Below are 288,358 nucleotides of genomic sequence, written 5' to 3' on the forward strand. Positions count from 1 at the left end.
AAGTGTTCAGAGAGTGAATGGCTTAGTCAGAGTGCTTATCCTTAGTTCAAAGGCTTAATTGAGGTCTGCCTATGAAGAGATGTGTGAGCTAGAGGACATAACATAAACCTCGTGAGTTATTACCTGGCTTTCTATTAATATAAAAAGAAAAAAAAGTTTTATTTTCTTCAAAGGATTGATTTTTTTTTTTTAATTGAGTAGAAAAAGCCAAATTGTGAATCCTAAGCAGAAGGCTGGAGGTAGTGAGATGGGCTCCAGCGGACAGGATCAGGTTCATGACCTTGGTAGCAAATGTTAGAAGAGGCATGAAATGGGGGCTCCTGTTTCACTGAAGAACTGACGAGAAGAAACCGGTACACTAGGAACACAAAAAAGGAATCAGACTTTGGTCTGTTTATGGTCTGCGGCCATACCACCCTGAATGCACCCGATCTCATCTGATCTCGGAAGCTAAGCGGGGTTGGGCCTGGTTAGCACTTGGATGGGAGGAATTAGACTTTGGAGTCACGTGAGGGATTTTTAATTTATAGACCAGAAGGTCTGAATGTTTATTTTTTGCAGCAGATGATTAAAGAGAGAGCCTCAAATCCCCTTTTAATCTGATCAATATTGACCACAAGTAATGATCTCGGGGAGACTTCTGATTTCCTGCCTAAACCCAAATGATTATTTCTATCATAATACGAACTATCATACCATGGGGGAAAAAAAAGGCATGGAGAGATATTAGCCTTGTGGGTAATAAAATTTGTTGTCGCAATACACGTATTTAACTGTGTCTTTAAAGATTCACAGCGAGGGGAAAGTTGGAATGCAATGGAAAGTAGTCTTCGCCCAAAATTTTGCTGGCTAAACTTGATGTTAATTTCTTTTATTTTAGACTGTTTCCTTTCTAACGAGTTTGCTACTTTGGGAAACCGCTGCCTCATGTCTGTACTTGTCACGCATGTGACTAGCTTCCTAGGAATGGCCTCCCAGCTAGGCTGTCTGGAAAGTTTCCCTCATTTCCTCTCTGTCTGGGGCCATCCTGTCTCCCTCTTCTTTTTCCCATTGCTCCCCAAACTGGATCTTGCTTTTAGCCTCTTCCTGGTGCTGGTCTTCTGGGTTGGATCTCAGCCCTAGACCCACCACTCCACCCTGATGGTTTTCAGATACACCAGAAAACCTACCTTCTGTTTTTGGGTATGAAAGCCCCCTTTACTGCTTCTACTCTGAGGAGAAGAAAATAAAGTGCTGCTGTTTCCAGCAGGGATTCTCCAACCTGGTGGGTCGTTAGAATGACCAGAGAACTAACTTCTGATTTCAGATGGCTGGACCCCACCCAGATAAATTATATCTGAAAAAATTTGAGATGATGCATGAGTTGTCTTGAGATGAAGCCAGAGGTGGGACCCTGCTGGCTTAGGAGTGACATTAGGGCAACACTTTCACCTTAGAGTGTTTCTAGAATGTTGTCAATGACAAAAACCGTCTTCAGCCCTCATGAAGGCTGTTTAATTCCTTCCAGCAGTCAAGTGGGTCTGAAGCCATGAGAGTGAAGTCTCGTTTGTAACCATTACTTTCCCTCAGGCCTCAGGAGACATTGGGGTCAACCATTACACTGCAGGAACTCTGCGGGCCCTGTTTACTATTTGGTATGTGAAAGCTGCACCCTAAGCACCGCCCCCCCCCCCCCGCCCCGAGCTTGGTTATAAAATGAACAGTGCCCCTGGAATTTGATGTATTGAACTGAGAAAAACCCAATAACGGAGTCTCGCCTCCTTTGGCCTATACTCTGAAGGACAGGTATGTTAGTTGGCTTCCCCAGAAATACCTTCCACTGTGTTGAGTTTATGTCGTGCTCAGTGACATCACAGTGTGAACCGTCTTCCTCTGCTAGTCTGACACTATGCCTATGGCTAATATGTTCTCACTTCTAGAGGAATGATTTGCAAACCGACTTTTAAAAAATAATCTATTTGTGTTTTGGAGACTTAAGAAAATGTTTACGCCAAGACCACTTGTGTGCACCCTATTTGTCTCTCTTTTTAAAGATTTTATTTCTTTCTTTGAAAGAGAGAGAGAGAGTGCGTGCGCACACACACGCGGGCAAGTGTGCGCCAACAGCGGGAGGGGCAGAGGGAGAGAGGGAGGGAGAGAAAGGAACTCCGGGCTGACTGCGGAGCTGATTGCCTGGTTCCATCTCAGGAACCTGAGATTATGCCCTGAGCAGAAACCAAGAGTTGGCTGCTTAATTGACCAAGCCACCCAGGTGCCCCGTCTGTCTTTTAAAACACTTCTCTGACTTGGTTGTGCTTGTAATCGTCATAGGAGGCCACTCTTACACGTTGCCATATTCTTGTGCACGCATGTATTCAACAAGTAAGTCATCTCATCAGACATTCAGATACTTTTAATTTGCAGCCTGTGATGTTTACTGAGATTTTGTTTTTGAGCTAGGACTGAAGCATTTTTAATCTCATGGCCTGAGAGCGCTCTCCCACTCACTGCAGCCCACCCCCGACTCTGCCAAAGGAAGCAGATTATGTTTCCACTCTTCTTGATGCAATTAAGCTCAGCGGAGCACAGAGTGACTGAGTGGTCGGGGACTCATGCATCTGCAGGAGACCTAATGGTGGCCTCTGGATTCACCTGGGGGGGGGGGCCTCAGTGTGGGAGGGTCCTGTGGCCAGCAAGCCCTGCTGGTGCCTGAGTAGCTGGATGTTCTGCAGATCGTGAGCAAGGGTAGAGCTCTACAGTGCGGACACAATCATGCTCGGTTCTAAACGCCAGAAGTCCCTGTGGCTTGCCTGGCTTCTTTTTTGTTGCCAGGAGCCCTGCACCGCTCTATAGAAAATTTTCTAGCTCTGTTGGGTGTTACTGGAGAGTCAGTTCAACCTAAATCACAGAACATGACAAAGGATGGCTCAACTAATGATTTTGTTTTTTTTTTTTTACTTGATAAACTTCATTTTCTGAGCGGATTTCGGTTTATGGAAGAATTGAACAGCGTTCTCACATACACCCCATCTGCCCAGTCTCCCCGGTTACTAACACCTTGTATGAGTATCAGGTACTACAGGGGAGAATCCAGTGATGATTATCTAAAGCCTCGTAGTTTCATTAGGATTCACTTGTGATGTACATTCTGTGGGTTTTGATGAATGTTTAATGACAAGTATCCATTACAGTGGTAAATTTTCCAATAAGTTTTAGAAAACACTCTGATTGGCCTGGGCCAGAAAGGGGACCGAGTTACCCGGAGCCTTGCTCTCTCCGTGGGTGCGCATGCGCCTGCGCGCTGGGGACTCCGAGCGACAATATATTTACGTACATTATCCCGTTTAACTATTTTAATGGCCCTGAAAGGTATCGCTTTTTGTATAGGTGAGGAAACAGAGGCCAAGAAAAAATAAGGACCTTGTTCAAGGAAACAGTGGAACTGGCAGAAATCAGATTTAAATCCGACCTCTGTTCTTATTACTGTGGCATTTCCTTTCACTTCAGCTGTAATCCTAGAGCAGAGCATTAAGCCCTCCCCACCCCCTCCCTCCTCTTCCTTCTCCTGTACTATATTCACAAAATTACTTCTAATAAACAAACATTCGTAAAACAACTATTTGTAAAATAAAGTGATGTACAGGTCATGACTGAACCTAGAATTGTGCTAAGATCCTCAGCAGAGAAGAAAGGAAAGACTCTCATTAGAGTTCTGTTAAATTTAATTATTTGTTGGTGTTAAGAATTGTCATTTTTTTTAAGGAGTCAGTGTTTTTTCCTTCTCTTGACCCCCATCTCCCTGAAGGGCAGGTATAGGCAGTGAGGCCACGGCAAGAGATGTTTACTTGGCAGATCTCGCCCTGATTGGGGGCTTTGCCCATGTGCTGGAAGGCTGGCTTCCAGGAAAAGTACTCTCACAGGAGTGTCTGCATCTCTATGTATAGGACTTGTAGTGTTTTTGACTTTACTGTATCCCAGGATTTGATACTGTGGTGTGCTTTCCATTCTCTGCCTGCATTAGTGAATAAGACAGCAGGCGAATCAGTTCTTTAATCTTTGGCAAATCACTTTGCCCCTTAGGGCAGTTGCTTCCTCACCTTGACTTCTGTGTGCGTGCTGGAGTGTGCAGAGTATGGGCTTCAGGAACGTGGGCTTTGGAACCTGTCCGCTGGGGTTGGAATGTCAGCTCAGTCGTTTATTAGCATATGCCTTGGACGAATTACTTACCTTAGAACCAGAATCCTTAGAATAGAAGCTGCTCCATAGGTGGTTGTGAAACCGAACCAGATGCAAAGTAAGTGCATAACACCCAAGAACCATTGGTTTAAATAAAATTTGGAGGAGAAGCTCCTTCCAACCCTAGAATTCTGTGACTTTGATGTACCGTGACTTAGTCTCAAACAACATTACATTTTTTATCATTATCACTTGGTTTCTTAAGTCATCAAAAGCATTTCCAATGCAGATCAAAACCTCAATAAGATACCATCTCACACTAGTTAGAACGGTTAGAATTAATAAGTCAGGAAGTGACAGATGTTGGCAAGGCTGAAGAGAAAGGGGAACCCTCCTACACCATTGCTGGGAATGCAGGCTGGTGCAGCCACTCTGGAAAAGTACTCTCAAGAAGTTTCCTCAAAAAGTTAAAAATAGAGCTATCCTATGACCCAACAATTGCGCTACTGGGTATTTACCCCGAAGATACAGATGTAGTGATCTGAAGGGGCACCTGGACCCCAGTGTTTATAGCAGCAATGTCCACAATAGCCAAACTATGGAAAGAGCCTAGATGTCCATCAATAGACGAATGGATAAAAATGTGGTATATATATACATATACACACACACACACACATACATACATATACACACACACACAATAAATTACTATGCAGCCATAAAAATGAAATCTTGCCATTTGCAATGACATGAATAAAATTAGAGGGTATTATGCTAAGTGAAATAAGTCAAGCAGAGAAAGACAATTATCATATGATCTCACTCATATGTGGAATTTAAGAAACAAAACGGAGGTGCATAGGGCAAAGAAGGAAAAAATAAAACAAGATGAGATCAGAGAGAGACACAAACCATAAGAGACTCTTAGTCATAGGAAACAAACTAAGGGTTGCTGGAGGGAGGGAGAGGGTGGGAGGGAAGGGGTGGCTGGGGGATGGACATTGGGGAGGTGCTGTGGTGAGGGCTGTGAATTGTGTGAGACTGATGAATCATAGGCCTGTACCCCTGAAACAAATAATACATTATAATGGAAGGAAGGAAGGAGAATGAAAGGTTAAAGGGGCGTGTTTGAAGATGAAGAGAAAGAATATGGCAGAGTCAGGGAATCAAGGAGTAGATGTTACATCAGAAGCACAGTTTCTGTGTAAATGAGTGGAGAGGCAGCTGACTTGTAACAGTCCACTAAGGTAAAACTCCCATCTTTGGGAAATTGAGGTCTGTGGGACAGATTTATAATCAAGTACTTCACAATACAAAATGGTATTGCTACGATATCATATGAGCACAATGCTCTAAGGAGTTCATCAAATTCAGCAATTTACCCTTAACTTGTACTGTTTGAAATGGAGTACTTCATGGTGGAAAGATATGCTCAATATTCAGAAAACTACCCAGGGTGGTGCCTGGATGGTGAAGTCAGTTAAGGATCTGACTCTTGATTTCTGTTTAGGTTGTGATCTCAGGGTTGTGGGATTGAGCCCCGTGTCGGGCTCCACACTCAGTGGGGAGTCTGCTTGAGATTCTCTCTCCCTCTTCCCCTGCCCCCTTGCACTGCTCCCTCTCTCTCTCTAAATAAATAAATCTTAAAACAAAACAACTACCCAGCATTGCTCCTTGAGCTATACTACAATAACCTTGACCATCTTACTTGCATACCATAGCTAATGATAAAATCCAAACTCACAGATGTCTGGTGTAGAAAAGAGGCCAACCATCGCAAATAGTCCTGTTAAAAGATCTGCTGATATGGAAATCCTTTTTTTTTTTTTTTTTTTTTTTTAAAAGAAATAAGTGTGGGAGCTCCTGGGTAGCTCAGTGGGTTAAAGCCTCTGCCTTCAGCTCAGGTCATGATCCCAGGGTCCTGGGATTGAGCCCCACATCGGGCTCTCTGCTCAGCAGGAGCCTGCTTCTTCTTCTCTCTCTCTGCCTGCCTCTCCCTCCCCGTACTTGTGATCTCTGTCTGTCAAATAAATAAATAAAAAAACTTAAAAAAAAAAAAAAGAAAGAAGTATGAATTTGGAAAATACTTTATGAATAAAAATATTCATTGCCCCATACTAGAAAACCCAAATGTCTAACAATAAGGAAGTGACTAAATAAACTGATAGTACATCTGAAGTTTTTTAAGAATAACATTTTCCCAAATTTTCATAATAGTATAAATTCATTGTAGAAAATTTAAAAAAAACTATAAAGAAGAAAATAAAAACTATCCAAAATTCTAGCATGCGAAGATAATTATTGTTAATGTATGGTCTGCTTTCTTCTAGGAATAGTTACAGATTTCTTTTTTATTTAAATTTAGTTAATTTACATATTGTGTATTATTAGTTCCAGAGGTAGAGTTCGGTGATTCATCAGTTGTCTATAACACCCAGAGCTCATTACATCATATGCCCTCCTTAATGTCCATCACCCAATCACACCATCCCTTCCACCCCCCTCCTCTCCAGCAATCTTCAGTTTGTTTCCTATGATTAAGAGTCTCTTATGGTTTGTTTCCTTCTCTGGTTTCATCTTGTTTCATTTTTCCCTCCATTCCCCTATGATCCTCTGTCTTGTTTCTCAAATTCCTCATATCAGTGAGATCATATGATAATTGTCTTTCTCCAATTGACTTACTTCACCTAGCATAATACCCTCTAATTCCATCCACATCATTGCAAATGGCAAGTTTTTAATGGCTGCATAGTATTCCATTGTATATATATACCACATCTTCTTTATCCATTCATCTGTTGATGGACATCTAGGTTCTTTCTATAGTTTGGCTATTGTGGACATTGTGCTATAAATATTCGGGTGCACATGCCCATTTGGATCCCTACATTTGTATCTTTGGATAAATACCCAGTAGTGCGATTGCTGGGTTGTAGGGTAGCTCTATTTTCAACCTTTTGAGGATCCTCCATACTGTTTTCCAGAGTGGTGGCACCAGCTTGCATTCCCACCAACAATGTAGGAGGGTTCCCTTTTCTTTGTATTCTCGCCAACACCTGTCATCCTAACTGGTTTATTTTAGCCATTCCAACTCCCTTTCACCTTTCTAAGTAAATCCTATTTGTCCTAATTTAGCTCTCCCCTTGGAGGAAAGCGCTCTCCCCTATGCCCAGTGTGAGTCAAATGCTGCCCTCCTATTTATTCCTGTAGCAATGCATTCCACCATTAGAACACTTACCACTCTTTTTGAATTCAGAGTTTATATATATGTCCTTCTCCATTACACTATACATGCTGTATGAGCAAGAATTTTTTTTGTCTTTTTTTTTTTTTGTCTAGCACTTATTAGAGCCCTTGTCACAAAGTGGGTATTCTGTAATTGCTTGTATCTTAAGTGAACTAATGAACTAATGAATTTGTCCTATTCAAACAGAGAACCAGGATCTAATGTCGAAAGGGAATTGTTTCCAGATGATGAACTTCTGAACATGACCTCATGTGACTTTAAACAGAATCTCACTTCTGGATAACTTGGTGTTTGGTGAATTTAAAAGATACAGAATTCACTCAAGAAGAGAAAAGCCAATTTTAATAGTGTGACTGTGGTTGGGAAGGTCCTGAGTTTAAGTCTGGGTGTGTACACATGGTTCAGGTATAGTCAACCATAGTGAATGAGAATGTTTTTCATTCTGTTTAAGTTATTCAATTAAAACAAGCTGTTGTGAAAATTTGTTTGATACAACCCTCTGGCTAAAAGCAAAGTGAATGTAAATTATGGTCACTTCCTAATCTTCAAGGAAATGCCTTTGATGGTTTAAGAAACTTCAAAAGTCATTAAAAACAACTGTAAATCGAGGGGACAAAACCTTTTTCCACCCTGCCATCCATTTTCTCTACCTTTGAAGGTAGTTTTAGTGGAAGGTCTTTGTAGAGAAAGGCCAGATGTCTGGTTTCCAAAGAGTGGCCTGGAATTTGGATTTCTGAGGTAGATTCATTAAGTATGGATTTATCAGGGGTGGCCAGAAATTTTTGACCATTCTATATTTCAGTCATTTTTAACTCTCTGACCTAGTGTTTCTTGAGTGATTTATCAAAGAACCTGGATTTTGTATTGGGACAGAGAGGGTTTTCTGTAAGTTTGCAAACTTCCTGCTGAAAATTTTTCTTTCCTCAGGGCTTCTTAGAGCCTCTGATATGCTCATATTGCATTGTGAATCTTAAAAACAAAAACAAAAACAAAAAAACCCTTAGCATTCTGTGCTTCAGATATATTTGGATATAGAAGACTTTTTTGTGTGTGAAAAGCTTATAACATCCCCAAAATGTGTATTTTAAGAAACATAGTTTGCAAAATGTGACCTTTATCAGTGGGATAAACACTGAACTATTGAAAAATCCGAGAATGGAAACCTTCTAATGAGTTTGTGTGGTGGTCAAATATCCATGTTTGCAATTTGGGTCTTGACAGCATAGCCCGAGGGAAGGCTTTCTCTTCATAGTTCTGGGAGTCTGTCAGGACTTGCTGAATTGGGGGAAAAAAGTACTGAAACGATAGTCTCTGGACCAAGCATCTGTGATTTGAGTGAGCTGCAGGGATAGCGGACATTGCCATGGTCTAGATGTCAGGAGGATGAAGTTTCCAAACCAGGCTTTGTCTCCAGATACCTGTGTAATCTTGGTGCAGAGACACTGATTAAAGGAGACAATTTGGGTGATGCAAACAAACTTTACTTAACACTTTATGAGGTGGATAGTCTCAGGGAACTGCAAAATGGGGCAGAAGGCCAGAAACTTTTATAGGATAAAGAATAAAAAACAAGGGGCGCCTGGGTGGCTCAGTGGGTTAAGCCTCTGTCTTCGGCTCAGGTCATGATCTCAGGGTCCTGGGATCGAGTCCCGAATCGGGCTCTCTGCTGAGCAGGGAGCCTGCTTCACCCTCTCTCTCTCTGCCTACCGCTCCGCCTACTTGTGATCTCTCTCTCTCTGTGTCAAATATATAAATAAAATATTTTTTAAAAAAAAGAATAAAAAACAAGGAAGAAACAGCTAGAGAATATCTGACTGGTTGGGGCCACATGGTCAACCATATTGAGGGTGAGAAGGCGCCGAGTTGGCTTGGTGTTCGGGATTGGCTGATTGAATAGACGGCGTTTCTGGTCAAGCAGAGCATTGACTGGGACACGAAAATTATCTAAGTTTCGGTTTGTGATTGTGACGTCCTGGGCAGGAGTGGCTCCATCTTGTGCCTGGAAATTTCTTTCAACATTAGTAAAGTCACTAATTGCCATGGGACTTTCTTCTGTAAAGTGAAGGGCTTTCTCAAGAGAAAGTACACACGGTTAATGGACATTAAACATAAATAAAAAGCTTTATCGCAAGTAAACAAAGGATGCAAGTTAAAATAGGGGCAGGATACAACATTTCACTTTGGAAGTGAGTAAAGTTTAAGGGGGTGATATGGAATGTGAGCAATATTGGGAATGGTGTCAAATTAGCACCATCTTTCTAGAAAGCGTGCATATCAGGAGCTGCAAAATAAATTCATACCGTTTGATCTTATAATTCCACTGCTAGAAAACTATCAAAAGGAAAGAACTAGAAAAATAAACTAATGTATAATTAACGAGTTTTCATCACGATCTACTGGCGTGGTAAGTACTTCAGCGTAACAAGACATGATGGTGGAAGTCATAGTATATCCGTATCTTGGAGAGAGGGCATAGCTGAAAACTAAGATCACAAGGAATGTTTAATGATATGGAAAATGCTTAAACTAGAATGCTGCGTTAATAGGAAAAGATGGTCCATGCTCTTTTTATAGTATGATTTTAAGTAAGTTTAAAAATTGTATATACATACATATACATTTGAAAAACCTAAGGATGTTTTCTTTGGGTGTTGGGAAAGGGTATTTATTCCTTTTCTTTGTGTTTCTGTATTTTTATCCATTAGTTAATGAGCATGATTTTTTACTACACATAAAAGGGGGTTATTTTCAAAAGAGGCAAATACGTTGATGAAAAAATAATGAAGGAAACGGACTACTTGATTTCTAAAGTCTCTCCAAAACCATATATTCTGTGATTTGGATTGCATTTTAGAAAAAAATTGCGGAGTGGGGGAAGCACAGTGCTGTAAATAGAATCTAGACATATTTTCTTGATTTAATAGACTGGAATTTTGAGGAGGCCTGTTTGCCTTGAGGTCTTTAAATTGTGCTGCTAGTGTGAGGAGTTGGAACAGTAAGATGCAATGAGATGGCATCTGCTTGATTATCTGCTCTTAAAGTAACGGCTACTTCTCTGAGAGAACATTGCCTGCAGTGAAACTTTAACTCAGGCAACAGTCATCAATTGCTGTCTGAAATTGTCCCCTAAAATTGTTAGGGGTTCATGTGCTGTAAGAAAACAATCCCGAGTGGGTAGTGAAGTAATTGCAAGGAGTATAAGATTTTGCTGTGATGTGGGGACACCTGGGTGGCTCAGTTAAGCATCTGCCTTCAGCTTAGGTCATGATCCCAGGGTTCTAGGATAGAGCCCCACGTTGGGCTTGCTGCTCAGGGGGAAGCCTGCTTCTCCCTTTCCCACTCCCCCTGCTTGTGTTCCTTCTCTCACTGTGTCTCTCTCCATCAAATAAATAAATAAATATAATCTTAAAAAAAAAAAAAAGATTTTGCTGTGATGTGAAGCAGTGTAATGTCTTGTGGTTAAGTGTGTGGGCCCCGGAGTCAGGCAAAACCAGGACACAGACTCGAGTCAAGCTGGTGACCTTGGGCAAGTTACTTAACCTCTTTGCACCTCATTTTCCAAACCTGTAAAATCATTCTCTACGTCCTAAAACCATTGCAGGAATTAAACAAAGATAATATGTACAAAGTACTTTGAACGTCTCCTAGTCCTTAGTAAGCATTTAGTAAATGTTAGTTCTTGTTTATGATTCTTCTGACACTTCTTTAAGGTACTATTTACCTGTGAAATCAGAACAATGGTAGAAAATGCGTTGTAGGGCTTGTCGTGAGAAAGAAACGAAAACATATAAAATATAAAGAACAGAGCTCATTACCTGTATATAGTAGGTAATCAAAAAATGGGGACAGGAAGACACGAACAATTCTTTGATAAAGAAAAAACAGTCTTCGAAGTCACAAGAATCTTCTGCAAGATTCTATCTCCCTATTTGAGAGAAATCTCTCTGGAAATCCTGTATTGGGCAAGACTGCCAAAGATTCTTCACTCTCGTGGGGTCATTGAGCAATTAAAACTCCATAAAAGGTTAAGTGCTTCTCAAAAAGAAGCACTGTTTTTCATGACTGTGTCTTCCCAGCTCTTCTTTTGTGGTCTATACGGTTCAACTACTCTTTGCTGGAGAGAAGAGAATGAGACCGGTAGCACACAGGAGGAAAAAATCCCTACACGGAGACTCAAGACCTGCTTCCCCCAGGCTCTGCTGCATCAGGCTATGACCTCTTAGAATGTTGACTCCCTGTTGCCTTTAATAACAAGGAGCAATTAGACTTGTCTCTCTCCCCCAGGGGGTGCTGAAGTCAGAGGAGGCAGTGCATCTGAAGTGCTTGGTAAACTCTGCCTGAGTCTTAATTTCCTCAACCAAAACCCAGAGAAGAGAACTATTTTGCCTGAGTTTGGACAGCTAGCTGTTCTCTGGATACAGGTCTCCCTGACTGCCCCGTTCCTTGGGAGCAGTTCATGTCATCTATGATTTGGTTTCAATTCAGTTGTCCTGTGGACAATTTTATTCAGCAACAAGTTTACGCTTTAAATTTTTACCTTTTATGTGAGTTATTTTGGAAATTCATTTGGGTGAAAATAATGATGATTTTAAAAAATCCATCAAAAAAATTCCACGGTGGCTTCTCAGGTCATTCTGATTGGTATTTTAAAGATTTTAATGTGAAGTAGAGTTAGAAAAATCTCACTGGCTTTCTTCATCATTCTAGGCAAGGATATCAAAATCTCTCTATGTTGGGGTGGGTGAGAATGGGTTGATTCTGAGTTGGCTGTTTCTAACTTTCCTGAGTTGGCTATTTTTAACTTAAACCCATTTTACTAATTTTCATCCCCCGGTTTTGTTATTTATTTATTTAAAATGTAAATTGAAGTATAATTAACATACAACATGATATTAGTTTTGGAGGTACAATATAATGACTCAGCATTTCTATACATTACTCAGTGCTCATCACAATAAGTATACTCTTAATCCCCTTTCCCTCTTTTACCCATTCCTCCACTGATTGTTCCACTGGAACAAACCACCAGTTTGTTCTCTGGATTTAAGAGTCTGTTTTTTTGTTTATCTTTTTTTTTTCTTTGTTCATTTGTTTTATTTCTTAAATTCCTCATATGAGCAATATCATATGGTATTTGTCTTTCCCTGACTGATTTCACTTAGCATGATACTCTCTAGCTCCATCCATGTTGTCACAAATGGCAAAATCTCATTTTTTTTTTTTGTAGCTGAGTAGTATTCCATCATAGATATATACCACATCTTCATCCATTCATCTATCAATGACCCCTTGGGTTGCTTCCATATCTTGGCTATTGTAAATGATGCTGCAGTAAACATAGGGGTGCACGTATCTTTCTGAATTACTGTTTTTATTTTCTTTGGGCTTATTAGGTTCCGTTCTTTCAAGTTTATTTTCATTTTTAAAAACTTGAGGCTACTTGTAAAACAGGCAAAACAAAGAGTTCCATTGTTTGCATCATCTTCCCTTGACTGGTAGCAATTAACCTGGATCACTGAGAAGAATATCAGGCTATCTATGAGAGTCCTGCACACAGCAAAGCAAACCAACAAGAAGATATAATAGATTATTGTGCTGGGCACAAGACGGGGAAGGGTATATCTTTGCATTGCATAGGTACTGTTGCAAAATTTTAAAGAAGAATTGTAGTGAATATGATTCTTATCCGGGCACACATCATTTTCATTGACCACTGAAAATTTCCGTTGCAGAAAGAGCCTGGGAGTACAGCTAGGATCCATTCTTTTCTTGGTGTGCGCAGAATATTCTAGCTAAGTAACAAGAGTTTCATGTTTTTATTAACATAAAGAATACATGCTCCTAAGGTTAAATCAAATGTATAATTATAAAGTAAATACTAGCTCACATTCCTTAACCCCCAACCACTAGGAAATGTTACTAAATTACTTTCTTCTGTTCAGGAAATTTACCAAGAAAGAAAGGTTGATTACAGAAACATTTTTTGAATATTAATGAGGAAGAACTCAAAGCAGAGTGGTTTACCACTTTTCAGAATATGTTTTCACTCATTTTTATTGGCGTGTACAGATATTCCTTAGAATACCTGATTCCCATAAGAAGGAAAAAGGCAACAGTGAGAACATGGTCGATAGGACCAGAGCTGCTTTGGAGCTGCGATCTGAGGATTTGAAATGCCGAGAAGCAGCTGAATCACCACATGGGCAAAGAGAGACAGGGTTTGTTTCTGTTGCAGGGTCAAATTAAGTCTGGAGTGGCTAAAAGTCAGGTGACAAGTTCCCTTGAAGAATTCAGCCGCCTTTCTGCTTCTGCATCTGAGTGCTCCGGCTGATTCTGCTCACTCCGTGGGTGCCTCCATGGGCATTCTGAGAGAGCTGTGGGCAGATGGATTCTAAGCATCTGATGAGGCCCTATGTTGGGACAAGAAAATGGGCTTCTCGTGATAAACTTTATCGGGGTGTTGTCAGGTAAATGTTGGTTCCCTCTGCACGTCATAATTTTGTATCAGAGTCAAGACAATTACTACCATTTAATTTGGGGGATGGAGGTAAAAGGCCCATCATCGTCTATGAAACTTTGTGTGATTCAGAGCCCAGATTTCCTTATCTATTGTTCTGTTCATTTGTTTGCTCTTTTCTTCTCCATTTGTTCATCCAAATCCTCTCTCCTCCCCTGCTGCTTTCTTCAAGTGAAAAATCAGAGCAATATTTTCCATGGAATGCCCAGATTCCTGGTGTTGCTCAACACCAAGAGAAAAATACCAGAGCAAAATTTGAATGTAAATAGAACATAAGTACAACATACTCTTTTTGATCTTCATGTAGCTTAATTTTGCACACTTCCCTCAAGCCCACTGATTAAAGGATATTTGGTTTTGAGATTGGAAATTGGTACTCTCGTGCCCTTCTTTTCTCTCAGTTGTGTTGCTTCAGGTTGTTTCTGAAATACTGGAATTCAGTTTTTATTGTTACAGCTTGTCTTATAATCATGAGGAAGAAAAGAGTAAATGAAAATGTAAACAGAACATACTCAGTTTGACTTGTCGAGAACCCGATTCTGCCACCTTCACCAAGGGCCAAGTCCTGCCATTCTACTTGTCTCAAGACGAGCTTTCCTCTTATTCCTTTGATGTATTTTGTAATAGTAATGCTTCATTTGTAGGCACTTTATCATTAGAATATTTCCACATGGATTATTTTTTTTGGTCTCACAGGGAAACTGGAAGTGGGAGGATGGATGGCTCCTTCTTTTAGAAGAGGAAAACAGTGTTCATAAGAATCAAGCCGAATCTGGATTTTCAGAATTCAGGTCGACTCTTGCCATATCATTGCAGCTCAGGGAGCCACAGGAATAGATTTCCTCCTCCTTCTCTCTTATATCTTCCTTGTGGAAAAGCATTGGGATCTTGGTCTGTGTACTTCTAGGCTTATTAAGAACTTATTATGATATGATTAGAGGATGACCTATTGCCACGTATACTATTAGGCAAGAAGGTACACTATTTAGCTGATTAGTGACTAAATTAAATTAATAGAAAAACTTGAAGAATAAGGTGATGATTAAACCTATAGTTACAGTTCAGTCATGAGTACTAAAATAAACCCCAAATATCAGTGGGTTAAACAAGAAAAAAGTTTACATTCTCTGCCATGTAAAATTCTGGAAGAATGGGCTGGTATGGTGACTTCACTTTGCAAATGTCCCTTCTAGGCTCCTTCTAATTCACAACTCTGCCAGCCTGTGGTGTGGTCCTGGGCAACAAGATGGAGGGAATCATAAAGATAAATCCCTGAATAAAAAAGATAAAAATTCTCACCTCTATGAAGGAGATGGTTACACACAATGTAAATAAGCAAATGTATTATTAGATGGTTATAAGGACCAAGGTTGAAAACAAAGCAGAAAAGAATGCTGGAGATGGAGAGATGTTTTAAGGAAGTTTTAAGGGAGTGGTTAGGTGTGGTACACAGCAGGTGTGACATTTGATGGAAAACTGGGAGCCAGTGAGATGAGAAGGAGAATATCCGAGGGAAGAATGTGCCAGAGGCTAACAGCAAGTGGGAAGGTTCTGGATGGGAGCAAGGGAAGGCTCATCTTGACATGTTTGAGGAAAAGCAGAGATGCTAGTGGGCCTAGAGCAGGGGAAGTGAAGGAAAGACAAACAGAAGAGGAGATGAGAGAAGTAGGAGAGAAATACCTTACGTACACGGTTGCCTTATGGCTTTTACACTAAGATGAAAGGCCGTTGGGGGTTTGGGGCATGGAAGTGACCTAAGTAATATTTAATAGGACCTGTGGCTGCCATGCTGAAGCTTGGCTATAGGGGAGGCAAGAGGCAAAGCAGGGAAGTCAAATTGGATGCTATTTGTAGTCATCCAGCACAGAGTTGATGGTATGGCTTGGCTCTCATAACAACAATGGAAGTGAGAAGTGGCTGGAGTCTGGATATGTTTTGAAGAAGAGTGCATTCAATTTATATTGCCGAGTAAGCAAATTACCACAAACTTAGTGGCCTGACACAAATTACTTATCTCACAGCTGACATTGGTTGAGAGTCTGGTCACAGCTTACCTGGGTTCCTTCCTTCAGGCGGCAATCAAGGCATCTTATCTGGAGGCTAGATGCCAGTCTTATCTGGAGGCTGGATTGAGGCTGAATCTTCTTCTGAGCCCATTCAGGCTGTTGGCAGACTGGAACCCAGGGACGCTTGCTTCTTCAAGTTCAGCAGGAGAGCCTGGAGCCCCAGTCTGCTAAGACAGATTCTTTTCTTATACAGTGTGACCATGGGAGTGACATCCCATCACCTGTGCCTTATTCTGTTGGTTGGAAGCCTCACAGATTCTGCTGTCACTTGAGGGGAGGGAGCTCTGGGATGCTATAGGCCGAAATTCTTGGAGGTCACCCTAAGTTGTGTCCATTGCAACAAACAAACGGGATTTTGTTGCTGTTGTTTAGCGGTAGACTAAACATTGAGACAAAGGAGAGAACAACTGAAAAGTTGGATGCCATTAACTGAGATCGGGAAGAGGGAGAGAGGGAGGACCAAGAGCACAAATTTGGTGACATGAAGAATGAGATGTCCATTAAACACCCCAAGGGAGATGTCACATAGACAGTGCCAAATGGAATCCAGAGTTAAGGGAAAAGGTTAGAGATATAAATTTGGGACTCATTAGCATATAAGTAGTATTTAAAACCAAGAAATGAGATCATTAGGGAGTAAGGGTAGACAAAAAAACAGGTCCAAGGACCCTAAGCTCCCCATGTTAAAAAGTCAGGGGATCTTGGAAAAAGCAGGAAAGGAGAAGGGAGGTGATAGTGAGATGAGAGCCTGCTGTCTTTAACGGCCTTTACAGGTTGATTTAATTCTTTAAAAATCTCAAAAAGCAGTTTTTCTCCTTGCCTCTCCATTTTGGGAAACACTTAGCCACCCTCTTCTTTCTGAATGTGCAGCCTTTTTTTTTTTCCCCCTCGAGTGGTCGTAGATGTCAAACAAGAATGGAAACCAAGTTTGACTTTGTTGTGAAGGTTCAACAGCCAAGTTTACATTTCTGCCCAAATAAGCCAACCTCATTCAGCGGGATTATGGACAACATCATCAGTGGGAGTGTGGGAACTGTTTTAGCTTGAGATTGACACCATAAAAAAAAAAAAAGACTGTTCTGTAAAATGTACACCCCCCCTTAGGTACCAGGTGACGTATGTCACGTACTACCTCAAAAGCGAATGGTTTCAAACAATGACAAGAGAATGAGTCCTCCCTTGATGTATTGAACATGGGTGATTTTTTGTGTACACCCTTTGGTCAAACATTTATTTGAGTATCCTTGGTTATGTACAGAAATTTGTTGAAATCATTAAAACGTTAAGACTTCCTATGGGCATAGTAAACCATCATTGGTTCACCCAACCTTAGCCTGAACCTAAGGATTTATTGCAATATGTTTTACTTGGCAGAGTCATTTCTGTCATGGAACACAGAGAAATAATCTTGAAATTCTAAGTGGTGAAAGTAGAAACAAAGATCTCATTTGTGCCGATTCAGTGCATTACGTTACAATTAGTGTCATAGACAATACGAACATGTATGCATACGCCAAGTCAGCTGTGTCTAGTCAAGCTATGTGACTTGATTCCTAGTCCCTTTGACATGAAAACAAACCCCCCAAGTGTTCACTTAGAAAAATATCTGTTCTTCAGTTTCCACTCAAGAGTTTCTCAGGGGTCTTCATTGTCCAGCAATGTCAGAGTTGTGCTCATGGGACAAATTACGAAGCTCGTTTCTTATTTGGGTCGTGATGACTAAGAATTAATCAGCGTTTGAAACAGCGTGCAAATAATTCTGTCAACTCTCTTCTACAGATTAGGCTACAGTCCTCATTTAACAAATGAGGAAAGAGAAGCGGAGCTCACCTCCCAGACAACCAAACACTGCACTTGGGGAGTGAGGCTGGTTGGCTCCTGTGGGACCACACAAGTGACATCCCCATGGAGCAGGGGGTGAGGGGTGCGGGGGGGTGTGGGTCAACATTGAGTCCGGAAGCGGGAGTTACAAGCAGGGTAATGAAATGGCTTCACTGCCTTTTTACATGGGCCTGGAGGTCAAGTTAGTTTATTTGTTTTTAATTAAGCTGAAATTATAGGCTGGTTGAAAGATTCCTTTGCCAGCAGGGATCTTTTGAATAGTCACACAAACCTTTTGGTCTCTCTCTCTTGCTTTCCTCCAAACTCTCCTCTCATTTGCAGGATTAGAAAAGCACTGGGGAGACACATTCATCTTGCCGCCGTTGTCAGGAGTGATCAGCGAGTTTTATTAAAAGCCCTGGGATTGCCTGAAAAGCCTCCTTGTCTGGGTTTGAAATGAAAGGGACATGTTAAGATCTTGGGGCACATCGTCAGGACCCCTTGCCCTGCCCCTTGGACTATGAGCTAACATCTCTGGAGGAAGAACAGAAGCCCTCTTGTGTTGAAGGGATTTCACCAGTGGACAAACCGTGTTGGCCCCTGACAGCATGAGCTCTCTGAACTGGGGTGGGCCCAGTGCTTTGCTGCTGCTGCTCCTAGGCTGGGCCAGTCCCACCTTCATCAGCCTTAACCGTGGGCTCAGGGTGATGAAGGGCAGCTCTGCCTTCCTGTCAGGAGATGACCTGAAGTTTGCCATCCCCAAAGAGAAAGATGCTTGCAAAGTGGAAGTTGTGATGCACGAGCCAATGACCCAAAGGGTCGGGAAATTCACTCCACAGGTAGGTCATTCGTGAGATTTTTCTATTCAATCATGTGTGTGAATGTGAGTGTGTGTGTGTGTGTGTGTGTGTGTGAGAGAGAGAGAGAGAGAGAGAGAGAGAGAATGAAACCAAACAGGGATGGGAGAGCCTTTCAAAGATTGGAGTAGGACCTGTGTGGTGTGGTATGATCCGTCTTTATGGGATTATTCTTGTCCCAAATGAGCTCATCCATTGCTAGTCAGGATGCCTTTGGGTAAGATATCAGGATTTCAAGATATGTTTTAGGCTACACTTGTGATCGCAGAATAGCACAAGTAAAACGTGAAGACATTTTTATCTGTTTCCATCACTAGAACATTCCGGGGAGTGGGAGGAGAGATGTGGAAAAGAGAGGTGAAAATACTTCGCTTTAAATATTCATTGTTTCTTCAAAAATGTCTGTAGAAAAATGTGTTCCTTTAGTCAAAATCTTGGAGACCTTATCATTTAAGAGTATTGTAGGCACAATCCTCTTGTAGGATTATCTTCTAAGAGTAGAGTAGAGTTACCTTCTAAGTCATTGGGTTGAAAAAAGTCTGTACTATCATATATTGTACTTGCTTGAAGTAGGAGTTTACTTCTATATGAAATAGGAAATTGGTTCTGGTTTTATGGCTCGTCCCTACTGTGGTTTAACTTCCTCCCAATGCAGACAATTTTGAGAATGTTCTGCACTGGCTGCCACTGCTCCTTCTGGAAACATGCACCATTATTTGTGAACCGTGGACATTAAGTTTCTTCTCCATTTGGCTAAAGACTTTTATTCCAGGAAGTTACCCCACAGTGGTACTAGATGATGTAGAGACGAATGGAAGGGGACTTAGATAGCTACTAACTCAAGTGGTTATTACAAGCTGTTCGATTTACTGCTCTCAGAGGATAGGCCAATTCTGAAATACATCACAACTCTGTGGTGGGTTTCTACTGAGGGAGCATTCCTGATGTGACAGCAACCAAATGTCTCTCTCCAGTTTCCCACGAGATTTTCCTCTGTCAGTCAGAGCTTCTGATGGGAACCTCCAAACTGAATATAGTAATGGCCCCAGCTCCTAAGGGGTTGTAGTCTCAAGTGTTTGGGACTTGCAGCATCTTTATACTTTCTCCCAACACCATTTGCACTGCAAAAGTGTGTGTGCGCGTGTTTTAAGATTTTGTTTATACGAGAGAGAGAGCACGAGCAGGGGGAAGGGCAAGCAGATTCCCTGCTGGACTTGGGGTCCATCCCAGGACCCCAAGATCATGACCTGAGCCTAAGTCAGATGCTCAAGGGACTAAGCCACCCAGGTGCTCAGTGGAAGTTTGGTTGGTTGGAACTTACAGTCAGGGAAAGAAGAGAGACCTGGGGTGGCTCATACCTAGATCCCACATGACTAAGGGCAATGAGTAGGTGACATGAATAAGCTCAACTACAGAACATGGAGCCCTAACTACAAGGACTCAGTTTGTTAAAAGCAAATCCTTGGAGTTTTAGAGAGCAATAGAGGACCCTAATCCTAGAACACTGGGGTCCTTGGCTGTACGGATGTATATGGGTGCCTTATTGAGAAATGAACTCATAATTTGGTACCCCTTCCAATCAATATATTTTAAAAAACGCTTCAGTATTTATTTAGAAGTGAGGTTGAATATTTTGTGAGGAAAGAGAAAAAAAATTCTTCCTGGTTTATTATCTGTGGCCCTAAGCTTGCAAAGTAAAAGCCCTGTTCTTCACCAGATTCTCCCTCCTTAGAAAGTAATTTGGGGAGAATATACTATTCCTTAAGTCAGCCTCTGAGGAGTCCCAAATAGCCTATGACTCATAAACATATATATAGTACTTTCTCCGCAAGTAGTGGAGTTGTCTCCATTATTTATTTTTGGTGATGTTTGATGGTCTTCGCCATCTGCCGTCTCTGAGATACTAGAGAGCAAAAGGGCATCTAAGTGACTACAATCAGGTACAACACTTATTTGGGGTCAAGGGTTGTAAGAGGTCTCCTAGTCATCTCCATTCCAAAATTTCTCTGATTCTAAGGCAAAAATCCAGTTGCTAGAAAGAATATGGAGCAGAAACAGCGTGCCTGTCTGATTTAAGGAAGTCTGAACAGGCAGGCCAGCGATGGGGCTCCAAAAAAGTCCCAACTTGTCCCCTCAAGTGCTGTGGATTTAAAATGAGAAAATGTTCAGTGAGCTCATTTCCGGAGGTAAATGTGGCATCTCAAATGGATTTTTATGGTCTAAAGTAAATATGTAACTTGTATCTTCTAAAATTTATTGTGTGGAAAAGGAACCCATTGAGCTGTGGAGTTTCATTAGCTTTTTGTCAGATATTTGTACCAGAAGGAAATCTATGTATCCAGAAAACTTTGTTTCTCAAACTCCTGGATGATCTTCCTACTTTAGTATGATAATTTCAACAGAAACCAGATTCCTACATAAAGTCTGTTGTTTTTTCTTTCCTTTTTTGGGGGGGGGTTGTGGGGGATATGTGCCTAATTTTAATGCAACTCTCCCAAGGCTTGATTTCTTATGGCATTTTTGAAACTAAGCATAGCTGAATGCTCACGCATACACACAAAGCCTAAGCATTATTCTTTAATGGCACTTACCAGTAAGTTGAAAGCAAGGCTTATGTGAACCCGTTTCTAGTGAGATGACTGTATTAACAACACCCTGCTGTGTAATGAACAGTTCTATTTGATTTGCACAGAAAATGTTTTGTTTAACATCTGTTCAATTAGTGTTTTCATTTCATTACTGAAGTTTGTCTTAGGACCAACAGGTTCATTTTCCTATTGGATATTTGGAAAGGGATTTCCATTGGCGCACACCAGTACCTTCTGTTTAGATAACCCTCCTGATGTAGTCAATTAGACAAGGTCTGTGGCAATATGTTTTCCCCATGTTTTAGGACAAGACTTCCTCACACAGAGCACTTCTCACACCTGTTTCAAAGCAAGACATTTCCTGGGTGGAAAATCACCTCAGTTTAGAGCTGAGCTTGCTTTTTTGAATCAGAAATACGGCCGTAAGAAAGCATCTCTAGGTTGAACCAGTATACTGTCATTAAAGTGAGTAATGAATTAGGAATGTGTGACAATTTAATTATAAATTGTAATTGAAAAGCAGTTGAAGTGGAAAAAACCAAGGCTAGACAGTAATTAGAAAAGGATTTAGCTCTCCTTTGTTTTAGTTAGTAAATTTATGGACAATTATGGTTGTCGCCTTTTATAAAAGGAAAACATATTACGAAACATAAAACAGATGTTTCTTTTAACAAACCAGATTGTCTCTTTATCACCAGGACTATTTGTCAATGATATGGGGAAGGTCTTTCCTTTATCTCCTTCTTTGTTGTCAGTTAAAAAGAGGAACCAATGATGTCTGTGGGAACGAAGATCGTTTGTATTAGTAGTAAAGTCTTAGAGAGGATGATGTTGTCTGTTTGAAATTGTGACAAAATGTAGGCTAAACACCATGAACTCAACAGCTATGGTATGCGAATACTTCAAGCGTATTTCTTAACACTCTGCCAAGTCAGGTTGGGCAGAATGAGAGTCATGGTGTAGTTGGGAGCGAAAATTCTTCTTTTAAGAATTAGAGTACCCCCCTACCCCCCAAAAAAGAGAGTTCCCAAAATACAACAGTTAGCAATTTCCTTAATAGTTCTGAGTGAGGTGATTCAGTTAATTATAATTTTATTTGAATGGAAGAAATTACCTTTAGCTTGCTATTGGTCTCATCAGCCACTTTTAAAAAAGATTTTGTCTATTTATTTGAGAGAGGGAAAGTGCATGAACAGTGGGGAGCCATGGAGGGAGAGAGGTAGAGGGAGAATCAGACTCCCCGCTGAGCAGGGAACCCCAGGTGGGACTTGATCCCAGGACCTGGGGATCACAATCCAAGCTGAAGGCAGGTGCTTAACCACCCATGACCCCTCATCAACCATTTCTGCTGTTAGTAACCAGTAAAGCAGTCTTTTGCAACTATATGTGAAGCAATTAGGGGCCACGTTTGGCTCTGATCAACCACAACAGTGTCCATAGCCTGTGGCTTCATTTTTGAATATAAAAATGCTATTTGGAAAAGAAAGAAAGAAAAGGAAAAGAAAAAGATATATAATTAATACAGTGTGTTTGTGTGTGGGGTGATGTGTGCCTTTTCATGCATACGCACAGGTAGACCTCTAACTCCATTGCTATGACCCCTGAAGGCTGTGGGTGTATTATATTTTGATAAATGGAACCATAGTTTAAATATACTGGAGACTGTAAACAGAATCATTTTACGAGATAATTACTCCTTAATATATCTGCTTGATCTGTTTGGATTATCATGGTTTAGATAGTCTTTTTTTTAAAGATTTTATTTATTTATTTGACAGAGAGAGAGCTCACAAGTAGGCAGAGAGGCAGGCAGAAAGGGGGGGAAGCAGGCTCCCCGCTGAGCAGAGAGCCCGATGCAGGGCTGGATCCCAGGACCCTGAGATCATGACTGGAGCCCAAGGCAGAGGCTTAACCCACTGAGCCACCCAGGCTCCCGAAGGTTTAGGTATTCTTAAAATAAGACGCACCTATAGAAGCAGGCTGGGAGTGGGCACAGGTGTGGGCGGAGATGGTGGTAGTTACAACATGGACACGCGTATGCACACACACTACATACTCAGACACACCCCCTAACAGACCTTGGTTTCCCCAGGCAGTACTCTACTGCCAGAAACATCTAATCTTGTACCAATTTTTTTCACAAATATTTATGCATTTCTTCATGTGAACTAGGTCTTTGACTGCCATTTCCTTCCCAATGAAGTAAAGTATATTCATAATGGTTGCCCGATTCTTGATGAAGACACAGTGAAGCTTAGACTTTACAGGTAAGCAGCACACATAACCATTCTGTGTACTTCTTCAGGATTTTTCTATAGATTGATGTTATTATGAGGCTAGTTGCTAGATCCCAAACAAGCAAGTAATCAGTAGAAATTGGGGACCTAAGTAGGTGAGGCAAGAATTGTCGACTTTCAATCATCTTTATTTGTATCATCTTCCTGGGGGCTTTTCTGTGGAAAGCTTCTGTCCTGTTCCCCTGTAGAGTTCTTGTACAGGTCACTCTGGTGATCTACCTTCCTGCTTATGATGGGAAATTAAAATTACGAAATACAAATTCTTAAAAAGAGCTCAGAAAATATATTCCAAAATTGAATGATATTCTTTATTTTGATTATCAGCTGCTCAGTTAATAAGAAGTCAAGTATGTCTTCTAATCATAAGCATATTAAATGATAAAAATGTTTAAATAATCAGCTATAAAGTTAAGTACAGAGTGACTGTGTGAGCCAGCAATTCTACTCTTAAATATATGTGTAAGAGAAATAAAAACCTTTATTTCCCCCAAAACTTGCACACGGGTCTTCATTGCAGCATCATTCATAATAGCTAAAAAGTTGAAATAACCCAACTGATGAATGTGTGAACAAAATGTGGTGTATCCATACAGTGGAATATTACTCAGTGGATGAAGTACTGATGTAGGCTGTAACATGGGCGAACCTTGAGACCATCGTGTGAAATGAAACACACCAGACACAAAAGGTCACATACCTTTTCTAGAAAAGGCAAATCCATAAAACGAAGAAAGCAGATTAATGGTTGCCAGGGGCCGGGGGAAGGGCAAAGGGGGAGTGATCACTAACGGGTATGGATTTCTTTCTGTGGGGATACAAATGTTCTGGAATTAGGTGGTTGTGATGGTTGCACCACCTTGTGAATATACTAAAAACCACTGAGTTGTATACTTTAAAAAGGTAAATTTCATCTCAGTAAAAATTAGCTTAAAAATTAAGTTCATGGTTATAGTATTGCTCACTTCATAGAGGTAACTGACAATGCAGTACGTGGAGTAGGTTTTTTTTTTAAGATTTTTTTTTTAAGATTTTATTGATTTATTTGATAAGGAGAGAGCACAACAGGAGGAGTGGCAGGCAGAGGGCGAGGGAGAAGCAGGCTCCCTGCTGAGGGGAGAGCCTGACGCCAGGACACTGGGAACATGATCTGAGCCGAAGGCAGATGCTTAACTGACTGAGCCACCCAGGCACCCCTGGAGTAGGCTTTTAGATAGATTTTTACTTGGTTTATGGCTGTTATGAATATGTTATGAATATCTGGCTAAAATATCTTAGTGTGAATTTCCCTTAAGTACTACAGTACTATTGCAAAGAGTTTTGTAGATGCTAGCATGTTGAATCGTTCTATAGACACTTATAATCACCTACTATAACTCAAGGCCCAGTGCTGGGCATGGGAAACACAAGGACGAAGATTCATGGATTTTTGGTGTTCATAATCTGACGCAAAATATGGTAGATAATTGTAATGTGAACAAGGGCTGAAAGAGAGGCTTGAACACAATGCTGTGCTCAAAAAATGAAATAGTACCCACAGATTCTATATCACCAGCACACAGGGCTGTTTGATCTTTCTAAGGCTTTAAAACTAACTTTTTTTAAAAAAAACTAACTTTGGACAGCTTGCCCGGAAGGCTGGAAAAGCTGGCAGTTCTGGCTTCTCCCACTTCTTCCTTGAGTTTCCAAGGGACAGGATAGGGGAGAAAGCAAGCAGGGCTCAGTCAAAGCAGCTGCTGGAGGACATTCGAAATAAAATATTTAGAGGAGTTGGAGGCAGAAAACCAGAGAACATGCTTATTCCCCTCTCACCTCCCCCTCAGCTCCTTTGATGAGCTACTTGGCCTTTCTATGCCTCAGATTCCCCCTCTGTAAAGTGGAATTTACAATGTCTCTCATAGGTTTCTGAAGCGCAGAAAGGTGTTGATGCTTCAGAAACTCCTCATCCTTTCACTCCTGAATTAAAACCCGATCCATGAATTACACAAGCTTGCCTCTCAAATGACAGAGGTGCTAGAAGTGAGACTCTGAGCTCCCAGCCATCATTACATACCAACGTGGATGATGGGTTTGAGAGAAGGTGTGGAAAGAAAGCTCACTGGGGAGAGAGATGGCAGATAAAGGAGTTGACATCAAGATAAGGAGAAGAAAGGAAGAGAACAGAGATTGAGAGTAGAGTTTATAACAAAATCCAAACTCTACCCCATATGCGCATTTTATGAAGTCAATCTTTAGATACCAGAAGTGTACCTGGGCACCGGCAAATATCGCCTTTACTCTGTTCTCTCCACAGATTTACAGAGACAGATACCTTCACAGAAACCTTTATCCTGCGGGTCTATCTCCTCAAACCAGACTGTAACATCATCCGTAGGAGTAACAATGTCCTGGAGGTGTCTGAATTCTACGGCCTTTCCCCAGCCATTGATAAGAACCTCCTCAGATTTGATTACGAGAGGACGGCTGGCCTGGAGTGTACAGTCAGGCTGGATCCTGTGGCAAGCCGGCTGCCAGCCCATGGTCAGATGGTCCTGCTGGAGCCTCGGCCAGAAAAACCTCGTGGAGATCAGCCACACAGTTTTTTCCCCGAGACTCGTATGTACCGTGTTCTTTTTTGGTGTTTTTTTTTTTTTTTTGAAGATTTATTTATTTATAAGCAAGAGAGGGAGGGAGAGGGAGAAGGTGAGAATGGTGGAGGGATAGAGGGAGAGAGGGAGAGAAAAACTCAAGCAGACTCCCTGCTGAGCTTGGAGCCTGATGTGGGGCTCGATCTCACGACCCTGAGATCATTACCTGAGCCAAAACCAAGAGTCAGACGCTTAGCCGACTGAACTACCCATGCTCCCCTCATCTGTGTGTTTTTAATACATACCCGGATGTTAATAACTGACAAAACCATCTGTTAATAGTCATCTTCTATTTTGAGAAAAAATACCTTATATCTTTGATATAATAACTGGTTGAAAAATGTAGGCTAGTGGTTAAGAGTATGGACTTTGGAATCGGAGAGACCTGGGTTTGAAACAGCTTCTGCTCTATATTTCCTAAGTGATTTTAGGTAACATATTTAACCTGGTTAAGTCTCTGTAAGATGGGCAAAGATAGTAGCTGCTCCCCAAGTTTGTGGCAGGCTGGAGTAAATGAGATCACGTGCATGAAGTGGGCTTCACATGGTGTCGGGCCCATAGCAGGCGCTCAGTGATGGTCAGCTGTTATTCACAGTGACAGGGGCAGTAAGAGTAGCTGGTACATTTATTAAGTATTATTTGATTACAAATAAGTTTGACGTAGGGCAGGTGGCCAGTAGCTGTGGTTTAAATCAGGAGGAGTTGATGGATGATGTTCCTTCTGTTATTCATCTAATCAGTATATTTTGGGTACCTCCTCTGTGCATAATAATGTTCTAGGCACTATGGGAAGACCAATAATCATGGTCATAGTGATACCTGGAATTTGGGCAACAATTTACAGCTAAAGGTATGCTTGCACCTGAACCCTCCATTTAGTGTTCATGACCATCTGGCTAAAAATTAGAATACTCGTTTTATACATCAGGGGAATGTACAAAAGGCCACTCGAAAAATAAGTGGCCAATGGATATCACCCTACATGACTGGAAAAAGAAGTAGGGCAGAGAGAGAGACACACTCTTGAAGAGATGATGGTGGTTTTTAGTGGGAGAGAGCAGGTTGGTTCAAGCTGTCAAAGAGCACCTAAAGGAGGGTTTAAGAAAAGGACTAAGGGGACCTGGAAAGGTGTCAGGACTTGGGGGTGTGATGAACACAGTGGGGAGCGAATTTCAGCAAGTAGAACAGCCTTGGAGAGAGCGCGTTGTGGAGCCGTGGACATGCATGCTGTGAAGGAAGACCAGCACTAGACTGAGGAAAGCCAGTCTTGACCCCGCGGCCTGTTTGTCAGGGATGCTCAGTCATCAGAACATGTATTTTATTATTTTTTCTCTCAGTGTAACATTCGGTGGGCAAGGATCTCAGGAGAAAACGGGTCAACCGTTCTTTTCAGGAAAAGAAGTTATAGGGTTATCGAATAATGCCATTCCCCTCTGTGAATGATTAGAGGGTATGCGTGGGTATTCCTGAGGCTAGTCAGGATCCACGGGAGGGAGGATTTTAAAAAATTTCACATTCATGCTCAAGTAGCTGTCTTAACTCAGTGCCGTACGTTCTAGAACTGGGAACAGAGCTGAGGTGTCCAGGTGGAAGCTGTGCCCTGGGACTGAAGAAAATGGGAAGTGCCAGTGTGAGCTGTGAGGAGTTCCTGCTGATGGGGCTTCGCTATCAACACACAGATCCCCCTTCTCCCAACATCGACTACATCTCCATCCAGCTGGACCTCACAGATGGCAGGAGCAAAATCGTGTACAAGGTAGAGTGGGGGTTATGTGCCTGTGTCCCCGGCTGATCTGCAGCGAGAGAGCCACTTTCGTGGGGGTGCTTGTGCTGGCTGCCATGTGCTACCATGGGTGGGACTGCCCAGTGACTCATTAGAGCTGCAGAATATCCCTTCCCTGCCTCTCTTCTTGCTTTGCTCCGCTAAGGCAATGGAGGAAGGACTGGGCTGGTCACCTGCTACCCTTCCTCCGCCTCTCCCTTCAGTTTTCTTTAGTTTGACATTTGGTCTTTTGGAGCACCCTCTCCTCCAGGCTCTGTTCCCCCCCTCCCTTGGTTAGAACCTCTTTTCGCCTGTTAGAGGAAATGAGGGGATCCACAAATCAACTAGGCAAGGCTGTGGGAGACAAAGAGCAAGGGGAAACTCTGTCCCAATATTATGGGTATAGCGGTTTATATCCTTTTTACTCTTTTAGACTGTAAGGTGGAAGACCAGGCCATCAAGGAGACAGCCCAAGGCCCCCTCCATCTTTCAGTCTCTTTCAAATCCCCCTGCCCTTTCCTCCTATTGATCTCTTCACATTGAAATGAAGGTAGAAGATGAAATCAATTTCTATGAAATATTTAACACCCTACTGAATTCATTCATGTACTCTATATAATTTGTTTTATTTGGGGCAACTGTGTACCAGCTGAAACAGCTTGGATTCTGTGCTGACATAAGATGATCCAAGATTGCAGTCATGAGAGACTCCATCTTTCAAAATTTGACTTCTCACAGGATTTCTCCCAAGAAAGTCAGATATTGAACATTGTCACTCCCAAGGAATGGATAAAATACAAAATGATAAGAAAATGACAAGACAGGATCAGAGAATTATAGAATTGAGATAAAAAAACAACAACTTTCAGATGGTCTGGTCAAATCACCTGGTGAATTTTCAAAGATTTTTAAAAAGATTTCTGAGCCTAACATTAATAACTAAGAGCATGAACCCTGGGCCCACTTTGCCTGGGTTCAAATGTGTGTTTAACTAGCTATTTGACTTGGATTTTATGCCTCATTTTAATAAATCTTAAAATGGAAATAATGGAACCAACTTCTTAGAGTAATTGAGAGAAATAAACAAGATTAAAAGCAGTTGGTGCAAAGCCTAGCACATAGTAAGCACAAGGCCTATTTTGCTAGTTAAAAAAGCCACCCAGGAAAAAAAAAATGGATCATCAGCTAGGTTTGGAAACAACTGGTGTAGCCCAAACATCTTGTCATATAATGGTGGTCAGAGAAATCATATACCTTGCGCATACATACATAGCCGTTTTATGACTGAGTCAGAACTAAATTCTAGGTCTCCTAACTAGTAGTAGATGTCTTCTTGTCTTTTTGACACAAAAATATTTTTACTTTTATTTTATTTTGTTTTGTTTTATTTTTAGAGAGAGAGAGAGAGCGAGAGAGAGAGCGCATGAGTAGGGATGGGGGGAACACAGGGAGAAGGAGAGAGAGAATCTCAAGCAGGTTCCATGCTCAGTGTAGAGCCTGATACAGGGTTCGATCTCAGGACCCTGAGATCATGACCCAAGCCAAAATCAAGAGTTGGAAGCTTAATTGACTGAGCCACCCAGGCGCCCCAAAACTTTCACTTTGATTGACTTATCTCCATTAAAAAATATATATACTCATTTTTCTTCCTCACTGATTTTTTAATTTTACTTCTCTATATTGAGTTAGGGCTTTATTGTTTATATTTTTAGATCAATTTGATTGGGATTTTACCCTGTAAAATGACCTTCTTGTTGTTAATTAACCTACTCCATAGTCAATTTGGCATCATAAAACACATTCTTTTATGAATATTAAAGTAATATGTTCACTGCAGAGAATTTTTTTTTTATGATTTTATTTATTTGACAGACAGAGATCACAAGCAGGCAGAGAGGCAGGCAGAGAGAGAGAGGAGGAAGCAGGCTTCCCGCTGAGCAGAGAGCCCGATGCGGGACTCGATCCCAGAACCCTGGGATCATGACCTGAGCCCAAGGCAGAGGCTTTAACCCACTGAGCCACCCAGGTGCCCCCAGAGAATTTTCTTTGAAAAACACACAGAAAGCAAAATAAGAAGAAAACTAAATGAGCTATGTTTCTCCCACTTTTTACACACACACGTATACACACTCATGGTCAGGAGACATGCACACCAATGTTGGTTTTGTTCTTTGTGACTGAATTTATACTATATTTGAAGATTTTGAATCTTATTTTATTATTTTTATATTTATACAGTCCATCCTCATCAAGTGACTAAATGACTATTTCATCCACAATTTCTTCTAGATTCTTAAGATTTTCTTGTTTACGCTTGCCTTTTTAACCCATCTGAAATGAATTTTATCATATTGTGAAACACAGGAACAGTTTTTTTCTCCAAGTAGTCAAAATTTTCAACACTAGATGTTGAATAATGAGCCTGTTTCTCATTGATTTTTGATGCTTCTTCTATTGAACAGAAAGAAAGGCTAGATCTTTTGTTTCTTAGATATACCTCCTTATTTCTGTGCCAGTATCAGTTATTCTAAATATAAAAGGTCAATAATACACTTTAATATTTTACAGGCAAGTTCTTCCTTATCATTTGTCTTCAAAGTTTTCTTACCCATTCTCACCTAATCTTAGTTCTCAATAAAGAATTAAATCATTTATTTCCATTAAAGTAAAGGCCTATGTATTTTTATCAGGATGAGATTAGAACTATAAATTATTTTGGAAATAATTGGAATATTAGAACATTTACCACACTGAGCACTCTCATCCAGAAATGAGGGACCTCACTTTATCTAGGCAAATGTTCTTTGATGTGTTTCTGTAAAATTTGCAGTTTTCTTCACGTAAGTTGAGCATACTTATTAGTCCAGTCCTAGGCAGTTTGCTTTTGAGAAATTACTGTGAATAGACACTTTTCCCTCCATTATATCTTCTCATTGGTTACTGATGATAAATAGGAAAGCTATTTTTGGTATAATTTTCTTTTATCTGGCTTCTTTCTTGAATTCAATTATTCTAAGAATTTTTCAGTTCTTTGGGCTTTTGAAGACCATAATTATGTCTCTCACTAATGATGATAATTTTGTCTTTTCTTTTTCAGTAATTATTCCTCTTTTTTTTTTTTTTTGCTCTATTCCCCACTGGTTTGGCCAGAATAATATTGAATATAATGATGCTTATAAGAATACTTGCTTGTATATTTTATCAATCTTAACTGCCCACCCACACTGTCCTTTTTTTGCGAGGAGGGGTTTAAAATTTAAATTCAATTAATTAACATATAATGTATTATTAGTTTCAGAGGTAGAGGTCTTATCTACCTCTGTGATTCATCAGTCTTATATAATACCCAGTGTTCATTACATCATATGCCCTCCTTAATGTCTAACATCCAGTTACCCCATCCCTCCCCTCCAGCAATCCTCAGTTTGTTCCCTATGATTAAGAGTCTCTTATGGGGGATGCCTGGGTGGCTCAGTCATTAGGTGTCTGCCTTCAGCTGAGGTCATGATCCCAGGGTCCTGGGATCGAGCCCCACATTGGGCTCCCTGCTCTGTGGGAGCCTGCTACTCCCTCTCCCACTCCCTCTGTTTGTGTTCCTCTCTGTGTCTCTCTGTCAAATAAATAAAATCTTAAAAAAAAAACAAAAACAAAAACGGGTCTCTTATGGTATGTCTCCCTCTCGATTTCATCTTGTTTTATTTTTCCCTCTCTTTCTATATAGCCCTCTGTTTTGTTTCTTAAATTCCACATATGGGTGAGATCATATGATAATTGTCTTTCTCCGATTGACTTACTTCACCTAGCATAATACCCTCTAATTCCATCCATGTCATTGCAAATGGCAAGATTTCATTGTTTTTGAAGGCAGAGTTGTATTCCATTATATATATACCACCTCTTCATTATCCATTGATCTATCAATGAACATCTGGGCTCTTTCCATAGTTTGACTACTGTGGACATTGCTGCTATAAACATTCAGGTGCACATGCCCTTTTGGATCACTATATTTGTATCGCTTCTCGGCCTTTTGGCTAAGATCAAGTGTGGATCACTATATTTGTATCTTTTGGGTAAATAACCAGAAGTACAATTGCTGGGTCGTAGGGTATCTCTATTTTCAACTTTTTGAGGAATCTCCATATTGTTTTCCAGAGTGGCTGCACCACTCTGCACCACCAACAGTATAGGAGGTTTCCCCATTCTCTGTGTCCTTGACAACACCTGTTGTTTCCTGACTTGTTAATGTTAACTATTCTGACTGGTGTGAGGTTGATTTTCATTTCCCTGAGGCCGAGTGATGTTGAACAATTTTTCATGTGTTTGTTGGCCATCTGGATGTCTTCTTTGCAGAAATGTCTGTTCATATGCTCTGCCCATTTCTTGTTGGGATTATTTGTTCTTTGGGTGTTGAGTTTGATAAGTTCTTGATAGATTTTGGATACTAGCCCTTTATCTGGTAAGACATTTGCAAATATCTTCTCCCATTCTGTTGGTTGTCTTTTGGTTGTTGACTATTTCCTTTGCTATGTAAAAGCTTTTTATATTGATGAATTTCCAATAGTTCACTTTTGCTGTCATTTCCCTTGCCTTTGGCAATGTGTCTATGAAGAAGTTGCTGTGGCTAAGGTTGAAGAGGATGCTGCCTGTGTTCTCCTTCAGGATTTCCATGGATTCCTTTCTCACATTTAGGTCGTTCATCCATTTTGAGTCTATTTTAGAGTACGGTGTAACAAAATGGTCTGGTTTCAGTCTTCTGCATGTGGCTGTCCAATTTTCCCAACACCATTTGTTGAAGAGACTGTCTTTTTTCCATTGGACATTCTTTCCTGCTTTGTTGAAGATTAGTTGACCATAGAGTTGAGGGTCTATTTCTGGGCTCTCTATTCTGTTCCACTAGCTTTGTGTCTGTTTTTGTGCCAGTACCATACTTTCTTGATGATTACAGCTTTGTAATAGAGCTTGAAGTCCAGAATTGTGATGCCACCAGCTTTGTTTTTCTTTTTCATCATTCTTTTGGCTATTTGGGATCTTTTCTGGTTCCATACAAATTTTAGGATTGTTCCAGCTCTGTGAAAAAAAAAATTGACAGTATTTTGATAGGGATTGCATGGAATGTATAGATTGTTCTAGGTAGCATAGACATTTTCACAATATTTGTTCTTCCAGTCCATGAGCATGGAATGTTTTTCCATTTCATTGTGTCTTCCTCAATTTCTTTCATGAGCGTTCTATAGTCTCCTGAGTACAGATCCTTTGCGTCTTTCTTTAAGTTCATTACTATGTATCTTATGGTTTTTGGTGCAAATTGTAAATGGGATCAATTCCTTAATTTCTCTTTCTTCTATCTCATTGTTAGTGTATAGAAATGCAACTGATGTCTGTGCACTAATTTTGTATCCTCCTGCTTTGCTGAATTCCTGTATGAGTTCTAGCAATTGGGGGTGGAGTCTTTTGGATTTTCAACGTAGTTTATCATGTCATTTGCAAAGAGTGAGAGTTTGACTTCTTCTTTGCAGATTTGGATATCTTTTATTTCTTTTTGTTGTAAGATTGCTGAGGCTAGGACTTCTAGTACTATGTTGAACAACAGTGGTGATAGTGGATTTCTCTGCCCTGTTCCAGCCCTCAAGGAAGAGCTCTCAGTTTTTCCCTATTGAGAATGATATTTGCTATGGGCTTTTTGTAAATGGCTTTTATGTTATTGAGTGATATTCCCTCTATACACTGTGGAGAGTTTTAATCAAGAAAGATGCTAGACTTTGTCAAATACTTTTCCTGCATCGATTGAGAGAATCATATGGTTCTTTTTTTTTTCCATTTAAATTTTTTATTTATTTCTTATTTTTTCTATAAACATATAATGTATTTTTATCCCCAGGGGTACAGGTCTGTGAATCACCAGGCTTACACACTTCACAGCACTCACCATAGCACATACCCTCCCCAGTGTCCATAACCTCCCTCCCCCTCTCCCAATCATATGGTTCTTATCCTTAATTTTATTAATGTAGTGGATCATATTGATCGATTTGCTGATGTTGAACCAGCCTGGCAGCCCAGGCATAAATCCCACTTTGTCGTGGTAAATAATCCTTTTAATGTACTGTTGGAGCCTATTGGCTAAGATCTTGGTGAAAATTTTTGCATCCATGTTCCTCAGGGATATTGTCTGTAATTCTTTTTGGTGGGGTCTTTGACTGGTTTTGGGATCATGGCAATGCTGGCCTCACAGAATAAGTTTGGAAGTTTTTATTCTATTTCTATTTTGAAACAGCTTCAGAAGAAAGGTATTAGTTCTTCCTTAAATGTTTGGTAGAATTCCCCTGGGAAGCAATCTAGCCCTGGACTCTTGTTTTTTGGGAGGTTTTTAATTACTGTTTCAATTTCCTTGCTGGTTATGGGTCTGTTCATGTTTTCTGTTTTAGTTTAGTTTGGTAGTTTATATGTTGCTAGGAATGCATCCATTTCCTCCAGATAGCCTAATTTGTTGGCATATAGTTGCTCATAATATGTTCTTATACTTGTTTGTATTCTTTGGTGTTGGCTGTGATCCCTGCTCTTTCATTCATAATTTCATTTATTTGGGTCCTTTCTTTTTTCTTTTTTGGTAAGTCTGGCCAGGGATTTATCAATCTTATTAATTCTTTCAAAGAACCACCTCCTAGTTTTGTTAATCTGTTTACTGTTTTTTTTTTAAGGTTTCTATTTCATTGATTTCTGCTCTAATTCTCTTTTCTTACTAGATTTAGGCTTTATTTGCTCTTCTTTCTCTTGCTCTGTTAGGTGTAAGGTTAGGTTGTGTATTTGAGACTTTTTTCTATCTTGAGAAAGGTTTGTATTGCTATATACTTCCCTCTCATGACCACCTTTGCTGTATCCCAAAGGTTTTTGAACAGCTATGTTTTCATTTTCATTTCTTTCCATGAATTTTTAAAAGTCTTCTTTAATTTTCTGGTTAGCCCTTTCTTTTTTTTATTGGTATGCTCTTTAACCTCCATGTACTTGAGTTCTTCCCAATTTTCCTCTTGTGATTGAATTCTAGTTTGAAAACATTGTGGTCCAAAAATATGCAGGGAATAATCCCAGCCTTTTGGTACCAGTTGAGATCTGATTTATGACCCAGTGTGTGATCTCTTCTGGAGAATCTTCCATGTGCACTCGAGAAGAATGTGTGTTTAGTTGCTTTAGGATGGAATGTTCTGAATATATCTGTGAAGTCCATCTGATCTAACATGTCATTCAAAGCTCTTATTTCCTTATTGATTTGCTGCTTAAATGATCTGTCCATTTGTGAGTGGGGTGTTAAAGTCTCCTACTATTATTGTATTATTACCAGTGAATTTCTTTATGCTCTTATTAATTGATTTATGTATATGGGCGCTTCCAAGTTGGGGGCATAGATATTTACAATTGTTTAGCTCTTTGTGTTGGATAGACAGATCCTTTATGTATGATAGACTGTCCTTCCTCATCTCTTATTACAGTCTTTGGTTTAAAATCTAATTTGTCTGATATAAGGATTGCCCCTCCCCCAGCTTTTTTTCTGAAGTCCATCAGCGTGGTAAATGGTTTTCCACCGCCACACTTCCAATTTGAAGGAGATTCATCTGAAAAAAATCTCTTGTGGACAACATATCAATGGGTCTTGCTTCTTTATCCAATCCAATACCCTGTGTCTTTTGATTGGGGCAATTAGCCCATTTACATATAGAGTAACTATTGAAAGATATGAATTTAGTGCCATTATAATAACTGTAAAATTACTGTTTCTGTATATTGTCTCTGTTCCTTTCTGGTCTAGGTTACTTTTGGGCTCTCTTTTCACTTAAAGGATCTCTTTTAATATCTCTTGCAAGGCTGGTTTCATGATCACAAATTCTTTTAGTTTCTGTTTGTCCTAGAAGCTTTTTATCTCTCCCATTTTGAATGACATCATAGCTGGATAAGGTATTCTTGGCTGTGTATTTTTCTCATTTAGCATCCTGAATATATGATACTTGTCCTTTCCAGCCAAGGATAGGTTTGTTCCCAATCTAATGTTTCTACCCTTGTAGTTTATGGACCTCTTGTCCTGAGCTGCTTTCAGGTTTTCCTCTTTGTCTCTGAGATTTGCACGTTTCACTGTTATATGGCAGGATGTTGACCTATTTTTATTGATTCTGGGGGGTCTCTGTGTCTCCTGGACTGGAGTGCCTGTTTCCTTCCCCAGATTAGGGAAGTTCTCTGCTATAATTTGCTCCAGTATACCTCCTGCTTCTCTCTCTTCCTCTTCTTCTTGGATCCCAATTATTCTAATATTGTTTTGCTTTATGGTATCATTTATCTCTCAAATTCTTCCCTTTATCTCTCCTTTTCAGTGGTTATTCATCTCTTTTTTTCTCAGCTTCTTTATTTTCCATTATTTGGTCTTCTATATCATGAATTCTCTCTTCTGCCTCATTTATCCTAGCAGTTAGACCCTCTGTTTTTTTATTACATCTCATTAATAGCCTTTTGATTTCAATTTTATTTGATTTTAGTTCTTTTATTTCTCCAGAAAGGGATTCTCTAGTGTCCCCTATGCTTTTTCCATACACCAGGTTTGAGGTGTATTTTTGTCTGTTTGTTAGAAGAAACTGTATCCCACAATTGTAAAGAAAGGAAAACTTATGTATACATAAAATAAAATTAAATACAATGAAAGTATAGAATGTAAGTATAAAAATGAAAATTTAAAAATTTTTTAAAAAAGGATTTAATAAAATAAGAAATTGGTTGAAAAAGGAAAGAGAAAAAAATTAAAATCAAAAGACTAAAGAATAGGGGGGAAAAGCCATGAATTCTATGTACTGTTTCCCCCTAGTGCTGGAATTGTGCAGTTCTCTATGGTGGGTAAACTTGGTCTTAGTTGGATGTTCTTGTTGATCATCTTGGGGGGGGGGGTGTCTGTTGCACTGATTCTCAGATGTCTTTGCCTTTGGCAGAATTGCAGCACCCTTGCCAGGTGCAAGGCTAGATCAGTGGCTCCAGGTTGCTCTGTGTGGCTTTTGTTCCCTGAAGGTTTTCTGTGCAGCTTTAGAGGATGAGATTGAAAGTTGTGGTCTTCCCATCTCCAGCCCTGGAGATGCTCAGGCCCAACTCCTCAGTGTGTCCTTAAGGAAAAGCAGTCAGTCACTCCTGTCTCTCTGATCTCCAGCCACACTTATGCTCACCCGGCCTGTGATAGAATTTCTGTCTTAGGCTCACAACCCTGTTTCGAGTCTCCAGACCCTGCAGACTCCTGAGGCACACTCCTGAGCCACTCCTCTTGGTGGGGAGGGGGTGTCTCTCAGGTTCTGCTGTTTGCTGGGCCCCTGCTTGGACAGTAGTCTCTGAACTACTATTTGCGGTTTATGGTTTATGGCAACCCCAAGCTGAGCACCCACTCCTGGGCTTACTAATTGCAGCTGGCTTCCCTGCTCTGATACCTGGGACCTCTGCCACACTCAGGCATCCTTGGTCTTTCTGTGATCCTGGGGATCCTGGGGATCCTGATCCACCTAGGATTCTGCCCTGCTTTGCCATCAGAGCACCTCTCAGGCAGGGACATCCCTCACTGGACCAACCTTTTAAAAGTTCTGATTTTGGACTCTGCTGCTCCCTCTCCCTGCAGTTTGTCTTCCTATATATTGCCTCAGAGTACCATCTCTGCACCTCCTACCTTGCAGAAAGTGGTTGTTTTTCTATTGGTGGAGTGGAAGCTATTCTTTTCTTAGGTCTCTGGTTGAGTTTGCAGGTGTTCGGAATGATTTGATATCTATCCAGCTGAATTCCTGGGACCATACAAAACTAAGGTCTCCTACTCCACCGTCTTGGACTCTGCACACTGTCCTTTTTTAATGCTTTTTGCCTTGATTCATATTTCTTTGAAAGTAATATGATCACTTCTGCTTTTTCCTTTACATGATAACTTTCGATCTTCCTTTTCATTTTAATATTTGTATGTAATTTTATTTTAAATGTCTCCCCTATAAGGCATATGTAATTAGATATTTAATTTTAGAATACTTGTCTTAAACAGGGGAATATAAGGTATGGTTTTGTAATGGATATGTATTTTGTTTTATGCTTTCTAGCTAATTAAAAAAAATTGTCTTGCAATAGAGATTATATTTTCTATGCCTGTTTCTTCACTTATTTGAAAGTCCTTTATCTCATTTTATGTTTTACTGGAATTTAATTCCAAACTTTAAAACATTCTTTAATTTATATTTTTAATATTTAAGACAAAAAATGAAATGAGTTTCATTAGGTCTTTCCTATATATGATAAGGATTGATCCTGTTTATCCTTTCTCCTGGGGATTGCCCATCTTCCAGGCTTTGTTTATTACAACCTATAATTTCAGTTTTAGGATTCAGTTGTTATACCTGTTACTTCTTAAATCATTTATCTCTAATTTCAAGTAAGCTCTTTTGACATTTATATCTATTTTGTTAGCATGTTTAAGATAACACATTTAACTAGGCTTAATCCTAGGTTTAAATAGTCTTACTGTTCAGCACTAGTCCTTTTATACTATGATTTTCCCATTCTTGAATTTCAGCATTATGATTTTTTAAATGTATATATTTTTAAAGTAGTTTCCATGTCCAGTGTGGAGCCCAGTGCAGGGCTTGAACTCACAGCCTTGAGATCAAGACTTGAGCTGAGATCAAGAGTCAGATGCTTAACTGACTGAGCCACCCAGGCACCCCTTTAAAAAATTTTTTTAATGGCATGTGAAGACTAAATACTCTAAACCCTGAGATATCTCAGCATATCTTTAATTTGTCTTCATTAAACATACAGTGGAAGGAAAGAGGGGTTGATTGGCTTCTTTTCTCTTTCTCTGTTGCATTCTTCTCTTTTGAGTTTGCTGGCTAGTCTTGGAACTTCTGGTCTTAGAGGGCTTGGTTTGTGGGAAGCATTGGCGAGAGAGGTCTTCCTTGAATATAACTTCATGCTCCATAACTCTGGCAAGTGTTTCTAGCTTATGCTTTGTCTCCAGGGCAATTTTGTGGTTTCTCTGGGGATCTCCCATCCTTGAGATCTTCTTCAGGTGGAACTCCAGTGGAGTCATTTCTAGCCTGAGTATTCATTTGCAATTCCTCCCATAGCTCCTAGGATGATTTCTACCCTCAGCTTCCTGCTTCTGCCATTCTTTGGCTTCTCATAGTTGCACCCAAAAGGTCAAAGTCCAGTATGACCCCAGACCAACACTCTGTCCCCTTCAGCCCATATGTGGTAGCCCCCATATGTTTATCCCTGCTACAAACAAGGACTAGACAGATCCCAGAAGAGACACCGGTATTCTAGGTCTGGCCCCCTTGCTTCCTCCTGTATGAACCCAGCATTCTTCCTTGCTATCTCACATGTAAAAGATACCTTTAAGGCTGGCCTCCAGGAAACTTCTCTCCTGACACTCAAGACAAATGTAGCATTGTCCACCTTTCCTCTGCACGGGGTTGGGTGGGGTTGGGGGTTGAGGGAGTGACTCAGCACAGAAAAGCACTCTTCTCTACAAATAAATCTTTCTCTTACCCCTCTCAACCCTTTTCTATTCTTGTAGTGGTTGAAAGGATTCTAGACCAGTTCCAGACAATTTACTTTGTAAATGTGCCTATAGTATCCGTGTCACATTCACTTTGAAATCTGGTATCTTTCTCATTGGAACCTCAGTTAAGACTGAGCTAAAAAGAATTCCGTTCTTAACATTTCGTTTCATACAGATTACAACTTCTAGTCCAATATCCAGTGTTCTGCATACTGAATGTGACTCTTATCATTAAGGGTCATTCTTAACAACGCAAATCCCATGATAACCAAATCCCATGATAACCAGCATCTCCTACTTTGAGGACTCTTCCTCATAAAGTCTGATCCCAAGATGCAATTTCCTGGTTTCTCTGGCAATCCCCATTATGGGGGCTGCTTGCTCATAGCTCTCTCATTTGAGGGTGCATTTCTAGCCTGATTGGTAACTTTCAGTTTTAATTACCTTCTTGTCACCTGGGAACTCAGGGTCTCAACCAGACAGCTGAGCCACCTCCCTTCAGTTGCATGGGTACTGAGTTACAGAGACATTTTCCTTCATCCTGCCTTTGTCCTCTTTAAAACCACATGGCAGGAAGTGGTCAGGGTGACCAGAGGAGGTAGGTAGGTCACGCCAGACACAGCTAAGTGCTTTACTTTGGCTATCTCATTTAATCCTCACTTAATACATGGGGTTCCACTATTTGCATTTTACAAAGAGGGGAAAAGGCTTAGGAGTTAAACAGCGTGTTTAAAATCACACAAATCCTAAGCGCTGGAAGTAGACTCAAAAGAACAGTTCCTTCTGACGCCAAAATGAATGTCCCCTTTCTGTCCTGGCTACGTACTGGAGTCCACCAGAGAGTTTTAAAAATACCAGTTTTCTGTTCCCTTTTTGGGAACAATTAAATTAGAACCCACAAGGGATGGAGCTTGGGCATCAGTTTGTGTTTAAAACTCTCCAATGATTCGGGCGCTTGGATGGATTGGATGATAAGTGTCTGCCTTTAGCTCAGGCCATGATCCCAGGGTCCTGGGATCTAGCCCCACATCAGGATCTCTACTCAGTGGGGAACCTGCTTCTCCAACTCCTACTCCCCCTGCTTGTGTTCTCTCTCTCTGTCAAATAAATAAATAAAATTTTTAAAAACCCAGCTGTCCACTGATTCTAATGTGCAGCCAGGTTTCAGGCCACTGCTGGACACCCTGTCTCCAAACTATCAGCCATGTATGCGATCGCTTCATTCATATTATTTCCCCTTCGTATTTTCTTTCCCCTTCAAAAGTCAGAGAGTGCGTGGTTGCCCGTCTATATCAGAGCTGGCTTTCCTAATCAGATTCCAAGGGCCGCATTCATGGCCATGTTTACTCTGGAAGTGGATCAGTTCATCCTGACCTCCCTGACTCCATCCGTTCTGGACTGTGAAGAGGACGAGACCCCTAAGCCCTTGCTGGTGTTTAATATCACCAAAGCTCCGCTGGACGGCTTTGTGACGCATCTGTGGGATCACACCAGACCGGTCTCCTCGTTCACCTGGAAGGATCTAAGTGACCTGCAGATAGCCTATCAGCCGCCGAACAGCAGCCATTCTGTGCGGAGACATTATGAGGTAAGAAGAAAGGGAGATGAAGCGTCTAACCTGTCTGGTAGCCACAGTCAGTGAAGATGCAGGCACTTCCCATCGCCTTCAGGTGAGTTTGTACCCTCAGTGCCTCAGAAGAGAATCAGTCACTGTAAACCTGGAGGCAGACTCAGATGCCTAGAGGCGCTGGGCATGTGATGCAAATGAAGAGACTGGGTGGGCAGGGGAGGGGGGCGGTGACTGAGGGGAGGCAGCTGCCCCCGCGCCAGTGATTGCTGCCTCCTGTGAATACAGACAAATCAGGCCACACCCAGGGTAGCCTTAGCTCTTGTTCTTCAGAGGAGTTGGAGATCTGTAAATTTTTCTTTTATTTTGTAAAAATGTTTCAATTTTTAAATACAGGATACATATTAAAAATTCTGAAACATATAGTGGCAGCTACGAAATATTTCTGAGGGCCACATTTGGCCCAGAGGTCACTGGTTTGAGAACTCTGGTGTCCTTGATGGCCTTTCTGCATGCCATAGACCATGGGAGTTAGAGATGACTTTGTCTACAATCCTTTCATTAACAAATTCTTTTTATTTTAGAGATTTATTTATTCATTTGAGAGAGAGAGAGAATAAGCACAAGTGGGAGGGTCCGGGAGAGGGAGAGAGAATCTCAAGTAGACCTCACGCTGAGTGTGGAGCCCCACATGGGGCTTGATGCCATGATCCTGAGATTATCACTTGAGCTGAAATCAAGAGTCAGACTCTCAAGCCACTGTGCCACTCATGCACCCCTCATTAATAAATTCTATTATTCTTTCTTGTTTGTAGAAGTGTTTTACTGGGATCCTTACTTCTATTTTTATTTTTTTTAAAGGTTTTTATTTATTTACTTGACAGAGAGAGAGCCAGTGAGAGAGGGAACATAAGCAGGGGGAGTGGGAGAGGGAGAAGCAGGTTTCCTGCTGAGAAGGGAGCCTGATGCAGGGGCTCCATCCCAGGACCCTGGGATCATGACCTGAGCCAAAGGCAGACACTTAACTACTGAGCCACCCAGACACCCCGGGTTCCTTAATTTTAATGAATAACCCTGACTCAGGATAGGAGATTCCATAATCTCATTAGATGACTAATTTCTCTATCGAACACTTTCCTGTTAGAAGAGTCCCCTTCCTGTCTAATCTCAGTACCTTCTGCTGCTCTTCTAGCCTCTTCCCTCTAATTTTGTTTTGGACGGGAGTTGAGAACAGCTGGTGACAGTCTTGCACATAATAAGCCTCCACAAACCTGCAGACCTATCAGCAAGTTGATTCAAACAGGATGGAACGTTCACATGAGCAGGTTGACACAGACCTGACTTCAGGTTTCTTAAGGAAAATGAGTGTGCCTGCCCTTCCAAATTGCCCTCCGTCTAATTTAGGCATTATCAGCATTTAGCCTCCAGGGAGGACAAAAGGCTTGAGTGTAAGTGCCATGTTTTTGCCCTTTGCTTTGCTTTTCTTCACTTCATCATAGTAAGTGGCAGCCGTTTTTTTCTTTTTTCCTCTTGCCTCCCATTCCTTTCGTATTACCAGGTCATTACTCATTAGGCGCCCAGTTTTACCTCGAACTCCTAAATAAAGCACAGCTCCTCTGGTTGCTTTCTGTGTGTCTTTTCTGGCATGGCATAATGTGATCCTAAAGCAGAATCTAGCCAAATGTGTGATTTTGTCATTGCTGTTAGAAGGTGACTCTCCGTTTTCTCAGTTATTAGGCGCTTTGCAGATTCCATGGGCTGGAAGCCCTGGGCTCCTTCAGCCACTGAGGTAGGACTCCCGAGGCCAGCGCAATGACCCATGCTCCTGAAGCTAGCCAAGCATTCCCTGGACTGTAAAGTTAAGGCGGTCCATTCTTTCGGCCATGCAAATTCAAATTCGTTTTACCAGGTACCCTGTTGGTTTGAGGACAGTGTTTCTTAGTGAGAACGTGACATACAATTTCAGACGGCTCAACCTGACATTCTACCTCCAAAAGACATCCCCACCTGGGTGTGGTTCCATTTTTAGTCTATTACTTTGGCCCCCTTGAACCTGTTTCTTTGGTGGGGTAGTATCTGCTGGTATCTGCCGTTTGAGAATTTATCCTCTCTGGTGGACCAAATGGTGATTCAGTGTCAAATGGACATTCTTCAAAAGTAGGCATGTGCCTTGCATTTCTGTCTTATATGCCATCCTTCCCTGTCAGCATCTGGTACAATATGTGCATAATACATAAGAAGGTTCAAAACTTAATGGGGCATCCGGGCGGCTCAGTTGGTTACGAAAGAGTCTACCTTTGGCTCAGGTCATGATCCCAGGGTCCTGGGATGAAGCCCTGTATTGGGAATCCCCGCTCAGCAGGGGTCCTCTCCTTCTCTCTGTCTCTCAAATAAAGAAATAAAATCTTTTAAAAAAAGATTTTTTCAGAGAGAGAGAGATCGCAAGTAGGCAGAGAGAGAAGGGGAAGCAGGCTCCCCGCTGAGCAGAGTCCGATGTGGGGCTCGATCCCAGGACCCTGAGATCATGACCTGAGCCGAAGGCAGAGGCTTAACCCACTGAGCCACCCAGGCGCCCCAAGAAATAAAATCTTTATGAAAAACCTTCTCATATAGCCCCATGTATTAGCTGTGGATTTCATGGAAGCAAATAAAATCTGGATATTTAAAAATATGTTTGGAAAGATAGATGCCTCTAGGGCAGGAGCTCTTAAAAGCAGCACCAGTGGCATTTTGCGCTGGCTGATTCTTTATTGTGCAGGCTGTCCTGTGCGTGGGAGCTGCTGGAGCATCCCTGACCTCTGTCTACTATTTAGTGGTCGCTAGGACCACCCACCATGCATACCTATTTGTGAGACCAAAAATGTCTTCAGACATCCCAAATGTCCCCTGGGGGAATAAAGCCTCCCGCAGTTAAGATTCACTGCTCTGGTCCTTGTACCTTTGAGAGAGGATCGAGTGCCCCGAGCAACTGAGCAATTACAGGGACCCTTCTTCAGGGTATTCACCTATTTGAAGCTAAAAGCTTCTTTTATGGAGAGGAAAATTTAACAGTACTGCTAACTAATGAACAAAATTTAGAGCCTGAAAACATGAGATCCAGTTGTCGAAAATGACAACCTGGGCACCTGGGTGGTTCAATCGGTTAAGCGTCTGACTCTTGACTTCCGTGCAGGTCATGATCTCAGGGTCCTGAGTCTGAGCCCCATGTCGGGCTCCACACTCAGCGAAGAGTGTGCTTCTCTCCCTCTGCCCCTCCCCCTGTGCTCGCTCATGCGCGCGCTCTCTCTCTCCATGTCTCTAAAATAAATAAACCAATCTTTCTTTCTTTTTTTTTAAATAAATAAACCAATCTTTAAAAAAATGAGCTGTGGCTTCAGCAGAAACCTAACCTTTTGCCTCCCACTGTGGTGTCTGCCCCAGGAAAAATGCTCTAAACTGTTAATGTGTGATCCATAGGCAACTGTTTGTTTGCAGCTGGAGGTGGAGGTTTATGATTTCTTCTTCGAGAGGAGTGCACCGATTACAGTCCACATCTCCATCAGAACAGCGGATACCAATGCCCCGCGGGTGTCCTGGAACACAGGTGAAGCTCCGTGGAGGGTGACAAGCCACAGAGTCCTAAAGGGAAGATGGAAAAGTATATGGGTCTGGAAATGTCGTTTTCTTCCCATTTCGCACAAGAGGCAGCTGAAACCCAGCTCAGTGAAGGCAATCAGATAGTTGGTTTTGTTTTGTTTTTCCTACTAGCAGGGTGAGAAATTTAAATCCAGGATTCCTGTGTGGGGACGCCAAGTTTCTCCTCTGGAAGAAATAAGCCAGGGGGGCACTTTTCAACTGAATGAGGCAGTAAGTGACTACTTGGGAGATTGAGCTATAGTTGGACAGAGAGCGAAAAGGTGTCCAACTGCTGTTCAGAAGGAGGGAAGGAAGCGGTAGACTAATTCATTGTCCCGTTTTTAAGATAGGCAAGGAAGCCACAATGCAGGAATAAAGAGCTTAAAGTGCTTTATTTTAAAAGAAGGTCACTTCTGAGTGGTCTTTAATGCAATGTATATATTTAGATCAGATGTAAATGTGGAATGTAAATGAGGATTTTTCTCCTTTCCCATTGATCTCATTGACAGCATTTAAAATACAATTGTAAGTAGTGGCCATAGGTTCTGTTAAGGGAAAGCATCTCTGTCTGATTTAAATCCCCACGTGGTGGCTTAAACTTGTTGCTGTGTGTGTGTGTGTGTGTGTGTGTGTGTGTGTGTGTGTGCGCCCCCTTGCATGTGGATATACACACACACATGTTTGCATGTATGTGAGTTTTAGTCATGAGAACATTGGTTGAGCAGTCTTGTGTTTCTGTGTCCCACTCTACCTGTTAGAGGGATAATGAAAGAAAAAAAGGAATTGATAACCCGAAGTTTAGTAATAATCATATATTAAACAAATTATTGCTTCAGATAGAGACTTAATAGTCTGTGTGATCTGTGAAACCCAAGCTTGTTAAGAGTGTTCCAAATCTGGTTTTGACTACTTGGGACATGACAATTTTTTTTTTAAATCAATTTTTAGTTATATTTTGTTCATCACTGAAAACTTGGCAAGTACATTAAGCAATAAATTGGATGAATGGATGGATAATAATAACGATACTAATAATGAATGGATAGTAATGAATAAATTATTGAAATGGTAGTGAATGAACAAAATCATTTATTACTCCACCATGAAGACAGAACCATTTTGCTGTCTATACTTCAAGTCTTGCTTCTTCTTCTGCTGTGTCCTATGATGCCTTGGATTATGCTGTCCCATACACTCATGGCTTCAAAACCCTTATTATCAATCACAGAGATTCTTTTTCTTTTTTTCTTTTTTTTTAAATAGGCTCCACACCCAGCATGGAGCCTAGCATGGGTCTTGAACTCACGACCCTGAGGTCAAGAACTGAGCAAAGACCAAGAGTTGGACAGTTAACTGACGGGGCCACTCAGGCACCCCTCACAGAGATTCTTCATATGTGTTTGGTCTCCCTCCCTTCTTTCCTCCCTTCTTTCTTTCCTTTCTTCCTTCCTCCCATCTTTCTCTCTCTCTCTCCAGACTGTATGGTTTACCCCAGGTTCCCCAGCCAACAGCCCTTGAGGCAGGTCATATACTAACCCTATACCCAAACAAGAATGAGGGGAAATGGAGGTTGTGAGGAACAAATAAAAAGTTGACATGACTAAGTTGGTGAGAAAGTGAAGTTGACTGCTCCCTCATGCTGGTGTCTCCAGGAGGAGACGGAGCCACTGTCTGTGGGAAGGGTCAGAGTTGGGCTGGGGAAAGGGTGAATAGTCTCTCTCTTAACTCCTTCCCATCTCCTGTCTCACTGTGGTCAGTTTGCCCCACTGGAAGTCAACTCCCCACAGGTCCATGATGAGCTACCTGGCCCCTCTTTGCTGCTGCCACAGAAACTCCCTGGGTCCCCCGGTGTAGGTAGGACCTGGCTGTGGTCACAAGGGTGGGTCATGCCACAACCTGGCCCTTGACCAAGAGGACAGCTGAGGTAACCAGCCACATCAGAAGATGAGGCAGTTGGTGGCAGCCAGGACTTTACGATTGTGGGGACCCCAAAGGAGCTGTTGCTTTGAGAAAACACATGCATGGTCACAGCTGGCCAGGGGGGATGGGGAGAAGCTGGCCATGTTTGAAAGGGAGTGTCATCAGGCCCACCAGTACACTACTTTTAAGTCTTATCAATTTGTGTCCTTAAAAAGCATTGCTTCCTTTTATTTTTTTAATTTTAAATTTTTTAAAAGATTTTATTTATTTATTTGAGAGACAGAGATCACAAGTAGGCAGAGAGGCAGGCAGAGAGAGAGGAGGAAGCAGGCTCCCCGCTGAGCAGAGAGCCTGACACGGGGCTCAATCCCAGGACCCTGAGATCATGACCTGAGCTGAAGGCAGAGGCTTAAACCATTGAGCCACCCAGGCACCACTAATTTTAATTTAAAAAAATATTTTATTTATTTATTGTGAGAGAGAAAGAGAGCACATGTAAGCCATGGGGAGGGGCAGAGGGAGAGAGACAATCATTTTTTTAATGATATTTTATTTATTTATTTATTTAGAGCATGAGCAGAGGGGAGGGGTAAAGGGAGAAGCAGACTCCCCACTGAGTAGGGAGCCTGATGTGGTTCTCCAGCCCAGGACCTTGGGATCGTGACCTGAGCCAAAGACAGACACTTAACCGACTGAGCCACCTAGGTGCCTGCTTTGCTCTCTTTTTGTATTCTTTGTAATAGGTCAGTTCCTGGATTTCCTGGATAATGGCATTGGCAGTGATGCTCAGCTCCCTATTTTTCACTGGAGTGTTCCATCCAGGATCTGTATTCTGGCTGTTCTTAGCAGCACTTACCCTCTCCCCAGATTTCCTCCAGCATGCTGGGTCCAAGGAGAAGATTTTATTTCATTTCCTTTAGTTATAAAAGTCCCTTCTTTGTTAGAGTCCAGAATAAAATTCAGCCGTCATTGCAGAATGTCGGACTCTTCATATCTAATACCGTTAAACATTTTGCTAGTGTAATAGCTCTGTATTTGCGTGGTTACCCACTTTACATTCTCTGTCCTATGGACTACTCTTGAACTCATAACTTATATGGAAAAGCTCTTCTGATTCTTTTGCTTGCTTAAAATATCTGGATTAATCTTTGAAAAATTCCTTGTAGACATTTTTGAACTAGAGACCACTATGAACATAACATCTATTCTTTCCTTTAGTATTTATTTTCTGGACCACCATGTCTCTAATTGATATATAAGGAACAAGTTGCAAGTTTGGGGTTAATAGTATTAAAAGAAGAAATATTATGGGGTACCTGGAGGGTTCAGTTGGTTAGCTGTCTGCCTTCATCTCAGGTCATGGTCCCAGGGCCTCAGGTCGAGGTGGGGAACCTGCTGGGTGGGGAACCTGTTTCTCCCTCTCCCACTCCCCTTCTTTGTGCTCTCTCTCTCTCTCTGTCAAATAATAAAATCTTTTTAAAGAGTAGAAATATTACTAAAAATATGGGGTGCCTGGGTGGTACAGTTGGTTAAGCATCTGACTCCTGGTTTCAGCTCAGGTTATAATCTCAGGGTCATGAGATCAAGCCCCACATGGGACTCCACACAGAGCATGGAGTCTGCTTGAGATTCCTGCTTCCTCTTCCTCTGCCCTTCCCCTCTGCACACTCACTCTCTCTCTCTCAAATAAATAAATAAATCTTTAAAAAAAGAAATATTACTAAAAATAAAAGCTAAATTCCAATTTCTTGTAAAGCTTTCAGAGATACAAGTTTCAGCTAGTTTCGTGACTGAAAATTCATTAATCTTGTCTTAAATTAGACACATTGGCATGTCATAGAACTTTCCAGGACACTTGTCTGTTTTTTCTTATAGGTCTGAGTCTTCTAGAGGGCCAGTCTCGGGCCATCACTTGGGAGCAGTTTCAGATTGTTGACAACGATGACATCCATGCTGTCCGGCTGGTCACCGTGGGCGGCCTGCAGCATGGACGGCTTACACTAAGAGGTGAAACATCAGTCTCTTTGACCTAGAAGAGAATCTGAGCAGTATTTTCTCCAAAGGCAGATCATATTTGACAGGATGTACATAGCATCTCTTGGGCCATATTTCTTTCTCTCTTTTTTCCCCAAGTTTTTATTTAAATTCTAGTTGATTAACATATAATGTAATACTAGTTTCAGAAGTAGAATTTAATGATTCCTCACTACATATAACACCCAGTGCTCATCACAACAAGTGCCTTCATTAATACCCATCAGCCATTTAGCCCATCCTCCACCCACCTCCCCTCTGTTAATCCTGTTTGTTCTCTATAGTTAACAGTCTCTTTCTTATTGCTTGCTTACCTCTCTCCTTTTTCCCCCTCTTCTCCTCTGTTCATCTGTTTTGTTTCTTAAATTCCACACATCCGTGAAATCATATGATACTTGTCTTTCTCTGAATGACTTATTTTGCTTAACATAATGCCCTCTAGCTCCATCCATATCATTGCAAATGGCAAGATCTCATCTTTTATCGATGGCTGAGTATTATTTTATTATATATATGTATATACCACAACTTCTTTATCCATTCATCAGTTGATGGACATTTGTGCTCTTTCCACAATTTGGCTATTGTTGATAATGCTGCCGTAAACATTGGGGTGCATGTATCCTTTCAAATCAGTACTTTTGTATCCACTGGGTAAATACCTAGTAGTGCAATTGCCGGGTTATGGGACAGTTCTATTTTTAACTTTTTGAGGAACCTCCATGTTGTTTTCCAATGGGGCTGCCCCAGTTTGCATTCCCACCAGTAGTGTAAGAGAGTACCCCTTCCTCTGTATCCTTGCCAACATTTCTTGTTTCCTGTGTTGTTAATTTTAGCCATTATGACAGGTGTGAGGTGATATCTCACAGGGGTTTCGATTTGCATTTCCCTGGTGATGAGTGATGTTGAGTATCTTTTCATGTCTGTTGGCCATCTGTATGTCTTTGGAAAAAATGTCTGCTCATGTCTTCTGCCTATTTCTTATGTGGAATATTTTCTTCTTGGGTGTCAAGTTTGCTAAGTTCTTTATAGATATTGGATACTAATCCCTTATCTGATATATCATTTACAAATATTTCTCCCATTCTGTAGGTTGCCTTTTAGTTTTGTTGATTATTTCCTTCTCTATACAGAAGCTTTTTATCTGGATGAAGTCTCAGTAGTTCATTTTTCCTTTTGTTTCCCTTGCCTGTGGTGACGCATCTACTAAGAAGTTGCTGTGGCCAAAGTTGAAGAGGTTGCTGCCTCTGTTCTCTTCTAGGATTTTGACTATTTCCTGTCTCACATTTAGGTATTTCATCCATTTTGAATTCATTTTGGTGTATGGTATAAGAAAGCGATCCAGTTTCATTCTTTTTTTTTTTTTTTGACATTTTATTTATTTTTTATTTTTTTTTTAATTTTTTTTTTCCCTTTTTATTTATTTTTTCAGCGTAACAGTATTCATTCTTTTTGCACAACACCCAGTGCTCCATGCAAAACGTGCCCTCCCCATCACCCACCACCTGTTCCCCCAACCTCTCACCCCAGTTTCATTCTTTCTCATGTTGCTGTCCAGCAACCGTTTGTTGAAGACACTGTCTTTTTTTCCGCTGGACATTCTTTCCTGCTTTGCTGAAGATTAGTTGACCATAGGGTTGAGAGTCTATTTCTGGCTTCTCTATTCTGTTCCATTGATCTATGTTTCTTTTTGTGCCAGTACCATACTGTCTTGATAATTACAGCTTTGTAATAGAGCTTGAAGTCTGGAATTGTGATGCCTCCAGATTTGCTTTTCCTTTTCAAGATTGCTTTGGCTATTTTGGGTCTTTTGTGATTCCATACAAATTTTAGGTTTGTTTGTTCTAGTTCTGTGAAAAATGCTGGTGGTATTTTGATGGGGATTGCATTAAATATGTTGATTGCTCTGGATAGCATAGACATTTTAACAACATTTGTTCTTCTAATCCACGAGCATGGAATGCTTTTCCATTTCTTTGTGTTCAGTTTCTTTCATCAGTGTTCTATAGTTTTCAGAGTATAGATCTCTTACCTCTTTCATTAGGTTTATTCTTAGGTATCTTATGGTTTTTGTTGCAATTGTAAATGGGATTGATTCCTTGATTTCTCTTTCTGGTACTTCATTATTGTCATATAGAAATGCAACAGATTTCTGTATATTGACTTTGTATTTTGCTACTTTGTTGAATTCATTTATCAGTACTAGAAATTTTTTGGTGGAATCTTTCAGGCTTTCTACATGGAGTATCATGTCATCTCTAAATGTTTGACTTCTTCCTTGCTGATTTGGAAGCATTTTATTTCCTTTTGTTGTCTGATTGCTGAGGCTAAGACTTCTAGTACTGTATTAAATAATAGTGGTGAGAGTGGACATCCTTGTCCACTCTCAGTTTTTCCTCATTGAGGATGATATTAGCTCAGAGTTTTTCATATATGATCTTTATTATGTTGAGGTATATTCCCTCTATCCCTACTTTGTTGAAGATTTTAATCAAGAATGGATGCTGTATTTTGTCAAAGGCTTTTTCTGCATCTATTGAGGGGATCATATGGTTCTTACCCTTTCTTTTATTAATGTGGTGTATCACATTGATTGATTTGCAAATGTTGAACCACCCTTGCAGCCCATGAATAAATCCTACTTAATCATGGTGAATAATTCTTTTAGTGTACTGTTGGATCCAATTAGCTAGTATCTTGTTGAGAGTTTTTAAATCCATTTTTATTAGGACTATTGGCCTGGAATTCTCTTTTTCAGTGGGGTCTTTGTCTGGTTTTGGAATCAAGGTAATGCTAGCCTTGTAGAAGGAGTTTGGAAGTTTTCCTTCCATTTCTATTTTTTTAAACAGTTTGAGAAGAATAGGTATTAACTCTTCTTTAAAAGGCTGGTAGAATTCCCCTGGGAAGCCATCTGTCCCTAGACTTTTGTTTGTTGGGAGATTTTTGATTATTTATTCATAAGTGAATGAGTCTGTTCAAATTTTCTTTATCTTTCTGTTTCTGTTTTGGCAGTTTGTAGGAATATTTCTAGGAATTCATTTCTTCCAGATTACTCAGTTTTTGGCATATAATTTTTCATAATATTCTCTTATGATTACTTGTGTTTCTATGGTGTTGGTTGTAACATCTCCTCTTTAATTTGTGATTTTTTAAAACAAAATATTATTTATTTATTTGACAGAAAGAGAGAATGAGCTGGGAGAGGGGCAGAGGGAAAGGGAGAAGCAGACTCCTCACTGTGCATGGAGTCTGACATGGGGCTCAATCCCAAGACTCCTGGATCCTGACTTGAGCCCAAGGCAGAGCTTAACTGACTGAGCCACCCAGGTACCCCTAATTTGTGATTTTATTTACTTGTGTCCTTTCTCCTTTCTTTTTTGATAAGTCTGGCTAGGTGTTTATCAATTTTATTAATTATTTCAAAGAACCATCTCCTAGTTTCATTGATCTGTTTTACTGTGTTGTTGTTGTTGTAGCTGGTTTGTTTGTTTCTATATCATTTATTTCTCTTCTTCTGTTGGCTTTAGTTGCTGTTCCTTTTCTAGCTCCTTTAGGTTATGTATTTGAGACTTTCTTGCTTCTTGAGGTAAGCCTCAATTATTGCTATATACTTCCCTCTTTTGACCACTTTTGCTGCATCCCAAAAGTTTTGGACTGTCACGTTTTCATTTTCATTTGCTTCCATATATTTCTTTATTTCTTCTTCAATTTCCTTGTTACCCATTCATTCTTTAGTAGTATGTTCTTTAGCCCCCATGTATTTGTGGTTTTTCCAAGTTTTTTCTTGTGGTTGACTTTAAATTTCATAGCCTTGTCATCGGAAAATATACATGGTATGATCTCAGTCTTTTTGTAATTGTTGAGGGCTGATTTGTGACTGAATATGTGGTCTATTCTGGAGAATGTTCCTTGTGCACTTGAAAAGAATGTGTATTCTGTGTACTTAAAAAGAATGTGTCATTCAAAGTCATTATTTTCTTGTCGATTTTCTGCTTAGATGATCTGTCCATTGCTGTTAGTAGGGTGTTAAAAGTCCCCTGCTATTATTGTATTATTATCAATGAGTTTCTTTATGTTTGTTATTAATTGATTTTATATTTGGGTGCTACCAAGTTGTGGGTGTAAGTATTTACAATTATTAGATCTTCTTCTTGGATAGAGCTCTTACTCGTGATATAGTGCCCTTCTTCATCTCTTTTTACAGTCTTTGGTTAAATTATAGTTTGTCTGATTTAAGTGTGGCTACTATGGCTTTCTTTTGACATCCATTAGTGTAACAGGTGGTTCTCCAAGCCCTCACTTTCAATCTGCAGATGTCTTTAGGTCTAAAATTAGTTTCTTGTAGGCAGTATACGTGGATCTTTTTTTTTAGTACATTCTGATATCCTATGTCTTTTGATTGGAGCATTTATTCTATTTACATTCAGAGATATGAATTTATTCATATTTGAATCTTATTACAAATCAATTGTATTACCTGTAAAGTTCGTGTTTCTAGCGATTTTCTCTATTCCTTTCTAGTCTTTGTTGCTTTTGGTCTTTCTTTCCTACTCAAAGTGTCTCCTTTAGAATTTCTTGCAGTTTAGTGGTCATGAACTACATTAGTTTTTGTTTGTCTGGGAAACTCTCTATCTCTCCTTCTATTCTCAATGACAGCCTTGCTGGATAAAGTATTCTTGATTGCATATTTTTCCCATTTCACCCGTTCAATATATCATGCCACTTTCTTCTGGCCTCCCAGGTTTCTGTGGAGAGATCTGATGTGAACCTGATTTGTCTTCCTTTGTAGGTTGGGGAATTTTTTTCCCCTTCCTGCTTCCAGAATTCTTTCCTTATCTCTGTATTTTGCAAATTTTACTGCAGTAAGTCTTGGTGTTGGCTTGCTTTTGTTGATTTTGATGGGAGTTCTCTGTGCCTCCTGGATTTGGATGTCTGTTTCCTTCCCCAGATAAGGGAAGTTTTCAGCTATAATTTGTTCAAAGAAACCTTCTGTCTTAGACCTCATTTCTATTTTTCTATTTTTATTTTTTTAAAGATTTTAATTATTTATTTAAGAGAGAGACAGAGAGAGCATGAGCTGGGGGAGAGGGACAGACTCCCTGCTGAGCAGGGAACCCGACTCTGGGCTCAATCCCAGGACCCTGAGATCGTGACCTGAGCTGAAGTCAGATGTTTAAGTGACTAAGCCACACAGGTGCCCCTTAGACCTCATTTTTAAATAAATTGTCATATCCAGAAAATCTGGAGATCTTGAAACCATTAGCTTTTGCATTAGGGTGTTCACATCAATGGATGACCATTATTTACTTATTTATTTATTGAAGAGGGAGGAGCAGAGGGAGAGGGAGAGAGAGAATCTTAAGCAGACTTCATGTCCAGCACATAACCTGATGTGGAGCTTGATCAGTATCACAACCCTGAGATCATGACCTGAGCCGAAATCAAGAGTTAGAATGGACTGAGCCACCCAGGTACCCCTGGATGACCATTTATGAATAGCCTCCTGTACTTGGCTTATATTTAAATCTCAGATGCCAGGTAGTACTCCTTCTAAATATATTCTTTAACTTATGATCTTACCCCCATTGGAAGACAAAATATTTCCCTCTCATTTCTCTGATTCAGAAAAGTGTATTGAAAAACAGAGAAGCTTAGTTTTTTTAATACTTGGTAATTATTATGTTATTATGTTAATAGCATTATGTTAATTATGTTATAAGGAGTGTAGTTAGCAAGGCAGTAAGCCCTAATAAAAATAATATTCATATCATCATATCATATGATAGTGTAGTCCATTCCTTATAATGAGCTTGGAGGACTTAATTCAGTTATCCTCTTGGTATATTCACAACTATAAAGCAGAAAGGGGGTTCTTATTTATTATCCTTTGTGATTAGAATTTCTGAAATCAAAAATGAAATGATAAATTCTCTTGCCTAATCCCAGGAGAGTAGGAGATTGGTTTAAGCCTGGGTGTATTAATTAGGGTGGATGTTCAGCCACATGTAAAGGAAACCCAGTTCCAGTGATTTAAAAATTCAATATTTATTTTCCTCATGTGATAGTTGCCCAGAGGTAGGCATTCCAGATCCATGATGTCAGGAGTTCTTTCTGCTCTGTCAGTGGTCACAAGCTAGTACATACACCTCTAGACTTTAGGTCTGCATTCCAGGAAGGACAAAAGAGAGGGACAATGAAACAGTTATGTCAATTAATTTTCTCTCTTTAATAGTTTTTCACAGAAATCTGATACAACAGGTTCCACTTAAATCTTCCAAGAACATATTACCTCTCAGATGCAGTGGAGTCTGGGAACCCGAGTATTTTTTAATGGTCATATTGCCATTCCAAATAAAAGTAGGATTCTGCTACTGGTGAAGAAGCAGAAAGAGGCTACTGGACAAGTAACCTGTAGTGCCTATTACACAAATGTTTAATCATTCATTCCAGTCAGGGTTTTAAAACAACCATACAGTGTGGGGAGACCAACCGGGGCACTTGTCATCAAGAATTGTAATCTCTTACACAGAGTGAAGCAATGTTTATTAACACTGTAGAAATGAAGAGTAGAGTGGTAGCCCATGGTTATGTGGCTCAGAGGAGGTAGAAAATAGTACTAATATTTATTAAGGTTTTTTTTTTTGTGCCAGATACTATACAAAGCATCCTATATACTTATATCAGCTTTACAAAATGAAGTAGTATCATTATTCCCACTTTACAAATGGGGAACCTGAGATTTAGAGAAGTTGACTTGTCTAACTTCATCTACCTAGAAAATGGCTGAACTGGGCTTTGAACTGAGGCCATTAGATACCAGAGCTCTAGCTTTTGGGCAGTAAGCCAGTGATTCTCAAACTTTAGCATGTGTTAGACTCTCCTGGAAGTTTAGTGAAACACAGATTGCTGGGACTTACCTCCAGAACTTGCATTTCTAACGACTTCCTAGCTGGTACCAACGCTCCTGGATGAAGACTGCCCCTCTGAGAGGCGCTGCCATATAGGATGACAACAATGAGTTTAATAATCAACATATTTTGTAGGCCTACTGTTTTTTAAGTTCTCTCATCCTTGCCCAAATCCACACAACTCATTAGTGTTACAGCCAGTATTCAAAACCAGGTTTTTGGAGGTACAGAGCTGACTAAATAAGACTGTTTAAGTGAGGCATGAATTGGCTGGTCCACTTTCCTTAACGCCCTTTTCTCTAGGGCTGCTTTCACTATAGCTGTTCCCTCGGCAGCCCTCATTCAGTCAGCTCCATCTCTGCTGTCTCCATCAGGCGGGAAAGGATTTCTCTTCACTGTCGCTGACCTTCAGGCTGGAGTTGTTCGCTATCATCATGACGACAGTGATTCTACCAAAGACTTTGTGATCTTCAGGATATTTGATGGCCAACACAGCATCCGCCATAAGTTTCCCATCAACATTTTGCCTAAAGATGACAGTCCCCCATTCCTTATAAGCAATGTTGTGATTGAACTGGAGGAGGGCCAGACCATACTGATCCAGGGTTCCATGCTGAGAGCATCAGACATGGACTCCAGTGATGACTATATCTTCTTTAATATCACGAAACCTCCTCAAGCTGGAGAAATCATGAAGAAACCAGGGCCAGGGCTGATAGGTAAGTTCTGAACAGTGAAGATGGCTGGCGCCAGAATTTGTACAAGGTTGGACATCAAGTTTATGAGGTATGATACAATGATCATTCTCATTTTATGGATGGGAAACCTCACACCTAGAAAAGTTAAATTGATCTATTCAAGTTTGTGCATCTGGAAAGTTCCAGCCCTCAAGCTGACTATTATACTATGAAAAATTATGTCTACCAAGCAAGATGATAGAACAAATAAGTTTGAAGAGAAGTGTTTGGCCTATTCTAAATATTGATAAAGTAATTTCCTGAATAACATTTGTTTATGCTTTATCAGAATAATTTCATAACTATTTCTGAAAGTAGTCAGGAGTAACAAAATAATAGTGATCAAGTAGTTCGTGTTAGTTAAGACTGTGTTCCTAAAAATATTTTTTGTAATGCTAATTTTTCTACATATTTTAAGATAGGTGTGGCAACTTTAATTTTTCTGCTTATTATTTATAAGCTTTGATAAAAATATTTAATGAAAATTCCTTGGGTGCATACACCATACTAGGCAGAAAGTACTTTGAAGGTAAGTCCAAAGTTTATACTCCAACATCTGGAAGATTGTTACAAAAGTATGTGATGTTTTGTGGACCCAATAGGCTATCCTGTTCCTGGCTTCCTTCAGAGGGATCTATTTAATGGCATCATTTACTATCGTCACTTTGGTGGAGAGATCTTTGAAGACTCTTTTGAATTTGTGCTGTGGGACAGCCATGAACCTCCAAATCTCTCAGTGCCACAGGTAAGAGGCTATCTCTGGACACTGTCCTCAAGTCTTGTCCACAGATATCTGTTCTGGGAAGTGTCATTAGAAACTACATAAAAGCAGGTTTTAAGGTTCAAAGTTTGAATGGATTCAGCAAGATTAAGTCAATTTCTTTGCATGTCTTCTCTATCTTTTACTTTCCTAATACGTTTTGTAAATTATTGTATTTGTAAATATTGTATTTGTAAATCACTTATAAAAACTCCGTGTTATGTTATGCTGTGTTTTCAAGATTACTTAACCATGGGGCCCTTACAGAACACCTACCAAATATGCTGGCCTCATAACACTCAAGAAAACACTGGCATTTTATGTGTAAGTGGTGAAGTATAGTCTCTGAAGTTACACTGCCCATGTTTCTCTCCTGTCCTTGACCCTAAGGAACTTAGGGTTAATTGACCTGTGCCTCAGTTTCCTCATCTGTAAAATAGGTAAATACTACAACTTCCTTATAGGGCAATTGTGAGGGTGAGGGAGATATTATATATATATAATTATATATAAATATATATAATTATATATTTATATATAAATATATAAATATAAATATATATATTATATATATTTATATATATATACTCCATATATATTTATATATATATATACTCCATATATATTTATATATATATTTATATTTATATAAATATATAAATATTTATATTTATATATATTTTATATATATTTATATTTATATAAATATATATATTTATATATATAAATATATATATAAAAATATATATATAAATATATATATTATATATATTATATATAAATAAATATATATATAAATATAATTATATATAAAGTATGAGCTTTCTGGCACATGATAAGCACTCAATAGATAAATTAGTTATTACTTATTGTTGTTTTGAAGAACTATGTGTTTCAACACCACTCAAGTATATCATTTAAGTATACAGGATACAGAAATAAGTTTAAGGAAGCATTCTCATATAGAAATTATAGAAAAGGAAGTTAGTGTAGGATCTGGACAACTATAAACTATTAAAAAGTAGACTCCATATAAAGAGAGGCTGGTGGTAGGGGAGGAAAAACAGTTGCAAATAAGTGATCACTTACTATACATAGTTCTTTTTGCTAGGCCTTTTATACCTATGATCTTGGAAGGTAGCATGTGTAGAAATCTAAACAAATCTAGAACCAGCTCTAGAATTATTAAAAAAAAAAAAACCTATTTATTTTAGAGGGGATAGGAACAGAGGGAGAAGGAGGAGGAAATAGACTCCCTGCTGAACATGGAGCCCAGATGCAGAGCTTGGTCTCATGACCCTGAGCTGAAATCAAGAGTCAGGCGCTTATCAGACAGAGCCACCGAGGTGTCCCTCTAGAATGATTTCTTAAAGCATGTGTCCCTATTGGCTATATAATGTTTCTCATAATGTCACCGTCACTTACATTAGCCACTGTATAGGGGACTGAGCTATTCATCTGTTTGCTAAGACAAAGGTAACAAAAAGGGATGATCAGGAAGAATGACGTCAGAGAGCCCAGAAACTGAAGGAGCAAGGTGATCCCTGTTAAGAGGGAATAGAGAATGAATAAGAAAATTCTTAATTCATCTTCATATTGAATAACAAATCAATTCCTTTCCAAATAACAACTCCCTTTTTTGGTCAGTGTATTCTATGCCATTTCTAGGTTGCATTTTTGCTTGAGACCTTGGTTGACTTGATGATGCAAAATGGTGATGACAAATAGGATTTATTTTTAAATCTTCTATTGTAGCTATTCAAACCGACCTGCTTCTGACTAGAATATCATATCACTTTTAGCAGATTATGTATTTTTTTAATTGAAAGCTCAGGACTTCTTTTTCCTCTTCTGCTATTACATATTTAATGCATCATAGGTATAGAATTATTTATATTTATCTCATATTTATAGGTCAAATGGGGATGTGAGAGCTCCCTATAGTAAGGAAAACGTCATTGAAACAGAATTATTTCTTTTTTTTTTAAATGATTTTTTTTTAAGATTTTATTTATTTATTTGACAGAGAGAGATCACAAGTAGACAGAGAGGCAGGCAGAGAGAGAGAGGGAAGCAGGCTCCCTGCTGAGCAGAGAGCCCGATGCGGGACTCGATCCCAGGACCCTGAGATCATGACCTGAGCCGAAGGCAGTGGCTTAACCCACTGAGCCACCCAGGCGCCCTGAAACAGAATTATTTCTAAATTTTGGCAAATAGGTCAGACCAAACTCTGTAGATCCAGTTATAAGTTTATTCCCTATGGTGGATGGAAAGCAAGGATCTCCTCAGGTGAGACACAGCGTGCATAAAGCAGGAAAGAACTTACGTAAACAGGGATGCCCCTTCCCTCCTCTAGTCCTTCTCTACTGAATGCTCCTCTGAGAGGTTGACTGCCACACAGATGAACAGTATATCTACACATCAGCAAGAAACCCCCTCTCTCTTTCTACCTTGGTTGTCATTACTGTCATCCAATTAAGCCTCACCTGCTCAGTTTGTTTTTGAAAAGTATTTCCTTTCTTATCCTTCTCAGTAGAGGGCTTTATAGGTCTTAAGCTGCAAGAGATCTTAAACCCAGGAGAAAGTGATATTAGAAGTAAAATGGGATGGGAGGGGATGGGTGTCATAGGTGAGGGGGATTAAGGCATGCCCTTGTCGTGATGAGCACTAGGTGATTAAAGAAAAACTTGAAGAAAACAAGAAGTAAAATGGAGAATGAAAAATAAGGATAGATGAGAGAAACAGGAAGAGGACTGAGAGATGGAGGAAGAAAGGAAGCAGGTGCCACAAAGGCCTGTGGGTCAAGTGAAAGGAGGCAACTGGACATGACCAGATGAGAATGGGCACCCAGGACATGGCCATTTGTCAGAAGTCAGAATGGAAAGTGGGATTGGCAAAGTTAACATGGGTACTAGTTTCTGGGGCTGAGAAATAGCACTGGATAATCTCAAAAGAAGATGCAAGATAAAGAATCAGGCAAAAATCAAAGCTGAAGCAGAGAAAGGATCAAGAATGCAGGCTTGATGGCTTCTTGCTAAGGAAGTCAGATACTAGCTGTCGGAGTATCATATGTGGATCCTGATCCTGAGGGTCAAGGTCAGGCTTTGTCATTTTGTGTACTGACTTATCACTTTATATTCAGATTCTCTTCAAGTGTGTGTGCAGGTGCCTGTGGCTATAAGTAGACTGGAGGGATGCAGGGAGAGCCAGCAGCAAGAGCCCAGTGATTGGGCACTAGTTTCTCACTGCCTGGGAATGGGTGTTCAATAATGTCTTTTTTACAACCAAATTTCAGTACAATGAGAATTCTTTATTTCTCTATGGAGTTTTTTAAAATAGGATTTTTTCCTACCCACAGACACACATACAATAATTGTTTAAACATACATAAGTATGTAAAGATTCATCAACTTAAGTGATCATAAAGCATGTTGAAAAATGTGCCCACCAAGAATTACTACAGGGGTATAAAAAAGCATGCTTGTACATTCTTTTTACACAAAGAACACATTGGAGAATAAATTAGCATGGAAAATGGTCTCTTTGAAGGCACAATAACTATTGTTTCCATATTAAATCCAGTTTTTCAATTAAGTGGAGCCTCGCTGATGCACACTATGGCTGGGAGGTCCCATAGAGAATTTCTGAACTTTGTAGATTAGCAAAAAACTATAATTGGAAAAAAAAATTGTGACACAGACTCCAGGAGACTGGAGAAATGACTGTCATTGTGTTCTTTTATTTTGATAACTGGCTTTAGTTTTTAATTATTGAAATGCTTCTTAACGGAGTAGTAAATATTGTATAAAGTTGTATGCTTTTATAAAAGTAATGAAAGATGGAGACGGGGGATTAATTAATTGAGCACCTACTACCGGATACTCACTGTGCTACTAGAGAGAAAAACTGAGCCCCAGAGGGGTAAAATTATCTGCCTCACGGAGCATAGCTTGTAGGTGACCGAGCCGGTGTCCCAGGCTTTATCACAGAAAAGCTTAACTGTGCTTTAGTTTTTGCTCTGTGAATCAATTTTAAAAGGAATTTTCTTTGTTTTCAAATTAAATATTGTGAACACCATTATTGTAGACAAAACTGGCATCGCTGATCTGTGCTTTGGTAACAATAACTAGAACCAGGGTAAGAATACCTCATGCATCAAGCTGTGCAAAGATCCATGATGCCAAACAGATGTCCCATTTTGGGAGAGAGTTTGTAATTACTTTCTCACCAACAGTCATGGATTATTGGGGAAAAACATAAATGTGATGATAAAAGTTGTTTGGCAAAGCTGCCTTGCCCTCTTTCATGATCCCAAACCCTGAGAGTATGATTTTAAGAGTTTTTAAAATCACAGATAGGATATATTGACTGAGTTAGCAAACACGAAGTATCACCTACCTACAAAATACCATGCTAATTGTGGAGCAGCCAAAACGAACACAATATTTATTGAGCACCTACTTTGTGCCAGACACTCATCTACATGGTGATGTTTGATACTCATAACAACTCTATGAGATTGTCGTTGTTACACTTAACTAACCAATAAAACTAACACCCCAAGAAGTTGAGTGACTTGTTCAAGATTAATAGCTACTGAGTGGTATATTCTGCATTTTAACTGTCTGTTCGCTGATAAATTTCACAGGGTTTGCAGTATGCTATGGTTCTCCCCTTGTGGATCTTTCAGTCTAGGAGAGACTGACATGTGAACTACTAATAGTATAAGGCAGTAAAATATTTGTTGAGGGATAAGCAAAATTCAGAAACAATTCCAACTGAGAAATTGGACAAAGTTTTTTTTTGTTTTGTTTTGTTTTAACACAGATTGATTTATTTCTTTTAGAGAGAGAGAGAGAGAGAGCATGTGTGGGGGGGGGATGGGGTAGGGGCAGAGGGAGAGAGAGAGGGAAAGAATCTCAAGCAGACTCCCCACTGAGAGGGCAGTCCGACGCTCAATTTCATGACCCTGATACCATGACATGAGCCAAAGTCAAGAGTTGAACTTAACTGAGTGAACCATCCAGGAGCCCCAAGAAACTGGGCATAGTTTTAAGAAGAGTCCTCCAGGGTCAGAAAGCCTGAGGTTGCTGGAGAAAGCAGGAGAAAAGCATTGTAGATTGAAGGAACAGCATGATCCAGAGCATAGAGGCCTGCTTGAGAACTACAACTGGGTATCTTGTGCTCATCTGGAGTCCTGGGTTAATGTTGAAAGGTGACACAAGATAAAGTTGAAAGATAGAGTGTGTCTAAACTGTGGAGGTCTTGGGTGCTATGCTGAGGAGTTTGAATAATTTAATCCCTCACGAGTAGTTGTTTAGTTTTTTGGGGAGATGAATAACTGAGTTGGCCTGCATTTTTTTTTTAAGAGAGCACTAGAGATATGTAAAGTTGAGATTAGGTACTGGAGTTAGGGTTCACAGGAAGCTCTTGCAATAATGTAGGGAAGAAAGGATGAGAGCGGGAGCTAGAGCAGTAAGAGTGAGAATGACAGTTGGGGTGGGGGCGGGGTGTGGTTACGGCATAGGAAATTTGGTAAGCAAAAACTCTGGGACTTGGAGATGTGTTACATGTCACAGGAGAAGGAGGAACCAAAGTCATAACAAGGTTTCTAGGATCAATGACTGAGTGGAGGGTGGTAGCAAAAGAAAGCATAGGTTTTTGGTGGAAGGGAGAAATAGAAATAAAATCAGGAACATATTTTGTGTATCATGTGCCTGTTCTGTAGCTTTCATGATGGCATTAACTATATTTGTGATAATTCTATTCTTAAAATATAACATTAAATGGGCATGAATGTTCCATTTTTGGCCCATGTTCTTAATAGCTCCTGAATCACTTCAGTGGGAGGAAATTACAAATGGGAATTTTGAATAGCATCTTCACCATGACTGGGGGACTATGGGGGCGTTTTCTTTGGTGTCCTTTGGTACTTCAAATTAATGGCACAGATAATTTCTTTCCAGGTGGTGACCATCCATATCACTCCAGTGGATGATCAGCTTCCAAAAGAGGCTCCTGGAGTTTCTCGGCATTTGGTTGTCAAGGAAACTGAAGTGGCCTACATAACTAAGAAACATCTACATTTTATAGATACAGAATATGACAGTGAGCTTCTCTACACAATAACGACACCTCCGTTTTTCTCTTTTGGCCACAGGTATCTCTTGAGAAGTCATCACCTGGGCTATTTGTTGAGGGTTGTGTCCAAGGACTGAGTCACAAGTGTCCCTATGCAGTACTGTGGTTCAGTTGTACTGTTGGTCAGACATGAACTTGTACTCAAGTCCACATTTACTGTAATCTCAAACTTATCTCATACCTTCCTTCAAAAGCTGTATTAATTGGTAAGTGACCTGCTACTGGTAGTGTCTTCAGCTTAGGTAAGCTTCAAAGAGTCTTGAATCTTTTTTTTCATACAAAATTTCTTTTTTTCTAAAGAGAATGTTATTTTTGACTTTTTAATAAAAGGTATTGAATCTTCATAACACTATTTTCAGACATTCCAGGCCACAAAATGGTCATATTGGATGATCCCAATCAGAAAAGGGACATGAATATAACTGAGGCTTGTGTCATGTACATGATAGCAAGGAAACATTTTTTAGGATGAGAAGAATGATCCCCTTTCATGAGATCAAAGCAGAAAATTCTGTACATAGTTTCTGTAGTCATACGAATGGCATTGATGACTCTTGACTGAAGGCTAGAACCCCCACAACAGCAGGAGAGAATACAAAGATGGAACATTTGATTTCTTCGTACAATGAACATTTGTAGCTTCAGAAAAGTTGGTTGCAGGCTCTTTGACTAGATGTTTCTTGCCTGGAAAATCAGCTGATGTGTTCTCCTGTATTTCTCTTTAGACATCTGGATGCTGGGAAATTATTCATGGTGGATAGCGTCCCAAAGCTGACCAAAAATCCTGCAGCCCTGGGGTTGGGGTCATTCACTCAGGTATGACGCTATGCTAAAATGTTGACAAACGTGATGGAGGTGTGTTCTGAGAGAAGGGATGACACTCCCAGTGTTGGACTCAAGAATGTTGGCCTTTGACATCTGTCAAAAGCATCAAATGCTTGATGTCTACATTCTTTCTGCTTGCACACTTTTAACTAAGATGTGCTATCTATTTGACAATGCTTCATTGAGCTGGATATGATTTCAAAATCTTGCTGTAATTCAACATAGTCTTTTGTATTGTTTTACCAGTAGCAGGGCTCTGATTTACAGACTTGGTGCTTATGGTTTTATTCCAATGCATTCGAGTCACTCAAGATCCTACCATATTAGTTTCTTACGGCTGCTGTAGGTACCACAACTGGGTGGCTTAAAATAACGGAGACTCACTGTCTCAAAGTTCTGAAGGTTGGAAGTCTGAAATCAAGGTGTTGACAGGGTTGCGATTCTCTGAAACCATGTAGGAGAAGCCTTTCTTGCTCTTCTTTGGACTCTCTGATGCTCTTTGGCTTGTGGATCATCACTCCATTCTGCCTTTGTCATCCTATGTGTTTTCTGTCTATGTGTCTCTCTCTTCTTATGAGGACACAAGTTACAGTCCATGAAGGGCTCACCCTTCCCTGTGACCACACCTTAACTTAACTGATTACAGCTGCAACAACCCAATCCCCAAATAAGGTCATATTCTGAAGTACTAAAAGTTAGAACCTCAACATATCTTTTTTGGGGGACACACATTCAAATTATAATACCTACAGCCTTCCCAAATCTTTCACCAACCTTCTCCCCCTTCCTGTGGACTCTATCCTGAAAACTCCCCCCGAGAGTCATAGTGGTAATGATGAATACTTAGGCAGCAGCTACCCCTGTCTGTAGGGCTAATTCTGCCTAATCTCACAGTAGTTAGATGTTGCAAATGAGTATGTAAACCCCATGTGCTCAGTACTATTACCTTATTATTTCACTTATTATAGTGATAAAGAAACAGAGGCCTTGAAAGTTTAGTTAACCTGACCAATATCACATAGCTAATTTATGGTGGAGCAGGGTCAAAATTCACATCTCCTGTCTTATAGAGTTGGCTGACTTCAAGCACTTGGCATATTTACTTTCTTTGTTCTTTTCCTTCCTGGTTTTAGAAAAAGTGATTTATAAAATAAAGATTTTGGACTCTTCAAAGTGATGTTGGCATTTCCAGTGTTCGATGTCAACATAATGGTTCTCGGAGACCTAGGTCTCTGAAAATCTCTGATCCTTGCAGATGGGCACCCACGTGTCCATCTCGATTTGCTTTGCAGCATGCTGTGAACCACATGAAAGTGGCCTACATGCCACCCATGCAAGATATAGGCCTCCATCCGGGACGCGTCCAGTTTGCATTTTCCATCAGTAACCAACATGGCGGCGCTTTGCACGGGATCTGCTTTAACATCACAGTTCTTCCAGTGGACAATCAAATTCCCGAGGTATGTATGATGTTTGATATGAAAGATGATAAGCTGGAAGATCTCAGGAAAGAAAGGGAAGACTTGAAGACTTACTAAAAATGCTAACTTTCCTTTAGGCTATTTTCCAGAGCTTTTTAATTTTTCAGCTACAGTGTAGGAAAAAAAGCTTGGGGAGGAGAGTCTTTCACCTCCCATGGGACTTTCTGTCTGAAAGGTGAGATTTTCCAGTTGCTGGATTTGGCATTATTTTCAAAGCTTTATCATAACCTCTTTCATTTCCTTTCCTTTCTGCTAAGTCTCACATGCTGATCAGGGGAAGGGGATTAAGTTATGGGTCTCTTAGCAACCGGAAGGACTTATTTGCTCTCATTGCAGGCCAACTCTAAGCTTGCTAATCTAAATAAGGTTTTAATTTTTCAAATGAGTGAAGATGGGTTCTTCTATCCTCTCCCATCCCAGCCCTAGTGTTGACATAAGCGGTCAAGCAGCTGGGCCTCTTATTAAAACTGAAATGCAAAGGCAAGCTACCTTGTCTATATCTTATCTGTGAGGCTGGACTTGATAGTGAAAGTTTGATCCAAACCCCATTAGGCGGTTAGACTTAACTCGTGTGGCTATTCCTGGGCTCATTTCCCCCTCAGAAGTGGAAAGACAAGGTAGGATTACCTATTCATCAGGACCCAGAGGGATGAGAAGCCATACTTCTCTCACCCCTAAGGAAAGAGATCACCTTCCAGGCACCTGCTTGGAAGACAGTCAGGAGCCCTGAGGCTCCCTTCCCTGCTTCCTCCTCCACATTTCTACATCTGCCCAAAGTTGGAGGGCAGAGGTCTCACTGTGAGGGACCAAGGGGCTTACCCAACCCACAGAGCTACTCTGATAGAGCCAAACAAGATTTTAATTAGTGAGTTGTCAACATTCACACATTTCATATCAAGTCTGGCTTTCTGACTTCTCTTGAAAATTTGGGAACTCTTGGAAGACTAAACTCACTTACTTACCCTGAGCAGCAGTTGCCTGGGCTTGCTCTCCAGTCTCTAGAGGCCCCACCACGCTCAGCACACTCATTTACCTTGCTGGCCTGCTCCCACACCAGGCCTCTGAACTTGCCATTTTTGGCAGAAGATGTGCCAAAGAGCTCACGAAAAAGACCAAAGAATCCGAGCTGTATTCTTTGATTCCTTCCCTGTCAGGGACCAGATGACATTCCCCGTGGAAGAAATAGTTTAGAATGTCTATTAATTTGATTAGATCTTATTCATACCATCCTTTTCCATGTATGAGATACACGCCCTGAACTAGCCCAGCATCTTAAGAAGTCAAAGCATTTTCTAAAACAGTCACGAAAATAAGTAGTGTTTTAAGCAAAGCAATCCAAAACTCTTGCTAGAGAAGAATGATCTGTGGAGAAAACTAGAAACAGTCAAGTGAATAGTTACCTCCCTCATTTGAAGGTAGATCAAGTAGCTATGAGGACTCAGGGCTAACGTGGCATAGCGCCTTCTTTTTCCTATAATGCATGGGACAAAAGAAATCATGCTTAGAAAACTGAGACCATTAGAAATAAAATCAAATGAGTAGCTTCAGTGAAGCCAGTCCCAAGAGTGGTTTCCTGGCATAAAATACCCACAGATAGCTGAGTTGAGTGATAACCACTAGGTGATTTTAATATCATGCTAACGGGAAGGCCCCAAAACCCAAGCACTAGGTTTGGGCAGAGACTGAAAAGTTAAGTGGCGAGTGAGTTGGGGAAAATTAGCCTTATGCTTTTATTTTTTGAAAGTTGCCCTAAAATACGTATATATTTTGAAAACCATAGAGTATATCTCTTGAAACATTAGCATCTGGGGGTATTAATTGATGCAACCTTGGAATCAATGAGGTTGGCAGATGTGGACATTGTCTCAAAAATAATGCTCCTCTTTTAAACAGTATTCTTTCCTTCTCCTACAAACAGTAAAAGTGTAGGAGTAAGCCGTGTGGGACGGATGGGGGCGAGAGTCATTGTAGGGAGAGAAGTCCCTTGTATTGTGTTTTCCTTTCTAGTTAAGGTAGCTTATTAGAGAATACAAGGCAACTGTCTCAGGGTGGTTGGTCTCATAATTTCCATGACCCAGGGGGCTGCCTTGGGGCAGCTGTGCCCTTGTGGGCAGGAGGTTAGAGGAGGGCTCTGAGTGAAGACTGTGACTTGTCCTTGCTCACTTCTTTTTCCTCTGCCCATCTCCACGCCCCCCAAACCCCCATCCCCACCCCCTCCAACCACTCCATTTACCAACTTTTTCCTCAGGAACGTTCTCCCTTCTGGGAGCGGCAGCTGGTCTGAAGAGAGCAGCTTCTTTCTTGAAGAATGCTGTATCCTCACATGAGTGGGGCACTCACCTCGGACCTTTAGGAGGGGACCTTCAGAGCCCATGATTGGTACCCCAACTCTATCGGCTTGCTTTTACTTCTGTGTAGTAATATAAATAATATATAATATATTATATAAATGTATATATGCACACACACACACACATATATATAAAATATAAATTTAGGAGAATGATAGGCTAAACAAAGTTCACCAATGTTTCTACTGCAGGATCTTAGAATGTTGGATATGCTTACACGCCTTATAAATCTCCAAGGTGAAGATACTGTACATGACTTTTCTCAAGCCTTATTTGACCATAGAACACTTCTTGCCAAGTTGCAATGTAATGATAAAATATCCCAACCCCTTCTGACTTGCTTTTTACTTTCAAATGAATTGTTGGTTGAGTAGTAGATTTTTCTGTCATCAGAAGTTATCTTTATGGTTTAATTATTTGTCTGATGTTTGAATAAATGTATTTCTTATGGAATCTTCAATCTCCAATCTTCCGTTTCCCAGGTCTACTTCTATCTTGAAAATACTCATTACAATTGACACTTAAAAGCTCCAATGAATTTCCTAAATCTTTAAGAATTTTTAGGGTAAAAGGAAGAGATGGATTCTGTCCTCTAGGGGAATTTGATTTAAGTGTTGTTTATTGTCTAGATGAAGGTATATATCTATCCAGCAATGGGGGGGGGTGGACATGGTAGTGGACGTTACTATTTCCTCTATTTAGTACCACTGATGGTAACCAGTTTGGTTGCTGCTTCCATTATAATGGGGTCTGAGGTAAATGAAATGTAGATACTTTCAAGGTTACAAATCCACCTTGCTTCTTTGTATACCTTAGTGCTTAGAATTGGAAATGTTTAGTAAAAAATTTTTTCAGCCAAGATGTTCAGCTATGAACTTGTCCCCTTTACCACATCCTTGAAAAATTAATTGATGTGTGAAGGTAGTACTAGATGTTTTCCATTTATTTGACGAGCTCAGTCTTCAGGGAAAGCTCATGGAATGTTTTCTTCCTTCTTTTTAGGTGTTTACCAACTCCCTGAGAGTGACTGAGGGAGGTCAGTGTATCATCAGCACAGAAAACGTTCTGGTTTCTGATGTGGATACCGAACTGGACAACATCTATCTCTCCCTGCAAAGACCACCTCAGTGTGGAAGTGTGGAGCTGGATGGATTTCCTTTAAACACAGGAGGCACATTTTCTTGGGGAGACCTCCATGCCTTAAAAGTTAGGTTAGAACAATTCCTGGATCTCTTTTTTGATATGCTTTGGCCTTCATCTGGATGAGTTGTGAGGCAGAGTAAAAGAAAGAAGTTTGTTCGATTTTTTTCAGGGTTACCAGCAAGCCAGTTAATACTTCAAGTGTCAGTTGAAAATTAGAAATGATAAACTTTCAATTGCCCTCCAGACATTTTCTTTCCATCTGTCTAGCTTGTACCAGTGGAAATGACTTTTTGGATATTTGAACAACAGGAATTAATTACCACGAATGTTAAATTTGCTTCAGCTGTAAATATCACAAGAGGTAGTAGCCAAACTAGATGAATTTAGACTGAAATAATCTATATGGCTCATCTATATAGTTGAACTTGGCTTTAAAGACAGTCAGTTTCACTACTGTGGAAACTGGGAATAAATTCTGTTGATCAGTATATTTAGGGTTAATTTCTATTCCATTGTACTGGGAAGGGACTTGCAGGCAAACATGAAGGGTAGGCTAGGGAGGTAGAGCATGGATTAGTACTTGGGTTTCTGACAGAGAGAGAGAGCAATTTATTTGTCAAGGTCCTATAGCAGTTCCCCTCACCTTGAGGTATTTCACTTTTCTTGCTACTGTAGTTCTCTAAGAAACTTTCCTGCAGAATTTAGTAACATGCCTTCTCTGTAAAACAATGCAAGATACTCAAAAGCAAGGATCAGGTAGACTGATGTACTAGTTGACTTATCATTTATAGGTTCAAATTGTAAATGGGAATTTTGACCTCTCAGAAGGTATTGGGCATCAAATGCTTAATTCCACACAATTCCAGTTGACTAGGAGCTCAAATTTGTGCATAAGAACATCAATTTCATCTGGAATTTAGTTTGGTTACATTATTTATTCATGATCTCTAATATACTGACCTCTTTTCACTACTCATCCTGTCCTCATTAAAATTTCCTTTTTTTTTTTTTTTTTTTTTTTTTAGAGATTTCAGCTCCTAGCTACATGTTAGAGCAAGAGCTCTATTTAGGTAATTCTTACTAGGGAGTGAGTGATGGATAGAAAAGTACTGTTATCTGCCAGCACATATAATTCAAGGACTCTTCTATAGACTTGCAGTTGTGTTTTTTTCCCACCATTTAATCTTTACAGTAATCAAGCCTGACAAGATCGATGGTTGTATTCTCATATTATATGTTATATAATAGTTGAAGAAACTAGGAGGTTGAGGTCATTCAGTTAGTATATGGAAGAGTCTGGTTTTGGAAATTCTCTTTGATTCCTTAGCAACTTTGGATGTGTACTCCTAGATCCACTTGGCTCTTTTAGGGGTATTAGTATGGTAAGACAGGATTAGTACATTATCACATATCTAGTTTTGATGAAAATATCAAGGATTATGAGAGGCAATGTGTAGGCGGGATACTAGGGTGGGAGTGGACTTTCTTCACCATTGGAATGGAATCCCAAACCTGAGTCCCTACCCAGTGTATGGGTAAGACTAGTTCTGAGTAAAATATCTTTTAACCCTGGGATTTTTTTCATATCTAAGTGTTTTATATGATTGATATATGATTTTTTTAGATTTATTTATTTGAGAGAGAGAGCATGTGCACGTGAAAGGGGGGAGGTGCAGAGGGAGAGAGAGAGAGAGAGAATCTCAAGCAGACTCCCTGCTGAGTGTAAGCCCAAATCAGGGCTCCATCCCAGGACCCTGAGATCATGACCAGAGCCGAAACCAAGAGTTAGATGCTCAACCAACTGAGCCATCCAGGTACTCCTCAATATTATTTTTATGTAACTTTTAACTTTATTTCCTAGGGCTTATTTCTTATTTTGAACAGGTGATTGATGAGCTAAAAATTTGGCTCAATTTGACCACTATTTAGAATTTACCATGTATCAGAACAGTGGTTAGAGAGTAGATGGAAAGTTTTGAATTAGACAATTCTGTTATAAAACTTGACTGGAAATTAAAGAAAAGTAGGGCCAAAGCTAGCTCAAGGAAAAATATTTTTTTTCAGTTTTTTTTTTTAAATTTCTTTTCAGTGCAACAGTATTCATTGTTTTTGCACAACACCCAGTGCTCCATGCAATACGTGCCCTTCCTATTACCCACCACCTGGTTCCCCAACCTCCCACCCCCCCGCCCCTTCAAAACCCCCAGGTTGTTTCTCAGAGTCCATAGTCTCTCATGGTTCATCTCCCCTTCCAATTTCCCTCAACTCCCTTCTCCTCTCCATCTCCCCATGTCCTCCATGTTCTTTGTTATGTTCCACAAATAAGTGAAACCATATGATACTTGACTCTCTCTGCTTGACTTACTTCACTCAGCATAATCTCTTCCAGTCCCGTCCATATTGCTACAAAAGTTGGGTATTCATCCTTTCTGATGGGGACATAATACTCCATCGTGTATATGGACCACATCTTCCTTATCCATTCATCCGTTGAAGGGCATCTTGGTTCTTTCCACAGTTTGGCGACCGTGGCCATTGCTGCTATAAACATTGGGGTACAGATGGCCCTTCTTTTCACTACATCACTACATCTTTGGGGTAAATACCCAGTAGTGCAATTGCAGGGTCATAGGGAAGCTCTATTTTTAATTTCTTGAGGAATCTCCACACTGTTTTCCAAAGTGGCTGCACTAACTTGCATTCCCACCAACAGTGGAAGAGGGTTCCCCTTTCTCCACATCCTCTCCAACACACGTTGTTTCCTGTCTTGCTAATTTTGGCCATTCTAACTGGTGTCAGGTGGTATCTCAATGTGGTTTTAATTTGAATCTCCCTGATGGCTAGTGATGATGAGCATTTTTTCATCTGTCTGATAGCTATCTGTATGTCTTCATTGGAGAAGGGTCTGTTCATATCTTCTGTCCATTTTTTGATATGATTATCTCTTTTGTGTGTGTTGAGTTTGAGAAGTTCTTTATAGATCCTGGATATCACTCTTTTGTCTGTACTGTCATTTGCAAATATCTTCTCCCATTCCGTGGGTTGCCTTTTTGTTTTGTTGACTGTTTCCTTTGCTGTGCAGAAGCTTTTGATCTTGATGAAGTCCCAGAAGTTCATTTTTGCTTTTGTTTCCTTGGCCTTTGGAGACATATCTTGAAAGAAGTTGCTGTGGCTGATATCGAAGAGGTTACTGCCTATGTTCTCCTCTAGGATTCTGATGGATTCCTGTCTCACGTTGAGGTCTTTTATCCATTTCGAGTTTATCTTTGTGTATGGTGTAAGAGAATGGTTGAGTTTCATTCTTCTACATATCGCTGTCCAGTTTTCCCAGCACCATTTATTGAAGAGACTGTCTTTTTTCCATTGTATATTTTTGCCTGTTTTGTTGAAGATTATTTGACCATAGAGTTGAGGGTCCATATCTGGGCTCTCTACTCTGTTCCATTGGTCTATGTGTCTGTTTTTATGCCAGTACCACGCTGTCTTGGTGATCACAGCTTTGTAGTAAAGCTTGAAATCGGGTAACGTGATGCCGCCAGTTTTCTTTTTGTTTTTCAACATTCAAGGAAAAATATTTTTAAGTCTGGAGGGATTCAAAAATCTTTGTAGGTTGAGTGGAAGAGAGCTAGTAAATAGAGAAGAGAAAATGGCAGAAGAGAAGCAATAAATAATTCGTAGATCAGAGTTTTATAGAAGAACTAAATAGATCGAAAGTACAGGCAGAAAGATCAGGCTTAAAAGTGGGGGAGGAGGGGCCTCATCAAGATTCACAGTGTCCCTCTTTTACCTACTATCTGTCTCAGTAACTCCCCGTCCCCAGCCTTGTTTTATGCAAGTAAGCAAAACTACACCGACTGGTTCCCATTGCCACGGTGGCAACTTGAAGGGCTAATTTTGGTTTGGGGGACATATCATGAATCCATAGAACACATTTTTCCAGGATGGAGCAAATTTTTACATTCAGGAACACTTGAGTAGTTTGGTATGTGACTTCATGATTATGTTATGTTTTTTGTTATTCATTTATTGGTCACGTGGCCAAAGCCATGGAAGAACTTTTGTGTCAGACATCTCCTACTGTCACAGTGGCCTTGAGGGGCTAGTGGCAAATATCATCCCCACAGGTATCAGCATGATGGCTCTGAGAGACTTCAGGATGACATATTCTTGGAGGTCACAGATGGCACGAATTCAGCAGACTTTGTTCTACATGTTGAGGTGGGTAGAAAGTTTCCTTCCTCATTCATATAGAAATAAAGCATCTGGTTTTGAAGACTTTTTTTTTTTTTTTTTAAAGAATGAGAGAGGGAGAGAGAGCATGTAAGTTGGGTGGGGATGGGCCGAGGGACAGAGAGAGATTCCACTCTCAGTCCAGAGCCTGATACAGGCCTTGATCCCACGACCCTGAGATCATGACCAGAGCCAAAATCAAGAGTCGGATGCCCAACCAACTGAGCCAGCCAGGCCCCTGCTTTGGAAGCCTCATTAGAATTCCTGATAGCACTTGAAACTTGTGGACTCCAAACAAGAGCATACCTGCTTATGTCTGAACGTCTCAGGACAGGCAATAGACAGCGAAGTTATATTGGTGAAATGGGCATGCTGCCTTCTCCTTCTAATCCATTTAAAGATTAAGCCACTTGGACCTCAAACCCAGACACTTAAAAACCAGTTGGTTCTGTGTATAAATGGATTCTGATATTTTTGAGCTATAACACTCCAAAGTATTTATTTAGCAGCTACCATCACTGGGCTTTTCCCTCTTGTGCAGAAGAAGCCATGTCTTTATGTATGTGGTGCCCCTTTATGAATTCCTATTCTATATACTCCTTTCTGAAATCTATTTGAAATGATGATTTTCCCCCTTTGGACGAATGATGAAAAAATCTGCACATCAAGGTTGATGGGAGAAACCCCTGAGTTTCTCTGTTGTGTGAACACATTAAATCTGTAAACAAAACTCGGAATTGGCAGGTATTTATACTTAGTGACAAAAGAAGGCCTGTGGAAAGAATTATCATGTCCCTCTTACTGTTATTTACCAAATTCTATTTCTGTTTGAATTTTGTCAGATCTCTGTGATGCGAAATTTTAATTAGTGGTGATGAAGTGTTTGGAGGATATTTTTATGGTTAATAATTAATTGAGAATGATCACATTCATCTAGTATTTTTAAGAAGTAGAAGGAATTATTTCCTGCACAGGGAAGTAGAAGGGGAAGGAATTATCTCCATTTTATAGGCAAGAAAACTTAGGTTCAGGAAGTTTCCATGACTTGCCCCAAATCATTCATCTGTGTGTACACAGTCTGTTTATTGTTACTTTTTAGGCAAAAGGACACTGGCTTTGGAAGCCAATCAGAAGTACAGGTTATTTTTGGACAATTATGTGTGATCATTTTCTCCCCTGGAAGAATATTTTAGTATATGTGCTGCCAAAGCGAGCACTGGAAGAATGTTTTAAATATTGTTGCCTTTGGGCTTCATTAGCTATTTGAAACCTGAGGCTGTTTTGTATTTTGTAAGGTGGTCATCATGGATATATTGGTGACATTCATCAGACAGAATCAAGAACAGTAACAAAGAGCGTCTTTAATGAATTCACTGAGAGGACATGAACAAAGATACTGTTTCCTAATAAACCAATAGAAAATAGAATAGAGTATTGCATATTTTTTTTTACCTTTGATTAAATAAGTAAATCTGAGTTTCTACTACCGCATTCCACTACCCTTTAAAGGAAGATATGAAAATAATCTCATGTATATTTGTTGTAGAGTTGTTAGCCTGTTTAAATAGCAGGGTGTGCAGATCATACATACACATTTACCTTTCTTCATTTACTTACTCCGTAAATATTTAAAAAGTGCCTTCTGTAGGCCAGCTCCTATGCTAGATGCTTGGGATACGATGATGAACATGACAAAGAAAGTCTCTGTTCTGCCAGAGATGATGGTCAGGGGATGATGGCAGACATGAAACAGATTATCACTGAAATGATTGATTAGTTAAAATGCCGTGTTCTACGAATAAATGGGGTGCTAAAAAAGAGTAAATGGTAGAAGTCCCTAAGTGAGTCTGAGTCATCAAAGAAGTTTTCCCTGAAGAATCCACATGTAATCTGAAGGAAAGGATCGCTGAGCCAAGAGCTGAGGCTGAGCCTACCAAGCCACGGGGCAGAGTGTGCAGAGATGGTGCAAAGACCGAGATGGGGGGACCTCAGGGTCTTCTGGTGAAAAGGCAGTGGGGTGGCAGAGGCACCTTATTGCGTGAAATGAGGCCTAAACCATCCTTGGAGTAGTTTCAGTTAGCTGCTGAAGGTCCCCATAAGGCCGGGGCTCGAAGAAAGCCACATTTTATTTATTTATTTAAATTTTATTTTTAAAGATTTTATTGATTTATTTGACAGAGAGAGATAGTGAGAGAGGGAACACAAGCAGGGGGAATGAGAGAGGGAGAAGCAGCAGTTTTCCCGCAGAACAGGGAGCCTGACGCGGGGCTTGATCCCAGAACCCTGGCATCATGACCTGAGCCGAAGGCAGCATCCAACCGACTGAGCCACCTGGGCACCCTGAAAGCCACACTTTAAAAGGTGAAAATTTTACATGATCTGAAGAGAAACCAGAGTTATAAAAGCCACATTTTAAAATGATCCCCATGGTTGAAGCAAGGGGGCAGGAAATGTGGGGTTGAGAGTATCCGCAGGCCAGACTTGATAACTAAGTGAGCAGCACACGCACCAAGTTGAGACTGTGAACTCAGAGACAGGATGGCCTTTATTCCGATTTAAAAGACTTGCCTTTTTTGGGGGGCCTGGGTGGCTCAGTTGGTTCAGCCGCCCACTCTTGATTTCATCTCAGGTCATGATCTCAGGGTCGTGGGATCAAGCCCTGGGTGGGGCTGCGTGCTCAGTGCGGAGTCTGCTTGTGATTCCCTCTCCCTCTGTCCCATTCCCCTGTTTGCGTGCACACTCTCTCTCTCTCTCAAATAAATAAATAAATAAATAAATAAATAGATGTATGTTTTTTAAAAATTAAAAAACAGTAACAGACTTGCCTTTTCAAGTGTCTGCATCACCCTGTTGGATTCAGAGAGCCAGAGTGGACCCATATTGCTCTTCTTTTCCTTTCTACTTTAGAGCTTTATTTTCAGGACAACGAGAGAAAAACGTTTTGTCGAGTTGAAGCCTGGGATTGATTTAATGGTTATGGGTTCCAGAGTTAACTCAAAATTTTTGAAATAAGCTGCTGCTTATTGTAAGTTTGGAGAAACTTCCTGGGTGGCAAGAAGTTGAGGGTAGACAAAAGCTTTGTAATCACCAAATAATTTGAAATATAAATAACTCTGATGTGGTAAATGTAAATGCATCAGACCACAAGGACCAGATTTCCTCTGGAATACATGTGAATTTAATGAAGGAGGATAGGGATTTTAGCAAAGACTGCTTTGTATTACATTTATATTTTGTCTCTCTAGAAATGAATGAGGGCTCTGAGTCCCAAACCATAACCATACCCTTCCATTCCTACCTCAAATGTGTCTCACATTGGCCATTTCTTGCAAGATGGTTCATATGGGGGAAAGATATAGCCTGCTTGGCCAGATTCCATGACTATTGTTTCTGGTGTCTGGAAGATCGAAAATGCCTGTCATTCCGGCTGAGCTATGGTTTACCAGCTGGGCAATTTATCATTGTTCTCTTTTATCTCGAAAACATGCATTTTTTCCCCTAGGTATTCCCTGTAAATGATGAGCCACCAATCCTAAAGGCTGACCTCAACCCCATGATGCATTGCTTGGAGGGTGAAGAGGTGGTCATCACCTCAGAATACATTTTTGCTACTGATGTGGACAGTGATGACTTAAAGCTGACGTTTGTGATTGCTCGAGAGCCTCAGCATGGGGTGGTGAGGAAAGCTGGAGTTACAGTGGATCAGTTCTCTCAGAAAGATGTCATCTCAGGGGCCGTGACATACAAACACACGGGTGAGTGACCACACGGCGACTGGTGTGTGTGAACGGACGCAAGCCCCACCCCAGAGTTGTAACTCATAACCCCACTTCTTGCTGTGGGTTCAATAATCTAACAGTGTTAATGCTTGCTTCCATTAAAAAAGAAGCAAGTATAATATTTTTGTAAGTATAATCACCATATTTGTAAGTATAATCACCATATTTAGTATTTGTAAGTATAATCACCATATTTAGAAGGATTTCTGATCTCCATAATATGAATTTCAGAGTGGAGAAGGAACATGTATTCTTGCTGCTTTGTTCCCAAAGCTTCCACTTAGACCTTTAATTCACCCCAGGTTGTCTGCATTCCCTTTTTGGTCAATTTGAAGAAGACTTTATTTGACCATCACAGTTTGGGATCCATAAGTCATAACAGAAATGCCTGAACTAAGCACCCTAAGATAATTATAATTATAATTTTAAGGGGAATCTGACTCAGTTGGTAGAGCATGCAACTCTTGATCTTGGGGTCGTGAGTTGGAGCCCCATGTTGGGCATAGGGATGACTTAATAAAAATTTTAGAAAGAAGTCTACTCTAGATCAACAGCTTTCTCCTAAGAAGTAACTTGTCTGCCTTTTGAGTTCCTGAAAAGCAAAAGTGGTATCGTATGTTTTGTGTAATGCCCATGTCAATAGACGCCAGGGGACAACAGAAAATGATACAGTAAAGGCTTGTTTATGAGCATCATTCTTTCATTTCTGGCATCCTGTTATATTGTTACCCAGAAGGCATTTGCTCCCCATGTAAAATGTTCGAATAAAGAAAATATTAATTCAACATCTGTTATCTGCAAGAGAGAGTACTGGGCATTAATGGACTGCAAAGGAGTGTACTCCAGAGTCAGCTGTGAAGGACTTTTAGTTTAAGTGGGTAGACAGACCCACTCATGTGCAAAGGAAACAGTGTCCCATAGTCAGTACCTCATCATTCATTGCCCCTTGCACTTCTTCTGATCTCTAGTTTGAGGGCCCTTCCTCGGTAATACTACTATATACTTCCCGTCACTCCCTTTTGTTGCCGCTTGATTACAACCTCGGGTGTCCTCATCCACATGCCGCTCTCACGTGTAGATTCCACAGGAAGCGGGGTGGGCTCTAGAAGGTCAGGTGAGGGTGAAGGAAGTAAGAGGTATCAGAATTCCAATCACTTTCTTATTTGAAAACATGTGGAGAATACAAGCAGTGAGTGGGAGAGGAAACCCAGGATGGTGGGGCGTAGAGATAGAAAAGGAGGAATTGGAAATGGGGGATATTGTGAAATAGTATTTTTATAGGTACTTTGGAAAATAATTTATTAGGATGCCCATTGTTTAATGGTCAGTTAGTTGGTAGGGCACATTTTAATCACTCTGCCAGGCATCTTTTTTTTTTTTTTTTTAATGGTATCTCCTTATCTTCTTAAGTGTATTTAGTCTTAGGAAGGGTTTCACTGCTTATTTTCCTGGCTTGGGGAGCAGAGTCCACCTGCTCGATGTCTCTTGAGGGTCCACAGCAAATCGCTTCATTTTGATTTCCCCAGTAGATCTCAGATAGACTAGCAGAGAAGGGACCAAAGACCAACCACTGTTGGTCTGTGGGTTTTTACATAATTTTAACATCTGTGGCAGACTAAAGCAACTTAGAAACATTAGGGGAGAGATGAATCTGTCTTCTCTGCCAGTGCCTTGTTCCAAGTGCTAACCGACAGGTGTATGTTTTTATCAATCCCTTTGGTGTGATGGCCATGTAAGGACGTATGAACTCATTTTTTTTTTTCCCATGAGACATAGTAGGATGCGAGGCAAATCATTTCAGACAGATGGGTATTTTATTGTTGCTGTGCTACTAAATTAGCAGAAATACTGCCAATTTGAAAGGTGGTTTGTTATTTGAATGATATGGTTCCTTATAACGTTCTCCCAATGGCTCAATTGGTAGTGCTTTAGTGCTATGCGGGAGAGAATGTGAAGAACCACAGATCTCAGGACCTGAAGTTTCAATGGCTCTGCTCTTGCCTCTGTATGTGGATTAGAAAGGCCACCCGGGGGGTTATTTTTTCACCATTATTTTAGTTGCTTTCCATGATGATAAAAACAATACCGCATGCCCATTTCAAAAAAGACTTGCAAAGTGTAGAAAAGCATAATAAAATCTCAAAAAATCACTTATTTACCTCTCAAAAATAGTCACTGTTAACATTTCAATATTACAGTACTTTTTCATCCTTCTTTTTTAAAAAGATTTATTTATTTATTTATTTGAGAAAGAGAGAGAGAGGGTGAGGGGGAGAGAGAGGGAGAACACATGCGGGGTGGGGTTGGAGAGAAAAGGGAGAGGAACAAGCAGACTCCCTGCTGAGTAGGGAGTCCGACATGGGGCTCAATCCCAGCATGGGGCTTGATCCCAGGACTCTGGGATCTTGACCTGAGCTGAAGGTAGATGCTTAACTGACTGAGCCACCCAGGCATCACTATCTTCTTTCTTCTAATCGTAATTTTTTACATGGTTGCTGATCATATTGTATGTGCAGTTTTGTTGGTTACTTTTTACATTGAGATTATCAGCTAAAATGTTAATTAAATAGTTATTCAATGTTACAAAGTTACCATAAATGTAAGTTTTAATAGTCAAATAATATTTTATGATGCAAAATGACATTATCCAACGTACTCTTCTCCAACCATTAAGCATGAAATCATTCAAAAAAACTTTGTAAAATAACATGGTGGTTAACAGTGTTAAGTGTAAATCTTGTCCTGAGTCCATGCTCCATTCAAGGTAGAGAATTCCCCACCCATGTTGTAGCTTTTTTTGTGACTAGATGCTCAGCCTGGCTTTCCAGCTTTTCTGTAAATGTATCCTATGCTTTCATTATATTAAAATCACAGTTATGGAAGGTACTGTTGGCTCTTTTTTCTTTCTTTCTTTCTTTTTTTTTTTCTTTAAAAATGCTCCCTTCTCTTCCTGGAATGATTTTTCCACTTGTCTTTTTGGCTCTCTGTCCCTGCAGGTCCTCCTTCTTCCATCCCAGTCCTCTGCTTCATCTGCCTGGTAACTTACTCATCATTTAACGCTCACTATAAAGCCAGCAGAACCTTCTGGGAAGACTTCTCTTTCTCTGTCATGTTGCCCTGTCCCCATGGCCCTTTCTGCCAAAACTTTCATCTTTCTTCACTCTCAGCCCCTTGTACATATTCAGCCTGAGATATATGAATTTTCCATTTAACTAGGGGAAAAAATGACTTAATGTTGTCAGTTTCATATGGTTCCTTTTAACCATAAAAAGGTTATGTTATGTACATACCTGTGATAGTTTAACTAAATTGCATTTCTTTCTCGACCATCAGATTGTGTCAGTGCCTGACACGTAATAGGTCTTTTGGCATTTGGCGTTCTTTTGAACTGTCTTTTTGTGCTTTCAGATGTCTGCCTGATTCTCTGCTGGAATACCCAGAAGATGAATTACCACATAGGAGGCATTAAATAATATATATTTACCAAATGAATGAGAAATAAATTAGTTTTATGCCAATTTATTTTTTATAAATATGAATAAATGAGAGGCATCTTATTTGTTACTGCTTCTAACGTTAAAGTCTTATTATTTAATTCTAATTCTCTCCATGCCACCTTTATTTTTTCTTATAAGCCCAGTTTTCTCATTCTCTAATCCTGTGGTTGCTCAGTGATACCATCTCTTGATTTTCCTTGTCATTAAGTAGGGTAGAATAATGCCAAGCACAGTACTGTGTACATTTGACCAATGTGTCTTGTGAAAAGAGATGACATCTCTGATCTTTGGTGCTCTTATCTCATCAAAACTCAAACAAAATTGCTTTCCTCTTGGCACTTTCACTGTGATGCATGAGAATTACCAAAAGCACATCTGCAGAATTTTTGTGTCCTGTGGGTAGTGAATGCTTCTACCTCTGTGCTGTTAGTGACCCAAGAGCAGATCAGCCGGTTTGTTGATAAACTCTCTAATCCTGACATTTATTTTTTTCCATCTTCCTCTCATTGCTTCAGTTGGGGCCCTATGAAATCCCTATGCATAGCCTAAAGAATAAGAGAAAAAAAAATACCACTTTTTCCCCATGTTCTGTTGCTATTTTGCTAACATCCTGGCTGTTATATAACGAGGAAAATATTGAAACAAATGACAAAAATGTAGCTCATCTTTCTAGTCTTTCTACTCTACTTTCCCAGCTTCTTCTGTTTCTCCTAACTGCAGTGGTGTGGTTGATGGTTGTCCATTTAAGGTAGTTAATGTAAATGGGAAGACAATGCAGTTGGAAGGACAAGGGTGCCTTCTGCTCTCCCTGAGGTTGGTCCTAACACTAAACAATTCAGAAGAATGAAACCATCACTAGTTGAGCTTTGTGCCTCTCCCTTGTTAACTTGTGAACAGTCAGACCCTTTTCAGCCTCTTTTGCCCCTCCATATGCTGAGAGATGGCTGTCAAGGATTTCACCAGAGGCAAGAGATAGGCAAGCACTTTTCTTTGTTATTTTCATGACGATTTCCTCTCCCAGTGATAAAATTGAGTATTATGTGTTAGCCGCCTAAGGCTCTTTCCTAGCCACTCTTGCTTGTAGAAGAGGTATGGGTAGATTTCATCTTAGTATTCTGTATTTTTAAAGAAAGACGGGTTTCAGCTGTAGTTGTGTCTTGCAGGTGGTGAGATTGGCCTGGTGCCTTGTTTGGACACCATTACGTTGGTGGTTTCGGATGGAGAAACTGGCCCTTTTGTGAATGGCTGTTGCTACAATGGGACTCCTCCATCTGTTCGTCTTCATGCGTCCTTCCCGGTGTATGACCTCAATATCACGGTACAGCCAGTGGACAACCAATCGCCTTCAATTGCAATAGGTGACAGTGTTTTTTTCTATCAAAGTTCCATCATCTCATCTCGTATCATGCCTGTGGTTTAGTAAAAGAGTGCACTTGACTTATAGCTAAAATGGCAAACTACCACACAGAATTGCCTGCGAGAATTGCCTCCGTACAATTTCTAGAAACCTCCATATTTATAAAAGATAACAAGGCAAAAGAATTTATTTGTTTAAATATGTGCGTAATTCTGTGTGGAGAGAGAATGCGTGTGTGTTTGCATGTGAGTGAGCGTGTGTTGGGATGAGGACAACATTTGGAATCTTCAAATATTCTGGTTTTATTTCACATGGGGAAATATCATTTGCCTGCTGGAGAGAGAGTAATTTATTTTAGCCATAATAATTTCTATTAGAGCAGAATGAAAATACCAGAGAGGCCATTTATATACATTTAACCTTATTTGCTTTTTAGAAAGTCATCGCTTCTTAGGCGTTATGTATATGTTCTGTCTTTTAGAAAAAAAAATACAAGCATATGTATGGATGTTATTGTAATTTGCAAGCTATCTCTCAAGCAATGTTCTGGAAAGGAAGCATTATCCCTGCAGAATAATTAAGCACCAAGGCATGAAAAAATGTTCGTTATGAGCAATTCATAATAGCTCGCAGGCAATTAACACTCTGACAAACAGAGGTAGCAACTGATCTTGAAGAGTACATAAACTACATTTAGTGGCTTATCATTAAAATGGTTTGGCGATTCTTATTTTCATTTGTCACTTCTACAGAGGCACAAGGGAAATCAGAGTTCCTTGAGAATGACTAAAGGGCTGTCCTAGAGCGTTTAGTATTTCTGCTGTCTTTCCATTATTGTCTGGCTTGCTTGTACAAGAAAAAAAAAATAATTCCACAAGTCAAATTAAATTCCACCCATTACCCCTGAATATTTTCACTGTAAGGAAAAATTATGCCAAAGGAAATGAACATCTCCCATGGAAGTATATTTGCATATGGGAGGCGTCTCTGAATTGGAATTGTAATCACTCCTTTTTGTTTTCACTATTCTGATTAGAGGATTTCGTGCTAAATTGTAATTGCGTTGTTATTTGCATGCAGGTACCATGTTCGTGGTAGATGAGGGTTTCTCTGCAGCCCTTACCATTAACCATTTGTCTGCCGTTGACCCTGACACTGCAGGAGACGACTTGGAATTTGTTTTGGTTTCTCCTCCCCAGTTTGGCTACCTCGAGAACACACTTCCTTCTGCAGGTTTTGAAAAAAGCAACATGGGTGTAAGCATAGGTAAGTCATGGCTTCATGACCAGTGATAACTCGCCTATGTCTAGGTTTCTGACTGGCTAGATCATGCTTAATGACTGTGTAGGAACTTCAGAAATGTTCAAAGCACTACGTACACTCAAGGAATTGTTATTATAGTGGGTACTTTTGAATCTTGTTTTTCATTTTAATTTTCTATTTTGAAGTGTCCCACATATGGGAGTTTACTTCAAATAAAATGGAATTTCACTTATGAAAACTATAAGAATAAGTAGGGAAGAAAGAACATTTTAAAAGACCTTCAGAGCAACACAGAATACTGTGATAGAATAAATCTGGTGGGAGCTTATAGGTCTCCTCTCAATCTTTTAGCACTTTTACTAGACATTGGCAGAAAAGATTAGGATATGTATCATGGGAATAACAGAGAGAGAGCCTGAAATGTTGAAGGTGATGACTTCAATTTTGGAACCAAATTGTATCTCAGATATTTCAGGCAAAACAACTAAAACAAAAACAGACACCAAAATAAAACTTATTCAAATACACTTTATTTATTTATTCAAAGATAACACCTTAGAAATAAATGAACTAAATGATTCTTTTTTTTTTAAAAAGATTTTATTTTATTTATTTGACAGTGAGAGAGAGAGATCATAAGTAGGCAGAGAGGCAGGCAGAGAGAGAGGAGGAAGCAGGCTCCCTGCGGAGCAGAGAGCCCGATGTGGAGCTCGATCCCAGGACCCTGAGATCATGACCTGAGCCGAAGGCAGCGGCTTAATCCACTGAGCCACCCAGGCACCCCGAACTAAATGATTCTTTAAGCACTTTTTGGGGCATATCTGGTTTAACTATGAGAAAGGCTGGGTTTAAGATTAGTTGCATTAATAGAGTGACTGATTGGATGTAAAAAAAAGCAATATTGAACTCTATGGTGCCTACGAGAGACTAACTTCAGCTTCAGGGACACACATAGGCTCAAAAACGAAGGAATGGAAAAAATATATTCCATACAAATTGAAATCAAAAGAGAAAGCATCCTTATAACAGATAAAATAGACTTTAAGTCAAAACTGTAACAAGAGACAAAGAGGATCACTGTAAAATGACAAGGGAGTCAATTCCTCAAGAGAATATGACAATTGTAAACTTACATGCATACAGCATTGGAACACCTTAAAATATTAAGCATATGCTAAAGATCTGAAGGAAGTAATGACAACAATGCAATAATAGTAGGGGACTTCAGTATTCCACTTTCAACAGTGGGTAGATCATCTGCCAGAAAATCAACAAGGAAACAGTGGACTTAAACTGTATATTAAACCAAAGGAACCCAGTAGATGTATACATTACGTTCCATCCAACAAAAGCAGAATCCACATTTTTCTCACACACGTGTGGAACATTTTCCAGGATAGATCATAAGATCTGTCACAAAACAAGTCTTAGCAAATTTTAAAAGAATGAAGCCATACCAAGTATCTTTTCTGACCACAGTGGTATGAAATTAAAATCAATAACGGAGGAAAAGTAGAAAATTCACAAGTATGTGTAAATGAAGATACTCCTGAACAACCAGTGAGTCAAAGATGAAATTTTTTAAAAATCCTGAGTTCTTGTCACAAGGGAAAATTTTGTTTCTTTTTTTTCTTTCTTTTTTAATCACATCTATAAGAGAAGATGGATATTAGCTGAACCTGTTGTAATCATTTCACCATATATGTCAATCAGACCCTCATACTCTACACCTAAATTTACAGTCAATTGTGTAATTGTCAATTATGTCTTAATAAAACTGGAAAAAGGAAAGAAGATCTTGAAATATAAATGGAAACACAACATACCAAAATATCTCAGATGCAGCAAAAGAGGGAAGGTTATAGTAATAATCGCTTCCATTAAAAAAACAAAAACCAAAAACCAAAAAAACCTCAAATAAACAGCCTAACTTTATAACTCAGGGAATTAGAAAAATAAGAACAAAATAAACCCAAAGTTAGCAGAAAGGAGAAAAGATCACAGTAAAAATAAGTGAAATAGAGATGAGAAGAACAATAGAAAAGATTAATGAAACTAGGACATGATCTTTCAAAAGGATAAACGAAATTGGCAAACCTTCACCTATCCTTACCATGTAAAAGAGAGGACTTAAATAAATAAAACTTGAAATGAAAGAAAAGATATTACAACTGATATCACAGATATACAGAGGATCATAAGAGACTATTATGAACAGTTATGCATCAACAAATTAGACCATCTAAAAGAAATGGATAAATTCCTAGAAGCATACAACCTACCAACTACCAAGTCTGAATTGTGAACTAAAAACCCTGAATAGACCAATAACAAGTAAAGAGATTTAATCAGTAACCAAAAACCTCTAAGAAAGAAATGCCCAGGACCAGATGTCTTCACTGGTTCTATTGAATTTTTAAAGAAGAGTTAACACCATTTTTAAGCTCTTGCAAAAAAAATCAAATAGGAGAAAAAACTCCCAAACTCATTTTTAACACCAGAGTTACCCTGATACCAAAGCCGGGTAAGGAGAAACCACAGACCAATATCCCTGAAAACTATAGATGCAAAAATTCCCTACAAAATATTAACAAACTGAATTCAGTAGCATGTTAAAAAAAACATACACATGATTAAAAGGAAATTATACCTGGGATACAAGGGTGGTCAACATGAACAAATCAATAAATGTGATTCACTACAATGGTAGAAAGAACAAAAATCCTATGATCATCTCTATCGATACTAAAAAAGCATTTGTAAAATTTAACAGTGTTTTATAATAAAAACTGTCAACAAATTTGGTATAGAAGGAATATACTGCAACATAATAAAGGGCATAAAGGACAAAATCACAGCTAGCATCATACTCAACAGTGAATGGTTAAAAACTTACTCTCCAAGATGAGGACCAAAACAAGTATGCCCACTCTTACCATTCCTATTCAACATAATACTGAAAGTCCCAGCCAGAGTAATTAGGCAAGAAAAATAAATAAAAGGCGTCAAAATAAAAGGAAGAAGTAAAATTGGCTCTGTTTGTAGATGATATTATATGTAAAATTTTTTTAAAGAATTAAAAAATTTTTAAAGATTTCACCAAAAAACTGTAGAACAGGTCAGCAAATTAAGTAGTTTTAGGATACAAAATCAGTGCTCACTTCGGCAGCACATATACTAGGATGCAAAATCAACATTAAAAGATCAGTTGTATTTCTATACACCAACGATAAACTATCTGAAAAAGAAATAAAACAATTTCAATTACAACAACATAAAAAACAATAGAATAGTTAGGAGTAAGTTTAACCAAGGAAGTGAAAGATTTATACAACAAAAACTGTAAGACATAGAATTGATGTCTTGATGGAAGAAATTGAAAAAGACAGAAACAAATGGAAAGATATATCCATGAATTGAAAGTGTTAATGTTGTTAAAATGTCCGTACTACCCAAAGCCGTTTATAGATTCAAGGCAATCACTATCAAAATTCAAACGACATTTTTCACAGGAATAGAAAAATCAATGCTAAAATTTCTATGGAACCACAAAAGGCCCTGAATTGCCAAAGCAATCCTGAGAAAGAACAAAGCTGGAGTCATCACGTTATCTAATTTCAAACTATATTACAAAGCTATACTAATCAAAACAGTATGGTGTTGGCTTAAAAATAGGCATGTAGGGGCGCCTGGGTGGCTCAGTGGGTTAAAGCCTCTGCTTTCGGCTCAGGTCATGATCCCAGGGTCCTGGGATCGAGCCCCACATCGGGCTCTCTGCTCCGCAGGGAGCCTGCTTCCTCCTCTCTCTCTGCCTGCCTCTCTGCCTAGTTGTGATCTCTCTCTGTCAAATAAATAAAATATTAAAAAAAAAATAGGCATAGAACAGTACAGAGAGCTCAGAAGTAAATGCACTCATATATGGTCATTTAATTTATGACAGAAGAGCAACAATATACAAATGGAAAAAGATAATAAATGGTGTTGGGAAAACCGGACAGCATTATGCAAAAGAATGAAAATGGACCACTGCCTTACACCATGCTAAAAAAAATGAACTCAAAGTAAAGACTTGAATGTAAAACCCGAGATCATGAAACTAGAAGAAAATGTAGGTGGTAAGCTCTTTGACATTGGTCTTGGTAATGGTTTTTTGGATTTGACACCAAAAGCAACAAGTGCAAAAATCAACAAAGTAGGACTATATCAAGCTAAAAAACTTCTGCAAAGCAAAGAAACAACAAAATGGAAAGGCAGTCTGCTGCATGGGAGAAAATATTTGTAAACCATATATCTGATAAGGGATTAATACCTAAGATATATAAGGTACTCTTACAGTTCAGTAGCAAAGGAATCTAAATAATCTGATTTAAAAATTTGCAGAAGACGTGGATAAACATTTCTCCAAAGAAGATAAACACATGGCAAACAGGTACAAGAAAATGTGCTCAACATCACTCGTCATCAGAGAAATGTCAATCTAAACCACAAGAGGTATCACCTCCCACCTGTTAGAATAGCTCTTATCAAAAAGACAAGAGATAACAAATGCTGGCAAGGATGTGAAGAAAATGCAACCCTTGTGAACTGTTGGTGAGAATGTGAATTAGCACAGCCACTAGGGAGATTCCTCAAAAAATTACAAATAGAACTACCATGTGACCTAGCAATTCCACTTCTGGGTGTATAGGAAATGAAAGGAAATGAAAACAGGCTATCAAAGAAGTATCTATACTCCCCTGTTTATTGCAACATTATTCACAATAGCCAACACATGGAAACAACTTAAATATCCACTGATAGATGAATGGATAAGGGAAATTTTATATAAATACATAATAGAATATTATACAGCCATGACAAGAAGGAAATCCTGCCATTTGCAGAACATATATGGACCTTGAGGGTGTTATGCTAAGTGAAATTCATTAGGGAAATACAGGTACTGTATGATCTCACTTACATGTGGAATCTAAGACCATTGAACTTGCAGAAACTCATAGGATAGTGGTTACCAGGGGCTGACGGGTAGGGAGAAATGGAGAGAGGGTGATTGAAGGGTACAAACTTTCAGTTATAAAATGAATAATTTCCAGGAAGCTAAGGTACAGCATGATGACTATAATTAATACTATATTGTATACTTTAAAGTTGATTTGAGAGTAGAATTTTAATGTTCCCACTATAACAACAAAACGGTAATCACATGAGGTGGATAATATGTTAACTAAATCTTAAAATGTTACATGGCAGTTATATCTCAATAAAGCTGGCAGGGGGAGATTTATTGCATTAAAGGTACGCAGTTTGGTCTGTGACATAATGCTCAATGTAGAGCATTTTTCTCTTTTTGATTTAAGGTGATGTCAAAACAGCAGGTCAGCGAATTCCACTCAATCCAACCTGTCACTTGATGTGTTTGTCAAGTAGGCAGATGACTGATTGGCTCTTGTTTCGCCTTCATATGAAAGAGATGGTCTCTTTTTTATTCAAGCAGGACAAGAACTATTTATATGGGAGCAGTGATTTTAATCAAAGGAAGGTCTTGCTTACATTCATTGCAACTATGTAAAGAATAGTCATGAAGTCCCTACATATCCCAGTTAGCGGTTACCACCTTTCTGTTCTCCATACAAATTTTAATCCTTCCCTATGATTTATGGATATCTGCATTTATGCTGATGGCAGACAGACACTATAGCAGCCCCTGATAGCTGATTCTTAGATCAATTGCACTGATCTCTTATTTGCTTTTCTGAGAAATAAACTATTGGGTTAAGGGTTAAGAACCAGTAGCTTGGGAAAAAAAAAATATATATATATATATTTTCATATTGACCTGCTCCATGTTGGTGTGTTCTAGCTTCGTTCCGGTGGAAAGACATGAAGGCTTTGCACATTAACTATGTGCAGGCCAGGCATCTGAGGATGGAACCAACGGCCGACCAGTTCATGGTGTATGTCACAGATGGGAAGCGACGCTCCTTGGAGATACCATTTCACATTATCATCAACCCCACGAATGACGAAGCTCCTGACTTTGTAGTGCAGAATATTACTGTAAGAAACATAACGGGATTTTTAGTTTCTTCTTTTTTTTAAATCATTTTCTGATTTTATTTTCACCTAGTTCATTTACATTGGTCCAGGTGTACTTAATACATTAAGTTGAAAAGGAATGGGGAGAACAGTCATCTATATTCTAGAATACAGTTACTTGAAGAATATTATTCTAGTAATAATGATGGTAATTGCAAGCATGTAGAATTGCATGAATGGACTTATAGCTGCATAAATACAGGATGGAGTATTTACCAGGTTATAGGTGGTATTTCGAGTCCTTTACATGTACTCATGGAAAGGGCTTACAAGGCTTTTAGGGTGATGGTATTATTATGATTGCCTTTCAGTAACTGCAAAAATGAGGCACAGAGAGGTTAACTCTGTGGCCCAAGATCACAGAGCTTAGAAATAATTGGCATATAGGGTATGGTACAGAGGAGATTTGCCCCCGGGCAGTTTGATTCCATAGCATGCCCTCTAAGCCAATGCTATCATGACAAGGACTCTTAATTCACGTATATTAAGGCATCTTTTCATATAGCTATTTTTATTTTTTTAATTTTTATTTATTTTAAAAAGGATTTTATTTATTTATTTGACAGAGAAAGACACAGCGAGAGAGGGAACACTAGCAGGGGGACTGGGAGAGGGAGAAGCAGGCTTCCTGCTGAGCAGGGAGCCCAATGTGGGACTCGATCCCAGGACCCTGGAATCACGACCCAAGTTGAAGGTAGCTGCTTAATGACTGAGCCACCCAGGTGTCTCATATAGCTATTTTTAAAGATTTATTTATTTTGAGAGAGAAAGAGAATGAGAGAGAGAGCATATGGGCAGGAGGGGCAGAGGGAGAGGCAGAGAGAGAATCCTCAAGTAGACTTCGAGATGAGTGCAGAGCCTGACAGGGGGCCTCTATCTCACTAGCCCAAGATCATGACCTGAGGCAAAACCAAAAGTCAGATGCGTAATCGACTGAGGCACTCAGGTGCTCCTTTATGTAGCTATTTCTAAAGATAGATGAAATGAAAAAAAATACAATTTGAATCATTCTTTTTCTGTAGTTTTAAAATTACTTTTATATGATAATGTTTTTTAGTTTTATTTTAAAATTCGTATAGATAGTTAAAATGGCCATAATATCACTCCTCAGATAACATCTGTTGTCTTTAAAAATATAATAATAAAATATGTAGTTATACAAGTTAAAATATTGAGAAACATATGCAGTGAAATATGAAATATGACAGTCTCCCTCTTCCACAGAGGGAGAAATACAGAAATACTCTACCCATATCCACTCCCCATTAGCTTTTTAGTAATTCTTCATAAATAATTTATACAAATGCCAATAGTATGTATATTTGTATGTATGTATGTATATATATGTTATATATATGCAATTTTTCTGTATTTACTTATAAGTCGAGGTCATATTATACCTACTACTCCCCACTTTCTAGAAAAACCTAAATTATTATTATTATATATTGGAAACCTTTCCATATCAGCATGTAGTCTTTTAAAACAATTCTATTTTTTACATACAACTATTTAATTCAGAAATATGTACAGCAAATCTTGATTAAATGGAGGAACACAGGCTTTGGAATAAGAGGGATTTGGGTATTGCCATTTACTGGCTGTAGGCCCTGGATAAGCTATTTCTCTCTGTACTTCTGTTTCCTTATCTGCAAAATGTGTATCAAATCCTTAAGGGGTAGCCATGATGAACAAGATGGTCAGGCACATACTAGTCCCTTAGTAAATAGGTCTCATTTGTATTATTGTTAGGTTTACCATCTTTTTTCTGACATTTACCAAAGCAAAGGTGATCTATTTTGAAGCCATTATCTAGCCTTATTTGTCACTGAAAATTATCAAATTCTAAATGCAAAAGTCTTTATTTGATTTGAATTTTCTACTGACTCTTAATGGTATCTGAGAGTCACCTCCCCAAGAGACTTAAGACCCAGCTCCTGCCCTTCCCTTTGTCTTGGCATGTGGGTTCCTCTGGAGAGCACTTCAGTAATTACGAGAGAGAGGAGAAACTCTACAAATGATTCCTTCTATACCTACCTCTGTTGTCTTGTATCTATGCAGAACTTGAGTTTCTGAAATAATTAGGCCACTGGGAAATTGTCCCTTGCCCTTCTCTGAAAGTAATCATGCTTTTTACCTGGACACTCCTTAGAGAAGCTGTTGAAGGGTATCAGATAGGGAGCCCTATCTGCCAGAGCTGGCTTTAAGCTTTAAGTGATTTTTTAAAAAATAGCCCTATTTATTTTGCTTTCTTGTGGAAAGTCTGTTTATCTTGTAGATAGTCAAGCTTCCATCAAGTTGGGCTGCAGCTTGCCAAAAAATATGAGGTTTTAAGATATCCTAATTCGTTTCAAATGGCTCTACTAGTGAGTTTCTGCATTTTGTGCATATTGATCTAAACCTTTTATTTAGGATCTCAATAAATGAAATGTGCAAAAAAGAACCCCAGTTTTTCAGTGGAATTTCCCAGTCATGTTGTGAAGTAATTTACCATCTGATAAATGAGAAAGGAATGAGCCATATAGTGAGTCCAGGTGTCCTAAGCTTTAGGAAGAAGGGTAATGAGAACATATTTTCAGTGGATTTATGAAAATTTTTGGTGAAAAAGGCAAGCTACCACCAAAGATGATTTCATAGTTATATCATTGCACATTAAATTATGATGCCATCTTTGTCTTTAATAGGGAAGGCCAGCTACAAAGAAAACCGACATCATTTTAGCCACGGTATCAGCGTGGCAAGTGATTCTTCTTCACGCAAGCGCAGTAGACGCTAGTCGCAGGAAGCCTTCCTGTAAGGAGAGGCTCAAGGGAATGGGCATTTTCACAAACCTAAACCTTATGTATCCTTCAAGGCTGACGTGCCCACTCTGCCATGAAGATATTCCTGGTCTCCTCCACCCTTTTGCACTTCCTGTTTATCCATATTTAGTATCGCTCGATAATTTTCTTGTTGTATTATAATCACTGATGGACAGGCCTTTCATGGTCTCATCCGACTTGGACTCGTTAGAATATTTCATTCCCCACAGCCCGCGGCCCAGCGCCTTGCAGATTACCAGTCAGCATCTGTTCGACATATACAGTCTGATTATTTAAGTCTTGCTTTGTTTCAAAAGACGAAACAGATATTTCTTTGTTCTCTTCATTCTTGCTATGAGACAAAGATCAAGACAGCGAAGTACCACGTCAAGTTCTAAATGGCTGGAGGCTACCTGAGATGAAAAACAGTCCGTTCTCTTTGTATTTAAAGGATTAGGAAACCTGGAGTGGGGGCTGGGGGTGGGAGGAGGTGGTTCAGGAAAGTTTGAGGCATGAGGGTTGGGGAGAGGTGAGGGACCCGGAATTAAAATAAACACTGTGAGGCATCCAGAAGCCTCCTTCTCGATTGTTGTTCATTGCAACTGGAGTACAGGAGGTTTTCCTGCAATGACAAAAATGAGAAACATAAAATACCCCCAGTGCACGTAGCAGATATCCACACCATTTCTGAAGCAGAAACAAGAATTGTGAAAGCAGCAAGGTTCAGGAGGTTAAAATAACAGATTGGGATCTGAAGGTGAAATGTCTATACTTAGTTTTACAGTTGAACTCTGTGACTTTCAGAAAGCAAGCATTCTTTTGATTGCTTTTCCCCCGAGCTTTGAATTATGGGGGGGGGGGGGGGGGGTTGTGTGTGTGTGTGTGCATCTTTTGTTCTTTAGGAAAATTTGAAATCTTCAGAGAAAACCTGAGAGAGATTAATAGATTTATTCTTTTCTTCTAAGCTCAGGTTAAACCAGCCATTTCTTTTTAGGACTCATTACACACACATTTCATAGAAAATTTACAATAGGATATCTTTTTTTTAAAATATTTTATTTATTTGACAGAGAGGAATCACAACTAGGCAGAGGCAGGCAGAGAGAGAGGAGGAAGCAGGCTCCCTGCAGAGCAGAGAGCCCGATGTGGGGCTCAATCCCAGGACTCTGGGATCATGACCTGAGCCAAAGGCAGAGACTTTAACCCACTGAGCCACCCAGGCCCCCTATAATAGGATATCTTAAAATCCTTTCTTTGAAGCAACTTGCTAAAAGAAAGACGAATTTTATTTTGACACAGCTGACATGCCGACTTGCTTTTGCTCAGGTGTGTGAGGGTCAGACGAAGGAACTGGATACCTCTGTCATCGATGCTGCTGATCTGGACGTTCCCAAGGACCCCTTGCTTTTCAGTGTCACTCGTAAACCACGCCATGGCCTCCTCATCCACAGGGTGCTTGGCAAAGACTTTCCGCAAAATATGTGGCCTGTCAACCCTGGCCGGAAGCATGAACTCGTTCAGAACTTTTCCTTGGAACTTCTCAAGAATGGTAGATCATGTTCCACTTCAATTCACTTATTGTTGTTGATTTAGTAATTTAGCCCAGAAAAGCTCAGATACAGGAAGTGAAGAAATGGCATTCAACTACTTTATTCATTTATCTCTCAAGAGTTTTCTCTGGGCTCTGGATTCATGTAGGGCATGAAGCCTCAGTTACAGATAGTGTGCAGTTGAAAAGGAAATAACGTTTTCTTTCATTTTGGGAGCATCACTAAAAATGACATTTGTAGGGCACCTGGATGCCTCAGTCGGTTAAGTGTCTGACTCTTGATTTTGGCTCAGGTCATGATCTCATGGTTGTGGGATCAAGCCCTGCATCAGCTGGAAGTCTGCTTGAGATTCTCTCTTCTCCCTCTACCTGCTCGTGCTCTCTCTCTCTTTTTCTCTCTCTCCAATAAATAAATAAATCTTTAAAGAAAATGATATTTGTGATTTGGGGTATTTTAGCTCCAACTTTTTCATATCATAATAAAAAATTCCTTTTAAAACTACTGAGATCATGGAGCTAAATTTGAAGAGATTTGTTGGCCAAAACGTCTATGTTCGAAACAAATATAGAACCACATATAATAAGTCATTATTCTCAGTGGAGATAATTAGTTCTTTAAGGAAATGACACATGGGAATAGCAGCCTGAATTATTTTTTAATTACTCTTTTTTAAAAAAATCAATCTTACCCTATTTCCCAAATATAAGCATACTTTTAAATATCAGAGAAAAGGGCAGGTCTAGAAACACTGCGTACTCTCACTCTCCTTCCTGCCCTCACGTGTTTCCCCAACCTGAATCCCCTTTGCTGGGTTAGCCAACACAGGGCCTTCAGAACAGGGTAACCTCTGACCTCCCCAAGGAGCCTCCCTAATCCTCACCCACCCACCCACCAGGCACTCCAGACCATCCCTTTCCTGGGCTGCCTCCTTTCAGACCAGTTTAGCACTTTTTCTACTTTCTACATTTCTCCATTCCCCAGCAAGGTTAAGCTCTCTGCACATTTCTCCATTCCCCAGCAGGGTTAAGCTCTCTGCTCCCAAGTTTATTTTGCAGTGGCTGTGCCACATCGTGTCATGTTTGAATTTGAAAAGTTAGTTCATACGTTACTCGGTTTTTGTCAGTTGCAAAGAAAGAAACTCTGGGGCTTAAGTGATGATATTACCAAATCAATAACCATGTGTATCAAATAATACAAATAGGTTGTTACAGTGTTTTTCTTTTCAAATTTAGGACAATGGAAAAGGAATAATCATTCAAATTGTACTCTCAAAGTCTGTTTTGTAATTCAGTTAAATATTATTACTTATTATATTACTAGGCTAAATAAGCATGCGTATTAGGTAAAGTTTGCACCATATGATGATTTTGAAGAAAAAATTAATGGTTTACATAAATTAATGCTTTGGTCAATACTGTAGTAACATTCGCAGAGATTAGATTTTTGTCTTTATTTTATTTTTGATTCATTTATGGCTACATTTTAAAAAAAATTTCAGTATATTCTCACATACATCCTCCAACCTCAAACATACAGAATTTATAAAACTACTGCCACATTATGTAATATGGCTTTTTTTCTTAGCAACTATAAGAAACTTCTTACTTTTTAAATGTTAATTGAACACATGGTTTTGATAACTCCAGCTTTTCATTGTATGGGGGTATTGCACTGTAATTTTTTTTACAACTATCTTCTATTTTTAAATATCCAGAAAGCTTTTCATTTCTTGATATTACAGGTTACACATAAATATGCTTTATGTATATTTTTGTAACATAAATCCTAGTCCACATCTCTTAAAATTTTTTTGCCATAAATTTTTATGATGAAATTACTTGGCAAAACAGGAGAGCATTTATAATACTTTTGGGGGGAAAATTGCCATTGCTTGATATGCATGAACATACTTAGTTTCCTAATCAAGAATGGGTATTTTAAAAAAACTTTTGCAAATTTTGTAGTTAATAACAGTCCCTCGTTTTAGTCTTAATTTGAAATTCTTAGAGTATGAGTAAGATTTACCATAGTTTCATATTTATTGACTATATATGTTTCACCTTTTTGTAAATTACTTGATAATGTCCTTTGCTCATTTCTCTATTCATTTATACTAACTTATAAAAGTTCACTAACTATTAATATCTCATATTTTTGTTACATATGTTACAGGTAAGTTTTTCCTCTTATTATTTGCCTTTTAATTCATGTTCTTAAGTACAGAAATCACAAATTGTAAGTGGTGAAATTTATCATTATTTTTCTTTATGTGGTTTTCTTTAGTTTCTGTGTTAAGAAGATGCTCTACATTCAGACATAAGATATTTACTTGTATTTTCTTCCAAATAATTTAAAACAGCTTTAATGAGATATAATTCCCATGCTATAATATCCACCACTTTAAAGCCTACCATTCAGAGGTTTTTAGTATATTCATCATCATGATTAATGATTCTTTAGATCATAGAGCACTTCCATTATCCCCCAAAAGAAATACCATACTCATTAGCAGACATTCTGATCCCTTTCTTCCTCAGTCCTTGGCAACCAGTAACCTATTTTTTGTCTCCATAGATTTGTTTATTCTGACGTTGCGGAGTCATATAAATAAAATATATGACCTTTTATAACTTCTATTTAACATAATGTTTTTATTTAGCAATGTTTCAAGATTCATCCATATTGTAACATGAGTCAGTACTATGCCATTCCTTGTTATCGCCAAATATTGTGTGGACATACCACATTTATTTAATCTGTTCATCAATTGATGGATATTTGGGTCACTTCCACTATTTTTTTTTAAAGGTTTATTTATTTGTCAGAGAAAGAGCACAAGCAGGGGGAGCAGCAGGCAGGGGGAGAAGCAGCCTCCCTGCTGAGCAGGGAACCCCATGCAGGGCTTGATCCCAGGACTCTGGGACCATGACCTGAGCTGAAGGCAGATGTTTAACTGACTGAGCCACCCAGGCGTCCTGTTCTTTCACTTTGACCGTGAACATTCATGTATATGTTTTTGTATGGATATGTACTTTCATTTGTCTCGGGTCTGTATCTAGAAATGGAATTGCTGGGTCATATGATAACCCTATGTTTAACATTTTGAGGAACTGCTAAACTGTTTTCCAAAGTAGTAGCATCAGTTTACATTCCCACCAGTAATGTATGAGAGTTCCAGTTTCTTTGCATCCTTACCAAAGTTTGTTACTGTCTATCTTTTTATGATAGCCATCCTAGTAGGTGTAAGATAGTATCTCACTGTGATTTTTATTTCATTTCCCTAACAGCTAATAGTGTTGAGCATCTCTTCATGAGTTCATTGACTATTTGTCTATGTCCTGACACCCATCTTCTTTGGAAAACTGTCTACTCAAATCTTTTGCCAATTTTGTAACTGGGAGTTATTTTATCATTGAGTTGTAAGAGTTCTTAATGTGTTTGGGATAGTAGACCCTTCCTTATCAGGTATCTGGTTTGTAAATATTTTCTCCAGTTCTGTGGGCTGTTGTTTTACTTCCTCAATAGTATCATTTGCAGCCCCAAATTTTTAATTTTCATGAGATCTAAATTATGTACCTTTTGTTTTGTTTTGGTCACTTGTTTTGGTCACTTGGCTTTTGGTGTCTTGCCTCGAAACCATTGCCTAACTCAAAGTCACAGAGATTTACTCGTGTTTTCTTCCAACAGTTTTTCTAGTTTAGCTCTCACATTTAGGTCTATTATCAATTCTGAGTTAATTTTTGTATGCAGTGTGAGGTAAGGATCCAACTTCCTTTTATTTTCTGTGGCTTTTGTGTTGTCTCAGCACTATTTATTGAAAAGACCACTCTTTTCCTCATTGAAAGGTTTCCGTGCTCTTGATGAGAATCAGTTGCTTGTAAATGCAAGAGTTCATTTCTGGACTCTTATATATTAGATTAATCTATGTGTCTGTTTTATGCCAGTTTCACACTGTCTTGATTACTATAGTTTTATAGTAAGTTTTGAAAATGGAAAATGTGAATCTCCAACTTTGTTCTTTTCAAGATTGTTTTGGCTATTCTGAGTCTCTTGCATTTTCATGTAAATGTTGTGTAGGTTTTTGAAAAGTTGTTTATATATTAAGTTTTGCTTCATCTAGAATTTATTTTGGTTCTTGTCTTGAGGTAGATATATAACTATAATTTTCCCCTAGTAATGAACCGCGTTCTCATACAGTATATTAAATAATATATGCTATCCTCACTGATGTCTACATAAGATCCTTATCAAATACTTAAGCATTTAAATATGAATTTTTACCAAATTAAGAGGGCAGTCTTACTTCATCAAACAGTTTAATTTCACCCAATTGCACGGACTAATGAACTCTTGGTGATATCAATACCTTGGAAATTAAAAAAAAATTATGTGTGTTTTGAAAGATTTACTTCCTCTCTCTCTTTTCTCGCCTGCTTCTTCCAGGAATGAAGTTGGTATATGTTCATGATGACTCAGAGAGCCTTGCTGATGACTTTACAGTCCAGTTGTCAGATGGGAAACATAAGATATTAAAAACCATTTCAGTGGCGATCACCCCAGTTAATGATGAGAAACCAACACTGAACAAGTAAGCTCCCTGAAAAGAGTCCCTTTCAGATGTTCTAGAAAATTTTGTGGCCTGGAAGACTAGGTGCAAATGTCATGTGTGTTTTCCAGGGAGAAACAGGACTTTGAAGGCTCCTGTCTATCAGAACTCGTCCCACCTACTCCTAGAACTTTTAGTTCAAATGTTAATGTAACATCTCCCTAGTTATTTGATTTTCCTCTGAAAGTTCTAGTTAGTGGTAAATAATTAGGAATGACTGAGCCTATTGTATGGAATGAAGAGTGTCCTAGGTATTAAAACACCTGTACACACACACCAAAGTGCAATAGATTATGTATAGACTTAACTAACATGCGATTATATTAACAGTAGACAGTCCTCCCCATGGATTCGACCAAACTTTTAACTAGGAGCGGCTGAGGGAAACATATAAATGTCATCGCTTTCGTCATGTAGGTATTTCATGATCCACCAGTCCTCTGTGTTCCATCAGGGTCAATACTCTTTTCCCACCGGGTATCAAAATGATCACTTAAATGATCACTTAAAAATCTGAGCTGATTAATTGCAGACGATCTCGGTATCTCCCTCTGTAATTGATCAGTGTGATCATAGGGTAAAGCGTCTTTATCAGATACATTTCTGCAGCTCCAGCCATGGCTCATATTACTGGCCACCACACACAGCTGTACCAGGGCAAAACTTGAGGAGGCCCAGCTGTCTGGTGCTGGGCGTGGAGAATTGTCTGCTTCTACTGATGATCGTTTTTTGGAGGGTTGCGTCTCAGAATCAGTTCCACTAAAAGTCCGCAGCAAAACTTTCTGTTTTCTGGGATCTAGCTGGACTTTTGGACTGGGATGACCGTGATTTATAAAAATGAAAATAGGAAGGGTATTGTGATAATTAGGAAACCACTTTTTTTTTTTTAATTTTAAAGATTTTATTTACTTATTTGACAGAGGAAGAGATCACAAGTAGACAGAGAGGCAGGCAGAGAGAGAGGGAAGCAGGCTTCCTACTGAGCAGAGAACCCGATGTGGGTCTCAATCCCAGGACCCTGGGATCATGACCTGAGCTGAAGGCAGAGGTTTAACCCACTGAGCCACCCAGGCGCCCAGCAAACCACTTTCTAATGACCTCACTGTATTTAAGAGAATGGGAGGGAGGGGCAAATGGGTATTTATTAACAGACACTGTATTGGATCTTTTAATGGACATTTCCTTAAATCCTCACCACAGCTATGGGAAGGAGGTATTATTATCCTTGCTCACAAAACTGAGACCAGACAGGTCATATAACAGGGTAGTCACTCAACTCTGATTTCCTGTTTCATGCTGCATTCTTTTTTTTTTTTTTTAATTAACATATAACGTATTATTTGCTTCAGGAGTACAGGTCTATGAATCATCATTCTTACACAATTCACAGCTCTCACCATAGCATATACCCTCCCCGATGTACATCACCCAGCCACACCATCCCTCCCAACCCCCTCTACTCCAGCGACCCTCAGTTTGTTTCCTGAGATTAAGAGTCTCTTATGGTTTGTCTCCCTCTCTGGTTTCATCTTGTTTCATTTTTCCCTCCCTTCCTCTATGATCCTCTGTCTTGTTTCTCAACTTCCTCATATCAGTGAGACTGTGTGATAATTGTCTTTCTCTGATTGACTTATTTCCCTCAGCATAATACCTTTGAGTTCCATACACGTCATTGCAAATAGCAAGATATCTTTTTTGATGGCTACATAATATTCCATTGTATATATTTACCACTATCTTCTTTATCCATTCATTTATCGATGGACATCTAGGCTCTTTGTATAATTTGGCTCTTGTGGACATTTCTCCTATAAATATTGGGATGCACATGTCCCTTTGGATCACTACATTTGTAACTTTAAGGTAAATACCCAGTAGTGCAATTGTTGGGTTGTGGGGTAGCTCTATTTTCAACTTTTTGAGGAACCTCCATCCTGTTTTCCAGAGTGGCTGCAGCAGCTTGCATTCCCACCAACAGTGTAGGAGGGTTCCCCTTTCTCCACGTCCTTACCAACACCTGTCATTTCCTGAAAAACATGGACCAGTTCATGAATTTGCATGTCTTCCTTGCACAGGAGCCATGCTAATCTTCTCTGTATTGTTCCCATTTTAGCATAAATGCTGCTAAAGGGAGCACTGTCAACCTCTTTGTAAGTGGGAATAGTAACAGTATCCTTTTTGTAGGGTGGTTACAAGGATTAAATGAATTAAAATATGTAAAAGTATTTGAAAGATTGGCTAGTACACAGGAAGTGCTCCTAGGTGCTGGTTATTATCATTAATTAGGAGCTATTCTCTCCCTAAAACCACAAAGCTGACCCAGTTCCTCATTTATTTCAGTGCCAATCTGTTTGGAAGAATAGTTTGTACTTTGTCCATTTCTGCCCAACCTTTCCACTTTATTAAAGCTACTCACTTAAAAGTTACCCTTGGCCTTCCTACTGAATTGAATGGCTCGTCTTTCCTTGCTGGACCTTATTAGAGCATTTGCCTCCATTTCTTTGGAATACCTTCTAGATGCTATAGTAGATGCTTCCAGAGTTCTGGGTCATGCTCCCTTAGCCTCCTGCTCCGTGATTATAGTTGCTCTTGTGGTGGAACACACCAGGCTCACTGTCAGGGTTACATTACCAGTGCCTTGGTTCATCACTGCATTTGCCACGTAGCTCAGGGCTTTCTGTGAAGCAGCGTTGGCTCATTTGGCCCATTTGGTCCCGACACAGCAGAAAACACTCTGACAGTAGCTCTCAACCTATGGGAGCTAGTGCATAAATAAATGTCCCACACTCCCATCCTTCAGAAGTGCAATTTTTTAAAAAGGATTTTATTTATTTGAGAGAGAGAGAAATAGGGAGATAGAGAATGGGCAGAGAGGAGAGAGAGAAGCAGACTGCCCAGGAGCCTGATGTGGGGCTCGACCCTGGGATCATGACCGGAGCTAAAGGCAGATGCTTAACCAACTGAGCCACCCAGGTGCCCCAGAAGCACAATTTGAAGCATATTCTATATGGTTCTTCGAAGGATCCCCAGAAGCCCTGAGTCCATAGCCATAAAAACACCTTTCGTTGCCTTACTCTTCCTGCTCTGACTCGCTCCTCATTCCTTCCTCTTGCTTCCTGGAATCACCTGCACCATGGTCCTTGTCTCATGGTCCCTTTTGGGGTAACTCAGACTATGACATACTGCCCTCTTCTTTGGCCTCTCTTATATCTAATTCGCGTAACTTTCTCCTATGAGTTTGTTATCTTCTTCATCACATGGGCTTCCTTCCTGTTTTGATTAATCTGTTTCTATTAATGGCACCACTCACCTCCAGAATCAACCAGTCAGCTGATTCATTAGTCTTCGAGAGGAATGGGATTCATATCTTCCAGGAAAGAGGTGGGCAAAAATCACCTGCTTCTGCCAGGGAAGATGTCAGCTCTGGAGAGTCACCAAGTACAAGAGGTTAGAAGTCAGGTGTCTGGGCTCTGGCTTGTCAGTAGGGAGCTTGGAAGCTACTAGAATACCAGTTGATGCTACTGAAATGTCCTTTATCTGCATCCCAAGGAAACTTCATCGGTTTTTATGGGAAACCAAGCAGTCAGGTTGGATAGCTTTTGGCCTTGTGTGGTGACCCAAACTGAAAGCTAGAAACAAAGGTGGAAAGAAATCCCTTCCCCACTTTGGTGAGACCAGAGAAAATGGCCGTATTGGCTGGGAAAGGAGTAGAGGACAGTAGCAGTATTTATAGCAAAAGCAGCAGCTGCTCATCCCAGCCCCGTCTTCAGGAAGCCAGGGGCTAACCTGATAGGTGTAGCACTTGGAAAAAACAATCGCCTTGAAGGGAACACTGTCTACCCGGAATGTTACCAGGGAAAGGGAGGGCCATGGATGGCCTAAGTGGCACCAAACTCTTAACAGTGCTCATAACGGTGCTCATAACACATTCAAAAGGTACCATTCAAAAAGGTACCAGAATCTGGGTGACTAAGCCAGCCCGTCTCTTTAAGTTCTTATCAGTTAAATTTGAATGATACTGTCTTGCTCACTTATGTCATGGAGCTGTTGTTGCAGCAAGTGAAATATTGGAAATAAAACCATTCTATAAAATAAATTACAACAGAAAACGGTGAAGTTCAATGCATGGAAACAAGCAGAAGTCTTTAATTACTTCACACCATGTTCGCTGTGGCTGCCTACTTGCCTTTTAGGGCTTTGGCGTGTAAAGTGAAAGAGAGCCCGTTTCATGAGCCCGACTTCTCATTTTCGGTACCTTGGATAGGGAACATCATTCCCTAGTTGTTGAAGACTGTGCACTGTGCTAGTCCTTGTGAATGAGCCCTGCAAAAGCGATGCCTTCTATTTTCCTATCAACCTAGACATCTTCCTTTCTACAGGAAGGCTGAAATTACCATGAAAATGGGTGAAACCCGTATCATTTCTAGTGCCGTGCTTTCAGCCATAGATGAAGACTCACCCAGGGAGAAGATTTACTATTTGTTCGAAAGGCTTCCCCAAAATGGGCAGCTTCAACTTAAGGTTGGTGGTCTTTTTATTGTTCTTTTTCAAAACTGATGTAGCAGGTATACATTTTCTTAGTACACAGATTTCTATAACTGAAGTTATTCTCTAATAACCACATTTTGCCCAGAGGTAGAAAATTTAATTTTCTTAGTTTGGGGTGAACTTACACCATGTTAAATTTTCTTACTCAACTCAGGGTAAATTTAAACACTATCAAGGTTCTTCATTATTTCGCCTCCCCTGGGATCACACCTAAATTTTGGGAGGGGGGGGTGACTGGGGTAAAGCAAGTTGTCTAATTGCTGATGAGAACCATGCATCCTTTGAAATATCTTCATTCCTCCTAGATTTAAAAAAATTTTTATATAGAGTTTATAGAACACTTATTGTGGATATTAACCACCTGATTCTGAAGTTTGTATGGAGAGGCAAAATGCACAACATAGTGAACAAAAAGGAAAACAGAGTTAGAGGAATGGGACTGTTTGGCTTTAGGACTCAATATAAAGCTGCATTAATTCAGGTAATCTGGATCTGATGAAGGAACAGATGAATAGATCCATGAAATATAGAACCCAGAAGGAGACCCTCACGAAAATACAGTCCACAGATCTTTGGCAAAGGAGCAAAGGCAATACAATGGAGAAAAGATAGTCTTTTAACGAATGGTGCTCACTGGTCTGATTCAGACTGTGTGCTCGATGCCCAAGGAGGAGCCCAACTCACATGACAGATCAGTCGCTTGAAAAGGTCCCATGAGTAATCCATCAAAATGTTTGTTTGAATGATAGATGAAGTCTAGCAACAACCACTGCCAACCATCCCCAATGTGATTATTTGACTGAATGCTTAACTTTTAATATAATGTCAGCACAGTCCTAGAAGAGCAGTGAGGATTCATTCTGCGTGGAAGAGCTGATTATCTTAGATTGTAGGCACCATAGAGAATCAGAGTGAAGAGCAATCACTGATTTAAATTGAGGTACAGCTGTGTCCTTATTTCATTTCAAAGAGTAATGAAGCAGAAATGCAGTGAGAGCTCCCACATTTGGGTAGCATGGGAAGTGAAGGGTTTGGGGTATGTGAAAATCCAGATGGGTCCAGCTTCCCAGTATGGCACCACATCATTCTTTCCCAGCTCCTTTGGGCTTTGCCACATTTCTCCGAGACCAGGGACTGGGACTCTAGGACTCCTGGACTTTCCAAGGGTTCTTGTGTTCTTGTTGATTTTCTGTAGTTTGCACCACCTTGAGTCTGACTCTTATTTTCTTCCTCTTTGGAGGCTTGCAAATAATTTGGTCAAGCCAGAGCTGGCATTTGGGAGTGCAAATGGGGAATTGCATGGAGATGGGAGGCAGGAAAAGCTATCTTGTTCTGTATTTACTCTCTCAGAAAGATGACAAGCGAAGAAAGTTAAATAGACGCAGGCCGTCCGGTTTGAAACCTGAGTCTCTTTTAAAAACTAAATCTGGAAATAGGTTTAGGATGGAAACACATAACGACCTTAAATATTATAACGTAACTAACTTTCACCCAGTGAGCCCTGGGGCAGAACATACCTCTGTACAAATATCAGATGAGCAGATATATTAAAGAAGAGGAAACTTTATCAAAGAGGATATAAAGAGAAGTGGTAACACTTGGGGGGGGGACTGTTAGGCATTTTGCCAGGAACTGGGGGTCTGTGGAATAATGTGTCAAAGGAAAGAAAAAAAAAATCCAAGGATTTAAATTTCTATTTTAGTCTCTTGTACCAGACAAGAAAAAGTACAGGATTATATTGTACAATAAATTTGTAAGATGACATTTTTCTTGAATTATGTCAAATGACTTTCATGAGCTATTCTTGGGGAAAGTTATGTATCTTCAGAGAATAACAAGAAAATTATAAATCAGATACAGATTTATTAATACTGTGTTTTGAATACTCTAGTTGTCAGTTCCATCTAGCATAAGAACCTCTTTTAATTGAGAATACCACAATTTCTGCACTGAGTTCGGTACAGAATATATGCTTAACTGATGTTAGCTTGTTTTTTAGGAGGTACTGATAAAAAATAATATATGATATTTGCAGTTATGTTTTTTGTATTGCTAACTCGATATAAACGGAATGATCGGGATCTTGATAATTTTCTCTGGACTTCAATAAAGCTGGGAAATGTACTGTGAGTAAATACATCCATTCTATTTTTGTTTTATCTAATTCAGATAAGTCCAGTGATAAACCAGTTTGAAAAAGTGGGTTTGATTCATTGTATAATGATAGGAACTAAAAAAAAAAGGAACCCTCAAATGAAACATATTTAATTTTTAAATAATCAATTTCAGGAGCTCGATTACCCACCTGCTCTCATTAATTGGAATATCTAATCAGCTATGATTGCTCATGATAAATACCTTGGAAATAGCACCACTGTTGAATTGCCACGAGACTGTCAAAAATCCTTTGGTTGAAGGTAGTTTTCTCCCAAGGTCTTAATTTGTTTTAATGTATTTCTTTGAAAGGAAAAAAAAAATAAGGTAAAATGGCAAAAAATAAATTGCATCTGGAGTTTCCCTGAAATATCATTTCTATTGGAGGCTTACTGGAGTATGGAAAATATCCATTAACATAACTTGGAAAGAAAAAAACATGCGTGGCTGACTAACTCTGGCACCTTTCAGATAGGGAGGGACTGGGTCCCTGTCTACCCCGGCATGAAGTGCACTCAGGAGGAGGTGGACCTGAACTTGCTGAGATACACGCACACCGGGGCGATGGATTCCCAGGACAGAGACAGCTTTACCTTCTACCTCTGGGATGGTGACAACAGATCACCAGCACTGGACTGTCTCATCACCATCAAGGATATGGGAAAAGGTAAAAACATCTCTCTCAACATTTATTGGGACCAAGTTTTAGAACCAGAAGTGAGCTGGTGTAAACACGCAAAGGTTTTCAACTAAATTCTCCCTCCCTCCCTCTATCCCTCTCTCCTTCCCTCCCTCCTTTCCTCCCTCCCTTCCTCCCTCCATTCCTTCCTTCCTTCCTCCCTTCCTTCCCTCTCCTCTCTCTACCTCCCTCTCTTTTTGACTTTCTTTCTTCTATCCCTTGTACCTGAAATTCCATCTCTTATGGTTTGCTTCCCTGACTCCTCACCTGCTCTGCCTGGGAGCTATGAGGCTTGTGAGAGTAGCCCATTAATTTGACATTTTTAGGATTTCGAGAGCCTATTGGAAATCCAGCCTTGCCCACAACATGGCAGCCCAGGCTGCTTTAAGAGTCAGGGTTTTCTGTTATAAGTAACATTTTACCAAATCAATACGAAAACTCTAATTTTCTCTTCAGGAAGAGAGTTGTTACTTGGAAAACAAAGTCTTAGGGGAAAAACATTTCCAATATAATAACAAAAAGGAATAAAAACCTATTTTAAAATTCAGAGCTGAAAAAAAAGGAACTTTGTCATTGAAAAGGTTAGACTGTTGCTCCTTTTCACTGTGAAAGTGCTAATACCCACTCTCTCAGGGACAGAGGAGAACACAAGGAGATACTAAGCTGCTCTTGAATGAAGCAGACCCAGTTGTGTAATAGGACTCAGCAGCATCTAAGTGGGAGAAGGAGGAAGGTGAAAAAATACTGGGAAGAAAGTTCAACAAGGCAAAATGTAAGCCCTAATGTTATGCAACTCTCACTACCCCTAAGCGTTGCTTAGGGTTTATGTGAGGAAGGCACAATTCATTTCTTGTTCATCTGCTTCATTCCAGAGTCTCTATATTCTTAGGACCAAGCATATTCTTGGATCTTCAATACATTTTTGATTGACAGAATGCTTCCTTTTTTGCCTTGCTGCCAGGAAGCTCAGAGGACAGCGATCTTACATTACCTGTATGATGGAGTTCCAATAGCCCTGACTCTTTCTCTTTTCAGTTGCCCTCAGCTTGATTGATTTTGAGATGTTTATTTGGGGTTCTAAAATAACATATTGTATTAGTTTGTTTCCCAGTTGTAAAATATGTTCCTTGGAGATGGCCAATAAGTGACCCTCAGAGAAGATAGGTACGACTGTATGCATTTCTCTCTTTCCGTAAAGGAAAGGCTACTATGTTCATCATCAGTCATGTCCAGGCGACATGTAATGCAAGTCCTGTGTCATGGAGATGGCTAATGTATTAGGACAGACTGCCCTTGGCTAAGCACAGTGCATTCACAGGGGGTGGGGGGAGAGTTCTGCTCTACACAACCATCTGGGGATTTTTTCCAACTAGAGGATCCTTCCTGTCTGAAGGCCTTGGAGACTCTCCGGAAGTGAAACATGGAGGAAAATGAGAGGATGCCTGGCCCGGCCTTGGAGGCACCTGTCTTCTGCACCTTCCAGTGGCTGAATCATAGTCCCATGCCACATTAGGGGAGTCTGAGCAGTGGAAACTCTAGTGGTGCACCCAGGAAATGAGGCTGGCAAGCTCCTGGCCAGTCTCTGCTGGAACTGACATGGGATTCTTTTCTGAAAGGGTTCGTGAACACTTACATCAAAGAGATACCTTAACCTACTAGCATTTTCAGAAGTTCCAAATTCCTTTTCTTTGCTCCTTTTTACACCACGGTGTGTTTTACATCTATAGAGTGTTGTTTTTTTTTTTTTTTTAACTTAGTGTGAATTTTCTCAGGTTGTAGCATAACTTGAGAACTGTCATTGTTCATCTCTGAATAAGACTATGCTGAATATTTAGACTAAACCATAACCCTAACATCGAGCATCTGGATTGCCTTCATTTGAGAGTGATTATAAATAACATCAGGCCTTCCAGTTGTTCTGTGGCTTGTGATTTGCACAGTGGCAAAAATGATATGAGTTATCTTTGAGAGAAGCTTAAAGGGACTTCGTCTACAGTTGACCTTGAACCGTACTCTGCTGTCACTGTGCTGAAAAACTGCGTTGAAGGGAAGCCCAGATGCTCTTCCTCCCCTCAGATCCATCTTCTGCTCCTGGTGAAACATTCTGTAGGTGATTTTTATGTCCTGGGCTTTGTTCATTCTTTTTACTCCCTTGATTCATCTTGACTCCCAGGAGGCAAGCCCCATCTGGGGCTTAGGTTTTGATTTGAAGTTAAGATGTTCTCTGATTCTCCATTACACCTAAGTTGGATAGCATTTTGATTTAAAAGCACCAATAATCTACCAAAAAGACCAATTTAATCATCTGAAACAGAATTTCTCCATCTTAAAATTACTGACATTTTGGGACAGATAATTCTTTGTTGTAAGGGACTTTTTTTTTTTTAAGATTTTATTTATGTGACAGAGAGAAACACAGCGAGAGAGGGAACACAGGTAGAGGGAATGGGAGAGGGAGAAGCAGGCATCCCACTGAGCAGGGGGCGTGGTGTGGGGCTCCATCCCAGGACCCTGGGATGCTGACCTGAGCTGAAGGCAGATGCTTAACGACTAAGCCACCCAGGCATCCTGTGATGGACTTTTTTATGCATTATTGGACGTTTGGAAGCATCTCTGGCCTCTACCTATTAGAAGACTGTAGGAACCCCCAGTTATGACCACCAAAAATGTCTACAGACATTACCAAATGTCCCCTGGGGGCCAAAGTTGCCACTCATTGAGAACCACTGGTCTCGTTGTACTTCCTTGATATTTTATTTTTTGTTCCTCATCAGACCTAATATCTCTTTAAATTTTATTGACAATTTGTATTTATAAATTTAGAAATGGCATTTACTTCACACATATTTCTAGTGTTTGAGTTTGTGCTCTGAGGCTAGATTACAAATTCTAGCTCCATCCTGTATTTTATTATTTTTTAAAGATTATTTGCTTGCGGGGCGCCTGGGTGGCTCAGTGGGTTAAAGCCTCTGCCTTCGGATCAGGTCATGATCCCAGAGTCCTGGGATCGAGCCCCGCATCGGGCTCTCTGCTCAGCGGGGAGCCTGCTTCCTCCTCTCTCTCTCTGCCTGCCTCTCTGCCTGCTGTGATCTCTGTCTGTCAAATAAATAAATAAATAATCTTTGAAAAAAAAAAAAAAGATTATTTGCTTGCTTATTTATTTATTTATTTATTTGACAGAGAGAAAGAGAGAGGGAGAGAGGGCAAGCACAAGTAGGGGAAGGGGCAGAAGGAGAGGGAGAAGCAAACACTCCTCTGAGCAGGGAGCCCGATGTGGGGCTTGATCCCGGGACTCCAGGACCATGACCTGAGTTGAAGACAGACGCTTAACCAACTGAGCCACGCTTAACCAACTAGCTCCACCTTTGATTAACTGAATCATCAGTAGCAAGTTAGCTAACATTTTTCTGTATCTTAGTTTCCTCATTTATAACCTGGGAGAGAGTATAATAGCCTACCTCATAGTTAGTGTGAAGTTTAAAGAGCCTTACCCCTCTGTGCCTGACATAAATTAGAAGCTCAATATTGGAGTTATGATTTTTTAAGTGAATAAAGTGAACAAAATTGGATTGTCATACCTAGTTTGTAAAACTACACCATTTGTCCACATGTGGCCCACATCTCCTCATTTATGCATTTCATACACGCATTCATTTATTCTCTTTTAAATACGTAATACACACCTGTGCAACCACTCTACAATTCAAGGACTGGAATACTGACAGTAATGCACATCTACCCATGGGCTTCTCCCATCCTCCTGTGAGAACCATCATCCTGAATTAGGTGTTCCTATTCTTACTGTGGTTTATGGTCTTCCGGGACTTGCTCATGCAAGGCACAAATGGTAACAAGCTACCTCTGTGTTCCATGTGCCTCTAGTTCATTCATTCACTACTGCTTACAATTCAGTTGTACCATTAGATCAGAGTTTGCTTACATATTTACTTTTTGAAAAGGCATTTGGGTTGGCATTTTCAATGAGGACAGGGCTGCAGTGGCCATTCTGGTCCCATCTCCTGGGGGCCAGCACACAGCTGGAGTGAAGTCGCTGGGTCACGACCAATGTGAATATCCTACTCTCTATAGCATGTTGCCGATCGTGTACCCATTTACATTCCTACCGGTGGTATCCTCTTCACCACTTGGTGTCATCAGAATTCTAAGTTTTTGCAAATCAGAAAGTCACGACCAAGTTATAACTTGATTTGTATTTCCACGGTGATTGATGAGCTTGAGCAATTTTTTATATTTCTGTTGGCCATAAGTGTTTCTCCTGCTGTGTCTTATCTGCTCCAGTCTTTTGCCTGATTCTTTTATTAACCATAATTCTATCAACCTTCCTAAACCATAGTAGTTTTGATTTCTACAGTTTGGCCTTTGGCTTTTTACCTTTACCTTGGACTTTTTTTCTTTTTTTGGAATTTGGGTCTTGACCGCAAGCTCTTCTGCTGTGCAGGTGATATTGTCATCCTTGTGAAACCGCTGGTGGTGTCTAAAGGTGACCGGGGTTTCTTGACGACCACCAGTCTCCTTGCTGTGGATGGAACAGACAAACCTGAGGAACTGCTCTATGTCATCACCTCCCCTCCACGGTTTGGCCAGGTCGAGTATGTCCGCTATCCTGGAGTCCCCATCACAAGCTTCAGCCAGATGGACATAGCAGGACAGACAGTCTGCTATGTGCATAAGAGCAAGGCAGCTGTCTCCCGTGACACATTCAGGTGAGTCCCAAAGAAACTTTTCAGAACCCCTTCCCTAGATTAATGCCTAGACAGACCAAAGGTGGCAGAAAATGAGTTCTTTTCCAACTCTGATATAGCATTGGTCTTCTGCTGCCTAGATGGATGAAAGGTGGAGGCGTACGATTAATTGGACAATAGCAAAGCAAGAAATTAGAGCCTGTTTTTAAAAATAAAAGCACATCTAAATGCCAGCTGTTCTAGGGAGAGGAACTAAACACCTTTGAGTCCCAGCTAAGGAGAAACTAAGTGAATTTTCTGATTTTATGGGGTATCTTTTCCTATCTGAGGAAAGGTATTTAGTGGTAAACATTTGGCAGAAGCAGACATGGCCTTTTGACATGATGTGTTCCAGAATCTACATCATAAATCATATTGTTATCAAATTTCCCCATAGAAACAATGTTATAACTGGGGGCTGTGTACCTATTTAAGAATTCTGTAACAAATAAATCATTGGGATGCATAACAATCTGGTGAAAAGACAAAGATATGACATTAATGAAAGTCCACATTCATTTAAAATATTGAAATCTATTTCTAGTCACAAGACTAGAAGGAAGACAGACTCTAGAGGAGCAATCACTTAGCAGTCCCCAGAGCTGCCTGGTCTCAAGATTCTTGATAGAAATCCAGATCTCCAGGTCTGGGATGAGAATCTAGAAATCTTGAGGTGCCTGAGAGGCTAAATTGGTTGACCATCCAACTCTGATTGTGGCTCAGGTCATGATCTTAGCTTCCCAAGATCTAGCCTCGAATTGGGCTCCACACTGAGCATGGAGCCTCCTTAAGATTCTCTCTCTCCTTCTGCCCCTCCCTGTCACCCACACCTGCCTCTACCCCCATACCCACCCCGGCAGTTGCTCACTCTCTCTCTCTCTCTCTCTCTCTGTCTTTGTCAATAAATAAGGAATCTAGAAATCTTGATAGACTAGCCTTTGGAGGAATCATTGTACCTATGCAGTCCTGAGTTTTACCAATTAACATGGAGGCCCTGAGACCATTGGTTAATTTGCCATACTTGAAGAGATTCTGACCCCCAGTACAGTTTTCACCATGTCAGAATACAGCTTCCAATATGGTGCCTGGCTTACTCAGTCAGTAGAACATGCAACTCTTGATCTCAGGGTTGTGTGTTTGAGCCCCACAATAGCTGTAGAGTTTCCTTAAAAATAAAATTTAAAAAAATATATAGTCTTCAAAAGAGCACTATAAATTAATGTAAATGTAGGACTTATCATCATCATCATATATTTTCTCTCTCTAAATTCTGTATGTTTGCTATGAAAGACATTGTTTAAATGTCAGTAAAGATGATTTTGCATGCCTTCTTGGAAATATGATTTGGAAAGATGATTAAGATAATTAACTGTTAAAAAAATTGGGGGAGTTTGAACTTATATTTTCTTTTTTTTTTCCTCTTCACAAAATGTCCTTAATAAGTAGATAATCATTTGGTTGATCAATATCCAAATAACAATTTAATGTTTGAGTGTTGCTAAGCATTAACTAAAATGTCAGATGTGGGGATTCCTTTTCATGCTTGTTCTTTCACTCCAGAAGTGGTAGAGTTGTAGACACTACACTCTCTACCACTGTATGTAGACTGTGTAGACACAGTCTTGGGGTCAGTTACCACCTTCATTACTTACCACTCTGTGGTCAAATCACACTTCCTCCTGTACTCTTGTGTCCTCTTTGTGAAAGGAAATGATGCTCATAGTACTTGTTTTGCAGGGGTGATGGGAGGTATAAATGGGTTTATGCATGTAAAGTACTTAGAAAAATATGTGGCACATAAGAAGAACGAAATAAGTATTAGCTGCTCTTATTACTACTATTATTACTGATACTATTGTTCTTATTATTGTTTATTATGTTCTTTCCTCGGCCCCCTTTTTCTGCCAATGTTTACAGTACCAAGATTAATCTTGGAGGAAAGAAATTACAAAGAAGAGTGACGATTGTTCTTTCTTCCCCTGTTACTTATGGAGGTTGGGTGCTTCTTGGCTTAATTAATGTATATCAGATTTAGGGCTTTTAATTTTACACCCAATTCTGGAACTGCTTACTCTTGTCCATTCCCACTTTCCCCGGTCAGTGCCCATGGGAGAGTCTGTGGAAGACGTTAATAACCGTTTGGAGAAAACAGTGACCCCACCAAATGAATACATATAGATGTTCGGAAATCAAGCTTAGATATTAATCAGATGGTGTTGAGGAGTAGAGAATAAAATACAAAATTTCTGTATGTGAGGATTGAAGATACTCTAAAAATTTCCTAATCTACATCCATAGAAAGCCATACAAAATAACATTTTAGAAATCATTTGTCCTAGGAATTTTAAATCTTATTTATTTATTATTTTTTTAGAGGGGGAGGGGCAGAGGGACAGGGAAAGAGAGAATCTTAACAAGGCTCCATGCCCAGTGTGGAGCCCAATGCCGGGCTTGACCCCACGACCCTGAGATCATGACGTGAGCCGAAACCAACAGTTGGATGCTTAACTGACTGAGCCACCCAGGTGCCCCAAGAATTTTTTAAATATTTAGATCTTCAAGAGATATACTGGGAAGATTGATAAAAATACATTCTTGACTCTCACTCCAGAGAGATGACTCTGCTAAATCCAGTCTTGGGCCAGAAATCTGTATTTTTCAAAGCTCTCCAGAAGATTCTGAGGCAGTCAGGACTAGCAATCACTGGTCTGGTCCAGTCCATTGTTCCAAGCATATTCTATGGAGCTTTGAGGATTTACAAAAGCCTTCTTGGGGCCTCCGGGAGACAACATGAAGGAATTGAATTGGTGAGGCTCTGGGACCCTCACCACAGTTTATTGATAAAGCTTTCGGGGTTTTTTTTAATTGTTTAATTGTTGTTTTTATGTTTTGTTTTGTTTTTAATTCTTTTTAGTTTGTTTTGTACACTGGGCTCCTGGGCAGGACTTTCTTTTAGCAAAAAGCCTGTGGCTCTATTTCTCAGAGTGAGTAATTTGCGCTAATAGTTACACAAAGATGCAAAATGACCTGGGTTGGTACAGGGAGAAAGCGATAAATGACAGGGAATCCAGAGTGAGAAACTACTCCCTTGTAGTCCTGTCAATCCTCCTTATTGTTTTAAGAAAGAAATCTCAGGCCGGGGCTCGTTTGGTTTCAACAGCTCTTCAATATTAACTGCTTTCCTTTTTAGCAGACAATACTGGCCTTGGGTTCCAAGCCGCTGGACCACAATACCTAGCTAGAATTAAAAACATCGTTTTCTTGCATTTATTTTTGCAGTATTTATGGGATTAAGTTTTTAGTAGTAAACATTTTCAGCTTTTCTAGTTAAAAGATTTTCTCTTAAATACATGTGTTTAAGTACAAGAGTGAGTTGATCTAAAGCAAAATAGTAACAAGAGTATAGGTGGTAGAAGAATACGGCAAAAATCATGAAGATGTTCTTTGAACCTAGGAAACGGGTCAAAAGACACTGATTTAGTCCAATCCCTTCATTTACACAGAGGAAAGCTAGTATTGCTGTGATGCGTCAGGCAGTGTACTAGACTTTTTTGTCGATCATTTTCCGTAAGGCCTATGCCACTACCTTGGGAGAGATGATTTGGTCCCATTTTATGCATGAGAAAACCAAGATTCCAAGAAGCATAGAAAGTCATCTACACTGATGTCACTGAGTATCAACCGAACTGTGGAGAAGATCTCATTTTTAAGAGACTTTTTTCTGTTGTACCAAAAATTCATGGAGAAAATGCACCTGTGGGAAGAAACCTCAATGTGTCATTCTGATGTCTGGCCAGCAGTCTGACATATTTATAATGGAGGAGCCTAACATCTGCCCCAGACCCTTGTTTTAATCTTGTCATTTCACTCCCCCAGTCGTGGGCTGCTGTGTTGTTTGTCAGGTGGAGCTAACCCAGAGCTGAGAGTCAGTCTTAATGAACGAGTGTGTGATTGTGGTGCTTTTAAAAATTAAATAGATGCAACCAATCTAATCACCTAAATTTATGTCGCTTGCTGTTAAATCTGGCAAGGAATTTGGCTGGGTAGGAGAGATAAATTCTGTGGCAGAGAATTTTTTCCCCCTTCTCTTTTAAATGTAAGATATGGCAGCATTAATTAAACGGGGGAGCTTAATGGTCAGATTTTACCTTCTGCAAAAATATTTTGTGAATCATAAATTTCTCCTGCATTGTTTGGTGCTGCTGGCCTGGAAGAAGGATTTGGCAGCACATTCGAGGACAGATGACACCAAGTGATTAGCAAGCTGACTTCAGCTGCTGGCAGCCGGAGACTAAAAGAACATGCTAATGTCCTCCATTTTGACATGCTGGCTGGACTTTTTTTTTTTTTTTCCTGAGGAACTGGCTCTATTTATGATTCCATTTTTATCTTTTAAATGCCATGACAGATGGCAGATTCTTCAGCCAACTCTCTTGCCAGGAAATGCAGAAAGCCTGAATGCACCACCGTAATGGTGAAATCAGACCAGGCAGGCACCCCAGACGAATCTGAGAGCCATTCCCCAAATTTCATGAGGACAGTGGTCAATCCTGGTGGTGTCTCTTTTCAGGGAGGCTTATTGAGGGAAATGAAACAAAAATGGATCCACAGAAGAAGGTGCTCCCTTGATACCACCAGCTTCTTAACCTTGGAATGGACGCCATTTTCGCAATGGCACTATTGTTTCAAAACTTGAAAATAGATCTGGAAGGTGTCTTCAGGGGCGGCGGGGGAGAGCATTTGGAGGATCATCTGGTCACCCTTGGCGGACGGGAACAACACTGACCTTGGTGCCCTTGTTCTGCTAGGCTTGTTTTGACTGGGAAGCCAACCATGACCGTTCACCCTGTCTCCCTCTGATAATATGCCTATGACTAGTTTGGATTGTTACTCGTGAAAGTGGAAGGAGGTGTTTGATCTGGCCACGTTTAGAAATTTCATCCTTTTCGCCACTGGCTTATTAGCTTTCGGTCAGCACAGACAGCTGCCTCGCTGTCCCAGCTGGGAACACTGGCCTCAGTAAACATATTTCTTACTCTTATATGGTCCCTGGCTTCCCTTGCCCTCAGTCCCATCTGTCTGATGGCAGGCTGCCTATTTCCGACGTGGTCAGATCCCCATCATCAGGCAGGGAGGAGTCTGAGACGGACAGCCTGAATCCGAAGACAGCTTCCGTGTCCTCGCGCAGGTCATGCGTTGGTAGATAATTACGGCTGTCCTGAGGCTGAGCTTCGAGGTGTTTTCAGAACTCAGTCTCCATTGGGGAAAGTCAGAATGCACCCCCGTGACTCACTCAAGCCCCCTTGACACTCCTAACTCCTGAACCCCATCTCGGCCCTCCTTTCCCCTTTCTTCTCTACCCACATTTCACATGCTTTTAATGGGGTACACATTCTTTAATTTCTCTGATTAATACTAATGCTAAAAATGCATGTCCTTTGGCTTAAATTTGTGCTAAACTATGAACAGGTGATTTAAAACTTTCCACAATAGCACATTTTGAGATAGGGATCTGATAGGGAGTAGAGAGCCACTTTATTTGAAATGGGAGGCGTGAAGCATGTTTCTGGAGGGGTGAAGTGGAGAAAAGAGAAATTGAGAAAGAAGAAATTGAGAAAAAGAAAAGAGAAACTGAGGTATGCCTCGTCTCCTTTTTTTTTCTTTCTTTTTTTTTTTTTTTACTTCAGGTTAGATGATAGGCTCCAGCGAAGGAGACCTGAAAAAGTAACAGGAAAACAACGGAATGAAAGCATAATTCCATGAAAAGCTCTCCCTAAGAAATCATTATTTTCTTTTTTCTTTAGATCATGATTTTCATCTTAAAAATGCATATCACTTGACATTTGAAACTGCCAAAGGGACTAATAAGTACAAAGATGAAGAACACACAGATATTTTTCTGGGTGTGTTTCCTTTTACTTTTTCAAAAATAACTAATTTTGTAAACACTCATGATCCGCAGTGAAATCGTCCTATTTGTTTAGAACAGATTAGTAAATGTTTAGTTTTACAAAAGAACAACTGATTGTTTTGTTTTAAGGAAACTGTGATTTTGCTCAGTGTATAATTCTAAAGTTAGAATCTTTATCCAGACTGTAAAAATAATGCTGTGGAGAGAAAAAAAGAAAAACAGGTTAAATTCTTTTCAAGTCAAGGTGTGTGAAATGTCAAAAATTTGCTTTATTTGTAAAATTTCACTTAGTTCACTTAGCAAAAAGGAATATATTGGTTTTTCTTTGCATCACATTGTATTTTCCTTGTAGGCAGTCTTATCAACTAGATAATTAGAAAGCTCAAAAATTTTAGCTTAGCCTTCAAAGTAAAATCTGTGCTCCGCCAAACTCCTGTTCCTTTCCTGTCTGTCCAGCTGCTCCCTTCTCTGAGCCCTCTGCCTCAGGCAGGTTGTTCGACTGTTTATGCTCATACAACCTGGTTTCAGGTTGTCTCCTGTTCAGAAGCAAAGCAATCAACACTTTAACCCTGAAGGACAAGACACATTTTACAAAGAATAAAGAACTTATTAGTCAAATTTGTCAGAGTAGCAAAATAAATATAAACCTCATATCTTCTCTAGTTAAAAAGAAAAAGAACATCCAAAGAAAATTCTTAAGTAATTTCAGGTTATGGGGCACCTGGGTGGCTCAGTGGGTTAAAGCCTCTGCCTTCGGCTCAGGTCATGATCCCAGGGTCCGGGGATCGAGCCCCGCATCGGGCTCTCTGCTCAGCAGCGAGCCTGCTTACTCCTCTCTCTCTGCCTGCCTCTCTACCTACTTGTGATCTCTCTCTGTCAAATAAATAAATAAAATCTTTAAAAAAAAAAAGTAATTTCAGTTTATATTCTACTAAAACATTTTTTTTTACATCTGTGGAATGTAAGAGTATCTCCATGAGTATTTCTAGCAACCACAATACATGGAGAAAACTAACAGATACAACTCCAGGATTATTTCAAAGTACACCTCTTTGGTCTATGGTGAATTTGTCAACTCCACTGAGAGCAGTGATTGGCTAACTTCTTGGAGTTTCCAGTCTCTCAGTTGCCCTTCAAGTGAAATATACACATGGACACGTTCTAAAGTTCATTTCGATTGGTTTTCGTATTGACCTTGGCAGCGGTGGATGGACTGTGATTTAGTGATCAATGAAATCAAAACCACATTATGGTATCACAAATCCAGGGGCATGTGAGAGATTTTGTGTGCCTTGAGTTGATATCGTTTGAGCTTTCTCTCTAGCATTCTGCGGTGGTGCTCAGGTACCACAAGTCTGTCTTTGTGGTTTGTTAAGCTGGCCTGTATTAAAAACCCTTTAAGAGCAGGAGGTGTGGGATCCGGAATCCTGGTTCCATTCCCAGCTTTGTCTCCTACCTGCCTTATGATCTCCCACTACATCTGTACCTTTCTGATATAATTTTTTTTCTTTAAATTAGGTAAGTAATCCTTGTCTGGTGTAACTCCCATATATATTGTAAGGAGCAAATATAGAAGCACTAGAAAATTTGAGGGATTAGAGCATCATAGGATGTTTTAAAGTTAGATGATCCTTTGCAATCATCTAGTCTAATCTTTTACTTTCTAAAAGGGTGAAAATGAGGCTCAGGGAGGGGAGATGAGTTAGGCAGGATTATATGGCTGAGTAATATGATTTGCTCTTAAGAAATTTACCACAAAGGGATGCCTGGGTTGCTCAGTCAGTTAAGCATCTGCCTTCGGCTCAGGTCATGATCTCAGGGTTCTGGGATCGAACCCCACATCAGGCTCCCTGCTCAGCGGGAAGCCTGCTTCTCCCTCTCTCGCTCCCCCTGCTTGGGCTCTCTCTCTCTTTCTCTGACAAATAAATAAATAAAATCTAGGAAAAAATAATAAATTTACCACAAAAATACAGGAATAAAATGAAATTGCTAAAATTAGTCACTGGGCTGGCCCCCAATTATGTCTTAAAAGCTTACCTCATTAAATGCCTACAAAGAAAATACATTTGCAAAATTATAAACACATAAAATGAATGTACTCTTCCAACTCATGCAAGGGATCTACTAGTATGTGAAATTCTTGGTTGGGGCAAGGAATTCTACTCAATGTTGACGAGCCTGTGAAATACCACTGGCAGAATGAGGCTGTTCTATCACATGAGTCTGCTGCCAGCATTGTTGAGAAAACAGTTTCGGGTGTAGAATGTTGTAGGTAATTTGTGTGTTATCTCATTACTGGTTTAAAGGATACCCTTGGGCTTTCATTTGAGTCCCAGCACAACATGTCTTTTAGTAAAAGGTGTGTATTATTATCATTTCATTCCAGTAGATTCCACAAGATTCCATGCTGAAGGCTGCCCTTGCCTCTCTTTGTCAGATTCATCATCAGCAATGGCCTGCAGACCAAACACGAGGTGTTTGAGATCATACTGGAGACTGTGGATAGAGCCTTACCTGTGGTGACCAGGAACAGGGGGCTGAGACTGGCTCAAGGGGCCACGGGCCTGCTCTCCCCTGACCTCCTCCAGCTGACCGACCCTGACACTCCAGCAGAGAACCTCACCTTCGTGTTGGCCCGGCTCCCACAGCATGGCCAACTTTACCTGCGGGGGACAGTGCTGCTTCAACATAACTTCACTCAGCGGGATGTGGACAGCAGGGATGTGGCCTACAGGCACCTGGGAGGGGACTCCCGGGCTGACTGCTTTACCTTTGTGGCCACGGATAGGACGAACCAAGGCTTTGTGGTGGAGGGAAGAGTGGGCCAAGAACCTGTTTCATTCATCATCCAGGCAAGTATGATGAGCCCATTGGTCATTGCCACAGATGTAGAGAAAACAACTTTCCTCCATTCCTTCCTTCTTCCTTTTTTTTTTTTTTTTTAAGACTTTATTTGTCAGAGAGAGAGCACAAGCAGGAGTAGCAGGCAGAGAGAGAAGCAGACTCCCTGCTGAGCAGAGAGCCCGATGCGGGACTCAATCCCAGGACTTTCAGATCATGACCTGAGCCTAAGGCAGACACTTAACCAACTGAGCCACCCAGGCATCCCAACCTTCCTTCTCTTAATCAAGGGAAGGGTGGGTCTACAGCATGCCAGTCATATTAATATGGACATATTAATGCAAAGCTTATTCATATGGACAAGACAGTTGCAAGAGTCCATGACAAGACCGAAAGAAACAGAAAACATGGGCTTTGGAGTCAGACTTGACTAGGCTGGAATTTATTGACTAGGTTTGTCATTTATTAGCTGTATGACCTTAAGGGAGTCCTTTAACTCTTCTGATTCAACCTTTCCTCCTTTGAAAACCATGCCTTACAGCATTGTGGTGAGAATAAAATCAAATCAAATTAGATATGGCAGGCACTAGTATATTGCCTGAAATATAGTATTCAATATCTTGTAACTACTGTTGTAATATCTAAGTGTTCTATTATGACGATACCTATTGGTTCACATCATCTGGTGGCTTTTTAATGGTTTTCCATTGAATGTGTGAAAACGTACAAGGCAGCATCAATATTACACATAAAATAATGATGGGAAAACAATTGTAGCAGCTACAAGTGTTGGAGCATTAGCTGTGGGTCAGACCCACTTCACGTAAAGCTCATTTCCTTCTCAGGAAGAGGGGAGTTTTACTATCCGCATTTAATAGGTGTTCAGGAGTTCACAAGCTCAATAATGTGATCAAAACCATATAAAGACCCATGGTCTTTCTGATCCCCAGTTCTGTGCCCTTCCTCTGGCACTGCTCTGCCACAGGTATGTTGACTATTAGGATGATTTGGGGAGGGCATAATGTGTTTTTCCTTTTTTAATCAAAACACATCACCCTTGATTCCACTTTCCTTGGATGTAGTTTATCCTGTTCTACACACTTCTACCAACCATAGAAGAGATAAATCTACATGTCACAGTACCTTCTGATTATGCGAAATAATCATAATTTTCCCTTGCTCTTTAGTCTCTGTATTGGTCAGCAGTTTTCAGGGGGACAGCACAAATGGGATGTATATAGGGAAAGAGAAAGGAAAAAAAAAAAAGAGATTTATTTTCAGGAATCAGCTCACCATTGTCAAGTCTGACATGTCCAAAATCTGCAAGGCAGGCAAGCAGGATGGAAATTCCAGTAGGAACTGATGTTGCAAGTCTTGATCTCAAAGGCAGTTGGGAGACAAAATTGCTTCCTATCTAGGGGATTTTGCTCTTAATCAGTCTTTTGCTCAGTCTTTGCTCTTAATCAGTCTTCGACTGATTGGACGAGGCCCACCCACACTTTGCAGGGTAATCTACATTACTCAAAGTCAGCTGACTGAAATGTGAAAAGCACAACTAAAAAATACCTTCACAGCAACATCTAGTCTGCTGTTTGACTAAACAATGAACATTCTAGCCAGCAAAGTTGACACATAAAATGAACTATCACAGTCTCTATCTAAGGTGGCATAGAGTGGATGCAGGATGAGTCTTTGGCTCTAGAAAGGTCTGGAAAAATGTCATAAAATTATGATGCACTGGGAGAAGAGACAAGGTACTGATGTCATCAGTACGAAAGAAGTAATGTTGTAAAATTGTTTTTAATTATATGTCTTAATTGCTATTTGTCTCATCCCACTCTTCAACCTATTAATATATTTTTTCCTGACTCCTGACTGCCCACTCTAGGTAGAGAAATGTAACTGTACTGTCCAACCAATAATACTTTTCTTGGTCTACTATGCAGCAAATTTATAGGAATTACACATTCTAAATACAGGCAAGAAAGTTCCTTCCTACCCTGCAGAGTAGAGAAGGAAAAGGGAGTAGAATTTAGAAGAAGTATCAGAACTTAAATCAGTTCTGTTCCAACACCAACACTCATCTTACAGAGCATAGTTATTGTAACAGAATGATCTCTTGGTAGTTGCAGAATTTAGTGATTGGAGAATGTTGGATATATGTTGTGAAAGTTCTTTTTAACCCAAAGCACAAGGTATTTTTTTGTCATAAAATAAATTATTTTTTAAAAGATTTTATTTATTTATTTGACAGAGAGAGAGATATCAAGTAGGCAGAGAGGCAGGCAGAGAAGGGAGGGCAGAAGCAGGCTCCCCACTGAGCAGAGAGCCCGATGTGGGGCTCGATCCCAGGACCCTGAGACCATGACCTGAGCCGAAGGCAGAGGCTTAACCCACCGAGCCACCCAGGCACCCCATAAAATAAAATTATTGTAGGCAGGGACAGCATCAAACTTTCTCCCATAATTCCCCCAAATTTTCTGGTCTTTCAGAGCAGAGAGGTCAGGCAGTTTAGGAATCAAGTGACAGATGCCCCTCAATATCTTGCTTTCAAGAGCTTCTTTGGTGAGACAATATAATGTCTACCACTGAGTCATGAGTTGGTCCAAATAAATCTCTCAAGTGTGGGTGTATTACTCTTTTGGTCCCATCCTGAGTGGAACCAAAGGCAAAGCCGCCAGACTTCTCAAGTATAAAACACAGCTGCATTTCGCGGAAACATGCACAACCTGACACCCGTGTTGTAGGAAATCATGGCTGTGTGACCAGGACACCGCAGTCTTGCTTCAGCGAGTCCTGTACTCCTCTAAATGGGGATGGAGCTGGGGTAAGGGAGGAAGGACCGGCGTCACCGCCCTCTATGGTTTACCTGTGTCTGAGATCAGTGTCAGTGAACCCGGCACAAGTTCTCAAAGGATGTCGCCTTCTTTTCTTAAAAAAAAAAAAAAAAAATGGCTTGGACTCCGATATTTTGAAATGCTTCTGACTTACTAAGCCAGAAGACCTGCTTTTGAAGAAGTTTAAGGATTAGGGGCAAGTGTGACTGAAGACATAACAGGAGGCCGTGTAACCAGAGTTTTTACTTTTTTAAATATTTTTAAAAATATATTTTACATATGTTAAATATTTTAATATATAATATATTAAATATATAATAAAACTTAAATATAAAATACATTTATATAACATTTATATATTTATATAAAAATTTAAATACATATAATATATATTTTTAAAATATTTTTAAAACAAATCATAACAGGCATTTATTCCTTTCTCTCTCTCTTTTTTTTTAAAGATTTTATTTGGGGCGCCAGGATGGCTCAGTCGATTAAGCGTCTGCCTTCGGCTCAGGTCATGATCCCAGCGTCCTGGAATTGAGCCCCTCGTCAGGCTTCCTGCTCAGCGGGAAGCCTGCTTCTCCCTCTCCAGCTCTCGGGGCCAAGTTGTCTCTCTCGCTATCTCTCTCTTTCATAAATAAAATCTTTAAAAAAAGATTTAAAAAAATAAATAAAGTCTTTTTAAAAAGATTTTATTTATTTATTTGAAAGAGAATAAGAGAGAGAGCAAGAGAGGGGCAAGGGGTGGAGGGAGAAGCAGATTCCCAGCGGAGCAGGGAGCTGGATGCTGAACTCGATTCCGGGACTCCGGCATCCTGACCTGAGCTGAAGGCAGTTGCTCAAGCAACTGAGCCATCCGGGGGCTCCGCATTTATTCCTTTTGTAACACTTTTATTTTTAAGGAATATGCAACATAAACCCACTCCTGCACTCAGCTGGTTATAACACTGAGGGTGTCTTTCCTGGCTCCGAGTATTTTTATTTTACTCACCTGCCATTCGCCATCCCTCCTACTGGCCTCCTGGCCATCATGAGTAAAGCGGCTTCTCCCACAAAAGGCCATGATAACTACATGACTCCCCGCCTCCCAGCCAGCTCTGAGGTTGTCATGCACACTTTTTAGGAGAGGAGAATGACTGTAACTTTTGAAAATTGTTGTTGCTTTCTTTATTTGTAAAATAATTGTTTATTGTAAAAAATCCATAAGCTACAGAAAGGGATAAGAAAAAAATCCTTTGCAGTCATACTCAAAGATAACTACTTTTGGGGCACCTGGGTGGCTCAGTCAGTTGAACATGTACTTTTGGCTCTGGTCACGATCCCCAGGGACCAGGGATGGAGCCCTGAGTCAGGCTCCCTGCTCAGCAGAGTCTGCTTCTCTTTCTCCCTCTGCCCCTCCCCCTGCTCGCGCTCTCTCTCCCTGTCTCTCTCTCAAATAAACAAAATTTGAAAAAACAAAAAACAAAACAAAGATAACTACTTTTGGTGACTTCCTTTCATTCTTTTATTCTGTGCAATTAAAAAAGTAGGAGGGTATGATATGTACTATCAAGCATATTGCCTGTTTCTACCCTTCATTGTGTTATGAAAATTTCCTAATGTCATTAGATCTTTTTTGAAAACATAATTTTTAAAAGCTGAATAAGACTCACTGTCAGGTAGAGATGGTTTGTAAATCCCCTGTTGGACTCATAGTTTTATGGATTTGTTTTGTTAATTGCTTTTATAAATTATATTTAGTGAACATATATATGTATAGATGTGTATGTGTGAATATGTGTGTATATTTTATATATATGCATATATATGTGTGTATATATATATATAATCTCCACACACATTTTGTGTACACATCTAATTATTTCTGCAGGACATACTCAAAAAAGTGAAAGTTTTGATCAGAGTATATGTACTTTTGTTTTATATATATATATGCCAAATTTCTCTCCAGAAAATTTTCACTAATTTGAACCCCTACCAGCAAAAGATAAAAATGCCTCCTCTTCCAAACAGTTACCAACATGGTGTATGATTATTCTTGTAAGTGAAAAAAGAACCTTGCCAACCTGAGAGGGAAAAATATATTTGATTATTAGAAAATTCCATATAGAAATACATAATGAAACCTCATATCTCCTCCACCCAATGCAACCAAACAGGTTTATGTCAGTGCTCCCAGAATTTTGTCTATGTCTGTATGAACATACAGATGAACAAAAACGGTACTGTAGTCATCTCTGCCACAGCTTACTGTTTTGTTTTGTTTTTGTTTTCGTTTTTTTTTAAACATTTTATTAAAGATTTTTATTTTGTTTTATTTATTTGACAGAGAGAGAGATCACAAGTAGGCAGAGAGGCAGGCAGAGAGAGAGAGAGGGAAGCAGGCTCCCTGCTGAGCAGAGAGCCCGACTCGGGGCTCGATCCCAGGACCCTGAGATCATGACCTGAACCGAAGGCAGCGGCTTAATCCACTGAGCCACCCAGGCGCCCCTTGTTTTCGTTTTTTTACCAGTTCACATTCAGTTGTGGAAATTATTTATTTTCAGTTCCTCCTACCTCGGTTTTTAAAATAGCTGAATAATAGTTTATTATATCATCCTCTACCAGACTATACGAGTCTTATCATGGCACTTACTCTTTACTTAGCTAGGGTGAACCAAGATTTGCAACAGTATCATTTGGGGATTAATGAAGTTAAGACCTGAATGGATGGGAATAAGAGGAATAGGCACCATGGTCCCGTACCAGTTGTCCAGTATGAGTGGCCAGCTGTGCTTATCATTCAAACCTGCTCCTTCCCTAACTTCCGACAGTCATTTGCAAGATGGACTGAGATTCCTACCACACCTGAATGAGGCCCTTTGAGGGATCTGAGCCTTTGTGCCTTTCGCGCTCATGAGTGATTGCCCATCCACTCAGTATCTTCGCAAATTGAGTCTACTCGCTTAGTTACGTGATTCTCATCCTCAGTGAAATAAATACACAAATGCCTCTAAATAATCCTTTCATTATTTTTCTTACCAAAGCATTTTGGGCATTTTTTGTTTGTTTTGTTTTTAAGAAAGAGAGAGAGAGAGTGCATGAGTGGGAAGGGAGGGACAGAGAGGGGAGAGGAAGAATCTCAAGCAGGCTCCATGCTCAGCGTGGAGCCAACTCAGACCTCGATCTCACAACTCTGAGATCAAGAGTTGGACACTTACCTGACTGAGCCACCCACGTACCCCAATGTTTCTGTTTTTTATTCAACATTTATACCATTTGAGCAAAGATGTGCCCCCAAAATATTCAATTCATTCGTGATGCACATCCTTATGTAAATGTTCATAAGCTTATTTCTTATCACCAAATACCGGGAAAATGGAAGAATCCTCCCCGGGAGCTAATGTTAGGTTTTCAATACAGTTCTTGAGTCCATTTTAATGTATTCATTCAACAAATACTCCCTGAGCTGCTCTTATGGTTCAGGTGCTGTGCCAGGTGCAGGGAATAAAGGGAAGGGTAGGGGTGAAGATGTGATGTGTGCCATCAGAGAGCTTGTGTCCTAATAGGAGAGTTAGACAACAGACAATTAACAAGCTGTGTCAAAGTTTACAATGGAAAGTTAGCTTCTGTTCCAGGCATTATGATATTTACTGAGGATACTGTGAATGAGCCAGCCTATAGCAGAAATGAATAAATGAGGAAGATAAGGAATCGGAAATTTGGGCTAGATTATCACTGTTAACCATTTAGACCCTATGTTCCTTGGAGATGAGAAACCTTTGTATAAGACTGTACATCATTATTGACTATCCAGGTTGACCAGCTGGACAAAATAGCCCCCTACATCGCACACTTGCATTCCCCTTCTCAAGTGGGGCTCCTGAAAAATGGATGTTATGGGATTTACCTCACTTCCCATGTGTTGAAGGCATCAGACCCTGACACGGATGACGATCTGATCATCTTTAAGATTTTACGAGGCCCCCAGCATGGACATCTGGAGAACACAACAACAGGTACTTGCCTTCCTTAATCCTTGTAATTGCTCATCTTAAAATACCCCATAGCTGGCAAGGCTAGAGAGTAATTTAATTAAGTGTAGGCCCATTTGGTAAACACTCCCCAGGGCTTACTGATAGAGGCAGTTTATAAATCAATATTGGTGCTAAAGAGGGTTTGAGGCTGAGCAATCCTAAATTCATCTCAAGTGGAAGAATCAAGTACTGATGTGCAGCTGTTTATTATTTTTTTAAAGATTTTATTTATTTATTTGACAGAGAAATCGCAAATAGGCACAGAGGCAAACAGAGAGAGAGGTGGGAAGCAGGCTCCCTGCTGAGCAGAGAGCACGATGTGGGGCTCTATCCCAAGACCCTGAGATCATGACCTGAGCTGAAGGCAGAGGCTTAACTCACTGGAGCCACCCAGGCACTCCTGGTAGACTTTTTAAAAAAGATTTTATGTATTTGTCAGAGAGAGAGAGCACAAGCATGGGGGAGCAGCAGGCAGAGAGAGGAGCAGGCTCCCCACTGAGCAAGGAGCCCGATGTGGGACTTGCTCCCAGGACCCCAGGAGCATGACCTGAACTGAAGGCAGACACTTAACTGCTTGAGCCACCCAGGCATCACGCAGCTGTTTATTATTTACAATTCTTTTTAACAGCCAGATGGTAATATAGTCAGAGGAACACACAGTGTCAGGACCAATTTCATATTTGTGACTAATTTTTTTTTTTCTAGCAGGAATTCTAAATGATGTCAGTTCATTAAACAAAAAAACAAAAAATGGGAGGGTATAATGGTTTCTCTGGATTGCATATTATTTCGGCTTTATGAAGACAATGATCAAAATATGTCACTAAAAAGGATGGCACAGAATTAGAGATTTTATTACTGGATCTTCCTACTCTCCCTCTATTTTTATATTTTCTTTAAGGCACAATATTTCTGAGCCAAAGTAAATTTTAAAGCCTAATTTAAGCTTATTGCATATGACTTTTAAGATACTTGCAATAATGTTAATTTCTTTAAAAATATCTACTTTGGCTGTTTTTAAAGCTCTGCTTAAAATAAAATTGCCATATAATTTATCAGCTTTTATTTAATATTTTGCTTGATTTCCCATGAAATTCATTCATTTCTTTCTTATAGGTGAATTTATCCATGAGAAATTTATCCAAAAGGACTTAAACAGTAAGACCATTCTTTACATCATAAGCCCGTCTTTGGAAGTGCATTCAGATATCATGGAATTTCAAATCATGGACCCCACGGGGAACTCTGCCGCTCCTCAAATGTAAATTATTTTGCTTCTTCAGCGGTCCTATACATAGTAATGTCCAGAATATATCTGATTATGAATGTGAAATAGTCATTTTAAAACAAAACCCAAGGATAAATTGGTAGGCCATTTTAGAAGCCTGTCGAATTTATTTTGGAGAAAGAATTTTCTTTCTACTGGGAGATAATGGGAAAGCCAGTAGCCTTATATGCTTTAGGAATATTAAAAAGTTAAGGTAGGGAGTGTTGGATCATTCATATTACTCATGTAAATACATGTGCTTTCGCACATAGAGCAGTTTCTGTCTTGATAATTCACTCACACCCACGACTGAGCTTGCAGGCTCATGGACAAATCATGCAGCAAGAGGTCACTCTAGGACTGCGTTAGTAACCCATCTTTGAAAATACCTACAGCAGGAAGAATGGGGTAATCAGGAGAGGCCCGCAATACATCTCTTCCCTCCAAAGAAACCAAAACCCCTCCCAAATGATGACTTTTGATTGCTTCTGTAAGTTAAACTGATCACAGGTAAGATGAAGGCAGCATAAAGGGAAATACTGGGTAACAGAAATTGTATGAAATGTACAAGGGTATTAGATCCTCACGATGAACAAGATGAACAGACCATCCTAATATTTCGGACTGTTCTAAATTCTCTTGAATGCAGGGCTTGAATAATTTACCAGTTTTCAAATAATCACAGAAAGTTTCATCAGAGTCCAATTCTCCTTATGCTGTGTTTTTCTTTCGAAATTTGACACACTTTCCAGGGCCCTCATAGAAAAGTTGCTCATTTATCCTAAATTCAGTGTTTGCCGTAACCTCATCAATCTACACATTGTAAGAAAGCACAGCCTCTTTATGGGCCTTTTATGACAGAATATGGACGAAGGAAGACAACAAATTCACATCTGGTCTCCCCATTTTTCCTTTTTCTGACTGAATTGTAGTTCCAACAATTGCCAGCAGAGGTCTCTATAGTCATTGTTAGAAAAATGTATCTTCTGCAAAATTCATTCCCAGAGTCCCACCTCCATTTGCCCTGATAAAGAGTAACACCTGGCCCAGATTCAAAACCTTCACAGATTTTTTATTGAGTGGCTGTTATATGCCGCGTTTGCAGTACTAGATGCTGGGGAAATAGGCATAAATAAGGAAGACCTGGGCTTTGACATTAAAATGTAATCATGAGGTTATAAAACTAAAACGGAAGACCACCACCCATTAAACTGATCTTACGCAAGAGAAATGATTCCTTGGCATTAAAATCTTTATTGAAAATATATTACCTAACTGTACCTTCAGATGGGTGTCTTCCAGTTCTCAAGAAAATGAAAAAAAAAAAAAATCCCGCTCCAAAATCATTAATAAATTGATTACATTTGTTTTTTAATAATTTAACTGAAGAACGGGACTATGGACCAGCCTTGTCCGTGACCTAATGCCGACCGCTGCTCCTTCACGTGGTGAACATAGCATGGCTGACAGGATTTTTTTCCTCCAGCAGCGATGCTAGATTGGTATTGCTTCAACTGCAAACCCTTTTCGTTCCTCATGGTTACAAAGGACATTGCTTCTGAAGACAATTTGTGTTGTTAAATAATTCTCAAATTCATAGGAGAATCCCAGAAGTATTTATAACCTTAACTGAGGCGATTTTAAATAGACTCCTGCTTCTGTGCTACCAATTTTCACGTACGTCGCTAAAGAGATTTCTACATCAGCTGGAAAGGATTGGAACCAGCAAAACAAGAGGATGAAAAATATGCCTGCCAGGGGTTAGCCCAGAAGTCATTTTGATTTGATTCTGACAGACATTGTTTTCTGTAGGGTGGTAGGGGGAAAGAGAAATTACTCAGCACTTACCTTCATGACTTGTGAACGGTATAGTTGTCCCTAACCTCATTTGTAAATAGATTTTTTTGGAACAAGAAGCCCGTTATTCCAGTAAGAAACAATGTTGTGAATAGTTGTCTTTCCAAAACAGCCCACAAGGACCTAGTTACGTGTAAAATATATATTACAGGTATTTACAGGACAATTGTTTTCTGTTCCTTTTTCTTTCTCTTTTATTTAAGATCTTGTTTTTTTGAGTGGGCAAGAGAGAGAGTGAGTGCACAAGCAGGGGGAGGGGCAGAGAGAGAGGGAGAAGCAGGCTCCCTGCTGAGCAGGGAGCTGGTGCAGGACTCCATCCCAGGACCCTGGGATCATGACCTGAGCTGAAGGAAAACGATTAAGCAAGGGAGCCACCCAGGCGCCCTCTACTCTGCTTCACTGATCTTCTTTAATCATCCAGTTGGGTCGATCGATCTTTAATCAACCCAACCAGCAATCAGGTACCATCATAATCTAGAGTTTATACATGAGAAAACCGAAACACGGAGATAGGAGGTGACTCTTCTCGGCTCACATAGCTAATTAGTGAAGGAGCTGGGATTCAGGTCCAGGAAGGGCGGCTCTCGGGTCCACGGTTCTCCTTATCACACTGAAGAACTTCTTGGCCATCTTAACAAGTCAGCTAGACTGGCCTACCAGGAAAGGAGCAACAGACTTACCTCTCTGCTTTTTCTCCAGTCATTGGTCACCCAGGCAGCAGAAACGGAGGAATACATACTCTTCAAGGACTTATGTTTTAGGGTTTTTTTAAAAGTATATTTCAGCTATTACTATTAATGTGTGCTCCATGCCCTCACACTTTTATAGAATTATGGTATAGATAACAAAGGAAAGCCATTGGACTTAGAGTCAAGAACAGGGCTCGTGCTTTGGGTCTGCCCTTGACCTAGGTGATTGCGTAAAGCTTAGTTAACACTTCAGTCAGATGAGGGTGGTACCACGATTTGCTTAGAGAAACAAAGGAGATAAAACATGGGAGAGCATCTTGCACAGTGTAAATCCTTGACAAATGTGACTTGCTGCCGTGATTGCTGGTGTTCACTCACCTGAGTAGGAGACTGACTGTTTGAAGAAGTATCCCAGAGACGTCGGGGGGCCTATCTCTAATTAGAAATCAATTCTGGGATGACTCACAAAGTAAAGAGTCAATACACTTATTAATCAATAAGCTAAATCTTGTGTAATGTTATGTTCTAGGTTGGGTTCGACAGGATTAATAGATTAATAGTCCATTTATTTGGAGGGGTGAAAACTTCCTATAATAAAGCTAAAGGGACCATTGAGTACAATCTGGGCAGAAGGAAGCTCTTTTAAAAACCAAGAGGGACCCACGTTCAGAATCTTGATTGCTAGTAAGTTTTTGCTATGGCAGCATTTCTATAGAATATCAGTTCTGAAGGGTCAATAGATACTCGATTAGACAAGGTGTTAGGAAATCTAGATTTAATCAAGTTGTTGCAGGCGCCTGGGTGGCTCAGTCCTTAAGCACCTCCCTTCAGCTCAGGTCACAATCCCAGGGTCCTAGGATCCAGCCCTGAGTCAGGCTACCTGCTCAGTGGGGAGTCTGCTTCTCCCTTTCAATTTCCCTCTGTGTGCCAGCGAGCTCTCTGTCTCTCTTTCTCTCTTTCAAATAAATGAATCTTTAAAGAAAATAATCAAGTTGTTGCTAGATAGCTAGCTTACATGCTATTTAACCGCATCACTTCCCAGAGTCACGGAGATGCTTGTACGGAGTGGGAATCTGCAACAGGGATATGGTATACAGCGTATCTCAACTCGATTTGACATTAGAACCCCCACCATCCCGCCCCAGACTAGCTCATGGAACAAATTTTTCATGGAATACATTTGGGAGACATTTTATCGTAAATAGAAATTATTCTAGAACACTGAGATGCATGGATTTGCATAAAGACTTAGATTTGGCCAAGTGCCTAAATTTCAGGCACTGTGCTAGGTCCTTTCACATATGTTGTCTAATTTAATCTGCAAAATGCAATCCTCTGAGGGTGATAAGGAATTCAGGCTTAAAGCATTTAAGTAATTGGCCAGAAGTCACGAAATGAAAGAAAGCCAGAGCCGAGCGTGAACCCTGACCTCGTCACCTCCAAGTGAGCGCTCATCTTGGTGACTCAGTCCCCACCATACCAGTCCTCTAGCCCCGCTCCCATCTCAAGACCATCCTCAGAACTCCCAAGCCCAGCTATGCAGGACTCACACTTTTCAACAACCTCTGCAGACCACAGATGCAGACAACTTCTGACCAAGGCAGTTTCTTCTCATGTCTCCTGCATTGACCTCTTTCACGTGGTCACTGCGGGGAAAAGTAAACTTCAGAAAGAAAAGTTGACCCATGCTGAAGTTCATCATCTCGCTGGGTCGCTTTTCCAGCTGCTGCCCCATTCCAAGGACTAATTCTTCTCCTCCCTCTGGTTACCCTTATTCATTCCTGGCTTTGATAGAGAAGGGACAAAAAGAAATCAAACAGTGAAGGAATTCCCAACAGGCTCACCCTGCGATGCTTGAGCAACTTTTATGAAACACCTTGCAGGGGAAAAGGTTGAAACTCAGGGCTAGCTGAAGTTTTCACGTTACCTGCAAGCCAGAAGTTGGAGCATTTGCCTCCCGATAGATTGAAGAAAGCGCAGAGGAAGGGAAGGGAAATGACACTTATTAAGCACCCACTGTGTACAGGTGCTCTATACATATTAATGAATTTTAATTTTCATCTGAGTCTAATTCTCATTTTAAAGCTAATGAAAACTGAGACTTCGAGAGACTGGGTAACTGACCAGAACCCACACTAATAAGTGGTTGCAAGATGTGTCTGACTCCAAAGCACTTGGGTACTCAGTGTTTCAGGTGCTCTCAGTGTGCTTCCTCTTGGCTAAACACTGTTTTCCCATTACCACCAGAGAAAGACAAGAACGGAAAACACAGGTGTTCATAGCATGAGATTATGGAGATTAATAACATCCTTTTTAATTGATAAGTTTTAGAATACTCAGAAAAATATTTTTTAGCCTTTCAATTTTTCTTAAGTCATATGCAACTTGATTATACATGAAGATCTACTTGGAAGAATGATTTAATCACCATTTTAGCTTCTATAAAGCCTTTCACTGAGAAACTCAGAATACTTAATGAGTATTCATTAAGGCTCATTTAAGCCCTTTGAAGTACAGACTCATCATTATTTACACTTTGGGAAGTGAGGAAACTGAGGCACAGAGCAGCTAAGTGCCTTTTTCACACACTCTCACTAACCTAGATTAGTGTCCCAAATCCCAGACTGGGGTTTTATTCCCAAGTCTTTCAGTTAATTGTTTTGTCATAGAAATGACTCAAGTAGCCACAAAATGAAATTGCAGAAAGTATCTATCTATCTATCTATCTATCTATCTATCTATCTATCTATCCGTCTGTATGTGTGTGTTTTGGTGTTGTTTTGGTGTTTGTTTGTCTGTTTTTACAGCAACACTATTGACAATTTGGGCCAGGTGACTCTTTGTCATGGGCTGGGGGTCAGCTGGGGGCAGGCAGGGTGACCTGTGCTTTGCACAATGTTTACAGCCTCCCTGGTCTCTACCCACGAAATGCCACTATCACCCTCCTCCCCGCTGTGACAATCGGGGCTGTCCCTAGACATTGCCAAGTGCTGAGAATCATGCACATACCTTAGAAAATATAATAGTGTGCGCTAAGCCATCATGCTTTATGGTCCACTGCTCTCTTGTCAACGCCATCCTTTCTCGATAGTCTAATAAAGTACAGTCATAGCTAAAGAATCCAGAGTAAGGGCTGGAAAGGACATGTGAGGGTCATCTATTCCAGCATTTTTCAGTTTTGTGAAATACGATGTTAACAGGGCCAGGGAGACGAAAGGTTTCAGTGGTCAGCTTCGCTTGGGAAACAGTGGGTAAACAAGATCCCTTCATTCATTAAACAAGTATCAATTGAGCATCTACTGTTTTCTAACCACTCCCAGGGGACTCGGGAGAGTATCAGTGAACCAAAGAGCCCTGTTTTCTTGGGATCATACTCCATACCTAAATAAACTGAATAGTATGTTCTACATGATACTACCTTGGAAAATGAAAAAGTTGGTCAGGATAAGGGGTATCACAGATGCTGGGCTTTAAGATGGATTGCAATTTTATTTTTTACTTTTCATTTTAAAGCTCTTATTTATTTATTTGACAGAGAGAGAGCACAAGGTCTCAGAGAGAGGGAGGAGGAGGTGAGGTAGACTTGCTGAGCAGGGAGCCCGATGCGGGGCTCAATGCCAGGACCCTGGGATCATGACCTGGGTTGAAGGCAGATGCGTAACTGACTGAGCCATTCAGGGGCACTTGGATTGCAATTTTAAATTGGGTATTTAGATGACTTTCCTTATATTTGTAGCAAAAGTTAGAGAAATGTCAACAAAAATGTTATCCTGAGAATCAACTGACTGTGAAATCTACAGTAAAAGTGTAGTATATCTTATATTATTATTTGTAAATTATATCCTATACATCCTTAAATCCGTATTAAACACACACACCTATACACACACACACACACACACACACACACACACACACACACATCTCTTTCCTCTGGAGAGTACATTGTTAAAATATTTATAATCATATCACTGCTTATATGAATATATAAAATAGAACAAGGCAATATGTAAATTTAAAGTATGTGCTAAAGTTAAACAAAAGACGAGACATTAAATGGAGAACGGAAACAAAGCAAAGCAAGACAGTTTCCTTGTGCTGCTCTTTGAGATCTTTTTTTGTGTGGCAGGGGGACCAGAAACCTCATGACTTCTAATCCAATTTAATCTCCACTGATCCGTCCTATGTCCTCCATTCACAGTAGTGGATGTTGGGAATTCAAATTCAGTTTCCTCATTAAATCAAATTTCCTGTTGTGATAAGAACCCCACAATCACTGACGGAAGTGTTTCTCAACTGAGGATGACCTACCCCTCAGGGACATTTGGAAGTTTCTGGAAGCAGTTTTGATTGGAGGAGCTGATGTGACTGCGTTTAGTGGGCAGAGGCCAGGGATGACGCTAACCATCTTACAATGCACAGGACAGCTCAGCAACAAAGAACCATCTGGTCCCGATGTCAACAGTGTCCAGGTTGAGAAACCATTCCTAAATGACTTGAAATGATCACCATATATGTGTCACGTAAAGTATGCTCATAAACTTCATTTCTGACCCGAGACTGAGTTTTATGCAATGGCAATAGGACAAGGGAGGGATGATTAAAGTGTGAAGATTCGACTCGAGCCTTGTCTGCATGACCTGTACGTATCCACAGCTTTCCAGATTTCTATCATGGGCTCCTGCATCTTGTTGTCTACGTGACAGCCCAGCACACAGCCATGTGACTTCTTGCAAGTGGAATTTCTTCTTTCTTTTAGGTGTTTGCGTATAATATAAGCAACAAGCATCAGCAGTAGAAATATCTCAAATTCAGTACTGCAGAAACCAAACACACTCAAAACATGTGTTGCACCTATCCTAGGGGTGTGCCTGTGCTTTGGGATTGAAATATTTTTCCAGAAAGTATACAGCATGGCTTAATTTTGTGGCTTTGCTGTAGATCTTTATTATTTATAGTGTGGATTTTTAAGAAAAGAAACTAGAACATTGTGTGATGACTACCTTATCCTGTAGCCACTTTGCAGCATTCTAATCATGCATCAGGGAAATGCACGCATTTCTCCGAACACCAAAGCCCTTTATGCTTTGAGGCTGAACCCCACTCTGCATGGTCCCTTTATGGATCTAGATCAGCAATCAAAAGGCATTTAGCTTTAGGCCTTAAAGACACTTGGATCTTCAGAGTGACACTGATGAATTTTTGCTTGTCATGGTTTCCATTAAGAGTGGATGGATGGGTGGATTCTCAGACGACTGGACATTGAAACTCATTTCAACCTTATGGAGACTTAGCTGAAATCCACCCATTTTTATCTATTTCACTCATTCCCACTGCTCTTCTGTCCTTTCTGTTTCATCTTTCTGCCTTTGCCCCGGTCCATCTTGTTGATTTTTTCCCCCGTTCTCACTTAACAGAGTCCTTTAAGAATTCTTTGCCACACATTATTTTTATTGGCATTTTTTTTTAGCACAAACACATTTATTTACTAAACAAAGGGATGATCCTAATTAAATCAACACTTTGAAATAGTTGCATGTAAAATGTTCATGATAAAGATAACTGAACACAGTAATGGAAAAAAAAAAAAAGCAGTATGGAGATTTGCTCATTGAACTGAGCTTGTTCATCCTCACAGCTAATTCCTATCCAAAATGATGATGGAATTTTTACTCTTCTTTTTCATAGACAGTACAGATGACATTGTTCATGACGCATTCCACCACTAATTTCCCATTTTCCAATTTTCTTGTGATTGTGCTTTCCTTCCCATCCCATTCCTGATGTTGAACCAATGTGCCGTCTGTGAAGTTGCAGACCGTCTGAGTTTTTCTGCCATCAGCTGTAGTTTCTTCAAACTTCTCTCCCAGGTTACATGAAAACTGGGTTGTTTTCAAAGTGCTCTTAGTTTTTATGGTGAGGTTTTTGCCATCAGAAGAGATGATACAATCTGGTTTGGCCATTGCACCCACTTTTCGCAGAGCCATTCCCACTCCTACTTCCTTCATGTATTCGTCAAAGCCTTTGCTCTCCACTAAGCGCCATCTTCCTACCAGCTGCTGAATGGTGGCCATGGTGGGTGCGGGTGGGCAGGCCGAGCTAGCAGAGCAGAGCAGGGGCATTGGGAAGCGTGGCTTGCCTTTTATTGGCATTTATAATAGCCTCGTTGCATGTTATCTTGTGACTCTTGAAGCATAGTCATTTGTTTATTTCTTGACTATTCCATGCCAGATTTAAACTCAGTCACATCAAAGACCAATGAGGATCCCGATATTTCTGATGAGAGGATTCTGTTTTCATGTCAAAATGTTACAAAGCCCAGAATGCCAGTAATAACAAATTTCACATGTATCGATTGAATTAAATATGTATGTTTATATAGATTCATGTACCTCTGCCGTAATTCTGGGCTCCCACACTACCTTGCCACCCTGGTCTGTGGTCCTTGGAGAAACAGACAGTGTTATTGAGTTTATCTTGCTGGTGAACTTAAAGTATGTGACTGCAACACGTGACTGGTGCAAAGACATGAAGTGGATATTACGGGATAAATTACTCTTTAATTTGAGTGGTCCCCAGGAAAGCCTGGAGAACCCCGTGAAACCCATACTCTACATGGTCGCATGCAGAATTTCTAGTTGTGGGAGAAAAAAATTATAAAAAATATGCATTCAGAAATCCAGAAGAAAAACCTACATCCAGTTGGAAGATGGAGGATACGATAAGGCAACCACTGAGCGTTTTGCAAATGTAGAATGAAAGGAAAATAAGAGAAACAAAAGTGACGGAAGTGTGTTAAATGATCATTGTGAAGATTGCTTGTGTCCCATATATTGTGTCTCTGATTTTCTCCAGTTTTCTGGCGGGGGGAACCTTCCTTTTTTGGGGGGGTGGAAAACTTCCCCCTATATTATGAGGAGTAAAGTAGAGAGTTTCCATCCAATGTTGAGCTCACTAAATCTACTGTAGGAAAAAGACCACCCCCTATATTTCAGGTTTATTCCGTCGCATTGCTGTATCCAAACCACGTGTCAGTTGGCCTATTTCATATGCACAGAAGGAGGAAGAGATAATGGTTATAAAACCCATGCACATTGTAATTCCAAGACACATCCTGAAAGATAGTTATTTAACTGAACCCAAGTTCAGAGAAGGTCTGTGTCTAGAACACTTCTTGATATACTAGTGAAGGCCAAAAATAAGAAAGAAGATTCCCTATCAATGTCCTTTCCATAAATAAATGTCTCCTTGAACTTCACCACTCCTGGTTCCTTCCCCTTCAGAAGACTCATGTTTGAATTCCCCCGATAGCCTTTTAACCTTAGTTTCTGCTTTTGTAAAACAGAACTCTAATACTTACTCTTCCTAAGTCAAGGCATTGTAAGCATTAGATGAAATTGTTGGTGAAAGTTCTTTTTGGGCTAAAATGTACCAAATAAGCATGAGCAGTTTTTAGCACTGGTGCAGGTGGATGAACCACATCTGTCACAGGATATGAACCAGTGACTCAGTCTCCGACCAAGCAGAGGATCTCTACAGGCATTTACTGTGCATTTTTTAAAAATGGATTTTCCCTTTTCTTTTCCTTTCATGCCCAGTTTGGAACTGAAGTGGTCTCACATCGAATGGTCACAGACTGAATACGAGGTCTGTGAGAATGTGGGCATATTGTCTTTGGAAATTACCAGAAGGGGATATTCCATGGACTCCGCCTTCGTGAGTGTGAAGGTAACAACTCTAAAATGTGAAGTGTCAGGCTAAAACTTGGGCTGCTGGTTGGTGCTTTTCAATTATTTTCTTAAGAAGAAAACCAGAATAACCACGGAAATTTCAAAATTGCAGGATTACCCCATTATTTTAGAGATTCTACACCTAACATTTTCTTGTCCGTCCACCCTTTATTTAGCTTCCTTAGCTCCTAGATAAGGTATTTCAAACCCATTTTTCGTTTTTAAATCTGGTCATTAAGTCTTGAAGTTTGACTTTACAGCAAGATATATCCAACCTAGTGAGCTCGGGCCAAAGTCTGCTTTGGAAAAGAAAGTTTGTATGCAAGACCTTCTATGAGGTCTCCAGAGCAAATTTCAGCCCCCCAGATGGCTTTCTCTTAGTATGGCACCAGGATCACTTCTTGTGGTGTTAGTGAATGAGGAAAATCAAGGACAAACTTATCTCAAGAGTCACCCAAGTTAAAATTAAGAGCGCACATATCAGTCTAGGCCTCTGAGGGGTACCTGGGTGGCTCAGTGGGTTAACCTCTGCCTTTGGCTCTGGTCATGGTCTCAGGGTCCTGGGATCGAGCCCCGCATCAGGCTCTCTGCCCAGCAGGGAGCCTGCTTCCCCCGTCTCACTGCCTATTTGTGATCTCTGTCTGTCAAATAGATAGATAAAATCTTTAAAAAAAAATCCAGGCCTCCGAAATATAAAGAATATTCAGTAATCACTTTTAGATTAGTTGGATTTTTATTCCTTGCCATTGGCTTGGATCATGGAGCACAACTTAATGGCTTCTAGAACTGAAGGATCTTTTTAGGAGTCACTAGCACAGTAACACTTCAAGAGAATGACGGCTTGAAAAGCTTTCCACCAACTAACAATGGTGAATGAGCCTTGGAGACTCCACTCCTCAATCTCATGAACAGGCAGTGATATCAGCTTCTGGAAGAAATGGCCATCTAGGTTCAGTCTCCATTGCAATGATACATTGTATCATTACAATTGATTACATTACATCATTACATCGGTATATCACATTGATACATTACAATGTATCCTTTAAATACATTACAATGATACATTCCAATCACCCTCAGAACCTTGTGCACCCCAATTCTACCATATCCACATTTGGTATTGATCTTTCCAGTGGGTATGGACTCTTTTTCCCAGATCTGTGGGTGCTTTATTGTTTTTGAAACATCAGACAACTTGGTATGCCCTATAATTTCCCAGCAGATCATTTGTGCCAAAAGGTATCTGCCTGAACAGTTTTTAAATAATGCTTTGGTCATCTATAGAAAGCATCATATGCTCAAATCTAGAGTTTGGGGCCACATACCATTCACCTGGCCAGGTAGAAGAACATACGTAGCGTGACAGGGAACCTTTTGTCTACTTCGGCTGCATGCGCACAGCGATCCTGCCTGCTGAGTGTGCAGGCCTTCATCAAACACGGCCCTGAGCCTTCAGAAACAGCTCTGCCCAGAGCACAGATGCCACTCTATACCCGAGCATATTGGCTGCTTGACCAGAAGCAGGGAAGAGAAAGCACTTTCCCCTGCATTGTTAGCTCCGGTTTGAAGCGTGCACCTTCACTGGGCTGATTGCTCCTACCAGCCTGCCTCAGACCATTCCTTTTCCCACATCGGATTCTGTCAACTCAGTGGTGGTAAAATGCTAAGTAATTGCACGTGCAAGAGCCCTGCAGGGAATGTAACTTCCGGCATATGGTGGCTACAGGTGTACAGTGGTCTGCCTTTTCACAATGCAAGGTTGTGCAGGAGGAGCCTTGGCATTGCGGGCAAAGCATAAATGGAAGCTTAGCAGGAAGTTCCCTCTCCAGCACGGTTCCACAGCAGACCCATTTGCAAGTCTTAGGGCCTTTGATGAGCAACGAGGGAATGTCTAAAGTGGTAAAAATAGGAACTTTGAAGTTTTCCACGGTGCGCTTCATTTCTTTGCATGAAGGTGAAGAAACACAGTAACCCACGTTCTTGGCCATCTTAAATGTCTAAGAAAGGGCAAAGTAACAGCTGTCTCTTGTGCTTACACCAGCTTCTCATCTGATGACTTCTTTTTCACACTAGCCAAGGACACTTTTCTTAACACGGATTTAGGCACCCTCCGGGGAAGATAAGGCCGGGACTTGAGAGCCCTAAATCGCCTCTGGTTTTCAGCCCTGGGAGTGGGGAACAGGAGATCAGCAAACAGTCTCTGCAGACGAGCACCACTTTTGTTGTTGTTGTTAATGACTTATTTCATGGAGACTTGAAATCCTCCACTGTGTGTGTGGATTGATTTTGTGTGGCCGTTCATCAGGTCGGCCATCCCCATGGGGCGCTCATCTATTTCTGTGAAGAGTGGTGGTTTCATCCTTACGGGAAAATCGCCCAGAGTTGTTTCAGGTCAACTTGTCTAAGGCATTCCATGCCCTGAAACTCATAAGACACCCCAAAGCTACTTGTGGGGAGCCCCTGCTGTTGCTTCTCCTCCTGCTCCCTTTCCTCTGAGGCACCATTCAAAGCCAGTTTGGGGTAGAAGGAAGGGGATGGAATAAATGGATCTTCATAAGGAAGAGAAAAGTGATGCTTAAAATGTATGCTGCTTTCTCCAATGACTGAATCATTTATAAAGAAGTGAAAAGAAGAAGAGATTTTCATTAATATTCGTCTAAGAAAAAGTTAAGTTTAAGGACAATCCATGTAGCTTAGATCTAAAGTGGTTTATTATAATTGAAAAAAAAAAAACCCTTTATGTTAAAAACAGACTAAAGAGCATGAATTTGGGGTGTCTAGCTGGCTCAGCCAGTAGAGCATGCAACTTTTGATCTTGGGGTCATGAGTTCAAGCCCCATGTTGGGTTGTTGGGCGTAGAGCCTCCTTAAACAAACAAACAAACAAACCGAGAGTTTAATCTATTATGACACTAGACTAGATGTTTCTTTCTTAAAAATAATTATTTTTATTTAAAAAGGACATTTTGTTCTTCTTAAGGTCAACCAGGTGTCAGCTACAGCTGGAAAAGACTTCACTCTGACTCCGTCTAAACTGATTCAGTTTGACCCAGGTATGATTCATGTCTACAGTTTGGTTCCTGTTTGTGGACGAATGTGTGGCGATCCTAGGGACTTACTTCAGCCACTCTATGAGAGATCAGTTTGGACTTGAGTTTTTGTCCCTCATGCTTCACTTCATCACAAGTGAATATTTATTTAAAATGAGAAGAAAGCTCATAACAAATAAATATAAAATATCAAAGCAAACATCCAAAACATCCAGAAAAGGGTGTCATCTAAAAAACTACTGGGGACACCTGAGTAACTCCGTTTGATTGAGTGTCTGACTTTCTATTTTGGCTCGGGTCATGGTCTCAGGGTTGTGAGATCGACCCCCACGTTGGGCTCTATACTGGGCTGGGAGCAGCTTAAGATTCTCTCTCTCCCTTTCTTCTAACCGCCCCCCCCAAAATAAAATAAAAAATTTCTTGGAGTCCTAACATAAAGCTGAGCTAATTTAATTGCCTCATACTTTGATGGAAATTTTTGGAAAGTTGTATTCACATGAGGCTATTTCTAAATGATTGCTCTTGGAATAATAGGTCAAAATGAGGGGATTCCAGGGAAGATTAATTAGATAGCACATATTTTGTTTTAAATCTGTGGAAAATATTTTGCCGGGTGCAAAAGGGAATATAAAAGTATGGCGCCTACTCTCAAAGTAGGGATGTGGGAAATAGAGACATGAAAACGACTCACTAAGAGTACAGTGGGACCCAAAAGATGAGCCATTGTTCTGACTAAGAGGAATCCTGGAAGACTTCCCAGAGGAGAGGTATTCCAAGCAAGTAGAAGGAGGAGGAGGAGGAGGGGACATTGGGGTAAAGGACCATCATACTTTTGGGAAACTGTGCCTGATGCACTGTTCCTGGAGCCACACCTTCCTTCTCTGGCTTCTGATGAAGGTGCAGGTAGCTCTCCTTCATGGCACACATGGTTCTCTCTTTCCTTCTGGTCTGGAATGGACCCGGATCCCTTGTCTGTGGACAAATAGAAAAGGACTTACAAAGCAGCTGGGTCTATGGCTTTGTGCTCTCCCGTAGGGGAGGTGTTCTGCACTCTGAGAACATTCCACCAAGTCACAACTCTTGCCGTTATCAGTCACTGACACATGATGATTCGAAATAATGTGGCCCGAGTATTATCACATTCCAAAATTGACAACCTTCATAGCAAACATAGAAAAGAAATGCCTTTCTGCCCTTCACCACAAGCAGCATGATGCTTTGTGACTTGTTTAGTTTGCGAAGGCTGCCCTCACAAAATATCACAAACCCGGTAGCTTAAAAAGAGAACTGTATTTTCTCACAGTTCTGGAGGCCACAAGCTCAAGATCCAGGGGTCAGCAGCACCGATTCCTTCCTAGGGGAGGTGAGAGAGAATCTGTTCCATGCCCGTCTTCCATGCTTTGGTGATTTGCTGGAATCTCTGGCATTCCTTGGCTTCTGCTGTATCTACACCAGTCTTGCCCTTGTCCCCACATGGCTTTCTTGTGTGTGAGTTTGTGTCCAAATTTCCCCCTTTTATAGGACACCAATCATAATGGATTAGAGGCGCACTCTATTATGACTTCATCTTAACCAGTTACTTCTGTAGTGACCTTATTTATAAGGTCATGTTCTGAAGTATGAAGAATTAGGATTTCGATGTAAAGATTTTGAGTACCCAACTCAACCTATAACAATGAACCTTAAACTTGACACGAAACTACCCAAATATTATGACTGGCCTCCTTCCTGTGATATTTCCATTTCTGACTCGTGTTACATTTCTCCCTCAAGTGACCTGCTTTGTAGGAGAGATGTATTCAATGTTTACCCACAGACGGCTGCAGGCAACACAAGAGTGTTCTGGTCAACCTGAAGATGAAAGATTCGGGTGCTTTTGCATTGTGTGAGCCCTCTTTGTACTTCATGTTAAGGCAGTTCAAACCTTTCCACTTTGGAGAGAGCCAAGAGTCTTTGCCATAGGTCCTCTTTATTACTGGAGACCTCTCTGTCCCAAGGTCTGGAGTGAGTTGGGCTTTCAGTAAATTTCAAGCAGCCGGCCAGGTGCTCCGTTTGGATTGATAGCAACTAGAAAGTATCACCGTCAGAGGAGGCTCTGAAATTCACTTCTAGGAGGTCCCACTGGATGAGATAAAGACTGAAATGTCTACAAGAGTTTACATGCTATTTTGAGTAGATACTGATGACTTCTGGAGGCTCTCACTGGTCATCTAAAGACATCTTAAGAAAAAAAAAAAAATCCTGTAAGTTAAAAAGAAGCAATACCTCCTTGCTTATTGTTTTGGAATGAACTAGCCAGAATGGTTTCATAAACTGAAGTCTTAATTTGGGGTGTTTTAAAGTTCCCTATGTTCACAGGTTCTGTCAATGTTTATTTACTCCCATGTTGTTAAGCCTTACCTCTTCTGGGTCTGGTGTCCCCACCCCCACTGCTTTTGCCCAAAGCAATCTATTTCTTCAAAAACGTAGCCTCCGCAATGGGCGAAGAAACAGAGTGAGAAATTAAAGATGGCGGGCTATTGTAAGGTTCGAGAACTTTGAGGAGGGTGCGGGAGAGATACGCATGACTGACTTCTCAGTCTAGTGAGCTATGCCTTACTGCCATTGTACCGAACCCCAAACTGAACCTGCCTACTTTGCATTCAGCTATTGTGACTGATTGATTCGAAATGTAAATATTCTTAAGAAAATGATTGTTTTCCTTTTCAATATGTGTTCTTGAAAGGTTTGCCGCTTTCTTAATTGAGACAATCATTCCTAAGAGTCAAAATGTTTTCCAAAGGAACGGATCTCTGACATGGCATTTACTTAAAAGCACTGAGGAAACAGCTTTCAGTAGTGAAGTCTGCTTTGCAGGAAAATATCCAGGAATTGCCCTACTCTAAAGTGGGCTGTGTCTGCGTAAGGTGACACCTTTTCTTCGGCACCTTTTGTTTTACTTTACGGGAACAGGAGGCCAGTTCAAGGCTTCTGAAATTGTTTATAATCTCAGTGATTTAACAACTACTTTGCACCTTGAAAATGGGAGAGGAAGGAGAAAGAAAAACCCAGAAAGTTCTTACTGTCAATCTCATTAACCTAGAAAAGTGGGTTTTCTATGCTCACCTGGTAAGCATGGAAACAAAAGTGGAATGCAAGCAAATCAATCAGAAAGTACTTAAATGAAATTTGGAAGAGATTTGCTCTAACCATCTGATTCTACTCCATAAGGTCTTAGAAAAACTTTATTTTGGGAGGCGGTTGGGAGGAAGAAGGTTTACTGTAATTTTTTAAAAAATGGCCCTTAATAATAAGAGGGCAATTGGTTGGGACTTTGATTTTTGTTTTCTGTTTTTGTTTTTGGGGGTTTTTTTGTTTTTTGTTTTTTGTTTTGGGTGGTTTTTTTTTTTTTTTTTGGTATTAGAGTTTTATTTGAATAATGCTTAACTTTGGGGGGGTTTGAGAGTCAAAACAGTTCTCTGAACATTAAACTTCTTCACAGTCTGGTCTCTTATGCCCTCCTGTCTGGTTTATTACAACGGCTGCTTATGTGGTTTCCCCACTTCTAGCCTCTTTGCCCATCTTTCCGGGCCCCTAAGTCTTCCTGCGTCACACTGAGATTGATTTTTCTAAGACCGTCTTTTTCAAGAGTCTTCCTTGTTGCCTATGGTTTAAGGTCTGAATCCAGCCACCTGGTGTCCAGGGCTCTCTGAAGCCTGGCCACAAACTGCCTTTGCTTTTTTACCATCTCCTGTTCCCTGGTGTGAGCTCTGTTCCAGCCTATGCACCAGCTCAGCCTTCCCTGTTCAAGGCCTTTGCTCCTCTACCTTCCTGCCTTTGCATGTGCTGGCTTCCCACTCCCTCTCTCCAAAGCCTCTGAACTCTGAGGCCCACATATTCACCATCCAGTCTGCACCTTTTGGCAGCTAATCATGCATAGCCTTGCATAGTGGCCTTTTCTGGTATTTACATCTTGTCTCTTCAAAGAGGTTTCAAATTCCTTTATGTCAGGGCATAGCGGTCTCCATAGCATCTAAAGCAAAGATAAGTATGAAATAGATACAAAATGTATATTTTGGGGTTTTTTTGTTTGTTTGTTTTTTAAAGATTTTATTTATTTATTTGACAGAGAGAAAGAGATCCCAAGTAGGCAGAGAGGCAGGCAGAGAGAGATGGGGAAAGCAGGATCCCCGCTGAGCAGGGAGCCCGATGCGGGGCTCCATCATGACCTGAGCTGAATGCAGATGCTTAACCCACTTAGCCACCCAGAGCGCCCCCAAAATGTATATTTTGATGGGTGGATCCATCCACCCAGGAGGTAGGAATTATATGGCATTTTATGTTAGGTGTTTCAACTTCTGTTTTTGCAAAGACTAGGAAAGTAATTGATTTATGGATTCAGTTGATACTGAAAGCTTAACAAACCAGTTGTCAGCCTGTTGTTGTGGTTTTTTTTTTTTAATAAAATTATTTCAGCTACACTTTATTTTATTCCCCTCGAAGTGCAGCCAGGAGTAGGATAAGGGAACAGTTTCATCCTTCCAACGGATTCTGCAGGGGATTGAGGAAATGTTGATTAGATCATGAAATCTGTATGTGACACATCTTCAAAAAGGAGACTGTCATATAAATGGCATGACCGAGAGGCATAAATCTGCAGCAAACACTGTGCAGAAAGAAAGGAATCCAGATTTTCGGAAGAGGAGGCTAGGGAAAAAAAAATGTATGACCGCTTCTACAGATGGGCTTCTGGGAATAAAAGCCCTCTAAGAGCCCGTGAGTAAATGCCAGGGAGTAAAAGTTTTCAAAAACAGTCCTAGAAAGCTAAACCATACATTTGTTACCTTTTTCCCCCCTTGAACTTGAACCTTCTTCTCCACTAAACTGTAATTTTTTTTCTTCCACCATGTTCCCTTCTAAATAAACTAAGGGAGATATCCTGTAATCTGCGTCACGGAAACGGGTCAGGATCAGACACTCTCACAAGTTTCTTCCAGGTTTAATATTTTGTGTTTCTGGGGTGCTTTGTGCCCCATCTTTGCGGTGACGGAAAGGCTGGGGCTATGTTTATAACATCAAAACCAAGCTTGACTATAACTCCATGAGCAGAGGCAGACAGAAAGAGGGGGGAAAAAATGGGCCCAGTCTATTTCTAAAAGCCCCCAGCCCATAAATTCTCTTGAGAAAGGTATCAAATATTGAGTATGACGTCATTAGAAAAAGCATTTGTGGGCTAGAAGAATCCCAGGAAGTGGAGCCGCTGATGGAGGCAGCTGTCTGGAAATCAATCACTTCAAGGGTTCCATGAATAGCATGAAGTACCCTCCGATAATCAGTTTTAACTGTCGGTACCAACCTCTTAAGATTTTTGGAACTATTAAGATTTTAAGATTGTGGTACTCGTTTATTCTTAAGGAGAGAAGGGGACAGGTTGCGGGGCTGGGTAGGGCGGGGGGTGGGATAAGTCTTGGATCTCATCTCCTAACCTTTTTCTTTTCTTTTCTTTTCTTTCTTTCTTTCTTTTTTTGTTCATCCCTTGCATAATGCAGCTTACTTTTTTGTTACAGTGTTTGCATTGAAACGGAATCATCATTGTCCAGGAACAAATGTGGTCTTTTAATATTATTTGGGAGAACAGCGGGACTCGAGCGAGTTGCTAACAGTACAATGGCTCGCTCGGGCTCCTGCCGCCTAGCTGTAGACATGTTAATTAATATATTTCTCTGACACCTAGGTGATTGAAATAGCAATTAAAGAGTAATTAAAATGTTTACTTCTTGTAGGAATGTCAACGAAGATGTGGAATATAGCAATTACCTATGACGGATTAGAGGAGGACGATGAGGCCTTTGAAGTGATTCTGAACTCCCCCGTGAATGCGGTTCTTGGCACAAAGACAAAAGCCGCAGTGAAAATTTTGGACTCAAAAGGAGGTATTCTTTGATCCTCATCTTGAAATCAGGAGCTGTCCTGGCGCTCTAGCTGCTTGCTTTCAACAGCCAATGTGCTTGATAACGCCTTCAAATCAAAATGCTTAATTTCTTGTCAAGAAAGCAACCTCGGTCATGCTGTAGGCCCTTTATTCTGCTTTCTGCTTCATGTGGTTTTCCTCCTGCTAAGAACTAGCGTTTGAGAAAAGCAACAAGTCAGTGGCAGGGTTGTTGTTTTTTTTTTTTTCCCCCTACCCGTTTGTTGTTCTCACCGAGGGGGAGACAATGTTGGTGAGAATCTATCGACAATTATTTTCCCCCAGAATTTGTAGGGCTGTAATTATCTTCCTCTGTTAAAGAGAGCTCTTAACGCCTCAAATCTGAATCCCCACTGTAGTGTAACCAGGAAAATTCTAAGAGAGGAAGGAGTTGGAGAGAAATGGATGTGAAAGATACAGCTGGCCAGGGGATTCAGGAGCAGCTGGGGAATATTAACGAATAACCTTGGGTTGCAGAGCCAAGTAGGTCCTGGACGGTATAAGTAAAAGAACAACCTGTGAACTAAACGAAATAAAAACTGAGCACAGGCCTTGGTGCTCTGATTTTTTTTTTTTTCTCTGCTAAATACTTTCTACTTAGGTGTCTGGTTAGCATTTGACAAGCGCCCAGTTACCACGCATGGACTCAGACTCTGCTTTTATACCTGTCATGCCCCGTGGTATGTTTCCCTGCCCAAAATCCACTCTCCCTTCTTCTTTTTCCTATAATGAAAATGAACGCTATCCCCTTGCCTCCATGAAGCTCCTATTTCCACAACAACTTTCCCCATCACCTTTATGGCCAAATTGATTTCTTTTCCAGTAGAACTTTCTGGTCACAGTGAGTACATAAAATACATGAAATACTTAGTTTACCCATGAAGTACACAAGAGCCATGTGAGGGTAGGGTCATGGGTTTAGATTTTTGTCGTAGGAATTGGAAATGTTTCCAATAGAAAGTAGTTCCATTAAGACTTTCTGGCTCTTGGGGCACCTGGGTGGCTCAGTGAGTTAAAGCCTCTGCCTTCGGCTGGGATCACGATCCCAGGATCCGGGGATCGAGCCCCGCATCTGGCTCTCTGCTCAGCGGGGAGCCTGCTTCCTCCTCTCTCTCTCTGCCTGCCTCTCTGCCTGCTTGTGATCTCTGTCAAATTAATTAAAAAAAAAAAAGACTTTCTGGCTCTTTTTTCTGTAACAGTCGAATGCTAATTTTTTGTAACTGTTAACTTGATTTCACTTCAGACAATCCCAGTGCCTACCTCTAGGAGACCCGGGAAAGGCTGAGCCTTTGCAGTGTTTACGAACTGACAATTGTTCAGTGAATAAGCCTGAGGAATGCTATAACATGAAGGGACATGAGGCAGTTTCCCCAGTACATGGTCTGATTATAAAATTATAACAGTGGTTTCCATTTGTCATTTGTGAAATCAATTTCATGACTGTATAACCACCCGGCAGAGGTACAGAAGGGCGCAGCTCTCCTGCATGGCAGCGAAGAAAGAGCAAAGGAGTTTCCGGCAAATGGCAAAGAGGCAATATCTGGGGAGAAGCCATTCATCTCCGTTTAAGGCCCTAGCTGCTGCAGGGGCTGTGTTAATGCGATCACTTGCCTGTTGGTGTACAGTGAACTGACCTGCCATCTTTCATACCCCCAGGACAGTGCCAGCCTTCCTATTCCTTCAGCCCCAACAAGCACAGCGCACAGGAGAAGAGCATTTGGCACCCGCTATCCCCAGGGTCTTCCTCACCCACCACTTCTGGTTCCTTTCGTCTGGAAAGACGACCCCTTCCAACCTCCAAGCGGCCGGCAGTCTCTAGGGGAGGCATCCGACAGGGTTTTCAGTCTCCAGATCTTTCTCATATGAAGCTTAGGACCTGGGGGAATGGCAAAACGGTAAGGACGGGGAACTTCTGGGATCGGAGGTATGAAGGACATTGTAAAAGAATAAAAAAATATATTAGTAAGTGTTCTAAGACACTGAAGATTCGCATAGTGAATGGGAACCACGGTTCCTTGCACAAGCATGTGATAACCCCCCCTTTTTAAAAGATTTTATTTTTGAGTAATCTCTACACCCATCATGGGGCTCGAACTCAGGACCCCAAGATCAAGAGTCTGAGGCTCCACCGACTCAGCCAGCCAGGTGCCCCCATGCAGTGCCTTTTGGATACAGATATCATAATGCTGCCCACTTCCTTAACTTATACTAATTGAAGGGATGAATGTACTGACTCATCCATCTGATTTCTGCTTTGGTGCCTTTGTGGTCAAAACAGACAGGGGATAACCAGTGACCCTGGAAAAGAATGAGATTAAGTGATCTACTTGGGTGTGGAAACCATGGCTTTGACCTTCTTGGCACAAGATTCTAATTAGGCACATTTTCGTGAGTGGATGTGTGTGTGTGTGTCAGTTTTCTTGGACCTCTGTGTACTATAGATATGGCAAGAAAATAAGGATGTCTTTTCTCCATAACAAACTATGAGTGTATGAATCAACACTGGTAAGTTGTGATTAAGTCTAATGATTTTAAAAATTCTAATGATTTTGGGGGCGCCTGGGTGGCTCAGTGGTTTAAGCCGCTGCCTTCGGCTCAGGTCATGATCTCAGGGTCCTGGGATCGAGTCCCGCATCGGGCTCTCTGCTCGACGGGGAGCCTGCTTCCCTCTCACTCTCTCTGCCTGCCTCTCTGCCTACTTGTATCTCTCTCTGTCAAATAAATAAATAAAATCTTTAAAAAAAAAAATTCTAATGATTTTGGCATGGAAAGTCTTAAGCAACACATGTTCTAACATTTTTTTTTTTTTGACACTAACAAGGTCTAACTGAAAGGGTTTCACCCTGTTGCTGGTTATTATCTCAGCCAATTTTGTTCCTGTTTTGTACTTTCTTGATTTCAGGTCCTTCCATCCTCTGTTTATAGAAATGGAACCGACATCATCTATAATGTAAGCATAGTCTGAGAGAATTGCTAAATTTCTTCTATTTATGAATGCAAAATATTTAGTGAAACTATTTTTAAAAAATTTCTTCTGTATTTATGCGTTTCTCTTAAGAGCCTGTTTTGACATTTGTTTTCAAGGCTTGGGTGGTGAGGAAAAACAAAACAAAACAAAACAAAACCTTTTATCTTTCCACATTAACCCAATTTTTTAATTGCTTATTTTTCCAACAGACATTTTTATTTGTTCTCTGGGTGTTTGCTTTCTCTTTATTGTTGTTTTCTGGTTTCCTCCAGTATCACGGGATAGTTTCCCTGCAGCTGGAGGAAGACAGTTCCCCATCCCACAAAAGGAAGGCCAAAGTCTCCATTATGAGCCAGACACAAAAGACAAGCAAATTGGCAGATAAGGTGGAATCCACAACCGACTCACACTTCCCCAGACAGGTAGGAAAATCTTCTTACTTCCTATTCATCCTACAACAGGCTGTTTGCTGGGCCATGAACCAGGCTTCAGGCTTGGGGATCACTCACTGAACATAAATGTACCTAACAAATGATGACCTGAATGGGGTGAGTGTGTGATCAGCTCTCGTGAAGTCCAATCTACATTACCTCGCCTTCCCATAGGACCCGCTGCCCTCATTTCCAAAGAACTGCACGCTGGAATTAAGGGGACTTTTACACTTTCAAGAAAAGCTCCAAGAGCTGTACGAGTGCGATGGAATTGCCTGGAAAGCTTGGAGCCCCCATACCGAGGTGGGACACGGGACGAGCGGCGAAGGCAGTCTGCTTGCCTTCTGCTCTGTAATAAGCTGGTAGAAAGGAAAGGATCTGAGAGCTCAGGCTACATCCTCCTGCCCTCGTTCTGCTTTGAAGGTGAAGAGGAAAATACGGCCCAAGGGGTGTTTCACAAATCACAAAACACATTCATTAACTGATAGAATTAAAGCAGGTGTTTACTCATTTTCTTTAATCATCAGAATGTCGAATGTAAAATCGAAACAGTGCTGACTTAAGTCGTGTTTTCTGTAAAACGCCATGGCATCCCTCAAGGTGGAGAATCGGGGTACGGGCTGAGGTCCCTTCTGGTGACAGAACGACTCTAGTCAAGTTAGGGGACTGTGGGACTCTGTGCAGAGAGCAGACTCTAGAGGGCAAAGACCATGATGTGAACATGGACAATGTTTTTCAGGTGGTGGAAGGTAAATCCTGCCCAGCTGGGTGGTACCGTCACTCTGGTTACTGCCACTCCCTGGTCACAGAGCGGAAAGGCACCTGGAACTCAGCTGCCCGAGCTTGCAAGGAACAGTAAGAAACCTTCTTTCACATTAAGTAATGTTTTCTTTCATACTCTATTTTCTCATGCAATTGCAGGGTCACTGCATTCTTTGGAGCATTGAGTGTCCAATAACTACTTGGTTTTGTTTTAGGAACCCCAGGAGAGCTCTGTATTTCAGAATGGATTCGAGATTGGCCTTGATAATGTGTAGTGACGTATCTCTCTACGTGAAAACCATGAGTGCGGAAATTCTATGTTCTAGCCTCTTTTGGTCTTTTGGAGAAAGTCAGAGGAACTTTTCTGGGTCATCAGCCTTGCAAGTTCTATCTTTTTTTTTTTTAAGAAAACTAAGTATGGATTCCTGTCCACTGATTTGGAAAATACACAGCAATGAAAGTTCTTATAGTATCAGACTTACGACAATGCCAGAGACAGTGATGATTATGAAACCAGACAAGTCGGACAAAGTGTCTATGGGTAATGCAACACTTAGTGAAGGGTGACTTGTGGTCAGATCATGACAACAAAATTTATCTAGCCCAGAAGGACTTTAAAGATGCATACATACCTATCCCCGTCCCCCCTTTTTTGCCCACCTGGATATTATCCAGAACATTGCAATTAGACTAATATTCCCCGTGGCTGGAAATGGAGACTAGAGAGAAGTCCCTGGTGAAGGGCAGTCAGACCTTGCACTTCATCAAATTCCAGCAGTTCTGCTTATCTAAAAACACTGTTAAGAAATCGAAAGGGTGAATCACATTTGGCAAAACTCATCTCCAATCGTCCAGCTGATCTCGGTCTCAAATCCAGAAAATACCAACAATTCCTATCAACCAGTAACAAAAAGACAACCTGATGAAAAAAATAGCAAATGACTTGGAGACTTCATAAGGAAAGATATATAATTGGTTGATAAGTGCATGAAAAGATGCATCCTCATTAGACATCAGGGAAGTGCAAATGAAAACCACAGTGAAATACCTCTTCCCACCCAGGATAAAATCACAAAGACTGACAGTACCTAAAGAGTTCTCATATATGCTGGTGGCAGTATAAAATGGTACGACCGCTTTGTAGAGCTGTCTGGGAGTTTTTTAAAAAAGGTTACGCACATTTATCCTGTGACTTAACATCCCTACTCCTAGGTATTTACCTGAAAGAGATAAATATTTGTGCTAAAGTGGTAGCTCAGTTGGAGGAACATGGGACTCTCGATCTTGGGGCCATGAGTTCAAGCTCCATGATGGGTGTAGAGATTACTTAAATAAATAAAAGTTTAAAAAAATATGCTAGAAAAAGACATTCACAAGAATTTAATAACAACTTTAAAAAAAAGAAGAAGAAGAATAGTTTGGGTATGGGGTACCCGAGTGGCTCAGTGGATTAAGCATCTCCCTTCAGCTCAGGTCATGATTCCAGGGTCCTGGGATGGCGCCCTGCTTCAGGCTCCCTGCTCAGCGAGGAGTCTACTTCCTCTGACTCCCCTTGCTCATCTCATGCTCTCTGTCTCTCACTCACTCTGTCACATAAATAAACATAATCTTAAAAAAATAATAATAGTTTAGGTCGTTTGTCTTTTTGTTGTTGATTTATAAGGGTTCTTTATATTTTCTCTATCAACAAGGAAATAGACAGATATTCTTCTTCTGATAAATCATTTTATGAATGATAAAATGGAATGAACTACTAAAACCTCCAACAATGTGAATAAATCTCAAAAAGCTGTAGAGAGGAAGCAACCCAACATAAAAAAATGCATATTGTATGATTTTGTTTACATGAATAGGAATAACTAATTTACTAGTTGGTGGTAGAAATAAAAACAAAAACAAAAACAGTTATCCCTGGTAGGGATTGCAGGGTGACTAAAAAGGAGAACAAGGTAAGATTCTAGAGTGATGGAGAGGTTCCATGCCTTGCTCTGGGTGGTTGTTACATAGAAATATACAACTGTAAAAATTCGTTGAATTGAATACTTAAAATGGATGCATTTTACTGTATCTAAATTATAACTAGATTTTTATTTCTTTTTAAGATTGATTGATTGATTTTAGAGAGAGAGAGGGTGGGCTGGGGAGGAGCAGAGAGAGAGGGAGAGAGAATCTTTTTTTTTTTTTTTTTTTTTTTTAAGATTTTTTTTTTTTTATTTATTTATTTGACAGAGAGAGATACAAGTAGGCAGAGAGGCAGGCAGAGAGAGTGAGAGGGAAGCAGGCTCCCTGCCGAGCAGAGAGCCCGATGCGGGACTCGATCCCAGGACCCTGAGATCATGACCCGAGCCGAAGGCAGCGGCTTAAACCACTGAGCCACCCAGGCGCCCCGGGAGAGAGAATCTTAAGCAGACTCTGCTGAGTCCCACTCTGGGCTTGATCCCACAATCCCAAGATCACCAGCTGAGCCACAACCAAGAATTAGACACTCAACCGACCATGCCACCCATGCAACCCATAACCAGATTTTTAAAGAGCTAATAAAATATTTTAAGAGTCTATGCCGTTTTGGTGGCTCAGTCAGTTAAGCATCTGCCTTCAGCTCAGGTCATGATCCCAGGTTCATGGGATCAAGCCCCATGCTACTTGGGGAGCTTCCTGCTTCCTCTCCCTTTGCCTCTCCCCCTGGCTTGTGCCCATTTGCGCTCTCTCTCAAAGAAATTAAAAAATCTTTAAAAATATATTTTAAGTCTTTTTAAAAGCTGGTCAAATCAACCCCCCTTTTTTCACTGATGTATTTCATGTCTTAAGTAAGAGTGCTATAGAGTTTAATTAGTGACTTTCAGGTTTTTGTTGATGAGTGAGTGGTACAAAGTAAGGTAAACTATTTTTTGATTTTATAAATAATTATTGTTTAAATACATATCTTCCCATATTGCTGTATATTTAGGGACAATGAAGACATTCTTCCACCCAAATAACTGGGTGTCCTACTTTTATTTAAAATTTGTAGGAAGAGTGGTATAGATCTTTTTTCCTTCTTGAGGAAAGGGCTCTGTGTGGAATGAAAAGTTCACTGATTCAGCACAGAGAAGATTGCAGCATGTTCCAAGGAGGAGGAGGGTGTGGTTGTGTATACTGACCAAAATGAGGAGGAGTACAGGAGAGCAGTTATACTCTATCCAAGGTTACCCCGATCAAATTGCTGTGGGATTCGTTGATGAAATACAGATGAGCAGAGCAACAGAACCCCAAACCTTAAGCTTAAAGGCAGCCTTATTGTTCCTCTTCCAGGGGTCCTCAGAGGACAATGCAGCTAACTCTGCCAGCGTATAATGAAGCTCTAACTGGTTCTTCCTGTTATGAGAAGAGTAAAGCCCATGTGTACTGAGCGATATCTTTCCATCCCTTCATCACTGTTGGCCTCAGGTCACCGAGTATCTTTTCTTAGGACTGTCCTTTACTATGATACTATGAACTTCTTGCTTTTTGGTGTCAAATTCATTTCTTTTGAAATCATGGCAATTTGTAATAATATTGGTTTCTTCCTGGTGACCAACCTACATTAACCCCCAATATATATTTTATTTTATTGATCCACCTAATTGCAGCTGGGTTTTAATGGTGAGTACAGAGAGTACAAAGACTAGTTATGCATCTATTAATTTTCTCATAAATCTAATAATATTATGCAATTCCCTCATCCCAGTAACAAACTTGAGGCTCGAATTAATTTAAAAGTCTAGCTACTTCCTCCTGCATTTGACCTAAGATCTCGTCTGCGACTTGGGTGTAAGCACGTTTACACTCTGACCCTTTTACTGTAGCCTGACCTAGTTCTACACGCCTCCTTGCCAATAATGCCTCCCTTTTATATTACACAGTACAGTTTACAGAATTCCTTCACCTGTACTAGCTTATTTGACCCTCCCAACACTTCTTTGAGGGAAGCATGTATAATTATCTACATTCTACAGGTAAAACAAGAGATTTGGGAAAGCAAAATCACTTGCTTGCCGACTTCATTTCTATTATACTTTCCAAAATAGTTCTTTAAGGACCAGGACTATGTCGTCTTAGGTGAATCGAGAAGCACACCTATCTTTATTTTGTGTTGAACTAATCTAAAGTAGGTTTCAAAACTGTGTATGAGTATTTTACATCTTTCATAGCAAAGATACACTGCAATTTTTATTAAATTATGGACCCTCCGTTTCTTTTGGGTTGGAATCAAAGTAATCTTTCAGAGCAAACCTAAGATACAATCAGATTCTCAGTTTATAAGTTCATTCATTCAACAAATATTTGTTTGGGCACTTACTGTGCTGGAAATGTCTAGGCCAGACTGCATCTCAAAGTATTATACCCCTCTATTGGCCCCACAGCCCAGTAACTAAATCATTCTTCATTCATCAGAGAGCTTCGGAGAAATTGACACTGTCTCCATCCGGATACAACTGTCCTATATGGCAAGTCTTTATTAAAGATTTTTTAAATTTATTTGAGACAGAGAGAGTGAAAGTGAGAGAGAGCATGAGCAGGGGGAGAGGGAGAAGCAGGTTTCCCACTGAGCAGGGAGCCCCATGTGGGGCTCGATCATAAGACCCCAGGTTCATGACCTGAGTTGAACGAAGCTAGACACTTAACCCACTGAGCCACCCAGGCACCCGTATAGCTAGTCTTTAAACCCTGCATTTTTACATCAGTGAGGTGTCATACAACCCTGACAATGCCTTTCCACATCTCCTTCTCACAAAGCTCTATTAAGAAGGTGAAAGTCACCTTCTTATGTGCCTGGGTGGCTCAGTCCTTAAGCCTCTGCCTTGAGCTCGGGTCATGATCTCAGGGTCCTGGGATCGAGCCCCACATCAGGCTCCCTGCTCAGCAGGAAGGCTGCTTCTCCCTCTCCCACTCCCCCTGTTTCGTATTCCCTCTCTTGCTATGTCTCTCTCTGTCGAATAAATAAATAAAATCATTAAAAAAAAATAGGTGAAAGTCAGTGGGGCATCTGGATGGCTCAGTGGGTTGAGCATTAGACTCTTGGTGTCAGCTCAAGTTGTGATTTCAGGGTCATGATCTCAGGGTCATGAGATGAGGCCCTGCATCAGGCTCCTGCTCAGTGGGGAGTCTCCTTGAGATTCTCCTTCTCCCTCTGCCCCTCCCCCTGCTCTCTCTCTCTCTCTCCCTCTCTAAAAGTAAATAAATGAACTTTTAAAAAAATGTGAAAGTCCCTAAATTTAAATGGCAGCATTTAGCTCTCATTGAGTTGATGTCTCTGGACCTAAACCTAAACAATGTGAGTTCCACGCTGCTTGTTGATTGCATATGTGAACACACAAATGGTATTTAGAAATAGTAAAAATAGAAGGATATTTTGTGTTAGAATAATAATTATAAAATCGATTACAGTAGTGATGGAAAATTTCCATCTCCCATATTAATTCAAGGGTATTAAAGATCATAATCTAGTAGATCAAACATGGTATTATAAGCAGGTTCAGAAGTAATTTGTTCATATCACTTTGAAGTTATTTTGGTACACTCTAGTCCCAGGGAATTATTTTAAGCTCTAGAACTGTGATTTCTTTTGAGATATAAAACAGAAAAATTGGGGCACCTGGGTGGCTCAGTAGGTTAAGCCTCTGCCTTCAGTTCAGGTCATGATCTCAGGGTCCTGGGATTGAGTCCCGCATCGGGCTGCCTGCTGGGCAGGGAGCCTGCCTCCTCCTCTCTCTCTCTCTCTCTCTCTCTGCCTGCCTCTCTGCCTACTTGTGATCTCTCTCTGTCAAATAAATTTTTAAAAAATCTTAAAAAAAAAAAACAGAAAAATTTCAGAACAAAAAAAAGTTTTAAGGGACAATTAGAGTTTTTCCATCATATTTTAGAAAGAGACTATGTATCTATCAGTAATAAAAACTCTTTCAAATTACACTTTATCTGTTTACCAGATTGGTCCAGAACTTAAAACGTCTCTCAAATACCATTTCCGATGGCATTCCAGGATGTGTAAGAGAGGAAAAGGTGAATACACGTTGTATTTTGAAAGGAAGAGAATGATGACCCCAAGAACAGTTAATACTAGTTATAGACATTACAAAAAATATCTAGCAGTAAGTTAAAAGCAAACTGAAAGGAAAAAGAAAAGATCTCCATACCCCTTTGGTTCAGTCATTCTAAAAGAAATATTTCTGGACAACAGGGTTACCTCTTCAGTATAACTTTTCTCTGAACCCAAGACCTCCTCTACCATTAAATGTTTATATTTACCCAATGGGCCTCCCTGCCTCCCCGGACCCATTACCTCTCAGGTTCGTTGTGTTTTCTTCTTCACCTTTTTGTCTTAAAAACAGAGATTCTTCGCTATATCAGACACCTGAATCTATGATAGCCCTGTATGTTGACAATACTGGAATTAAAATAAAAATCTGAATTAAAAAACATATATCAGGGGCGCCTGGGTGGCTCAGTGGGTTAAAGCCTCTGCCTTCGGCTCGGGTCATGATCCCAGGGTCCTGGGATCGAGTCCCACATCGGGCTCTCTGCTCCGTGGGGAGCCTGTTTCCTCCTCTCTCTCTGCCTGACTCTCTGCCTAGTTGTGATTTCTCTCTGTCAAATAAATAAAATATTATAAAAAAAATATATCAAAGGAAGAAAAATATGTATTCTGGGAATTATCCATTGCTTCTATGATATAAAATTTATAGTTTCAACATTCCACAACTTGGGTATTTACCTTCTCGTGAATTAATTTTAGGAGATGGTTTTAGATTTTCTAATTGGAATTAATATTAATATTAGTATGTTTTTGATTTGGTATCAGGGATATGATTCAATACTGGGCTGTGTTTCCTGGCCTCTTCCTGACGCCCTGACGATCCTTTACAGAGGGTCATTTGCAACACCCATGTTTCGAGAACAGCAAATTTTGCTTTCCTCCTTGTCCCTAATCAGATTGCTAACTCAACTCAATCTTTATCTCCAATCTCCTTTCCTCTCCACTGGTGTTTTATTATTTTTCCAACCCAGAGGAGCTAGACTCCCAGATTAGGTATTTCTTGAATTTACATATTGTAATCTCATCTCCTCATTTCCTTAGGCAGTCATTGTACATTTGGTAATTCTATTATTATAAATCATTATCTATAAAACCATTTTGTTTTCCCAAAGCAGTGTCTGGAACCCCTGCTGGCCTGGCCTTAAAGAGTTACCCTGAAATACATCTATACTTAATCAGAACATTTCAAAGAAGTAGATGTTTATTTCTTTAACTAGAAAAATGAAAGTTTCTGTTTTTATTACTACACTTTGAATGCCTTCAAATTTCAGAGCTGTCCAAAGATTTTTTTATGTTTCTATATTTTATTTTTAATATCTCTCTCTATACACATCTATACACAAAATGTTCACACTATTTTGTATGTATATGGGCATGAAGGAAAAGGAACATTTTTGTAAAGTAATCAACACACCAGTACCTAAATGTTTCTTTTATAAATAACCATGGTGTAAGGTATTACCTGTCCTAAACACAGCTATCTTCCCATCTTGCTCTTTGGGGACTTTTGCTTCTTGCAGAGACAAAAAAGAACTCAAATGTGTGCTTGACCAGCACAAATGGATTTTACAAAGTCTGTTTTTGCAGTAGTTTCAAGAATCTTAAAGCAGGAGATGTTAAATATCCTTGAATAAGCCCGGTTACCTCCTAATGATGAAGGTTGCAGTTACAGCTGTAAAGGCATTAGGGGCAGAGCAGGACGAGAACTCAGATCTCCTATGTTCTGTTCATGCTCCATATTGACTGGGGCAGCCCCTCGGGCCTTCCCTTGATCTGCATATTACACACCTTTGGTATGTTGAGATCTAAACCCTCAGCCCATTAGAATTACCATATTGGATGTGAGAGGAAGGGAAGAAGTTGTGCTCTCGGGTCTGCTGTCACTGTCAGACAGGAGATGACAGTAAATAATGAGGTAAGAGCCAAGTCACAAAACCCAAATCCAGCAGCCTGAGGACATTCAGAGAAAGGGTGAAGAGACTTAGGTGTCTCAGAAGTCCTACAAGTCACCACTGCAGGACAGAACAATAAAGTACTGGTTTGAGTGGGAAAAAAAATCATTAAGAAATGGATAAATTATGCTCACCATATGTGATCTGGAAAAACAGAGCAATGAACCAGAAGTTTGGAAAGACATCAGCAAAATGAATAAAATATCAATGGATATTAACGAGGCAAAATCATGGTGACTTTGTCTCTTGTTTGAAACTTTCTATAGTAGAAAAAAAAAAAGGAGAAGATATGGGATGGGGTAATTGGATGAAAGTGGTCAAAGGTACAAACTTTGGTTATGAGATAATTAAGTCCTGGGAAGTAACGTCCAGCATGATGAATATAGTTAACACTGCTCTAAGGAATGCTTGGAAGTTCTTGAGAGAGTAAATCCCAAGAGTTGTCATCACAAGGAGAACAACTGTTTTTCTTTTTTTAAATATATATATATATATATATTTAAATGAAATGATGGGTGCTAACTAAACATATTGTGGTAATCATTTCACAATATAGGTAAGTCATGTCCATATGCTATACCCCTTAAACATAAAAGCAATTCTGTTTTGGGAGGGGGAATGTTTATAGATGTTTACAGGAACACGTGCTTTAACTTCTACACCATTTATGAAGTTTTGACAGTGAGACCATGCTTATTTCATTGAGCAAAGGGTCACAACTACGGGGGTATTTGAGTAAATATACCATGCACAAAATGTAGACCCCAAGTCATTTTATTTGAATAGTTTGGGTTACCTTACTGATCAAGTTAACTGGATATTTGTCAAAATTATGCCCATTTAGAGATAGACTCCCCGTGAAAGGAGTAATATTTTGGCATTAATTTTTATAAGTGGGTAGTTGTTGATTTTTCTAAAACATGTATATAACCTATTGAATTTGTGCTTTAAATCTCAGATAATATTAAAAAAAAATCTCACTTTCTTTGATGTCACCAATCCCACCTTACAGATAGTCATTAAAGTAAAAAAAAAAAAAAAAAAAGAGAGAGTATTCAAATCCTGGAAAGTCCTTTCTCTCTCTATATATATATTTTTCTATTTTAAACCGCTTTGATTTCTGTTATGAATTTCATATCAACAGGAAAGTTGGGCTACTTGTCACTGATGCTGCCCTTTTTGTTTGTTTCCTTGTAGTCACCTGGGCAGCCTTGTAACCGTTCTCTCCAGGCAGCACATGCGATGGCTCTGGGACATCAGTGGAAGAAAGCCCTTTTGGATAGGTGAGTGTTTGTGCTGTACTAAGGAGGGAGGCGAGAACCTCAAGAGGGCATCGCCCTCCCATGGGCCAAATAATTGTGGCTTACAGTAACAGTGTTAGATGGTTGGACAATCTATTTTTTTCTTTTTTGGAGGGGTGGAGGGTCTGTCTTTCAAAACTCATCTCGGGGCGCCTGGGTGGCTCAGTCGGTTAAGGGTCGGCCTTTGGCTCAAGTCATGATCCCAGGGTCCTGGGGTCAAGTCCCACATCAGGCTCCCTGCTCAGTGGGGAGTCGGCTTCTCCCTCTCCTCCTCCCTTGCTTATTCTCTCTCTCTCCCTAATAAATAAATAACATCTTTTAAAAAAATTTAAAACCCTCATCGTAATTGCATACTACTGTGATTGGTAGACATCTGTCTCAAAGAAATAAGCAAGGTGGTTTGAGTTATAGGTAAAAAAATTCAACAAATGCTATATCTAAAAGTAAAAAATTAGAAATAGCTATAAATAGGGGATAGTTAAATAAATTATGGTATAGCCATATGAAGGACTATTTAATATTTAACGTTTTGTAAGGCATTGAATATTAAAGACATGACAAAGTACTTTATGTTTATTGTTTCATCCAGGACATATATGTTGCAGCATGTTATATATTAAATATATGATATATTTGTGACAGGATACTAAGTAAAAAAGCAGAGCCCAGAGCCATATGAAGCATAAAATAGTTTAGAATATATTTAGATATTTTATGCATATATGCATATGATATATATACACATATATGCCCGTGATATATACATACATAAAGAAGGATGCCAAAGAACTAGAAATGTTTATCCCTTGACAATTATTGGTGGACCTTAATTTTATCCCTTATTTTCTGAAGTTTTAGTAGCTTCTTCGATTTTAACAACAGTACAAATCTCTCGGATTCTATTTTTAGGAGTAGAATTCTGGGGGCACATTCAAGTCAGACTTTTCACCATCTGTCCTAGAAGGTATTGGATTTCAGGGAACAATAGTAAACCCAGTCTTAGCTTCTCAAAATCTCTGTCATACTTCGTACATCTCTAAATTCTGAAATTTTCTGAGAGTATTAAGATAAAGCTGGAGGAGCGGTTTTCCCTGCTTCCATAATGACTGATTTCAAGGCTCTGTTCCCACAGAATGCTTAGGCATAACATCTCCCTGATCACTAACGCAAGGAAAAAATCCAGAAGAGATAGTAGTTCATTTTATTCTACCCCAAAATTACTGAGGGAGAGTCTCGGGAGAAGGTTATTCGCTACGCAACTTAGACTGTTTTCATGGTTAAACTTGGTTGGGAGGTGTCAGCTCATGCTCTTACCGGGGACTCTTTTCTCATTGTATTCTCTTTGTTTCTGCAATGAAGGAAGGTGAGGAGGAGGAATGTTTCTTTAAGAAAAAATTAGAAAAGCTTTGCAACACTAAAGTACAATTTGTAGAGTAGCTAGTGAGAGCGGAGAGGCAAGTGGAGAAAAGCTGCTTTTTGTTGGGATTACAGCAGACCGAAAAAACACTACGTTCCAGACTAAAAATAACACCTAGTTAAGCTACTTTCAAATATGAGAACCAAGACATTTACATGGTGAGAAAGAACAACAGTAGACAAGAGTATACCTGTTTCCCCGGGATAGGAGTTCTGTCTGTAGAGCGACGAGTGAGCAATAATTACTGTTTACCAAACATGTATGCATGTCAGGAACTTCACATGCATTATCTTATTTAATACTTAAAACATCCCTCGATATACTATTTTTATTACCATTTCTTAGATGAGGAAGCTAAAATTTAGAGTGGTGAAGTAACTTGCCCAAAGATGCTCAACTAGTAAGTGGGGGATCAAGGATTTGGATTTGGATCTGTCTGATTCCAAAGCCATATGTTGTTGTTGTTTTTTTAATTTTTAAATTTAAATTTTTTAAAGATTTTATTTATTTGAGAGAGAGAGAATGAGTGGGAGGAACAGCAGAGAGAGAGGGAGAAGCAAGCTCCCCACTGAGCAGGACTCTGGGATCATGACTTGAGCTGAAGGCAGACACCCAACCGACTAAGCCACCCAGGCACCCCTCGAAGCTGTATGTTCTTACCTGTGTTTTAGGATTCCCAGGCCCTAATCTGTGTTTTAGAACGTAGACCCATGTTTGTATATGATTACCGAACTTATAACAATAGACTGATAGGATATTCAAGCATAAATGTAATATTGACCCATTTTTTGGTTCACCTTAGGTTTGAATGACCAAGTGCGTGCTGGCCACTGGGAGTGGATTGGTGGGGAAGCTGTCACCTTCACCAACTGGAGGAAAGGACCCCCTCAACGCACGAAGCCCGGCAAGAATTGTGTTTTGGCTCAAAGACAAGGGAAATGGCAAACGCAAGACTGTAGGAAGGGCAAACCTCACAATTACGTGTGCTCCAGGAAAATCTAAATGTAACTGACCTTACAGGTGCCCACTTGGGATTTCTCACCTATTTATTTACAGAATTTGTGCATATTGTTCAATACAAAACAAGGTGTCATGACTGACTTAGTACATTTTTTTTTAATCATAGTATATGAGGGATCTAGTAAAAAAAGGAACATTGAAGAATTGTTGCAGGAGGATTGATCAATGAGCATTTCTTTCAGGAAGAGATACAATTCTTGTATCTCAGTACCTTTCAAAACAAATACCTAAAGTATTACATGGTACAAGATTTACTTATTCCAGAATACTCCCACCCTGTCCCCACTCCACATCTAAGTCCACACCAAGCTCATGGTCCTTGGATTTTTTTTGTCCCAAGACCTCAGTTTTTTGTCCTGTTCTGAAATCTGTCCTGGCAGAGGCTTGTACCACTCCAGTCTGAGGAAAGCTAACTTTACCAGCTCATTAAATCATAGTCGAACAGCAAAGGGTCGCTTTGTCCCTTTGGAATGTGAAACCTAAGATGAGAGGCTTGTGGATAATAAAGGAGAATTCTTGGGCACCTGGGTGGCTCTTTTGGGTGGGTGGCTGTCTTTGGCTCAGGTCATGATCCTGGAGTCCTTCATCGGGCTCCCAGCCCTGCAGGGAGTCTGCTTCTCCCTCTGACCTTCTCTCCTCTCATGCTCTCTCTCACTGTCTCTCTCTCAAATAAATAAAATCTTAAAAAAAGAAAAAGAGAGAGAGAGAATTCTCTGTGGTGGAAAAGGAAGGCTTTAGATGGGAAAATCTTGCAGATGGAAGCTCATTTGCAAAGCTCTAGTTCAGGTAAGAATTCAGAGGTTACATTCACATCAGGGTCTACCCATCTCTACTCATGAGACAGAGCTCTTTTTCCAATAAATATGTTGGCTTTGTACCTTCCCAGAGCTAATCATGACGTTTCCCCTGGCCTCACAGAATCATGAGAAATTTAAAGTAATGTGAACCTCTCTTTCATTTGGGTATATGGTATGGACTAACATTTCTCAAGGACATTTGGAAAAGAGTTTATGCGAGTGATGTTTAACACATGGAAGGAAAACCCTGCTTCCTCAGAAGTGTCCCAGTGAACAATGCTGATGAACAAAGAAAGATGGTACTGAAAACAGCGCCCTTGAAAACCCATATTCTCAGAATGGATTTTGATATAACTTTGAGCCCTTACATCTCTACTATTTCTAGAAATGGCATGCTAACCCGATTCGGTAACATAAAGTCCCTTATGAATTTATAATATCAGCTGAATGAAACATTTTCGTACCACTGAAGTGTGTTGCAGCCTTACAGGAACTCCCTTCTGAAATCAAGTTTTAATTACAGGAAATTAGAAATTTATTTCTGAAGCATGTGCTCAAAATTTTCCTCTTTTCTTAATCACTGAAAAATGTGGTTGTACCAAATTAACTAACTTGCTCTATGAGTAGTTCAGAGTAATTTCAGAGTCAAGATGGGGTTACCAAGTAGACTAAAGTTTTGGAGCGGGTTTTATTAGACTAACACATTTGGTAAAACAAAAATAAACAGAAGAAATTCCGTCCAGTTTCTGGATATAAAACATGACAAGCTTGTTTTATTTCTGCTCATTTATCAAGATTTTTCGTATTAGAAATATTTACAAAGAGAAGTGGGGATCATGTTTTGGCATTTCTACCTCTCACTTAAATTTAAAAGCATGGTGGCCTCGTGAGGCTCCTCGCTTTAGGTATCCCACATAGGCCCTGAACTGATAACAACACACAGGTCTCTTGTGCAACACAGAGACTCTCTGGTATTTAACCAAAAGATGCAAAACCCACCCTCCATACCAGCTCCAGTCCTCTCTGATCCACTGGCCTCTGCCATTTGGAAAGGCGAGATGCCAGATAATGCAGCAAAGAGTTGTTTACCTGAAGAATGATATCCTAAGAGGGAAAGTAAAAGCTCAAGAAATAGAGTCCAGAGGCCACTCCCTTCTAGAACAACAGAGCTATAATAACTATTTAAAACTGGGGATCCAGAACCAGGGCTGTTATGGAGAAACTGATTAGCACGGTAGATTTTATTATACTTATCTGCAATGACAATGATGTTTAAGTGTAATTGCAAATGCTAGTATAAAGAGAGAATGTTTTATGATTTTTGTAGCAACTAGGAATACTAGGATAATATTTTTGAATGTTCCTGATCATGAAAGCATCAATCAGTTTGTAAAATGCAAGTAACTGAATGAGGATACAAACAAAAATTCTGGCAAGTTGGGGTGTTGGGCAATATTTATCATGACCTTTATTTCTTCCTCATGATTGAGCTTTGACTCAGGGGGGGAAAAAAAGCAAATGATTGTTATCTAAAAAAAGAGAGACGGGGGCACCTGGCTAGCTCATTCGGTGGAGTGTGCAACTCTTGATCTCAAGGGTTGAGAGTTCAAGAACCACGGTGGGTATACAGATTACTTAAAAATAAAATCTTTAAAAAAAAAAAAAGTAAATGATGGTCATAGTTCGTGCCACCTAGATTGGTCACTGTTATTTGTCAAGTTCTGGTGGGAGCAGGAAGGAAGGAAATGGAACAATGGTAGAATAAGGAATGGATGATTATATGAGAGAGTAGAGGAGAGAGAGGAAAGAGGGTTGAGCAGGGAGAGATGGGACTGGTGGTAGCTAAGAAGGAGAGCACCAGAAAAAAGGACTTAAATGTCATCTGGCTCTTCTCCCCAGGTTTGAATACCGGTTCAGGAAAAGCCCCCTCTATCCAAGGGCATCAACCCAGCTAAGTAGCATGTAGCTTTTCAGAATCCTGCGATTTTTGCTCTTTAACTAAAACATACGTATGTATATAGCATATATTTTGCTGAATGTAAACTTAAAAACATATGATAATTATTTCATCTCTTTCCAAGGAGTGGTAAAAATGAACCAGGTGACATTTTTTTCTTTAAAAATTTTATTTATTTATTTGACAGATAGAGATCACAAGTAGGCAGAGAGGCAGGCAAAGAGAGAGAGGAAGAGAAGCAGGCTCCCTGCTGAGCAGAGAGCCCGATATGGTGCTGGATCCCAGGACCCTGGGATCATGACCTGAGCCGAAGGCAGAGGCTTTAACCCACTGAGCCACCCAGGCGCCCCCAGGTGACATTTTTTTACGTTTTTGTTTTTGTTCATTTTTACTACAGCCAAAAAGAACATGCACATAATTTTCATTAACACTATGGTTTGTATAATTCAAACCAGGAGCTGGTGCTGATTAATTTTTGCAACAAAGCAGCCTATGAAATGTATTGTCTCTAGCATTGTATCAAAATTAATAAAATAAACTTATTTCTACTTCTGAACTACTGTTGCTTGAGTTTTTCACAGTTTATATTTATTCTAGCTATTGTAAGAAGGGATGGAAAGAGAAACTCAACTTGTCTTTTTTTATCCTTGCTGTTTAAATCAAGCTTTGGTTCCACAGCTTCCATCCATCTACCCAGCCACCCAGCTATCCATCCATCTACCATTTTTTCAACAAATATTATTGGAATATTGAGTGCCAGCCCCTCACCTATTCTAGATACTGGAGATATTACTGTAAACAGGGTAAGAAAGCAAAAGTAGAAAAGCATCGTGTATACATGCACATTTCTAATAGTCTTTTTTTTTAAGCATCAAACTTTTTATCAGGGCGGAAGTCACAGTGGAAGTCACAAGGGATAAGTACATTATCCCTTTTCAGAGTGGAAGGGAAACACACCCCAATACAAAGGGCTCAGGCTTTCTTTTGTTATATTTCTCTCCTGATTAGGAAACTGGCATTACTTCCTGTGTTTACGATCAGCTCAAGGTGTTATGGGTAGCAACTCTCCCAAATTTCCTGTCTCCAGATCAGGTGAGGAACTTAAATTTTCCAATCCAGTTTTCTGATTTTTGCAATAAGACAAGCAGTAGGTGTCTCTGCGTCTCTCAGATCCCTGGAGCATCAGGAATTTAAAAAAAGAGAACAATGATATCATCTCACCTGATATCCTTATTGTAAAGAAGAGGACGTTGAAGTCTTCAGAAGGTAAAGGGGGAAGAGATTAGCACGAGAACCAGAGACCTCCAAATCCCAGGCTAACTCTCTTCAGATCATTCTACATATTCTCATTCTTACCACTCTGAGCACTCTTACCACTCTGCTTACATTCCAGTAAAATATCTTTGACTGAAGAGTACGATAAAACTGACGGACACTTGACAACATTATTGTAAGTAAAAGAAGATGGACAGGGAAGGCCATGTATTGCACGGTCCATTCATATGAAATGTCCCAAACAGGCAAATCTATGAAGACAGAAATGTAGATTCATGGTTGCCCCGGGGGTGGGGTAAGGGGAAATGGAAACTAATTGCCAGTGGGTACCAGGTTCTTCTTGGGGTGTGGAAATGGTCTGGAATTAGATAGTGGGGATGGCTGTACAACATAACGAACACACTAAAAATGAACTGAAGTGTGCACTTTTAAATGGTGAATATGAGGTCATAGGAAGCGTATCTCAGTAAAAATGCTATTAAAGATCACCATATAAAAATTTATTTTAGAAAGCTGTAAATGGGTTGATATATTTGCTGCGTGTTTATCTGACTCATCCAAGATACTTTTTCCAGTCTTTGCCTCATGTCTCACCCAGGTTTTTGTTTGTTTATTTATAGAGTTGGTTAAGAGGAAGAGAAAGTTGATTGGACGTACTGTTTAACTTACAGGACGGCTTTATTGATCTTCCTCCTTTCTCCCCATTAATCATGAGAGGGCTGTTATGGATGGCAGAGTGTGTCTGGATATGTGTAATGTCCACAATGCCATGATTTTCTAAAATTAATTCTACAAGTCTTTAGAACAGGATCATGCAGGAAATGAATATACCCTCCTCGTAACTTACACATGTAACTGTTCATTTGAACAGTTTTTATAGGTCTTATATTCTGCTAGGTAATAAAGTCTAGTTTATCTTAAGACAGAAAGGAACAAAAATCAACCAACACTTCCATTAAAGGCCTTATGGTAACCCGCAATACTTTTTCCAAGCAATGAAGTATGAGTTCACCTTTTGCTTCTATCCCCATCTGTATTTTTGCTTCCCAAGGGCAATCAATCCCAGCTTACTCTACAGAAGAAAAATGGAAAAATATATGCTATCCTAAAACAGGTCAAAAGCAAGCTGAAGCAGCTATATTAATATCAGAGTAGGTTTTAGAGCAAAGAATACAACCAAAGTTAAAGGAGCTTATTTTATAATTTAAACAGGTCAATACACCAAGAAGACATAATAATTCTAACATTTAGGCACCTAATAACAGTGTTTAGAAATACATGAAGCAAAAACTGATAGAAATAAACAAATCTATGATTATTTTTCAGAAATGCTAATACCCTCTCAGTGACTGATAGAAGTAGGCAAAAAACCAGTAAGGATTTAGAAGCATGGACAATGCTAACCAAATTAAACTGCCATTGCTAGAACACTCCACCCAACAACAGGATAGACATTATTTTCATGTGCACAGGAAGCATTTGCTGGGGCAAGCCATTTTCTGGGACCTACAATGAGTCTCAATAAATTTAAATGGATTTAATTTATACAAAATTTGTTCTCTGGCCATAATGGAGTTAAATCAGAAATCAATAGCAGAAGTATATTTGGAAAACCCCTAAGAGTTTGGAAACCAAATTATAAACTTATTCAATTGATAGCTTAAGAAGAAATCAGTGGACAAATTAGAAAGTATGGTGAATTGCCTAAAAAGTGAAAACAACAGGGCGCCTGGGTGGCTCAGTGGGTTAAGCCTCTGCCTTCGGCTCAGGTCATGGTCTCAGGGTCCTGGGATCGAGTCCCACATCGGGCTCTCTGCTTGGCAGGGAGCCTGCTTCCCTCTCTCTCTCTCTCTCTCTGCCTGCCTCTCTGCCTACTTGTGATCTCTCTCTCTCTCTCGCTGTCAAATAAATAAATAAAATCTTTAAAAAAAAAAAAGTGAAAACAACAGGGGCACCTGGGTGGTTCAGTCAGTTCAGCATCCAACTCTCGATTTCGGTTCAGGTTGTGATCTCTAGATTGTGGGATGGAGTCCTGCGCGCAGGGCAGAGTCTGCTGGAAATTCTTTCTCACTCCCTTTGCTCTCCCCTTACTCATGCAATTTATTTATTTAAGTAAATAAATAAATAAAATCTTTTTAGAAAATGAAAGCAACATATCAAAATCTGTGAGGTGCCATTAAAGCATTATGCCAGGGAAATTTATAGCACTAAATGTCTATATTTATTTATTTATTATTTTTTTAAATTTTTTTTAAAGATTTTATTTATTCATTTGACAGAGAAAGAGAGAGTACAAGTAGGCAGAGAGGACGGCAGAGAGAGAGGAGGAAGCAGGCTCCCTGCTGAGCAAGGAGCCCGATGTGGGGCTCGATCCCAGGACCCTGAGATCATGACCTGAGCTGAAAGCAGAGGCTTAACCCACTGAGCCACCCAGGCACCCTAAATGTCTATATTTAAAAGAAGAAAGGTTTTAACTTCAGCTTCCACTTTAAGAAACTAGAAAAAGAAGACAGCAGAAATAAGGATATAGAAAATATCAAGCAGAAATCAATGAGTCTCACTAAAATTGGTAAATCTTTAACGGGACTAAATCAATCAGGAAAAAAATGAGAAGACACAGATTGCTAAGTTCCAGATAGCTTCACTATTGAATTTTGTAAATATTTAAAGAAGAATTAATACCAATTCTACAAAATTCACCCAGAAAATCTCAAAAGAATATTTTCTGACTTATTCCATGAGGCCAGTATTACTCTGAAACCAAACTATACAAAAATATAAGAATACTACAGACCAATATCCCTCATGAATATAGATAAAAAAAAATTCTAAACAACACTTTACCAATTGAAAGCCAACAATATATACAAAGGGATAATGCATCTTGATCAAGCCACTATTAAGAAAATGATAGGCCATAGTCGGGGAGAAAATATTTACTATGCCTTTCTCTGGTATCCTGACTATATCAAAGAAACCCTCAACAATTAATAATAAGAAAGTTTTTAAGTGGACAGAAGATTTGAATGAATATATCACTAAAGATAAACAGGTGACATATAAATAAATGAAATCATGTCAACATATTAGTCATTAGGAATTATAAATTAAAGGCACAATGAGATAGTATTACACACCTATTAGAATGACTCAAATTATAAAGACTAACTGACCACACCAAGTGTTGGTGAAGATATGAAGGAATTGGGACTCTTACACACTGCCGGTGAAATATAAGATAGTCCAACCGCTCTGGGAAACAATTTGGTGGTTCCTTAAAAAGTCAAATATACACCTACCATGTGATCCAGCCATTCCGTTCCTAGTTACTCAAACAAGAAAAAAGAATGCTTATTTCCATTCAAACACTTACATATGAATGTTCATAGCAGCTTTATTTGTGACAGTCAAAAGTATAAACAGCCAAATGTCCATTATCATGTGAGTGAATATGCAAATTATAGTACATCCTTGCAATGAAGTCTATTCAGAAATATAAACAAGTGGGAGATTGCTACAACAACATGGATGATTCTCAACAGAATGACGCTGAGTCAAAGAGCCTGAGTAGGAAGAACACACAGTGTAGAGGTACTCTATTTATAGAAAATTCTAGAAAGTGCGAACTTTATGTATAGTAACAGAAAGCAAGTCTGGTGCTACCTGGGAATGGGAGAGAAGAACAGGAAAAGGCAGAGGAAAAGGATTGAAAAGGATGCAAGGAAATTTTAGGGGTGATGGATCTATTCACTATCTTGATTGTGGTAATAGTTTCACAGGTATACATATATGTGTCTATTTTTTAAAAATTTATTTGACAGAGCACAAGTAGGGGGAGCGGCAGGCAGAGGGCAAGGGAGAAGCAGACTCCCTGTTGAGCAGAGAACCTGCCGAGGGGCTCAATCCCAGGACCCTGAGATTATGACCTGAGCCGAACGCTTAGCTGACTGAGCCACCCAGTAGCCCCTATATGACTAAATCTATCAAATTATACATTAAACACAAGTTCATTGTATGTCAATTGTATTTCAATAAAGCTGTTTGAAGAAAGAAACTAATTTCTACAACATGGAAGATTTTCAAAAGAAAATAGCTCTAAGTCTAACAATATCCTTATTTCAGGGCAGTAAAATACCGGCGTAAAATTGTATGATTTAAATATCCAATGACAGAAGAACACTTAATGGAAAATTACATTGTCTCCATTAAAGTGATAATTCAATCACGTACTGTTATTTTAAAATAGCAGAATTAAAATAATGGATGCATTATTTAATTAATTTATTTATTTCTAAAATTAACATATAATGTATTTGTTTCAGGGGTACAGGTCTGTGATTCGTCAGTCTTATACAATTCCCAGCACTCACCATAGCACATACCCTCCCCAGTGTCCATTATCCAGCCACCCTATCCCTCCCTTACCACCCACCACAGCCTCCAGCAACCCTCAGTTTGTTTCCTGAGATTAAGAGTCTCTTACCGTTTGTCTCCCTCCCTGGTCTCATCTTGTTTCATCTTTTTCCCTCCCTTCCCCCCACGACCCTCCGCCCCACCTCTCAAATTCCTTATATCAGAGAGATCATATGATAATTGTCTTCTTCTGATTGACTTATTTCGCTCAGCGTAATACCCTCTAGTTCCATCCACATCTTTGAGAATGGCAAGATTTCGGGGTTTTTTTCCTTGATGGCTGGATGCACCTTTTTAATAGCTACATTGCAAAAAGGAAACTGATGGGGGAGACAAACATGAGCTGGGTTTATAGCACGATTCCACCATGTACTTGCTCTGTATCTTGAATTCTTTAAGCGTAGGTTTCTCATGTATAACATGGGGATAACAATATCTTTCTGGAAAAACTGCTGTGAAGATTAAATGTGAAACTACAAAAAGCATGCCTGGAACATAATAGGTACTCCATAAAAGCTTCCTTATGAAAAGCTGTTGTGTGTGTGCGTCGGGGGTGGGGAGCAAAGTACCTGGAAGAGAGTGACAAGTTTTTTAAAGATTTTATTTATTTGAGAGAGAGCACAAGGAGGGCTGGGGGGAGGGAGGGAGACTGAGGAATAAGCAAACTCCACACTGAATGTGGTGCTGGATTTGGGGCTTGATCCCACATCCCTGAGATCGAGACCAGAACCAAAGGCAGGTGCTTGACCAACTGAGCCACCCGGGCCCCCCAAGAAAGTGACGATTTTAAACAGTGCTTGTGTTCACCAGTAAACAGGGAAGGAGGATCAGGGAGGGGGGACGGCGGGGGAGAGTAGAGGTTTTAAAGTTCCGTATGACAAGTGAGAACTCTCCCACATGTTAGGACATTTGTGTTGAACGTGGAAGTGGTTCCAGTTTTTGGAGAAATCCAGATGACCAAGGAAGCCCTTTTTAAAACCCCAAAATGCCTTGCTTTCAGACGTGATCTATGATACACAAATCTCATGATAAAGAGAGCCACGCTAGCAGATGGTTTTCCACACGACAGAAAGAATTGTTTGTTGCTAAGGACTGGAAGGATAGTTCTTTTTCTAAGAATGGTTCCTCCGGGGAGCCATGTTTTCACAATCTCCCTTTGCATTCAGTATTTAAGGAACATGCTTGTTCCGTGTCTTGAGGGTCCATCCATCCCCCAGATGAACATGTGAAGAATTAAATGGTGCTAAATGGAGAGAAAGGTGGTTTGGCTTGTATGGCCGTCAGGACGGATTCAGGCAGGAAGTGAAAGGACGGGGAATACTAGCAGAATCTGACTTCCAGGAAATCTCCTTGCCTGAGGGTTTCCTACCCACCAGAATTCTTGGGTCATTTTAGGGACCAACCTCAAATAACAAGCTTCCAAAGAGTTTCAGATTTGAACTAAGAATGGAAATTTTGCAAATATGACAAAGGCCTCCCCAGCTTTATGGCCACCTTGGGCCTTGGGTCAGGTAGGCGACAGAAGGCAAGCCTTCCTGGAAAGTTCTGCTTTGCTTTTGCATTTTATTGTCATGATTTTTCACAGTTTGTCTCATGTCACCTTGTTACTTAATTCCCACACCTCTAAGGAAAAAGGAAAAATGTGTAATATTTTAATATTTATGTTACAGATACTTAACATTATGTTTCTACATAGGTGTTGCCAAGATAGTCAAGCCAACCTTTATTTATGGAGGGTAGAAAATATAAATCTGTCTGAAATCTTTCACGAAAGGAAGGTCTTAATATTTCCAGAGTTGATTTTGGTGCCTACTCTTGGAGAGTTAGGAAAGGGTTGTCAATACAAGGTGTCATTGTTTTAGGTTTCCTATCCATGAGCTGCTTTTTTTCCCCCAACTTCCCTCTCTTTTGGCAACTTCTCCTCGCATTCTGTCCCACATTTGGCCCCGAGTCAGTTGAAAGCTTTGCAAGTTGATTTTCCATTCCCATCTGAATTTTAGCTTAGCTGTGGAACTGTTTTCCATGTGTTTTTAATCATTTGTCCATGTGTTATGAGCTTCTAGGGACAATATGGTTCCCCCAAGCTGCCTGCATTGTATAAGCAGAAACTGGCAAGGTAGCCAGTAGGGAAATGGTTTTCAGACAGATGCCCCCTACACTCCTTTCTGTTGGTGATACACCACCCTCTTCTTCCAACTGGAGGAAAACAATTTACAAGCTGCGTAAGTCACCTAACACAGATAGAGTCCTCTGGCAGGAGCTACCTTTTCTAGGAGTGTAATTTATCCTCAAAGAGCAACCTGCCTAGGAATTGTGGCTGGTAAGACAGAGTTCAAAGACCTACTCTGAGGCTGTGGCCAGGCTGGGTTATAAAGAAAGGTTTATTCTGAGTCTTCCCAGATTCCTTGGAAACTTGGTTTTAAAATAGAGTCTGAACGCAGAGAATTAAGGGTAAGTTCTCCAGGACAAAGAGATAGCTCGTGGAAAGTAGAGCCCAACAGGGCCGTGTATCAAAAGTTTCCGTCCTCATTTTTATTGGACTTGGCATGTTAAAATGAGCACTCATTAACTCCTTAAGTGTCAAGCAAGGGACCAGGCACAGAAAAGAAAGAGAAAACTGCATTTAACAAAATCCCTGTTCTCAGCTGCTGACAATGCCATCTCCAACAAACGCAGACCTTGTCTCCTGGGAGCCTCCTCTCCCTAGATAGGAAGACAAACATGCACCCAAATTAAGCCAAGTCTGAGGAATCACCAAATGGCCAAGTAAAGAAGGGACCTGGCTTCTAAAATCCCAAAGAAACTTTAGTGTTCTGAGTGAGACACCCCTTGTAAATCCTCCGCTACCCAGGGAGCTGGCCAGATGGCTGTTCTGCTCTTATAGCTTAAATCTTCAGGATTTTCATAGCTGTTTTGCCCACTCTGACCTCCTTTTCTCCATTTTCTTTAGGATCAGATTTATGAGAAATGAGTTAAATATTGCAGAGAATTGCAACAGCTACGAGGAGGGATGGGTGATCCTGGGAAGGAGGATTTAAGGAAGTGCTGAAGCCAAACTCTGCATGGGTCGACGTAGCAGGGGGTGTGAGAACGGAGGTTGTTTGAACAATTCTTTTCAAAACTTGCCCATGAATGCAGAAGATAACACCAACGTGTAGAACCTGAAAACAAAATAAGGAAAGGTTGTATAAATGCTAGGGGGAGGCGGCCATGGAGAAGAAGGTTGATGGGGGAGAATATTCGCTACGGTAGATTGGAAAGGGTGGAATGCAAGGGCAGAGCGGAAAGGAGAGATGAATCAGGATGCTGGGATGGTCGGATGGGAGAGAACTCTCCCATCTGCTGGCTTCCATCTTTGTCTGTGGAAGAAGGGATGAGATCATTTGCTGGAGACCATAGAGGAGCAGAATGGTCAAAGCCTGGAGACAGAGAAGTTTTTAAAATAATCTGTAGAGAAAATGAAGACAGGGTTGGCTAGAGTAATAGAAAGATTGCTGGGCAGAACAGAGGGTTCTGTTAAGAAGGAGGGTATTTACTGTAGAAGGAGCCCTTACCTGCCACTTTGACATTGACCCTGCCAGCATTCCACAACCCAGGTTTGGCCCAGGGATGGTGACAGCTGGGTGACTCCAGACCTAGAACTCCACTAGATGGGTGCAAGAGAAGGGCAAAGGGGCAAGAGAATTGGGAATATTGCAAATGTTTGAAGTGATGGGCTCTGAAGCCAACCTGGATAGGGAAGGAAGTGAAGACCAGAGAGCTTAGAGATGGTCATCCATTCATTTTTACAACCAGTATTTTGAGTGCCTACCATGTGGCGGGAACTGTTCTAAGGCCTGAGATGGTGCTTCCAGGAGACACAGTCCTACTTTCATGGGCTTTAAAATCTAAAGGGAAGACAGAGGTTCAACCAATGTTCAGACAAATCACCATGTAGCTACAGCTGTGGTAGGACTATTACAAGGATAACGAGGAGCACAGGGAAGGACTCTACAGAACTGAAACAACAGGAAGTGATAGAGAGAGATTGAGATCATGAAACCCACAGTGTAGAGGGTGGAGCCTGTCTGATAAGAACAGAGTTGAAGTGGAGGGGGAGGGAGAGGCCAGGGGAACAGAGGTCATCAGACTTCAATAGGGTCTTGAATGGGGCAGCATGTCACTGATGGCCTGTTGTTGGGCAGACCCATCCATGCAGACAGAGACATCATGCAGGGTGACAGCAGGATTTGGGGTGAAAAGAAAGGCAATGAGCCCAATGAGGAAGGCAGGGCAGGTGTTATTGTCCCTGACAAGGTTTAAGGACCCAGAGTGTTTGTGATCCTATAGCTTCCAAGCTGGAAGGCAGAGTTGGGAATCAGATAAAGGGGTTTTCTGGCTTCCAGTCCAAAGTTACTTGCCCTTACATTACTCTCTGAGAGCAAACCCCGTGCAGAGGGAGAAGCGATCAAGGTGAATTTTAAGGATGGAGAAGAGGCGCATGGCAGAGGCTTAGTTAGCATCAGTGACTGTAAGTCAAGGCTGTGGGCAGTGGGGACAAGTGGGTGGCAGGATGGTGGGGCACACCGTGACGTTGCTTCAGCTGTCTTGGCCTTCTTTTAGATTTGCAGGAGCCCTCGCTACCATCTGGGTAAGTAGCTGATTAGTCACATTTCACAGGGATAGATACATTCCCAGTTGCAAAAGAAATGGAATGTTTCTCCAAGGTGCTTGGGACAGAGAGCCATATATCACTGAAACAGCCAACGGAATAATCTGTCCCTAAAAAGTAACCTGGGGATCAGTGCCTAAAAGTGAAAAAGAGGGATTTTTGATGCACCGTTTGATATATATCCTTTTTATTGGCTCCCCATTCGGTTCTCTTTGAGTGATGTATTAGGTTGCTAGGGGTGGGGGGCATAACGAAGGGTCCCAGACCGGGGGACTTAAACAACGGAAGTTTATTTTCTCACAGTTCTGGAGGCTGAAAGTTTGATATCTGGGTGCTGGTAAGCCTGTGCCCTTCTGGAAGTTCTCTCCTTGGGATGCAGACTGCCATCCCTCCTGATGTCTCTACGTGGTCTCCCCTCTCTGTCTTTGTCTTCATCTCTTTTCCTCATGAGGACACCTGTCTTGTTGGGTTAGAGCCTACGCTAATGGCTTCATGTTAGCTTCATTGCCTCTTTAAAAGCCTTCTCTTCAAACACGGTCATATTCTGAAGGATGAGGAGGTTGAATCTGCAACACGTAAATCTTAGGGGGATACGATGCAGCCCATAACAGGTGATAAATTTAAAAGATCGAATATAAAGAAGTTGATAACAGTGATTGTCTCCATGGCAGGACAGGAAGCCTGGGAGGTTACAGGAAGATTTTCCATTAATTGTACACTTTTTTGTACTATTTGAGTTTTGTTACTGCAAGTATTCACCATGTAATCAAAAATAAGAGAAAATTATTGCATTGGTTACACATCTTTGCACTCAGCACCTTTATCTATCTATCTACCTGTCCGAGCAAGGAAGAAAGAGAGCAGGGGCAGGGTGGAGGAAGGGCAGAGGAAGAGGGAAAGAGAGAGAATCTCAAGCAGGCTCCATGATCAGCTCAGAACTCACCCTGACTCCGGGCTCGATCTCATGACCCTGAGCTCATGAACTGAGCTGAAATCAAGAGTTGGATGCCTCACCGACTGAGCCACCCAGGGACCCCCAACACGTATTTATTGAATAAAATTAACATGAACACAGTGTGACCGTCCACCATGCCTGTGGAGTTTAGACCTACTTGAAGGTCTCTGATTAGTACAGGAATGGTGCCTGCCAAGGTTTTTTCCTCATGTAACTTATTCTGAAGAAACAGTTCTCCCACTATAGACGGCAAACTTCAGAGGGCCTGGGCAAGGACAGCTTCACCATTGTATTCCCAAGACCACGCACAGTTGGCTCTCATATGTGCGGTATGAATGAATGCATCAGTGAGAAAACAGCTTCGGGGAATGAGTTCTACCTGACGTGTCAGTTCCATAGAAAGCAGCAGGGAGGGGAGTGCAGAGGGGAGAGTTCCATTATTTTTTTAAAGATTTTTATTTATTTATTTGACAGAGAGAGACACAGCTAGAGAGGGAACACATGCAGGGGGAGTGGGAGAGGAAGAAGAAGTCTTCCCACCGAGCAGGGAGCCCAATGCGGGGCTGGACCCTAGGACTGTGGGATCATGACCTGAGCCAAGAAGGCAGACACTCAATGACTGAGCCATCCAGGTGCCCCGAGTGTCATGTTTTGAATAATTTACGAAATTAAATCAAGATAATAGGTTTAAGAGGGAAACCACTCACCCTAACATGCCCTAGCCCTTGTTCTTTGGGAAAAAATAGAAAGATTCTGCCTACTTTGGTCCTCCTCTACAACAGTCCAACCCCTCACAATCCCACTGTGTTTCCATATTTTGTAAAGAGGGGTAGCTAGGAAACAGTGGCATGCACCCTAAGCAGATTTCTTTCACAAATCCATTCACCCAAATTCCTCTTTCTGCCTCTCAATTCACCTCTGATGCTCATCTCTGACCCTAACACGACCTCTCACCTTCTGTTGTTGTAGGTTTCCAGGAGAGAACTTAGCCTCTTTGTTTCTCTTTAAAGAGCACTAGACATTTTATAAACCCCTTCTGAGCGTCTGCAAGAGGGGAACAGAAAAACACAGCAGCCATGTCCTCTCAGGGACGCTGGGAGCCCCACCTGGTCCTCAAGACAGTGTAGTGCCTGGGAAAACCAGGTCAAGTTGAAAACGGTGTTCAGGTGATGCTGAACTTGAGTTGTCAATGCAGAAAGAATGAATGAGGAGTTCAGTCCCTCTGGTCTCATGCAGGTTTGAGGTTAGCCCAGGCAGTGGACTTAGCTTATGTAACCCCGGGCGGGCCTGCCTCTCACCCTGGCATTTGGTACTATGTCCACCAACCGTCCTGCGGTGCTCTCTCCACACCGCCACCTGCTGAGTCGGACGGGGGGGGGGGGGGGGGGGGGGCCCTCCTCACCTTCCTCCATTTGGCTTCATCCAAAAGGGGAGGTAACTGGATTCGTATATCACTGAGGATCCACAAAGGCAGAGTAGTTTTGTTAAAAGATACAAACTGTTTATACTCTTAAGAGTAAGCTACAGTGTATCACATACATAGTTTCAGATTTACTGAAAAGACATGGGGTGAAAGGTGAATGCCATCCGCCCTTAACCTAATAAAAGGCAGGGGTCGAAGACAGACTTAAGTTCTCATCACAGAAGGATTTGCTAACTTTTTTCTTCAGGATATCGGTACATCTTCCCAACGGGAATGATAGGACAGCAAAAGTAAATTCTGCATGAGTAATTTTTATTTATTTTAAAAGATTTTACTTATTTATTTGAGCGAGATAACATGAGCAGGGCGGGGGGGGGGGGAGGGGGCAGAGGCAGAGGGAGAACCAGAGTCTCCCCTGAGCAGGAAACCTGCCTCCAGGCTCCATCCCAGAAATGGGGAAACGTAGCTGGTGTCCAGATTACATTTGTAATCAGGGCAGAGTGGCCAGCTCTGGAAAGGCTATGTCATTGGATAGTTGAGGGGGATCAAGAAATTCAAATAGAAGGCAACTTAAGAAACAACGTTAAAAGAAATGGCTAATGCTCATTTAATATAGATCAAGTGTATCTTAATTCATACTAGCCCGGGTCCTGTGGGTATTTAGTACAGACAAAAGATGTCTCTTCTGAGAGAATTCTGGAAAACGATGGTCCATTTAAAAATAGCTCATTATTGTAAATAAAGAAATTCACTTCAGGCTTTATGTTGCAGCAATCAGGCATGACTATTAAAAGGAACACAAATGTCTGGAAAAAAGATTCCAGTGGGTCAATTCTTGGAAAGAAAGCTTAATCAGTATGAGAATGGGGACAATGTTCCAGGATTATGTGCTACTAAAAGCAAAAAATATGGTAATTAAATTAAAAGGGGAAGAAATATAAGCCAGTATGGGATTAATTTCCAGTGGAAATACTATTCAAATGGTATTGGGGGACAAGTCAATTCAATTCTGGATCTGCCTCTTTCTTTCGCATGCCCTTGGGTGATTTATAACCTTTTTGAATGAGAGTCTTGTCAGCTAACAAATTTTCCTATGGTTCCTGAAGATGGGTGCTTGTCTCCCTCTTTAATTAACCTGGTCATCAATTACCGTGGAATAAGGAAGATGATGTGGATTCTGTCAAGTAAAGAACTGACCAGCCAGTTTTAGGCCCTGAGCTATCAAACCTGGTTCTTAGAATCCACGTTTTCAAGTCTGGCTCTTTGTTTAGAGAAAGAGAACAAAATCAATAGGGTGGCTTGAAGGAGACATATCCCCCCATCTGCCCTGAAGGCTGCTGAGCAATCCATTAGCGAGGATCCTGTTGAGAAATTTGTGAACAATTGAAAGGGTTTATCTGATGGCTGGCTAGTTGTGAAATTTAGCATCAAGTGTTTGATTCTTCAAGTGAGGGGGTTAATTTGGGAGCTGGGAGTTTCCTTGCATGGAAAAGGAGAATGAATTCCCTGTATCCTGCCAGCAAACAAAAATCAACAACCCCAACTACCTGTAAGTGAGAGGGAGAGTCCTCCGCTCAACAAAGTTAACATTCTTCTGTTTCTTCCTTTTCCTTCCTTATAATTTTGATATATTTATTTGGCTGACTCACTCTCTCTCTCTCTCTCTCTGTGTGTGTGTGTGTGTGTGTAAAGCCTGGAGACTTGGGCATTTGCTAAATGCATGCCTTTAATTTTTATCTGATATACTTCTGTCATAAAAACATGTCTCGTCTTTCTGATCCCAATACAAAGCAGATGCACCACAAATGTTTGTTGACTCTGGTCCTTCTTCTAATAACAGTGATGGGAAATCCGGGAAAAGAATGTGTTGTTTTCTCAGAGGCGGCTCTGTAAATCTCAGACGATAGATAAAGTGCCAGCTAATTACCCCCTGGGTCTCAGGCTTTCACTGGTGCCTTCTTAAATACACAAAACTCAAGTGAAGGCATGACACCATTAGCACTACATAATTCAAGCAAACAATAAATGTGTTTACTGTGCCTGGCTACTGACCACCTGCCTTTCCGTCCCACAAGGCAGGTATCTATATATAGGATCTCCTTGTTTGCATTCCCGCAGAGAGCGAGCCTTTCTCTCCTTTAGGCCTCACCATCTGTGAAAGCGCAAGAAACTTGGGCCCCGGACAGCATGTGTCTTCTCTTTCTTCAGCTGCTGGTGCTCCTGCCACTAGGGAGGGCTGCACAGCAAGATGGCCGCCCAAGTCCTAGTTCTGTCTCCCCTGTGTTCCCAGAAAGAGATCGCAGAGAGCTCCCCCTTGACAACCATGAGGATGCTGAGGAGAAGCCAGACCTATTTGTCGCGGTGCCCCACCTCATAGGGCTAGGAGAAGGCCAGAGGCAGAGAGAGAAGATGCTATCCAAGTTTGGCAGGTTCTGGAAGAAGCCCGAGAGAGACCTGCGTCCACCCCAGGACTTGGTCCCTGAGCACATCCCACCTGGGACCCACGCCGTCACCCAGCCCAGTGATGGGACGCAGATGGAGAAATCTCCTCTTCAGGAAGAGGCCAAGAAATTCTGGCACCACTTCATGTTCAGAATGAGCCCAGCCTCTCAGGGGATCATCCTGCCCATCAAAAGCCATGAAGTACATCAGGAGACCTGTAGGACAGTGCCCTTCGGCCAGGTATCTGCTTTGGATGAGGGAGGGGATCAGAGTTGGCAAGAAAGGGGAGGACAGCTGGGGCAGGTGGAGAGTTGGGGAGGAGGCTGCTGGGAGCCTGATTCTTATCTAACTTCCTGATTGGATCCTTGGGTATTCATCATAACATGTGGCAAACTATCATTACACTCTCCAAATTTCCTTCTAACTCTCTGTTGTCTCTTGGTATTCCGGAAATGCTGTGAGAATGGTATGATGCTACTGTTCAGATGAATAATCATTCATATTGGTGGCACAGACATTTGTCTTAGGGGGTTTAACTTATTTTATGCTGGAGGTGTTCTATCTGGAAAGATAAGTAAGACCGTCCCCTCAGTTAGGAGAAGTGGGAACTTGGGAGAGCCAACCAGAGCTTCTTTCTAGCTATACCCTATGCTCTATTGGGATGTGGACGAGCAGGTCGACTCTACCTGTAGATAAGGTGGGAAACACTGGACTCCTAGCCAAACACTCACGTACACAAGTATCTTGGTCTTAATCCCCTGTATTTCCCACCCAACTATTTCATAGGCTGTCAGATGGAAGTCATGACATTGTTTCTACGGTTACAGCGGCAAAAATGATTTAATTTAACTTATTTTCTCATAAGCTTTCAAGAAATAATATCAGTGTGAGATCACATTTTCTCCCCTCAGAAACACCTCCTACTTCCTGTCGCGTTAGCTGACTTATGGTTATTGTGATCGATTCTGCACTATTAAGACAAAGGGACATTTTCTACTAGCCGCTTCCTCCAGTCAGTCCTGGCAAGCCCTGCGCTCCAAATGTTAAATTAAATTGAGACACTGCATCAGGTCCTTAAACCCAAAGCAATGCAGGGGAGAGTAAAATTTTACAGTCCAATAATGCTACCCAATTAAACAGGCAGTATTATAAGGTAATTGACTGTGTAAGGCAGTTAAGTATTCTGCCTGAAAAGGCAAGGATATGTAGAAATAAGTCCATTATCAAATAATAATGACTGCTTTGTTGGCCATGTGCAATTAGAAAATTGCTCCCAAGAAATCATGCAATTGAATTTCCTTTGAAACTCTTATTTTTAATTCTATTGCTAATTAAATTAAAATTAAGGTGTTTGACTCATATGTCTTGAAGGGCACATAAAGCTAGGTGAAGGGGGATGGGAGGGGCAAAGGTGATGTAATATATGGTGATTTGCAGACGTATCACTTTGTCCTATGCAACTTCTTAGGTTTGAACATACTTTAGGCCCTGCAAAATACAATAGAATTCATCTTGATGTTCTGATCTACTCTATGAGGAGTTGAACAAACACGGATGGAGAATCTATTATGCGTAATGCACTGTGGGGCATAGAAAGATAAGGCACATTATTCGTGTAGGAAGTTAGTCATTAGAATTTTTCAACTGATAACATCTAATTAGACAAAATTTCTTCAAGTTTGGATGTAAGACGTAAAGCATTTTCTCATTAACTTAGGGATTTCCTAAAGGCTCATTTAGTAATCTGTCCAATAAAAGAAATTTTAGTTGAGATGGCTTTATGCCCTAGGAGATTAACCATGGCTCGGATATTGTAATATATGCCAAATTGGGAAGTTCTTGACGTTTTAGTCTGAATTATCTTCAGACTTAGAGTCTTTTGCTTCTGCATCACGTGTGTTAATGAAATGACTCAAGATGACTGAATGGAGATGTGTTTGCCTTGTAGACAATCACCCATGAAGACTGTGAGAAAGTTGTTGTACAGAACAACCTTTGCTTTGGAAAATGTGGGTCCATTCATTTACCTGGAGCTTCACAACACCCCCACACATTCTGCTCCCACTGCTCGCCTGCCAAGTTCACCACGATGCACTTGCAGCTGAACTGCACCAGCCTTGCCCCCGTGGTCAAGGTGGTGATGCTGGTGGAGGAGTGCCAGTGCAAGATGAAGACCGAACATGAGCATGGACACCTCCTCCAGGCAGGCTCCCGGGCAGAATTTCATGCCCAGGATCCCTTCATCCCAGGATTTTCTACTTAAAAAGAGATCCCACTATTATCTTTGAAAAGCAAAACTGTAGTAACAAAGGTGCTGGATTATTCAGCTTGGAAGTGTTAGCGAGTACACACTATTTTTAGGGAAAGGTGGTTCAAAAGTAGTGAGATAAAACAATTTAGAGGCAATGGTGTTCATCTAGTTGTGGGTCTATGTTTGGGTTCTACTCTTGGCTCTGCCCCCCTGGCAGGAGGATGTTAAGGAGTTGTGGAAGCTTTCTCCATCTTGAGGGCTTCATCTCTACGTAAGGGACTTGGATCACATGATTGCTTAAGTCCTTCCCGCTACGATATTCCATGACCTAGGGTCTCCACATTCTGGTAAAAGTCCTCCATCTGAAGTTGGAAAAGAAAGTGAGCCCTAAAAATTGGCTTCGTTAGTCAAAGCACCACCAAAAATACGTTTCTAGTATTTGTAGGGCAGGTTCTTTGCATTTCAGGCTGTGTTTTATTTGCTTCCATCAGATGATTATTTAACTTCCACGGATGTAAGGAGTAGCTTGCTTGGTTGCCTCATAATTCTTTGGATACGCCCCATATAAGGTTGTTAATGTCAGGTCCTTGGCTTTGAAGAAGGAGCGGTAATGTTACCTTCAGTGGCTAACATAGGGATAGGGAGCAATCACTGGTGGCCACGCAAGTATCTCCATGATGGGGGAATAAAAATATATGACCAGCACTACCAGGTCAATCCAGAGATGCCAATGAAAGTAACCAAAGAATTCCAGTGGACATCAAATTACATAAACTGCTTAGAAATGGAAACAATTTACCAGTGAAATTCTCTATCCTTTTTGGAGTAGGTAGTAAGTTAGAGTTCTATGTTGGGATGATGTTTTGTTGTTGTTGTTGTTGTTTTTTGCTGCATTCTAAAAACTTCATATTACAGATTTTTATTCTGTAAATGTCATACTTGCAGGGTCTGAAAATATTCCGAATATTTTAATGTATTAAATTTTAGTGTATGAAGCGTTCTGGGAAATGTCATGGCATTCAATTGTCTTAAATTTTGTCTTAGTGGTGCTTTTTCTATCTTTTTCTATCCTATAACTTAAAGGTGCTATCTGGAGACAACATACCTGGGGTATTTCTCAAATGTCTTCTGAGGCTAATGATAATGCCCCAAGTGTTTCTTCTGATGCTTCCAGAAATCCTCTGTTAACAGAAAAATCACTGTCCTTAGTGGTTCCCTTTCTTCTTCTGCATTTATTTGTATTCGTACATTGTACAGACCTGGCTTTCCCTCACCCTATTTCTTTTTCTGTAACCATCCTTTAAAAATTTCATCTTAAAATTATTTCGATTATTTGAACCTTATTACTCACATTATACACAAAAAGGTGTTTCCCAGAATATTGATTTTTTTAAAGGAATCAATGTATACTTTAATTCTATTTCTCTTTAATCACACCATCTAACCTGGCGTTCCAAAGAAGCGGATGCACTTATATTTAGTGTATATTCCACATCGAAGTAATAGAATACGTGACATACAGACACACATGTGGCATTTACATCAGAATATATTATACCCTTTGGTGGTCAAAGACAACCTAATTGGCCAAGATACGGCCATAAGGATGAAACTGTTAAGCATTAATGATATCCCAGCTGGTCAATATATTTTGATGCCAAGAGCTATTGAGCAACTGTCTTGTTTGCAATTGCCTAACCCTGATTATGTAAACCTATCCCTGCCAATTGGACTGTCCTTCTTACATGCTTGCAAATCCCTTTTATTTATCCTTGCAAATAGACTCTCAACCCAAGCCCCAAACAATCATCCGTCTTATTCAAACTCTGCTCTGCTCTTCCCTCATGTGAATTCAAGATGAGACAGTGGAGAGTGGTATCAGAACTGACCTTCATAGTGCAAACCTCATGAAACTGCCCACGTTCATCCATTTTTACTGGTAAGGAAAAAAAAGGCAGTTCTCAATGGTTCCACATAATACACAGGAGTGTGGGCACCCGAGAGGAAACATACAAATACTGAACATCTATTAAGGGCCAGATATTATGCTGAGTCTCTTACATAAGTTACAGATTAGAAAACTTATATGATACATCAATACATATATTATATAATCTTCATAAAAATCTTTTTTAAAATTTTACTTAAATTCAATTAATTAACAAATAGTGTATTATTTGTTTCAGATGTAGAGTTCAGTGATGCATCAGTTACATACAACACCCAGTGCTCATTACATCACATGCCCTCCTCAATGGTCATCACCCAGTTACACCATCCCCCCCCATGCTCCCCTCCAGCAGCCCTCAGTTTGTTTCCTAGAGTTAAGAACGTCTTATGGTTTGTCTCCCTCTCTGATATGATCTAATCTTATTTTCCCCTCCTTTCCCCTATGATCCTCTGTTTTGTTTCTTAAATTCCACATATAAGTACAATCCTCATAAAAGTCTTACGAGGTGGGTAAATACCCTATTTTTATTTTTATTTGTAAAGATTTTATTTATTTACCTGAGAAAGAGAGAGAGTGAGAGAGAGAGCATGACAGGGGAGAAGGTCAGAAGGAGAAGCAGACTCCCTGTTGAGCAGGGAGCCTGATGTGGGATTCGATTCTGGGACTCCAGGATCATGACCTGAGCTGAAGGCAGTCACTTAACCAACTGAGCCACCCAGGTGCCCAGTAAATACCCTATTTTACAGGTAAGGAAAATAGGCCTTAAAAAGTTTAAGCAACCAGCCTAAGGTCATTTAGAGCATATTTTCTATTTGTATTAAAATATTTGCTCAGTCATTGCCCATCAGTTTAGATCGATCTCTTTGAGATCTCTTGCCTCTAGGCCTCAGAGCTAATTTCTTTGATCTCTTGCTCAGCAATCTTATTTGAAGGACATTGATGTTGTCTCTTGAAAGAGAAATCATCCCTTAGTCAGGTTCTCAGTCAAGCATTACCCTAACTTGAGAGGGGTCATGGCAATTCCCTCATCAGTCTTGGTCTCATTTTCTGCCCAGATAGGATGAGGGTGATAAATAATTACTTCAAAATTATTGTGGGAACACCTGAGTGACTCAGTCAGTTAGGCATCTGACTCTGGATTTTGGCTCAGGTCATGATCTCAGGGTCGCAAGACCGAGCCTCATGTTGGGCTCCACGCTCAGTGGGGAGTCTGCTTGAGATTCTCTCCTTCTCCCTCTTCCCTTGCCCCTTCTCTGCTCGTGCTCTCTCTCACTCTCTAAACTAAAGAAGTAAATCTTTAAAAAAGTTATTGTGATGATCAAGTGTAGAGAGCAGCACATCAGAGAGCTTTATATTCTAAAAACCACAAAGGCTGAGTTCACTCTTTTCCATTCAGATGTTCTCTCTTTGAAAAAAGTTTTGTTTTGAGAAATTCAAAATACATAGAAAAAAGTACAAAGGATATTATAGCAAACACTCCAGTTCTTACCACCAGACTATTTGACATTTTGTCATCTCGTGCTCCTTGTCTTTTTTTGTAAAAAAAAAATAAACCATTTCACACATAAATAAAGTCCCCTCCAACCACCATGGGGGAGTCCCATCCTCCAAACCCCTGACCTCTCAAGAACGCTCCCAGAATTCTGATTTATACTTTCAATACACTTATATATATATATTTTTAATATTTATTTGACAGAGAGAGAGATCACAAGTAGGCAGAGAGATGGGGAAGCAGGCTCCCTGCTGAACAGGGAGTCTGATGTGGGGCTCCATCCAGGGACTCCAGGATCATGAGTTGAGCCAAAGGCAGATACTTAACCAGTTGAGCCACCCAGGCACCCCTTGTAACAGTTTTTAAAGGTTTTTTAAAAAATATATATATAAACTTTTATCTTGATTCAAAACCTTGGCATTAAGTATTCTCCACAGAGAGTAGTTAGCGTAGCTTTGATTTTTTTCAATATACATAGTCTCTTTAAACTTTTTTTTTAATTTGACTCCTAATTAAGAATGTCATGCACCTTCTTAATTTTTATAAAGGATCTATTGTACGCAAGACACTGTGCTGAGAACCCAGAGATAAGCAAAAATAAATAAGACACATTTCCTTCTGCCCTGAAACTTAAAACATTGTAGCAGAGGTAATTTGTGCAAATTATAAAGCAATAATGGTAGTCATAATAATAGGAGCTACCAGTTATTGAGGCCTTACTACGTGTTCATGTGCTTTCTATTCCTCATCTCCTAGAAATAGACATTTCATACACTTTTTTTTTTTTTTTTGACAAGGGGAGTGGGTGTCAGAAAGCTTCATTCCTTCAGTCCACAAATATTTACGGTGGTGATGAGACTGGTCACTGTGCTCAGTACCAAGAATGTAAATAAAGGAATGCACGATTATTTGAATATAATTCCTGACCTTGAATAGTTTACAGTCCGGGAACAAATAAATAAATATATTTGTTTCTGTAAAGCTAGAATGATGATCTTCCTACCGGGCCCTGCTTCCACTTCCTCAGTGAAGCCTCCCTTAAGACCTATGCAAGGTCAGTTTCACCCCTTGCCTGATTTCATGGTGCTCTATACCTTCACTTCTCACACTTGTTCGGTTTCTCATTACACTATTATTTGTGTCATCAATACTCAAATCATAAACTCCACGAGAGCAGCAATCATACTGGTTTTCTTTCACCACCATCACCAATGCCTAGGAAAGCGTCCAGCAATAGTCGGTACCCATGCAGAATTTTTGTCCGCACAAAAGAAACAATAATAACAGATGTCATATGTTGAAGATGCATCATGCATCAGGCACTGGGCCAACCACTTCATTTCATTTCATATACATCATTTCATTTAAGCCTCAGGAAACTTTACAAGGTAGGGAGTACTGTATTATTTTATAGGTGAAAATGCTCATATAAGTTAAATAATTCTCGGGGCACCTGGGTGGCTCAGTGGTTTAAGCCTTTGCCTTCAGCTTAGGTCATGATCTCAGGGTCCTGGGATCGAGCCCCACATCAGGCTTTCTGCTTGGCAGGGAGCCTGTTTCCCCATGCCCCTCTCTGCCTACTTGTGATCTCTGTCTGTCAAGTAAATGATAAACAAAATCTTTAAAAAAAAATAGAAAGTTAAATAATCCTCTCAAAGCAGAATTGCTCAAGGGCTTCAGAAGCAGAATGACTCCAAAGTCCCAGATCTTTCCTACCAGGTCACTTGCCTCAAGATAATAAATATTAAAAAAAATGTAAATCAATATGTGTATTTCTATATGCACATTACACATACACATATCCGTACGTATGCATATGCATATATATCTACATACACATATACATAAACATAACACATACATATACATAGAGGGTTAAACTCCTGATTTATCTGCTACTCTATCCCATCTCTGATTTCCACAGCCCATTATCCATGCCTGTCTTAAAATGCTTAATCAATGGGGATACCTTTAACTCAAGTACCAGAAAACACGACTCAGAATAAATTAAATTATAAAGGGATTTAGTATTTCACTACCAAGAAGCATGGAAGGCAGCTAGTTTCCTGGTTGGTCAAGTCAGAAGCTCTACCATTCTTTCAAGAACTCGAATTCCTTCCATCTTTCTGCTCTGTCACTCCGTGTATCTTCCACAAGCTAAAGCTCCCCTCAGTCACAAGATGGCTGCCATACTTCCAGGCATCGTAGGTCACCACTCCCACACCAATGTCTATGGTAGAAAAGAGGGATTCGCTCCCACTTTATATCCCTTTTGTTTATTTATTTTTGCATCCCTTTTAAAGAGCTGAATAAAATCAGTTACACTGAGGATAATAAAACAATGGAACAAAACCTTTGCTCTGACAGCAAGGAATGAAAAAGAAATGAAGGTTGAGTAGGCAAACAACAGTGTCTGCCACAGCCCTTTGCCACTTTTTAACTTATGTCATCATTATTTATTTACTTATCTTTACTTCTAAATTGTAAACTCCCAAATAGCAAGTTCCACATATTTTAGATCTTTGTTACCCCTCTGGTTCTAATATAAGGTTCTGTGTTTTATATAGTATATTATTTTAATACATTTCAAATACATTAGTGATACTGTTTTAGATATCATATTATGTACTTATATTTTAATATTTGTATCCTGGCCTATATATAGAAACATAAGCCTATACATACATAAAATGTATGCTCCGCACACATTAGCTTAATGAATGAGTTTTGGGAGCTGCTCGGAAGACTAGGTAGTATAGATAGTGTGGGGAGTTTTGAATGACAGCCAACGGGTTTTAAGGACGTACTTGGTAGGCAATAGGGAGTCTTAGAAGTTCTGTGAGCAGACTCGGATGGCATGGGTTTATAACAGTCACACCAGGAGGGCTCATGAACCCCCCGAAATGTGCACATATGTTGCAGGTCTGGGCATCCTTCAGGGGAGAGGGTCCAGAGTCCTAATGAGCTTCCCAAAGATATCCATGAGCCAAAAATCTCAACAGTGGGTATGACAAATTGGAGTAGAAAGAAAGCATGGGGGCCAGAAGAGCTGGAAGAAACCGTGGAAATCATGTGCACCAACCCCCTCTGACTGGAACTCCGGAAAGTCAAGTTTCCGCTTTCGGAGCAGAGGATGAATCTGAAGTACACTCTGGTGGGTCCTCTTCACCCTGTTTCATCCAGTGCGCACATTCAGGAGCTTTGCAGTGGTGAGATGTGTGAGTAATAATTCCCTGAGCAATGGAATGGACTTTCCTGTAATACAAGTTCTCCAAAGCCAGCCCCAATTATCCACCCACATCTCTGGGAGGCAGCTCAGATTTTCGTGGAGTGCCTGCCTCCCTCTTAACTCCGTTTTGTTCCTCTTCCTTTCCTCCAAAAGAAACAATCGCCAGTGATCCACCTGTGGGTGGGGACCCGGGTTAATATTTTACAAAGAACTTATCACAGGCTCCTCTCCTCTACCAGCTAAAGGAAACACACCTCTTTATGTCCAATATTTAAAGAACCAGAATTTCCAGTAAGCGCTTTTTCCTAGTCACAATTCTATTACTAAAAGGAAACCTGCATCCTGCCCAAATCTCAGGCAACAAATAGGTGAAAACTTAAGTGAATAGACAGATTTCACATTTTGCAAATTATGCAAATGATCAAATGATATCTTGGGGCTTTTCGGGACCAGGAAACACAGTGCAGACCTATACATGAAGTGGTTCCCAAATGTGCAGATATCACGAAAAGAGACTTTCTGCCCCCATTCTCCTGCTTGCTTGCAGAAGAGATTACGAGCCCTGGCACAGCTCTGAGGAAAATTACATGACAGGTGGAATTTTCTTTGATGTCTACTTTTCCTCCTTTCTGCCTGGGACCTCACTCTTGAGCTTTCCTTTCTCTCTTGCCTTCTTTTCCAGATATTCAAATTACCCACAAAGGCCCAGAGCTCCTAATACCTGTCCGTTTATCTATCTAGCCTGTCAATGTATTCAGCCAATTAACATCTGTTTAGAACCTATTAAGTGTGGGACACTGTGCTGATTCACTGGGATATCAAGATGGTTATGACAGATTCCTGCCCTTGGGACTGAATTGACCTGGCTTAACAGTTTGGGTTTCAGTTTCTTAGATTTGGTTGCGGGTTAGAATTACCTAATTGCTTGAAAAATACAGAAATTGTGTTCCAGGGCTCCTGGATGGTTCAGTTGGTTAAGCGACTGCCTTTGGCTTAGGTCAGTCCCAGGATGGAGTCCCCCATCCGGCTCCCAGCTCCGAGGGGAGTCTGTTTCTCCTTCTCTCCTCTCATGCTCTCTCTCTCTCACTGTCTCTCTCAAATAAATAAATAAATAAATAAACAATATTTTTTTAAAAAAGAAAGAAAGAAAGAATCTGTTCCAGTGGGTGGTGGTGGGGGGATTGGGGGTGGCAGACAATTGTTGATATATTTTTAAAGTTCCACAGATGATTTTTGCCCCCAGGCCAGATCACGAAGAGGCGGAAGTCACTGAAGAATTCTGGTTACAGGAATCTGAACACTTGCTCAGAACTCAAGACCCAGAATGTTCCGCCATTCTCCCAGCCCTTCTGGGTCCTCCTGCTGTTCTCCATAGAAACCGTCTTCTGCATTCGTCCAATTTCATTTCTGTGCAATTAATGAGTAACATGACTCTTGCCCAATTAACAAAAGTAGATTTTTGGCTAAGAGGAGATAGAGGTGTTTAATTGAATTTCTTTTTCTCCCCCAAATTCCTCTTTTTTTATCACATACCTATTACACTTATTCCTTCATCAGCATTTAGTACTATAATTCAGTAACTCCCAAATACCAATGTGCCAAAAACTTGCTTGGAAGGCTCACAAGCAATGCTTTCTTGGTTCCACACCTAGGGAGTATGAGTCACTGAATTCAAGATACTCTTTAGAATCTCCATTTTTCTAGCTTTTCATTATAATAATTTTCAAAAATACTAATAACTAAAAAAAAACAAATAGCACCAAGAATACCTCCATAACCTCCACTTTAACTCAACAATTGTTGACATTTTGCCACATTTGTTATCTTTCAGTTTGTGTAGATATGTGTGGGGGGTTATTCACTCTATGGTTTTAGACCCTTGAACCATTTGAAAGCAAATTGCAGATCTCATGACCTTTCACCTTTACTCCTAGAATGAGGATATTCTTTTTTTTTTTAGTTTTTTTTTTTTAAGATTTTATTTATTTTTTTGACAGAGAGAGACACAGTGAGAGAGGGAACACAAACAGGGAGAGTGGGAGAGGGAGAAGCAGGCTTCCTGCTGAGCAGGGAGCCTGATGCCGGGCTCGATTCCACAGGGAGCCTGATGCCAGGCTCGATTCCAGGACTTTAGGATCATGACCTGAGTTGAAGGCAGATGCTTAATGACTGAGCCACCCAGGCACCCCTAGAATGAGGATATTCTTACTTAGTAAGGATAACATCATCATCACTGTTAAGAAAATTAAAAGTATTTTCAAAATCTCATCTAGTCCCTTGTATTTTAATAGATGCCTTCTGGATCTCAGTTTCTCCATCAAAATTACAGACGTGTAAGTCCCAGACATTATGGTGTGTCAATAGGAGAGGTCTTTGGGGAGCAAGCAGGACTTACGGGACAACCCAAATAAGTCTTGGGTTAGCTCTAAGATTATGTAAATCAGGGCAGACAAGAGGTCCATCTTGCCAGAATGTTTATTCTGCTTGGCACAGAGTCTCAGAGAAGCCGGACAGGTCACGGAGCTGCTAGGATGCACTCCCATACTCTAGTTTTAACTATAAGAAAGCTGAAATATTCATTCCTCACCTGGGAAACTTCAAAAATAATTCTCTTGCCCTCACCTTAAAGTAGGAAGTTGAGTGATGAGTGCACCAAAGGGCACTGAAGGCATTCAGGACATACCTACTTTATTTTTATTTTTAAAATTTTTTCAGTGTTCCAGCATTCATTGTTTATGCATCACACCCAGTGCTCCAGGCAATCTGTGCCCTCCTTAATACTCACCACCAGGCTCACCCATCCCCTCAACCCCCTCCCTTCCAAAACCCTCAGTTTGTTTCTCAGAGTCCATAGTCTCTCATGGTTCATCTCCCCCTCCGATTTCCCCCAACTCACTTTTCCTTTCCTTCTCCTAATGTTCTCTGTGTTACTCCTTATGCTCCACAAGTAAGTGAAACCGTATGATAATTGACTTTCTCTGCTTGACTTATTTCACTCCACATAATCTCCTCCAGTCCCATCCATGTTGATATAAAAGTTGGGTATTCATCCTTTCTGATGGAGGCATAATATTTCAATGTGTATATGGACCATATCTTCCTTATCCATTCGTCTGTTGAAGGGCATCTTGGCTCTTTCCACAGTTTGACAACTGTGGACATTGCTACTATGAACATTGGGGAACATATGGCCCTTCTTTTCACTACATCTGTATCTTTGGGGTAAATAACCAGCAGTGCAATTGCGGGGTCATAGGGTAGCTCTATTTTTAATTTTTTAAGGAATCTCCATACTGTTTTCCAAAAAAGGCTGCACCATCTTGCATTCCCATCAACAGTGTAAGAAGGTTCCCTTTCTCCACATCCTCCCCAACATTTGTTTCCTGTCCTGATAATTTTGGCCATTCTACTGGTGTAAGGTGGTATCTCAATGAGGTTTTGATTTGAATTTCCTTGATGACTAATGATGATGAACTCTTTTTCATGAGGACACACCTACTTTAAAGGATAAGATTTGCCTCAGCGGAAATGATCAGTGGAGTGATTCCCTGCTGTGACTAAAGAGTTTAAATTGTGGCTCAGGGTCCTGCTTGGGGGAGCTGTAAGAAATAGGAATCATGGGAGTTGTAGTGTGCTCTGTTTCCATGCTCTCTAATTTTGTCTCCATAAAACAGCATCAGCTGCTGTTGCACACGGTGTAATTTTAACATGATCTTTTAATATTTACAGGGTGCTTGTAAAAAAGACTTCCATTGACAGCTGGTGATTCCCGTGGCAGTTAAGGAATGACAGCACAACCGTGATCAGATTGCTTTAGGAAAGAGTCTCTTGGATTGCTGGCTTTCACAGATCCAGGCCTGGGATGATTCTTGGGTGCAAGATTCTAAACCCCAGGTTGACCCCGTTTGATTATTGCCTGAGTGGCGCTGTAGGGCTGTGTATCTCCAGGTTCTTCCCAGATAGCAAAGGTGGGATAGGAAAAGGTGGAATGAACAAAGAGTTTGCTTGCTAGAGCAGGTATGAGCTTGGGGATGACTTTTCTTGTCTTTTTTTTTTTTTTTTGGTAATGCAGTTAAAAGTGAAAGTTACTCTTTGACTAAGAGAGCAAATAAGAAGGTTATCAATAGAAATTAAGTGTGTGTGTGTGTGTGTGCGTGTGTCTTTGAGTTTGGCAGGTATGATTATCCAAAGCAACACAGGTATTTAACTAACCCAAGATGTGGTCAGCACATTCTAAGTCACTGGTCAATTTTTCATCCTTGCTTCTACGGAATTCCTCCATTATGTGTTTGCTGCCCCCGTGCTGTTCATTGTGGCACTTTGAGCCTGAACGGCCTATGGAATTTTCTCAGCCATCTTTATATACCGCTGTCAGCTAAGCCTGAGACTTCCCGCTGTGGCACCATAGGGTGTCAAAGGATGAAATGTTAGGGGCCTCATTTCTTTCATCTGTTACATGTAGATACCATGAACCCAAAGCAGATCTTTGAGTTAGCATATTTGGAAACCCACAGAAATTATTTCTCCAGAGTGTTTTAGAGTCACAACGTACAGCAGAAAGCAATATTTCTTATTACCTCTGGCACCAAGGTTTTTCTAGAAGGACTCAGATTATTTTTTTCCACTGGTGTCAGTGTTATCTCCACAGGAGCCATGTGGGCTGTCTCTTTTAGAGTCTTCGTCTCCGTTCCTAGAGCTGAACATGCCCCTCTTTCCTTTTCCTTTCTGAGAGCTCAGCATGTCTTGCTTTGGTGTCTACATGAAGATGGAAGCCATTGAATTTTCCCTTTTTTCCCCTTCAAAATATCCCACCTGCTCATCCTCTGGCTCTTCTTTTGTTCCTGACTTTGAGAATTAACTCACTCTTTCTTCTCCTACCAAAGATAACTCTCCTATTTGGACTCTTGATTCTACTGGTGTCCCTGCTCCTCACTTTGTTTAAGCTCTGAATTTTTTTTTTAAGTTTATTTATTCAAGTCATCTCTATACTCAATGTGGGGCTCAAACTCATGACCCCAGGATCAAGAGTCACATGTTCTTCTGACTGAGCCAACCAGGTAGCCCTAAGTTCTGCATTCTAACTTGTCTTCCTCTCCTATTTTTTTTTTTTAAGATTTATTTATTTGAGAGATAGAGGGAATGCAAGTGAAGGGAGGGGTGGGGGAGGGGGGAGAGAGAGAATCCTGAGCAGACTCCCTGCTGAACATGGAGCCCCACACCAGGCTCGATCTCACCACCCCAGATCGTGACCTGAGCCGAAACCAAGAATCAGATGTTTAACCAGCTGAGCCACCCAGACATCCCTTCCTCATCTCTATTTTTAAGTCTTGGAGATAAACCCAGACTTCCCATGCCCCCCCGCCCCCCATCCCCACCATCTCTTTGGCTATTGTTTTTATAATAAAATCTCTCGGTGAAAATTTCAGTCTCTTTGCTTCATGCAATGAGGTCTCAGCATCATCAAAATGACCCTATTTTTAGTATGTCCTTTACACTGAACCAGGGAAGAACTTACCATCTTTCCAGACCCATTTTACTTCTGTCTTGGATCTCTATGAACCCCATTTACTTAATAATAATAATAATTATTATTATTTTCTAGAAACACAACTCACAAAAATTGTTTTTAGAAGCACATTTTCCTAAATAAATAAATAAATAAATACTAAACTAAAGCCCGTTTTCCTTCTGCTTTCTACCTCAATCCACATTTCTCCAAAAGATGAGGGAGCGGAGTGACCTACCCAGAGCATTGCTTCCTCCTGTGCTGGAAGAGTCCATGTGTGAAACGGCTGAATCTCATTGCTGAGAATGGCAGCTACTTTATCGTGCCATTGACAGAGAAAAGGAGACCTCTTTTCTGAAGAGGCCTGACTTTTGAGTCCTGACAACAGGTGGCTTTCATTATCGAATGGGTTGCTAATACTTAATCAGCTAAAGACTATCAGCTGACAAAAAACAGATTTCTTGCGCTTCAACGAGAAGGGGCTCTTCAGAGAAGTACCACTAGACCAGTAGGAGGGGCAAGCCCAATGTACATTGGGCTTTCACTAAAAGATTTCGAAGATGGTCTAAGGGAAACAGGGATCAGTTTTGGATCATTTGTTGTTTTGAGGTGGGATTACAAAAAGAGGGAATTAAGAGTTGGGTGCTGTCGTGAGATGAAGTTGACCAAGCACTTGGGTATCCCCAGTAATAAATGAAAACAGCAAGTGGTTTGAGGTGTCACTAGTCAGTGACCACCCAAAGAGTGGGGGTCACTATAGTAATTTACATCTGCCCCATGACCTTTGGCAGAAACAGTGTTTGCTATTAAGTTGGCAGCTGGCTTGATCTGTGTCTCTCTTCCCAGCCTGGTTAGTGACAGGGTTTTTTTTTCTCTTTTTGCTCCCAGTTGATTTTCATGCTTTCAATTCCAAATAAATTTTAACTCTGTGTCCTGGATTCGAAATTCACCTGAACATTTCACAAGGATATGTTTTCTCACAAGCACTTAACGAACTGTAAGAATTTCAAATTCATCTCTATTTAGCTTAATAAACTTCTAGAGCAAACATCAAGCAACACTAAAAAGTTGAAATGATACCATTTGTCTTCACTAATAGGTTCTGATTTAGGATATGGAAAATTTTTTCTTTTCTTCTCTTTTCTTTTTTTTTTTTAAGATTTTACCCATCCATTTGAGAGAGGGGAAGACAGAGAGAGAGAGAGAGAGAGAGAAGACACCCAAGCAGGGGGAGGGGCAGAAGGTGAGGGAGAAGCAGACCTCTCACTGAGCAGGGAGCCCCACACAGGCCTCGATACCAGGACCTCAGAACCACGACCCGAGCTGGAGGCAGGCACTCAAACAACTGAGCCACCCAGGTGCCCCTATGGAGAACTTTTTAAAATGTCCTACTGCTCTGCATTTTGATGATACTATGGCACTCGCTAATAAAATCTTTCCAGGTTACTGTACTCCAAAAGCTTACATTGGCTGCTTATTGGAAATAGTGTTGAATTTGAGGCTCAATGTGATTTGACTCTGTTCTACATTCTGATTCTCTTCTCTCCATGAATTTTACTTTTGAGCCACACCGGATGGACTACTGTACTTTCATGTTTCCGTGCCTTTGCATAGCCTGTCCCTTATGCTGGAGGGATCCTTTGTTCCAAAGTCCTGTGCTTATTTGCAAGAACATTTCTCCAGGAAGCCACTCCTGAACTACTCTGTTGACACGACTGGCTGCTTCTTTAGACTCCCAAATGTAACTTCACTTAGCATTGCTTTTGTTCTATCTCCTAAGCACAGAGTGGTTTTTAGAGTTATCTTTGATATTTGAAAAAAAGAAGTTTATTTCACCCACTCTCCATATCCTAAAGCAGATTCTTAGCCTGATGTCTGTGACTTCACTGTGGTCCTTGGGAGGCATGGGGAGGTGCGGCAGCTTCTGAAATTTTATTTTTAAATATATATGTCCGTGTTTATGTAATTGCGTGTATACACACATGCTTTGTTGGGAAAGAGGGTCCTTAACGTTCATTAGATGCTCAAAGAGATGTGTAACCCAAAAGAGGTTAAGAACAACTATTAGAATATTAGACTGTTCTGGAATGGGCACTCTGCCACTCAAACAGATGGGGGAGATGACGATAAGCAACCAAGAAATCATGAATGTGCATCAAATGTGGGTGCTTAGGGCATGGTACCCAGCTGGGCAGGTGGAGAACGCGATCCACCCAAAGCTGCCAAGGGCTATTAGCCAGTGTTGATTAAACTCTGGACTGCACTTGCACTGACTTTTGGAAATTGTAGTCCAATCCAGTCCTCCCCCGTCACGGCACAGAAGCACAGTAGTTGGCTGAGTTTATCCACATAAATGCCTGACTGTGCCTTTGTTGAGAAGCTAAGTTGGCAGTGGTAGCCATGTTCCTTGTTCTTATCTACTTTTTCAATTCCCAGATAAATACTAGTTTGATTAATAATCATGTCACAGGAAGGATGAAATAGACTAGAATTCTGGAGGGAGAATATAGCATATCTATCTTCTCTCCATCCTTACAGCAAATAGAAAAGCTTCTTAAAAAGATTATATGATGCCATATCTCCCTCATCCTCTCATTATGACATAGGAGTCAAGCATATGGGTTGCAACATAAGACAATCATCCTTATGTTTTGACCCTGATAGGGCCCTGATAGATAGGCCCCTGATTAGACTTCTTAAGTGCCCATGCTAACAAGATCATGATTTTGAGAATGGTTTTCCTGCTACTTCTCTCTTTCCATGTCTTATTTAGAGAATTCTCTGTGAAATGGGCTTGGCTGATCAGAGACAGGTTTACTCGGGACAAAATGCATGAAAAATACATACACTTCCAATTGTCACAGCACTCATGTGCCACTCAACTAATTCTCATTTTGGTACTTGTTGAAATCATTTACTACAAATTATTCCTTCTGACAATAGTATATTAAAAAAGAGCCAAATAATATGCAATTTGGGTACTCAAATTTTGGAAGTAAAATTCCACATTTCTCCTTCACCCAAAGTGACTAGTTATGTTTCCTTCCTTCTTTTATTTATTTGAGAGAGAGAAAGAGAAAGTCTGTGAGTGGGGAGAGGGGTAGAGGGAGAGAGAGAATCTCAAGCAGACTCTGTTCTGAGCCAGACATGGGGCTCCATCCCACAACCCTGAGATCATGACCCAAGCAGTAATCAGGAGTCTGATACATAACAGATTGAGCCACCCAGGCACCCCTGCAACCACCCTTCCTTTCTCCCTCCCTCCCTCCCTCCCTCCCTCCCTTCCTTTTAAAGATTTTATTTATTTGAAAGAATGAGAAGGAAAGGGAGAGAGAATCTGAAGCAGACCCAGCACTGAGCACAGAGCCCGACATGGGGCTCGATCCCATAGCCTCGAGATCATGACCTGAACCAAAAGTCAAGAGCTGGGCGCAGGCGCCCCTTTATTTCTTTCTTTTCAAACAAACCCAAGTTATAAAGATCCTACTACATAAAATGCATTGTGAAAACCAAAGGCAATTCTTTCAAAAGCAATTGTCACTGCCTTCTAGCCTAGTTATAGATAAATGGAGGAGCTGATTGCTTAATCTGAAAGACAATAAAACTTGCATATAGTCAAATCAATCCCAATCATTGAGTTCCTTTGGGGGTAAAAGACAATATTCCAGGTCAGTAGTTTTAAAACTTGAGTGTGCATTAGAATCAGCCAGAAGGCTTATGAAAACAGTGATTGCTGGGCTTCATCCCTGAAGTTTCTAATACAGTATTTCTGGGATGGGGCTGGAGAATGCAGATCTCTCACTAGTTTACAGGTGATGTTGATGCTGCTAGTGTGAGGACTACACTTTGATATCTACTGGTGTAGGTCCTTAAGGTCTTAAGGTATTTCTAATTGAAATACATCAGAACATAACATGTTTAAAAATACCTAGCAATACAAGGTAACATATGGTTTCAAAATAAGCTTCATGTGTGTGTGACATTAAGTACAGTGTGTTGGGGGGGGAGAGTACTCTGGGCTGGCAGGATTTGAACTGAATCCCAAGTATGGATAATGACCATCAGGGAGGAAGACAAAGGACAACCTAGGAAGGCTAAATGAATCAAGTTCATTTGAGCTACGACTGCACAGGTAAGTAGAGTAGGACTACTTACGAGTAGTCCTACTAGTACTACTACTACTACTAGAGTAGGGCTTTCAATGCCATCCTATAAGAAGCTCAGATTTTATGTATCAAGTAATATTCTTCCATCCATACATGATCTCCTGTGGCATGCAGGCACAAAGATTTAGCTCTACATTACTACAAACGGTGTAATACTGTATCCAAAGTACTGCTTGGCTTAGGAGAGGGAAGAGAAGGGAGGTTTTAAAGTAGGTCTCTGGTGTTTGGTAAGAAACCGGGTGGTGGGTTGATTATTTACAATGTTGGGTCAACTAATTTTTCCTAGGCTGCAGGGATGGGAAAGCTGACAACTTTTGGATGTTTCCTTAAATACCGAGTAAAGCTGGTTTGGGTATGGACTGGGGTGGCCCACGGGAACCGACAACATCGTAGATAGCTGGGCAACCCTGGCTCTTGCTGCATAGAGGGTCTGAAGAGGGCAAGGACAGGCACTAGAATCGGGTGCCTTTCAGTACGTAAGGTGCACATGTAGGGATCACCTGGAGATCTTGTTAAAATGCAGATACTGATTCAGCAGATCTGAGGTGGTGCATGTCTAACAAGTTCCCAGAGAATGCAGTTGCTGCGGGCGCACTTTGAAACAAGGTACCAGGGGACATCCAGAACGCCTTAGCGGAATACAGAGGCCTGTTGGCCTTTGGCCCTGAAGGAAGAGGGCTACTCGGCAATCCTTACACGAAGGCCCCTCTGCGGTCCCCCTTAGAGGGGGACAGTGAGGGGTGTGGGGACAAAGAGAAGGACGGCCCAGGCACAGCTGGGAAGGTGGCAGCAGGGGAGGGCGGAGGCGCCGAGGTGCGTCAGGTACGAGTGTTCCGGTGACGGCGCGGGGACCGCCGCACGCGGCCTGGAGCCGGGGCGCATCTCCCCCCGCCGGCGGCGCGATTTCTGCTCTTTCGGCCCTCGGCGGCTCCCATCGCGGCTCCCGGCAGCGGAGCGCAGACGGCGACGGCGGCGGCCGGTAGCCCCAGCGCGCGGGCGGGCGCACACCCACCCCGCCGGCCCGGGCGCTCCGGCTCCCGGAAGCGGAAGGGGAACGCGGCCCGGCCTGGGCGACGGCGGCGGCGCCGGCGGAGGAGGAGGGGGAAGAGCGGCTGGCGGCCGCGAGAGCAGCGGCGGCGAGAGGCGAGCCCGCCGGCGCCGGTGAGTGTGTGCAGGCGCGGGGCCGACGCGGCCGCCCCCGTACCTCCTCCCCCCCAGCCCCCGCCCCGCCGGGCCCCCGCCGCCGCTGTCGCTGCCGGGCGCCAGCCGTCCTCACCTGGCCGCGCTCCCGCCCCGCGCCCTGCCCCTCCCCGCACCTGCCTCTCTCGACACCTGCCCCCGGCACCTGCCCCCTCGCCCGAGCTCCGGCTCCAAATCCCGCTCGCCCGGGCCCCGCGGGTCTCAGAGTAGCTGCAGCAGGAGCCGGAGCCGCAGCCGCCCGCCAGCTCCCCCTCCCAGAACTGGGGGTGGGGGGTGGGTTCCTGTTCTAGCCGAGGTGATTTAGGGTTGGGTTCTCTCCCCCCCCCCCCCCCGCGTTTGCTTTTTAATTGATTAAATTTGTGCCCAGAGTTTCTCGCCTGTGAACTCCAGTTTCCCTCTCTGCACCCCTGTCCGGAGATCTGCGCAGGGATCCCGGATTTATCTGTTGTCGCAGCCTTTCATTCATTTCCAGATCGCTGGTGTGAGGCTGCGGAGGACTAGGCGGGAGCAGAAATAGTTTGCTTTTTTATTGACCTTCTGCCTCCCTCCCTCCAGATCTGAGAATGATTTTGAGAAAATGGCTTATGGATAGCAGCAGTTTGCACTTGTTACCATTCACGATAATAAATAGGTCGCTGGATTTTAAGTGTAGAGTCCATTTAAAGTTGTGGTTTCTCAAGCTATATTTGGGTCACATTTTAAAATCCCTTGTGAGTCAGTGGAGGATGTCTGTATCTCTAGGGCTGAGAGAACCTGACCGGTTATTACTCGAAAATATTGCAGTTACGGCAGTCCCATAAAAGTCAAGAGGAAAAAAAAAATCAAGGTCATTGTGGGTCATAAATCATAGTGTAAAGTTACAGCCTAAAAAGACGACTGAGGATAATTAATCGCAAGTTGAAAAGATGATGTGTCAGTGGATCCTCAGTCTAGGATGGTAATATGTAGTATCCTTAAAAAAAAATCACTACCTTCCTTGTGGTAAAAATAATAATAATAACGAATAATAATAGTTATCATTTGATGATTGCTTGGTATGTGCCTTCCTTGGGCTTTTTGCACAATGGCTTGTTAAATCCTCCCATTTCTTTAGATTTTACTTATTTTACAGATAAAATCTAGAGCAGTGTTTTATGTTGCTTTAGTTGTTCGACCTCTTAATGGCAAAAAGATTTTTGAGGAAGTGATGAGGAGCGAAATCGATTGGAAGGAAGAACCAAATGAGATTTAGTGTAGTGGAAAGAAAAACTCGATTCTGGTCACATTGCTGTCACAGTCCAGCTGTAGGGTCACGGATAGGTGAGTGACTCACCCTGTTTTCTCATCTATACAACTAAGGAGTTAGGCTAAAGTCTTCAAGGCTCATTTGAGCTTTATATGTTACGTTTGTAATTAATTTAAAACCCTTTAACATGTTAAGAGCACATTTTAAACATACACCTGCAGAAGTATTGGGAAAATTATATCAAAATATAACTAAAAATATATATATTTCTATACTTTTGGAATAGTATTTGGTGTAGAATTCCTCATTTTGGATGTATATTAGGTCCCTTCCAACTGTGGTGATTTCTGTTAAATGTAAAATACTTTAAAAGCTGTAGTTGGAATCAGTGAAATAGAACATATTTTAAAGATTTTATTAATTTGACAGAGAGCACACACAAGCAGGGGGAGTGGCAGGCAGAGGGAGAGGGAAAAAGAGGCTTCCCCACTAAGGAGGGAGCGTGACACGGGGCTCGATCCCAGGACTCTGGGATCATGACCTGAGCTGAAGGCAGCCACCTAACCCACTGAGCCACCCAGGTGTCCCAAAATAGAGCATATTTTCAATAAAATGATGGTAACCGTGTCACACTGCCTATCTCTGGGGTGTTTTATTTAATACAAGAAATGTAGGTATTTTAAAATGCACACATGTAACCATCAGCTTATCAGATAGATTCTAAAGAAGAAGTGATCATCAGTATGAATCATACAATTTTTACTACTTATTTGTCCACTGCCTGATTTCTTTAATTCATAGGGCCTGATTCAGAACCTGTGGAAAAGTGCATGGATAAAATAATGCCACGTATTAGTGAAGAAACTAATTGAGAAGTCTAGTATTGTCTCCATGGAGCTTTTTTTCTGGGATTGTAATTGAGTGTGAGTCAATACAATCTTTTTCAGCATAGAAGGCTACATACTGGTAGTATCCATATTAATAGGTGTAACAGGGAAGACAGAGGAAAAGCTATTTTTATTCCCAGGGAGTTTTCCCTAAGCTCAGTTTTACTTTTGTATTAAGGCATGAAGGAATTTTATATTGCTTCAGTAAAACATTAGGGCTCAGAGTCAATTTTTCAAGTGCACTAAGTATAAATGGCATTTTAACATCTAGCAGAATAATCAGTGCACTTATAGCTCTTATTTAATAAGCGCTTTAAGCTGAAAATGTTTGAACTCTTTTGTTATCAGTGAAAAACACAGGTAAGAGACAAGAATAAATGGGGGAAAACCCCTTTTTTATTGTCAGCATAGTGATTCATTGGTAAATTGAATAAACCTAGTTATTCACAGATGTAGCACTGCTCTCATTGGTAGCTACCTCGACAAAAGTATCTTAGGAGGATGGTAGGTTATTTACTTATTTCCTCTTTTGACGTACCCTAGGGAAAAGACGTAACATTTTCCAAGTTTGTCTCCTGCCATTTAGGCCTCCTCTTGCTCTGTGCTTTACCTCGTAGGTAAATTAACTTCATCCCATTTAAGAGGCCAACTAGGTATCTGCTCCCTTCATCTAACTGTTGCTGCTTCCACAAAAGGGCAGGTTAGGTTAAAAATTAGTATTTTGCCATTCGCTGATGAGTTTTATGTTAGTTCTTTCTAACTTTAACATGCTCATGTGTGATCTCAGCCAGGTTTCTGATTTTAAGCCTTTTATCCATAATTATGGAACAGATAATCTCCTGTAGGATTTTCAGCTTCAAGCAAGTAAGGAGTGATGATTTCTTTTGGTAGTATTGTTCTTGAACTGTGCCTGCTTTGGTAAAGTCTAGTGCGAAGGAACTCTGATTTGTTGTTGTTCAGTTTGTCTTGGTGGAGTGGGTACTAGAGGTAGGTAGCTAGTTTCCCTTCCCCCTTGGAAGAACGTGTCAGGTTCATGTCCAGGATACACCAGAGCCTCTTCATTTCTGGCTTTTACTTTATCTGAAGGTTTTTCCTTGTGCTGTGTTTGAAGCGAAGGTTATCTGTAGCCTTCTGTCCTACTCTACATTCAGCCTTAGTTCTTCTTGCCTTTCCTGACCCTTTTCCACATCTCTGTCTTCTAAGTGAAGATTCCCACGTGACATTTTATACCGACTCAAGCAGTATTTGGTATCTTTAATTCATATTATCCCACACCTTCAAAGCTACTTTGACTTTCTGTTAGGGAATTCTAATGAAGTGTATCACTGCAGTACAGTATTTTTAATGGAGGTGTTAATTTACATTTATTTTTCACTCATGAAGCAGGCACACGGAGGAGCAATGGCTTATGTGCAGTTTTGCCTAGAATGTAGTGATTTAAGGACTTGTTCTAGAAGTGGGTTCTTGAAACCATTGATGGTATAAGTATGTTCTGCTTTGACACTTTGCCTACCCACATTTTCACAAAGAATTCCTGGAGAACTCAGCATTGAGTCAGAATTGTGCATTCTTCATTAGTTTCTGAAAGCAGGTCCTGATTTGCTCCTGTGTTTTAGTCCTTAAATTACCAGCCCTTCTGCTTTTCTGCTTTTCCTTGAAAGACTTTGGTTTGAAGGTTTTAGTTCACTCCATTTTAGATCAAATCTCTATTTTCAGTTTTCTGCTTGAAGAGACCCCATGCCAACATGTGGAAATAAAACTTCCTCTATGCTCCTGGTATGATAACAGCTGAAAGACTGGGCTGTGGGAGGGTTCTCATTCCTGACAAGTGTTCTCAGTCTTTAGTGTTAGAGGAAGTAGAGCTGGGGTATGGTTAAATTGTATCATGACTTTAAAGATAGGGACCCAGAAACATTGATTCTGGAGTTTGCAAGACTCAAAGTAAAACTTAATTTGTCTCTCTTCCTCTCCTATCTCCCTCTCCCCTTTAAAGTTACTGTTTTGGGAGTTGCTTTTCATTTGTCAGGCAGTTTCTCATTTAAGCATGACAACAATTCCATGAGTTATTTTTATCACCATTTTACAGATGGCTAAACGGAAGCTTGAAAAGAAACGGCAGCTTGGAGGCTGTGTCATAATTTGAATGTGACTCTCTTTTTCATATCCCCACAAGATTAATTTCCTACTCGTGAAATAAACTGAATACCTATATGATATTTTAAAAATTGAATTACCCCCTTGGCTAATTATTAGAAACAGCTATAGCCTGATATGTTTTTTATTTTTAAAAATATATATATATATTTTTTAAATGATATATTTATTTTAGAGAGAGAGAGAGAGAGAACAGGAGCAAGGGGAGGGGCAGAGAGAGTGTGGAACCTGATTCGGGGCCTGTCCCAGGACCCTGAAATCATTACCTGAACCGAAATCAAGAGTCAGCTGCCTAACCGACTCAGCCACCCAGGTGCCTCTGTAGCTTGATAGTTTGGGTAGAATTATTTATCCTGGCCAATTTTCAGAGTAGACAACATCAGAAGTTAAATATCTATATAAATATGTTTAAAAGTATGTAGTTGTAACTTCATTTTAAGGTACAGTTTTAAGTTTAAATTTTATATATCTGTATATTAACTTTTTTTTTTTTTTAAGATTTTATTTATTTGACAGACAGAGATCACAAGTAGGCAGAGAGACAAGCAGAGAAGGTTGGGGGGGGGGGAGCAGGCTCCCTGCTGAGCAGAGAGCCTGATGTGGGGCTCAACCCTGGGATCATGACCTGAGCCGAAGGCAGAGGCTTTAACCCACTGAGCCACCCAGGCGCCCCTATTAACTGTTTTCTTTTGGGAACTTTCTGTGGAATTTGTTTTGTTTTGTTTGCCCTGTGAATTGTTGATTGTATTCTTTCAGACATCACAATGTTAAAAATACCTAATGACCTCATGACCTTTTATAGTTATGAAACTTTGGGATATTATTCGTTATCCCCAAATTACATGGAGTTTTAAGCCTAGCATTGTTTCTGTACCACATAGGTGAGATTTGATTCCATGATGTCGGTGATGCTGCTGAATTAGATAAAATGGTCATCCCGTTGGAAATGCTCTGGTGCAGTGTAGCTCTAATAACTGAAAATGTAAACTAGGAGTTTTCCTTGAGTGTAAGCCAGTGAGTGACTGGGGTTTGACTCATAGATGTTTGACTTGGGCTATTACCTAATAATTCTGACAGGAAGTACTGTTTTGCTGAAACATTAGGAAGCCACCCTAGAGTCATAGCCATAGCAGCGTTATTGATGTTGGCCCTGTCTCAGACATTTTGTAGTACCGTATTTAATTCTGCTTGTGATATTTTTCTAGAAGAAGATCAGCTCATTAATTTGTTCTTAGAGTAGCAGCTCCTCTACTTTGTCACTCCATATTTTGTCTCTAAAAAAAAAATCAAAGGTGCAGGCAAGGAAAGCCCTCTACACTAGCTTAGAAAGTTAGTGTAGAAACAAATTGCATTTGACAATCTAACAATCATGGCCATAGAGAAATTGACGCTGGGAGAAAATAGAGTTAAAAAAGTCTATAAGAGGAATGGAAATGTAATGCTAATGATTTAGATATAGTTCTCACATCCTCAGAATGTAATACTTTCCTTTTGCTATGGTAAGCAGTATACTTAAGACACTCCTAACTTGTCCTTCGTTTTCTGTCTTGGAAATGGTACTACCCCTTCATGTAGTTCCTACACCAAAAACCTACAGTCTGCCCTTTGCTTTTTTTTTTTTTGGTGAGATTTTATTTTTTTATTTGAGAGAGAGAGAGAGTGAGAGAGAGAACATGAGAGGGGAGCGGGGAGAAGGTCAGAGGGAGAAGCAGACTCCCCATGGAACTGGGAGCCCAATGCGGGACTCAATCCTGGGACTCCAGGATCATGACCTGAGCTGAAGGCAGTTGCTTAACCAACTGAGCCACCCAGGTGCCCCTACCCTTTGCTTTTAATTGATCACCAAGTTCTGTTGATTTTACTCATTAAATTCTTAATCTGCCCATTTCCAGCGTGTCTCCTGTCCTAAGTATTCGTTCTTTACCCCAGTTGTTCCACACTCCCCTTATAAGTCACTACTGTTTTGGTCTTCCCCCTCCCCCTCCTTTCTCACCTGGGTGACCAGTAAGCGGAGCTTATTTTATGTAGTCAGCTTTGGAGCCTTATCCCTCCACCCAAGTCCATCCTTCCTAGTGTTGCTGTTCTTCCAAAATGTGAACTTCGTCATGGCATTCTTCCGCCTAAAATCCTGCAATGGTTTCCCGCTGTGTTTGTTGCAAAGTCCAAACTCATTAGCATGGTTTAACAGTGTTTTTTGCTCTTAAATCATTCTTTTCTTGTGGATCATGAAATCCCTTTAGTGGGCTGTGACCAACGTTATATATTTTTATTGAAGTGAACTAGGGTAAAATAGAGTAACAGTGTAGTAAGAGCAAATACTTTATTAAACCTTTTCAATTATGTTTTATTTAATGAGTATAAAACATTCTCATATCATATATTTCTGTGTGTACTGGTAATATTGCGAAATACATTTCTTAGAGGTGAGTGTACTCAAAAGGTTAAACATGTTTTACCCCATTCTTACATATGCAATGAATCTAGTCATTTCGCTTTACTTTGGTTTTCTCTGCCTGCTTCCATACTTTTTCTTATTTTGCTCTTTTGTTCAGAAGAGCCTCCATTCTTTGACTAGCTAACTCACAGGTTTCACTCTCTCCAGAAACCTTTTCCTGATGGCACCTCACCATAAGAAATACCTTTTGTACTACTACCTAGTATGTACATAAATATTCCCATAACTGAAAAAAGTTCCATGAGCCAGTACCCTTCCTAAATGAGCTGCATTCCTGCCATCTTGCCCTCTAGTGCACCTTGTCCTACAAGGTATTGATCTGGTCTGATACCTAGTCTGTCTTTACTGAGGATGGGGCCCATCTCTTTTTTATCTGTATCCTGTGCAAAAGCATAGTATATAGTCAATAGATGCTAATTGAATTAATAAAATACTGAATCTCTGTGTGTATGTTATCTAGAACTCTTTACAGTATTATAGTTTAAACTTGAACTGTAGAAACTAACTTTGATGGTTGATTCTCTTAATGGTTCATTACAGGAGGATAGCTTTTTTCCCTTAAAACATTTTAAACTTAAACTTGCTTCTATTTTAAACTCTTTATGTTTGTCAATTGTGATTGGATAGTTCCAGCCTCACATCTTGATAGACATTACAATGCATTTTGTCTCATCAGTGATCTCAGAATCTGTTGTCATTTTGTGATTTGTGGTCAGGAAGTTTGATGAAGCCCAAATGTTGGACACACAATACTAATTTGATTTTATGGGAACTGGGTGGTTTCAAAAGAGAGAACTTTCCTGTATAATGATATAATCAAATGCAGATTTTGGGGGGATGGAGTAGGATATGGAAACACAAAATCAGGTAGAGTTGAGTCATCTTATTTTTGAATTTAAAACTTCTGTAATTGACATTTTCACAGAATATTTAGCGACTTGCAATTCTTATCTTTGTAAGAGATCATTATTTGTTAAACCATTAATAGATTCTCATGGAGAACTGTTATTGAGGAGAGATCCATTTGTTGGGATGTAATTAAAAAAGGAATGAATGAAGATAAAACCTCTAAATGCAAGCACCAGAATTACAACACATCTTGGTGAATTTGCAAGTTGGTAAGTCCACATTTAATTTTACATGGGAATATGTTTCTGTATTATGTGGCATAGTATCCTTAAAGTCTTATTTTTAGATGCATTAAACGACTGTTCGTTTGCAAAAAAAGATAATTGTAGTTACATTATGTTTATTTAAAATTTTTCATATTAAATTTTAACTAGGCATTTTCTTGAATAAGAAATTTCTTTTTCCATAGAGAAAAGTAAACTGTAAGTAATACAAATTTCAGAAACACAAACTTGAAATGGCTTTATAGCTGATGCTTCTACACTGCATTTTAAAAAAGATTAATTTTAAAAACAATTAATATTAGGGTAATAAATATAATGATAAAGAGAGCTTAAATTAAACATCTTATGTACAAGGTTGTAGTGTCTCATCAGAACCCCTAGGCAATCTTTATTTTTCAGTTGGTTGAAAAGAATTTAGAAGTGCATATGTTTATTAATAAACTTAGAAGACCACATAAGCCACACATGAAATGTGAAAGCTTTCTTTTCACTGCTCTGTCCTTTAGATAGCCCAGTGATAACCATTAGTGTTAACAGTTTGATGGACATGTTTTCTTCTAGAATTCTTATTCCCTATCCATATATAGAAATTGCTAATACATGTTTCTTAACAACAACAAAAAAAGAATCATGTTATATGAACTTTTCTGTAATTTGCTTTCCCCGCCAACATTTAATTGTGAAAAATTTTAAACAGAAGAGTTGAAAAAATTCTATGGTATAACACCTGAATACCTAACTCTTAGTTCTTCCACTAATATTTTATTAAATTTCATCACATGCTCAACCATCTCTCTGTCCATCCATCAATCCACTTTATTTTTTTTTGATCCATTTCATAGTAAATTGCAGACATCAGTACATTTCTTCCTTCCGCCCCCTCCCTGATAACTTCAGCCTACTATCATTAGCTAGAGTTCAATGTTGGTTTATAGGGTTTTTTAAAGGTAAATTTACATACCATGAAATACACCATTCTTAAGGGTAAATTTGCTGACTTTCGACAAATTCACAACCTGTTTATCTCAAATTCATACCAAGATAGAGATCTTTATGAGGGAACCAAAGTGTTCCCTTATACCTTTTCCTAGTCTCTCATTATCCTCCTCTACTCTAGGAAACCACTGTTAAGCTTTTCTCTCATAACCTCCTTTCGTTCATTCAACACTACGTGTCTGTACCCATGTGCAGATCTAAATCTATCTCCTTTTTTCTTTTCTTTCTTTCTTTCATTTTTTTTTTAATTGCAGTAGCTTGGAAATAATGCTACACCTTGGATGTCTTATAATTTATTTGATCAGTCCCCTCCCTCTTCATAAACATTGATGTTGTCCCCAATTTTTATGATTACAATAAGCAGTGTGTGGAACACCTTGAATGTATCTGTACCTCCTCACTCTAATGAGTACTTTGGTAGCACTTACTAGAGATACAAATATGGGTCAAAGAGTTTGACTTTTTAATAGATACTGCTGCATTGCCCTCTAAAGATGATTGTATCAGTTTACATGCATAGCTGTAGTGGATGGGAATGTCCTTTTCTCTGTGCTCTCTTGTCATTGAATAATCATCTGTCTTCCCAAAATTTTGTGCATACAAAGGATGAAAAAGCATACCTAGTTATTTCACATTTTCCTAATCAGTAATGATTAGCCATTAAATTTTGTTTTCTTTTGTGAATTGCTTCTCTGTGTATTTACTTTGTATGACTCTTACCAGTCATATGTTGTCCTTTTTTTTTTTAAAGGGATACTTTGTCTTTTGACTTTGTTTTTGGTACATTGTAGGCTTCAGAAATTTTAATCTTTATGTGGTCTCTTATGAGGTTCTTTCTCATTTTGAGATTACAAAACCACTTGCTGTTTTCTTGTACCAGTTTTGCCTTGTGTTATGGAATTTAGAAGAGGAAAATCGCTGTAAGCTGAGGTGGCAGGAAAAATTTCGTCTGGAGAGTGAGATTCAAATTGACCTTGAAGTATGAATTGAATTTAAGTAGAGTAAACAAGAATGATAGGGATGTTTCAGATAGGAGGAATGAGAGAGGGAAATTTTTTTTTTCATATTCATGGAACATTTATAAGACCATTGGCTGAGGTGGAGAGTCATATAAAACTCTTAAGGTTCGAGAGAACATTTGGCTAGATTTCTTGTAAATTATCTTGGCTAATTTTTATCATTTTCTAAAATCTGCATTTTCATGTTGTAGTTTTCTGTCCTATAATAGTTTTCTATCCCTTTCTTTTCATAGTGATTTGAGTCTTCTTCCTGAAGAAAATGCAGAGTAAAATTTAGTGTCCTAAAAAGGCAAAAAAGGAAAGGTCGTTTCCTACTAGAATAGTTTGGGCATTGAAAATATTTATGTAGTCTAGTTTATTAGAGCTGAATTATATCTTTAAAAAAAAAGTTGGTGCTGTAGTAATTTACATCGTTAATGAAGTTAGTCACAGCACTCAGGTAGAGTTACCAGATAGCAATCTTAAAAAATGTGGAAGGACCAGTATGTCCACTAGTTACATCAAAGTTTGAGTTATGAACTCACCTTTTAATAGACAGATTAGCATGTCAGGATCTCTAGCTAAGGAAAGTATTTTACAAATGCCACCCTTCAGATCGGGTAGCAGCGCTGTGTGTTCGGTCTGGTCGTGGCTCAGGATGTGTAATAGTTTCTGTTCAGCCATAAGCCACGCCTGGTAGATATTAGCTGAGGGAAGTGATCCTACAGTTCTACCAGGTACGTGTTTCTGGTTGTAATCTGATTTGGAGCTCTTGGAAGACTACTGTTTGCTTCTCTACAGTCTAGCTGTAAAGCTTATGTGACACTAATTTTCACTCATCAGGTATTTAAAAAACAATTCAACATCTTATTTATTCATTGTTCTGTTTTTCTTTTCTCTGCTTGCTTTTCCTTGGGGATGCTTGTTCTCTTAGAACTTGTTGTCTGTATACGCTCACACTTAGGAAAATCAGAAACCCTTTACTCTACAGTTCAGTGTCTAGTATTTTCAGTTGTGAGGAATCTCCTAAGAAAAACTTGTTATTCTCTGGTAGAGAATAAAATAGAGTTCAAAAATATGAATGAGTGTTTGAGAATTCTGCTGCTTGTTTTGCTGGCTTGTATGTTTTTCTGCTTGTAATATTAATAAATTTAGAAATAAGTAGTGAAGTCCTCTCTTCTTTGTGATGCTTGGAACTCATGGTCTGTTTCTCAGTCCTGACTGGAACTGAAACATTACAAGGGAGAAGGTACAAGAAGTTAATAATATTGAACATGTTGAGAGACAGAGCCTTCTGTCATTTCTTTTGGCACTTGATGGTTGGCAGGACTGTAAAAATAAACATTCTTTTTAATGTTTCTCATTTTAGCTATGCAGACGGCTTATCATTTGTATTTAAGCTCCTTTAGTTTTTTAAAACCAAGATACCCAGTAAATTAAACAGTATAATTTATCCTCTGTGACTTTCCTCACTTAAGGATAACTGATAGTTCTTTTAATTTTCTAATTAAAAGGTAGTGAAGGTCAACTTTTACTTTTTTTAAAGGCCTAGGTGCTATTCCTATTTTAAAATTCGTTCATAAGGACTAATTTAGACCATATCTGGTTTAAACAGTTGAATAGTGTTGCATTTGAGGGTTTTTTTTTTTCCCCTGCTGCTCCCATATTTGCATGTTCTAAAGATGATAGGATCAGGGTATTACTTTAAAATTAGCTAATCCTAAACCTTTCTTTTTGTCTTTGTCCCTGTAGCTTTGTAGCTTTAAAGAACATTGGCATGACCTCCAAGGGGCAGGACCCTGAGGCTCTCCAGCTGATGATGATAGTGAGGGATAGAAGATGACAATCTGGAAGTTGTTCTTGAGTCTTTCCTCTGTAACCCCTAATATCCAGTCAGTTAGTAAAACGTACTGGTTTGATTGTAACTATTTCCTCAGTTGATCTCTTCTCCAAACCTACTTTTGGCTTTTGTCTTTACTTAGCCTAACTGATCTTAAATTTATCCTTGACACTAGAGCTTCAATACTTCATTTAAAGTTATAAATCTCATGTTAACTTCCTGCATCAGGAACTTTCCAGTGCCTACGAATGAAGTCTTAGCATTCTAACGTGGCATCTTTGTGTCCTTCGTGACGTAGCCCCTTATTTCTCACCCCTCACTCTCCACTGTGAGCTTTATGACGTAGGAAGGCAATTTGTAATACCTCCTACAACGTTTACTCTTGTATACCTCCTGTTCTTCCTTCTGTTGCCACTTTTCTTTGCTTGGATGGCTTTCACCCATCTTTTAAAACTGAACTCAGATTTTACCACCTGCAGGAAGTCTTGCCCTAACTTAACTAGTCCCCATCCTCCAGGCCTCTAGTGACATCTTGTCTACATCTCTGATATGTCACGTGTTATATCAAACCCATTTTTATGACTCTTTTCCCCAGTAGACTGTTAGTTACTTTGGGCAAAGACCACATCTCACTCATCATTGTATCTATAGTAACTGATATGTTGTGGTGGCTCTGTGAATAGATTTGCTGAACTGAGTTCAACTCCTTGCCCTAGCATTGAAGTCTGAGGGAAGCTTTTGGATCAGTAGCTCCTAGACACCAGTCTGCTCTATCAGAGACATCTGGGGAACATTTTAAGACATTTTATTGGTTTTTTAGCTTTTATTCCATAAACAGTTATGATTCAATAGATCTGGAACGGGGCCTGGGAATAAGTATTTTTAAAAAACTCCTTAGTTGATTCTGGTTTGCTTACAGGTTTGGTTTGCTTACAGGTTTGAGAAACACTGCCGTAGTTTATTATTGTATTATTCCATTGTATTTTATGTAAAAGGTGCTCTCTTGACCTTCTAGAGTAATTTCCTGTTCAAGCCTTATAAATTATATCTACTAAGGTAGACATGTATTTTAAATCACTTGTTTTGATACCATAAACATAGAACTATCAACTTTAAGTGTCTCACTGGGAGGTCGATGAGCATTTTGTTAACACTTGTATGAAAAAAGCTCATTTCTTCTTGAATTGGTAATAGTAAGATTAGTTGGGCTTCATTCTGCGAATTTGAATATTTTTGGCAATTTGTGATTAATTTCTGCTTTTTATTATGATTTTTCAAAAATGATTAGGCATTGTTTTGTGGTTTAAAATAAATTGCAGAAATCTTCAGTGTACAGCACAGTGAATTTTTACGTATGTGAATACCCATGAAGCACCACCCAGGTCAAGATATAGAACGATTCTAGACCCTCAAAGCTTCCCTTATATCCTTTTGCAGTTGATAAACTCCCCTCCCACCACAGGAGGCCACTATTTTGGAGGACTATCAGTTAGTCTAATGATTAGGATTAATGATCATTAGATCTTATCTTATCTAATAATCTTTAGAGAGATCTAATGATCTATCTTTTGATATGTGTCTCACTTTTCTTGGGTTGACACAGGGAATTGCTGGGTTGAGGACAGTCTTATGTTTAGCTTCAGAAGCTATTGCCAATTTATCCTCTATGGTAGCAGTTCATAGTAAAAGTTGGAATTAAATTATTTGAAGCTTTTGATGAAATTTGAATACTCTGAAACTTCTCTTTGTTTTCCAGTGTGTTTCATTTTGTCAAAAATAAACAAACAAAACTCAGTATCATTTTATAGTTGCCAGTAATGTAGTTTTGTTTTAGTCAAATGATTTTTTTCTATATAAGTAACTTTTTTCTTTGTCACCTCTCCTTAGGATCGTCTTTCCTTGTGGGTTGGCACGCAGTTGTAGGACTGCAAAATGGGTCTCCGGATTCACTTTGTTGTTGACCCACATGGTTGGTGCTGCATGGGTTTGATTGTCTTTGTCTGGTTATACAATATTGTTTTAATTCCCAAAATTGTCCTCTTTCCTCACTATGAAGAAGGACATATTCCAGGCATATTAATAATAAGTAAGTTTCTGATCTTTATTTCTTTATATAATTAGTTTTCTCATTGTGAATATTTTTAGAGTATAGTATCACTATGATAACCTTTTAATGTTATTAGTGATATTAATATTAAGTTATGTACCAGATTATGGAAATTTTAAAGAAGACTGGCTTTTATAGATTTTGCAGGGTTGGATAAATGTGTCTTCTCCATATCTAACTGTGAAATATATAAAGGTCATCTTGTTTAAATTGAAACTGGCGCAATAGTGCTATTTTGTGTGTGTCTGTGTGTATTTTTAATGTTTCTATTATATACTTATTCAAATGTAGAAGGAATTTTAAGAATGTAGATGATATATGTTACTGAGATATGGGAATTTCATGTTACAAAAATTGTTGATTATGATGTTGATTATGATAATACTTTGAACTTCTGGATAATTATTTTCTGCTGTAGTTTCATTTGGTGATGGTTTGCTTATGATTAAAAGAATAAGATTGAAATGATATATTTTACATATACATGGCATGGGCAGTTTCCTTGTGCATTATGTCCTTTTGGCCTCACAAGTGCTATGGGAAATATAATCTCTGTTATACAAGTGATAAAACTGACCCAGTACCATGCAGTCAGTCCTGGAGTTAGCACTCAAACTGAATTTCCTACTACTGGTGTGGGGTCTTCCCCTTCCTCTGCCAAATGCCCATTTTTTTATTCATTTAAAAGGTAGAATTATAATGAATGATCTATTTTTCCTTACTGTTATTTTTCTAGTTATTCTTTTAAAAACTCAAAATTCCTGGAATCTTTATTTTTACATTACATTAATATCATAGGCTCTATGAAAAGGAGCAATTGAATGTCTCTAGCTCAAAATAATTTTGAAGATAACCAATTAGAGGTAATGAAAAAGTTTAATTGTAGGATGGGTTTTAAAATGCTGCTTTGATTCTGTCAAATATATATTTGTACATGTAGTAATTAAAAGGGAGCCCATTCATTTATGCCATTATTGACAAGGAATCTCTGTTAATAAAAAATCTGATTTATAACAAGTTTATCAGTTATTACGCAAAATAATATTTAAAGTTAATATGTATGAGATAGTCCTGTTGGCAGTATTATTTGATGAATGAAATGAATGTTTAATTAATTATTTTATTTAATCATTTAATTTTCCCATTTTTGATTTGAACATTATTCTGATGGCATTAATTAAAACATGCATTTAAACTTTGAATATACTTCTTGATAAAGTGTTTTAAAGAATGAATAACTAATTTCATTTACTTAACTTTCTCATTTATTTCCAAGTATTCTATGGCATTGCCATATTTTGTCTGGTTGCTTTAGTGAGAGCCTCTTTTACTGATCCCGGAAGACTCCCCGAGAACCCTAAGATTCCACATGGAGGTATGACACTCTTCAGATTGGTCACTTTTGCTCTCTCGGCATTATTACCTTCGTGAGTGTACTTTATGGCCTTCAGCACATATTCATTATATATGTCCTCTAACACCACTCGCAAGTCTCTTCTCTGATGTTTCCTTTCTAGACTTCTTTTCTTTTCTTTTTTTTTAAAGATTTTATTTATTTGACCGAGATCACAAGTAGGCAGAGAGGTAGGCAGAGAGACAGGGGGAAGCAGGCTCCCTGCTGAGCAGAGAGCCTGATGCGGGGGCTCGATCCCAGGACTCTGGGATCATGACATGAGCTGAAGGCAGAGGCTTAACCCACTGAGCCACCCAGTCTCCCCTAGACTTCTTTATTTAAAATCGCAAAGCCCAGCTGACCCCCGGTATCCCCCACTCCCTACCTCTTATTTGTAGTTTACTTGTTTTTCTCGTCTCACACCCTAGATCTATACAGCCTCTCTGAAGGTATTGATTTTTTGTTTTGTTTTCTTCATTTGTTCAGTGCTCTATCCTTAGTGCCCATCTCTGTCGCTTAGTAGATGCTTGCTTGGTAAATGTTTGTTGAATGATACATAAATACCTGATACATTTTTATTTAATAAAGGAATCTTTCTGATGGTGCCCCTTTCTTGGTGATATTATAAATAGAATATTGCTTAGCATAAATATTTGTAGTATAATGATACCATTGCCTGTATTTTTCCAGGTTCTGACAATTCAGTAAAAAATTTGAAAGTTTTTTATTCTAGTGTCAATTAAAGTTGGTTTTGGGTCACCTTATTGCACAATAACCATTTGAACCACAAAAATGAATTAAAATGTATCGCTTGTTTTATTATGTGCCAGGTATAGTAAACCTCAGGAACCCTCTTTTCTCAGTTTCACTTTTTGATCATTTGGTATGCCAGCTTTGAGAACTGTCTGTACTTTCTTCTAAGGAGACATTTCTATGATTTTGTTGGACGTTAGAGAACCAGAATACTTTCTATAGTGTTTCACTGCTTTCCAACCTTGCTGACATTAGACATTAGAGTCGTGGGGGGAGCTTTTAAAAATCTCAGTGTCCTGATCCCAATCCCGTATTAATTAAATCGTAATGTATGGAGCTAGGAGCTAGAAATCAGCATTTTTCAAAGATTTCAGGTGATTCCAGTGTATAAAAATTTGGGGAGCATATTAATTCCTTCTGAAATTAGATTAGTGGCAAGTCACTAAGGGGGCCTCCCTTGAGTTCCTGAATGTTGTTTTTTGAAACCCATCATTTAGGGACTTACGTGGCCTTGCAAGTTTAATGATTAAATGGGAGTGATACGACACTAATGTTTACGTGACTATAGAAGTTTCTGAGAACTGTGTGGAGTATTTGATTTCTATTCACTTATAGAAGCCTTATCACTGGCAGTTAGTTTTCGTGTGTGTTTGGGCGCAGACAATGGCAGTCTGCAACTTGTACTAAATTTCTTTTCTCAACTAGCCTAACCCAAAGAAAGGCTCTCTAACACGTTGGTGAATGTATTACCTCCTTCAACTCTAGAGCCCAGTGTTTCCAGAAAATTAGGGAAGTAAGTGTTTTCTAACTCAGGACCATGTTGTGATGAGCACTGGGTATTATACGCAACTCATGAATCATTGAACACTACATCAGAAACTAATGATGTGTAATGTGGTGGCCAGCTGAACATTAAAGAAAAAAGGACCCATTTCTGACGAAATCTTCAGTGTGCAGTGGTCAAACACTCAAATGCCTACATGGATCAGATACTGCTCACCAGTGATAGGGGCCAAGAAAGAACTGTTTCATATTGAAAATCTCATATCCAAAAGCAGGAGCTACAGGGAAATTGTTGCGTAGGCCTGGTGTTCATAGATCTTATAATTTTTAAAGAGAAAACAGAGAATTGGAGGTTTTTTGTTTATGTTTTTGTTTTGTTTTTAAAGATTTTATTTATTTGAGAGAGATAGAGAGACAGAGTGAGAGAGCATGAGAGGGGAGGTCAGAGGGAGAAGCAGACTCCCCATGGAGCTGGGAGCCTGATGTGGGACTCGATCCCAGGACTCTGGGATCATGACCTGAGCGGAAGGCAGTTGCCCAACCAACTGAGCCACCCAGGCACCCCAGAATTGCAGTTTTTAAGAGAACTTTTATGATTTTACAAAAACTAACAACTAATTAAAAATTTTACAAACATTGGTTTTAGATGAATACTAAACAAATGATGTCTGTATGCCTAATTGAATCTATAGGAAACCATCCTGTTACCTTTAGCTTACAGACCCTGGTGATGGAAGACTCCATGTTACCTTGCTGCTGTTTGTCTGCATTCTCTCTGATCTCAGTTGACATTTGGCCCAAAGACTTAACTTTTGCCCAGTTGAAGAAAAAAATACATTCATTTATTGTATTTTAATGTCTCCAGAGTCTTTTACTAGTTCCTGTCATTTGATTCTCATGGTAATTGCAGGAGGTAGTTTGAATAATCCAAGTGTAGATTATCCTCTCTAGGTCACACAGCGAGTTGTTACAGAGCTGCTGTGACACTCAAATACTTGTCTCCATCCTCTTTTTTACCATGTGTCTATATTGAGATTAATAATTTTAGCCCTTTATTCACCTTTGCTTTGATTCTGGGAAAAATTGAAGTCATCATGTGCCTTGTGGTGCTGATTTACTGATTATTTTGTATATACGGTTTTAACTTAGTAAAAAATACAAAATTTTAACAGTGAAAAAATAACATAGCATGACTAGAGAGTTGGGGCTATAAAAAGTGACATTTATCATCATTGTTTTAAGGTTGAGCAGTTTCATATAATTGAATTCTTTACGAAAGGAAACTTAAGCCCTAATACTTTTGATTTTAACCATGTGTTAGTGAATTACTCTGAAATAGTTTACATGACTTTCTTTTTTAAAAAAACATAGGTTTTAAATAAATTTAGTATCTATGTGACCTGCCAAATATATGAGGATGTTCCTCTGTCCCACACAAAGATCCCCAGAATTTGATTTTTATAAAGTTCTTGGGATGTAGATGAAATAGTCAAATGAAATAATTAAATGTTTATTTATATTCAATTAATCCTATGCATGTTTGAAATATAGAAATATTACTTTATGTCATTTTCAAGTTTTATGAAATGATTTTATTCAATCTCTTAACCTTAATAAAACAGCTTTATTGAGTATAATTCATATACCATATGATTTACCCATTTTAGATAGTTTAGTGGCTTTTTTATGTCCACAGAGTTGTGCAACCATTACCACAATCAGTGTTATGTAGCTATGTATGTATGGAAACTCTACGTCCAAGGTGGGGCTTGAATTTATAACCCAGAGATAAGAGTGTATGCTCTATTGACTGAGCTAACCAGGGGTCCTACCACAGACAATTTTAGAACATTTTTTTTTCAAGGTTTTATTTATTTATTAGAGCGAGAGAGCACAAACAGTGGGATGGGGCAGAGGGAGAGGGAGAAGCAGGCTCCCCGCTGAGCAGGGAGCCCGACATGGGGCTCAATCCCAGGACCCTGAGATCGTGACCTTAGCTGAAGGCAGAGGCTTAACCGACTGAGCCACCCAGGCGCCCCTAGAACATCTTTATCATCAAGCTCTTAACTCACATGTTTGACTTCAGTGTTTTTGTCATCATTAGAGCCACTTCGAGTAGAGTCACTCTATTACAGAGCAAAATCTTCCAAGTTTGAAAAAAATGTAGCAGTTTAAAATTTGTATGCTCAGGTCCGTTGAAATTTTGCCCCAATGGTAGGGACACGTGTGCTTTAATGCCCAGGGTCATGCTTCCTCCTGTAGTTTTGCTCCCCTTCCTATTTCTTATATTGCTTTTTAAAGGAGATCTGTTTTAGAGACTTACTGCCATTTATTTTCTGTATTGGCAAGTGATTCTGTCAGGGAACCTCTGTGAAGAGCCAAGTGTTGTATTGATTTTCATCGTTTCAGGTTTTATTTTCTTCTTAAAACATTACTTTGTGGTTTAAAATACAGTAATTGAGAGAGCCTAATACGTAAGGCTTTTAAAAGTCTTAAATAGAAGGTGATTCCTTTCTTTCTGAGGGACAGCCAAACAAAATCAAATCTTGCTTTGTATTTATTCATGCATTTACAGCATTAAGAGCATCCTTGCTACAAAGTGCAATACTGTTTACTTAGGTTACTTACTTAGGTTTACCCAGGCATTTATGGGGTTTGTCTTTTTTTTGATTTGCCTTATGTTTTGATTTTTTTTCCTCTAAAAAAAGTCACTTTTCAGTTTTTCTTTCCTTTAAAAAAAAGTCAGTTGTCAATTTTTCTGTAGCTACCATCAATTAGCAATTGAATTCTCTCTCCCATGGGCTTTTTTTTTTTTTAATTTAAAAATTTTATTTTCATCACTTACAGATGGCATTTTGCCTTCTGATTTTTTCCCCTATAGGCTTTTATTTTATATTAGATGGCTAGTACAAAATTTTTCAGACATCAGAATATGTTAGTCACCAAGGTCACATTTGGAATGAATAAACCTAAAGAAGGAAAGGGAGAAGAGCAAGAAATGGTTTCTAGATGTGTGGGGTAGGTTAAAATGGATGGATTTTTTCTTTCCTGCTATATGAGGCAAAAACATAGATGATATTTTAGTTAACTTTCTAGGAATTTAAAAAAGTGATTCTTTTCTTTGTTCTCTAAACAATTGGGGTATGTATGTGTGAGAAAATGGTGAGTTTTCAAAGCCGTTTTAGATGCTTGTATAGTATCTTAAGTTTAGCCAGTGGAATGGCTCGAGCTCTTTCTTTAAACAAACTTATGATCCAGACTATAGATTGGCAAACTCTTCCTCACTGTACACATCCAGCTAGTAAGTATTTTCAGCTCTACAGACCGTACAGTCTCTGTCAGAGCCTCTTAGCTCTGCCGTTGCAGCCCAAAAGCAGCCATAGGGAAAATGTAAATGAATGGGTGTTCATTTGAACCGTGTTCAGATAAAACTTTATGTGTGGACACTGGAATTTGAATTTCAAGATTTTTACATATCACACATTCTTATTTTCAGTTGTTGAAAATTGTAAAAACCATTCTTAGCCCATGAAAACAGGTGGTGGCCTGGATTTGCCTGTGGACTATAGTTTGCCACCCCGTGGTCTAGACTACACAATTACAGGATTTCTCTCACTATAACCAAATGCTGTCTTCTTTTCCGAGGACACAACATGTCAAGTATGAAATAAAGAATTTTACTCTCTAGAACATCATATGCTGAAAGGACCAGTAATGAATATGCCATATTTATATTTTAAGGCACTAGTTTAAAAACTAAAGTTTTTCTGTTGTCTTTTAATGAAAATTGGCTCATCAGGGGGAGTCTGCTTCCTGACTGTATTCCTTGCAATATGTGAATTCAGAGTTTTAACACTGGGATGTTTGGGATCATCTAGCTAAGTGGGAAAAGCATCTGCTTATGACACTGTATTGTGCTACATATGAAATGAGTTTTCATTTCAGTTACAGTTAAATAATACTAGTTTAACTATCTAAATTAAACTTTAATGTTGCTTTCTCATGGAAGTTTTTATTAAAATAAGAATGTAAGTAAGCAATGAAAGAGGATCTTTAGGAAACAAATTGCGGGTTGCTGGAGGGGGTGTGTGTGTGGGCAGATGGGGTAACTGGCTGATGGGCATTAAGGAGGGCACATGATGTATTGGGTGTGATTCGCAACTGACAAATCACTAAATTCTACCCCTGAAACTAATAATATAATATATGTTAAGGAAATTGAATTTAAATAATTAAAAGAAATTTTAAATGCAAAAGTTAATTTCTCAACTTTAATATTATTGGAACAATTAATTTGATATTATTATTATTATCATTATTATTGATTTCTTCTATACAGAATGTTTTCCTAATACTTCACTCTATAAAATTCCAGTATATTGATTTTACTCCTGATCGTTAAACTAAAATAATGGAATTAAAATAAGGTATCTTTTAGAAAATTGAATACTGCCTATTATCTTCTTTTACTTACATTTAGAATCTTTCATTTTTAAAAATTCATACTTTAGCAAGCATTTAATGACCACCTACTATGTGCTAGGATCATACTTTGCATATATGAATATTCACTCAAAATGGGAATTAGGTTGATATTGCTATACCCATGCTTTGAACAAGGTTAGAGTGTAGTTTAAATATAAGTGATGGAAGGTTTAAGAATTTTGTAAAAGTAAAGTTCCATTTCAACAAATATGAAATAGATACATTCTGTATAATAAAGCAGTTGTCTTGATAGATGACTTTCATATAGTTCTTATAGATCTGATTAGAAAGGTTTATAATGGAAATAAATGACTTTTTATGTCTGTAAACATAATGTTTTTAGCACAAAACTTAAATGTGTGCTCTATAATTATAAGGTAAAAGAAATTGCTCTTTGGTGGTAAGAAAGAGTTTGGGAAAGAACTCCCTTATTTCCATTAAATAATAATTTTCTTGTAATCATCTTTACTTCTGAAATCATTCTAATTCCTCCTAACTAATTCCTCCATCTGAAACCCTTTTCCAACCCTCTCCCATAAACACTCCCAAATGAATTCACTGATATTAAAAACATAAAATGGTTAGGGGATGGGAATGCTATCTTTGTTTTCCTAATGAGTTTATAGGATTGATTTTTTTTTAAAGCTTTTATTCATTTATTTGAGCAAGTGAGCGAGAGAGAGAGCGAGAGAGAGAGAAAGTGAGCACAAGCTGGGGGAGAGGCAGAGAGAGAGGGAGAAGCAGGCTCTCCGCTGAGCAGGGAGCCCAATGCAGGGCTTGATCCTGGGACCCTGAGATCATGATCTGAGCCCAGGGCAGATGCTCAACCAACTGAGCCATGCAGTTGTCTCATAGGATTGATTTTGACTTCTTAGTGAAACTAGGATTCAGTATTATTTCTTATTTAGAGTCTTTAATAAAATTTTGAGAAATTAGTTTACATAAAATTCTATTTTAATATAATAATTTGGTTGTACTTTTGTGTTTTGTTATTAAATTTTACTTAGAGCAATTATGTCCATCACCCAAATACATTATTTTCTATCCCTTAGTTTAACATTAATGGTGTCTTAACTATTATAGTGTTTAAAATTAGGATTGTATAGAGTAAGACGTGTAGAATAGAGAAGCAATATTTATGGCAAACTCTTCTACAGTGAAGATGTAGAAGAAGAAAAATCTCTTGGACACATATATGGAAGACTTCCTGTAAAAATCTAAACTGTTGTTGCTAAATTTCAACATTACTCATTTGCCTTTATTAAATGGATTTTAATTTCCTTCTCTAGAACGGGAGTTCTGGGAATTATGTAACAAATGTAATTTGATGAGACCAAAGCGTTCCCATCACTGTAGCCGCTGCGGCCACTGTGTTAGGAGAATGGATCATCACTGTCCGTGGTAAGAAATCTATGATTTACTTTTAGAAAAAGAAATAGTAAAAAAGAAATCTTAGTACTTAGCAGATTTAAATAACAGTTATGTTAAAGTCATGCAGTTTAAAAAAAAAAAAATCCTTTAGTAAGGATAGCTTTATTCTGTCAGGTTCTGTCAACTGCCAAAGTCATTTTTGCACAGAGATCCTGTCTTTTCTAACAAAGAGGCATTGGAGCAGAAAACTGACTTCAGATGCACCCACGTGTACAAGAGACCTAAGATGGTTGTATTCAATGAGGCAATGTATGTAAACCATTGTAGTGAGTATCTGACACATAAAAAGCAAATAATAGCTGTTATTGTCTCTAACTGTGATAAACCATATACATTGCATGGTTTGTATTTCCCTTTCCAGTTTAATTAAAGAATAACACATCTCAGATAGCCTGATAACCTCATCTCTACCCCTGTAAGCTTTTTTCAATATTGTGTATTGGACGTAGGTATTAAGGTTACATGCGAGCTGGATCTGTGTCCTTGGTAGTTAGCTGATTCCACTCAACTGCCAACATTTTTGGTCAATAGGGGGCTCTCTTGTAATATTTTTAAAAACAGTTCAGTTGAGAAAAAGAATGTTGAAAACAAATGCTGTGAGAATTCTGCATTGTATCTCATTTCAAAGCTGTCACAAAAATCTGTGAACAAGATATTGTATTTAATTCTGTTTTCCTAGCATGGGATCTCTGTATAAATATTTAAACTAGTATAGTGTAGCACTTTGTAAATATATCTAAATACATATATATTTATGTTTGTACACACATACAGGCACATATACAAAGTTAACTGCACAATGGACTTCTTAAATTTATCACTGCATTTATCTATAGTTGGCTCATTGATGGAGTTAGCTTTCCCAGATGATGCTGACCAATTTAGAGTTTCCCATATTTTTGATGACTTCACTCTGCTAACACAAGTTAATGTTTGCAAGCTTTTCGTGAAAATTTGATTTTTACTGTAAACTGATTATTTAAACAGAAGGTAATTTCCTGAGATTAGGAAAAATAAAAGCATTTTAGATAAAAGCACTTTGTTATAATATAAAAGAAGTTTCAAATTGTTTAAGTCCGTCAGTGGGATAGTATAGTGTATAATGTATAGCTGATGTTTAAGAAATGTGCCTTGAATTTAAACAAATTCTCAAGTGATTTCCTAAACCTCAGTGATCTGTTTACAATTACAATAGTAATACATTAAAAAACAAAAGGCTAGATAAAACATGTATTATTAGGCAAGTAGTAACCACACTGAAAAACTCAATTGTGTAACCTTTTTTAGAGTAATGTTTCTGATTAACTAAGAATATAATAAATGTTCATGTTATGGTTGGATATTGATACTTCCTTTTAAAAGAATGCTAGAGTTTAAGCTTAAAAAAATAATCAACCAGGAGATGTTTTGGTCCTGTAGAGATTAGCGACATCCTTTCTTTATTTTTAAGAAATAGAGCTTAACTTGGTGACGGAAAAATGTGCTGTTAATCTAAATTCTAAGATTCGGATGAGCTCTGTTTGTCCGCCTGTTCCGTGGGTTTTCAACTTCTCAGAGTACCTGTGGGAAGAAAAGTGGAAGTAGAGGGAGTTGGAGGTAGGGAAGGAGGGTAGATCAGAGGCCTTGAATAGATCCGAGGGACTTTGGTGATTGAATTCCTTAATAGGGCATTGCCAAGGTAGTCACAGGGTGAGGGAAATGGACAGTGTGAAATGAAAGCAGGGAAATTTTTTATATTTTCAGAAACTGCATTTCTTTACTGCCTAACAGCTTTAGATTTGAAGGTCAGTTCTCAGATCACCTGGAGCTTTTCTCTCCTTCTGGCCTCTTGAGTAGTTTGCTTACCAAGAGAACTCTTACATATAGACTGAGTATCTTCATGTTTCTCAGAGCTCTCTGGTTAAGAATGCCATCTTTAAAGTAGGTGGGGTCAAGGAGGATGGGAGGAGGAGAAGTCCTTGAAGCCACAGCTGTTGGAGAGTATGTTTGAGGGCACACTTATGTGAAGACCCCCCCCCCCTTGCAAGTCACCAAACACAGGAACTTGCATGGTTTACAAAGCATGAGCTCTTAAGTTTAGGAAATGCCTCTTTGGGTTTTGGATTTAGTTCTATGAGTTACAAAAATAGTTTAATGATACACTTTTGAAATAACAGTTTGTTAGCAATAAACCAGTTATATCTTTTTTTCCCCCAAACAATAGCAGTATAATGCTATAATGAAATGAAAATATTTGAGCGAGGTAAGTTATTGTTTTGCACTAGGGTTTTCTGTGGGATTATAAAATATTCTGAAATATTGGAATGGTGAGATTTCAACCTGCATTAGGCTTGAAAATTTTAGGATTATCACATTAATTATTTTTCCTAGCTGTGATTCCCTGTTGTCATGGTGGAAATGTAGCTCTAAGAATTTGTAAATACTTGTGTGTATATACATTTATTTTTAGCGACGAAGGGCAGAATTGAAAAGTAAGAAGAACTGGGAGTGCTTAGCAGGAAGGTCAGAGTGGCAGGTTTCAGTCCTCTTCAAATCATGCAAATTGCTCTCCGCAGCTGGGATGCTGTAATAGGAGAGCAATATACAGAAGAAGGTTCTTGTTCTCTTGGCTACTTTCGCTTCCTCTGGCAAGTGTCTTCACTCTTTTGTTCCTGTTTCCATACCAATGAAACGAGGAGACTGCCATCTGCTCTTCCTGCCACACCGGGTGGTTGTGAGTTGAAGGCAGCCGTATCCATGGACTTCCTTTGTAAAGTAGAGAGTGCTTTGCAAATGCGAGGTGGCATATTTAGAGTCTGTCTGTTGCTGTGTACTGTTTGCTTGTAGGTTTCAGTGGCATTAGCAGATCTCCATAAAGTCAAGCCTATATGAAGTTTTTGTGTTTATTTTCAGTTTTTACCGGTCCTGAGGTGAACATCTTATTAAACTTTAAAATATTATTTGTTTCCCTTTTTTCTTCAGGATTAACAATTGTGTTGGTGAAGATAATCATTGGCTTTTTCTGCAGTTGTGTTTCTACACGGAACTTCTTACTTCCTACGCTCTGATGTTTTCTTTCTGCCACTATTACTACTTTCTTCCAGTAAAAAAGCGTAACTTGGTAAGAAATGTTTATATCCACTAATGTTAGAATAACTGTAGCATACAGTTATTAACATGGGATACCTTTAAGTGCAGAAGATTGAAAACAAAAAGCAACAAAAATAAACTCCAAACTTGGTGAATTTTGAAATATATTGGGATTGAGAAAGTGGGCCCTTATCTGCTGTTCCCTTTTAACCAGATCCATTTATGATTATTTATTAGGGTTGAGTGACTTTCTTGAAAAAGCAACATATTAGATCTTTCAGTATATATGTTTGGGTTTAAAAATACCTACAACAATGAGAGAGTAAGTGAAAAATGTTAATTTCTTGTTTCCTTTCAGGAATAAAGATAGACTTTAATTTTTTAAAGGCACTCAAAGGAATGTTAAATTTTTGAGAAAAAAGGACGTTTCCCCTCTGACTTTTAATAATAACGAAAAGAAGAAGTTGCAAGATCCTTTAAAAAGTTATTGTTATATATACCATTGGAAACAGTGCTCTTCCCATTTTGTACAGGAATAACAACAGATCTTAGTAAGGCTTATCCCAGATTGGTGATGTTGGAGGTGGTGATGGGAGTAAGAGCAGCAGCAAGTTTTAAGTACTCGTCTACGTACGTATCAACACTATGCTGTAGACTTGCCGCTTCCATTCACTTCACTTTGATGCCCACAACAACCACGTGAGATGGGGTATGCTTTTCCCCCATTTTTATAGATGAGCAAACAGATTAATAGAGGTTCAGTAGGTAGTCACTGAAGGCACAAAGCTAGTAAGTAATTATTCGACTGGTTTTAGTGGTAGAGCTGGGATTTGAATCTGCTCATATGTTTTTGAATCTTCTGTGTTTTGTGTGTGCAGTTGTTATTCAGCTTGATCTTGTGTATTATTTGGACTTGGATTATGTTTTTGAAATACACTGCGTGTGTGTGTGTATGTGTGTGTGTGTAAGTCAGAGAAAGGTAGACAGGCAGAACAGAAAGCCAGCATGCACAAGGGTGTGCAAGTGTGTGTGAGGAAGAAAGGTAGGGTGGGAGCAAGGGAAGGAAGACCAGAATCCTTGATGGAGAAGGGGAATATTTCTTTCCTGTTTATATAATTTTATACCGTTTAAGTCTTAAAAATAACAATCTCAGTGATGGCACATATAATTAAATTTTGGAATAAGGGAGTGAAGGGCCGTTCCAAAAAATAAGGTCTTTGGGTTCTGTGTCTTTAGGTCACTTTTGTATATATGATCATTAAAAAAAAAAAAAAGATTTATTTGTATATTTTAGAGAGATAGGGAATATGTGAGGGGGAGCGACAGAGAGGGGGTGAGAGAGTCCCAAGCAGATGCCTTGCTGAGCACAAAGCCTGATGTAAGGCTTGATCTCACAACCTGGAGATCATGACCTGAACTGAAACTAAGAGTCGGATGCTTAACTGACTGCTCCTTCCAGGCTCCCCATCTATGATCATTTTGTCTAATTAAAAGAGGATATTTGTTCTTGTTGCGTGGCTGTGTATATTAGTGGAGCCTTGTGGTGATTATGCTTATTAAATATAGAGTGAGCAATTAAAATTAGACACTAATAACTGAAAAAAGTTCAAAGGGAGAACTTTAAATACAGATGTTTGACATTTTCACACTGAGAAGTTAGTGCATGCAAGTAATATAGTTTTAAAAGTGTTTCATCTTATTTATAGATTAATTTCTGATATAATTGACATTATAGTTAGAATATGTAAGAGACTAAACATATTCCTCCAAGAGTAACCTGTTTCAAATAATGGAGCCTAATAAGAAAAGCATTAAAATAAAATTGCTCAGTAAGATGAAAGTCATAATTTTTTAAGGAGAAAGAGATACAATTTGGTGATGTTAATAAAAACTTAATAGAGGTTCCCTAGGAGGAGATACATTGTAGTATAGTGGAGGGATTGACAATTTGACTCTCTATGTGGTTTTATTAATAAAGTTTTACTGAAACACAGCTACTTTTGTTTCCATATTGTCTATAGTTGCTTTTGGACTACAACAACACAGTTAAGTAGCTGTGACAGGGTCATATGGTCCGAAAAACCTAAAATATTAACTTTCTGGCTGTTTTTATTGATTTTGCCAACGTTGGTAGTAGAATGATCTTGGCTTTGTTAAACAGACACACCTAGGATCAAAGCCTGGCTTTTGTTATTATACATATAATCTTTGACACCACGTGTAACCATTCTGAATTACAATGTTCTCTTTTGGAAAAGGTGACTAATAAGAGATTAAATGAGGTAACACATGTAAAAGTATCTGATATATAATAGATGTTCAGTTTATGTTATGTTTGACTTTTATAAAAGCTCTCGGAAGGAGGAAACAGTTTTCCTTTGGCCTATTGAGTTTTTTAAAGATTTATTTATTTATTTGAGAGAGAGAGTGAGCATGCATATGCATGCAGGTGGCAAGGGAGATTGTGAAGGGGGGAGGAGAAGACTCCCTGCTGAATGCAGAGCCCAACATGGGGCTCAGTCTCAGGACCCCAACGTTTGACTTGAGCCGAAACCAAGAGTCAGGTGCCCAACCAAATGAGTCACTGAGGAGCCCCTGGCCTATTAATTTTTATGAAAATTTTATAGACTGTTTGATAGTGTTGTTGGGAGACAGATGACAGACTGAAGAAATTTCAGTACCCAAAAATATAATGGTACTATTTTCTGAAGGATTAGCATATTTGAATTTACAAACTGATTTCCCTTTCCAAATGAAAGGTAGAAACTTTGAAAAAATTCTACCTATTGAAAAAATTCCTATTAGAGGAAGAATTACTGTTTTTTTAAATGGGAAAACTGATTATAGGTGATATTTGAATCCTTAGACATATATAAGTATATATTATATGGTTTTATTAAATATATACTTACATTCATACTGAATGTTGACAGAATACCAGCAGAATAGTAAATGTTTATTAAGAGATTAGGGGCGCCAGGGTAGCTCAGTCAGTTAAGGGTCTGCCTTCACCTCAAGTCATGATCCCAAGGTCCTGGGATTGAGCCCCACATTGGGCTTCCTGCTCAGTGGGGAGTCTGCTTCTCCCTCTCCTCCCCACTTGTATTCTCTCTTGCTGTTTCTCTCACTGTCTTTCGCTCTCAAATAAATAAATAAATAAAATCTTATAAAAAAGATTAAAATATGGGAGAAAATACAAAAACTGGGTACAAGCTGGTTTTATTTGTATAAAAGTATGTTTTCGTTCTTTGCATGGACTGTCCAGTTTTTCCAACACTGTTTACTGAGGAGACTATCTTTTTCCCATTGACTACTCTTGATTCCCTTGTCAAAATTAATTGACTATATATGCATGGGTTTATTTCTGGACTCTCTGTTTTGTTCCACTGATTTATGTGTCTGTTTTTACATCAATACCCTACTGTTTGATTACTAAAGCTTTTTAATATAGTTTGAAAGCAGAAAGTGTGATGCCTACAACTTTGTTCTTCTTTCTCATGATTGGTTAATCAGGTTTTTTTGTTATTTCATACAAATTTTAGTATTGTTCTATTTCTGTGAAGAAATTGTCATTGGAATGTTGATAGGGTTTGCACTGAAATATGTAGGTTGCTTGGGTAGAATGGACATTTTAAACACGGTTATTTCTTTCAATCCATGAGCATGGAATAGCTTTCCATTTATTAGTATTTTCTTCAATTTGTTTCATCAGTGGCTTAGTTATCACTGTATAGATCTTCTCCTTCAGTAGTTAAATTTATTCTAAGATATTTTTTGTTGCAATTATAAATGAGATTGTTTTGGGATGCCTGGATAGCATAGTTGGTTAAGCTTCTGCCTTCATCTCAGGTCATGATATCAGGGGTCCTGGGATTGAGCCCCATGTCAGGCTCCCTGCCCAGCCGAGAGTCTGCTTCTCCCTTCTCTCTGTCTCCCTCCCCCTGCTTGTGCTCTCTGTCTGTGTGTCTCTCTCTCTTTCTCAAATAAATAAAATTTTAAAAACTAAATGGGATTGTTTTCTTAAATCTCTTTCTGATAGTTTGTTATTAGTGTATAGATACACAACTAATATTTTTATATTGATTTAACATTCTGCAACTTTACTGAATTAATTCACTAGTTCTAACAGATTTTGGTGGAGTCTTTAGGTTTTCTGTATATATCGTGTTATCTGCAAAGAAGGGCAGTTTTACTTCTTTTCTAATTTGGATACCTTCTATTTTTTTTCTTGCCTTATTGCTCTGACTAGCAGTACTAAGTTGAATAAAAGTGGTGAAAATGTCCATTCTTGTCTTGTTCCTGGTCCTGCAAGAAAAGCTTTCAACTTTTTGTTGTTGAGTATGATGTTTCTCTGGGCTTGTCATATATGGCCTTTATTATGTTGAGATATATTCCTTCTTCACCTAATTTAAGACTTTTTATCATGAGTGGATGTTGAATTTTGTAGAATGCTTTTTCTGCAGCTATTGAGATGATTATGATTGTTTTTTTCCCCCCATTTCATTAATGTATATCACGTTGGTTGTTTTGCAGATGTTGAACCATTCTTTTATCCCTGGATTAAATCCTATTTGGTCATGGTGTATGATTTTTTTTAACATTTTATTGAATTCAGTTTACTAATATTTTATGGAGGATTTTTACATCTCTGTTCATCAGGGATTTTGTCCTGTGATTTTCTTTTCTTCAAATGTTGTCTGATTTTGATAACAGTTTAATGCAGGTCTTATAAAATGATTTTGAAAGGATTCCTCCTTCAATTTTTGTAATAGTTTGAGAATGATTTATATTAATTCTTCTTTGAGAGTTTGAAGCTATCTGGTGCTGGAATTTTCTTTGTTAGGTGGTTTTTTATTACTGATTCAATTTCCTTACTTGTAATTCGTCTGTTGAGATTTTTTGTTTCTTCATGAGTCAGTTCTGGTAGGTTGTATGTTTCTAGGAATTTATCCATTTTCTTCTAGGTTGTTCCATTGGTCGCTATAGTAGTATATAATTTTTTATAGTGATCCCATATGATCCTTTGTGTTTGTGGGGTGTCAGTAATAATGTCTCCTCTTCATTTCTGATTTTGAGTCCTCTTTTTTTTAAGTGAGTCTAGCTAAAGTTTTGTCTATTTCGTTTATCTTTTCAAAGAATCTGCTTTTAGTTTCCTTAATCTTTTCTGTTTTCTTTTTAGTCCCTATCTCATTTATTTTTGTTCTTATCTTTGTTATTTCTTTCCTTCTACTAACTTTTGGCTTGGTTCATCGTGTGTGTGTGTGTGTGTGTGTGTGTGTGTGTGTGTGTATGTAGTTCCTTGAGGTATAAAGTTAGGTACTTTGAGACCCTCTTTTTTTCCTCAGGTAGGCATTTGCTGCTGTGAACCTCTCTCAGAATTGCTTTTAGTGCATCTCCTAAATTGTAGTGTGTTTAGTTTCTACTTTCATTTGCCTCAAGATATTTTTTGATTTCTGTTTGGATTTCTTCTCTGACCCATTTGTTGTTCAGTAATATGTTGTTTAATCTCCATATTTGTGAATTTTGAATTTTCCAATTTTTTTCTTATAATTGATTTCTAGTTTCCTACCATTCTTAGAAAAGATGTTTGATACAATTTCAGTCATCTTAAATTTATTAATAAGACATATGATCTCTCCTGGAGAGTGTTTTATGTATGTTTGAGAAGAGTGTGTATTCTCTTGCTGTTGTATGGGAGGGTCTATAAATGTCTGTCTGATCGAATGTGTAGTTTAAATCCAGTGTTTCCTTGTTAATTTTCTATCTAGATGATCTATCCATTGTTGAAACTGAAGTATTAAAGCTCCTGCCATTATTGTTTTGCTCTCTATTTCTCCCTTCATGTCTATTAATATTTGCTTTATGTATTTAGGTGGCCCCATATCGTTTGCATAAATATTTATGAATATTAATCCTCTTATTGGACCAATCCCTTTATCATTATGTTGACCTTCCTTGTCTCTTATTACAGTCTTTTTGACTTTAGTCTGTTTTGATTGATATAAAAGTATAGCTCCTTCTGATTGCTTTTGGTTTCCATTTACATGGAATATCTGTTTCCATCTTTCACTTGCAGTCTGTGTGTCCTTAAAGCCAAAATGAATCTCTCATAGGCACCATATTGTTGAGGGTTTTTTCTTTAATCCATTCAGCCATTCTTTGTTTTTGATTGGAGAATTTAGTCTATTTACATTTAAAGTAATTATTGATAGACATGCACTTAATATTGCTGTTTTATTAATTGTTTTCTAGCTATTTTATAATTTTTTGTTCTTCTCTTGCTCTCTTCCTTTGTGATTTGATGATTTTCTATAGTTGTGTTGTGTAGGAATTGCTCATCTAGTTTCTGGATTTCTTTCAAAGAGAATTATTCCATATGTAGCAGTAGATTCAGTGTGTCCATGAAAAGAGTTGAGTTCAGGAGCTTGTATGTCACCACCTTGGGATTGAAATTCCTTTTCTTTCTTTCTTTCTTTCTTTCTTTTTTTTGGGGGGGGGGTCTTTGTAGTTTAGCAGTTATTCTGTGATTGTCTTCTTTGCATTTTTCTTCTATAAGAGAGTTTATATAATTTCTTGAATCCGTGGCTTGATAACATCCTTAAGTTACAAACATATCTTGGCCTATGATACTTTAAATACTGCTTCTGCCAGACTTTTCTTTTGTATTTCTGATATTCTGGTTTTATGTACATGAGATCTCACTGTACTGCATACCTTTCAGTCCTTTCTGTATTTTTTTTTTTTCTCCTTCAGAGTGGGCATTTTCTACTGACCTTTATTCTGGTTTACTGATTAGCTTTTCTGCTCTGTCTAATCTGTTAAACCCTTCTACCGAGTTATTAAATCAGTTTTATTTTTCACATTCAAAATTTTCATTGATAACTTTTTCATAGATAACTTCTTTAGTGAAATTTTCCATTTGTCATCTATACTTTTGAACATTTTAATTAAAGTTATTTTAATGTCTATGTCAGTTTCAGTATTGAGATCTACTTATGGGTCTGTTTCTGTTAGCTTTTTTTTCTGTCTTAGTTTCTAGATATTCAGTCCTTTCTTCTGACATGTGTGATAGGTTTTGTTGGATATCAGGCATTTTATCTGACAGACTGTAGAAGAGCTTTTTTTTTTCTTTTCCAAGATATGATTTACTCCTTTTTTTGGATAGGCAATAAAGAGAAGGCTCATCTTGATCCATCTGAGGGTTTATATGACAAATATTTCTAAGGTTACATAACAGAACATTGGTCTTAATACAGCAGTTCCTTTGAACATGACATTTATTACATTTATTGACGTTTTCTAACAATTTATGATTACAGGGCTTTGTCTTGGTGAAGGACTTCTTTCTCTCTTATGACATAACCCTCATGAGGCTCAACTGAAAAATTTAGGTGTTTACTGTGGACCATGCCTTTTCCTTGTTCTTTTTCCAACAAGGTTGGTTACAGATAGCTCAGAGCCTCTGCTTATGCTTGACCTTTCATACTGGGGATGAATTGGCAAGTCCCTTATGGTAAAAAGCAGTGCAGAATGTAGGACTCATCTTAGTGTTTCTGTACTCTTGGATCTTGGCCCTGTAAGCCTTGGCTAGTTTGGCTACTTCCCAGTGTCTTCAGTCAGTTGTTTATTTATTAATTAACTGGGTTTTATGTGGCTTTTTATAGTGTTCTTATTGAGGTGAGTCTTATAAAACTGTTTCCCTCACAGATGATGTTGGCAGTAGCATTTTGTTTAAATTATTTCCCAAGAGATTCTTTTCTTTCTTTCTTTCTTTTTTTTTTTTAAAGATTTACTTATTTGAAAGAGAGCACACAGGAGAAGGGGGAGAGGGAGAGAATACCCAAGCAGACTCCTGCTGAGCTCAGGCTCCATTCTGGGCTCGATCTGAGGAGCTATGAGATCAGGACCTGAGTTGAAACCCAAAATCTGATGCTTAACTGACTGAGCCACGCAGATGCCCCACTTCCCAAGTGATTCTAATCCGTGCTGCTTAACTGTGCAATCCAGGAGGCAACACTCATAGTCTATGTAAAAGGTATCCTGTGGAGTTGTATGGAAAGTGAGCTCTAGCCATAGGATTTGAGAACTGTTGTGCTATAGGGAATGAGGCTTGGGGTGCACTTCTATTACAGTAGAGATTAACCAGATAAGGAGATGAAGGAAGTCACTGTTGGAGAAGAGTAGAACTAAAGGCCAGAGGCAATAATTGAAATAATTGCTTTTAAGGTCAAATCTGTTCTAAAGCACTAATATACTGTGTAGTAAATATTTCTCAAGTGAAATAATAGAACCTTGTTCTTACTGTATTAGTTCTCTTAATGATGACATTTATTGTATTTTTTTATGATAAGGTAGAAAAATACTACAAGTAATTTCAGTACAGAAGTCACCATTATTACCATTGACATTAAAAAAAAAATATCTGGGAGGCGCCTGGGTGGCTCAGTGGATTAAAGCCTCTGCCTTTGGCTCAGGTCATGATCCCAGTGTTGTGGGATCGAGCCCTGCATCGGGCTCTCTGCTCAGCAGGGAGCCTGCCTCCCCCTTTCTCTGTGCCTGCTTCTCTGCCTACTTGTGATTTCTGTCTGTCAAATAAATAAATAAAATCTTTAAAAAATTTTTTTTGTAGTGGACTAGTCCCTGCCCCATCAATTTTTTTCTAAGTTTTTGCCTGTGTCTTTTTTATTTTTCTGTAAAACAAACAAAACCATAACCAGCTCTTCCCTTTGTGTGGAAAGCTGGCCAGATAGTGTCAGAAACATGTTAATTCACATTGTTACCCTTTCAGTTATTTGGGGTATGAGCTAAAGATCCCCAGATGCCCCTAATTGATTGTATTAATGATTACTGTGCATTTTTCTTGTGGCGATATTAGCACAATTAAGAGATGCCATGGACTTTGACCCTGTGTTCTTCTGTCAGTCGAAGGATGTGAGAACTTTACTCTCTGTTCCTCTTATACCCTCTCAGGTTGGTAGATGGCAGCATAGTATCTTTTCTAGCCAAATTCTAAGGCCCAGAGCTTGCTCTCTGGGTGGGAAAAGAAAGTGTTAACAACTCTTTCTCCGGCTTTTGTTTCTTTTGTTTGTTTGTTTGTTTGTTAGGTAAGAGTGTTTTTTCATTAAACAAAAGAAGAAATGGATTGCCATTTAAGCTTTGTTGTAATGGCAGTCAGCCTGCATTCAGTAGAAAACTGGTATGTTTTGGTTAAGCTCAAGGAAAAGAGAGTTGAGAGAGAAAAAGCAAGCTGTTCACAAACTCTGGAAGTGAAGGGCTTTGGGATCCTGATTTTCTTCCATTTCTTTTCTCTTAGCTTCCTCTTGTCAGGGGAGGTCTTTCTGGTCTGAATTGTTTTAACTGATTTGCAGATACCCCATTGTTTTTTTAGAGTAACTTAATACTTCTAAAATTTCTTCTTATTCTTTTAAAATACCTACCTATCATGAACTTCCAAGGATTTATATGTTTTTACTATATGAGGTTTTGAGGAAATATTTCAAATATCCTTTAATGAGAGAAAAAGGTAGTAAGAGGTATAGGAGATAAAGAATTTATTCATTAGGCATGAACACCCAAAATACAGATATATTTTTAAGCTGTAACTATTGATATATGTTCTAAGTTTTATACTAAAGAAGGTCTACAAACCTAAAATGAATAATACTTATACCATCTTCTTTGTCAACAGTCACTAATTTCAAAATTCTCAGTATTAGAGGCACCTGGGTGGCTCAGTGGGTTAAAGTCTCTGCCTTTGGCTCAGGTCATGATCTCAGGGTCCTGGGGTCTCGTGCTCCCCCCCCCCCTTCGCATTGGGCTCTCTGCTCAGTGGGGAGCCTGTTTCCTTCTCACTCTCTGCCTGCCTCTCTGCCTACTTGTGATCTCTCTGTCAAATAAATTAATAATATCTTTAAAAAAAATTCTCAGTATTAAAACAAAAATACATAAATGGAAAAATGGCAGAAACTTAAGTAGTAGGTACCTTTCTAAATAAATAGGGATAATGTAAGCATTTTTAGTTAGAGTCACAGAATCCAAATTCAATAAAGATCATAAGCTTTGAGATATTTGGGTAAGTTTTTCAAATGTTAGATGTTGAGTTAGTTTGACCATCATTTGTATTTATCATGCCAATATAATGTTAAATTTTATTTTTTGAAACCCCTCTTGAAACAAATGTCTTATTTTATGTAGTTACTAGGATAAAATTATTTTAAAGATTTTAAGACCTGTAGATTGGCAATGATTTGGCATTTTAAAAATGAATAAAATAAATGGATATTACAGAAAATTTTCTTTGACCAAAGTCCCCATTTGACTATTTTCCACCATAGTTAAGTATTTATAAGCCAATGCTTAGTCATATGGTATATATATATATATATATATATTTTTTTTTTAATTTATTTGACAGACAGAGATCACAAGTAGGCAGAGAGGCAGGCAGAGAGAGAGAGAGAGAGAGAGAGGAGGAAGCAGGCTCCCCGCCGAGCAGAGAGCCCAATTCGGGGCTCGATCCCAGGACCCTGGGACCATGACCTGAGCCAAAGGCAGAGGCTTTAACCCACTGAGCCACCCAGGCACCCCAGTCATATGGTATATTACTAAAGTACAATAATGTATTTCATTTTATTGTATGCTAGCTTACAAAAGCAATATTAGAAAATTATAGTTTTGTAATTAAATATGAAGGAAAGTATCACTTTACTTAGTATACTTTTAAAAATTTATTATTCATGGAGTCATGAATATATCATTAGTCATATTTTTCATGAATTTTACATTCTGTTATTCTGGATCTTGTAAGCATTTGATTAGTGGAAAATGCCAACTCGTTTAAAATATCTCTGAGAGGATAAGTGGTATGGTTCCCATTTGTACAGAGAAGGTGATTAAGAGTCAGAGAGATCCAAAACTTGTTAGTCCAAGAGTTACCACTTGGCAGAGGTGTGTTTTTGGCCCATTTCTGTCCATCCCTAAGTCAGTGTTCTTTCCATAGTACCAAGATGCTATTGTACTTTCTGTATTTTTCCCTGGAGTGATTTTTTTTAAAAACAATATTGTCACATTGTTAATTAAAAAAAATACAGATTTTAAAAATGCTGAAGTGTCACAAAAAAATCTATTCTTCAGAGAAAGCTCATTGAATCTCCTGATTGGTGAATTTATACTTTGCTGTTTTCACTGAGGCAACACATTTTTAGTAGCTTATCTAATACGAGGATTGTCAAAATAGACCTTATAAAGGCATTATAGTGGTTTAAATATTTTTAAAAATAGGTACCTGCTGGCAATCTCATATTGTAGACAATACTGTCTCTCTAGGTGAGAAAATCTGAGATTGTTTTCTTTTTGAAATAAATAATTCGTAGCTAGTAGTGTAGAGATTTTGTAGCTAACCATTTGTGTCTTACCGCATTAGTTCTAAAGTGACGCGTTTTAAATTGTTTTAGATGAAGTGGATTCAGATAATTTGTAATTGATTCTTTTATACCTGTTTTTTTGTGAAGGCCCAAAACTAATATATTAACTATGTTTAAGGCTATGGGGAGAGTGACAGAAGGGGGAAAGAAAGGAGAGAATTTCAAAAGGTACATGCTGCCAATATTCAGAAGAGGAAAATAAATAATGTTTAGCAGTCTGGCGAACTCTTCAGCTAGGAAGATTCATTATTATTATTTCAATTAGCTCATTCCAATAGTGTTGCTAAGGACTTGATGTCAGCTATAACAGTGCCACAGAATTAGTTGGCTAACAAAGAACAGAAATAGCCGGAAGATTTGATTGCAGGTAGCTTTGAATGTTGGTAAATATTATCCTTCTATATAATCAATCTTAAAGTGTCCTGAGTACTTCCATTATTTATTGCTCTTTAAACAGTATTTTCGACTTTATTCAATAACCTTTGTTTTTTGATATCTATTAAATCATTTATTTATCATGGTCACTTTAGAATGGATAAAAATTACTGAAATACTTATTTAACATTTTGGATTTGGGGAAAAATAGTTGAGAATAGGCAAGAACAGTGTGAAATTAAGAAAAAATGAAATATAAATTATTTTTAATGCTAATATGATGGTAATTTGGCATGTCTATGGATGCATCCTGAAATGGTGGTGGAGATATCATCACTTGGTAATTTGTTTTTTCTTTTGCTTGAAAGTAATAGTGTCAGGTACATAATTAGTTTGTATTTATGGGGAGAGAAAAACAACGTAAGAATATTATTATTGGGGTGCCTGGGTGGCTGAATTGGTTCAGTGTCCTGACTCTTGATTTCAGCTCAGGTCTCCATCTCAGAGTCCTAAGCTCAAAAAAACCCCCAAAGAATACTCTATTATTCTAACAGTTGTCATTTGTTTTTTTTTGTTTGTTTTCTTTTTTTTAAAAGATTTTATTTATTTATTTGACAGACAGAGATCACAGGTAGGCAGAGAGGCAGGCAGAGAGAGAAAGGGGGAAGCAGGCTCCCCACTGAGCAGAGAGCCCGATACGGGGCTCGATCCCAGAACCCTGAGATCATGACCTGAGCTGAAGGCAGAGGCTTAACCCACTGAGCCATCCAGGTGCCCCAACAGTTGTCATTTGAATGTGTCAGTATATCTCTGTGCTTTTAGTGATACATAGAACGTGGAATCCTCATAAGAAATCTTGACCTTGCTGTGCAGTATCAGGTCTACTGAATATATGTCTTCGTTAAATTTGTTCATATAGCTAATTACTTATAAATATTACAGCATTTAGCATAGAAGACTTATCAGTTTTTATTTCTCTCTGAGAATGGTGCCATCACTTTGAGTTTAAATGGTTACAGTCTGGCAGCAATTTTATTGTCTCACTCATCTTTTTTTTTTTTTTTTAAGATTTATTTATTTTATAGAGAAAGAGTGTGTGGGGCTGGGGAGGGGCAGATCGAGAGAGAGAATCTCAAGCAGGCTTTGTACACGGGGCTCGATCTCACGACCCTGAGATCATGATCTGAGCCGAGTTCAAGAGTTGGACACTTAACCAACTGAGCCACTCAGGTGCCCATCTCACTCATCTTTGACCGAACATCATATGTTAAATGGTAAATGTAGCAAGAAAATATAGTATCTTTTTCTTTATTATTATGTCAATTTTTCTAGAGTTTTTACTACTAAAATATGGGAAGGCAGACAAAATGGTTTTTTTAAAATATTTTAGCCTCCGCCATGAAACTGGCTGTCAGGTGCCAGTGCAGTTTGCTCTCTAAGAAAACTGTAATCCTATCTGTATCAGAACTTAACATGTCATCCTGAACCCTCGATGATAGCCATTAGTTAGGTGTGCATAATGATTTTTTTCTCATTTAGATATTAATTTTCATTAAAATTTAACAAAACTGAAAAAGGACATTTTACTTGGGGGCTGGATGTGAGAAAGGGATGTACAGAATAGTCCTGTAACTTTTCTGGGATATTATGATCAAACTTAAGGCTTATGCCCAAAAGTGCTGATAACCATACAGATATAACAGGATTTTATTTTCTGCAAGAGTAATTGCCACAGGGCTCTAACTTCAGCATGTGATGTTGGTTTTGAAGCCATTTTGAAATTTCAGATCAGGTTATGGTACAACCTATTTTTATTTTTGAAAAATAAGGAAAACCAGATCCCTTACAGTAGTGCAGTGGGGGGAAGAAGGAGATTTTGTTCCCTAATCCCCCAGAGGACATTGGTCAATCAGGAGACATTTTTTGGTTGTCACAGATCCGGGGAATGCTTCAGGCATCTTAGTGGGTAGATACCAGGGATGCTGCTAAATATTCTAGAAGGATAGGGTAGTCTCCCCAGCAGAGAGTGATTCAGCCCAAAGTATCCATCATGCTGAGGCTGAAAAACTTTTTAGTAATAGGAAGATCCTAAATACATCAAATCTTGTTAATTTTCAGATTCATTTCATAAAAACACAGAAAATTACTTAAAAATGGCTTATAAACAAAGATTGCTTCCTACTGCCACTATAAAAACTTAGAGTTTATAATAATATAAAATTTTATTTGTGAAGCATGTTTACTTTAAGAAATTACGAGGAAACCACTCATTTAGTCATTTAACGAATATTTGTTGAGTGCCTACTGTGCTCATTGGTCCCAGATCTAGGCTCTGAGGATGCAGCAGTGAATAAAACCCAGTTCTTGCATTAAGGAGCTTATATTCTAATTGGAGAAGACAGGCAATAAGCAAATATATAACATGCAAAAAAGTACTATTAAGCTTAATACAGTTGGGTAAGGGAGAGAGATTAATGGTTGATAATGCAGCCAGAGAAGGCTTTTCTCAATAGTGACACTTGAGCAGCGACCTGGAACTCAAGCAAGTCACTGATATTGGGAGGAAGAGCATTCCACAGAGAGGAAAGGACCTGGGCCAAGTCCCCCTGGGGTGGGAGCATACTTGATATTTTCAAGGAGCGGTAAGGAAACCAGTCTGCCTTGAGTGGAGCAAGCTGGGAGAAGGTAGGAGGAGCTGAATTGAGAGTAGTGAGAGATAGAACTGGAGGTTGGAGATGGGTTTTTTTAGGATGTTTGGTGGTTGGGACTCTGGAAACTATCGGAGGGTTTTGAGCACAGTTACACAAACGCATTTACATTTTAGAAAGAAAACTGATGGTTGGGAAATAAATCGAGGGAGAACAAGGATGACAACACTTAAGACTAGTTGTGAGACTATTAAAATGTAGTCCAAACATTAGATGATTATGGGAGTAGTGGAAGTGTTGAGAGGTGAGCCATTATAGTTTGAAGAGCTAAATGATTTGGTGATGGTTTGGATATAGAGTATGAAATAAAATGTGACAGGTCAAAGATGATCACAAGGTTTCATGGCCTGAACAACGGGAAGAATAGACATATCACTTCCTGAGATGGAGAAGCCTGGAGGAAGAGTTGGTTTTAGGAAGAAATTAAAGATTTTGGTTTTATGTGTTTACTTTGAGGTGCCTCTTCTGTATCTAAGAAGAGATGTTGACTAGACAGATGTAGGCAGCAGTTTCAGTGGAGTGATGTGAGCTTTAAATCTATGAGCTTTCAGCATAAAGATGGTATTTAAGGTCATGGGATCTGATAGGAGATTTTCTAGGGAGTAAGTACACATTGAGAAGAAAAGAAGTCTGAAGACCAAGCCCAGGGCACTCTTAAATTTTAGAAGACAGAAAGATGAGGATGAATCAGAAAGGTGATGAAGAAAGTGCAGCCAGTGAGCCAGGAGGAGAACAATGGTAAAGGAGAGGGTCAAGAAAGTGGATGGTATACTGAGGAAAGCTATGGCAGTGTACTGTGGAGTGTAAACAAGTAGGGAGTCAGTGAAAGTGTTGGGGGAAGAGAGTAGTAAGTAGTAAAATGGTGGCTGGGTCAACAGATTGGAGGTCCCACTGATGCTGACAGTTTGTTAGCATCACTGGCCTACAGGGAGTTAGGCTCCAGAGGTAGGAGGTCAGTATTCAGAATGTGCTGTGCTTGAACCTGCATTTATGGTATGGGTACAGTTATAGGAAGCAATATGATACAGGGTTTAATCATAGAATTTAGATCAATACTAGATTAGGATAGAAGATAAAATTTTTGAAAGAGATGAGTTCAAGGAATTCACAGACCCAAGTTATCAGAGGACTTATTTGCTAGATCATGAGTGGCCAAATCTAGCTCGTGGCTTTTTTCATCTAGCTTGAGTCAGAAGGTGATGCCCCCACTGCTCACTAGTTTTGTAACATTTTGAGAGTTTCAATGACAGCATTACAGAAGATGGCCAGATGGTAATGTAGCTGTTTATTCCATGTAAGTGCCCCTCTCTTCCTCTGTCGGTTTGTGCAGCATGCGTGTGTACATGTCGCCTGTATGTTTCTTCTTCTCTGTTTATCTCTGCTATTGCTGTGTGCAGCAGTCTCTGTGGGCGCTGCTCTGCATCTCCACGTGTTGGGGGAGGAGACTCTGCCATCCGACTGGCCCGGGAAGAAAGTGGTAGATGAGATCACAGAGCAGTGGGACTTCCCCTCTCTCCTTTTTTCCTTCTGTCTCATATCCTTTCTTATAACTTATTGGACATTTTTGTCTCTCCTTTCACAGACCATATGTAACCTAATTTTATTTTGCATGTTGCTTATATGTATTTTAAAAGAGTTTTGTTTCTATTTATGAAATTAAAGTATTTTTCTAGTGTATATTTCAAGGTCACAGGTTTCTTCTCAGTGTAATTTCATTTTTTGTACCTTCTATATTGTAAAACACACCTACAGAAGAGTGTACAAAAATAAAAACAAACAGCTCAGTGAATGAATTATCACAAATCCTCCTTGAGGAGTCTGTATAAGATTTATTCTTTTTGTTATTAGACAGTTCCTTTTCATTGCTGTGAATATTACTGTAAATTTATTCATGGGTGCAGTTGACTCTTGAACAGCACAAGGGTTAGGGGACCCAATCCCCTGTGTGGTTGAAAATTCATGTATAACTTTGACTCCCCCAAAACTTCACTGCTAATAATCTTACTGTCGACTGGTAGCCTTAACAATAAGATAAACAGTCGGTTAACACATATTTTATATCAGTATCACATACTGTGTGCTTACAATGAAGTAAGCTAGGGAAAAGAAAACGTTATTAGTAAAAGCGTAAGGAAAAGAAAATACACATATAGGGAAAAAATCTGGATATAAGTAGACTGGTGCAGGTCAGACTGATGTTCAGGGGTCAACTGTATTTCATTTAATTTAAGACTATTTATTTACCCATTCTGTTGATGGACATTTGCATTGTTTCCAGTTTGGGGCTCTTACAGATAATGGCCACGAAGTAGCCTTGTCTCTCCTGTATGTGTGCAGGTATTTCTCTTGGACTTACAGCTAGAAGTGGATAGTGTTCGAAGGATATATCTGTGTACCTTTAGACACTGTTACACAGTTTTCCAAAGTGGTCCAATGAATTTAAACCCCCACTAGTAGAGAATATAAGTTCACAGTGCTTCACAGCCCCACTAATACTCGTCCAGGTCTTCTTCTTCTTCTTTTTTTTTTTAATATTTATTTGAGAGAGACAGATAGAGCATGAGCCGGAAGGAAGGAGAGAAGCAGGCTCCCTGCTGAGCAGAGAGCCTGATGTGGGGCTCCATCCAGGGACCCTGGGATCATGACCCGAGCCGGAGGCAGATGCTTAGCTGACTGAGCCGCCCAGGCATCCCTGATTCAGGTCTTCTTAAAGTTAACCATTTTGCTGGAGATGAGCAGTACTTGATTTTTGTGTTCTCATTTGCATTTCTCCAATGACTAATGGTATTGAGCCCCCTTTCATATGCTTACTGAACATATGAATAGCCTATTTCATGCAGTGTGCCTGTGTAAGTATTTTGCCTATTTGGTGGTAGTGGTGGTGGGGTTATTTGACTTCTTTTGTTTTTTTTCTAATTGTAGGGCATTTTAGATTTGAGCTCTGTTTTGAGTATGTGTAATAAGTATTGTCTGCTCTCTAGCTTACCCTTTCTCTATTGATGGTATTTTTTGATGAACAGGAGTTTTTAATTTTCATGTGCTTCAACTTACCAGTCTTTTCCTTTTCAGTTAGTGCTTTTTGGGTTCAATTTAAGAATTGTTTTCTATCCCCAAATCATCAATATAATTCTCTTACGTTGTCTTCCAAGTATTATATTTTTTTTAAATTTCCACCTGGAATTGATTTTTGTGTTTCCCATGAGGTATGAGTCGGGTTTCATTTTCTTTCTCAGATGGATAGCCAATTGATTTAGTACCATTTATTAAAAAAGATAATTCTTTCCACTCTGCAGTGCCATCTTTGTCAGAGAGGCAGCCGTCTATGTGTGTATCTGTTTCTGGTTCTTTCTAGTCCGTTGGTCTATTTGTCTATCCTTGTGGTTGCACCATGCTGTCATAACCATAGTTTTATAGCAAATCTTCTTATCCAGTGGAGACTCCTCTTTTTTCATTATTTTTGCTCCCTCAGGAGCCTTTTTAGGCCTTTTCTCCCCTTCCCTCTATGAAATTAAATACTAAGGAATAAGATTTTGTCAGGTAGGATTGATTTGTGTATGGCCACAAAACTATTGAAATAGGTGATTTTTTTCCCCTGGAAGCACCAGTTTTCTCCCTCCTTTGGGGGCCATATTACTTATACTGAGAATGCATGCAATAAACCAAACCTTCCCACCATTTTCTTTTTATATAGGAGTGGTATGGTATTTGTTGTGTTTTGTTTGTTCCCATGAAATTTAGATACAGCTTACTTAGCAATTTGTACAAAGAAAAGTAACATAAAGTTAAAAAACCCATATAGTCCACCATTAGTAGACTATATGCTCTGCCAGTGGGGATTTTTATTGGAATTGTATTAATTTTATACATCAGTTTGGATAGTTGACATCTTTAACAGTACCGAGCTTCCTGATCGTAAGCATAGCATAGCTCTAAGAAGAAAATTGCTTCAGGAAGAAATTGGAAACAGGAGGAGTTCTGTAACCATGAGTGAGTTAAAACTTGTGCAAGAAATATTCACAGATTTATCAGTGAGTTCTACCTCTGTCAAATATGAAAGGAAACAATAATTCTAGTCTTATACAAACTCTTTTAGAAAGAGCAGAAAAAGAGGGAACTCTCCCCAACTCGTTTTAGGTGTTTAGCATATGTTAAATACATAACTTATCAAAGATAATGAAGAAAGAAAGAAAACTATAGACTAGTCTGATTATGAACATAGATAACTTCTACACAAAATATTAGCAAACTGAATCTGGATGTATATGTAACCAGCCAAATCCAGTTGTGTTTATCTTAGACATGAAAGGCAGTTTTTACATTAGAAAATCAGTATTTTTATCACATTAACAGATTAGAAAAAAAAAATCATGTGTATGCAGACAACTATTTAGGCAATAAAATTAATGGCAAAACCACTTATAATAAAAACAGGAAGTTCCTGAATTAAATATGGCCAAAAAGTACAAGACCTCTGGGGGGAAAATATGAAGCTTAAGAGAGAGAGAGAGACAGAGAGGGGGAGAGAGAGAGAGAGAGAGTGTGTGTGTGTGTGTCTGTGTGTCTGTGTTTCTGATTGTGTGTGTAACTTGAAAGAGTAATGAAATTTTTTCTGAAAATACAGATGGATATCCATATAATAAAAGTAAATTCAGACCCCTATATTGCACTGTGCAGAAAAAGAATAAGCATCAGTTCCAGATGGATTAGTGACCTAAATGTGAAAGGCAAAACTACAGAGCTTTTAAAGGATGTATGATGATAATGTAGGAGAGTGCCATTAGTACCTCAGGATTGGGAAAGGCTTCTTAAACAAGAAATAAAAAGCACTGAAGGAAAAGATTGATACATTGGTCTACATTAAATTGAAGCCCTTGGAGTTATCAAAATATACCATAAAGACAGTGAAAAGGTAGACTCAGTGTAGAAGGCATCTGCAATATACAACTAAAACTTGGTTGTATCCAAATGGCAGGAACAGTGAGTCAGTAACCTTTACCTTCAGGGTAGGGATGAGGGAGGGAATGTGATGGGGAGGGAATGCACAGATGAAAGCTCTGTGTGCTGTCACATGTTCTCATTCTTGAGAGGGTGGTGTTACTTTTCTCTAAACCAAACTTACATCTTATGCATTTCCTGGATATAAGCACATCTCTTAACAAAAAGTGGGGAAAATGAAAATGATAAAGGAATACAGTTAACAATATCCGTTTGCTAAGGCTGCTGTAACAAAATGCTACAGGCTGGAAGGCTTACACAACAGAAACTCAGTTTCTCGTAGTTCTGGAGGCTGGATATCGAAGAGCCTGAAGTCAGCAGGTTGGGTTTCTTACAATGCCTCTGTCCTTGGCTTGCATCTGGGCCACCTTGCTGCCGTGTCCTCACATGGTCTTTCCTCTGTGCGTGAGCATCCCTGGTGTCTGTGTTTCTTGGTTTCCTCTTATAGGGACACCAGTCAGATTGGATTAGTGCCACCCTAAGGGACTTGTTTTAACTTATTCTCCTCCTTAAAGGCCCTGTATCCAAAGATGGTCACATTCTGAGGTACTAGGAATTAGGACTTCAACATATGGATTTAGGGGAAGACATATTCAGTCATAACACTGAATATGTAGGAAAGATCTTGAATAGCACATGGGTTCTTGTGATTTGGATAAAGTTTTCCAAGCGGATTTTTAGATCGCAAAAGTGCTACGTCAAAAAAAAAAAAAAAATCTAAAATAAAGTGAAGATGTTATGGATGTTATGCTCTGAAGAACTTTGCTAAATGACCAAGATTTGGATTTAGTACTGAACATGTTAATTATGTGTGTACAATCTTGGAATGCAGTTGTGTTTTGAAAATGTTAAGAGTGATAAAAGAAATTTCTCTAAGTATTTTACTGTTTTACACGAATACTCTTAAATCCAAATATGCAACCTGTGAATAAATGTAATATTAGCGTTAGATCTTTTAATCTCATCATCCCCAACATTTATAAATTCTAGCTGGCAAAATTTGTTTAAAAGCTTTTCACTGGGAGAAGAGAAGATGCTTTTTATTTGGTCATATATGGTATTTTTATTACACCAAGCTCTACTGTAACACCATATGTGCATTTCTGAAATTCACCCTACTATGCAAAATTATGCAGTGAAAACTACAGAGCTTATGGGAAGAGGGAGGCACAACACTCAGAAACTTTGTCAGTGACACTCGGAAGGGTCAGAACCTAATAAAATCAGCAGCACGGTTTCACACCTGTTAAATAGTTAAGAAATACACAAATAGGATACTGAACTTGACACTTCACCTTAGAAGAGAAACCTGCTTGCTGTGTTGGTGTGGCAGCAGGCATCAGGCGGGTTGCAGTAAGTGACGGAAGGAGGGTCATCAGAAACCCGAGGGAAAATTGCAATAGTAGGTGTGGGTGAGTGCGGCCCCTAACACAGATGGTCAGTTGAGGCGGTCACTAGGTGTTCGGGAGTCTGCATGCGTTTTGTGTATTCCCGCAGGCCTTCGTTTAGCTGGATGCAGTCTTACATGTTCATTTAGGGTTTCTCGTGGATAAAGTCACCCATAAGCTGTGCTCAAGTTGTCATTTCACGTACTGACCACATTGGAACAAATTTGCGTTTTCAATCAGCAGTAGAGCAGAACTTCCTGCACGTAATTTCTTGTATCGTGCATAGCTCCATCTTTTCATTGTCCATGATTTGGAAGGACTCTGTCTCAGGCTCTTCTCACTGAGCATTTGAAATGACTGCCTGATTTCTGACTGCTGTATGAATTGAGTGGTTTGGGTATAGACTCCGATTTCTGCTTGAGTCTGGTGGGTGGTCATTGTGCTACACCAAAAAGCATCAGTTCTTTTGTTTCAAGCAAGCTCCTTATGTTCGGTGACCTCCCTATTTTTGATGTTGCTACCAGGATACCCTTAAGCCTGAACCTGATTCAGTGTTAAACAGGCACGTGCGTGGTTATGTTTTGGGGGGTCCTTCCATTCATCTATTGCTTCTGTCCACTATGGAAGTATTACTGCACAGCTTAGCAGCGGGAGGTTTCCAGAACTCCATCTCACTGCTCTGGTCTGTCTGCTTGGTTACAGAGAAAATGAAGTGCTTCTTGTTTTCCTGTCTTTCCACCACTTTCTTAGGTTCACTTTTGAGACACTCATTTTTATGCCATGAGCCAGGAAATCAGTGTTCCCTCACAGCATTTCCATTTCTCCTTCCTGTCTAGGCATTGCTTGGTGTTTCACAGTCTTCTGCATGTATCCCTGTTAGAGCATAGATCACACTGTTTTGGAGTTTCATGAAGTTGGCTTCTCTCTCTAAATAAGCTGCAACTTTTTCAGGGCATGGATCATATCTTTCTCGTTTTTACTTTTTTCTGTTACTTAGCGCCGCGCTTGGCAGTGGTGGTCAAGTGGATGGATGGATTTTAAGTAGGCTTAAAGAGAACTTGTCCACACGATCCCATCATTAATATTTCCCCCTCATTTTGACTAAGTGACATAATCTCGGCTATCTTGGTCACCTGAACTTCAATACTGTGAATCAGGCTTGTGCATTGAACTCTTTAGAAGTATAATAATAAAATTTCCTTTTGTGTAACCAAAGATTGTAGACTGTATGTTTTGTTTGTGTTTTTTGGAGGTTTTTGTTTTCTTTTGGTTTTTGCTACAAATGGTAAATAATTGTGGCCAATTTGCAACTTTAAGATTGAGGTTTTTCAACACGAGAGCAGTAAAAATCCTATTTTTTGGCATGCTACTATAAATTAAAACCAACTATTTTTGAAATTTTCAAATATTTATATAGTGATTAAGTGGAATAAACTCAAAAGGGGGAGATATTTTTTAAGATAATAAGGAACAATGTTATGGGTTCATTCTTGAGTGTTATTGAAATTATAAGTAACTTTTCAATTTGTTTTTAAGTCTTTCTTTTTTCTTCTTCTTATAGGACCTCTTTGTTTTTAGACATGAATTGGCCATAATGAGACTAGCTGCCTTTATGGGCATTACTATGTTAGTTGGGATAACGGGACTTTTTTATACTCAACTAATTGGCATCATCACAGTAAGTATATTTTTTTAATGTAATTTATTTATGAACACATTTCCTAATTATGAACCTAATCCTAAGTGACAGAAAGTTTAGATATTAAAGGAGAAAATTACCACATAGTCATTTATATATTTTCATTCCCATGTGCCTGTGTAATTAAAGTAGTGATAGTCAGTGTACAGAGTATATATTCTGTTTTGTTTCCTGCTTTAAAAAATTTGCATATTCTATATGGCTACAGACTCCATGTTCATAGTTTTTAATAGTTAGATATATTTAATAGTTGGATATACTGTTTAGTGACTATACCATATTTTAATTACTAGTTTTCCTGTTGATCAGCATCTAGTTTATAATCTTTTTTTCTGTATTACAAATAAGACTACTTTGAACATCTCTTTTTCCTCTCTAAACTATTTAAGACAATTTAAGATAAATTCCAAAAAATGGAGTTGCTGGTAGAAGCATTTGATTAGTAATGGGTCCGGTCTTATTATTATTTTTTTGCATGCATGCAAAGTAGGATTTATCACAACAGAGAAGTTCAAAAAGTGAGAAAAATTACATTGAGTAAGGATGTACAAGTTTGGTAATATGCTGCATTGTAGAAGATGTAGGTTAAGGTTTTCTCCTACATAGTTGATGGGGATAAATTGGCATAATCTTTTTGAAAGGTGAATTGTCAGTGTGTATCAGACAGACCTTAAAACTCAGTCATTTTGGTCAACCTCTACACATTTGTTTTATAGAAACTATTTGTTGACATATGTAAATAAGCATGTATGTTAAAAAAAGATCCCACTGTTATATTCTGTATAGCATATGTATTGTGTATGTAAACATAAGTGTTTATCAGAATATGTTCAGTGAAAACAATGTATAGTAAGAAAAAAAGGTTATCAAAACTTACTATGAAGTAACAGTAATCAAGAAAGTGTGCCGCTGACACAAGGATACACGTATAGATAAATGACCTAGAAGAACGTCCAGAGATGTGTGTAAAAATAGTCAATTGATTTTCAACATGAGTGCCAAAACTATTCACCGGGGAAAAGAAAAGTCTTTTCAATAAATGCTGCTGGGCTAACTAGATATACACATGCAAAAGAATAAAGTTGGGCCCTTACCTCACACCATATACATAAATTAACTAAAAATGGATTGTGGACCTAAATGTAGGATCTAAATTATAGAACTCTTGGAAGAAAACATAGGAGTAAAATTTAGCGTAGGAAATAGTGTCTTAGATATGACAAGGAAAGTACAACCAAGAAAAAAAATAGATAAATAAAACTATAAACTTTTGTGCTTCAAAGTACATGATCAAAAGGTGAAAAGACAGCTCATGGAATGGGAAAGAATATTTGTAAATCCTGTTGTCTGACAAGGGGCTATTTTTTGTCTAGGATAGAGAACTCCTATAACACAATACTAAAAACCAGCCTAATTAAAACATGGCCAGAGGATCTGAATGCATATTTGTTCAAAGAGGTTACACCAATGGACAACAAATACGTGAAAAGATGCTCAGCATCACTGGTTATCAGGGCAATGAAAATCAAAACCAGGATGAGGTGCCATTTCACACACACTAGGATAAGTGTAATTAAAAAAAAAAAAAAAAAGGTAATAACAAAGATTGGTCCGGACTTAGAGGAATCAGAACATTCACACACTGCTCATGCAGACAGAAAACAGCCCAGACAGATAACAGTCTGGGAGTTATTTAAAAAGTTACACATGGAATTATCATTTCATTCAGCAGTGCCTCTCCTAGGTGGATACCCAAGAGAAATGAAGCATATATCCGTGCAAACATTTGTACATGAATATTTATAGCAACATTATTCATACATAATAGCCCCAAACTGAGAGCAGTCCAGGTATCTGTTAGCTGACGAATGGATATACAGAATGTGGGATATCTGTACAGTGGATCTTACTCTGCCATAGAAAGAAGCGAAGTACTGCTACATGCTGGGAACACGGAAGAACCTTGAACAAGTCACAAAAGGCCCTGTATTTGTGGGGTTCCATTTATATGATACGTCCAGAATAGGCAAGTCTGTAGAAACAGAAAGGAGGTTAGTGTTTGCCTAGGGGCGGGGAGCTAGCTACAGGTAGTGGTTACTAGCCTTGGGATAAAACTGGAAGAATGCAGTCAGAAAACGGAGAGAAACGTACCTCTTGTAGAAACCTGTGTTTGCATACTTTCTACGGTACTCATCATAACCTTTCCTCCCTAGGTTTTATAGGAAAAACACTAAACACACAGGAAATTATAAAGAATTTTATAGTGAATACCCAACCACAGTTAACATTAGAATATTTTATCTCATGTCCGACTGTCTGTCGATCTGTTATATGTTTTCATACGTATCAAAATAAATTGCAGGCATCAAATTGTTCACCATACAGATCATTAATAGAGCTTAATGCTTATTTCCTTTTTTTTTCTTCATGTTCTTATTGGCTGTTCAAGGTTGCATAATGTCTGTTCAAATTATTTTTATTGTTACTCAGCTTGAAATATTTTCTAGTATCTCATGACTTCTCTAATGATGATAACATGGTATTAAGAACAGTGGTGAAGATAAGAGTAGGTCTTTGCCTAAAATCTTTTCTCTGCTTTTATACTAATTCATAATTACTTTATAGTCTGTCTGTAAGTCATGTCAGAATTACCAGGTTATACTTGGATTTTTGAATTTTCACTTTTGGATTTACCAAAATCATTGGTATCTTTTTATATACCCCAGAATGAGAATTCTCAGATTTCTTTTGCTATCTTATGAATGACTGGAAATGGACATCTGGGACGTTGCTGCTAAGAATACCAGTTATCCATGAGGGCCCTTAGGGTTTATAGCTGGGGGCAGCAGGTTCTTTCTCACCCAGCAGCCCCAGAAGCTTCAGAGAGAAGGTTTATTTGGCAGCAAAAGCTTGAAAATCTTTTAAGAATCCCCAGTCTAAAATTTGAGTGTTCACTTCTGAGTTGACCCTAAAGTTGTTTATTGAATTTCTTGGTTTGGAAGGATGTGTAATATTGGATTCTGTTCTGACTCTATTCCATATTACCAAAGTGTTAATATTTTTCAAATTGCCTGATCTTTTCTTTTGCTATAATACTGAACAGCATTTCATTATCTCAAGATGAGGAGGTTGGTTCTGGTGTTTTGGTATTTTTTTTTTTTAAAGATTTTATTTATTTATTTGACAGAGATCACAAGTAGGCAGAGAGGCAGGCAGAGAGAGAGGAGGAAGCAGGCTCCCTGCGGAGCAGAGAGCCCAATGCGGGGCTCGATCCCAGCACCCCGGGATCATGACCTGAGCTGAAGGCAGAGGCTTTAACCCGCTGAGCCACCCAGGCGCCCCTGTTTTGGTATTTCTAAAACTAAGTAGAAACCACATTTGTTATATAATGCTTTCTTCAAAAGTTTCATTTCTTTCTGTATACATATAGTATCCTCTCAGAATACTCTGTACTAGACAGTTCTGATGTCTGTAGAAATTGTACATTTGTGAAACATTCAAAAAAGAATGCAGTGTTAAAGTAGACATTTGTTAGCCCAGTCTCTACTCACCCTACTTCCTCTTGGATCCAGGTATTTTGAACAATTATAGTCAACTTCAATTCCATTTACCTGGGCTTTCGTAGTGACCTTCTAGCATCAATCTTTTTGGATTAAAAAAAATTCTTTTAAGGTTTCCAGCATGCACTCCTCCTCACATTGATTTAAGGCTCTTTAAAGCTTAATTATTTAAGGTTTTAAACCTCAGTATTAATTTTGAATCTAATGAATTATTAGTAGTTAAATAAAATAAAATTTAATATTTTAATTAAAGTTAAAAATAGAGAGACTGTGCTTACTTTTTTTTTTAAAATACAGTATGCATGCTGTTTTCATTTTATGAAAAAAATTAAGACTGTCCACAGGAAATTTCACACCTGGACATATTTCTGTCATTATTTGAATCCATGCATCTCTCACAATGTGGAAGAAGTGATGAATTTGTTAGGTAGCATAAGAAAAAGAGGAAAAGCAATCACAGTAAATTTAATCCTTCCACTGGAGTCTTCCTCCTCCCCTATTTCTGCTCCCAAAGACCAGGAGGCATTTTGGAAAAACACCGATAGGAGTATTATTTCATTACATAAACTATGTCATTACGTAACTTGAATATAGTCCTATTAGACAACAAACAGGCAAAACGAATGCTTTTTTAGGTTTAGATTGAGGCTTTGAGGAAGCAGCACATCCGTTTTCAGTAATTTTTCCTTATTATTTGTTCTTAGAATAAATAAGTCATTTCTCTCCACTCAAGAGGGAGGATTCTGTCATCTTATTGATAGTAGAAGGTAACAGGATAATCACAGTAATGATTATCTGATGTCATTTTAGAGTTAGCAAGAGCAGATTATCTGTGACCCAGATAAAATAACTAGAAATTAAGTTTAAAAACTGGATTTCTAATCTCGTTTCCAAGGTTTAAAGATTGCAACACAACCAGATGCTTCTGTGGAATAGGCTAATCTTCAACCCAGATTTAAAGGATTACCTTTGATTATTTTTAGATTTCATTTTAGATGTAGGTTTAAATATATGTTTGTGCCTTTTTACTAAACTCAGTATTGAAGTTAAAATGTTTTCAAAGCAATCTGCTTGACGCATTCTCTATTTAGGGAACAGATTATTCTAATTACTCCTTACTTTGCCTGTTTAGCCTTTTTCTGTTTCAAATGAAATGGATAGTGATGTTGTTATTCACGTAATTGATGTTGTCAGAATCTCTTATTGAGCAGAAGTCCACACACAGCCAAGAATGATGCCCATTCTGATGCGCACCGATACTAATAGTGCTGGTTGATGGTATTAGTCATGTTTGCAGTTCCTGGGCTTGGGGAGAGTTCGTCAGGAAGCCTGTAACAGCTGGGCCAGCGTCTTCTGGTGGGGTTCTGACAGGGAGCCATTGTGTACCATGACACTGCTCTGACAGTTTATCTCAATTTTGTATACAAGCATTTTTGTTTTCTGGGCACCGTGGAGTTGATATAATAGCTTAAGCTTTTGATGGCGTCTCTGGAGCATAGAGAGCTTTTCTCAGTTGTGGTGAGGTTGAGGATAGGGTGCGGCATATTTAGCTGTGGTTTTGTGCTTTAAATTCTCAAAGAAAAAAATGGAACTTTTGCCTTTGCTCTCACAGGTACTGTTGTTGGACTCTTACTTGAATCACTAAAGATGGCTTAAAGTAAAGCTTTTCAAATTAAAATGGGAGAAATGTCTCCCCTCCCCCCAACATACTGACTCATGATTACTTAAATAAATACAAAAAGAATCACAAAGGCAGGGGTGACTTAATTTTCACTTGGTTATCTTAGGCAATGAAAAGTATCTTCTGTTCAAAATGTGTTCAATTAGTTTAAATGAGAGTGTCTATTAAACAGCATTCTCATTAGTCCGACAATTAGTGGGCTTACCTGCCTTTTACTATGTACCCAGAAATGTAGTCCTGAGATTATTAATCCTTATAATTAAATTTTGCCAAGTATCCCACCAAATCAGTGTGAATTAGCATCTTTCAGTATAGCCTTGTACAAATTATGTGTGGTTTACTCAATTTCAAATCAGCATTGCAAATATAGAAATCATTGCTAATTATGCTGAGCCCAGCTCACTTAAAATTTTTATAAAGGGCGCTCTGTATGGCGTTTTCTTTTCTGAATTATATGTTTTGTTTAAGAAAAACAAAATGTGGGGCGCCTGGGTGGCTCAGCGGGTTAAAGCCTCTGCCTTCAGCTCAGGTCATGATCCCGGGGTGCTGGGATCGAGCCCCGCATCGGGCTCTCTGCTTAGCTGGGAGCCTGCTTCCTCCTATCTCTCTGCCTGCCTCTCTGCCTACTTGTAATCTCTATCTGTCAAATAAATAAATCTTAAAAAAAAAACAAAAAAAACAAAATGTATTTCTAATAGAGAGTACTCCTAGTTGTAATATTGGATGAAATTTATTTCTCAGTGGCTTTTAAAAATCTAGAAAAATCATTAAGATTTTAAGTGCCATTTCTTATATGCTTTTAATATTATACATGGATATTTCTTTGAACTTTGAATATGTAGAGAACTTTATAGAACCTAGGTTCTCCCTTTCCAAAGAATTAGTTTAAATACATACTAAGTTACATTGCATGGTAATAAAACGGCATTCTTTTAAAAAATGCCTGCTAGCATCAAAATTATTTTGTGTGGGATTGGATTGCTCTTCAGCATAAACGTGTTCGTTTGTGAAAAATACATTCATGTTATGTCATCTCTCTGGCTCAGGGTCATAACCTCCTTGTATTTCTGATGAAATTACAAGTAATTACAAACTATTTAAATCTATTGTGAGAAGTTTTTCCTTAGGAATACTGCATTTGAATTTTCTCAAAGCATTACTAATTGCTCGAGTGATTAAATTGATGCTTTTTTTGGTAAAGAAGCTAAACATTTATGAGTTTTCATTTTACTTGCATTTTTACACAAACATTTTATTTTCTCATGTTCTGAATCTACATGAATTTTTGATCTGACTTTAAAACATTACTGTAGGATTGGCAAAAACACTGAATTCTGTATTTATAGTTAACTTATGAATCTTTCCCACAATGATTCGTAAGCTTCTCTGTCACATTTTGTCAATACATTAGTTACTCCCTAAGTCTCAGCCAGAGAAGCACATTAGACCATCTTAGCAGTACTGGTAACCAAAAATCTTATTGAAAGTATAAGTTTGTATTAAAAATATAAGAGTAGTTGACCTGGAGTGTTGATTGGGAGCATGGTTTCCAGCTGTTTCAAATATTTAGCTTAAGGCTTACTTGTACAATATGTTATTGTATGTAACCATTCTCTCTGGCATTTTCTGTGTATTTCTGTACAGTTATCTTGTGTACTTGACTGCTTTGACTAGACTGTAAGCTCCTTGATGCTAAGGACTGTGTCCTTAGTAATAGCAATAGGTCATTAGTAAATTTTTGATAGGTGGATAAATGAGTATATGATCTTGGTTTATATACCCAGTACTTACTTTTCCAACTGGAGTATATGCCCCTTGTGAATATTGGATTTTGTCTGTGTAGTCTCCTGTAGTCTCTGCATTTTATCTTTCGTTATAAAATCCACCTTGTAGAAGTTAAATTCTGATGTAATTGAGATATTGTATCTCTAAGCCCTCTCAAAAGAGGGTATATATAGTAGGAAGCAATATCAATGAAAAGTATAGTAGGCAAGATCAGGAAAAAGTAGGACTGCCATTTATTGAGGTGTTATTAAGGGCTCTAACATATATTAACGCATTTAATGCCACAAAAATCTGTGAGTAAGGAATGATTATTTGAAAATTGAGATACAGACTTTTAGTAACTTTCCTAAGGTTTTATACAGCTGGGAAGTGGCTTGATGAAGAGAAGGACAGGAGTTATTTTGGAAAGAGATTTTCAGTGACTGTATGTGTAAGATCTACTGCCTTCTCACTTTGGTTCCATGAGTGATTAAATGTTCGTATGAACTCCAGATCTGATCAAAGATATAGCTCGTTCTCTTTTGGAGATCAATGCTTAAAGAACAGATTATTTCAAATGAGGACTACACTGAGTTCTGACTTCAAAGGAGGAGAGTGAGCTATGATTAACAGGAAATAGTCTCTCTTTAACTTACCTTCTTAGATTGAACCTGAACGATAATTTCTTAGGGTAAGATCAGCCCCAGGAGAAGATAAAGTATTGGTTGATAAACTAGGAAAGGCCCATATAGGTCTTTTTCCACTTTATTCTTTTTTAGAAAATAAATTTTCCATTTTTAAAATAAGAAAGCAGGGCTGCCTGGGTGGCTCAGTTGGCTAAGCGTCCAACTCTTGATGGGCTGAGGTTATAATCTCAGGGCTCTGAGGCCAAGCTCTGCATTTGGCTCTGCCATGGGTGTGGAGCCTGCTTACGAGTCCACTCCCTCTTCTTCTGCCCCTCCCCCCTCACTTGCATGTGCTAGCTCGCTCTCTCTCAAAACAAAATAGGAAAAGATTTTCATGTATCTCTTAGTTATGCAGATTGATAGAAATCTTAGATATTTGGGTCATTAAACCCATCATCATGGTGTAAATATTTTTCTGGAGGTAAGATATCCTGATTGTAGACAACACACTATAAAAACTCGTTTCTTGTTCTTTGACAAATGCATTTTTTCTGGATAGTTGAGTTTTATGTATAACTAAGTATTTATAAATTATGTTTATACTCCTCAAAGATGGCAAGTATCTTACTGGTCATTTCCTGATGGTCACTAAAGGTATTGACTCTTTTATGCTGAATGAAATTACTGCACCAAAATCCATTTTAATTATTTGTAGTTTGTTTTTTTTTAAATAGTCCACATTTCCCTGCTTTGCAACACACACACACACACACACACACACACACACACACACACAGTATATTTAACCTCATTTGGCACTTTCGGCATTAACTTGTGGTTTTCAGTGTTCTGCCATTAGTAACCCTCTCTCCTCTGGTTTACAGATCCTATTGTGTTTACGAATGTGATAGCGTGTTAACTTGTGTTGTTCTGAGCACATTCTATAAGTGCCAGGGACATGTTTATGCCATGTTTGGCTATTCAAATACAAATTGCATTTTCTTTTCTTATAACAGTATTCTTGATAGCTGAGTTTCAGAGAGAGATAAGCATTTGCTATTACTAGAGGGGAAAAAAAAAGCAAGCCTGTTTTTGGCTAGCCTCGAAAATCCTGTTCACAAAATCATGGTAAACATCACATTCTTTGATAGAATAACCATCTGTTTATGATGACTTAACAGGTACTATTCTACTTATTTCTTGAACCAGATTCTGGAAAGATGTCAAAAGCACTTGGAAATAAAAGCTTTTCCCACATGAAATCTAAATCCAAAGTCTTTGAAGTTGATTCTTTTATTTAAGCCACATATAAGTACCTCAGAGTTTTAATCAAATTGTAAACTTAACGCATAGTAAAAATTTACTATAATACTAGGTGTAGTAGTCTGACTCTGTAGTCACCTTCCTTACCCCGAAACAGTTTGTAAGTATTATCCACAACTGTGATTTGAGGCCATTTACTTACCTGTCCTAAGAGCACTTACAGACCTCTGTCCTGTCTTTTCCTTTGCGTGGTTGCACAAGCTGCCTAGATTGTTCTGGGGCAACGTGTCGCCCATCAGTGCTAAGAACTCATTCAAATTACTTCATTCACTTTCCATACAGATGTGGAAGCAGAGGGCCTGCTTTCCACTAAGCCCATAATCAGCGTTCTCATGTATTTGCAGACTGTGTTGTCACAAAGTAAAATGTTATTTTGAGGAAATTATGCAACAGAATGGAGGAAAGCTAATTATAAATAGACTTGTCATTGGATACCATGAATTTCAAAGCATGATAGGAAAACTAATGAATATGGAATATGTGGCTAATCTACAATCCTGTCACAAATTCCCAGGGAAGAGGGAAATGAAACACTGCTATTGGTGACTTTGTCGTCTAAAAAAATAGATTTATTTTCTCACATGTGGGCTAACTATAGTTATTCAACTGTTCATACGTTGAGAACTTAATATTGTGAGCTGTTGATGTAAATGCTATAAAGAGATTTTTAAAGTCAAATGTTTTTTATTAGTATCATTGGGGGAGAGGTCTACAACCAAAGTTCTTGGGATTGGAGTGGCCGCCCCAGACACTTGCGTGTTTCATAACAGCATAGTCCACCTGTCATATGTGAACGAACTCTTGAAGTAGAGGATAAGAGGAGGGAAACTTCTCTGACTGTTTTTTCATATATTTGAAAGAACATATTTTCTTTTGTAGTACTTTGAAGTCTGTTTAAAATGGAAATAAGTGTCTAAAATAAGATTGTGTCATTTGTGTTTTGGTTATCTGGCTATTATTTACCAGCAGTTTCTCAGCCTAGCGATGGATTTTTCTCTTAATGTAAATGAAACCAGTATATCTGTTGAATTGTTTCACTTACCTATTTGTGTTAGAGCTTTATAGAAAGCACATAAGAAATCGTATTATTATGAGATACTGCTTTTTCTGTTCAAGAAATAGTTTCACTTTCCTTTTCAGAGTGATAGATGCTGTAATATGGCAAATGCATAGATTGCCTTGTTGGATTGTGTTTGTTTATCGAAGTCCAGAACCAGTAGCCCTCTTGGGCTCTTCGCAGTTTTCTGTTCATGAGTGCCTTTAATTCATCATTTTGGTATTTATTTTCTCGTGCATATGCCCTGACAGTTGAATTAAAAATAAATCCTAGACTTTCAGAAGAATTATCGAAGAAAGCAAATGTAATAAAAGGTTATATTTTAATAAAGTGAGACTCCTACAATTTTTGTGAGGTTTTGTAATTGAATGATTTTTTTTTTTTTGGCACGATGTAGTGTTCATTCTGTTTTTGTCAACGGGATTTCAGCAATGTATGCGGTTAATTTAAAATTCTTAGTACCCATATGTAAACTGTTTAAATCTTTTGAATATTCTCTAAATACGATGAAAAGCCTCATAAAGTAGATGTAGAATAAAGCCTCGATAACTTTATTCCATCTGAGTATAATTTTTCTTTAATTTTTGATAGGATACAACATCTATTGAAAAGATGTCTAACTGTTGTGAAGAAATGTAAGTATAAACGTGAAGTCCGTAGTGCTCTTCTTTAAAAATGGAAACAGCTGGCCACATTTGAAAAACGTGTGTATGTAGTGGCAAGATAGCATAATGCTGGCTTTTTCTCGGGGCCCTGTCTAAGGCCTGAGCTAGACAGGCATAATCCAGTCTTCCAGTAGGGGTCTTCAAGCCATGCTAGTTTTCAAACAAAATAAGTACTGATCCTTCTTGTTCCTTGTCTAAGTAAAGTAAGTTAAATTATTTGTCCCGAAAGTACATCAAAAGAGATTTGCTACTGTGTTGTTGACACACATTCTGTTAATCCCGAGATTCTCCTCTGCTTCAAAAGTTGCCCTAGGTTGATTGACGACACAGATACAATATCTGCTCTCCAGAGTTAAAACTCAGCTGCATGCCACAATGAAAGGAAAGCTGTATTTGTGATGCTGGGACACAATTCATCAGAGTCCAGTAATGGATCCCCAGCCAACCTGTATTGTTTTAGCTGACTGAAGTACACCATGGGAGTGCTGTCTTTCACTAATAATGCTGTCTTCTGTAGATCGAGGCCCCGAAAGCCATGGCAGCAGACCTTCTCAGAAGTTTTTGGCACTCGCTGGAAGATCCTGTGGTTTATTCCTTTCAGGCAGAGGCAACCACTGCGAGTTCCCTACCACTTTGCCAATCACGTCTAAACAGATGGATGGTGGGCACAGATGGGTCCTCCATGCTGGAAATGCGTTACAGGTTTTCTGATAATAGAACTATGACAGTCTTCAAGTCAATTAAAATCCACCCACCAATCTTAGGCATCATAATGTGCCCCAGGCTTTATTTTAATAGTGATCTTGATCCTGTTGTGGGACTAATACGAGATCTATATTTAAGTTTTAAAGCATGTTTACTTTCAAATTAGCTTTCCACAGGGATTTCTTTAAATGCTTTTGTGATTAGACCCCAAAGGCAGTGATTGAGATGAAATAATTGTACATAATTTTTTTTAGTACTGACAATGTTACAGATTTTAATTTATGGGAAATTTCAGATGTTTATTTAAATTTTTCACTCTTTAAGCAGTACTAACCAAATCTAAATTTCATTCTTTGGGTTTACAAAAGTTGATACACCTTATATGTAAGTTTTCTTTTTCAAATACATCATAATTTAAATAGCAATACTGCCTTTTATATGTGCTGCAGGATTTTTTTTTAATGCAGCATAGATTGAACAACAATAAAAACCAAAAAAACAACAACAGAAAAAGGGCAGTTTTTCTTAGAAGTAGCTCTCTAATGTTTTCTGTTTTTCTCTTCACCAAAAACAAAATAAAAACACCACTAAAATAAAACACCAACTACCTACCTTATTTTAAAGGAAAGATGAATTTTTTTTCCATAATAACTTTCCCACTTTTCCCTGCACTGATAGAATTATTGGTTGTTGTTAAAATAATTGCTCCAAGACAGAATTTTTGACCACATGGGCATGTATTCTATTTTACCCTAAGATTTTGATGAGCAAAAAGGGTAGAGAATTTGCAATAATTCCACAGGTACCTTTTCTCGTACAATTATATTAGAATGAATATGTTTTTAAAATGCTAGTGTACTAGATAATATATAATGTACAGTGTAAAAAGGAATATTGTGCTTTTAAAAAACATATATATATATATATATACACTTTTTACTTTTATTTACCTACCAGTACATCTAAAATTACACATTAAAGGTTTATATGTAATAGATGTTGACCAACTAAATAATGCAATTTTATTTGTAGGAAGTTGCTAGTAAAAATAAGTAAGTAACCTTTGTGTACCTATAATCACCCAAATCAAAATGAAATTTTAATCGGCCAACTATAAATTTGGATTGAGAGACCATTTGTTAGTAGCTAATGTTAAGAAATGACCTGAAAGTAAGAAAACATAAAGATCTATATTTACCATTAGCTTATACAGATTTAAATGGCTGATGGTGATGGTCTCTTGGAAAGCAGAGATCTGTATGAAAAGACATTTAGCAGACTTTGAAAAAAATTCAGCCTTTACATTTTTTTCCATTAGAATACTGCAAAATCCATATATCTTTTTAGAAAATGTATGTCCTCACAGTCTTTGAAGAGAAGATTGAAGGGGTCTGCTGTTCTTGGAGCATATCAATATTTTCCTTTTAGTTAGCTTTGAGAGTCAGGAGTCACACCTGAGAAATCATGAAACCGAAGATTTCCGTTGTCAGCCAATTAATTATACTGTAGTTAGTTCTTCCAGGAATTGTAAATATCTTCTAAAATAATCGAATAAGCTGTTCTCAGAGATATAAATACCATGTCTTTTATGTTCTGACTGCAGTGCTTTATTATTTAAAAATGTAGAAGTGGCAGATGAAAATATTTATTGGTGCTGATAAGATGAGTGGTAAATTTAATATGAGAAGTATATTTATAGAGCTTACTGAACCACAAAATTAGTATGTTCATGTCAGGCAACTGGGTTGAGTTTCATGCAAGCTAACGTATTGACCAAATTTTGGTAGGGAAGTAATGTGTAGATATATAAATAGGTATCAGTCAAATGCCTTATGCTGTATACATTCCTGTCAGATGAGAACCTTGACAAAAAGCAAAGCCTACTGTAGACCCCCCAAAGAGCTTTTTGGACATATTTATACATCATAGAGTAGCAGTAGGTACACACCTGGGAGGTCCTCAGTCCCAACCTCTGCCTCGGCAAGGAGACCCGGAGGTGGTCCCTTTCTCACTCCAAAGGTGGTTTTTGTTTTCTTAGATACACCACTTCTAGGCACACTTCCTTCCCTCCTTTCTCTTTACCCTCCCTGCTCCTGATCCCACTACTTGAGTCCTCTAAGTTACGGGGATATAAATTGAAACACTAGGCAAGGCATATATTTATTTTGTTTGAATGGCAGAAATGCTATATATCAATCTATTTATATAAGAATCTATATTAAAGCATAGCTATATATACTTATGCTGTAACTTTCAGTATTCCCAAGTTAGCACACCTAACTGGGTTTATAATTCTTGTGCCAGGACTCGAAAGAAACCAACTGGCAGTTTGCAAGGGAGTGTAGGAAGTCTAGTTGTGTTCTGTCTGCGCCCTCTTTTGGCTAATCAGTGTAATTATACTGGCTCTAGAGATCCACGGTGCCATAATTAACTGTATAGCTTAATCCTGAACATGCCAGAATTTAGGGGCAGTGTAGGTACAAAAATGTATGGGTTTATGAAAATCAGTATGTTCCACTTTATAATGACAATGTCTAGTTCATATAAGTGTGATAAGTACTCGGCTTCATTTATGTATATTCTTATATTTTTTTACTCTCAGAAATTTCTATTAGATCAGGATAAACAAATGTAAACCATTTCATGAATTTTATTTTAAACCTTACCTTGGCAAATTAAGTCCTTAGAATTAGGAAACCGATACTTAAAATGGCCAGTTTATTACAAAACACAGAAACTTACTGTAGTTCCATCAGCAAGCAAGCACCTAATGTGTTTTGATGGGTATTTAAAAAAATACATTTACTTTTTTTTTTAAATCTCAGTTTTGGAATGACTTTTTTTTTTTTTTACCTGATTCTACTGCATTAAAATAAGACATTAATAATTCTTTATACTTTTTTTTTTTTAGCTCTCCTATTCAGAGTTACAGCTGTAACTTTAGTAGTCATAATGTTATGTATTTTGGATAACCATGAAAATAAGAAATGATGCTGGCATTAGTAAATAGTTACGAGCAGTGGGATTATTGATGTGATCTGTTTGTTAGAAGTAGTATTTCCTTATAAACATTCCATTTCGTTTTAGGCAAAATATGTGTTAGGATGCTTTACATCAGCCAAGTTTGTGGCTGGGGTCTGGAAATGAAAGATTTTTAGCTAGATGCTCTAGGTTACGCCTCTTGAACAATTATATTTGTTGTTGTTCTCTTCTGTAAACAAACATGTTTATGGGCCCTAGATTGTGGGGGAAAATTGACTGAGTTCAGAATCCCCCAAACTGTAGGTGTTCGGTTAAAGAGCTTTTGGTACTTTATAACTAAGACTTAAAGAGTTTTTAAAATATGTGAAGGTGTTGCATTATAAGAAAAATACTATTTTGCTTAAGAGTTGTATTAAAAATATTTGTGATTAACATAAGAGATAGCTGTATTTAATATTTTAGTTAATGTATTAATCTCTTTTAACAGAAGAAAGCATAGTTTACTTTTACTAGTAATGGAATGAGAACATAAACATACGTAACGTTCAGTATAACAACTAAGTTAAAACTTCTGTCAGTCTGAACATTAGTGAATTTTTGCTGATGCTTAGAGGTATTTTTCTCTAAGGATGCTGGCTAATTAAAACCATTCATCACCAGGCTTTTTCAGGTCACTTCCATAAAAGTAATTACTTGAAGGTGTGTTTCACCCAAAAGGATATATTATTTCTGAACGCTAATCGTGAAGACTTAGGTTAGAATAACACTTCCAACCGGCAAATGTGAAGTAGTTTAGACTATGGCCACACAGTTTTCTATGTATTAGATCAGAGGGCAGTTTCAGTGTTCTCACATGTGTTGCTCTAAAATCAATGTATCCAGCCCTAGTTTACAACAACACTAATGTTAACAGAGCAGCTAGTCTCTCCCTGGGCTTTTTTCTAGTCTCTAACTAGTCCCTTGTGCTTCATGTATTTGTAGATTATCTAGCTCAAGTTTACTAAACTATTGCTGCTTCAGTAAATAAAATTTTGAAATCACCTCTAATATATGTAAATATACTTGAATTTATTTGGGAAAGCTGATACTTATAAACATCAAACAATTTACTAATAGATACAAGTATTGGATTTTTTTACCTGACCTACTCTTGCTTTAAAAAATGTAAGTATTGGAAGATGTAGTTAGTCGTGTACATTTAGTGTATTCTACTTGCTAATGTTATTAACCATATAATTAAGTTTGATGAATGTATTATTTAATGTCCGCATTTGTTACCTTCTACTCTAGGAATCATCCTCTATTTATCTATAAATCAAAAATTTCATTATGCTCTGAATTTAGCCGTCCTCAATTGAATTCTAGAATATTCTACAGTAGAAATGTGAGAAAGTAATAGAAGCAACTCGCTTAAAGTAGTCTGAACCCATGTTGTTATTTTATAAATCAGCCAGTATTTAGCATTTCGGCTGCCTTTAGGACGATGATAGTTTAATTTCAGGAGAGTGACTGTTTTCTCTGATGTCTCCTTTCATTTTCATTGTGCAATTTTTAGCAACAAAATTTTTGTCTAGTTCTGCTTGTGCTGATTTGAAACAGAAATAACAGTGGTATTTACAGTTCTTCAGTTGATATTGCCAGTATTTTTCATTATCATTATATTTATATTTTAATATTATATGTCCTTTTCCCGTTGTCCATTATAGAGGGCAGTTACGAATGAGTAGCGAGTAGCCAAAATTGGATAGAGAGAGTAGGGGAGTTTATAGCGATGGAGAGAAGGCTGGACAGGACATGGGTAAGCAGCATCTCAGCAACAGGGCTGACAGGGTGCTGTCTGTGTGACATCAGGAAAGCCCCCGGGGCTACAATCATGTGACTCATGTGAGCCTTCTTTCTTGTTGATATCATTTTACTCTGAGCGTGGCTACTGCGTGTAAACATTTGGTGAGAGCCATTTTATTTCTATTGCTGATTCTCATCAGTTGGCCAGATGCCTTTGAGAAATGATTTTCAATTTTAAATATCATATTCTGTAGCATATGCTCACCTGAAGTGTTATAAATAATGTGCAGAGGGAAATGGACAGGTTGCCGAAAGTTTGAAAAGTCCAGGTCCTTTTTTTACAAGCTTCCTATTGCAGAGAAAGCATACTGAGTATTCTAGTCAATAAAATCAGTGATTTGTTTATAAAGGATGATTTTCACTTTAAAATGTGGGCTTTTTTGGAGTTCTTTATTCCCCCCGAGGTCACCTAACCCATCAGTATCATCATAAATACCTGTCCCGCAATGTGGTACTGACCACAGCTGTTCACCACATGGAGCTTTTTTGGTATTGATCACTTTATATATAAACAGAGATGTGGACAAAATAGCAACAACAAAAGATGTGTTTCGTTTTGTGGTTTTGCCTGCCTGTTGGACGAAGTGTGGGGTTTATTCGTGTAGGCTGGTAACTAAAGGGGAAGCTTGTCTGCATGTTGCGAGCTCTGCGCTCTTGCTGGTGTGCGTTGGGTGATACTTTAACCTATCGGTGCCTGAAGTTAGCGTTTTACAACCTCAGCAACTGAAACATCCTGGTGCTACTCGCTTTAGCGTTGAGTGAGTGACATTTTTAATTCCTGTACCAAAGAGTTAATTTTTTTTTTTTTTTTAATTTTCGGTTGCCTAAGACTTCTTCTCTCATCCTTGTGAACAGTGTTCCTAAGAACAATTTTGATGACACATCTTCGTTTTTGCACACTGCTGCCTCCATTTAATTGGTTTTAAATGTCTCCCATTTGGATTTTTTTTTTTATATGTATATAGTTAGGCATATTGGTATGGTTTTTCATGCTGTATTAAAATAGAGTTCCTCTATATTTTAATATAGATTGGCTGCTTTAAGAGGTAGTTTAATAGGTTGAGGTTCCAAAAGATAATTGAATACTTTTCACAAGATTTTTTAATTTTGTTTTTCTTTCTGCAGAAGTAAGTGAAAAATAATAAGAGCTCTCCTTTGATTTCTATAAATGAGCCACATGGCTTACTGAACCCTTTTAATGAAGGCTGAAACAAAATCCTAAAATGAAAACTTAGGGGCCCTTTCTGATTATCAGTGAAGAATCCTGCATCTGTGTATGTGTGAGGGTCGGGGGCTGTGTAACCCTTGGTGGCACTAAAGAATGATGTTGCCATTTGTCTTTTTTGCAAATAAAGATAAAATTAAAGAAGACCCTAAAAATATATATATATGTTTATACGCGCGCACACACACACGCACACACACACACTTTCCCAAGAAGAAATGCAGATGTACGTTCATTTAAGCAAAACTACTAATAGAAAATTGAACTTCACAAAACACACACACAAAAGAAGTCAGGTGTTGTTAGTCACTTTACATAAAAAGTTAGAGTAAGATTATTTTAAAAGCTAATTCTGCTTGGTGGTTCGTTTTACAAGAAAAAAAAAAAGGCAGAAAATACCTCTTAGAAGGTACTTGTAATTGTCCCAATGCCATACTGCTATGTACACTAGTCTGGTTCCTTATTTTTTTCCACAAGTTTTCAAGACACTACTTTAGTGTCTTGAAAACTGCAACTGTAATGGTTAAAATTTCTGGCAAGAAGGTAACTGTTTATGTATTGGAAAAGTAGACAATCACATTTGAGAATGTTTTGCATTATTTTCAATCAACTGAAAATCAGTCTCTCCTTGAATGTAGATACAATATATGGTTTTGCAGTGATTTCTGAATGGAAAAAAAATTCATTAAATGAAATGACTTAGGATCATTTGAATTATATATAGAAATACATATGGACAGGCCATTAGCTGTAAAAGGAAAATATGTAAGCAAAATGGAAAGAAGCAACAGTATGTCTCTAATTGTCAATAATATATTTCCTAGATTCTGTTGCTACAATATTGGTTCTGAGTTTTTTTGGCTTATTTATGTATTATTTAAATTAATGTGGCTGAGTGTAGTTACATGTTCAAGTTAGTGGTAGTGGACAGTTCACCACTATCTGTTGTCCTCCAGAGATGAGTATGAAAAGAAATTCTACTTCAGCATAGGTAGAATGAAACAGCTGAGATGATATGATAGGGAGAATTTCCTGCACAATCAGAAATACTCAGACAAGTGAGTTGCAAGTCTAACATGGTGGGGGTGGGTTGGGAGGCTGGGGGCTTTGGGAGGCTTGAGCACAGTTGACCGTGCTTGTATGGGCTGTGTGTCCCCACAATAAGCTTTTTAAAAATCTGACTGGCAAGTTTAATGAATGGGCAAAATCTGTGATATTTGGGGACATGTGTCAACCTCTAATTGTGTCTAATGTTCTATCCCTAAGATAAAAGACTTTTAATAGTGCTGTGTTCCAAGCGCCATATAAATATCCCGTTTTTAAATATGTCAGGTATTTTTTTTTCATTCAGTGCATATGTTTAAATCTGAGGGCTGTTCTGCTGCATTGCCTGTTTTACCTTATCTGGTCCCTCAAGAGCATTTAAAGAAAATCTTCAGTAACATTTCTAAAGCTCATGGTAAAAAGGAAAATAATGGTTGAGAGACACGAGCCTAGATTGACAAGAGGGAGGAAGATGACAAGCAGGAACCATGTATCTGAGATAAACTTGTTTAAATGAAAATTCTGCACTGGTTCTTAAAATGAAAAATCATGTATCTACCCTAAGAACAATGTCTTTTTTAAAAAATATGTTTTAGTGATTTTGTTTTTATTCATGTAATATTTCTATTTTCCTTTGCAGATTGTTTTTAATTTAAATTGTGGAATTTTTACTTCTCTTGAAATGTATTATGTACTGTATTTTTAGAAATCTTATTTTTAAATAAATATTTTTTAAAAACATAGGACTGTTTTTCTCCCCCACCTCTTTATTTATTAAAATCAACCCCAATTCTAGATTCTAGCACCAAGAGTATGTGATAGACCACTTCTTTTACTTTTATGCAGTTTGAGTGGTTATTCTTAATTAGTAGCCTTTTTGGGATATTGTTCTACCATAATCTCAAAATTCATTACACATCAAGAACTAGGTATACACACCAGGATTGAAATTGACAAACACAGTATTCGCAGTCACATTTTTGTCTTAGAGATGACCTAGATTGGGTGACTAGATTCAGTCACCCAATTTATTTACCATTTATTGTGCCAGTGGGCACCATTTTATAGAAATTTTTTTTCCCTCAAGGAATAATTGACATAAAATGCATAAAGTGTAAGTATACAAAATGAGCTAGGGATATTGGATTACTTAAAGCTTTTGTCCCCAGTTCTATTTTTAGCTTTTTGAGGACCATCCATACTGTTTTCCACGGTGCCTACACCAGCTTGCATTCCCACCTGCAGAGCAAGAGAGTTCCTTGTTCTCCACATCCTTGCCACACTGTTGTTTCTTGTGTTGTTGTTTAGCCCTTCTGACAAGTGTGAAGTGATACCTCGTAGTTTTGATTTGCATTTCTCTGATGATAAGTGATGACAAGCATCTTTTTCATGTGTCTGTTGGCCATCTGGATGTCTTCTTCGGAGAAATGTCTGTTCATGTCCAGTGCCCATTTCTTAACTGGATTACTTGTTTCTTGAGTGTTGAGTTTTATAAGTTTTTTTGTATATTTTGGATACTAACACTTTATCAGATATGTCATTTGCATACATCTTCTCCCATTCCATAGGTTGCCTTTTAGTTTTGTTGATTGTTTCCTTCGCTGTGCAGAAAGCTTTTTATTTTGATGTAGTCCTGATGATTTTTTTTGCTTGTGTTTCTCTTGCTTGGGAGACCTATCTAGAAAAATGTTGCTGTGGCCGAGGTCAGAGAAGTTACTGCCTATGTTCTTTCCTAGGATTTTAATGGTTTCAGGGCTCATTTTAGGTCTTTAATCCGTTTTGAATTTATTTTTGTGTGTGGTATAGGAAAGGGGTCCAGTTTCATTCTTTTGCATGTCACTCTCCACTTTTCCCAATGCCATTATTAAGAGACTATCTTTTTCCCATAGAATATTCTTTCCTGATTTGTCAAAGATTAATTGACCATATAATTATTGGTTCCTTTCTTTTTTTTTTTAAAGATTTTTATTTATTTATTTGACAGAGATCACAAGTAGGCAGAGAGGCAGGCAGAGAGAGAGGAGGAAGCTGCTCCCTGCGGAGCAGAGAGCCCGATGCGGGGCTGGATCCCAGGACCCTGGGATCATGACCTGAGCCGAAGGCAGAGGCTTTAACCTACTGAGCCACCCAGGCACCCCTATGAGTTTATTTCTGAGTTTTCTATTCTGTTCTTTTGATCTGTGTGTCTCTTGATTACTAAAGCTTTGTCATATAACTGGAAGTCTAGAATTGGGGTGCCTTCAGCTTTGCCTTTCGTTTTCAAGATGGCTTTGGCTCTTCAGGGTCTTTTGTGGTTCTGTACAATTTTAGGATTGTTTGGTCTAGTTCTATGAAAAATGGTATTGGTAGTTTGATAGGGATTGCACTGAATATGTAGATTGGGTGATCCAGATATTTTAACAATATTTGTTCTGCCAATCCATGAGCATGGAATGTCTTTCCGTTTCTTTGTGTCATCTTCAGATTCTTTCATCAGTGTTTTATAGTTTTCAGAGTACAGGTCTTTCACCTCTTTGCTTAGATTTGTCCCTACACATCTTCGTATTTCTGGTGCAATTATAATTGGGATTGTTTTCTTAATTTCTCTTTCTGCTGCTTCATTATTGGTGCATAGCAATGCAACAGATTTTGTACATTGATTTTGTATCCTGTGACCTTACTGAATTCATTTAACAGTTCTAGCAGGTTTTTGGTGGAGTCCTTTAGGTTTTCTATATGTAGTATCATGTCATCGGCAAATATTGAAAGTTTCACTTCTTCCTTAATGATTTGGATGCCTTTTATTTCTTTTTGTTGTCTCATTGTCTGATTGCTGGGACTTCCAGGGCTATGTTGAATAGAAGTGGTGAGAGTAGACTAGTAGACTTCCTTGTCTTGTTCCTTTGTTCCTGACCTTAGGTGAAAAGCTCTCAGTTTTTTCCCAATTAAGGATGATGGTGGTGGTGGGTTTTTCATATAGGACCTTTATTATGTTGGGATATTTTTCTCTAAACCTACTTTGTTGAGGGTTTTTTTTTTAAATTGTAAATGGATGTTGTACTTTGTCAGACACTTTTTCTGCATCTTTTAAAATGATCATACAGTTCTTATCCTTTCTTTTATTGATATGATGTATCACATTGATTGATTTATATATATTGAATCACCTTTGCAAACCAGGAATAAATCCCACTTGATCACGATGAATGATTTTTAAAAATGTGTTGTTAAATTCAGCTTGCTAGTATCTTGTAGGGGAATTTTGCATCTATGTCCTTCAGAGATATTGGCCTGTACTCTTTTTTAGTGGTATCTTTAGGTTTTGCCAAAAGGTAATGCTGGCTTCATAGAATAAATTTGGAAGTTTTCCTTCCTTTTCTATTTCTTGGAATAGTTTAAGAAGAATTGGTATTAATTCTTCTTTAAATGTTTGGTAGAATCTTCCTGTGAAGCCATCGTCTTCAAAGTCTTGGACTTTGTTTGTTGGGAGTTTTTTGATTACGGAATCAATGTATTTGCTGACTGTCAGTGTGTCCAAATTTTCCATTTCTTCCTGTTTCAGTTTTGGTAGTTTCTATGTTCTAGGAATTTATCCATTTCTTCTAGGTTGTCCGATTTTTAGCGTGTAATTTTTTCATAATATTCTCTTAACAATTGCTTGTATTTCTGTGCTGTTAGTTGTTACTTCCCTGCTCATTTGTCTTTTTATTTATCTGAGTCTTTTTGCTTTTTGATGTCTGCTGGCTATTTTATCCTTCACGCCCGAATTCTGTAGGAGCTCTTTTTCCCTGTTATACAGGGCAGTGTTTTGTCCCTGGCCTGAACATGGCATGTTTTAACTAGGTGTGATTTGGTCTGCTTATGAAATGAGAACTGTTGTCACTCACTGCTGCTGGACTGAGGCTCTGCAAAGCTCGGGAGGCACGGGTGTAGGGTCCAGGAGATGGGGTGTAAATGGGGTTTGGGCTGGTCTTCTGAGGGAGAGGGCCTGCCCGCTGGGACTGAGGCAAGTGTGACTGGGAGGGGTGATTCTCTCAGAGCCAGGGGGTGGGATCTGTGCTTGGTGTAAACAAGTTGGGTAACGAGTGTCTAGTGTCTGCACTAAACCGATTCCCTCAGGTATTTCTGTGCTTATGCTGAGGAGCAGGAGAAGGAAGTGGCCCCTGCCAGCTCCTTTGTTCCTAATCTCTCTGTGAAGGCTGCCTCTCTAGGATGTGCTCAGAGATGAACAAATAACATCCCCAGTGTGTGCCCAAGACACTCTTCAGATGGCTCTTTCCACGCTGTGTGTCTGCGGGCTGTTTGCCCTGCCTTCTCTCCAAGAACTGCCCCCATGTTCCTTGGCTCTATCCGAGCCAAGCTGCTTGACCTTCAAAACTCCACAGGTTTTCAGCCCCAAGAACTCAGCAAAATTCAACCCCTCTCGCTTTCTAAGGGAATTGCTAGATGGACTTATTTTCTCTCTGTGCTCCCCTGTGTATCGGTCTGTCCTTTGCCCTTCTCTGCAAGTGTAGCTCCCTCCCCACCCTGGCGGCCATGATCTGTTTCCCAAACCGAGTCTGCATTTCCTGCCTTCTTCAATGTGGCCTCTTCTCTGTCTTTGGTTGTGGAGTTTCTTCTGTCAACCTTCATGTTGATTGTCTGGGATATTTAGAATCATTTGATAGTGATCTAGTTGTATTCATGGGATGAAGCGCACCTAGAGCCCTACTCCACCACCATCTTCCAGACTCTCCCCAAGAAACTTTTCGTATTTTGTCACATTAAAATCCACTGGTCTCTCTTTGCCCTTTGGAAAGTTCTCTTAACTCCCACATGATTTTGTGACAGCATTCATTGGTCATTTGGAAAATACTGGAATCATACAGATCTTCTAAGTCCTGACACGTTTCATCCTATAAAACTAAATTAAAATTTACAAAACTTAATAATACCACTGACCTTGTTAGAAAAGTAAATATTGGGAAGCTTTAAACTCAGACATTATGTTTTGCAAAATTCTGATTTTTTTTATCTGAAAACGTGAGTTTTATTATTTGTAGTAGTTTCCCTTGAAATGACAGGATCGCTTCACTTAGTTTTAAAAAAAAAGAAATGTGAAATACCTGCATCTGAAAAAGCATAGCTGCTCTTTAAAATTAAAAAATAGCATTCCATGCAAAACATGGCTAGTTCAGCTTACAACTCAAACAGGTGCACTGGCACTTTTCCTCAAGAATAATCATACTTTGAAATGCAGGTGAAATGCTTTATGTGTACTTCCCATCTTGTCAAATGGAATATTAGAAATGTACTCCAAGATTTAATAAAATGAATCATTTTACTGATCCATCAAGGGCAACTATTAAGTGAAGCTGGCTTATTCTCCTTTCTAAGCAAAGTTTATCTGAATCTGCTTAATTTGGCTCTGTTTAGGGAAGATAGCAAGGGAGGAAGAAAGGGCAGAACATTATGCATTTGAGACTCAGTTCACTTACTCTATATTTGATAAGTGAAAAGGAGCAGGAGCTGCTTAAACAGAATTTGCATTGGTATATCCCTGCTCTTGAAACACCTAAAATATAGCATCCTTAAAGATTTACATCTATTTAGTCCTGTTATAAAAAGACAAAAACTCAAAATGCATGACAGTATAATATTGCAAAACCATCTGAGATACTGTAGATGAACAAATCCATAGAAATGCTGCTCTAGGCTGGCCGATTACCCCATAGCAGCAATTATATTAGCGTGCAAGGGCAATTGGAGGGAAAATTGGACCCTGTGGACATCCAGCTGAGCAAACAGGACTGAGGAAGGATAGAGGATATGTTTGAAGGAAAAAAAAAATACATCTAAGCTAACTTAAAAAAAATATTTGTATCAGTTGCAGCATATTCTTTACATGTTCTTTGGTTGCTTAGTATTTTTCAAATTAGCTCTCTTCTCCAGACCAAAAAAAATGCCTCTGCCTAGATCAAATGCCCAAATAGCAATGTCTTTTGCATGCAAAAAATGCCAGAATCATTCAGGAAATAGAGAACTTGGAATATACAAATCCAAACATTCAGATGCTACGATACATATGCACACACAATTGTGGCATGGTCTGAGTTATATTTATCCTCAATACTGAAATTTACTATTTTAAAAAAGATTTTATTTGTTTATCTGAGAGAGAGAGAGTGAGCTCAAGCAGGCAGAGGAGCAGAGAGGAAGGGAGAGGGAAAGAATCTCAAACAGACTCTGCACCAAGTGTGGAGCCTGACTCAGGGGTCAATCTCATGACCCTGTGATTAAGACCTGAGCCAAAATCAGGAGTCGGAGCCACCCAGGAGGCCTTGAAATTTACTATTTTTATAACTGAACATGTTCCCTACTTCTTATGATCCATAGCAAAAACTGACTAAGGATCTGATATGATGTGGAGCTTTTATAAGCCACATCAAAACTATGGATGACTAATCCTTGATGAGTAAGTAATAACATGTTAATGAAATTTGTTCTATAGATGGTATAAGCTTTGTAACTGTAGGCCAGATAGCCTCATTCCTTTGAGCGTATTTTAATGGCAACTAGAAGTAATGGATACCAAATTTTGGGGGGTGGTCTATACTTGATTTCTGATTTAGAGAGTTCTTGATTCTTTGAAAGCATTTCAAATATTCTCAGTATGGAAAAGTACCCACAAATGGGGAAAATACCAATCCATCCAAAGTGCTCTACCATTCCTTTTCCATGTGCATTTTTTAATTTTTGAAAAATAATTTCAATAATTTGGACGATCACTGTGGTAAGGAAGCTCTAAGAGGGCATCCAGTCAGCCCCATGTCCTGGTATTTCAGTCCTTGTAGAATCTCCTTTCTCCTTACTGGAGGAAAACACTATTATATATTTGAAATCTATTATTCTATTCATGTTTTTATACTTTTATGTGTGTAAACATGAACAATATTTTATTGTTTGATCAATTTCTAAAATTCACATAAACCTCCTGACAGTAATCCCTGTCTTTCAGGGGACAAAAGGTGAAAAATCCCCACTCTCACTCTCCTCCCAAGGGTGGCTACTGATAATACTTGGTGTTGATCCTTCCTTAGCCCTTCCTTCACAGAAATATATACATATATTTGTCATCTGCATGGTTGGTTTGGTTTTCAAGGGAGAGTCTATTAACATGTGTGATTTGAATTTCTAACTTAATAATATGTCTTGTGATCATCCATACCAAGACATAATAGTCAATTGCATTCTTTTAAAATTTTCTATAAATTTCACCATAGCAGTTTCCCATAATTTATTTAACTATGCCTCTATAATGAACATCAAATAGATTCCTTTTTTATTTTTGTTTTGCTATTGGTAACAATGCTACAGTAAACATGTGTACAATATCTTCGTGCCCCTTTACTGTTATTTCTCTAGGTTGATTTCTAGAAGTGACATTGACAAGTCAAAGGATGTGCTTATTTTTAATTTTGATGGGAAATATCAAATTACCTTCCAAAATTCTTTAATTTATACACAACCTCACTTGATAGTATTAATCTTTAAAGTTTGTATCAACAGACACAGAGGTGTCTGTTCATTTTTTTTTCTCTCCTCTAGTTTCCTTGCTTATGACGTCTGAGTGGATTGTTTACTTCTCCTTGTTGAATGTTAGTTATTCTCTATATTTTCTGAGTTTTTGGAAATTTATTCAGTGTGTTTCTAGATTTCAGTTCAGTCTCTTGTTTTTCTTTATAGTGATTTTTCCTATAACTATTGCTGTGTAACAGATAAGCCCAAACTTAGTGACATAAAAGAATCAGCCATTTCTTTGTGGTCACAGATTCTGTGGGTCAAGAATTCACAAAAGACACAGCAATTTTTCTCTGTTTCATGGTGTCTGGGCCTCAGAAAGACTTGAACATTCCAAAGGAGTCTATCACTGGAGACTGTAATTAGCTAAAGCCTCATTTACTCTCATGTCCGATGGTAGATACTGACTATCAACTGGAGCCTAGCTGAGGCGGTCATCAAGAATACCTCCATGGGGGCGCCTGGGTGGCTCAGTGGGTTAAGCCGCTGCCTTCGGCTCAGGTCATGATCTCGGGGTCCTGGGATCAAGTCCCACATCGGGCTCTCTGCTCAGCAGGGAGCCTGCTTACCTCTCTCTCTCTCTCTGCCTGCCTCTCTATCTACTTGTGATCTCTCTCTGTCAAATAAATAAAAAATTAAAAAAAAAAAATCAAAAAAAAAAAAAAAAAAAAGAATACCTCCATGGACCTTTCCAGATGTTTCATTGAGCTTCCTCACAGCATGGTGAATGGGTTTCACAAGAGAGTGACCCAACAGAAACAGGCAGAAACTATATTACTTCTTGTGACCTAGCCTCAGGGGTCATAAAGCCTGCTCAGAATCAGTGAAAGAAAATGTAGCCTCTAGATATTGGGAAGAGTGGAAAAGTTACATTTCACAGGAAAAGCATGTCAGTTGGGAGATACTGTTGACATCTGCGGAAAACAAATTTTGCCACAATCATTGTCTTAAGGAAGAAGTAAATGATCTTGAAACAATCATATTAAGACCTTAAGACCCCTGGGTTTTAAAAAGCCTTTCTTTAATGAAGGCTATTTATTTCTTTTTACTTTTCAAAAAAACTTTGATAATATTGCCCTTTTGTATGTTCTTTTTATGTTACTAATTAGAGTTTATGAATATAAACTCCAGTTAACTTTAATTTTTGTAAACTGCAAAATATTTTATATACTTCTATAACCTTTTATTTTTGTAATAAACATTTAATGGAAGACTAAGTTTAAATTTTTCAGATATACAAAGTGTCACTAACAAAATTCGCATACCTTATTTTTTCATATCTGATTTGTAAGGTCACTGGTGTCCTTGGAGATATGTTATATGCATTTAATTCTTCTGATTAATTACTTAAAAATTTCAGAAGCATTCACCAATATTTTTCTAGCTGTAAACTTCATGTAAGGAATACTCCCATCCATTTGAAACCAAAACTTTTCACGTTTTTGTTTTCTAGAACTTCACATAAATGGAATTATATATAGACAGTATATCCTCCTTTTTTTTTTTTTTAAGATTTTATTTTACTTACTTGACAGATAGAGATCACAAGTAGGGAGAGAGGCAGGCAGAGAGAGAGAGGAGGAAGCAGGCTCCCTGCCAAGCAGAGACCCCGATGCGGGGCTCGATCCCAGGACCCCAGGACCATGACCTGAGCGAAAGGCAGAGGCTTTAACCCACTGAGCCACCCAGGCGCCCCTCCTCCTTTTTTTTTTTAAACAGGCTTCTGCTCAGCATAATGTTTTTATGTTGTACCAGTTTTTTTTTTGCTGTTGTCCTGAGTGTTATTCTTTTGTATGAATAATCCTCAATGTGTTACCTATTCCACTTCCTGAACCAGTTATAAAGGATGGGTATTAGTTCTTAAATATTTGATAAGGGGTGCCTGGGTGGCTCAGTTGGTTAAGTGTCTACTGTCGGCTCAGGTCACGATCTTGGGGTCCTGGGATGGAGATCCAGGCTTAGTGGGAGTCTGCTGCACCCTCTCCCTCTGCCCCTTCCCTTGCCTGCTCATGTTCTCTCTCTCTCAAATAAATAAAATCTTAAAAAATATATATTTGATAAATTTCACCAGTGAGGATAAATGGCCTGAGCTTTTCTTTGCTGGAAGATTTTTAATTAATTAACTCATTCAAGTTTTTTACCTTGTAGGTCTATTCAGGTTCTTCCATTTCTTCTTAGTTTGGGGAATTTATGTCTTTCTAGGAATTTGTCCGTTCCACCCCAATTGTCTAATTTGTTGGCACAGACTTGTTCATAGTATTCCCTTAGAAGTATTTTAATTTTTGTAGTGTCAGTAGTGATAGTCCCTTTTTCATTCCTAATTTTGCTAATGTGTCTTCCTTTTTTGTTTTGTTTGTCTACTTTAAGGTTATCAATAGTGTTATGTTTTCAAATGATGTACTTTTGTTTTTACCAATTTTCTCTATTTTTTTCTATGCAAGAGTTTAGAAATTTCTCAAATTTATTTCTACTGTAGGTTTCTACTTTAATTCCACTATCATTGAAAAAAAAGTTTCTTAATTATTTTAATTTATTGAGATATATTTTTTGTCCTAGCCTGTATTGTCTCTTGAAGGATGTTACAAGTGTGTTTGAAAAGAATGTGTATCCTTCTGCTGTAGTGTTCTATAACTGTCAGTTATGGCAAGTTGGTTAATATGTTTTTTTCAGGTCTTCTATATCTGTAGTGGCTTTCTGTCTGGTTCTTTTCTTATTTATAGAGATTAGAGTATTCAGCCTCTAAATATTGTTGAATTGTATATTTGTTCTTTTAATTCTTTAAGTTTTTGTTTCATACATTTTACAACTCTGTTGTCAGATGAGTATAGATTTATAATTGCTAGAGCTTTCCGGTTGTATACCAGACTCTTTGGTTTATAACATACATTTTATATGTAATATATTTAGATTTTATATATGTATGGATATGGATTATACGTATACACAGTAGCACAAAGGAAGAGAGGAAATGGACTTATATTGGACCAAAGTTTCTGTATCTTGCTGGAATTAGGTTAGTGTTAATTCATAGTAGATAGTAGTGAGTTACAATGGAGATTCTAATCACTGAAGTAACCACTAAGAAAATAATCCAATAAAATATAATTTAAAATCAGTAGAGGAATTAAAATGGTGCATTAAAAATTATATTTAAGACAGAAGAAGGCAGTAGGAGAGGAACAGAAGGGCAAGAAGATATAAGATATAGAAAACAAGTAGTAAAATGGCATATATAAATCCAATTATATCAATAATCACTTAAATGTAAATAGAATAAAAATTCCAATCAAAATGTACAGATGGTCAGACTGGATAAAAAAAGCAAGATCCAACTATACACTGTCTGCAAGAGATAAAAGACATAAGTAGACTGAAAATAAAGGATTATAAAAGATAGACCATGCAACCAGTAATCATAGAGAGCTAGAATAGCTGTAATGATATTGGACAAAAGAGTTTTATACCAAGAAATGGTACCAGAGACAAAAAGGGATGTTTACAAAAGAGGTGTATCGAAGGGTCATGATTTAATAATATCAGTAATTTTTACTGCTTCATGGTTTTCTTAAGTGGGACTGACTTTTGTCCCCCTGCAGATTTAATGAGGATGAACAATACAATAATTACTAATACAGTGTGATGTTTTGCCTTGATTTCTGCTAAAGGGCCATAAACCATGGATTTAGAACTGTTGATTTAGACCATTTATACTTAACATAATTATCATTATGGTTGTGTTGAAATCTAACATCTAGCTTTAAAAAAAAAAAGAATTTGTTTATTTATTTGACAGAGATCACAAGTAGGCAGAGAAGCAGGCGGGGTGGGGGGGGGGGTGAAGCAGGCTCCCCGCTGAGCAGAGAGCCCGATGCAGGCCTCCATCCCAGGACCCTGAGATCATGACCTGAGCCAAAGGCAGAGGCTTAACACACTAAGTCACCCAGGCGCCCCACTAAAAACTTTTTCTGTTTTCCTGCCTTTTTTGGATTAATTTAGTGTTTCTTTAATACTCCATTTTATTCCCACTATTGGTTTATTAACTGTACCTCTTTTAATCTTTCAATGGTTTCTCTCAAAACTACAATATGGCTTTTAAACTTTCCAGTCTATTTTCAGATATTATTATTCCATTTCATGTATAATGCAAAAATCATACAACATTTTGTTTCCATTTCCCTCTTCTTTCTTTTTGAATGTTCATGTCATCTATTTACTGGTACATGTGTTACAAAGCTCATAATAACACTGTTATTACTTTTCGCTCACCAGGCAATTATCTTTTAAAGAAATTTAAAAGTAGGAAAAATATTTTTAAAATTTGCCCATCTGCTTACCATTTCTGGTGCTTTTCGATCCTTTTTTTAGATCTTGGTTTTATGTATATCTTTTTCCTTCTGTCTGAGAATTTCCTTTTCCATTTCTTATGATTCAGGCCTGCTGGTAATGAATTCATTCAACTTTTGTTTGTCTGGAAAAGTTTTATTTCACCTTCATTTTTGAAGGACATTTTTGTTGACTGTAGAATTCTAAGGTAGAGGGGTTTTCTTACCCCACTTTTAGCTTCCTGTATTCCATCGTTTTCTGACATGCATATTTTCTGGTGAGACGTTTGTTATAGTTCTTTATTTTTCCCCCTCTACTCAATGTATCATTTTTTTTCCTCTTGCTCTGTCTTGTTTAAAGGTCCTTTTATCTGTGGTGTTCAGCATTTTAATTATGATGTGTGGTTGGTGTGGTTTTCTTTGTGGTTATCCTGTGTGGGTTTATGGAACACCTTAAATCTATGAGTTTCTTCTTTTCATAAAAACTTTAAAACTTTGGCTATTATATTTTTGAATATTTTTCTACCCCATCACTTTTAAATAGATGCTATACCACTGGGTTTTTTTTTTCACAGGTTACTGAGGCTGTTTGTTTGTTCATTTGAGTGTTCTATCTGTCCTACTGTTCAAAAAGTTTCAATTCGGATGTCTCAAGTTCCTGGGCTTTTCTTCTGTAGTCTCTAAGCTACTGTTAATTCCCTATAGTGAATTTTCCATTTTAGATTTATTTTTTATTTCTAGAATTTATATTTAGATCTTTGTATCCTCCGTTTATCTTTTTATGAGGTACATGTTTTCCTTTCAATATTTAAACATGATTGTAACAGCTGTGTTTTAAACAGTCTGTGTTTAGACTTGTCTGTTAATTCCATCATTTCTGACATTTTTGCATCTGTTTTTATTGACTATGTTTTCTCCTCATTATGAGTTACATGCTCTTCCTTTGCATGTGTCTAGTAATGTTTGGTTAGATACTGGACATTCTGAATTTGACACATTTGAGTGGTAGATATTGTTGCCTGTCTTTAAGAATGTCAGACCTTGCTGTGAGGGCAGTTAAATTACTTGCTGACCACTTTGATCCTTTCAAGGCCAACTGCACCATCTTTTCCCACTCACTTCTTAGATCCCACAGAACACAGATGCTCAGCTTGCCTGGTGCCTTGCCAACCTTTAGAGGAAAAATTATTAATCTCTTGGTTAATGAAAAACAGGGGTTTTGGAAGTCCCCAAACTTAGCTAGCATTTCTTTCAGGATTTCCCTTCCTTAGTTTCAAGGAGAACAAATGTCAGTTACCCTCCTCCGTAGGGAAGGGAAGGTGGCGGGTATAGCCTCTTTCTCTGAATATTCACCTAAAGTCCACACTTCCCTGCCAATTCTGCCTTTATATCCATTGGGGGACTAGGGTCTGAGGTGGGGAAGACAGAAACAACACCTCTCAGTAGACCTAGGACATTTTAGGCCATGATTGTCTTCCTTCATTACGATTCCGGGACAATGGAAAATTTCTGTTTTACAATGACAACAATAACAGTCACGAAACTCTGCTACTTGTAGCTAGCAATTACGGGGTACTTACTTGGTGCCACACATGGTTGCTGAGAGCTTTACGGGCATTAACTACTCTAATCCTTAGAACAAGCCTATAAAAGTGGCCCATGATCTCATCTTCACAGACGAGAACAAGAATCTCACTCAGCTATTAAATGGTGGGGCCAGAATTAAGATCTGGAATCTGCATTTCCTAACCACTAGTGCTATGGTCCCCCAGATTGTGCATTTGGCCATCAGTGTCAGTGATGCCCTTGCAAGTTTCCGTCTTGGGTTGTATCTTCCGAGGTATCAATGGCCGGGAAGCAGCGGTGCTGTTAGAAGTCCTTTTCAACCAAAGTCTCATTCTCCCTTTAGAGTCTTTTTAACATTAGGATTCTGTGATTTAGACATAAATAATAAATATGGTTTAGTAGAGGGTAATAAACACTCATTGACTTACTGCCAACTTTACTCTAGGTCCTCGTTTCTTTGATTCTCTTAGGGAATAACTACCTCTTTGGGAATGAATTTCCCCATGTGGATTTGAATTAATTCCCTCAGGCCACAGAATTGTAATCTGGAAGAGTTCATTTAGCAAATGGCACCCAGCTTTTCTCACCCTGGTTTGCCAAAGACAGTGTGAGGCTTTGTTTGAACACAGGCAACGGTTCTGGACAGCAGATGTTTGCAAATACCATTTGTTTAATTGCTTAGGCACTTGATAATATATTTTTCTCCTAAGCTGTGGGAAACACATCCTTTATCAGCTTTAAAACAGAGTGCAACTTTGGAGGGCCATTCTGTCTGTCTTTTTTCCTTGTGCATTGGTCCAGACAGATTGAGTGAACAAAAAGAAGAGAAAGGGGAAGCTGTTGGCAGTTAACCTCAACTTTGCCTCTTACGCCAGAGGCAGCGATACAGAAATGAGTGCCCTTTCCCATCCCACTCCCCACCCCCTGAAATAAATAAACCCAACCACCAAAAAGGCACTCGCATTGCAACTCACAAACTGAAAAGACAGTCAAGGGAAAGAAGGCTCACATGGCAGCAGCTCTCCCCAGCAACCCATCTCACTGCATCTGCAGTTAGCCGGTGTCCCAGGGGTCTGGCATCGCCTTATGGCTGCCATCAGCAATAACGGGACACATACGTGGTTGCAGTTGGAATGCTAGGCATGGCCTTTCATTCTGTGTGCAGTGATTCAGGCTCTTACCCAGGCTGTGGAAGCTTCGACAGTCGCACCTTCGAGGACACGGGCGTGCAGTCATGGGTGTAGGTTTCAAATGTAGTGCTGGTCTTGGATGAGGCATGTGGTAGGAAATGAGCCTCTCCAGAGCCTTCTTCCATGACGTCTTGTAGCCACAGACTCTTCCTGCCCTGGAGTCAGCGTGCCAAGCCTTAGCTCCATCTCTGTTCCCAGAGATGCCTCCCAAACTACGTACAGCTGGACCTCACTTGGAGAGTTTGATTCAGTCTATCTTGACCTGGACTCGAGCATCTGCTTCCATGTATCACTTCCTAGGTGATTCAGAGGTACAGCTAGGGTTGAGAATCCTTATCTTAATGCTTTCTCAACTGGGGCACTAAATACATCATTTGTATGTGCAGTTTCAAGTAAATTCTCGAGAGCCAAGATCCTTAATCCTAGCTCTGGCACTGGTGAGCTGTGTGATGTTGCACAGCTACCCTTTCTGTGCCTTATTTTCATAATCTCTGACATGGGAATGATAATTTTACTCACCTCATGTGGTAGCTTGAGGATCAGATAAATTAGCACAGCCAAAATCCTTAGAATACAGTCCCTCAATAGGTCACTGTACGCGTGAACTTACTTAGAAGGAAAAAAAAATGGCGGTATATTTGCTTTGAGGCTTGTTTTGTTTGAGTCTGGTAGGAAAACAGGAAATTGCTTTGTTCTACAGCTGCCTAACCATTACAGTATCTGAGCACAGAGAGAGCCACGGCGCTCTAGGGCTACTTTGCGGTGCCAGATTTTCCTTTTAGTTCTTGTTATAATTTTTGTCTCTCTTGAAAACTTTTTCAGAGAATCCAGTTTTAATAAAGAGTTAGTTATATATTTTCAATCTCTGAAGGGATTTACTTCTGGCTGCTTCAGGAGTCAGTCTGTTAGCCAGATAAGGCACTAATCCCCTGTGAAAGATACACATATTCTGGGCACATACTTGGTATTTTTTTTTTTTTAATTTTTAAAGATTTTTATTTATTTGTTTGAGAACACAGTGTGAGCGAGCATGAATGGGGGGAGGGGCGGAGGGTAAGGGAGACGCAGACTCCCCGCTGAGCATGGAACCCCACATGGGGCTTGATCCCAGGCCCCCAAGATCATGACCTGAGCCTAAGTCAGATGCCTAACCGACTGAGCGAGCCACCCAGGCACTCCACATACTCAGTGTTTTTAAGTTCAGTTAACTTCAACAAATATTTGGTAAGTTTATACTGGGCGTGAGGCACTTTTGGGAAAGGGAGGATATAAGAGAAAGGAATCTGATATTTATGAAGCAGCTGCTTTATGCCAAATAGTGTACTAAGAACTTTATAATCGCCTTATCTACTATCTGTGGTTGCTACAGCTAGCCGTATTTTATAGCTAAGGAAACGGAGACTTCACAGAATTCATTGTCTTAGGATTTGAGAAAATCCAAGGCTCCACCATTTACTCCTTTGCCAAACCACCCCAGAAGGTTCAAAGATGAAGGTGAGTGATACCTTATTTCTACAGCATGTTATTGTTTATAATGACACGCCCACCTCCATTGTTCACGGGGACTTAGATCTGGAGCTGCCAGCTCTCATGTATTCCTTGTTCCTTTCACAGAGCTGAGAATGTCCTGTGTTTGGGGCACTTGATGCTAAGGGAGTGCTTTTGTCTTACCTCACAGGATTGTTGCAACAACCCCATGAGGGAATTTATAACAATCATAACGATGGACAGTATTTAGTGGGAACTTATCATCCAGGTCAGCCTGCCTCTGAAGCCCAAGGTCTTAATCACGGTTACACTATCTCATTATCTGCATTTTATGAATGAGGATACCAAGGCTCAAAAGAAGTATGTGACAGCTAGACTGAGAATCAAGCCCCTCTCTTCTGATGACATGTTTCTGATCAGTCTAGTAAAGAGGACTAAACAGTATACAAACGACTATACTATGAGGCAGAATATGAAAGGAAATAAGATGATGACAGGTGTGTAGTCTGGTGGGGTAAGAAGAGGCTTATGAAGGAAGTGAACGGAGTCTAATAAGATGAATAAGATTTCTAGAACAGAAATAACCAGGAAGGATATCTGAGATGGAAGCAAGAAAATGCGTAAAATTATCAAACATGGAACATCCAGGAAACAACAGATACACTGGTGTAAATTCAGCACATGGGCACATATAAAGGCTGCTGGAAGACTGAGTTAGAAAGCTATGTGTGCTTGAATGCAAGAAGGGTGTGCTCTTACATTATTGGAGAATGGGGAGCCATTGAATGTTCTGGAGCATGGAATGTGTCATGATCAAAGCACAATGGGAAGAGCATTGTGGTGGAGAATACTGAGACCAGGAAAAGGCCATAATAATAGTTCTTAGTATGGAAGGAGGATCTGACCCAGTACCAGAAGTGTGGGAAGGGAGAATTCAAGAAAACATTGCCATGGAGAGTTGGCAGAACCTCCTGACTATCCAAATGCTGGGGCCACAGAGAGGGAGGCAGCAAATACAGTTCCATGTTGGCATCTAGGTCCCTAAAAGAATTGTGTTGCCATACATGAAAACAGGGAATTAAGAAAGAAGAGCTAATTTGGGGGGGGGGGGGAGATAATGATCTCAGTTGGAAATAGGGCAACTTTGAAGTCCAGGCAGGTTATTAATGTTGAAATACATCCAACTTGAGTGGAAAGTGATGCAACCTAATACTTAGTTGAAGGTGATCGCGGGTTAGGTCATGGAGGGAGCAGGCACTAAAGGAAATTCGAGTCATAACCTTTGGAAATTCCTACATTTAGAAGGCAGACGGGTGCTGAACAGCTCTTAAAGGAGGTAAGGAAGTAAACAGAAAGGCAGAGGGAGAACCAAGAAAGTAAGACATGGAAACCAAAGAAGGGAGTGTCTAGAAAAGAAGAAATGACTAACAGTAGGGAAATGGGACAGTCAAGGAAGCTGAAATCAGAGAAAAGATCCTAAGAGCAAGTTTGATTCCAGAGTGGTGGTGAGTTGGGAGGGGTTAAGAACTGAGTGTTCTGGATCAGGCAGAATGCATGGGCCACTAACGCCCCCAAGAAACTTACCCACGAAAGTCAAGAGACAAGTTCAACTCACTCCTATTTTAGAGTTGGTCACGTGGTATAATGCACACAAGTCAAGGAGGGGTGGTGGGTAATGACTTTTTATATATGAATCCACATTTTTAGGGGATTTCTAGATAAATTTTTTAAAAGATTTTATTTATTTATTTGACAGACAGAGATCACAAGTAGGCAGAGAGGCAGGCAGAGAGAGAGAGGAGAAAGCAGGCTCCCCGCGGAGCAGAGAGCCCGACGTAGGGCTCAATCCCAGGACTCTGGGATCATGACCAGGGCTGAAGGCAGAGGCTTTAACCCACTGAACTACCCAGGTGCCACTCTAGATAAATTTTTAAAAAGTGTTGGGAACCAACATGAGAGACACTTCCAAGGCAGTTATTCTAAAGAGGATGGATTAAAAAAAATCTGGTATCACAAGGTGGAAATGAACTTGCAACTTAAGAAGAGATCAAAACTTTGGCTTTTACACAACATTCCACTAATAATTAGAGAGAAAACTACAGCCTCCGGGAGGAAAAAAAAAAAAAAATTCAAATCATTTCCAAACCCAGACACTGAGTTTCTGAAAACAACTAGTAATGCACCTGGCTACACATGGTCCTTATCTTGTAGATAAACAAGTCAGCTTCCTCAGAGAGACACGGTATGCAGTGTTCTCTTAGTAAATGCTTCATTTCAAAACATGCATCTCATGTCTCCCAGCAGATTACAACAAAAGGACAACATTCTTTTGTTTTCCCTTATTGTTTTTTTGCAAGTTCTTCTCTGCATGTTACAGCGATGGTCAGATTAAAATGGGCCCTTTTAAAAACAGTCAATATGGGAGTATTTGAAGTGGATATGCAGACTTCCAACTCATAAGCTGTATGGATGTAATAACTATTACGCTCTGGAATAAAACCAGGTTACACAGAGAAGAGACTCTGATTCCAGATGGTCCATACTTACCTCTGACCTCGAAGGACAGACAGACAGACACACATACACACACACAAGCTGAAATAGTACAGTTAGTGAATCATTCCCAGTTTTCTAATTAATGTACCAAGACCTACTCTTCTTGGGGGAAATGGAAGTCTTGTTTTAAAAATAATTTTGGCACATGGCTGCCTTTAGATGGGTTTGTCTCTCTTCCTGTACATAACTAAGAAGCAGGAAACCAATAAAAACTCATCGCTTACTTCCTCTCTCCTTCAGACCCTTACAAGTCATGAGAACCCATTTGCCCTATTCTTAAATGTTCCTTCTATTTAGAAAATTTTAGAATTGAAACTGTCACTTCATTAATTTTAGTGTTATTTTTAATAAAACTGCATTATAGAAGCCCCCAAAAGAAAGAAAAACATTACCTATAACTGTATTCTAACACCACGATCTTTATTTTGATGTATGTCCAGCAGTCTTTTTTGCTATGCATATTTATTACATAATTTTACTAAAATGCAGTTTTCCATTTTCTTCGTGTAAGGCAACTTTTGTGTGTAAGGCAACTATGCCCTTGCTTCATCCCAGGGACTAACAAAGATTTCCTACCTTGTCAAGTAAAGCTACCAGGAGATTGGTATTTACCAACTCATCTCTCTTGAGGGAGAGAGGCTAGTCGGTTAGACCTTAATCTGGCTATATGCTGTTTGCATTTCTTTTAATTCCTTAAAAACAAAGAGACCATATCACTGTCCAGAAGACCTACTTGCCTCTCCTTCAACAAGGTGATGGTTCTTTCACCTTTGGGGAAGCAGGAAAGCACCATGATTATTTAGCAATGGCTGCCTCAGAGGGTGGGGAGGAAGCTACAGAACCCACACCCGGTGTTTGCCATCCCTTCAGAGAAAGATTTATTCAAAGCCTACTAGATGCCACAGACTCTGCCTCTGCCATATGATATATTCCCCACTAGGGAATATATCCGCTAGGAAACAGATACCATTTCTCATGTGGGCAGAACAGGGAGGCAAAAGTGAGATGTTCACCTGAAATCGGTAATCAGGGAAATTAAATCACCTCAGAGGGTGAGGCTGTGGAAGCAACACAAAATGAAAGGCAGGGAAGGAACTTGAAATTTTCTGCTGAAGAAACTTGTCAGACTGGCTCCCAGGAGAGCGAGATGGTTGTTTGCCGGTAACCATATCTAGTGATGAAGCATATTTTAAAGAAAGATTGCCCATCAGAAGAGGATTTGATTAATAATGGGAGCTTAGCTCCGTGGGTGTCACTGAGCCATAGATAGGCTGTACCCTTCCAAGCAGGACCATTCAGCAAACATTTGTCGAGCGTCTCCTATGCGCCATGCGTTACACCAGATGCTGGACATGCGAAGATAACTCTACACAGTACTTGCCCTCAAGAAGCTCATGGCTGATTGGAGGTAACAGACACATAAACAGGTAATTAAAACAAGTGCACAAGATTAGAGATTTGCTTTTGTGTTTGAAAGTCTGGAGGGAAAACATGCACCCCATCTAGGAGGAAATGCTGAGGGTTCCTGGAGAAGGGGGTATTAGAGACGTGTCTTACAGCAGCTTCTCAAACTACGCATAGTAAAGGGCTCATTTCTTTTTCTCTTTTTAATTTCCAATTTTCTAGGCAAATACAATAAAAATGGATGACTAGACCAGTAAAATTAAAAAGTACAAGCCCCATTTTGTTATTAGAGTACACTGATACATAATTACTCTAGCATATTACTATAAAAGTTTCTAAACGCTTACTCTTAATTTCCAGCCTTCCCTCATTTCGTCGGTTAAAAAAACAAAAAAAACAGTTCAGAGCCTGGCACAGATCCATAGACCACACTTCGAGTGGCCTCGGGTCTAAATAGGCATCAGCCACCAGCTGGGAGGGGACTGGGCGGTGGGGAGCACCGCCTAAGCAAGGACAGGACCACAAGGCTTCTGGAGCCCAGGGCGGGGTTGGAGGCAGGGTGACATGGAAGTACTGGGCAAATTCTCTGGGCCACTCAAGTGGACTCAAGCGACTCTTCCTTACCCCTGGGCCGTGGGGGCTCTGCTTGTAAACCCCCTCCTGCCCTGTCCTTTCTTTCTCTCAGAGATGATTTTCTCCTTCAGGCTGTGCATTCTCCTCATCTCCTTCCAAACCTGGAATGACGACTTTTCTTCAAGAGACAAAAGGAGTGGGCGCCTGGGTGGCTCAGTGGATTAAGCCGCTGCCTTCGGCTCAGGTCATGATCTCAGGGTCCTGGGATGGAGCCCTGCATCGGGCTCTCTGCTCCGCAGGGAGCCTGCTTCCTCCTCTCTCTGCCTGCCTCTCTACCTACTTGTGATCTCTCTCTCTGTCAAATAAATAAATAAAATCTTTAAAAAAAAAAAAAAGAGACAAAAGGAGAGATGGGGAAGGCGTGATCGGGGGAACTGCTCCATTTTCCTTCTTCTTGGCTTTGGTCCGAGAACATTTGGAATTCTTACTCCACATTCCCGAGCTTACAAAGCATGTAGGATTTTATGTAGAAATGGAACTGATGTATTTGAATCTGTTCAATTTAAATTCCAGAGTTACAGGAGTCAGGGGTCAGTCTCACATTTTAATTTCCTGAACCTAAGACCCGGAAAGGGAATGGAACTTTTTTAAAAGGTAAATGAACTTAAAAAAAAAAAAAAGGAACTTTGTAACATGTCATTTTTTTCATTGCCCCAGCATCACTCATGCTCATTATGAAATTTTGTCATAGCCTCAATTAGAGTAATGTCTAAATCAGAACTTTGGAATTGGCTTTCAGAGAAGCTTCTGGGTGTGGTTTGATAAACTGGCTTTCCTCGTTTCAGAAGGCTGTTTATTTGAATGATAAATTGAATAGATTACCATTAAACTCAGTTATAAACAA

General features: G+C 39.3%; 4 protein-coding genes, 1 non-coding gene and 1 pseudogene across 9 annotated transcripts; 4 read left to right on the forward strand and 2 right to left on the reverse strand.

The window, feature by feature from the left end:
• Positions 1-18,179: 18,179 nt before the first annotated feature.
• FREM1 (FRAS1 related extracellular matrix 1) lies at positions 18,180-162,863 on the forward strand. The gene is made up of 36 exons (XM_046021702.1): positions 18,180-18,648; positions 23,427-23,521; positions 25,842-26,143; positions 27,735-27,931; positions 40,759-41,082; positions 44,536-44,644; positions 48,472-48,603; positions 55,913-56,257; positions 56,878-57,020; positions 63,002-63,195; positions 63,902-63,992; positions 65,294-65,461; positions 68,836-69,044; positions 73,101-73,194; positions 76,709-76,961; positions 81,646-81,840; positions 82,920-83,105; positions 88,963-89,159; positions 93,326-93,548; positions 97,993-98,137; positions 102,535-102,676; positions 105,329-105,524; positions 109,996-110,260; positions 118,627-119,041; positions 125,667-125,868; positions 127,003-127,147; positions 137,298-137,427; positions 140,412-140,484; positions 146,244-146,393; positions 148,085-148,323; positions 149,331-149,378; positions 149,669-149,818; positions 150,002-150,130; positions 150,567-150,682; positions 159,791-159,876; positions 162,114-162,863. Exons 1-36 carry the CDS (start codon positions 18,418-18,420, stop codon positions 162,311-162,313), a joined length of 6,519 nt encoding a protein of 2,172 aa, XP_045877658.1. The 5' UTR covers positions 18,180-18,417; the 3' UTR covers positions 162,314-162,863.
• Positions 31,952-32,086, forward strand: LOC123953716 (annotated as a pseudogene).
• Positions 100,186-100,292, reverse strand: LOC123953646. The gene has a single exon (XR_006820909.1). It is a non-coding gene; the product is annotated as a U6 spliceosomal RNA (small nuclear RNA).
• On the reverse strand, positions 135,257-135,779 carry LOC123952472 (fatty acid-binding protein 5-like). The gene has a single exon (XM_046021703.1). The coding sequence runs from the start codon at positions 135,771-135,773 to the stop codon at positions 135,369-135,371; it is 405 nt and encodes a 134-aa protein (XP_045877659.1). The 5' UTR covers positions 135,774-135,779; the 3' UTR covers positions 135,257-135,368.
• A 17,126-nt stretch (positions 162,864-179,989) lies between the features above and the next one.
• CER1 (cerberus 1, DAN family BMP antagonist) lies at positions 179,990-182,507 on the forward strand. Its single transcript, XM_046021762.1, has 2 exons — positions 179,990-180,484; positions 182,193-182,507. The coding sequence occupies exons 1-2, from the start codon at positions 179,990-179,992 to the stop codon at positions 182,505-182,507; spliced, it is 810 nt and encodes a 269-aa protein (XP_045877718.1).
• Positions 182,508-199,865: 17,358 nt separating this feature from the next.
• On the forward strand, positions 199,866-267,473 carry ZDHHC21 (zinc finger DHHC-type palmitoyltransferase 21). 5 transcript variants are annotated; one of them, XM_046022812.1, is made up of 11 exons: positions 200,192-200,337; positions 201,188-201,341; positions 202,069-202,190; positions 207,752-207,881; positions 213,618-213,816; positions 215,114-215,212; positions 222,541-222,652; positions 225,644-225,782; positions 248,202-248,318; positions 258,942-258,985; positions 259,533-267,473. In XM_046022812.1, exons 5-11 carry the CDS (start codon positions 213,663-213,665, stop codon positions 259,663-259,665), a joined length of 798 nt encoding a protein of 265 aa, XP_045878768.1. In that variant the 5' UTR covers positions 200,192-200,337; positions 201,188-201,341; positions 202,069-202,190; positions 207,752-207,881; positions 213,618-213,662; the 3' UTR covers positions 259,666-267,473. The 5 variants fall into 5 exon arrangements, with proteins under 5 accessions (XP_045878766.1, XP_045878771.1, XP_045878768.1 ...); XM_046022815.1 differs by lacking the exons at positions 200,192-200,337; positions 201,188-201,341 and adding an exon at positions 199,964-200,003; XM_046022813.1 differs by lacking the exon at positions 202,069-202,190.
• The last annotated feature ends 20,885 nt before the right edge of the window (positions 267,474-288,358 follow it).

Source organism: Meles meles, chromosome 11, assembly GCF_922984935.1.
Source record: "Meles meles chromosome 11, mMelMel3.1 paternal haplotype, whole genome shotgun sequence".
NCBI lineage: Eukaryota > Metazoa > Chordata > Mammalia > Carnivora > Mustelidae > Meles > Meles meles.

What these genes read in the sequence shown, in the direction of transcription:
- FREM1 (XM_046021702.1), top strand. Translation starts at nt 18,418, where the DNA reads ATGAGCTCTCTGAACTGGGGTGGGCCCAGTGCTTTGCTGCTGCTGCTC. An exon ending in TGGACAATCAAATTCCCGAG is followed by an intron (nt 65,462 to 68,835) that starts GTATGTATGATG and finishes CCTTCTTTTTAG; the next exon opens with GTGTTTACCAACTCCCTGAG. An exon ending in CATCAAGGATATGGGAAAAG is followed by an intron (nt 105,525 to 109,995) that starts GTAAAAACATCT and finishes TCTGCTGTGCAG; the next exon opens with GTGATATTGTCATCCTTGTG.
- LOC123952472 (XM_046021703.1), bottom strand. Translation starts at nt 135,773, where the DNA reads ATGGCCACCATTCAGCAGCTGGTAGGAAGATGGCGCTTAGTGGAGAGC.
- CER1 (XM_046021762.1), top strand. Translation starts at nt 179,990, where the DNA reads ATGTGTCTTCTCTTTCTTCAGCTGCTGGTGCTCCTGCCACTAGGGAGG. An exon ending in GGACAGTGCCCTTCGGCCAG is followed by an intron (nt 180,485 to 182,192) that starts GTATCTGCTTTG and finishes TTTGCCTTGTAG; the next exon opens with ACAATCACCCATGAAGACTG.
- ZDHHC21 (XM_046022810.1), top strand. Translation starts at nt 213,663, where the DNA reads ATGGGTCTCCGGATTCACTTTGTTGTTGACCCACATGGTTGGTGCTGC. An exon ending in TCCAGGCATATTAATAATAA is followed by an intron (nt 213,817 to 215,113) that starts GTAAGTTTCTGA and finishes TTTATTTCCAAG; the next exon opens with TATTCTATGGCATTGCCATA. An exon ending in CAGTAAAAAAGCGTAACTTG is followed by an intron (nt 225,783 to 248,201) that starts GTAAGAAATGTT and finishes TTCTTCTTATAG; the next exon opens with GACCTCTTTGTTTTTAGACA.